The sequence below is a fragment of the Equus caballus genome, chromosome 16, assembly GCF_041296265.1.
Source record: "Equus caballus isolate H_3958 breed thoroughbred chromosome 16, TB-T2T, whole genome shotgun sequence".
Classification (NCBI taxonomy): domain Eukaryota; kingdom Metazoa; phylum Chordata; class Mammalia; order Perissodactyla; family Equidae; genus Equus; species Equus caballus.
The window spans coordinates 26,437,685-26,726,042 of record NC_091699.1 but is presented as its reverse complement, the minus strand read 5'-3'; the positions used below and the strand labels follow the sequence as shown (position 1 = coordinate 26,726,042).

The 288,358-nt window shown below is 37.0% G+C and overlaps 1 protein-coding gene and 1 non-coding gene across 27 annotated transcripts; one reads left to right on the top strand and one right to left on the bottom strand.

Moving 5' to 3' along the window:
• Nucleotides 1-54,937: 54,937 nt before the first annotated feature.
• CHL1 (cell adhesion molecule L1 like) lies at nt 54,938-266,490 on the top strand. Of its 26 annotated transcripts, none has more exons than XM_023620071.2 (27): nt 55,058-55,507; nt 183,450-183,629; nt 188,763-188,868; nt 192,572-192,759; nt 204,128-204,250; nt 205,356-205,526; nt 206,473-206,520; nt 208,325-208,445; nt 212,931-213,115; nt 218,996-219,127; nt 224,670-224,810; nt 225,145-225,256; nt 226,906-227,072; nt 229,566-229,731; nt 239,434-239,558; nt 243,276-243,377; nt 243,564-243,761; nt 245,493-245,563; nt 250,410-250,632; nt 251,884-251,999; nt 252,139-252,343; nt 252,554-252,676; nt 255,566-255,745; nt 258,889-259,050; nt 259,685-259,816; nt 262,017-262,089; nt 265,176-266,490. In XM_023620071.2, the coding sequence occupies exons 2-27, from the start codon at nt 183,539-183,541 to the stop codon at nt 265,390-265,392; spliced, it is 3,678 nt and encodes a 1,225-aa protein (XP_023475839.1). In that variant the 5' UTR covers nt 55,058-55,507; nt 183,450-183,538; the 3' UTR covers nt 265,393-266,490. The 26 variants fall into 26 exon arrangements, with proteins under 26 accessions (XP_070094684.1, XP_001497302.2, XP_023475839.1 ...); XM_003363044.5 differs by having other exon boundaries at nt 55,204-55,507; nt 183,443-183,629; XM_070238581.1 differs by lacking the exon at nt 55,058-55,507 and adding an exon at nt 55,659-55,843 and having other exon boundaries at nt 183,443-183,629.
• On the bottom strand, nt 133,482-133,586 carry LOC111768514 (U6 spliceosomal RNA). Its single transcript, XR_002800914.1, has one exon. It is a non-coding gene; the product is annotated as a U6 spliceosomal RNA (small nuclear RNA).
• Nucleotides 266,491-288,358: the final 21,868 nt, after the last annotated feature.

Genomic DNA, 288,358 nt, shown 5'->3' with positions numbered 1-288,358 from the left:
ATCAGAACATAGGTGGTAGTTAGAACATGAGAGTAATGAAATTGTTATTGTCAAATTTGTGTGCATGAATATTACCTGTCAGTGCACATACAATTTTGGAAGCCCAATTATTAAATGCCTTCCACTGGGGCTTGCTCAGTTAGCTGAACCTGCAAAACATATCACAAGATGCTGAAGTAGCTCAATTGCTTTCAGCCTCTAAATGTGTCTCCAAAGGCCTCAATAGGAAATAAATAAGAGTCTGCCTATAGAAATGCCCCCAGAAAAGCAAAATGAAATAAAATAAAAAATAAATACAACAACAATCTCTCCTGCTCTGCCAAACTTAAATTATGTCCAGTTAGGGGTAGAATTATGATGGTTTTCCAGTACTCTATTGCAGGACTTTTTTCTTCCATATATGAATATAGGTTGCCTCAGTTTGCCTCAGCTCTATAGCTTTGATTGTCACCAATAAAAACTTTATATGTGGCATTAGGAGAGGGTTGTGAGGAATTTCTTACAAAGGCAGATTTAATTAATGTTTCCAGCTGTGTGGAACTTTCCAAACCCCAGGCAGTGAAGTTGGATATACTAAGTAGGAGACCAGGCTGTCTTCATCCTTTCAAACCTAACAGCTTTTGATCCCAGCTCAGGAAAGTATTGAATTTGGGTAAAAGCAGAGCAATGTTTGAAGCCTTCGCCACGGTTCCATGACTCACTTCTTTTTCAGCCATCTTCAAAATTAGGTGTTCTAGTCAATTCTTGGGCACTATGCTCTGAACAAGACACATGTCTCACTGAGAACAGGGCGCTGTACCTGGTAAGGAGGATGTGGGAGTTTGCTCTCTATGTCATTAACCACATGGCTTTAATCCAGGAGCAAGATGGCTGAGGCAGCAGAAAGACTGGATCACAATAACAGACGTCTTCTCTGAGGTTTAATGTACTTTAAAAATCATCATACTCAGTTTCTAGAAGGGCTTCTCAGAGTAAAAGAACATGGAGGCTTGAAAACAAGAGATGTGTTTGAAGCCCAATGTAATGCTGACTTTTGTGATTTTAAGTAAACCGTTTAACCATTTAGGACTTCCATATTGTTTTTTAGTAAACCATGACCAGTTCTGTATTCCAGCCTTATGTACTATAGAAGCACTTAGCTATTGATGCATAGCAACCATCCTCGGACTCAGAGGCTTAAAACAGTAATTATTTATTATTATAGTTTGTGTAATTGCAGGTCAGCTGAGGACTCTGCTTAAGTTTGACTTGGATGGGAGAGCTTTGCGGGACAGTTCTGCTCCATATGTCCCTCATCCATCCCCTGAAACCAACAGGCTAGCCTAGCAATGTCCTCCACATGGTGGTAGCTGAAGTACACGAGCACAGCAGAAACCTATGAGACCTCCTGAGGTCTGGACACAGATTAGGCACATAGTCATTCCAGCCTCATCCTATTGGCCAAAGCAAGTCACACGGCCCGAGTCAGAGCCACTGCAGGGTCATATAGCAAAGTGCATTCAGACTGGCAGGTATTCCAGAAGGGATGGAGAATTGGGACCATTCACGCCATCTGCCACATTCAGAATAATAGTTAAAATATAAAAGTTCTTCTCTAAGTTTGAAAGATTGTGTGAATATTGTATAGTATAATTAATCAAATTTCAAATAAGCATACTTAATCAGTTTTGTGTACTTATCTTTTACCCGAACTTTGAGAAAATAAAAAAATTCTAATTTTATAATCTATAGTTTAATTATCTGTTCTGTTTCAGAAGCAGAATAAATCTTCTTTCATCATTATCATAACACTTTGAATTTATATAAAACAACAACAAAAGTCCTTGGTATTAAAACAAAAAGGTTTGTATTTTTTCAGTAGGCCAATATAAGATTACCACAGAATGTGCAAAGACAATCTCAGTATCTCCTGTGTCTGTTAGTAAATTACCTGGCTGACACCTGCTGATGAAGAAATATTATCTTTCTTATTTTACCCACTTTTTAAAGGGAGAGAATCATTGATACTTTTTTTCCCCAATCCAGATGTGACAAGTGAAATTCTCTCCACTTCAGTATCTCTGTGTCTTTCCATTGTGCATCTCTATGCACAAAATGCTTGTGAAAGGATAGGGCGTCATAGACAGAAGCAGGTCAGGCATTTGTAAAGATAGCTAGAAAGAGTTTAAGCAGCATTCAAATTTCTATCCCTATGCACAGCTTGCTTGTCCAGCTTCACAGTTAATTAAATGTTTTTCTAAAATTAAAGAAACAAGCAATGATCCAATCAGAGAATTTCTTTATTTTGGATTCTTATATCCCCTTCCTGCTCTCTCAGCCTGCCTTGCTCAGGGCTAAGGGATGGATATGGGCAGCTTAGCCACCCCCATACCATCTAATTCTACTTGAGGGTGGCCTTGGAAACCAGCCAGATTGCATTGTTATCCTTCTGTCAATTACAAATGTGCCAGACACCCAAAGCATTGGGGAGGAAGTGCAATTATTAGAAGCTACCCAAGAGAATATGCACAATGTCATCTCTGACTTGCCAAGTGACCTTTAGAAAATCAGATGGGTAAAAGAGGGATGATAAATTGTTCTCTAGGCCAAACATGCAAATGAGTAGAAACACCAAAGATGGAAAGAAATTAGAGCAAAGAGAATTCCAAAGAATCCAATTTTTGTTTATAAAAGAATTGTCTTCTAATACAAAGGAAATCCAATCCAAATAATGGCTAGAGTCCTTCCCCAGATATTGGTCATAATTTACCGCCTATCCCTATTCATGTTTGCTAATCCCAAATGCCTTCCTCCTGCCAAAAACCCATGTCTCTAACACCCATTCTTCCATTGTTTTGGTGAAGCATTAATGGTTTCATCAAATAAGTTCTAAGATTCCTGATCCTGATGCCAGAAAAACATTTGTTTTCCCTTGGATGTAGGGTTGTGGGGATCAGAGTGAGAATAGAAATGAGAATGCAGACAAATCCATTTATACTATGTGTCTATGGTGATAACAAATCCTCTGGTCTGATTGGGGTCCTCCTCTGAGTGTACTATGTTTCCAGAGCAGGTATTAAAAAGGGGAATTTTCTTTTCATCAGCAGAGGACTTACCTTCTCAGAGTCTGTGCTAGTAAGTGATATTTTGAGCTATCAAAAGAATTGGATAATAAGAAAGCCAACACGAACTGACCGGTGTATTGTAGTATTGACCACTTTCTTTGGCACCTTATGTATGTATCATTTAATGAGCATCAAAATGACTTAGTAATTAAATTCAAACAAGATGTGAAGGGCACTGGTTATAACTCTCTACCATGGACAGAGCCAGTCTGAGCCTCACTGTACATTGTTCTCAAAGGATCTTGGTCAAATTTTTTTGAAAAAGCCTGTGAAATATTTGGTGTTACCCACAAGCATTATCTTAGAATTACATGTATCATTCGTGTTGCCAGACCCTTGTCCTTCACATATGTATACTGGAGTACTGCAATTCAATTCTGAAACTAACCAACAGGAGTTAGCATTAAACCACCGCAGGTTAAAGGGCATGGTCCTCAATAAGAGTGCCCTCATTTAAGATGCCAGCAGTGAGTTTGGGGGTCCCCAGGCCAACTGTACTTCTGACCAATTGGCTATGGAATTGGGAAATTCCAACGACCGCATTCATGTTCAATAATTAACTGTAAAGACTCACAGAACTCAGGAAAGTGCTGTGCTTACAATTACAGTTTCATTATAAAGAATGCAAATCAGGACCAGCCAACTTAAGAGACACACATAGGGAAGGTCTGGGAGAATCCCAAATGCAGAGCTTCCATGCCCACATCTAGTGGAATCAGGGTGGATCACTCTCTCAGCACATTGATGTATTTATCAACCAAGAAGCTCCACCAGGCTTTGGTGTCCAGGGCTTTTATTGGGGTTTCATTACATAGACAGGGTTGATGGAATCATCAGCCACCTGGTTGAACTCAATCTCCAGTCCCCCACTTCTACCCTTCCCTGGAGTCGGGCTGGCTCAAGGCCCCAATCCTCTAAGCACGTGGTTGGTATTTCTGGTGACCAGCCCCCATCCTGAGTGATCTCCTTAGCCTAAACTGAGGTGTGATCCAAGGGGCTCATGAATAACAAAGTCACTTATTATTTGGGAAATTCCAAGGATGTAGAGCCTCCCAGTAAATAAGGACAAAAGTCAGTCAAATTCTTTATTATGAAACATACACAAAACATAAGTTTACATATATAAATAAGTTTAAATCTGTGCATGTGTGTGTCTGCTTTATATACCTATATATAAAACTGGACCCTGGTAGCAATTTAGAAGAAAGAACGAAGAAGAAAGCAGTAGCGTTACCAAAGTAGAGTCAAGCTTAATTAGACAGATAAAAATGTAGATAAAAGTGTAGATAAAAATCATTACAATATTTCTATCAGCTGAAGCAAATCTTAGGCAGTGTTTCAACAGTCTTACGCCAACTCAAGTTCAGTAATGTGATAGAAGCACCCAGAAAACCCAATAACAGACTATACTCATGGCTAAAGTTTATTCCAGCAAACTCTACAAAGCAAAATCAGTAGAAAAAAGCTATGCATTGGATGGAGTCCAGATATGTCAGGCATAGGCTTTGGAGTCCTTCCTATCATCATCCCAGGTTCTCTTGGAAACATGCAAGGAACAAACATCCAGACCTTCTGTGTTAACTCCTCAAAGGCAGTTACCGCAATTGAGACCTCTGAACTTGTGAATGTCATGGACAACCCAAAAATCCTAAAATTCTAAGCAGATGAGATTGGAAATGCAGCTTCCAATCTCAACTTAAATGCCATCTCTTCTGAGGAGTCTTTCCTTGACCACTCACTCAAAAACAGCACCCCCTAAGCTCTCACTTCATGCAAGTTTATGTCCTTCTTTACACTTATATTCATTTGACACTTTCTTACTTTATTTGTGTCTACTTATTTTCCGTTTTCCATGACTAAACTGTAAGCACTGTGTAAGCAGATATGTTACCTATGTTGCTCTCAGTTTAATCTCTATTGCTAGCATCTGGCTCATATTAGGTGCTCTGTGAATATATGTTGAAATCGTAAATTAGAAGTCCTATAAAGGCTGATTTTAAAATTGATGGTAGATTTTCTATCCTTGAGCTACTGAGAACAGTTTAGAACACGCAGCAGTCCCATGCCATCCTCTGAGTCTTTCCAGGTACCATATTAAAATGATCGAATCAATGTGGCTAAACGGGTGGTCCATGGACCACTTACTTTGGAATTATCTGCTTATCTTGGTAAAAGTGTGGTTTCATGAATTCTACTTCCCGAAACTCTTATTTAGTGGATTGAACATTGCGTTTTAACATGTTTTCCAGCAATTCTTCTGTCCACAAAAACAGAAGCCCTGCCTTAAATCCCATAGTGCTAATTGCCCAGAGGAATAGTGGCACAGGAACTGAATTATGCAGGTTGGAGAAAGTCTACATATGCAATATTTATAGGTTCCAAGACAGAATATATATGAACTGAGTCATTTTTTTAAAGGGCATTACTTCAATTTGGAAGGTCATCGGGCACAGAGTGATCCTGCCTCTGACTCTTACTAGATGTAAAACGTTGAATTTTTAAGCATTCTGAACCCTAACTTCATCTTCTGTCTAGTGGGAATAGAAATGTCTAACTTGCAGCATATTTTAAAAGGTTAATGAGATAATGCATGCACAGCACTTGGCATAGGTTCTGGTAAAATGTAGCTTGTGAAATGGTAACTTAAAAACCACAGGGATTTGTTAGTGAGATTCCAGGAAATTAGAAGCCAATACCAGTAGTCTGTGAGCTCAGGCCAAAACATTAAAATAAAGACAGACCAAAGCTGTCCCACCACTTGGAAAACACATCTGAGGTCTTGTATTCTTAGAGTACCATAGCTATTCAACATTACCATCTGTCTTTATTTTTGTCTGTCTTTCTGTCTTATTAGATCCATCTTCTATTATTTTGTGCTTATTCCCTGTGAAGACTAGCGTCATCTGGGTCAAAGGCCACACCTTTGTACTTCGCATTTCATAATACTTATCACACTGTACTGCAGAATCTCTTTCTTTCCATTACCCTCTCTGAGCTTCCTGACACAGGGACATTGTCTATTCATGTTTATATCTCCACCACGTATTACAGTGTTTGACACATGCAGACATGGAATAAATATGTATTAAATGAATTAATAAATAAATTAAGAATGAGCGATGCTCTAAAGAACATATGGTCTGGACTGTCTTCTGATTCGACTAGGGGACTCAACTAGAAAGGCACATTCTCAGAGAAAGTAGGAATGAGAGGAGGTGTCCTTTCTCGTCTTATGAGATTTCACCCTTTCGGAACTAAACTTCTCCCAAGTTAAGAGTAATGATCTAAACCTGTGGTGAGAACTTGACATAATTCACTTCTTCCTACTCTAGAAATCAGCACTTTTAATTCAGAAGTCCACCAGACACTTTTCCATGTGCTGATAATACAATGATGGTGAATTAAATAGAAATCGCTGCCCATGTTGATCTACCACTCTAGAAACAAAAGAAACAAGACTATATATAGTCTTATATCCTGCTCATCCTTCTCTCTGCCTTAATCCCTACCTCTTCCTCTGTTTTTATAGTAGTTAAAAACCCTGATACGTGGGATAACTTTGTGTTTGCTAGTAATTCTCAATACTATCTGGAAATTGTCCATAAAAAACAAGTGAAGAAATAGTCATCATCAGAAGAGAAAATATTGAGTAGCCTTTGTTTAAATCTCCACAGAAGCCTCAGGTTTTATTGCAATATAAAAGCCACTGATGTAATGCTTGTTTGGTTTGCTTAGCAGGAACACAGCATAAAAATTCCTTGAGCAGAGAAAACAGCTGGTTTGCCGAATCTGCACATTTGGCTGTACAACTGGCTCTATCAGTTGCTTCGGGCTAGCAATATTTTTTCCTGACAATTTACATGCTGCTCCAGCCCAAGGTGTCTGAAATGAAGCCTTTGCCTATACACAGTTAGAGAAGAACTTGGCTCCAGACCCTGGTCAGAACTCTGCTTTGAAAAGGGAATTCACACTGATCCATGGTAATGTGATAAGGTTGTGGCTTTTCAGCACAGATTTGTTATGCAAAGTCCATTGTTTTATCTGGCATTATGTAAAATATAATGTCAATAGTCCATATTGTCCCCCTTAATACTGTTATTCACGTTATAGTATCGTGCCCACCTTGGCCGATTTGTAATCCGGAACCCCACATGCACATTAAGACAGAGATAACTGTGGAGGAACACGATTGCATACAAATTGTGCTGCGCTGGCAGGGAGTCACTTCTCTGTTCCTTTGGAACAAAGCATTTCAATTCCTTGGGTTCGGTTTTGTTTTGTTTTAAAGAAAAAAAATCAGGCAGGTCATTTTCTTAAATCTCCAAGTTTCCAACTGCTTAGAAGGCAGATTTCATCAAACTAATTAAAATTTCTTTATGGCTAATCAGTTTAGGGGCTCAGTTAACTTCTGGAGAATACTTAAGCAGAATTTTAATTTTATCTGATTTCACTGTAAAATGGAATTAAGTAGGTGTATTTGAAACCAAATACGAGAATGGTATATGCTGTCATAAGGCTTGCATTTCGTTTTGTTAAACAATTGATTTTCCATATTATTCTTAGGTCCCAGGGTACAATGTGTAAATATATCACAGTGAAACATAAAATGAGCTAGAAAAATAATTGAATTTTATAGAAATTCTCTAGGGTGGTAAAGATTTATGACATCCGTTAAAATTCAGAGATTTTAAAAGCAATCAGGATTATTATAACTATCTTTAAATTGGGAGAATAACAAATTGTATTGTGAGAGACTCTCATACAAAAGATTTTATCATTTTTTAAAATTTGAAGTCTGTAATCACAGACTTACAGACAAATTGCAAATCTGTAACAACAGACTTACAAAAAAATTGCAAGTACAATAACAGAGAACTTTTTCCTGAACCATTTGATAGCAACTTGCAGACCCTATGCCATAGAACCAGCTAGTATCCCATAAACAAAGACATTCCCATACATCACCACAATATAACCATCAAAAGCAGGAAATTAGAACTGATATATTCCTGCCATCTAATCCTCGGATCTCATTCAAATTTCACCAATTGTCAATAATGTTCTTTACAGCCAAAGGATCCACTTTGGAATCACAAACCAAATTTGGGTGTGATTATATATCCTTGATTTTCGAGCAGTCTGTCTATCTTTCCTTGAAGTCGTGACCTTGACCCTTTTGAAGATCACAGGCCAATTATTTTCTTTTTTGTATTTTTTCTCCCCAAAGCCCCAGTATATGGATGTATATCATAGTTGTAAGTCCTTCTAGTTCTTCTATGTGAGCCACTGCCACAGCATGGCAACTGACAGGTGGGTGGTATGGTTCAATGACGAGGAAACCAACCTGGGCCTCTGAAGTGATGAGAGTGCCAATATGTAACCACTAGACCATCAGGGCTAGCTCAACACAAGCCAGTTACTGTCTAGACTGTCCCTCAGTTTGAGTCTGTGTGATGGCTCCTCATGATTAGACTCAGGTGATGCACCTTTAGCAGGAATATTACCAGAGTGATGCTGTGTTCTTGCTGCATCCCTACGTAGCACATGATTTCTAATTCATCTCATTCAATTTGTTGATTTTAATCTCTCGATTAAGATGGTGTCTACCAGATTTCTCCATGCAAAGTTATTGTTTCTCTTTATAATGAACAATTATTTTATTGGGAGGTACTTAGAAATCATATAAATAGTCTGTTCTCCATAAAACTTTCAATTAATTAATTCATTTATTTATATCTGTATGATGGACTCCTGGTTTCCAATGTTATCCAGTGGCTTACCATCTGTTATGTGTATTTGGTTTTGCTCTGTATTGTCTCATTTGGCCAATGAGAATTCCTTCTAGCTGGCTTCTGCAACCTCTTGACATTTTTTGAGTGTTCCTTGTTTTCTGGCACAATGATATGTTTCAGGACCACACTGTAGTTTCTTTTTCTCCTTCAGCACTGGAATCAGCCGTTTCTTTACGAAGCCCCAGAATGATATTTAGAAGCCAAGATCTGGGTGCTAAGTGTTTTCATTGCTATTGGTGTGTCGCTGTTCCCAGGTCCTCTAATGAATAGAGCTAGGCAATATACATGTGTATACACAAAGTACATTCACATTTACATCTACATTTATTTCCATATCTATCACATATGTTGAAAACCATGAGTTCAAAGTAATACCTCCAATTTCAGTGCAACACCATAGAGTTCAACTTAGTTCTCTTCTTTTTTTAATTTGTGTCTCCCTTTCTCTGACAGTGAGAAAACAGGCTCCTGTCATTTTTAATTTATTTATTTGCTTGATCATTCTTCTTGTACCTCACTGATAACCTGTCTTGGCGAGCACTCTCTCCCCCATACAATTACGCTCTTCAACCCACTTGAACTGAACACCCCATGCTTGGTGTCCCTTTATGTGAACACCCTCGTGACCCCAGTTGGACCCTAATACCCTCACCAGGCACTGATGCCTCACCTTTCTGCATTGATGCCCTCCTTACCCCAGCCAGGCTCCAACATGCTCCACAGAGTAGTGCTTCTATGTAGACATCCTGCTTGCCTTGACACCCTCCTCTGGGCCACTGTGGCCCCCTCCCACTTGTGGTACACAGGCTTATCTTGTTCTACTCTACTTAAGGCTTTAAGATTGAATTGTTCTACAAGAGAAAGTAAAAAAAGAGGAGGAAAAACAAAAGGGAGAGAAAGAGAAAACGGAAGAGAAAGAGCTAAGATACCTTTTGAAGTTCCATTTATCTCTGAGGTCATATATTTACAATTTACAACACAATATCACATTGTATTCACATACCAAGTTTGTCATGTCTAAAACTTCTATAACCTTGGATATTCCCATATTTTCCTGGAAAAAATTGAATATGTCTTTCTTGAATTTGTGACATTAAGGAGTGTTCAGCTTACACAGTTTGCTTGTATTTTGCCAGCTCAGTGTCAAGAAGTTATTCAGATGGTAGAGATCAAGGTACATTTTAATAATAAACCATGAAAATATAGTGAAGAAGACTAGAGTAAGGCTAAGCTATTATTCAGAGACATGTCAATTTCCATAGTTTATGTTGATATCTAGCTCAGAAATATTAGGAAAAGGTCTTCATTTTCCAACATTGGTTGGTAGTCATATGCAAAAAGAAATAATAATAATTAAGAGCAAGCAGATACAGCCATAATTTACAGCAATCTGATTTATTTTTAATCCACACTAGCATGTTATAAAGCAATTTATCACGTCAAACAAAGCTGTACCATTTCAGAATGGGTCATTTAGCATATTATATTATGGCATTTTACTTATTAGAGCTTTGAAACTATTAAGAAACCTTCTCAGCCAGCACTTTTTATTTTGAAAGGTCCTTGTTTTTTTTTGAATTTCCAGTGAAGTGAATCTATTTCAATATTTAATCACTGTCTGAATTTAGCAGGTATTGAAGATTTATGATCTTATCTCATTTCTTTATATTTACAGTGTTTTTTTCCTTCATGAGTGCCCAGGCGGAACAAAAAAGGAAGAATAATAAAATAGCTAAGTGGAGAGGTGCTATCTTCTATTTAATTTTTCTACAGTGTCGGGTTATTTTAGGAGGAAATTAAATTCTAATGTGATTAGTGTCAAGTTCATATCACCTAAAAAAGGTATTACATCAATTATAACTATTCTTCACAAAGTCAAGTTCTTGATTTATGATTTCACTTTATTGGGTTTGGAAACACTTCCTAAACATGTAATTGGAAGAGAAAAGCTCGAATCCCTAGGCCTTCTTACTACAGCAGTGTTTTCATTCCAGTTGAAACACAGCTCGCAAAAGATCTCTGTTTTTTCACAAATAAGGGGAAACAATGACTTTAGAGTCTATTGAAAATGTGTTCACAGAATTAAAATACCGGCAATTTTTTCCTCCCTCTCAATGCATGTCTGGCAAGTTTAAAGTATTACCCCAGTCATCGAGAGCATCCATCCGTCTCTGGCCCTCTGCTGTCCATGAAGTGGTAAAATAAGAATTGGCGAAGGTCGATATTTCTCCCCAGCCACTGAAACAATAGTCTCCATGCCTGTGCACATGTTTCCTGTACTCTTCCTTATTATTGTTCCACTTTGAAAGGTTGTCATTTTAAAGCTAAAGATGTAAAAGGCTTTTGTTTCTTTCAAATCTTCCAAACCCATGCAAAAAAAATTTAGCAACATAGCAGACTTCATTTGGTATTCGTATTGATGATGGTATTGGTGCACAAGAGATGAAATACTATCTGAGAAAGTGCTTTGTAAGACAATAGGGCTTTGCTAATCTGCAGAAGTGGGTGAGGACTTGAAGTGAGTAAGATTGTGTTGTTGCGCATTTGGTGGACTTAAATTATGATCACCTCGTGCTAGGACATCCAAGGTCCTGATTCTTTCCCATTTACGTGCTCTCTCACAGGACCTAGGGAGGGATTGGACCTTATTTCCAATCTTATCCCTTCCACCAAGCACTTGTTGAAATTCACTAATACTACGACCCGTTTTTGTGGAAGCCTCTTTTCTAAAACTACAGGCAGGTATTTCCTGGTGGTGTGTTAATGGATGTTAACAGATGAATGGATGCTACTCTATTAATGGAGTAAGGGGCAAAGTGACTCTGCCTTAGTGTAAGAAGGGACACTAATGGTGGACATTTCAAGTCATGTAGACTTAGACGGCCAGCACTTAGAAAACAAGATGCTTCTGGTAGATTCAACTACTCTACTAGCAATGAATGCCAGTTCTAGTAGAAAATACCTTTTTACATACACACTAACAGTTTTCGGTTTTATCGTGGTAAAATACATGCAATATAAAACTTACTGTCTTAGCCATTTTTACATGTACAGCTCAGTGATAGTAAGTACATTCACATTGTTGTGCAAACATCACCTCCATCCATCTCCAGAACTCTCTTCATCTTGCGAAACTGAAACCAAACAACTAACAGTTTTCCTGGTCAACATGACATACAGTTGCATGCCCAGCGGAGGCAGTAGAGCCAGATTGCCTGAGTTCAAGTCCTGGCTCCCAACTTTTACTAGCTGAGTGACTTTGGACAAATCACTTAATCCTCTGTGCCTCAATTTCCACATCCACAAGATGCAGAATCAACAAATAAAGTCATAAGGACAATATTAGGAACTATTATTTTTAGTGGCAGAGCAATACATTTGTTTAAAAAATAAGGAAAGGGGTAGGGATACACTGCAGCAAGATTTCTAGATCCAAATCCTGGTCCATCCACCACAATATGTGAAGTGTTAGTAAAGTTCCTGACCTCCTCACTGCTTCAGTTTCTTCATCTGTAAAACTAGGATTATTATTACACCTACTTCATAGGTTTATTAGAAGATTAAGGAAATACATATAAGAACACTTTAACATCATCTGGCCCATAGTAGGAGCTCATAAACATCACCTATAACAATAGAAACGTCTACATTCAAATAATAACACAATCATGCATCACTTAATGACAAAGATATGTTCTGAGAAATGCATCATTAGACAATTTTGTCATCATGCAAACATCAAAAAGTGTGCTCATACAAACTTAGGTGGTATAGCCTAGTACACATGTCGGCTATATGTTACTAACTTTGTGGGACTGCTATCACATATGCAGTCTATTTTTGACTGAAACTTTGTTATTTGGCACATGACTGTGTATTAATCAATCTACCCAAGTCTGCATAAGGAAGAGAACAATAATAATGATTCCTACCTAATGCATTACATTGTCTGTTAGCCCATGCTTTTTACTTTATTTTTTTTAAAAGCAAAGATAAATCAAGTAAATAACTCTCTTTTTAATGTAAAAGGCCATTACAACAAAAGTACTACTGATGAAGAAAAATATAGATGAATTTCTTCAAAATACATTAATTTCAGAATTGATTTTGAAAGGGCTAATTGTAAGTTTCTTTCTACATGTGTTCTGTTCACAGGTCGTAAATTTGGCTCTAGTCAGAAAGGACCACATGCAAAGCACTATGGATTCTCTGCCAGAATGAGTTTGTATGGTCATAGTAGTAGCTGAAGCGTTAAGTTCTGTTAAAGTGTTTAAACAAGTAGACCATTAAACTGAGGTGGCTGTAATGCCTTAGTGACCAAACCTATGTAAGCCAACCAAACCCCAGCCAAAGTCAATGCACTTGAATTGAAGAAAATGAAACTTAAGAACAACTAATCACAAAGAGCCAATTGCACATTCTCAAAGAGGGCAACCCACTTAAGCTGTAGCAAATCAAATAGTAGCTTTGTTTTGCTTCAGCATCTTCTCTGTAAAAATCTCGACCCTCACTCCTGTCGATGGAGTGCTCCTCACCACCTTTGGTTTGGCACTGTTCGATTCAAATCCATGTATGCTCAAATAAACTCTAGAAAATTTTAATGTGCCTCAGTTTACCTTTTAATAGGTCTTATACCTTGTTTGAAAGCAATGTTTCTCACAGTTGATGGGCCAAAGGATATTTCTGTTTCTTGAAAGTAAATTATGACCCCTCAAAATAGGAATGTCAATGAAATATTTACCATTGATGTGAACAGAAATGTTATTTAGTTTTTAAGTTTATTTGAGTGACAGGGTGGAGAAAAAAAGGCAGAGACTTGTAATTTGAAGGATTTTGTTCATAGTGCGTATATATTATTTCCTGTTAGACTCAGAAAAATAAAATATAAACTCCCATTGTGGCTGCTGCTCTATGAAAACTACTCAGATTTCTTCTACGTAGTATTCATTAATCATTTATGAAGGATCAGATACAGTGTTAGAAACTTTATCTGTGTTAACTCATTTAATTATCAAAACAACACTGTGATGTAGAATCCATTATTAGGTCCATTTTACAGATGAAGAAACTGAGGACTTGGAGTCAAAGCTTTGAATACCCTTCCCAAGAGCCCTTATGGTACAAAATCAGGCAGTCTGTCTCCAGAGTGTTCTTATGCTCTACTACTTCTCTGTATTAAAGTTGGGGCATTTTGAGAGAATAAATTTTCTATTATCCTTAATGATTTTTTTTCTCTTATTTCTTCTAGCTGGGCAAATGCACTATACCTTCAAGAGTTATGTGCATATGTGTAGGTGTGTGAGTGTGAAATTTATAGCTGGAGACAATAATGTCGTCTATTTGCTGTTCAATGGTATGTGAAATCAGCTAGCTGTCTTGGTCTAGTAGCTAAGACACAGGTGCTCACATTACAAATAAACAGTGGCACAGATTTAATGGGCATTTAAGTTAGCAAGCACTGGGAAAAGGGGAAGAAAGGTAGGCACAGTATAAATTGAATACCTTCACCCTTAGCAGAGGTCTCTGTTATCTGGAGTCACGGGTTAGTAGAATAAGGTTGCTCCTCTGTTTGCTTTATGAAAGATTGCCTCTGTAAGTTTCTTTCTTTTTTTTTTAAGACTTTATTTTTTAGAGCACTTTGAGGTTTATATCAAAATTGAGAGGGTGCTACAGAGACTTCCTATGTACTCTCTGCCCCCACACATGCATAGCTTCCCTTACTGTCAACATCACTCACCAGAATGGTACACGGTTTACCAACAATGAACCTTCATTGACACATCATAATCACCCAAAGTCCAGAGTTTACCTTAGACTTCGCTCCTAATGTTTATATTCTGTGGGTTTGGATAAATGTATAATGACATATATCCATCACTATAATATCATACAGAGTATTTGCACTGCCCTAAAAATCTGTACTCTGACTATTCACCTCTCCCCTCCCCACAAACTCCTGACAACCACTGATATTTTTACTATCTTTGTAGTTTTGCTTTTGCCATAATGACGTATAATTGAAATCACTCATGTAGCCTTTCAGATTGATGTCTTTCACTTAGTAATATGTATTTATGTTTCCTCCATCTGTTTTCATGGCTTGATAGCTTATTTCTTTTTAGAACTGCTTAATACTCTATTGTCTGGATGGACCACAGTTTAGCCATTCACCTACTGAAGGACACCTTGGTTGCTTCTAAGTTTTGGCGATTATGAATTGCCATGTTTACAGCTGCTATAAAGATCCATGTGCAGGTTTTTGGGTGGACATACTCCTTTGAGCCAATACTAAGGAATGTGATTGCTGGATTGTATGGTAAGAGTATGTTTAGTTTTGCAAAAAGCCTCCAAACTCTCTTCCATTCTGTATCTTTCTTGCTGTATGACTTTGTAATTGTACAAAATATGCAAAAATTTGTCCCCATCTCACAAATAGAAAGAGTGATAAGGTAGAGAGGGAGGATAGAAAAGTATCTCTTAGAAACTGTTAGTATACGGTTAGTCCTGAACAGAAATATTTGTGAGGTCGATCCTGTTGGTGACCAGTGTCTTTCTACACCCTCGTGGCAATTGGTATGACTTTGATAGATTAAAGAAAAAGACCTCTGGTTGACAAGGAAACTGAAGATGGTGAAGGCATTGTGGCAAGCTACGCCATTTCAACCTAATGGGTTAATTCGGAAACCCTCTCAGCGTCAATGTAAAATTTTTCTTCTATAAATTTCCACATACAAAGAAAGGGGAAAGGGAAGGAAACAGCCTTTTTAGTCAGAGTAATTTGTTAGCATTGCTCAAGACTGTGCAAGAATGTAAACTAGCACTTTTGTGAAACGTCTTCTTTAATATATTCAAATCAGTTCTTCCAAATCCTCATGTTCTTTCTGAGCTGATTTAGTTGCACATTGCTCCTGGGAAAGCACCAAGAGGAAGGATTGTGAACCACATACATCTGTAATCCACAGGATAGCAATTTGGTGTGAAAGGTTTGACAAATATTGGCAGACTGATTATTTACCAAAAGCTATTACTGCTTTTGGATCAAAAGGGGACAATTTATTAATGAAATTGGAAGACAAAAGCTTCATTACCCTGCTATTATTAAAATGCAAGAAACCACCTGTTTTCTTGCATTTTAATCTCATTCAGGGTTCTCATTAAGAATAACAAAAGCGTGGTAATCAAGCTGCAACAAATGGGAATTGGCTAGTTCTATACATGCCCTATAAATTATCAAATAGTTAATATAATAGAAATGTGAAGGCTTAATTCATGATTGCTATTTACATACTTACATGCAAGAATTCATTAGTTTTTAAAAATTCTTTATTAATTTCCAAAAGCCATCATTTATCTCTATTTTTAATCCATTTTTACTAAATAGTACTATGAATATAGTTACTACTTATTAAGCACATAGGACATGTCGTGTAAATGCTTGATAAGAATAAATTCATTTAACCCTCAAAACAATTCTACTTGAAGAGTAATATTATTACCCCCACTTTTACAGATGATGAAACCGAGGCACAAGGTAATTAAGTAACTTGCCCTGGGTCATGCAGAGGTAATTATCACAAAAGGGGTTAGAACCCTGCCAGTCTTATTCTAAGCTTTCACCCTTGATTTCAAGCAAAATGTGTTATGCATTCAACAAATATTTAAGGAGCTCAATTACTATTTTCTGAATATGGGATGGGGAATGACAATTGTTAAACTCATTGCTCAGCACTCTTTATACCTTTTCTGTCAACACCATAACTTGCTTTTTTAAACCATATAACTACATTTTTATTAGGTTATTTCCTATACAATGATCTCTCAAAGACATAACAAGGAAAACAGTTGAATTTTACAAAATACTTCAGTTTCACAAATATTTGGGGATAGTAGAGGGTGGATATTGGGCTAGCCAGTCTTACTGCTTTTTTTCCTGAGCACTCATTTCTTAAGAAGACTTTGGTCTCCTTTAAGCAACCAACTAGAATATGACTCAAGAAAATTGTAGTGAAGCTCTATCAGCAGTATTCTAAAGGAATCATATCATATCAGAAAAATACCTTGGAATTGAGCCATTCAGAATTTCCCTCATGCCACATTTAATCTCTAATATCTTTGACAAACCCATCTAGCCAATGAGAGCACTTCTTCATAGTATAGCCCTTTCCTTCTTTGATTGGTTCTAAATGTTTTAATGTATCCCTTAAATGAAGTCAAACACCCGTTCTCCTAGTTTCCATCTGTGGTGGAGAAACTCTAAGAGGGTCCCCATGATCCCTTTCTTCTCCCCTTGAGTGTGGGTGGGACCTGTAACCTCTAACCAAGAGAATCTAGCAAAAGTGGTGGAATGCCCCTTCTGTGGCTATGTTATATAGGATTGTTACATCCATCTTCCTAGGAGATTCTCTCCCTTGCTGGTTTTGCTGGAGATGACCACATGCTGGCCTTTACCAAGAGCCCACAAGAAATCAAGGTCCTGAGTCCGACAGGCTGAAAGGAGCTGAATTTTGCCAACAAACACATGAACTTGGAAGCAAGTCCTTCCCCTTTGAGCCTTGAAAAGAGACCCCAGTCCTGGCCAGCACCTTCATTGCAGCTTGTGAGAGACCCTGAAGCAGAGGGTCCTGTTAAGCTGTGCCCTGATTCCTGACTCACAGAAACTATGAGATAATAAGTGCGTATGGTTTTTAGGCATTAAATTTGTGGTAATATTGTTATGCAGCAATAGATAACTAATAAACCACACATTGTGGTTTGAATGCTAATTCTCCTTAAAAAGATTCATGAAAAATGAGAAAATTATATTAGTATTACTGGTTTTACTACAATAACAATGGAATCTGCCGTTTACTGAGTACTACCATGTGCCAGACATTTTCACGTCACTAGGTTCTTTACACAAATCATCTGCTTCACATTCATAACAACCTTATAAGGAAAGCATTATTATTTCTAGTTTAAGATTCTGAGGCTCAGAGGACATAAGTGAGTTGCCAAGATCACACAGCTAGCATGTAAGGGACCTGCATTCAAAGCCAAGAAGCACTCCTTATTTCACTGTGCCACCCTGCTTCCTTTTCATTTGGTTAAAAAGAAAGGTTATTTAGTGTTTATTAAAAATTTTCTCTATGGCAAACATAGTTCAGGGACTCATGGCTACTGGAGCATCACTGTCATGCAACAACACGACTTATTTGGATAGGATGGTTTACTTCTCACCTCTCCTATCCCCACCAAGTCTTAGCTACTAGAGACTAAACATTCCTCAGATGTCAACCACTTCTACCATTTCACACACAATGTGGTTTTGGGTTGTTTTTACTTTCCTTTGCTTTCCTCTCAATGTTTTCAAGTTTTTATCTTTTGATAACCCATTAACAATATGGTATCTTAACGAACACATAAAATTGAACTACTATCCGCAAAACTAATAGAAATAAAAGAACTTACCCAAATCACAACGAAAGTCATTTCCTTTTTAAAAATTGTCCTAAAGTTGACAATATAAGTGAGTAAAGAATGTGAATATGAGTAATATGATTGATAAGCTTTATAGGATTAATAGTTTTACCTAGACTTTTTTAACTCTAAAAAGAGATATAACATATTTTTAAACATGTGATCCACTAACAAAAAAAATACTTTTGTATTGTCAAAAATAAAAATCTCAATATAGCCTCCAAAGCAGAAATTATACAGCTTAAATAATTGAATCAAGAGATAATAAAGTTAGACGCTAAGGATTAAAGAATAGCCAAACATCATGCCTTGAAAAATTACACGTCCACACCTCTAAATGTTTTGAAAAGAAAAATTAAATATATATATATATATATACTTGCAAGTGATTTAGAAATATAAACTTGTAAGAGCACTACATTCTTCCTTGCAGAATGAAGCCAAGGTGGCAACGAGAGGAACGCGTATAACCTTGAGTAAACATAGATAATAGAAAAAATTAAAAATAAATAAAGCGAGCATACAGTTCAAGAAGGTAGGAGAACAACAAAGGAAAATCAAATGAAAGGAGGATGTTTTCATAAATGTAAAAGCATAAGTTAACTACACTTTACAAAATAAGACGCTCCAAAAAGAATATGAGACACCAGCTGCCTGGTGACAAGGACAAAATATCTCCATCCAGCTATTGAATTTGCTGGTGCCACTGGTTATATTTTTGTGGGGTTTCAGGCTATTGCTGTCCCATATCTTGCACACAGAAGCAAGCACAGTGACTCCTCAATTGATATTTCTTGCCATATTTTAATATCAGTGTATGAGGAAAGCTTAGAAAACAAGTATGCTGTGTGTTAATGACTTTTAGACCCCAGGGATTTCAGTTGTTAAAGACCTTTCTTCATTATCAGCAAAGAAAATTGGCATTCAGAAAGAATTTTGAAAACCAATTATTCTTAATTTTGATAATTATAAACTGGAAAATAAATTTTTAAACATCGTTGTTCCAAATATGTTCCCACAAAATACGCTGGCAATATATTCACGGATCTATTTCCTTTCTCAAAATGTCTTCCTTTGAGCCTTTTTTCTTAACGAAACATTTCACTTTAACATGAAAGTCATATCGTGTCTCATCTAGAATATTTGCAGACAATTGTCTGCATTTATCAGGAAGCACATATTTAAATAGTATGCAGCATTTCAGTTTTCTTTGTGAAGCAGAAGTATTCATCGTACTAGTTAAGGTTTATATTACCCTGCAGCAAAGCAATTTATCATACTCCTACATCAGCAACTTCTTTGATTATTAAAATTCCCTTGCAGAGGTACACTTAGGAGCATACCAAGCTGCTATCTAATGAATTTTGTTTATTATTTGACCTGAAATGCAGGGAAACTATATATTAAGACACACGATTTGAAAACAGTGATAGAGGATGCAGAACCAGATTAATTAAATTAGTATCCAGAAATACCTTACCAGAATTTAACAGACTGCATGTGTCATATAAACAGCCCTCAGGAAGCACTAGTGTGAATCATTTTTCCTTCTTTAGAAATGAATTTTTTTCCCCAAATTTAGGCTGCTCTAACATGGTAATTTTGTGAAGTTCTAGAACCATCCATTCAATTTTGAATAATAATTATAATTAAGGGGCTATGTAATTGACTCAAGTCGCTAATGACCACTGTCTTCCCAGTTGTTCAACTGTATTTCGATGCATATTTGTTAAGCATTCTTCTGTCTGACACTGTGCTAGCTTCTTTCAGAGACGTGGAAGACGTTTAAATGCACTTCTGGCTTCAAGGAGTTTGCAATCTAGCCAGAGAAGGAAGATTTACCCAGGTAAACTAAAAGACAATCAGATAAGGAAGAAAGCAATGAAATAGCCAAATGTAATCTAATGGGAAGTCAAGAAAAGAATGATCAGAGAATGCAAAATATCCTCTGCTCATGGGCTCTGGCAAGTAACCTAAACAATGAAGCAAATATAGTCCTGGGGGGTGGTGTGTAGGGCAGGAGAGATGAGGGTGGGGATTGGGTGAGGGGGAACAGTTCATAAACTGAAGGCCACAAGTTCCATCTTAAGGAAATATCTAACAATTCTGCTTCACTCAATGTATTGCCTTTTGAGAGGGGATCAATGTTGCTATGACGTTGTGGTTTTTCGAGAACCACTGGCTATTCTGAGTTTCATGTGAAAATTCTCGATTTTAATATTCAACTAAAGCTTTTTTTTAATTCTAGGCAGTCAACAAAAAGTGAGTCTACAGACATCAAAGAGTAAATAATTTCTGATTTATATGATAACCATAGGTAGAGAGAATTCATGCTCTTTGAGGGTGGTATTTAGCAAGCTCATCTAGAGGCCCCAGCCTTGCTCACATCAAGTACTATTTATCACAAGGAGGATCGGGATCTGTGGATATTTGTTAAAAATGGCTGTAAGTGTGTATCAGGCTAGCTCTTGGCCCAGTAGAGCCTCTCTCTCTCTTTTTTTGTTTAGGAAGATTAGCCCTGAGAGCTAACATCTGCTGCTAATCCTCCTCTTTTCCCTGAGGAAGACTGTCCCTGAGCTAAAATCTGTGCCCATCTTCCTCTACTTTATATGTGGGCTGCCTACCACAGCACGGCTTGCCAAGCAGTGCCATGTCTGCACCCGGGATCCGAACCAGGGAACCCCGGGCCCCTGAAGCAGATCTTGCCCACTTAACCCCTGCGCCACCAGGCTGGCCCCAGCCTAGTAGAGCTTCAACTTTCTTTTCACTATCCTTTGCATCCATGGTGCTTCTACAACTAGATGGTTGTACAAATGGTTGTATATTTCCATATCAGCAAGAATATCTTATCATTTTAGAGCATCAGTCATCAATTTTTGCTGCATACTAGAATCACCTGGGAAGTTTGAAAAATTCTAACGACTAAGATGTACTCCTTATCAATTATATTAGAAACTTTGGGGTGAGGCCCAGTCATCAGTATTAAAAGCTTTCCAGTTGATTCTAATATGCAACAAAGTGGAAGAACAGGTGGTTTCGACCAGTGGTACTCAAGCTTTGCTACACATTAAAATTACCCAGTTAGCTTTTAACCCCAGAAGCTCAGGTCACACCGTGTATCAGTATCTGTTGCTGCATATCAAACCCATCCTATAACTTTGTGTCTTAAAATAAAAACCATATTTGTTTGCAATACGAGCTGGGCTCAGCCAGCTGGTTCTTCTGCTCCTCTCTCCTGGGGTCACTCATGTAGTCATCTGTCTGAATGACTGAATGTGGCCTCATTAACATGCCTGGTGGTGGCAAATCGTCAAACAAGGACACTTTGTTTCCTCTCCATGTGGCCTTGGATTTGTTCACAATATGATCTCAAGTTTCCAAAAGTAGCCAAAAAGAGCAAGCCCCACTGGGCAGGTCTTTCCAAGTCACTGCTTGTATCATGTTTCCTAATAATCTATTGGACAAAACAAGCCACATGATGAATCTGGATTTTAAGGGGGGAGAAATAAATTCTACCCTGTCATGGGCAAGTGGCAAATGCTCCTGCATAGGGTGATAGGAGATTATTGCAGCCATCTTTGAGAACAATCTACCATACCTCTCATTCCAATTGAATTAGAATTTTGGGGGGTGGAGCGTAGATAGTGGTATTTTAGGAAACATTTTAGGTAACTCCGATGTGCAACTAATTTGCAGACCAGTGATTTTGACCAGCGCTGCTCGAACTTCAGTTTGCATCTGAATCATCCTGAAATCTTGTTAAACTACAGATTCGTGAACCACATTCCCAGAGTTACCGATTCAGTACCTCTGTAGTGGGGCCCAACACTGCCATTATAACAAGCTCCCAGGTGATGCTGATGCTTCAGGTCCTCTGTCTATATTTTGGATAGCATTAAATTAAACCATGGTGCAAAATTAACTATGTATATATAATGGTTTCTATTCATTTGGCTAGATCCCTGTTTCCAGTTTGTCAATTCTACTACAAGTTGGAACAGTTGAACTTTCCATGCTATACACTAGGACTCAACTTGCCCAACGGTAAGGGGAAGGATAAGAAGTCCAAAGTCAGTAGCTCAAAGTTGAGCATCAGGGAATCCTTGATATCATTCCTACTATAACCTTTCACCTTGTTGCTTGTAACTCACTGCCCAACTCCCCTCTCCTTTATCTCACTACTTGGGACCCTGCATTGAGGCTATCTTATTTCTAATATATCTGATCCTTACCTCTGTTCTCAGCTTGAGAACTTGGATCTTGCATTGTTCCCCCAAGTTCATTCAAAGAACTAACCCTTCACTGTTACCCTTGGAATTCTTCCTGCTTTCTTCTACTAGAGTCACACTGCAACCTGCCACCTTCACATTGTATTTGCCTTCTGGATTTGGTTGTGCTTGTTGATGGTCACTCCCTTTTCTGGTTATTTTCCATTGGCTATCGTCAGACCCATACTCTGTCTTTCTCTGCTCTTTTTTTGTCTAGGGAGGCTGATCACTTGTGCACTGCATCACCTGGGCTCTCTGGCTGGCTGGCTTCCTGTACACCCATGGTTCCGAGAGTAGGGTCCCTAAACCAGCAGCTTCACCATCGCCTGGGAACTTTTTGGCTAGAACTTCACATTTTGTGGCCCCACCCCAAGACTTCTGGATCAGGAACTCTGGAGATGAGATCCAGAAATCTGTATTTCAAGAAGCCTTTCAGAAGATTCTGATGCACAGTAAAGTTAAAGAACCCTGGCCGTGTTGGCTGGTGGCAGACACTGGAAGGAAATCTACAGACAGACGAAGTAATAGGTTTCTTTCTTTCCATGATTGCTTCTTTCTCTGGGTCCATTTTCTCACATGCTCTATGCCTCCATAATTACAGCTCTTGTCTTGTCTGGCATTGCTGCATGGTTATATCTTACTGTGGTCTCCAACAACATCATTTCCTCCTCTCCCCACTTCTAGCTTCAGCATGCTAATGGCATCCTACCATTGTTCAGCTCTAGACCTGAACATCCATTGTTGTTTCCTTAAACCCCATCTACACATTCATTGGTAAATAGTTCCTTCCTTGTATCATCTGACTGGACTCTGTTTCCTGCTGGAATTATTAGATAATGCTACCTATAGATTTCTCCTCCTTAGCCTTCCTCACCTTGAGCCATCCCGCCACAGCCTTAACCCAGACCATGATGGATGATGGAGTTGGGATAAATGTCATTTACTTGAAGGTTTAGTTTCTTACAAAGGCAATAGAAAGAGCAGAAAGGGATTACAACTCATGACACCAGGAAGACAGGGGCCTTCCTAGAGTTACTGACATCTCAATGTCTCAACATACAGGCAATTTCTCACCTAGTGAGCGCATGCACACAAAATTGTATATGTATATTTGTGAGTGCATGGTACAGTGCAGTGTATAGGTGTGCATCCCACCCCCCCAAAAAAAGGAAAGAAAAGAAAAAAAAAGCACTTCTGGCAAGATGAGAAATGAAACCCTGAAAATCTTCTGGAAGCTGCTTCGGATGTCAGAATACATTTTTCCGAGAAACAGTAGACTCTAGTTCTAAGAGCTCCTCTGTTTTGGGGGGGAGGAAGGTAAGATTTAGCAAGAATGTCAACTGGATCATAAACTCAACTGGATGTGAATACAGAGGATTTGCTCCCAAGTCCAGTGATCTTGCCTTGTCAGCAATGTTGCGCTTGATTTTGTTTGTTTGTATGTTGTTTGTGTCTTAGTCAATTAGGGATGCTATAACAAAATGCCACAGATTGGGTAGCTTATAAACAACAGAAATTTATTTCTCACACTTCTGGAGGCTGGAAGTCTGAGATCAAGGTGTCAGCATGGCTGGATGTGGACCCCCCCCTTCCCCATAGGAGACTTCTGACTGTATCCTCGTGTGGTGGGAGGGGTGGGAACTGTCTGGGACCTCTTCTAAAGAGCACTAATCCCATGCATAAGGGATCCACCTTCATGACCTAGTCACCTTTCAAAGACCCCACTTCCTAATACTATCTCCTTGGGCATTAGGTTTTCCATGTATGAGTTTTCAGAGGACACAAATATCCAATCTATAGCAGTTCGTTTGTCTTGTTTTCTTTCTCATCTTTTCCATATGAAAGCCCTCAGAGCTGGTCAAAGGTAATAAACCTCACACAGCAGATTATTTCTCCCAAGGCAGGTCATCAGGAAAGGAAACTTTTTTTCCTATAAGCACCACCAATACTTAAAATGATGGAGACCTATTTTCTCAAGAATATTGGACAAAGTTGCTGCAATTATGAGTCTCATTTCATAGATGAGGAATCTGAGAGCAGACAAGGGAAATCCTAGCAGCAAACATATAGCAGGAAATGCAAAGCAAAAGAAATTATTATCATGGGGCTGGCCCAGTGGCACAGCGGTTAAGTGTGTACATTCCACTTCGGCGGCCCGGGTTTTGCCAGTTCAGATCCCGGGTGCAGACATGGCACCACTCGACAAGCCCTGCTGCGGTAGGCATCCCACATATAAAGTAGAGGAAGATGGGCACAGATGTTAGCTCAGGGCCAGCCTTCCTCAGCAAAAAGAGGAGGATTGGTGGCAGTTATCTCAGGGCTAATCTTCCTCAAAAAAAAAAAAAAGAAAGAAAAATTATTATCAGAATATCAAGGAATCATATCTCTTATAGCATTGCACTTTTTTTTCCTGAAAAATCTATACGTTTTTGTTTTAATTTACCACTCTCATTATTTTAGTTTTACTCTGCCAATATTTCTTATGACAATGTTTCTTTTTTAAGAATTTTTAATTGTGGTAAAAAAACACAGAGTATAAAATTTACCATCTTAATCATTTTTTATGTACAGTTCAGCAATGTTAAGTATATTCAAATTGTTGTGCAACCAGTCTCCAAAACTGTTTTGTCTTACAAAATTGAAACTCTATACGTGTTAAATGACTTCTTTTTTCCCTCTCCATATGTTTTTTTAAGCTCATGTTGTGTGTCTTCCTTCTTTTGTTCCTATTTTATGTTCTTGAGTGTTTAACTTTATCACGTATTGCAAATAGCCCACCAGCATTAATGTGGATTTTAAATAAATATTTCTCTCTACTGAGATACATTTATTTTACAAATATTTTTTAAGCTTAGACTCTTCAAGACAGCATGTCTACAGTGGTGAGCAAAGCAGATACATTTCTTCTCATGATAGGGCAAAATCTGAGAGGCAGTGCTGATAAGAACATCAGAAATAATGAAGACAATTACACTGACCAACAAAACAGTGTAAATAATAATGAGAAATAACAATACTGTACATCCCAGCGTTTGTCTTCTCAAGGGAATGTTATGAAATTCTGCCTCTTAAATCCACCCTTGAAATTCATAATTGAACATATCAAGGATAGACTTTGTCCATCTACTTTAATAGTATTCTCACTTGCTCTGGAGACCTGGCCCTGCATGACTCTCTGATTTGTGCAATCAACGGCTGCCTCTGGCAGCTCCATTTTGCAAAGCTATAGAGTTTAACTTCTGCCCGGGGCCAGGAAGAGTTGAATTTTAGGCAGACATTATCTCTGCACAGGTATCTAATGCAGCCCAAGAATGTCAACACAATCCTGAAATGACTCAGCCCATTTACTACCATGGCTATCACCATGGGTAATTATCACCTTATTTCTCCAGACCCCATCTCATCTACCTATTAAAAAGAAAAAAGACAAACCAACAAATAACAACAACGAAACCCAGTCTTTGAGATGCTTCAGAGCAAAATCCTGGAATGAGACCTCCAGGTTCCCATTCAGCTCTCACTCTTACTAATTGTGTGACCTTGAGCAAGTTATTTAACCTCAACTTCCCAATGTAGACTCAAGCTTGTTTATATATGTGAAGATCTTCAAATAATTCCTGGTCACTACCTAAGTCCTATAAGCACTGTATAAGTATTTGTACTAGAAAGTCAGCGATTTGGTGAATTAGAGAGCAATTTGCAGCCAATGCCCAGCTATAATTCACCATATTCCCTGACTCCAGTTCATGCCTGCCTACACTCTCTTCAGACCCTAAGTTTAGTTAGTTTTTCATTCCACTTAGACAAAATTGCTCTAAGTAGAAAGAAAAAGTTCTTAGCCAGTAATAGTATTCTTGAGACCAAAGAATTCTAAGCAGAGAAGGCCAGATACCATCTTGAAGCCAGATCACCATCATAAGGAGGGCTTTGGAGGCACAACCTGGTTACCAAGCTCGCAATGTCTTCATATCTATTCTTTTCCTATTTACACCAGGCCCCTAGCAAGAAAGTCCTTGCTGTAAAGTCCTTACAGTCCACTGTAATCACTTTCTATAGCTATGTCCACTGTATGACCACTGTCATGAGACAATTTCTTCTGGACCCAAGTATATCATTCATGATTCTCATCTACAATGGGTAATCTCCAAGATTTCTTCTAATTAAAGTTCCTTTAATTTTGCTAATTCTTTGTATAACAAAAGGCTGTCACAACACCCAAGACTTCTGTGTGGACATATTAATAACATTTCTGTCTTCAAATCTGAATTTGAAAGTCACATCCTCTAAAAAGCCTATGCTAACTCCCACCTTGGTTAGGTCTGGTTGGTATATGTTCCTATAGTAGCAACCTGTACCTCTTTTTTATTACGCTCAACATATTTGCATTATTCATTGCACTTCTGAACTCCCAATTAGACTCTAAGCTTCATGAGGGTATCCAGCTTGCCCGCTTTACTGACCTTTCTTGTGCTGAGAACAGCTCTAGCTTTGGTCATATTTGCCAGTATCTAAAGCATGCCTTGATTTTCATAAAATTTCAGTATTTTCAAGTTTCTACCAATTATTTTTCTTTTGATTTTTATTACTACTTGCTATTCATAACCTTTATCTCTAGATTAATTATGTAAGAGAGTCGAGATTGTGGTTAATTTTATGATCAAATATGAACTGAATTCAGGGAACTCTTACAGAATGTTACCTGTAAAAGCTCCAATGGCTTTGCTGTTACACTGTAATCTCAGTTAAACATCTTACTCTCCACCACGGGAATCTTGCTTTGGCAGGATCCAAACAGAATGACCATAAATCCTAATAAAATATCTTCATGGGACTCATTAGTCCAGCTCCAGTGCCTCTCTTCAATATACAAGAACTGTTAATTCCTCCTAGGTTCTTCCACAGTTTTAAGGTATCTGTGGACTCTTACCTTAAACTGTTTACTCCATGTACCACCTCCAAAATTCTTCAAAGTTTATGCCCTAGATGTAAACAGAACATTTTTACAAGACAATAATTTCTACAAAGATACGACTTTTTAAAACACTTTATCCTCCTCTTCTAAGAGCTTTCCAGAAAACTAGAAATAAGAGGATTATTAATATTGTTATCCTTGGGGAGCTAACTATGACATATTTGTTGACTGTTCTCTTTTGTTTACTAAAAACAAAGACATCAACAATGGTAACAATAGCAACTAACCTTTACTAAGCACTAACTAAATATCTAGGATGTACTTGAACTTTGTGTTTTTTGATAAATCTGTATAACAGTTCTGTAAAGTATATATTATTATTCATATTTACGTATGAAGAAATTGAACTGCATACAAGTAGAATTCACTCACTATGAATTAGTTGATAAATGAACAAATAATTCAAAACCAATTCTTTCTGAGTCCAGGGTCCATATACTTTCAGTAAGTGCTACCTCAAGTGTGTAAAAATTATTTAAAGTTAAAAAGACAAACAAACTGCCTGAGGACTTTGTAAAAATTCACAGATTGCAATCACATAGTGACTTGATGTTAAGTAAGTAAGGACAGACTCACTCTGAGCACAGAAGTGGGACCAGATTATTCAAATGTGTCTTCTACGGTGTCTTCTAACAGAATGGAAGAAGACAAAAACAGCAGTTTTATGCTGTCCTTATGTGGTGCCTGATAGAGTCCTATAACTTGACATTTCTTTCCATTCCTATTCTAAACTTAGAGGGATAATAACATAGGCAAAAACAACTGTTATGAGAAGAGAACAGTTTCCCTTTCTCCAAAAATTGATGTGTTAAAATTAATAATAGGTGAAGAAAAGCAAAATTCTTGCTTACAATGAGATAAGGCAACAAGCAAGGAAAATAATAGGCAACAACCAAGGATAAGTTAAGCATTTTGTTAAATGCAAAAAGAGAAACCATAATTAAATTAAGAAATGATGGGAAACAAAATATTTAGTTACATAGTTAATGTTAGAAATTGCAATAGTTAGGCATCTGCTCAGCTGCAAAAGCAGACAAACCAACTACAAATAGCTTGAAGCAGTTATTCTAAAGCATGGCTGACATTGGAATTACCTGAGAGCACTTTAATGACTGATTCCTGGGCCCCAGCCCTCTCTGTTTCTAATGAAATTGATCCCTTTCAGTGCCATTGCATAGGTATTTTTCAAAAGCTCCCTTCAACATTTTAATGTCAGCTTGTATATCAGTTATCTATTGCTGCGTAACAAATTACTCCAAAAGCTGGCAACTGAAAACAACAAACATTTATTATCTTACATGTTTAGGTCAGGAACCTAGGTGCAGCCAAGCTAGGTACTTCTGGAGCAGAGTCTCTCTCAAGACTCTAATCAAGATGTCAGTTGAGACTGCAGTCATCTTGAGGCTCAACTGGGGGAGGATCTGCTTCCAAGCCCACTCATGTGGTTGTTGGGTAGCCTCAGGTCCTGTGAACTGGGGGCCAGAGGCCAGAACCTCTCCAAGGAGCAGCTCACAGTGTGACAGCTGGTTTCCCTTAGAGTAAGCAAGCAAGAGAGCAAGATAGGGTACCCCAAATGGAAGCCACCATCATGTGTAAGCTAATCTTAGAAGGGACATCCCATCACTTTTGATGTAGTCTATTCTTAAGAAGCAAACCAGTAGGTCTAACCCATCCTCTAGAGGAGGAGATTACACAAGGATGTAAATACCAGGAAATGGAGATTATTGAAGGACATCCTAGAGGTTGCCTACCACAGCCAGGAATGAGAATTGGCTTAAATAAAGAGAGGTTTATCTTTCTCCTGTAACAAGAAGACAGAGAGAGTTTCAGTAGCTGAAAATTGTAAGGGCTGCCAAGAAAGGAGCAGAATGGTAGTCATCTGTTGGCCTTTGATAGGAAGAAGGGGAGAGAGGAGAAACAAGAGAGCCTAAGGTTTTGAGTATCCGTGAATGGTGTGTGTGCACAGTGCATACATTTCTTTGTATCTTACTCTTTACTTTGTAAATCAAAGTATGAATTAATGCTGGTAAAATAAATTTAATTTAAAAGCTAATCTGGAGAACGTATTTCGCATACCTTCAAACTTGTCACAACATACTCAGGAATTGCAAACAACTTGGAGCAGCTGAAAGAGTTGTGAGCAGGTTCATGTACCTAAATTTACAGAAAATCCCTCAGATTTTTATTTTCAGTTTTATTTATTCCTTTTTAATTCAAAATCCTAACAGGATTAATGAATAATTCATTCCACAGCTTGAAAAATACATTTGCCTCAATTTTTCCCCAAAAGGTAATGTCAACATTTTAGCATTTCATAAAAGAACCTTCATCATCTGGCCATAACCTTCCTCTATGGCCTTGCTCCCTTCCACTTCTATGCTGTCTTCTTTTCAGCAATTCACGTTTTCTGAGCACAACATCCTCTTCTCTGCCTCCCTGCTCCCTCTCTGCCTGCAGTGTCCTTCTCAACTCATCTTTCAAGGTCTGAATCACATCATACAATCTCAGATGCCTACAGGGACCAGGGAAATAATGTAAATGAGAGGAGTGTGCTGGTGGTTGCATATTAAACATAGAGAAATAACACTCGTAACAAGAGATATGCTCCATTTCATTTTTTCTTCATATTTTCTCCATTCTTGATCATTTCTTTGTCTTCTCATTTTGATAGAAACATAATGATAAGCATAGGCTCCTCGCCCCCATGAGGGACATGGCTACAGTACCGTCATATCTTCTATTTCCTCTTTAAAAATTTTTTCAAGAGTCATTAGAAATTCAGATTTTAATCTGAAGTTTCCCATTTTAAAATCATGGTGTATGTAAGTATGTATTCAGTTGTTTAATTGTTTTGATGGGGGAAGAGAACATTCTATTTGCCAAACTGAATACATCTGCAGTCTGGAGCCAGCCTGAAGATGGCCAGTTTTCAAGCCTAGATCAAAATAATTTCCACTTTAGAGTCTTTCCTAAACGCCCAAACTAGGTAGTTACTTCCTCCACTGTTCTCCAGGAGCAAAAGACCGACCTTCAAAGTGGCACTTTGTATACTGTTCTACACCTGTAATCTACATATAAGCCCTCATCTGGACTGGGATATTTGAAAGCCGAGTCTACACGTTTTGACTGTGTTACCAGCAAGCACCGGCGTTATCTCATAGTTGACGCCTTGTAAATGCTTGTTACATTAATGCATCTTGAATGAATAAATGAACCTAATAAAGAAATGTCACTGATGCGGAGAGGACATGATCTAATTAGAGAACAAATAGGTTTTGATTTAGTAACAAAAAACTTGAAGGAGAAATTTCCTGGTTGGACTCCTTAGAAGAAGCGTTGGACAGCGGCTCAAGATTCATTCACTTCACAAGCATGTGTTGAAAGCCTGTGATGCATCAAGCACTCTTCTAGACACGGGGAATTCAGAAAACAGCAAAACAGAAAAAGAAATCTTAGTGAGAGGGGACAGATCAGAAGTAAAAGCTGCAAATAGTCATATTTTCAATTGTTAATGTGTGTCCTGGAGAAAAAAATAGAACAGGGATGGAGATATATGTTAGTGAGAATGTGAGAAATGGGGGCATGTGCAAGTTTAAATAGGCTACTCATGTTAGGTCTCTGTGAGAAGAGAGCGTTTGAATAAAAACTTGAAAGAGATGAGGAAGCCTGCCAATCAAGTGGATATCTCAGGGAAGAGTGCTCCAGCAGAAGGAACGATGGGTTCAAATCCTGAGGCAAACGTAAGTCTGTTCAAAAACCAGCAAGGTGGCAGGGGTGGCTGGAGAGAAGAGAGTGGGGGAGATGAGGAGGACATGAAGTTAGAGACACAATAGCAGGATAGGAGGAGGAGCATGTGAAGATCTCTTAGGGCCTCGTAAGCCATTTTGTGACAACTTTTTTACTCCAATTTGGATGGAAGCCATTGGAAGAGCAGAAGAGTGACATGATCTGGCATATTTTAATGGGATCATTCTGGCGATTCTATTGAGATTAGACTGAATGGGGACAAGAATGGAGCAGAATGACCACTTAGACAGTGACTGAGGTAATGCAGGCAAGATGACAGGGGCTTGAACCAGAGTTGTGGTCACAGAGATAAAGAGACTGATAGAGAATTTGGTTTCCAATCTCATTAGCTTAATAAAACAAATTAAGACTACATTCCTTGCAGAGCAGTTGGGTCACAGCCTGATCTGTCAGCTGAGCCCAAGTATATCTTCTTTGTGATCCTTCTAATTTCAGTACAGCCAAAAGGAGAATGAAATTGCCTAATCACTTTCTGTTTGCATTGCCAACCGTGAAGAGCACTGGGGATTTTTCTGATTTTCTCCTATAATCTATTCTCCACATGGAAGCCAGGATGAAATTTTCATAATGTGTATCTGAATATGCCTCCTCTGTGTAAAATTTTAATATTTTCCCATTTCATATAGGATAAAACAAAAGTCCATATTATGGCCCACAGGACACTTTTTGATCTGAATTCTCACTGTGATGCCAAATCTTCACAATCTGTGCTCCAGCAAACTTTCCCTTTGATACACCAAACCCCCCTCACACCAGGGGTTTATCCATCCTGTTCCTTCTGCCTGGGCTGCTTTCCTCTCTCTTCTTCAACTAGCTAATTTCTTCTCATCGTTTTATATCATCATGGTGCAGTGCTACTCCCTCTGGAACAATTTCTCTAAGATTCTTGACAGTGGTGTATTCTCTTACAGGCTCTGGTAACACCCGCACCTCTCCTTCCTCACATATGTCACAGTTGTCATTTTTTATACATTTGTCTGATTATTTGATTAATATCTCTTCCTCCTCACATCCACCCTCCCCCAACTAGACTATAAGCTCCTTGAGAGTAGTGTCTGTGTCTCCTTTTCTTCACCATTTATTCCCAGCATTTAGCACAATGTCTAGCACATATAAATTAGGTGAATGGATGGATAGATGGATGAATAAATGCATAATCTGATTGACAGAACTTAAGCATTACCCATCTTGCTATTTCTCACCATTCCATACGATTTCTATTCTTGGAGGCATGAATAGAGAACAACTCCAAGTGTTGATTGTTACAAATGTGCTGCTGTAAAGCTGGGCTACAATGACAACCATTTTGTTCTGTCTGGGGATAAATAGGCATAGTTTGAGTAATGGCAATTAGAGCCAGAATTCATCTGGTGAATCACAGTGACCACCACTTGAGTAAACCCATGGGTTGTAATCATGTCTATTCCTCATTTGGAAGCCTGGGGACTAATACTTTTGTTTGCCTGTGTTTTCTCCCTGGCACAGTCTGTGAGCGCAGAATGAAAAGATGATTATCTTCAGCCAGCATCTCATACTCTTTGATTTTCATCAAGATTTTCACATTTTCACATCCAGAAAGCTGAAAATGATTTATATCTAAGATTGATTCAATGACATTTTTGCAACTGGTTGCCTTTAAAAAAATTACATACCAGAGCTTTAAGAAAAAGTAAAATCTTGTAGTAATTTCATAAAGCAAAAAGGCATTAGTTCTTTCTCTTACAAAAACAAATTGATGCCATTGTACATATTTTAACTAAAATGATTTTACACACACTAAGATAAAATATGTTATCCAAAAGAGCTAAAGCAAAACTCCATCACAGATCTTATAACTTTAAAAATTCTATCAATATTTGATTACCCAATTGAAGAATGATGTCTTATTTTTAGGCATTCCTCATAAATCCTACCCCTTAATTTTCCTGTAAACATGTTGGTGTGTTTTGCTATGAAGCCAACTTTAATGTATATTTTTTATGGGACTTTGGGTCATTTTTGAAGCCAGACTAATAAACAGCAAAAGCAATTGATGCTGATAAAACTTAGAAGAATCAATGTGAGAACAAAGGGAGAAGAAAATAATGTGTATCTGCTGAAAGCAAAGATACTGGCGAATACTGATTAGGAAAGTGGTCTGGGAGTTGTTGTAGAAAACCTCTAAAGCATGCAGCTTAATGTGCAATTGCAGGCAAAGGGCACAGAGAATGCTAGATCATATGGCTGGGGAAAGACAATATAAATCAAATTTGGCATCATTAATCTAAGCTCGAGTGTTAATGTCACCTAAAGAATAGTTCTCTACTTTGCTCCTGGTCAAGAGAGGCACAAAAGAGTGCATTTGATGCTGAAATGGTGCAGTAAAGAGGCAGCGGCAGGAATTTAGTGGTCTGAGGTTGGCAAGCAGGAAAAAAGAAGATTCACAGCTCTGCTGGTAGCTGCAGACTCAGACGGGTGTCACTGCCCTTTCTTTTCAGATGGGCCGTTGGGAGTTAAATAAGCAAGAGATATCATTGAGTTCATATTAAACTGAACCCCAGGCCACTTGGGCCAGACTCGGCGGAGACTTCCACATTCCAGAAAACCCTCAGATTTCTACCCTGGCAGTTTAGCCAATCTTTCCCCAGAGGATGCTTTGCTATCTCCCTTGACAAGTATTTCTGTTTGTTTTCTTTCTCTCTTTTATCTGTGCCTTCTGTTATTGGTTTGTTATAAGAACTAAACAGGATAATAAGTATAAAATAATTAACACAATTCCTGGTCTATACTAAATGCTCAATTATATGTATTACTATTCAAACAATTACCCATTCTTTTTACCATATCTCATTCCAGTCCAATTTGCTCTGGCCATTCTTCCAGCATATTGTATTATAAAAGCATAGATTTCAGAGCCAAGAAAAAGTACCTACTGATAACCTCATTTACAGTTGTGGAAATTGAGTCTCAAGGGAAAACATAATGTGCCCAAGATCACACAGCTGGTGTTTCTACAAGGATGTCTCTTCCGTTTTCCCCAATGCCCAGCTTCAATCCTTAGCTCAGGTTTTGTATATAGGAGATAAAGACACCAGGTTCTCCCAACTCTGTCTTTGAGGTGTTTTTCCTATACATCACGCATCCCATCCCCATCCCACCATCATGCTTGAATTATTGCAATTTCTTCCTAGCTCATTTCCCAGCTCCTCTCTCTTCTAATCCATCCTACTCACCATCGAAAGTCACACTTCTGGAGCCATTTCTGCTTTTGCTCAAATCCTTCATTGGTTCCCACATCTAAATTCACATAAATCTAAACTCCTTTGCCTCACTTTGAATCCTCATCATCACCGAGTGTCTCTCTTTTTGCTACCACTCTTCTCCAACACATCCTTCAACTCTAGATGGCCGAGTGTTCTCAACATATAATAAATAAGCAAAATTATATGCATTTGCTAAAGCGTTACCACCACTATATTATATTATATGATACTATATTATGTAAATTATTATTATATTACATTTCTTTCTTCTCTAAATTCTATTCATTCTCAATCCAAGGTAATTTGGAATTGAAAAATTGAATGAAAATGCCAGAAAACTCCAGGAAGTGGTATGCATCCATATATACAAGCGTATATATTTTTTCTGAATTAGTATTCCTAAAGTAATATCCTTCACCATTTTGTAAATAAAAACTTCATATGAGTGTAGATTCAAAACAAAACAAAAATCAAAGCAATTCTTATCTCTGAATTTTCTCTACTTGTGGAGTTAGTTCTTTGATATAAAAAAATAAATTGGATTTCTTTAGCTTGATTTGCTTTTGATAAATCATAATTGGCTGTTACCAACACCTTGATATTGTCTCTGTGTTTATAAACTGACTTTTTAAGGAATTGGTGCAAAACTTCTTTGAATTCTTCTGGTAACATTACTCTTTTCACCTTTGCAAATCTGAGTTGACAGTGCTCCAGGATGCTCCAGACAACAAGATGCAAAACCAAAGATTCCCCTGTTGGACTGGTTATCTTGTCCATACAGAGCCAGAACCATCAACAGGTCACAAATCTCCTTTTCTGGGGACTTCTAGCACATAAGCTCTTTCTAAAGTCTCCATGACTATGTTTACTGTTTGCAGATATTACGCAAAATATCACAGTGCTGGATACATTAGTAGAGGACTCATTTGATATCAATGAAGTTAACACATATAGACAAATTTTAAATGATCTTTAAAATATTGATAATATTAAAGTCATTATTGACTTCTTCCTAAGCAAAGACAGAGGTAGTTTTACTCCACCTGAAAGCAAATTTTGAAGGTGTAATTTTTTAAGTTTGTAAAATCCTCAAGCAAGTGTTATAAAGCATATTCTGGGATGGTGTGCTAACAAGACTGAATAAGCAGATTATTCAGTCTTTTAATCTGAACCAGACTGATTCTTGAAGTCTACTCCATGTGGTACTCTCTTTCCAAGTTCTTGCTTGCCAAGCAAATGACCTTGAATTGTTCCCAGCTCCAGTCTCGCAAAGCAAAAGCACTGATTCCAAATGAACACTGAGGCGATAAACTATAAGATACCTCTTCGAAAATTCAAAGGGAGGTTCTTAACATTTTCTCTGACATTAGAGGAGGTGTGCCACTGTCTGAAAGCCAACCTTTCAGTCTTTGAATGGGAGCTATGAAAAAAGATATATATATCATTCCTACCAATTTAGTAAAATGTATTTTTATTTTGAGATATGCCAGTACTTTCTGGGTTGTATTTCACACTGGAGTGCAGCAATATCGCCTGGATTTTATTAATGTGTTTATTACTTTGATTTATAACTAATGCTATTCTGGGCTTCTATTTTGAATGCAAGGTAAAATACTAAAGAAATTTCTTTTTCTTTATGATATAACTTCAAATGTGCCTGTACGCTTTCTGGAATTAGAATTACAAATTTGCAGGACATTATTAAAGAATTATTTAAATATGTAAGACATAAAGAATCCTGATAGTTCAGAGTATATTTTTTACTGAATTAAATTAAATAAGTTCTATCCAAATCTTATTTTATTCAGGAATTAGAACCATCAGTGACAGAGCACTATCCAGTCTTACGTCCTGGATGGAATCCAGGCTCAGTAATTCTGTAACCATGTTACCTTGAGTAAGTTATATATTCTCTCTCAGCCTCAGTTTCTTCTTCTGAAATATGTGTAACATCTGTTTACCACCTTGGTCAATTGTGTGCTGCACATAACAGGTCTCAATAAAATTAGCTACTATAACTGTTATAGTGTTATTTTTTCTGTTGCATGCACTCTCATCCTCTGTTAACCTTCATTTGCCCTTTGTTTCTACCCATTTTCTTATAATACTGCATTTTTTCACTTGTTCTTCTCCTGTGTTTTCGTTTAGCTCGTCAAACATAGAGAACAAATTATATTCCTATTTTTGATGCCTCTGTACAATGTCTAAATTATGATAGTCAATGCTTATTTATTGAAGTCTAGATTAGCCATGAAATTTAGATGTGGATCACAACCTGAATCAAATGTTACCTGTAAGGGAATGGTAGTTTTAGCACACTTTCCTCTCTTCTTTGGAGAATGTTGCAGGAGATTATAAGGGCGCATTTTGAACTAGGTTGGGTTAGCTGTTATACAATTTTAGGTATAGATTTAGGTATAGATTGTGTCAAGAATAGGCACTCAGGCAAATCAGATCAATAGACATTTCCCAAATTTTCTAATCGACTCTGCAAAAAAAGTTTTCTCTTCCCTCATCTGTAAAAGATGAAGAATAATACACTTAGTTCACAAAATTCTTTTCATTAGTAAGTGAATATTAAAGAACTTAGAAATGTCCTGGCATAAAGTAAATTCTTAGTGAATATTGTAGCTGAACACTGGCTACTATTATTGTTATTATTACTGTTGGTATCATCTTTCCTCCAAGAATGCTAAAATAGTAGGCTAGGGGTTTGTAGCTGCAGAGGCCATCTTGCCCATTACACAGGGAATGTCTGAACAAAAAAATAAAGCTAAGCAAAACAAATCCTGGAGATTACGAAAGAGATAGTGGCCAAGGGATAGTGCTTGCGTCCATAAATCCAACGATTCCTGAAAGCCAGGATACAGTATTGCTAGTCCCAACCAAATACATGAGCTGATAAATTTCTTTTAAAACAAACAAACAACTAATGTGAGCTTTGTTTCTTTCATCGCCACCAAAATATTATTGAATGATCTCTTCACTAAACCACATAGCCATCAAATGGACAATTCTCTTGCAAATTTGATTGATTTGGAAGGCAAATTTGATATTCAAGACTGGATCTCTCTTTGTCTCCCTTTTCTCTCCCTCTCTCTCACATACACACATACAAGCACATGCAGGATTTCTCTCTCTCTCTTTTTTTGGTGAGGAAAATAGGCCCTGAGTTAACATCTGTGCCAGTCTCCCTGTATTTTGTATGTGGGTTGCTGCCTCAGCAGGGCTCGATGAGTGGTGTGTAGGTCCATGCCCAGGATCCAAAGCTGTGAACCCCAGGCCACTGAAGTGAAACACCAAACTTAATCACTATGTCACTGGGCTGGCCCCCTGCAGGATTTCTTTTGCCTGTATTATCCTGAATTTTTTTCAATTAAGTACTTGACTTTATCTGCATAGCCATAACGCATTAACAATGTAAATGATCCTGAGACAGAAGAACATTTAGAGTCATTACTACTGTTTCACCTAATTAGGAGACCCAGGATGACCCATGAGGATCCACAGTTACTATCATCAGGACTGGATATTCTGGATATTCACATTCAGTGTAAACAAAGGAAACAGGAACTCCTTAAAAGAACATGTGGAACTAAGAAAGATAAATCTGGTCTAAGCATGAGGAAGTAAGTGGTCTTTGGGCATGAAATTGTGATTTGTATCTTCTGCATATTGCATAGCTTGGATCATTAAGCAACTGAAAATAAACCTTCATCTTTCCCTTGGCTACTTGCAAATTTCAGAATAAATTAAGCTCAAATAAGCTATGTTCAGAAGATTCCTAAGTGAACAATGTTCTTAATAATTTCTACATGAATGTCACCGTATTTTAATTTGAATTTATCTTGGATTTATGTCCACTCAAGGTAAAAAAAGGTGATTTGCCATTAAGTAATTTCCATGTTAACAATGCTCATTGTTTCAATGAACACCCACACACCTTACAAACCTTGCAATCAAAGGTAATGTTACCAGATAAATGAGAGATGTTTAGTAATATTCCTATTCTATACCTTTTCTCAATAATAATATTTTACTCAACACATATATTCATGTAATATAACAAATTTCTTCTTCAAACGTCTCTCTATATAATATTTGGACATAGTCTGTAATAGCCGATACTTGATATAATCTGTAACTATAATAATCTGTAATAGCCGATTCTGTGAGAAAAAGCTAATACTTCTTAAAACATGTCAGCTAAATTTTCTCCAAAATTACAAAGGATTTGAAAATCAGTATTATAAATTGACATACGAAGGAAGTAAATAAATATACATATTTATGTTATTGTATTACTATTATTTATATTATTATTAAGTAAATATACATATTTCCAAAGGTATGCATCTGACTAGAATTGTTTTAAATTTGTTATGAAATATCATCTTGAATTAATTCTTTCACATAACAAATCAGCACGAAGAATGTTTCAAATTGTTTGTGAAGAACTAGTCTGCATTTAGCTTGTGGATCCCAGGCCAGGACATTTCCCCAAAAGCAGGAGCTTTTGTTTTTCATTGCTTTCTTTCACTGATTCCCCTCTGTCTCCGTTTATGCTGTTCTCTCTCATTTCTGTTTTTTCCTCAGGTCGGTTGTCTCACTATATCGTTTTCTCTTAAGACAGTTGGTGGCATTTGAAGATGGGATTTAACTATTAGCACAATCTTGCCTTTGCATGGCTGCCTTTCCCCCAAGGACCTGGCTTTCCTTTGAAATTGGCTTTAGATCTGACAGGGCCTCTGCAGTTTCACATTACTGCTAGACCAATAGAGAAAAACAGCCAAGAAATTTGATCAGGTTATCCGACGGCAAGAGGAAAGGTTGGTTTGGGGAAATGCTTAATTTCTATGATCCAGCTGGGATTTAGAAGCTTGATTCTCTTGAGGAAATCAGAATCCGGTTTTCCATTTATCCATCCAGTTTTTCCGAATTACCAGCTCTCGGTGGTTTTAAAGATAAGGGAATGGAATGGATTCTGAATATTGAATTCAATTCCTGATATGAAGTTATCTTAAAACACCGGTCAAAACAGCAAGCCCCCACATTTCCCTGCCACAACCACCACCAAACGATCTATATCTTTCTGAGGTCTTTAGTAGATTTCCTCTAGAAAAAATCTTGGAAGAAACTTAAACACTTCAGAGTAAGGGACTATGTTAAACAAAGGTCAGGAAGCAGACAGTAAGTTAACTGAGGAATGATTTTCAGAATTTTATATTCTTTTTATCTTATTTTTTCTTGTTTCACAGAGGGGAATGTTGGACAACAGGCTGCTTCTTTAAGCAAGAAGGAGAAAAGAAATCTGGCATCCTTTCCGTATATCATTAAACAGAGGATGAAGTAGTATGCACAGACTCTTGAGTGCTATTACGGCACGAGCCTTTGAAAGTGATCAACATCCACCACCATGCTTTTTCTGCTTTGTGTTTTTTAATGTTAAATATTTGATGAGTAATAGATTCAAGAGAAAATAGTTTAATTTTGTAAAGGTGTAATATGTGTTATGTTGCATCCATTGTCCAGCACCCTTATGACCTTTTAATACAAATTTAAGTTACACATGGGAAAATGGAGACAACGTCTCTTTCTTTATTTGCACAGAGCCAATTTAAATTTGTCATTCTCATTTCCTCATTGCAGAGAGAAGGAGCTGGCCTTATGAGGGTTAGCTTTGCATTACTCAGAATATAAAGGCGAATGTGGGGGTGTCACACCAAATGCAGGTGAAGAGGAGGATGCTAATTAGGAACCATCATTCAATGTCATTTCTACATTAGATTAAGAAAAATCCATTAGAACACTCTATCTTATTTTTCTCGAGAGGTCAAGATCCAAGCTACTAACCTCATCAAAACAAACAGCCATAATCACTCTTGATCCACTTCACCACAGTTCAAGCTAAATTTAAGACTCATTTGCCTTTCACCGACATGTTTTCTAAATGCATTGTAAGCATTTCTTCATTTTGAAGAACTCACTAGCACAGCCCACATACATCTTTGCCCACATGCATTTTTGTCAAACTAAGACAGTTCATTAGAAATGTAAAGATCCTCTCTTTGGGCCCAGAGACTAGTTTTCCTTCTACACACTGCCCAGAATTCACTTGAGAAAAAGATATTTCATGAAGTGAGTCTTTAGCTCTTGCTAACTTTTAGTTTGCAGAGTTATGTGCAATGAGGTGGGAGAAAAGGGTAGCTAATTTGTTGTAGGATATATTTCTATCAAGGTAATTTAGAAGAGTTTCTGAATTTGGTGATTTATTCTTAATAATATAAATATTTGCTGGAAATACCAAAGATCCAAGACAGGGGTTGAAAAATGTTTTCTGTAAGGGGCTAGATAGTAAATATTTTAGGTTTTGGTTGCCATATGGTCTTCATTGAAACTACTCAACTCTGTCATTATAGCACAAAAGCATACACAGAAAATGCATAAACAAATGAGCATGACTATGTTCCGAAAAAACTTTATTTACAAAAACAGGTGGCAGGCCACATTTGCCCTATAGGCTGTGGTTCGGAAACCCTTCCTCTATCATATTAGGTAATTTGTCATTTTGCAAGAATTTCACTCTTGTGCTCAGATAATTGTGCATGAGCAGTGAGTATAGATGACTGCCCAGCAGTAACATCAAAATACGGCTTTGCTATGCTGTAATTTAGCTGGTCACACCACATGGAGTATCAATTGTAGTACAATAAGAACAAAGCTACCTTGTGAAAACTGACCTTGGAATAAAAGGTAACTGCTTTAGCTGGTTAAGAAAGTAAAAAGAAAGTGACAGGCCCAAGAAAGTGGTGAAATATGGGTAGAAGATATAACAGTTAATTTCTCTTACTTTGATTGTCTTAGAGGAAAGGGTTGTCCTTTCTTGCCTGTAAAGATAACCTTTCTTGATTTCACTATTTCTTAAATCCTGAGGAATCTTGTATTCACCCTTACTTTTAGCTACCATTTCCACTTTGCCCATCTCTACTGGCCAATCTCCTTTATATCATAAACGCTTTCTTTGGATATTCACCCTTATTTTTAGCTACCATTTCCACTTTGCCCAACTCTACTGGCCAATCTCCTTTATATCATAAACGCTTTCTTTGGATATTGCTATCTCTTCCGGTATGTTTTTCAGATCTGCCAAATTGTACAATGAAGCATGTGTGAATCAGACAGATCCAACTTCGAGTCCCTGATCTTTCACTCTCTAGCCCTGAGACCCAGCCATTCGCTTTGCCTTCCTCAGGCTCAATTCTTCATTCTTAAAGTTGGAATAATCACAGTATCAGACTCACAGGTTTGCTTGTTTTTGCATAGATTAAATGAATTAATCTATATAGATTACTAAATTCAGTGTTTGGTACCTGGTAACAGCTTCAGAATAGTTGATTCATATTTAAATTTTTTTCAATAATCCCACCTTTAATGCAATATGATTTCTAGAACCATAATTCTACCAACATTTCACCAAAGTCAGCAATTACTTTGTTTTTTGGTCTTAAAGGCTTTTATTCATTTGATATTGTTAAATACCATTTCCTTGACATAATTTTCTTCTGTGATATTCATGGCATTGTACTTTTCTGTTTATCTCTTACTTTATTGATACTTTATTCTTAGTATAATTTGATGGCCTTCTTCCTCTGACTCCTAAAGTGTGGTGGTAGACATGGTTTATTTCTGCACCTTTTCTCCCGGCACTCACACTCTTGAGGATCCTTTCATAACAGCAGCTCTCAACAACCCTGAAAACATGTGAAACAAAATCCTGAGGTGCAATGCTTCAAAATCCCACATCTGCGACTTTGTGATTACCTGATTTGTCCATGAGTATGTCTCAGCCATATCACATGTCCAAAACCACAATGTTGACATGGTCTTAAACTTGGTATATCTTTCTAACTTGCCACCATTGCTTCAATTTCTCAGGCTTAAAACTTTTAAGTCATTTTCTACTCTCCTGCTTCTTCTCCTCTTATACTCATTCAGCTCGCAAATCCTGACCTTCCCTCAAAATATCCTCCCTACCCCATCTCCTTTAGAGGCACCTCAGATCTCATTTCTGAATTAATTTCTGCCCTGGTGTCTCTCCATGAGCCTGCCCATCTCCATTCATGCAATGATTCAATAATAATTAAGGCCCTACTACGGGCCACGTAGTGTGTGGTCTTCATTATGAGGCATACAGGAAATATCAATCCACTCCTGGCTTTTCAGAATGTATGCTCTCTTGGGGAACACTAGACATTGACCGTAAGCATGTACTATGGAATCAAACTGTCTTACTTGGATCTGTCACTTCTTGTAAACTTAGACAATTGACTTAATGTCTCCATGACTTATTTTCTCATGTGTAAAATGTGGATAGTAATAGTCCATACTTGATAGATGCTTTGTGAGTATGAATGAGGTGGTGGCACATGAAAGCCTTAGCGCTGTGCCAAACATAGAATAAACCCTCAATAAACGTTAGCCCTTATTATTCTCACTATTATTATTAATTAAAAACTGAAAGGAAAATTGCTATGACAAGGCTATACATGTTAAGAGCCAAGATGAGTCATCTAAAGCTTGAGGAAAACTGGGGTGAGCTGAGGCCCTTCTGGAGCCAGCTTACTAAACACCTGATGCAAACAGAGACCTTGTGTTTGTGAGTGGTGCTGGTAAGATTGAATAGGGTGGATGACGGCCTCAAGTAATAAGCCAAGATGGGTGGAATTTCTCCTGTTCACAATGTAGAGTCATTTTAGACTTTTGAGTAGAGGAATAATATTTGATGGGATCAATGTTTTAAAACAACTTAATAGCTTATAACAATCCTCTTATTCCTCCATTAAGGCCAATTATATATATTTTTCTCATTTATATATTGCATTGTCGCAAGTGAGATAAGAATGAACTATGTCTTATTTCCGGGTTCTTATTTTTGGGACATAATATGCATTCAGCAAATACTTGATCATTTATTGAAACAGAGCTCCTTTGATTGAAGCAAATGTTTTCGGAATTTTTGTACCACTTCATTTTATGAAGATACGTTCATTTTGTCGTTTTATTCCATGGTTACATGCTGTACCAATAAATCAAGACTAATTTATGGTTAAAAATGCATGAGGTGCTTTGTTACAAGACGAAAAGCCTGCAGGTATCAGCCAAGTCATCTCCACTCCTGTAAAACTGAAGTACAAAATCAACTGATTACAACTCTGAGATACAGTCTTCGCAATGATTAAGAATTTGATTATTCTACTGAATTCTGCTTATATATGAACATCACTGCTGTTTTCTCCATCCTGAAAATAAATCACTTAATTTAAATGGAAACATCTTATTTGGCTCTACTTTGGTGGTTTTGTTGTGTTGATCAAAAACTATGATTATAAAGACCAAAGAGCTATTTAAAATAGCTTATGTCTTAGAATAAAATATATTGGCCAGCTGCTGTGCCAAGCTGGTATTTACTGAGGGCCTTAATGAAATGGATATTTGGAAGAATTAGACTGTAACTGCATTGATCCATGAGGGAAGACAAATCAGCCTGAGGGAATGCATTTTACCTGGCATGGGTAGTGTGTACCTGTTCTAGGAAAGATCCCTTTGTCTTTGGAGTCTTAGCGTTGGCCTGACAAAGAGGTGAGGATCCTGCCTGTGCTTTTCAGCTCATAGCAGTATGTTCCACTTCTAATCATTTCCTGAGTAGCCTGCAAGCAGTACTGTCATCAGAGCTACATTTGAGATGAAAAGGATTCCTAACATGGCACATACTGAAAATCTCCACAGGGCACCACTTGGTAAGGATTAGGCTGTTCTGAAGGCAGTGAATCTCTCCAACTTTAGACACAGAAAGGAACTATTGCTTCCTTAAGGTATTAGTGATCTTTGCTATTCTCAGCTGTACTACTTTAATCACAGAGGAAATTTCTAAAACATTTGAAAGCTCCATTTATTCCAAATATTAGAAAATTAATTATTCTGGTTCAAAGAGAGGCACCATATTTTATGTTTACCTATGCGGATTATGTAGGTATGTATGAATGTGTGATGTACATATATACTGGATGATGATTCAGGTGGCATTATGGACAATTCCTTTCTCCTAAGATAATTTATATGAACAATGGTATCATTGGTACAATTTCACCAGATCCTTCACTTGCAGGGCCCAAGAAATGCTTGCGGAGTCTAAGATTCACAAAATGTGTCTGATTGTCAACTGAGTGTGTGTGTTTGTTTTCCAATTCCCTTTTAAACTCTTAGCGATCTTCTTTTTAGATTCACTTCAATGCTTTGACCCCAGAATACCACATATTTTATTGATAATGCTATTTATTTCTCAAGCAAGGTGGAAGAAAGGCATAAGAATTTGTTTTCTCGATGAAGCATTTTTTAGTATGCATTACACGACTTATTTTTTTTCTTTTTCTCTCTCCCCATTACTTTTGTTTATTTAGGGAAGCATTGTTTGCTAGTGTTTTAAGCTTGTTATTTTTCTGGCTTTACTTTGCCCTTTTCTGATTTTAATATGTGTGTAGTTGCCCCATTTAACACTTTCTGTATCCTTCTACTGAAGTTCAGTCTCTTGGGAATCAAGAGCAAAAACAAAGTCATCCATCTTCAACAAATATACAAGATTACACCTACCAATAGTAGTAAGTACGAAATTGGTGATGCTCTCCACGATTAGAATTCCGTTTAACTACCAGTTCCCAAGGAGTTTCATTCATTTGCCAAAGGATATGAACAAAACCATAGTCCTTAGAGAACATATGTTATTTTCCCTCTTTGAAATAATTCTAACAAGGGCCATTTTACCTTACATCTTAGATCACATGATGGTGAGAAAACTCTATAACTTACAGGATAGGAGTTTATTATGGTAAGTATAAAATAGAACAAAACAGTTGGGCTTCTACAGCATTTTATGGGAAACCTCTTCTGACCCTTCAATAAACAATTCCTTTGGTAAAGTCCCCCATTTTACGTTGGTTTGCTCTGTCATCGGTGTAGAGTTATGGCTCGAATAAATTCTTGTTGAGGGTTTGAAGGTTGGCATGGGAATGCCTTTCTTTTCTCGATCTTATAATGGATGGGTGTAATTCATCAAGTGTGGAACATATGCCTTACTTTAGTCACAAACTTTTAAAGCAGTTAATTGCCAGTTATCGCCTTCAAATCTGGCACCAGAACTTGATATTTAAATAATTTGAGTACGAATTGGTCAGTAAGGCTTTGCAACTTACCCCTAGTAAATATATTAATTTATTATCAAAATGAAAACTATTTTGATAGCATTTTAAGTTTTTCAAAAGCCTATTGTCATGCTTCATTAGATATCTTGGTGAGCATTTTAGATTTTTACTATATCTAAATTTTGGAGTCTGTGTGTGGATTAAAGACATAACTAGGCTGCCAGATAATATCAGTTTATAAAAACTTTGCATTTTATTTGAGTAGTATTTAATGGAAAATTATCTTTTCTGCATGCACATTAGATTTGTGGTACTTTTATGTGTGTTAAAAAAGTAGTATTCTCCAAATATTGATTTCATAAAGAAAAAAGTTTAGGGATATAAAGCAAACTTACTTTTATTTATTCTGCCTTGTTTTCTCTTTTAACTGCACGGTCAACACTTAGCAATGCCTTGAAAACTAATAAAAAGGCATTATGCATTATGCTTTTACAATTTCTGGTTATTAGGTCATTATGAAAAATGTAAAACATCACCTTGCTTCTACTCATGATATTCAACTGTTGTATGAAAGAACAGATATGACATGATATTGGATGAAATACCCTAAGAGAAACTTTTTCTTGGTTCATAATAATTGTGTCCGGTTCTCAAACAGTCTCCAAATAATTATCAGTCTAATTTTGACAATCAAAAACAACCTGCTTGCAAATGTATCTTTCACTGGATAAAGCAAAGAAAACGTGTTGGACATACACAAATTGTTGTTGATCACCTTGTGTGTAAGATATCATCAATTAATCAGTCCTAGCTGTTTTCACTGCTGACAGTTTTCTTTTGGACATGCATAACAGAAAAAACACATTACACTGGGCACAGCATTGTTTCATACTTCCTCTTAAGCAATTCATTCAAATTTAGATAAATTTTAAGTTCTTTTATTTTATTTTTAAGTAGACTAGCTATATTTATTTCACTTGGTTTTCAAATGCAAATCGTTGTCTTCTGCATTCTAATCAGTAAAGAGCCTTGTGACTAAATCATAATTTAATGATCTCTTCCTAGAGACATAATGATGCAAAATTTAGATCTGAAAAGAGGATTCTCATTTTTATCTAATTGGGCTGATCTTTCTGCAAAATCTCTTCAGGCTTCTATAGTTGTGCTAATAATAAAACACTGGATGAAATCGACATTATGAAGGATGCTATATTTTTATTCAGGAAATATAGATTATGGAAACATATCTTCATATAGGAAATGACATTTTTATTTACTTGTGATAATGTGCATTTTCTCTTGAGTTGGGGGAATTGTCCCAGTTTTATTGGAAGCAAGAGCTAGGCCTTTTTGGCTTAAATAGTCATATATTCTTTAAGAAAATTGAAAGAAAAATAGTCTTTTATATTTACTTACATATTTACCATTTCGAGCACTCTATTTCTTTCTAAAGATCTGAGTTTCATCTGGTGTTGTTTCCCTTCAGCCTTAAGAACTACTTTTAGCATTTCTTGTAGCACAGCTCTGATGGCAACAACCCTCTTTACTTTTCAGCTGTCTGGAACTATCTTTATTTGGTCTTCATACTTGAAGAATATTTTCATTGGATCTAGAATTCTAGGTTGATTCTTTTTTTCTTTCAGCACTTTAAACTTGTTATTGAATTGTATATAATGTGCTGTTTTTCCCTCTGTCTTCTTTCAAGGTTTTCTTTTTATGTTTGTTTTTTAGCAGGTTGATTAGCATGCACGTACGTGGGGCTTTCTTTGTATTTACCCTGTGGAAGATTTGCTGAGATCCTTGAATCTATGCATTTCTGACTTTCACCAAATTTGGTAGTTTTTCTGTCATTATTCTTTCAAATATATTTTTACGCTTCATCTTTCTCTCTTCTTTGGGGACTCCAGTTACGTGCATGCTAAATATTTTGAGGCTGTATTCATTTTTTTCCCACAATCTTTTGGCTCTCTGTTTTTCAGGTTGGAAAATTTCTATTGATCTAGCTTCAAGTTCACCCACTCTTTTCTCCAAACTGCTGCTAAGCTAATTGAACTTTTAAAAATTTCAGATATTATACTTTTTTCAAATCTAGAATGTCCTTTTGGTTCTTTTTTTAGAGATTCTATTTTTCCGTTTAGATTTCCTAGTTTTATATCCATTTTGAGAATATCTTCTTTTATTTCTTTGAGCATAATTATAATTGTGCCTTAAATTCTGTTTCCACTAAGTCCAATGCCTGGGACATCTCGTGGCTGATCTCCATTTTCTTCTCTTTGAGCAAAGATCATGTATGTTAAATCATATATTGAGTCATCCTGGATTGTTTTCTGGGGTTTGTAGAGATTCTGGATTCTGTTATGTTCTCCAAATAATGTTGATTTTGATTTTATTAGCAGGCAGTAAATGTAGCTGAGGTCAAACTACAGTTTCCCTTGCAGTGGATGGTTGAAATCTCAGTTCAATTTCTTTTGGCCTCAGCGGAGCTGTTTGGAGGTTGTCCTACTAATGCATACTTCAGAGGGTCACCAGGGATAGGTGGTGTTTATATAGAACCTGAGGCTCCCTCTCTCTGGCTCTCTCCTTGATGGGATTTCTCCACCATTTTCTGGTTGGTCTGGTTGTGCAAACTGTGTCTTCTGTTTCTTTAAGCCAGTAAGTCTGCAAGTTTTCTTTCCTTGTTTTATCCAGTGAGCATGAACAGACTGAGTCCTGCCCTCCAGCTCAAAGCTTTGAAACCGGAAGCTCACCCAGTGCCAACCCCTTCTTCCAGGTGTACACCCTCTCTAGTATCTGCCTGTTCAGGGTCACTTGCCAGTGCTTTCATGTATTACATTTCATCTATATTTTATAGTTTTTATCTGCAGGAAGGTTGGTCCTGAAAGGAACCATTACAAGAAACTCATAACTTTACATTGAAAAGAAGTTCTCATGTTGTAAGTCTTTGAAAACATAATTTTGGACTGTTTCATCATAGGGTTACAGAATAATTTATTAGGTTGAACAGTGTGAAATTGCCATTTTTGCAGGTCAGAAATGATCAAATAGTGACAATTTCATTTGATTCAAACTGATAACATGTTCTTATGTATCTATAATTTTATCATTGAATATCCATGGGCATATAGAGTTAGCAGTATTTCAGGTTATTTACATTATGTAGAGTCTTAGAAGTGAAATGCCCAGGATCAAATTTATGGACATCTTTAAACTTATTGAATATAATTGCTGATGTTATTAAACTTTAATATAATATATAATATATTCTTTTTCCCTAAAATGGTTGCATTTATTAACAGTGTCTAAAATGGCATCCATCCTAAAACTGGGTAATGCAATTATATTCGAGCTTTGCTATTTTTTCATTGGCAAAGAATATTATCAAGTTATTTAATTTGATTTGTTCTGTGTTCATTTATTAATACCTACATTGAATATATTCATTATGCTTGTTAACTTCTTCATTTCCTCATTGGATAACTGTATCAGAACATTTAAGACTTTCATCATCAAAATTTCTCATTTATTCATTAAAATCAACTTAATTTTAGGAAACTTTTAAGATGGCTTCTATATGCAAGATAGTAAATTTTGCAAACTTGTTTCACATTTATATTAGTGTGGATGGACCGAGTTAAAGGAAAAGGAATATGAGCCAATAGATTTTGCCTGTTTGGAGGAAACTATATATGAGCAATATAAATGTTATGTAAAACTCATGCCTGATTATGTGCCCTTAAATATTTTCATATGAGCTGGCAATAAACTACCCGACTGAGAAGCACAAAAGATATAGCAGAAGATAGAGGAACTAATGCCTGTAAGATAGTGCAAATCTTTCTTGTCAATACAAGCAGGAGATTGGGAACCCTTGCTGTGGGCTTATTGTACTGTGGCATGGAGTTTTGAATGGCTTATTGGGTTTGTCTGTTTGCCATATTCTGAAAAACAACATGAAAAAATAGATTAATTTAACCCCTGAAAGAAAATAAATCCAGTGCAATGCCTGTAAATAATTGAGTTATGGTTTGTGTTAACACAGTATATCACATGCTAGCAATTTGTGATTCAAACACATGTCTTGTAATTAACTTGTTTATTTTGCAGGAAAAAAGTCAATTGGAAGTGTGAATTATGGCCCCTAAACACTGCACGGAAAGGACTAATTTGTCCATGGCTCTTTTTAAAAACACTAAAAATATGCCTCCCCCAAAAATGTACCATTATATTATGATTTAAAAAATAAAATCCCCACACATGTCTAGATTTATGCCAAACTTTAAATTAAGAATGCCTCAAAATAAGGATGGCAAATACCTAGCATATGAGAATCATATTTTGTATAACATTAATAGATCACTTTGTCCTTTTCTGCTGAACTCAGATTCAGGGTTGGAATCCTTTGGACACAGTATTTCACGGAGTCACTACCAATCATATGGGTTATCTCATGAAAGGAAGACTTTTTGACGTGCACATCCCTTTTACTAGACAACATATCCCAAGATAATAATCTTACTTAGGAATCTATAGTGAATAAAAGGAAACTGATTCAAACTATTTTATGTTAAAATTCCTTTCCCTTACCTACCTACAGAGTCAGATGTATTCCAGTTTCAGCTTTTAATAAACAGATTACTTCCAGCTTATTTGAAGACCATAGGTTTTGAATAAGAGTGTCAAGTATCTGTCTTTCTCCTTTTCTTTTCCCTATGGTGGCTTTACTCTCAGCCATCCTCTTTCTAAGTGGTGACAAGAAGCAGCTAGCTTCTCCTAGCTTACATCATGACTGCTGAGCAATCCTCAGTTTTTTCCAGATGGCTTAAGCGTAAGTCTACGGTAGGTCTCTCATTGGCTCCTTTTGAGTCTGATGCCTTTCATTGCTCTGATCACCATAGACAGAGAGAAGGAAAATATTGATTAGTCATGCCTGTGTCACATACCTGGACCAGAAGATAGATAGGGAGCATTAGAATTAGCCTCAACTTAGTCACATAAACATAGGAGATGTTATTCACTAGGATTGGCTGAGCTGTATGTATGTAGATAAATGCTGGGCAAACAAAAGAACAACAGGTATCCACTGTAGCTGGCACTTTTATTTTTCTTGACAATTCTGAAATGTTTTGATATTAGGGATTATGGTTGTATTAATTAGGGGAAAGGTTAAACAACTATAATAGAGAGACCCAAAAAACATCAATTCAAAGAAAAGAGTTCAGTTCTTCACGGTAGTTAATGAGCTCTGATCCATAGAGTCATCCAGGGCCTCAGGCTGATGGGGCTTCTTGTGTTATCCTCAACATGAAGCTTTCGCCACTGTGGGCTAGTTATGAGCAAAAACGGGAGTGACTCTAGATTATCTTTAAATAGATGACCTGGAAGTTGCCAACAGCATTTCTCCTCATGTCCCTTTGGTGAGAACCTAGCCTTGGGGCCAAACTCGGTCACAAGGGAGACAAGGAAATATAGTTTTCAGGTAGGCACTCAGGAAGAAAAAAAAAGAACAGACTGGTGGGAGCACAGGGAGGGAGGGAGCAATCAGTAGCCTGCCACAAGCTCTTATATTGAGGAAACCCACTAGGCCTCTCCTTTTTCTCTTAACATGTTTCCTTTATACTGAGATTGGGAAAACCTATTTCCAAAATCAGTTGGACAAAGTAGAAGAAAAGGGTAAACTAAGACCTTCATTTTGTCTATTTGGCTCTAAAGTTCAGCCCTTATTCTTCTGGTATCACTCACCACCTCACTATTCAGCATTACTGTTTGCTGTAGCAGAACTGGAATAAATCAAATTATCTTCCAAGATGGCATTGGCCTGTCATATTCTAAAATGATGCACCATTAAGAATTAGGAGATTTTCAATGTATTCTAGGCCACTAACCAGTTGTGCAACCTTGAGAAAATTTCTAAACCTTTCCTTCCTCAAGTATAAAAAGAAGCTATAGGAGAATATGTTATATGAAGTCCCTTCCAGATTGAAAAGATTTTGTATTACGTCGGAAATAGAGAGGTTAAGATGAAATTTCCATCCTCCAAAACCACCAGGACTTTTCCCAACAAATATGAATTCATACTGTAAACCAGCCCTCAGGTCTTTGAGAGATGACTTGGCTGCTCAGAACTTTGGAGCAAACCACCAATAGGAGAGTAAGCTAGCCACAATAGGCAGTTGGGCATTTCTATAGGTGGACGGGAAATCTTTCGGATCTCCACAAGTAATCAACAGATGCCTTAAAGCATGAGATTTGGTAACACTTAATATTATCTCAGCCACATAAGCATAATATTATTAATGGCCATAAAATTACCTAGCCTTTTTCAAATCCAGTGAAAGTATCTAGTTCCATGACTTCCTAAGGCAGAATCACACGTATTAATGATCCACGGCATGAAATACAAGATTTTACCTTTTTATTGGTCCAGAATTATTGCCCTTTGATTTTTGATGCATGTCCTTTTGTTCTTGTATTAAAGGACAAGTTAAAGGAGTATCGATTCTGTCAGTTTAACTCCACAGAGTTAATATGGTCTTCTTTAGCTTTCTTAATATCTAAGCTGAAGGTGGCCGCTTTGCACTTCCAAGCTTGCTTTGAGGGCCTATCCCTCAGCAGAACATCCTGCTTTCCTTTATTACAGCAGTTGGCCAGAAAAACTCTGTCGATGTGTGACTATTCGGAACTGCTAGACTGAAATGCCATTTCCCAAACTACAGCTCTTCTGCTAAACAATTTTTCTAGGAATGATGCCATATCACTAGCTGTTCAGCTTTGCCAAAAGGCAATACTCCTCCAATGGCCCCAGCTCTGGGAATAATACCAAATGATGGTTCAGGCTGGGGGTGGGCAGGAAATCAGGAGTCAAAGCTGAAAAATACCCCAGCTTTTAATACCTTTTCTCTTTTTTCCAGATGACTGGCCTATCTCTCTCACCTTCTGCTTCTATTCATGAAGGAACCCCTTTCTTCCCTTCATTTGTGGTTCGATAGTTGCATTTTTATTTTACACGACCTTCCTCAATTGTGAGAGATAAATTCACATCTTTCAAAGCTAATGCAATCCAATTTTCACGTGACTCATAAGAATCTAGTCTTTCTCCAGCACCCATGTGCAACTGCGTGATGCCTGATAGATGAGAGTTGTTTGTGGAACGGGAAATGGGCCTGAACAGAGTGTCAGACAGAGAATGAGGGCCAAGAGCGGGTTTCTGAGCAGCCGCAGAAGGTATCTTCAGCAAACATCCACTCTGGCTGAAGGCTGCCTTCTGGTCTCGGTTTCCCTCCTTCCTGGAAGCTGAGGCAGCAGAGCTGTAGCTTCCTTGGGCCAGGAAAGCCTAGATTTGTTGCCTGCCCTTGATAATGTATTTACTAAAAATCTGAACCTATCCTTGGAGATAATAGCTATGAGGTGTTTTTTGGATATGGAAATTTAAATCATCTTTTTTGCATTCCTTTAAAAAGATGTCCTTTAGTTGGCTAAAATACTTCCTATCTTTCTCTCAAATACTGTTTTCCTTTCTTCTTTCTTGGTTAATCATTTGTGCCACGCCCCCCCCCCAACCCCCTTTCTTTCCTTATCTACCTTTTTCCTCTCTCCCTCGCTTCTTTCTCAAAATTAGTTGCCTGGGGTAAAGGGTACTTCTTTCGTGCTGACTTAATGGCTGTCCCTAGCAAGCTATGAGCTCACTATTGGGCTGTTATTTCCTCATTTATATGAAGTGTTAGAGGCTCAGAAATATGTTATTTCCCTTTCAAGAAAAATCCATATTTAACAACTGACCCTTCATCTTTTGTTTCAGGTAATGTGCCTTCGTATTCTCTAACATGTTTTTGGATATTTGATTTAAAAAGAAGCAACTGGCTTTGTATATTGAGTTTTCCACTGTACCCTAGTATCTAGAGTGACTGATAAATAGTAGGTGTTCAATAAATATATATTTTAATAATGATCTTAACGTCAAGCAAATAAATCCTAGAGAAAAGGAGAGATAGATGTTTAAGAGGACTCCGTTGGTCTAGCCAGGATGGAGTTTTGTGTCTTTGCTCAGGGGATGTTTGCCCAGAAGGTGGTAAACTGAGACCAACTTGGCTTTGTGTCTCCTTGACCTTGGAAATGTTTTCCTACTGGCACAGTATTTTCCCTGTTGGAATTTTATTCAATATTCCATCTTTGTTTCTACTTTAGAAAACACGCCACGTGAATAATGATGCCTAAGGCAAAGAAATTACTCTAGCAGTACAATTTAAACTCAGGACAAACCCTGCCCTCACTTGCATTTGCAATTTGCAACTCACTCAGTAAGAACTGTGCCCACACATGAACTGACAGAATCGGGGCTGCAAGGTTAGCAATTATTAAAATTTAAAAGTCCACTTATTCATTTTCAAACTATTTTATTCAGCTGCTTCTGAAGCAGAAGCCTGAGTTACTTTCCTTCTTGCCACTCACTACAGGGGCATCCAGCTCTGAGGGTAGCTCATAGCTCTAAATGTCCTCATTGTTCCATGCACTAGATGAGAACAAAACCAGACTGTACGGTCAACCTCACTGCCTTAGTGGAGTAAAAACTAGAAGTCAATGATTCTCTTACCATCAAAGAGGACTTAACTGCAACAGAATTTTTTTAAGTGGCATTGTGTGAAAATTTTGCAAAATAAGATCATGATGGGAAAAAAAGAGAAAGGGATATATAAATCACTTATACTGTAAAAAGCCTGTAACGTTCCCATACTAATTTTGGAATCCTAAAATAAAATTCACATTTTTGTGTGGAACTGATAAGGCATCAGAAATGGCCCTTTGCCTTGGAAATAAGCATGCAGGGTTTTCTTCCATCCTATCATAGTGAATTAATACAAAATAGGAAAAACGTTGGGGAACAATATGGTAAAATTATAGACCATAAGCATTTAGACAAAATTTTTAAAAATGGTAACAGTGGAAGGTGCTGAAATTTATGTATGTAATAATTTGGCAGCTTATAGTAGAAGCATCTTTTGTAAATTAAATAGCAAGCCCCATCGTGCCTCTAAATGAGGAAGGAAAGCAAAAAGAATATTTTTAATAGGTCCATGGCATCACATCCCTCCAACGTGCCGTAATGGGGGAAATCAGACTGGCGACTCGTGTCTGGAATATGTACCGAATGGAATCATCAGGAGGGGGAGGGGTGTCTTTAAAATCTCTCTTTTGCGGATAAAAGGGGTAGCGATTCCACCTCTTTTGACCATAAATGCTGAAAACGACCAGCAAAGTTTTGGCTTCGTCCCTTGTTTTTTACCATGAAATAAAAGTCTTCCGTCTGTAACTCTCCCTGTCCCATGGGAGTGTGCAAAGGGAGGGAAAACAAGCGGCGTGGGTGAGGGGTGGCGGAGCAGAACCGAGGAAGAGAGGAGAGGCGCGAGCCAGCCTCTGCCAGGAGGGCGTGGAGCCGAGCGCAAGCCAGAACAGGTCCTGCGTCCTCGCGGCCGGTGCCAGCGGCGGGCGGGGCGCGGCCGGTTCTCCTCGGAGCGACTCGCGTGCGGATCAGCCCGGAGCGCCGGCAAGAAACTCCCCTGGATCCGCGCGGTGCTGCCGGACCCTGCACGTCCTCCTCCTGCTCCAAGCCAGCTCGGGGGGAAGTTTCCCCCAGGGAAGGTACCGAACGGATCAGAAGCGACTCAGGTGTATCAGAGGTAGGGGCGATTTGCATCTGTCTTGCTAGCTCGGGGGGGAAGAGCCAAGTCACCGATAGCCAACTCTTAGGGCGAGATGTAGGGAGGATTAAGGGTTTGCTCCTGGGAGGAGGGGATCAACCCCATTGTGGACAGGAAATGGTGCGCAATCAGGGCTCCATTCTTGCCCAAAGTGGGATGGTGCAGGTCCCTCAGCTCTAACCCTGGAAGAGACACCCCCTCACCCAGCCCCGCCCCCTGGTGGCTGAGGCTGGATTCAGACAGCTCCGGGTCAGTCGGATGGAGTAAAGGCGGTCCTCGAATCCTCCAGCTCCCACTTTCTCCTCCAGGTCACTGGTAGGTTAACCCTGTCATTCCTACAACCTCCCTTACCCCTACCCCGCCCTATTCTCTGGAGAGAATTCCACAGCCTCCTGAAGGTTCCAGCCCTCTCTCGAGTGGGTGGTCGGAGGTCCAGCTGGGGTGGAGGTCAGTCCTGGCCTCATTCCTCCCTGCCCGAGACCTACTCTTGGGTCGTAGGGCTCAGTTCCTTCCCCTCTCCCCCCAGCCCTATCTTGCTCCCACTCTCAGGAGAGGATTCCGGATCCCAGTGGGGTTCCGTGCACGCAGCCAGCTTCATATGGGGGATCTGTGGACTGGTGGGTTGAGGGGGCGAGTAAACGGGGAGGGTTAGGAGCTCCACCTCCACAGACTGCCGTGGGGGCGAGAGGGCAGGCCAGGGTCCTGGTTGCCATGGCTCCCTGGTAGCCGAGCTGGGGGAGCTAGAGATGCCAGTCACGGATGGTCCCTGCTTCCTCTTTGTGCCTCTCTCTCTTTTTTTGAGTGAGAGTGTGCGTGGGGAGGGAGCAGGGAGAAAGTGATTAATTTGGAGAGCAGGGATTGGAGCCGGGAGGCTGGGGAAAGCCACCCCCTTCTTTCCCACTCCTCTTGCTCGCGGCGAGCCGCACTTTCTCAGTCAGGGGCAGGGCTGAGGAATTCCTGCAAAAAACCAGGGGTCGGAGAAGCCGCCGCCGCGCCGCCCAGGTACCCACGCCCGGAGCCGCGCCCTGGGGCGAGCGCGGGGTGGTGGCCGGGCTGTCAACCGGGAGGGCGGGCAGGGGAAGCGGTGGGAGGCAAGTGGCCGAGGGCAGGTTTGTAGTTGCACGGCAGGGCGGCGCCGCGCGGACAGAGCCGCCGGCTCAGCGCTCAGCTAGGGGCGCCGGCCTCAGCCCCGCCCGCGCAAGCCATGGAGAAGCCCCCAAGCCGGCCGGTGGCCACCCGGGCACGCGCGTGCGCTACTGCGCGCTCCCTGGAACGCCCCGGGCGGGAGTGGCGGGGGGCTGGGGGGGATTGCGCGTGCGCGCGGAGGTGGGCAACTAGTGAGCCACCTGGACCAGCTCATGGCAGAGTCTTTCTGGGTGCCCACGTGGGATGGAATTCCAGCTCCACCATCTCTGTGATGTGTGATTTTGGACGAGCCATTTAGCTACTCCGTGCCTCAGTTCCCAGTTCCCCCTTTTAAAGAATAGGGATAATGTCAATACCCTTATTGAGTCGTTGCACGACTGGAATGAGATAATCCAAATAGACAGTTTAGCCCCTTGTCTGATGCGTAATAAACATTCAAAAGTTATAGTTGCTGATGGTGTTACTGTTATGAATTAATCCTCAAATTAATTAGATATGGTGGGTTCTTCATTCTCTGCATCGTTATTTAAGGCAAAATAGTTTTTTCTAATTTTAGAAAATATCAATTAATATTAGTATTACTGGCCAGTCCAACTCCTACAGAACTGTGGATTGCAGCAGATTGGAAGATACAAACTGACCAACTCCTGGTCAAGTTGGCTTGTCAGTATATTGATTAAGAGAGAAGCTTAGAAAGCTATTTTTTTTTTTAAAGATTTTTATTTTTTTTCCTTTTTCTCCCCAAAGCCCCCCAGTACATGGTTGTGTATTCTTCGTTGTGGGTCCTTCTAGTTGTGGCATGTGGGACGCTGCCTCAGCGTGGTCTGATGAGCAGTGCCATGTCCTCGCCCGGGATTCGAACCAACGAAACACTGGGCCACCTGCAGCGGAGCGCGCGAACTTAACCACTCAGCCACGGGGCCAGCCCCAGCTTAGAAAGCTATTTGAAGAAACTTTTAGAGACAGGAAAAAAAAGAGTTTATTCTATGACTTTGTATGTAAGACTTTGTGTTTCCTCTTTCACGTGCTGATGTTGCAGTTGGATTTGTCTTAATTTCAGTCTCTTTGTGGTAGACCACTCTATGGCTTTCATAATTTAATTTGATTCTAGAATCTAGCGTGTAAACCACCTTTCCATTTCATGGCCTTAAGTGCTGCCGTGGATTTACCTCCAGTAATGGCAGAGCATAGTGCATAATCATTCCTTGCAAGCTCCTGAATATTGTCCATGAATAAATGGAGACAAAAAGTTCTTTCTGGGCAGGTGTGAGTACTGGCTATGGCAGGTCATTAGAAATCTCTTTGGGGGCATGTCTGTATCCACTCTACTGCGTGAGTGCAGGACTATGATGATTAATATATGCTTTCCAGATTGTTCTCTGTTGCAAATATACTTATGGGTCCTTTCCTTTTTAAAGAAAAGGCTGTAGATGTCTATTGCTGCCTCGTGGTTATACAGATACTCCAATTTACCTGGTCATAAGCAAACTATACACCCCATGGAACTAACTGCAGGTCTGATAGGATTTGATATTGCATATAATATATTTGTTACCTTTAATTTACCCATTAAATGAACTGGTTTTCAATAAAAATTTAAAAACTCATTTGCTTATTAAAATATAGGCATGTCTTGGTGGATCTGAAGCAAGTACAACCAGACACATGTCACCATCACAAAGCTCCTTATAATTTTTACAAAATAGACCTCATCTAGGAAAATATTGGCTGGACAGAAGCTTGATTTTGTAGTGTTACTTCTGAAATCTTTGAGGATAGAACGCTGTTTGAGCCAGCATTACTTTGTTGCAATAATTAGGGTGATTCATTTTTATGGAGAATTAAATAAGAGTAATGATGAAGACTGATTTCGGATTCTACTAGTCTTTATCTCATAAAGGAAAATTAAGTAATAGAGGGGCTAATGGCATCAGATTTGAAGGAATGAGCATCAGGAAGCCCTGTGAGTATCAATTCAGATAGCAGAATATTGCTTCAAGTTTGACTTTTGCATGACAGCACCCCATTCTTCACAGTGAATATGTCATCTTTAAAAGGTACCTTGAGGAATTAGCGTGACAGCTTGCCTGAAATTCATGTGATCATTTACATATTGTCTCCCAGGAGCATTGGCATTAAATGTTTCATTTATTGGAAATTATTTTGCCCTTTGATTTATGACAGCCAACAGTGCCACAGAGTCTAATGTATTTTAGAAATGAAAATTTAGCTTTTCACTATTTTGTATTTTCCCTAAAAATCTAAGCAGTGATGCACATGGAAAGCTTAAGGTAGGCCAAAGACAAAAGGTGACAGAAGGAAACCGTGACAGATGGGGAGTGTTGAGTCTGAATTTGGGGAGCTAACTGACATGTAAAGGTATAATCTTGAGGACCCACTTGTCTCTATAGTAAGGCTGTTTGCAATGATGTGCTGTATTATCTGATTCAATCAGTGCTCCTTGTTATTTTTTCAAATCGAGACTGAGAATACTATATTTTCAATTATGAACATTTTGATTACAGCTTCGTTCTAACTAACTAATTCAGTCTGAAGAGAATGCAATTATTATGGTGATTTACATACAATATGCTAAGTTAACACAGCTAATGAGTGAAAGCATAATATTCTTTCTATTCATTCCTGAAAAAATATTGTGCTAAGCGTTCTTTCAAAGAAAAGAGTACATTATTCCCCAGCATTTTATGTCTACCTACAAGTAGAATTGGCATTGAGCCATTTTCTCTGCTATTAAAGTGACGTCTCTCACATTTTGGAGATCACATGCTTCTCACCGTTTTTAAGGGGGGATGGAAACAATTCTCAATTTAATTAGATATGGTGCTTTCTCCTTTCTCTTTATCTCTATTGGAGGAAAGATTCTGTATTTTTCTAATTTTGGAGGCTGGTTACCACCTTAAACATTACTAATTACTGCAGTTTATTTTATGTGTTTTGCAATGGTGTAGTTAGTTAATTATAGCTTTCTCATTAGCACCATGTAGAGAATAATGAATTAACACATCCCTTTGATAAAGAGAACATCCAAGTTTATCTTCCGAGAATAAAAGTGTTATTGTGTTACCGAAAGTCACTATAATTTTCCCAAGAAACAAATTGGTTGGAATTCTCTAGCACTGGGATAAGAAGCTTGATGAATGAGTTGGATTGATCACAAACAAGTGGGAGTAGAGCTGTGGTTGCTTGGCAACCTAACATTATTCTGCAATTTCTTCTGGTATATTTATCCAGTAAACTAGAAAATTCTGTTTTGTTAACGAATGTTTTTAGTCAGTGCACAAATAGACCATAACTAATTGAGATTTTATGTATTGTGGATAAAAAATGATCCTGCTTACCTTCCCATTGTGTTTAGATAATAAAAATACAAAGAGACAGCATATTCTGTTTTCAATTTTTTTATTTTCTGTAAAAAATGTTAATTTCATTTTCACATTAGTTTGTTCCTACCAAAAGATTACAGCTTGTTTATCTCTTTGGAAGTGAAATGATTAGGAGCGTGTGTGTGTGTGTGTGTGTGTGTGTGTGTATTTATTTACTATTTTTCAGTAAGAATCAGGAATAGAGTTCGAACTAAGATGAATTCTTCAAAAATCATGGTATGCTGGTTAAAGTAACAATTTGGTAAATTTAGGGAGGCATAAACATCCAATCCAAATGATGCTGGCAGATGATGATAAGAATAATAAATGTATTGAATTTGGCAAATATAAAAATACACTCTATTCTTTGACCAGGGTTTCTTCTCTGGGTGATCTTATATTCTCTCTTCCAATGTTTTGGTGCAGCTCGTTCCCCTGTAGTTTCAAAGGAGCTCAGCAAAGCCATTCGTTGCCTATCTTCTAAAATCACCTCTCCCTAACTCCAGGGACTACAATTTATCATTTCCTATTCAGCCTATGAATTTTAGTATGCATCACAATCATAAAATTCTTGAGGGCACACGTTCCTTTTACGCATGTCGTAAATCCTTACAATGTCTGGCACAGTGGGAAACAAACTGGTGTGGTGGTTAATGCAGTGCTTGCAATAATTAGGTTGCCAGCGTTCTGAATCTAAGTCTGCTAAGTCCTGGCTTGTGGCCTTGGCTAAGTCATTTTAATCTCTTTAAGACTGATTTCTTCTATAGAAATGAGGGGTGATATCCATACCCAGCTCGTGTGCCTTATTGTGAGTGTTATATGGGGCAATATTTGTAGACAGCTTAGTAGAACTTATTAAGCATTCAATAAGTTCTGGCATTTTACTATAATAGTTATTACTGTTCTGTTCCATACTCAGTGTATGGATGGATAAAGATAGGGATGTGTGTGTATCCCTATGTATGCGAATAAATGTGAACTGTGATTGATGATGCAATCAAATGGAAAACTGTTGATACCTACATCAGTTATAGACACATATACTAGCTGTGACTGTTTCACATCTCTGAAAGATCCTAAGAGTAGTAGTTCTCAGGCTTGGCTGAAATGAGGATCACCTGGAGAGCTTTTCAAAAGTACCAATCCTGATGACTGTCATCAGAATCCCTGGGATGGTGACCAGGCATGTGGATGTTTTAAAGCTTGCGGTGAGATTCTGAGGTACCGCCAGGGTTGAGAACCAGCACCTTAGATTTGGGTAGGTCTTCTATAAGATTCTGTTGGCCTGAGACATTGACTCATAGTTACCCTGGTGTCATGAAATGTGGCTTGAGAAGAAAAAAAGCTTTGGCAAACCTCTGAGATTTTTCTTACTAATCCCTTTGGTTTAAACAAGCACTTTATTCTCTGAAGAGCTCAAATGAGCTTTTCATTTACTGTGTATTATTTCATTTTTCAGCCAGATATCTCTGTGAAGATGGTAGGAAAGCAGTCATTATCCTGATTTTGCAGATGAATGGAGTGAACCATGCTGAAGTTAAATGATTTGATTAGATTCATACATTTAGAATAGGCCCTAAGATATTAAAATTCCTGTGACTTTCGAGTTGTGGATGTTCCTGTGTTTTGCCTTGTGATTTCAAATGAGGGAGGGTGAATTATTGTTTTGGGACTAAATAATTGTGTAAGGAAGAGCTGTGTAGATGAGAATTTCTACCTTTCTTGTTATAATCATATATTGCAAGGAAAAGCATTTATTTTTTCTAAAGAAGAGGAACCATAGTCTATTTAGGATCCAAACCAGTGTCAATTAGACCGAACCCAGCCTACATATGTGTTTTCTTTGGCCTAAGGAATATTTAAGAAATATTTCAGCCAGTGTTTAAAAACTGGAGATGTCACGTAAAAATTCGTACTTCTGACTTATCTTGAAAAACTTGATGTTCCTGCACTATTGGACCTGAGTGCCCAGTGGCAGAGAATACCATAGGCTGGGACCGGGTACGTGTCCTCTTGGCAGTCTTAAAGGACCCAAAGTTTTGTGTGTTCTCTGGGTAAAACCTGACCTCCTCTTGCTTTCACTTTGATTTTTTCTTATATATAGGTCATACTCAAAGGGGCAGTGGAAGGGAGTTTAAAGAAGGGGCCACATCTTTTTGGACAGGGCTGCGGGAAACCAACAAGAACTGCTGAAGCAGTCCCAGAGCTGTTGCTGTCCCTTGTCCAATGTGACAATAGAAAGCGGTTACAGGGAGAAGAGAGCTCTGAGGAAGGGCTACCAGACAGGACCTGTAGCTTTTGGTAGAAACATAGCCACTGTCAAGTCACAGGACACTGCTTTCCCCCTGTCCTGAGATCTGCTGCTCCTTCCTCAGAATGGCCGAACCACCCAGGAGTCAGAGAGCAAGGGAGCCTGGTCCAAGTGTTCTGCAGAGGTCAGTTGCCTCTGCACAGAGCAGGACAGAGGAAAATGGAGAATGGATCTGAATCTGGTGTTATAATGGTAATTCTTAATGAAGAATATCCAGCACACCTTGAAAGCTTCAAATTTATGGAATGTGGGTAATGGGAAAGGACAAAGCTCAAATTGCCAAAGGGGCAAAATGGAGAATCATTAAGTTTCTGTTCCGGGCCATCTTCTCCCATTTTCCTTTGTCATTTCTTTCTCTGCCCTGCTTCATTGCCCCAGGTGGGCATGTTCCTTCCCGGAGGTGGATTTCAGTTGCAGCCTCCAAACTTCAAAATAGATTTGTCTGTTCCCTTGCATTATTGCTGCTTTCCAAGATGAGAGCTGATGCAGCAGAGAGACTAATGCAAAAGGCATATTATGGCTTCTATGGTAACAATTTTGTATTTTTAGCAGAGGTTTCTGTCTAACAAAAGCTTTTGCTGAAAGTGGCGATTCTAATGCTAGGGATTGCAGGTAGATGCCTAGGAAATGGAGATACCCTCCAATAGCAATCTGGCAGCCTAAAGTCACTGTAACCTGGACAATTGGATCTGTAGATGACATAGCGGTAGCAGGGTGAAGAGGATGGAGAAATAGATCAGGGATGCGTTGGTAGCATCCTGACGTGAGGAATTTGTGTTTTCCGGGGCTAAGGAATGTTCCCCCCGTGTAATAGAAGGTAAGTGTGTGAGAAGAATGTGGCAATTTTTGATCATTTGATCCTATTAGAGTTGATTGTGAATTCAGTTTGTTATTGCATTGAAGACCTTAGCTAAAAAATGTAAAGTGACAGAGTATCAGCTTATTATGGGATGTCTCATATACTGATGTGTTCGAAGGAAATAACATCTCATGTACAAAGGTTCAAGGTGAAGATAAATATTGACCTTTTCTGAGACTATGACACTCGATATTGCATTTCCATCGATTCAGAAAATTACTCTTGAAGATTTCTGTTTAAAAAACCGTAATGTTTTGCATTATTTGGGTGCTTAAGCATTTTAGAGAGTTTTCCTGTATCATCTTATTTGACTTTTTACAATAACATGGTGAGCAAACAGAGACAGTCGTTAGCCCATTTTTTAGAGGAAAAAACTGAAGCAAGATCAAATAGCTGGCTAGGCAGTGGTAAAACCAAAATTAAAGCTCAGATATACTTATTCATAATGCAGTTCATAGTCTACTTTACTGCTTTTAGTGTTCTTTATTTGAAAGATTCACTGATGGTGAATCTTTTTTTAAAGCAAATTCAGAGTTTTTATTTTAGTTTAGTTTATTAAGCAAATAAACTGAGGGATGTAATGAGTCTAGGGGAAATATCGAAAACTTCACTGGTTATCTGTCCAAGGTTGAATGTAGCCCTGCCCAAAGATCGGGAGATTAGATTTTCTACAGCTTCCTTAATTCTCTGATGATTGATTGATTGTAGGTTGTGTGAGACATTAACAGTGACCAATCATTAAAAAAGCTTTTGTTGAATAACCCCTTTGTGCTATAGACACGACTAAGGTTGTGCCAGGCAGATGCTTAAAAAGCTGCCTCTTAGTGAATGTTTATGATGTATTTTGTAATCTTTGCATCAGTGACTTGAGGAAAGTACTACTATTCTAATACCCATTTAAAGCTGGGTGACACAGACATAGGGGGGTCCGTGGCCAAGGTCACATAGTACAGCTTGGAAGTGGCAGAGCCAGAGTTCAAACTCAAGTATTTGATTCCCAGCCGCAAGCCCTGAACTGCTGCGCTGTGCTGCCTTTGAGTCCGCCATACTCCTTCAGCACCCTGTCTTAGTTTGGGCTGCTGTAACAAAGTACCATAGACTCAGTGGCTTATAAACAACAGAAATTTCTCATAGTTCTAGAGACTGGAAGTCTGAGGTCAGGGTGCCAGTTCAGTTCTTGTGAGAGTCTTCTTCCAGAATGTAGACTGCTAAGTTCTCATTGTATGGTCACAACAAGAATAGCAGAAAGAACGCGAGACAGCTCTCTGGGCTTCATTTTATAAGGGCACTAATCCCGTTCATGAGGGCTCTACCCTCATGACCTAGTTACTTCCCAAAGGCTGCAACTCCAAATAACATCACATTAGGAGTAGAGTTTCAACGTAGGAATTTTGAAGGACACACAAACATTCAGTCCATTGCACACCTTTTCTCTTCTCTCTCAGATTTCTCATGCAATGTTCATCAGTGCCCCCTTGATGAGCAGGATTCTCTAATTATGGTCTTCACCAAGGGCTAGCATGCATCCCTGTTGTCCATACAGATTTACCTGTTCTGTGTCTCATTATCTCAGGTAAACAGGTGGAAAAAGAGACATAAAGGATTCCTCCTAAGGTATTACATAATAATGCATATTATCCAAGGAACAATGGCATTGAAAAAGAGGATTTAAAATCCTTAATGCAAAGGATTCATTGTGAGGGGCTTCCATGTGGGAGATATATTGAGAGAGGAGGACATTTGTGTTCTATCCAAAATCATGCCATAAAAGCCTTTGATGTCTGACTCTTCGTATAACAGGCCCTGGGCACCAGTATATGTAAAAATCAACCTTCACCCTCCCCAAAGCTTTTGCTTGCCCTCGTTACCATTTCTTATTTCTTGGCAGAAATGTTTCTGATGCTCTACAATATCAATATGCATGGATTTCCCTCACATCTGGGTGTTATATGTAACCAATTATATTCCATGGTTGGCATTTCCACAAAGGTGTGAGTATCTGCCACTCCAGATTAGGATAGAAAAAGTTAGTAATGGCAGATACCATATCCCAGCCTGACTGTTGTTGAAAATGACACCCATCATAATGATGGCACTATCTTTATTAGCAGCTGTCACTTACGATAAGGCTTTGGAGGAAACAAAATTAACTCTATTCCAGGCATGGTCAGTATATTTGGAATTTTTGAGAGATATTTGGTTTTCTGGTTTGGGGTATTTAGCAGCAAATGTTAGGTTTTTTGTAATGTGCGAAATAGAAATAGCATTCTCAAATGCTGAGTGACTCCAAAAGACTTTTTTGCGTAACAGTGGCAAAGATATGTTTGCTTTCTGCTTTGGCTAGACTGCAGATCCCATTTCCTTGGACTATATGGACTAGATTTGCTGTAAGTCTTTTGTTTGAGCCATGCCTGCTTATCTAGAGTACAGCACTTGGCTTCTCGAGAAAGACGTTTATTTTTGTGTTATAAATTCAGAGACTTTCTAAACTTGTTCTGTAAAATGCATCTGCTGACACAGCAGAGAATTCATTCGTTAGCTTAGATTGCTTAAAGCATTATACAATGGCAAGAAATTGGACACACTGCCCACAATGGTAAGCAAAAAAACAAAAATAACAATTTTAACATCTATAGACTACACCAGAATTAGTAATAGACTGCTTTGGGTTATTTGCTATTGTTTACTAATTTGAGACATATACTATTAACCGTACAGGAGATCTGAGTGAATGGATGAAAACAGAAAGCCCAAATAAAGGTGTTTAAATTTGACCTTGACCCCATTGTAACCTCTAGCAATTCTCAGCGGAGTTAGATTTCAAAGGATCTCAAGAGACCGCTCTTTCTATGCATACAAGTTTCTGCATGTAATTGATTTGGGCTGAATAGATTTTGAACACAATTGATTTGCTTGAAATAATGCTAAAGGACCAGCATTGAGCAATTCAGGTGCAACTTATCTATGCTTCTGTGAGTCAAGTTCAAATAAATTGGATTTGACCTTAACCACTATCCCCTCAAAAAAGGGCTGGCAGTCATCAGTGTGAATGCCATCCAATTATGTATAAAAATTGATATCAGTTGTTTGAATTGGAAATTGACCTCACACATAAAACCTCCTTTTGAAAACTTGCTTCCTACCTTCTGTTTTCCTGCTTCACCAGCTGTAAACTGAGGATAGAAACATTTACCGCTGCCTCCCAGTGGCAGTTGGAGGATTAATGAGCTAATATTTGTAAAGTGCTTTGAAGATAAAAGTGCCAGCTATTATTATTACTAATAAACCATTTTTCTCCAGTGTAATTTTGGACAGCAGCCATTAAAAACCCATTACTTTATTTAACAGTAAAACAATCTGCTACAGCCTAGTATTTACTGCCTCAATTAAGTATGCATTCCACTTCCTTTGCCCCTCCAAATTCAGATGAGGAGGGACAGAAAGGTGTGTGTCATCATTTCCCAAGTTCATTTAAATAATGAGTTTAACAGACTGGGTGCTTATAGAGGAGAGTCTTTTGATTATCTGAAAACTAGACTGTGTCCTTAATGGCAGGTTAATTTGGCTGCACATTTGCTTCTGTGCCCTATGAAGGGAACGGAATGCTCAGGTATAGGTTTTTATTCAACTGGATTTACATTGCTTTTACTATTTGGAAGATTGCATTCCAATATCTTTTCGGTTATTTAAAACCGATTCCATGAACAAAACAAGTTTATGTGGGTTGTTGTATGTGTGTACGTGCATGGGGGGGGGGAGGTTGCTGTATGCATTGCTCACAACTCATACTAAAATTGAAGTGGGAAGGAGTTATGCAGCTATTCCCAATCCACAGATATTAAAAAATAAAATCGTAGGTCTTGAATTATAAAGAGTTGTTTATCAATCTGTAATTAATACGTAGTATTAAATCTCCTTAATCCCAATGTATTTTGACCTATAGGTGTCCTAAAATATTCAATGATACAGGGTAGTGTAACTATTTCTCACCTATTGCCAAAATAATGCTCGTGTTCCCCTATGGTGTTTTACTACTCAACGAAGAGTAAAAATATAAAATAAATCATGACTATAATGATAACTATAACATTGGAGTTTTCTCACCAGTACCTCCATATTTAAATCCTAGGCCAATATCTAGAAGGTGAACAAAAGAGGCCTTGTGGCAACCAAAATCTCTATCTCTGCAAAAATTCACCAAAACACAAGCGTTTCATTATGGAAAGACCTTCCTCCTACACTGACTATTTACTCTTAATTTAGAAGCATTCTAATAAACATAATTGTCTGTTTTAATTTAGTGGATGACAGAGTATAAACTGCAAGTTAGAACAGATGAAGGAAATTTTGCAGATTCATTCACAGACAAAGGAAGTTACAGCTAGCTTCTCTTCAGCAAGAGAGGAGCACAGAAAGACTAGAAAGAGACAACTCAGAAATCATAATGACTATATGGGTGGTCCTGAGTCATTAACAAATTATGAACTAGTTAAAAAAAATTGGTATATCACCTACAGACATACAGATTATTTATCTGAAAATCATGTGAAACCCTCTTTCCTAGTGATCTAGGAAATCAGATACAAAACAGCAATAATAAAATCCCCAAACCTTTTACAAGATGTCCTTCTAGAAGCAATGCACTAACTATCCAAGGTATTATTGTTTGCAGATAAGATTTTATATCACCCACTGCAAGTGTATCACAGTGTATTTTTTTTTTATTACTATCACTTAGGGAGACCATGCTTTGTAAATACTATCACCATTCCATTGACTTCTGAAATTGAGCTCATGCTATTTTCATCATTTATTTTGTTGAATTGTGTATGGGGAATTCACCATATGGCTTAAAACTGTTTAAGATCTCAGAAGGTATGTGTTTTGCATATGAGATTCTTGGGGAAATACACAAGCTGCTTATCATTTGGAAGAAAAGTACCTGGACGCTTATGTGTAGCTAAAAGGGAAAATGATGAAAAATGATTCGAAAATGTGACCATGTAGCAATTTATGTAAAACGTAAAGGGACATTGTTCAGGTTATCTATGGCTACGTGACAAACTAACCCATGATTTCAACAACAACTTAAAACAGCAACCATTTCATGAAAGCTCATGAGTTTGTGGTCAGGAATTCAGGCTGGGCTGGGTGATTTCTTCAGCCTTACCTGTTGACAACTAGGGTCACATGCTAGTGTTCACATGGGGGCTGAGCTGGGCTGGTGGCCCCAAGTTGGCTTCCCTTGCATGTCTGGTGCTGTGGCAAAGAGGGCTGAGCTTATCTGGGCCCCTCTTCCTTTTCATGTCATCACATGGCCTCCGCATAGGTCTCTCCAGCAGGTTATTGGACTTCTTACATGATGGCTCAGGGCTCCAAGGGCCCAGCTTAGAAGACTGTCATTTCTCTTAGAGGCTGGGACTGGAACAGGTACAACATCCTTCCCACTGTAATCCATTGATAGAAGCTGTCAAAAATCAGTCCAGATTCAAGGCGAGCACTCAGGCAACTACCTTGCTGGAGGATTCTAGTAGATAGGGTAGGAAGAAATCAAAAGAAAGTCATGTTAATAAGCAGAATTACTAAACCCACTGTGACGCCATATACTCACCACATCGTTACTTACAAAGTGGAAAAAAACATGGAACAAGTAGAACCACCCACTGCTCTAAGGGGGAACTTCTTTCTCTTCCCCACTTCCAAGGATCCTAACACCAGGAGAACACATGACTGAGAAAGGAGTGTGATGGGAGAGTGAACTTTGGCTAGCGAGAGGTGCCTGTGGGTTTGCCTGGAGAGAGAGGGTAGAAGTGAGAAGAAGAGGGTGACAAGTTGGCTGAGAATGCTTTTGGCTAAGATTCTTTAGCAGGATGGGCTTTTCTGATGCTTTATTTGTCTGATCCATTTACATTTATCCCTACTCTTTTCCATTTAGCTTGGAGGTGGCTTGGGCTTGGGAGAACCAGGAGTACCTCATGAGAGTGAGAAGGGCCATGTGAAACCCAAATGCAAGGAAATGGGGAGTTGACTACCTAGAGTGTGTAAGGCACCAGGCTTGAGGAGGGAGAGAAAAAAGCTGCTCCATTTCCTTCTATTTATCCATTACAGCCACAGATAGCAAAGGATGCAGGCTTCTTACCCCAAGATGATGATTATGCATTTGGCTGTGGCCCTCCTTTGCCTCCGTCCAGAAGCATGACTATAATGAAGGGGTGCTCATAGATAGTGAGTACCAACATCGTTTTTATATCTTCCTGCAGTGCTATGAGAGCTCAGAGCAAGAAGCCGGTCAAGAATGTACAGCAGGGGAGCTTTCTTGGGCTCTTTCTTTCTCTTCAGATGCTCGCTGATAATGGATGAAGAAAACTGCCGCCATGCCTGATGCGGGTTCAACTTGTGTTCTCATTGCCTTTACTTCTTTATTTTCTCAAATCCTCCCCTCATAGTCTTCCTTCTATGGCATGTCCTTTTCTCTCGGCACTTGGGAGCCCTGCATGCTGTCATGCTCACATCTCTGAAGCATTCTCCCACCCTCTGATACACGAGTAGATGTTTTTCTTTTGAAGTCTTGCCGAAAGCACTTGCAGAATATTGCACTATATTTTTCATATTTCAAAAACGATTTCAAAATGCAATATACATAATCCTAAAATGCTATGGTGAATTGAAATCTATACTGGTAATGCTGTAAATTGCTTTTGAATGAAAGACACAGTGAGTGTATATCGTTTAATTTGATACTAATAACAACTGGCTATTTAAGCAAAATGGGTGTTGTTAATCCTGTTCAGAGAGTTAAAGGAACTCATTTGTGTGAGAGTAAAGCTGGAACTCACTTAGCTGATCTTAATGACAAATCATCTAGCCACTGATAAAAGGTTTCCTTATTCCAAAAATGCAAGTTTTCTGAACAAGTTTTGTTTTTAGATGAAATAACCTAAAGTCTTATAAATTTTCAATTCTGCTTTCTTAGATTTTAGGAAAAAAAGGTAAGAAATGGTAGAAATTGGTGATGGTAGTAAACTGTGGGTTCTCTAATGTGTTTGCATTAAAAAAACCCAAACTGTTGGGGCTATTGAAATACAAGCAATCCTCAATTTTTCCAGTTTTCTTTTGGCATAGCAAAATACAATTTTTGCTATAACAGAGAGCACCTTTCTGCCAGTCTTACTTTAGCAATTTGCCATTTTCTGCCCTCTATATCCTTTCTCCACTTTTAAACAACCACAAAGCCTGATTCAACTTTCTCTTGACACACTGAGATTTATTTCTCATGGGCTTTTCTGGAAAGTTCCTTATTCAGTCTTCTAATCACTAGACCACTGCAACCCTTTTCTCACTGGATTTCTGCCTTTTATAGTCACTCTTCTCCACTAAGACCGAAATGTCACTGTTAAAATCCCCTTTCTCGCTTGTCACTTTGACCATGATGTCACTTCCTGAAAATTTCCTCTGGCTCCCCACTGCTTTGTAGGCCAAGTAACTGTCACACTTGGTTTCCACATTCCACTGGGCTCAGCCTTCATTATCCCCCTCTACTTTCCTGTATCCTTAGAGACACTCTTCTTTTACTCAACAACTTGCTGCTCCTGTCTTCTCAGAGCTCCTGGCTTCTCAGACAGATTTCCTGCTGTCCTTTCTTCTTAAAATAACTGATCACTCAATAATCTCTGATTCTCTAAGACCATACTCCCTGAAACACACCATCTTTACTATTTTTGTCATCCATGATTATGGTGCCATCTACTATAATTTACTTAAATTTTTAATTGACTTTAAAAAAATACATTGACTTAAAATGGAGATTTTATTTCACTACTCTCAGTGAAATACCAGTGTCAGTGGGAAACAAGGAAAGGTAACTACAAATATTAATACACTGAAAACAACCCTAAGTGGTTAAATTCTAGTTAGTGTTATTGCCTGCCAAAGGTTCTGGGCTTGAGTCATGCTCTTTCTTTATAAAATAGGGAGATTAGTAAAGTTAAAGTGCTGTTAATAATATATTAGAACCTGCCTGAGACTTTCAGAGTTTTATAGACAGGAGGATTAAAGGAGAATTCCGAGGGGATGTTCACTTATGTCATGCCCAGAGCTCTTCTTCAGATCATCTCAGTACTGAGAATACTGCTCTAGCACATGCAGCCCCACTCGAGGAGGGTGAAGACACCCCGAAGAAAAACACTCCTCCTCTCTCTTTATCCTGTTATATTCCTACATTTAATCATTGAATGAAAATTTAGGAAGTTCTTGCTGTGCGAAAATCATGATGCTGAATAAGTGAATTCCAAAATAAATTAGACGTAGTTGTTGGCCTGAAGATGTTTACGGGTTACCACTGAATACTTGCCCATAAAATATTGTCAATATGAGCATATATGCATTTTTTGGAGACTGACAGTCCTGAAATGTTACAAACCTTCAGTCTAATTAAAAAGCTTGGACATGTACTAGAATAAGTATAATGCAAAACAGAGGATCAAAAATGTCATAGAAATCAATGATCATTTCTTTGAAGCAAAATAGATGTTCAAGCCTATTGAACGAGCTCTTAACTTTTAGCAATATTTGTCACAGTTTAATCTAGTGCTGTTTGAGAAAACTTTCTGGTGTGATGCAATGTGATATGAATACCTTTCTTGAGTTCTAATAGGCCTTCTCACGTGTTATAAAATAAAAGCCCTCCCTAATTTTGAGTAGGCTTAGAGAAAGTCAAACATAGGTGGAAGATGGGTACCTTCACAGGAGCTGTGTTTAGGGAGCCAGCCTAATGCCTGCTTAATTGGCAGAGAGGTCAGGGGTGTGGACGTCCAGAGCCATCATAAGGATGTTTGGTACCAATGACCTTGTGAACTGCTTTTCAATTCGGAGATGACCAGGAAATCAGCTGCTCACAGCAGAAGAGCACAGCATCTTCCTTATTTTTCATTTGGGTTAATTTCTCCTCTCTGTTTCAGAGCACTGCTAACTCTGTGTTCTCTGGACAGATTCTCAGTCCTGGAATCTAAGATAATGTGGAAAAGGCCATTCTGTGGTTGGTTCTCTAGACATGATATGCATGTGAAGTGAGAAAAAGGGAAAAAAAAGGAAAGTAATCATAAAGACTTCAAATATTAGATCTGACTATGAAATATCAGGATTCTCTTAACTCTTGTTTACATTTGTGTAATCTTCTTACATTTTTCAAGTGAAAATATTTTGTGCATTTTCTAAAAGACACTGAAGCCATGTGCTGCATTGTTAATATTACCTTCTTATTAGCCATAGTAACACTTAAATAATTGACTTGTTGAATCCTTTATACAGTGTCTTTTAACTACATTTACAACTGTACATAATGTCACTTTTTGAAATAGGTATGGAAATGAATATCCACAGTATTGACTAGTGATGGATGTTCTTGCTTCTGATAGCACCTTGGATAATGCATCCCTGTCTTTGATTGCTGTAGATTTTTCATTTATACCTAGAAATGCAGAAACTATAACTTATTCAAAGTTCAATAGGAAGAAGTGCTTGTGTTATTAGAGTATATAAAGTAATAGTATAATAATATGAAATATTCTAACTTTATCTTCTGAAGTTACTCCTTGCAAATATTAATTACATACACCTAATAAGTAACAGGACAAGGCATAATTTAGAAACTATAAAGTTGAGAATTTGAATAGATAGCATGCATCTACACATATGTATGTATACATAACTGTTTTTTTTGCAAATCTCCATAACCTCACTTATGTTGAATTCACTCTCTTAGGCTATGCTTTCTCATAAAAGCATTCATCATCAAACTGAAAAGCTCTTAAAATTATCATGGATTTGCTTATACCACTGTATGTTTATTAAGGGCAGAAAGTGACATCTATTTTTTGGCCACATACTAGGTGATTAATTATAAAACTGTTCTGTGCATTGAAGCATCTCTCTCAAAAGCTTTACAACTTGGCTATTGACAAAGGTGCCATTGCCATCTATTGAAAGATTCAATAGTGAAATTTACTTCTGAGCTTACCGTTTTATGATTTCTGAATTTTTTCTAAGCATTTCTAAGCATTTTTTCAGCATTTCTAAACATTTCTTATTTATTGGTTCCATAAATCGGTCAGTTTCATCAAATTTGTCAACTGCCAGCCTAAATCTTTGGAAATTGGTATAATGAATGTTCAGAGTGGAAATAAATGCCTTTAGAGATATTTTAAACCTAAGAAATCTTAGTTCCTTCTTAGGCATAAGATGCCATTGGCCACCCAACGAACATTGCTGGCGGTTGCTTTTGATACTGACGAAGTGGACCATAGATTTCAGGAAAGAGCTGCTACATATGGCCATTCATACCCAGATAACTAGCATTTTCCCATTTTCCAGCATTTTTCCCATTTAGCAGTGGTTTCTGGATGCCACACCCAGACTTTCCTTTTCAGCGATGTTAATTTATGGAAATGCCATGATAGAGGCTCAAAAGCTAACACCAAATTCAGCAGTGCAGAAAGACTCCAAATCATATTCTTCTTCTTTGTCAATATTTTCACTAGGGCAATGTTAGATATTAAATCACCTGGAATTTGTTATGTGGCATTTCAGCAACCTTTTGCTCAATCTGCTACAAGCTGCTTATGCTGATTAGCAGTTTAAAAGTCTGCAGAGGAAGGAAAATTTTAGTAGCTTGATTTTTTTTCCTTTAGCCCTTCATGCGTCGGGGAAGAAATTACCTTCTGCGCAACTCCTGAATAATTTGGTTTGACCAGATTCATGCTGGAAAAGAACAATATCAGAAAAAACTCACTTATGGGTCTGTAGCTATGCTCTCAGATACGCAACGAAAGAAGGAACTGTATCTTCAAGTGAAGTGTGTGTGTGTGTTGTTCTGATTCCAAGGAGTCATTTATTCATGCATCAGATATTTATTGAGCTGTTTATAAATCCCAGGCACTGTGCTAAGCATTAGGATGAAGACAAATTCTCTGCCCTCCCAGAGTTTACCATTACTGAAAATGTCAGCCAATAAATAAGCAAATAAAATCATTCCAAGAAAGAGACAAAGTATTGTGATAGAGAAAAATGAGAAGAGGAACTGACTTCAAAAAGGGCTCTCTGAGAAGGTGACTTTCAGCTGAGCCAGAAAAGGAAGGAAAACAGGAAAAGAGCCAGAAGAGCAGAGCTCCAGGCAGAGTGCTGAGCAGCAAGTGGCAAGGCAGTGTGGAAGGCACGCAGTTGGCGTGGTCTGGAACTGACAGAAGGCCAGGACCTGGAGCGCAGTGAGCTGGGAAAGCTTGGCACAGGTCGGGTTAGGGCAGATCTTGGAAGGCCTTTTAGGTCATGGATGAGAATAAGGATTCTAAGTACAATATAGGAATTTCAAAGGAATCCAGGCAGTTAAGTAATTTGACCTGATTTATGTTTGTAAAAATACCACGTTTGCTGTTGCATCAAGAGTGAATTGCGATGGAGAGCAAGATCAGTAGGTATTCCACATGGGAGATGAGAACAACTTGGACTTGAATGAAGTAGTGAAAAAGGAGATTTTGTAAGTGAGACTGTTTATTGAATTTTTAATAAGATGATATGGGTGGTTTGGGGGTTATTGTAAGGAATGACATACAGACCCTGCAAGCAGGAAACCTATGTAGGAAACAACCAAAGACGAAGGAGTTGTGAGATGACAAGGTTTAAGATAATGTGTTTCCATGCTGCTTCGTGGCAGAGTGAGTTCGGTGAGCGCCAGGAGGGCGCAGGACTGGGGCAAGTGACATTTAGCGAGCTGCTGCTCTGAATGAGGGCATGTGATGCTGAAAGAACAGAGTTATACTGCACTGGGAGAACCTGCTCATTAATTCTTACAGTGGTTTCGTGTTAGGTTTAGAGATGAAAGACACTTTCCATTCAATTATTGATCATAAGCGTGATGTGTGTTGATTGAAATGGCAAGATAATTGTATCAAATAGAATTTGGATATCTTTTCCCTTGCTATATTTTAATGTATTGTATTTAAGTTTCCTCAAGTCAGTAGAGAACACATTACCCACCTCCCCCTTCCCAAAGAAAGAACCATTCTCTCATTTAAAGTTTTACTGAACAGAAAATAAATTATATTGATTTTAACCCAAATGCCTGCCCTAATTTTTGGCATGTATGATAGTCATGTCAAATTCTGCTAAATGTGTTCTTCTTCTAGGAAGATTAAAGTTTAGGCTTTGGATGTTCATTTTCTAATTTATGTGAAAAGATATAGTCTATTAGTTATGCAGAGAATGACTTAAAGAACAAAGAATAATTTTTAAATTGACAAGAAGAAAAGACAACCCCATTTAAAAATGGGCAAAGAGAGAGAACACAGTTCAGAAAAAAGAAACTCAAATGGCCAAAAATATATGTAAAGATACTCAACCTTACAAATAATCAGGGCAATGGCAATTAAAATCACAATGAAAACAAATTATAGTTCATCCAAACCATGGAATACTACTCAGCAATCACAAAGAATGGCCTATGTGCAATAACATACGTGACACTCAAAAGCATTATGCTAAATGAAAAAAGTCAGATACAAAATATTAAACAATGTATGATTTCATTTATATGATATTCCAGAAAAGGCAAAACCGGAGGGACAGAAATAAGATCAGTGGTTTCAGGGATGGTGGGTAGGTGTTGGGTGTTGAGGTGATGGGAATATTTTATATCTTGATTGTGGTAATGTTTAAACAACTCCATACTTTTGTCAATACTCATTGAATTGTACGTTTAAATTTGGTAATTTTAATGTATGTGAATTATACCCCAATAAAGCTGATTTTAAAAAGTCGCAATGAGAAACTGTTTAACATTTATTAGGCTACAACAATGAAAACATCTAGAACTGAATGTTGTGAAGTCGGGCAATAGAAGCATTCATGCTCTGCTGGTGTGAGTGAAAAGTGACATAACCCCCCTTTGGAGGAGGAATTCACAATATAGTTAGTAGAACTGAAAATATTTATACCCTGGGATGCCCCAGCCATTCTATTGCTGCATAATTACACAAGAGAATTACTCACACATGTTCTCAAGAAGAAATATACAAATATGTTCCATGTAACCATTTGTAAGTGCAAAAAAGTAGAAACAACCTACATGTCTATCAAAAGGGGATGAATAGTTTAAAATATTTAATATATACATGTTGACTTCTCTAGAACAGTTCAAATGAATGAACTAAATCTAAATGTAGATTTTGGAAAACAACAGTTTATGGGAAAAAAGCAAGTCTCAGATTGACACCTTGTGTATGATACTGTTGAAAAACAAAATTCAGCTGAGTACATTTTAAAGTCTTGTTGGCTATATTCAACAATTCATAAATCTTGCAGCATCCCATCCAGCAGATAGAAAGGAGCTATGAGGAGCTGTACAAAATGAAAGACTTTTATAGGCAAAAAGGAGCAGGACAAGAAAGTTACACTAGCAAAACGTAGATTGGTTGTGGCAAGGTCACTTTTCCTTTTTTTCTTTTTTGAGGAAGGTTGGCCCTGAGCGAACATCTGTGCCCATCTTCCTCTATTTTTTGTGTGGGATGCTGCCAGAGCATGGCTTAATAAATGGTGCATAGGTCTGTGCCTGGAATCTGAACTGCCGAACCACAGGCTGCCAAAGCAGAGTAGGTGAATTTAACCGTTACACCACCGGGCCCCCCCCAAGGTCACTTTTCTTTAGAGGATGGCAGTGGTCTATCAGGCAGATTACCTCACTAGCACTGACCTAGTGATTCCTGATTGACTGGTTTAAGATGTCATTTCTGGGAGAAGCCAAAACTATAATTAAGTCAAGTCTGGGTTTGATGACGTGTGGCTTAGCGTAAGTCATTCCATTTGGGGTCTGTTGTCTTGTTTGTAACAATACCAATTATGTGAATTACAAATACTCATACGTTATATCGTTTTTGTAGAAAAATCGAAAAAATGTATAGCTCACACACTAGATTAATTGTGTTGGTTTTTTCTGAGAGTAAAGAGAAAATGGAATTCAGAAGGGAAGCTTAAGGGGCTTCAACTTAATTTCTTGAATTTTATTTTTTAAAAAGTGAGTTCAGAGGCAAATATGACAAAATGTTAAAATTTGTTAATTCTAAATGGCAATTATATAGGTATTTTTATATTATTTTTTCTATATTTAAATTTCCTTATAAAATAAAAACACCTAAGCTACATTGCAAAATTGCAAATGAATTAGTTTTGAGTCCTCAACTGTGGAACCATTATCACTGAAGACTATGTATAACTTTGTTTCAGTTCCCAATTACCATGCTTATCTGTCAGAGTGTTGTCATGTAATTGACCCTAAACTTATTCAAAGGTTCATTGTGCTTAGATCTAAAAGAAAGCTCATGTCTTTCCATTTTTGATATCGTGGTAGTTGTGAAAGACTAGACAAAGAGTCATATCAATGTCTTCTTCACCAGAGTAGAGGGAATCCACATTGTAACACTCCAGTACTCCAGACATTCATGCAAAGCATTATACATTAGTAGTACTTAGTATATCATGTAATCTTCCCAATGTTCTTATCAGTTCTGTAAGTGTTCTTACCATTGGAATATAGAGGAACACATTGTTGAAGAGAGAGTTTAAATTATTTGTTTAATATTAGGTTAAGGAGACTATCAATGCTATACTTAACTTATACAAGGTATTAATCCATTGTACCTTAATATTTATTGACTTAATTTATGAAAATATTTTATATGCTCAATAATAATATGACTGCATATATAACAAATCTTATTTAAAGACTTAAGTTTCTATGAGAAGCAGCATAATTTTAACTTAGGCTTATGAATAAAATAGTACTTCATCTCCTTGCAAAATAATTAGAATGAAGACAGCATATATTTTGTGTGAACCCAAAATAAGTACCCAAAATTGGCCCCCCAAATGGGAATATAAGCTCTTATCTACCACATTTCTGTATTATATGACCTGTATTAGTTTCCTGTTGTTGCTGCAAACAATTACTACCAATTTAGTGGCTGAAGACAACACATATTTGTTCTTGTACAGTTCTAGAGGTTAGAAGTCCTACCTGTGTCCCTCTGGAGCTTCTAGGGGAGACCCTGTTTCCTTGCCTTTTCTAGCTTCTGGAGTCCACCTGCATTCCCTGTCTCATGGTCTCATTCTTCATCTTCAAAGCCAGCAGTGTAGCATCTTCCAGTTTCTCTTTCTTTCCCTGCTCTGTTCTTATATCATCTTCTCTGACTTTCACCCTCCTGCCTTCTTCCTGTAAGGACCCTGTGATTATATTGGAGCCGTTCACATAATCCAGGATAATCTCTCCATCTCAAAATCCTTAATTTAATCACATCTGCAAAGTCCTGTTTACCATGTAAAGCAACATACTCACTGATTGTAAGGATGAGGATGTGGACGTCTTTGGGAGTCATTATTCAGCCAACCACACCACTCTTCAAACTATTTTCTGGTTGAAATATCCTTAAAATTAAGTGAACTTGGTGAAAGCTTTGTGGTCCATCGCTATCACTATATGATATAAAACAGTGATACTTCAGGGAAGTATTATGGGAACACAAATCTGTATTATGAAGTTAGTGTTAGAAGGTAAATTTCCTCTAAGTATTGACACATAGAGTTAAAATAACTTTTGTGTGGGTCCTATTCCATCCTTTTTTTCTTTTAAGGAGTAATCTACTATTCAGACTGTGGTTATTTTTGTACTATCACTACTATTATTGTACTATTATTGTAAAGAATAGAACATATCTCAGAAGATTGTTGCAGTTACTAAAGTATTATTATTATTATTATTATTATTATTATTTTGCTTTATCTCCTCAAATCCCCCGTACATAGTTGTATATCTTAGTTGCAGGTCCTTCTCATTGTGGGATGTGGGACGCCGCCTCAACGTGGCCTGACGAGCAGTGCCATGTCCGCGCCCAGGATCCGAACCCTGGGCTGCCACAGCGGAGCACGTGAACTTAACCACTCAACCACGGAGCCGGCCCCTAAAGTATTATTTTTAAAACTGTTACAACAGTGACTGGCATGTAGCATCTGCTAAATACTTGCTTTCTGCAATTGTTAATATTATTTGTCCATTGAAGTATCGAAAACCATATTGGCTACAGCAAATTGCAGAATATAGTGGGAGAGAAAAGTGCAAAAATTGATTATAACAACTCAAAAGGACTGTGTTAGGTACTAATTGACCAGAAGATTAGGTTTATAAACCTTTTATTCATTCAACAAGTAATACTGAGCAATGAGTATACACCAAGTTCTCTGTTAAGTTTAGGAACAATAGTGAGCAATTGGACCTACCCTCAGAGAGCCTTCGGTCTGGCTCAGTAGGTAAACGATTAATAGATGAATAATAAGCATTGGGATGGAAGTTGTGCAGGGTACCAGACTGTCCTTTATTTTATCTTTAGAGTTAAACCAAATTTAACGTCTTTGAAGTCTGAAAATGAATATAAATTAGAGAGCCATCCAGTAAGATGGAGCCTGAATTAATTCTTAAAGCATATCTTTTTTTTCCTCTTTATAAGACAGCTCATAAAGCAAAAGTGAAACGTGGCTCAAACACAAAATAGTTCAATTACACACAAGCATACACACTGGTAGTCACACACTCACAAACACATACACATCCCACCATTGTCTAGGAACTAAACAACAATTGTGCTTCTCCAGATATCTAAAATCCAAAGTGAAATAGTGAAGAATTGGTAATGAGGGATGTGATTAGTGCTTGCTGCCTTCTTTTAAAGTGGAAATAGTTCTATGACTTAGAGAAAATTTTTTACCCTCTGGTTCTTATTATTTTTATGTTTTCCCTCATTTTCCAAGATGCTTCCTCCTCTCCCCAGTGCTTAGCAGATAATTCAGTAAAGAAACTTTCTGAGTAGACATCATATGGGAGAGTTTTGAAAACAGCATAAGAAGGGTGTCTTAGTCCTTGTCAAAATATTTTCCTGTTGAGAACAGGGAAAATTTTTGGTGAAAGCTGAAATGCATGTCAGGTTAATTCATGCCTATTATTTCAGGTAAATAATTTCACCAGGAGTCTTCATAGGTAAATTAATGTTTATGCTGTACAAGAAAGTAGCAAGTGTAGATATTACCAGGGTTTAAAAGGAGTGTAAATGTTACCCACCCATCTCCACCCACTGCTCATCTCTCACTTTAAATAACTACCATCTATGAATGCTCATCTCGTCAAACTAAGCAGGGAATCGTCTCGTAAACCATTTTTCATATTTTTCTGTCTAACTGTTCTTATAGAAAAGCTACATGAGACGAAACGTAGGGAGACAGGAAATGATATATTAGTCCCTAGAAGGTAGACCTTCTGGGGTTGGGGTCTAGAATAGCACGATGTACATGTGCAGTTTAGTAATGAAGCTGAAATATCAGTGCTAGTTCCTGGGGCTAAATGGGAGAGTATTGTGCTTCTGAGCTAAATGAGAAAAACTAACAACAAAAACCTTGTCTTTTCTCTAACATTCGTAATTACTGTTATATGAAAATAAAGGTAAAAAGGCTCATATCATCTAGAAAAACAGTAGGTGATATGTGTGTAGAGAGAGGATATGAAAGGCCAAAGTGGATAAAGGATAGAAATCAAAAGTGATCAGAAATAGACTGAATTCTGGAGATAACAGCATGTGAACACTTGCTATAGTTTTAGTGCCGACACAGCCCAGCAGAAATGTCAGCTGTCTTTACTGCTTAGGAGCCTTCCAGCCTTTCGTGCAAATTGTTCTCCTTTATGCATCTGGGCCATTCTTTTCTGTTCCTGGATTTTCCTACTTTTGTCTCTTCCCACTTTTTCCTATCTTTCTGCTCCTTGAGATACTGACACTCCTTGCTTTTGGCCTCCCATTAGCAATTTTGTTACAGTATTTGCACTTCTGCTATATTTCCAGCAGTGGAGCCAAAGCAAAGGAAACTAGCCAATACTTGTGCGCGTGGGTGTAGGTGTGGGTGTGGGTGGGTGCAGGGATTGTAACCGTAGGCTGGGTTCTCCAGGCTGTCCACACTGGCTCGAGGAAGATGATTGACAGCGTTTCTCTTTTTCTCTCTCATGCTTATTGCAATTAATGTTCTTGAGTATCTATCTGTTGATGGATCGATCGATTGATCCATACCTGAATCTGTTTGTTTTGGCATAGAGCTTTTCAATGGAGGCGAGCAAAACCTGAATGCATTTGATCTATAACGAGATTGTTGTCTGGATTAAAGAATCAGGACTCAGAAGAAGTTAAGACCACATGTAATGATGTTTTTGGAATGTATAGTTTTAACAGTAATATGTTTTCTTCTTCAAGGGAATTTCAATTTAATTAAGTATGTAATAAAAGCACAGAGGAGTGTTCGAAGAATCATTTAGTCTCAATTCAAGTGGTATTGCATTCAATCTAAGAGTTGAAAAAAGTCTCTTAAAGACTTACCCCAATCACCAGAACAATATTTGAACCATTGTTCTGCTTAATCTGTGCAAAATTGTCTATTTAGATGTTGAATGTTCAATGGGATACCTACGCATGACTGTAGACATCTTTTCATATACTCAGTTGTATGAATATATGTATCTGTGTAACGGGAAATATTTTAAAAATGATTATACCTAAGTGGTTACTTTATTTCTATTTGTTTTTGTAATGGAATAAGGCAGATTATAATTTACATAAATTGAATGCACACGGGACTACATATCTTCGCATGGTATATAGCGTGGTAATACAATTTTAGAATGGCTCATTAGCCCCTGTGAGAGCCCAGTGACATAGGATAGCAATAGATTGCTATCAAATTCAGGAAGATAAGGTGGCATCTTTTTCATGTAGATTTCTAAATCCTCTATTACTTTGAAATCAGCTCAATAGCATATTTTAGAATCAAGATAGGCTGTCTTCTGGTTCCCCATGATTGATTTAATGGTGGATTTGACCATATGTGTATCAGATATGGAAAGTAATGTCTGTTAAGTGGAATAAAAATGTTCTTTTAGGGAGAATAAAAAAGTGATTTAAATCTTTAGGATCTCATGGGATCTCATTAAAGTTCTCTTTCTTTAATACATTGTGCAGCCTAACAGTTATCAGGAATCCTGCAGTGCTCATTGCTGATACGTTAGTTTACACAGGATTAATTGTGTAATTTTGCAAGCAACCAGCACAGTGAACATTGATTTTTGCATTAGCCCTGCGTGTTGTTTCTAAGGAAATTCTGCTTTCTATTTTAAGGTGGCGTTCCATTTCACTTTTTATTAATTATAATTTCTGCCAACATGGTTTATGCCCGATGCAATTTATTGAAAGCCTTTCCTAGTCTTTTCTTCTAATTGTTATGTCCTTTAGAAACTTCATTAATTTTGAGCACTGATGTGTAAAAAATGACAGGAGAAAATGCCATTCACAAAACGTTCTCTGACCAACCCGTTCCCCTATCGATAAGCGGCCACAAATCTTTCCTTCGAACACAGAAGCAAATTCAGTTGCATCCACTCCAGGTAGACTAAGTGAATAATTAAGGCAAGAAAGAACCTGAGAATGTTACAGTGCTCAAACCAAAACAACGTGAATGTCCAAAGGAGAGTTGACTATTCAGAACTGAGTCCATTTTCTAGAATATGTAGATCTCTAAAGCCTGGTATTTCCTGAAATATTTGTGGATATAGAAGGTTTAGAGTAAAGGATTTTTTGCTTGAAGTTTCCAGATAATTAGCTCAGCTCTCAGCTCCTAATTTGTTCACTCTTTGTTGGATTATAAAATGCCGTTTGAGATTCCAATGGGATTGGTTATCGCTGGGTTCAGATATACTTTGTAATCTTCTGTGTGGTTTTGAGAAAAAAAATAATGTTGACTGAATGCAATTTAGACTTTAGTCTTTACACTTTTCTCATTTTCAGCTTGGAAATCAATTACATGCCTGCACCCCTCCTCTTATCCCCACCCCGGACTTCATTAGATAAAATTTTCCTCTCTCCATTTCATTGGTCACTCCAAGGCAAGGAGCTGAACCCTTCTTAGTTTTTGTTGCTTTTGTTTTGTTTTGCTTTGGGTGAATCCTCCCCTACTCCCCACACACCCCAAGTTTCTGCAGTATTATAAAGATCCAATAAGGAGATGTACAAAGTGAATACTTTCAGTGTGTGCTGACTGACCAACTGGCCCCTATTGGAAAAACCCTCTTAAACACTTTGTTACCAGAGCTTCAAAAAGGGGCTTGTGTCTGAAGGATCAAAGGATCTCTTGTATAATAAATTCGGACCATTCAGTATGTAATGAAGAGAATAAAACATGTCTTTTAAGCTCCTATATGATGCCCAGATTATGTGGAGAGACTAAGGGAGTGGTGGCTCTCTTTAGCTTTTGTGTCACTCACATTAAACAGAAATAGATGAAAGCAAAGGCTTAAAACTGACAAGATACTAAGTAGGAAAGCTGTGCTGCACAGCTTGTTCACTGGTTCATAACAAACCACTGGCTGATGATTTGAAAAAATGTTTTCCTTTCACAGTAAAGGACTGCGTTTGTTTTCTGTCATTTTAAACTGTCCACTTTCACAAAGTCTAAACCAGTTGTTTTTTTAAAAATTTTTATTGAGGTAACATTGATTTGTAACATTGTATAAATTTCAGATGTACATCATTATATTTTGAGTTCTGTGTACACTACATCACGTTTACCAGCAGAAGTCTAGGTTCTGTTGGCCACCATACAAATGTGCTCCTTTTGCCCTCCCCTGAACCCCATTCCCTTCTGGTAACCGTCAATCTGTTTTCTGTATCTAGGTGTTTGTTCATCTCCCATATATGAGTGAAATCATATGGTATTTGTCTTTCTCTTTCTGACTTATTTTGCTTAGCATAATACCCTCAAGGTCCACCCACGTTGTCCCAAATGGAAAGATTTCCTCTTTTTTCTGGCTGAATAGTATTACATTGTGTATATATACCACGTCTTCTTTGTCTATTCATTCATTGATGGGCGCTTAGATTGTTTCCAAGTCTTGCTATTGTGAATCAATAGTGTTGCATATATCTTTTTGAATTAGTGTTTCTATGTTCTTTGGATAAATATCTAGCAGTGGAACAGCTGGATCATAGGGTAGTTCTCCTTTTAATTTTTTGAAGACTCTCCTTACTGTTTTCCATAGTGGCTGCACCAGTTTATATTCCCACAGCAGTGTACAAGGGTTCTCTTTTCTCCACATCCTCTCAAACACTTGCTATTTCTTGTCTTTTTAATAATAGCCATTGTGACGGGCATGAAGTGATACTTCATTGTGGTATTAATTTGCATTTCCCCAATAATTAAGTGATGTGAATATCTTTTCATGTGCCTGTTGGCCATCTGTCTATCTTCTTTGGAAAAATGTCTGTTCAGCTTCTCTGCCCATTTTTTAATTGGGTTTTTTTTTTTTAAATGTTGAGTTGTATGAGTTTTCTTTATATATTTGGGATATTAACCCCTTATTGAATATGTAATTTGCAAATATCTTCTCCCACTTTGTATGTTGTCTTTTCATTTTGTTGACGGTTTCCTTTGCCATGCAAAAACTTTTTAGTTTGATGTAGTCCCATTTATTTTTTCTTTTGTTTTCCTTTCCTAAGGAGACATTCAAAAAGATATTACTAAGACCAATGTCAAAGAGTGTGCTGCCTATATTTTCCTCTAGGAGTTTTATGGTTCTAGGTCTTACATTCAAGTCTTTAATCCATTTTGAGTTAATTTTTGTGTATGGTGTAAGATAGTGGTCTACTTTAATTTTTTTGTGTGTCCAGTTTCCCAACACCATTTGTTAAAGAAATTTTCCTTTCTCCATTGTATATTCTTGGCTCCTTTGTCAAAAATTAGCTCTCCATAGATGTGTGGGTTTATTTCTGGGCTCTCAGTTCTGTTCCATCCTCTGTATATCTCCTTTTGTGCCAGTACCATGCTGTTTTTATTACTATGGCTTTGTGGTATGTTTTCAAATCAAGGTGTGTGATACCTCTAGCTTTGTTCTCTTTTCTCAGGATTGCTTTGGCTATTTGGGGTCTTCTGTTCTCCCATATAAATTTTAGGATTCTTTTTTGGTAGGGCTTGCGTTGAATCTATAGATGGCTTTAGGTAATATGGACATTTTAACTATGTTAATTCTCCCAATCCATGAGCACGGAATATCTTTCCATTTCTTTGTGTCTTCTTTAATTTCTTTCAACAATGCCTTATAGTTTTCAGTGTACAGGTCTTTCACTTCCTTAAACCATTGTTTTTTTGACATAGAAGTAGGGTTCTGACACTGTTGAGAAAGCACTAGAATTGGAATCACAATACTGGGTTCTACACTTGACTTTTGTCACATGCTATGTGTGACATTAAGGCGTAACTAACCCTCTAAATTTTCTTTTTCCTCATTTATTAATGAACCTAATAAAATTAACACACAAAGTTGTTTCAAAGATTAAATGAAAAAAAGAATCTTTGTCAGAGTGCTGTAAAACGTAAGATGTTATATTGTTCTAATATAGTCAGTTTGCAATAAAATTTGATTAAACAGTTACAACAGATTTATGTTCTCTGTTTTCAGGCTGAACATTCTCTTTTTACATTGAACTTTGTCTTGAGTAATTTTAATGACCCAAATCAGAGATGATTTTTGAAACCATTGTACTTGTGTCCTATATATCGTATGCATGAAGATGTGTGTATGTTTCTGGAGAAAGAATCCTTAGCTTTTTCCAGATTCCCAAATGTATTTGTGATCCTAATGGGGTTAAGAACTCCATAATTAGACATTCATCACCAATTTTCATTTCATATTAATTGGTAGTCCTACTACTGTAGTATTGGATACCTGAAGACTTAAATTAGGATATTGGTTTATACCTACTAAGTGCTTTTGTCTAACTGAAATTCTGTGAACCAGAATATCTCTCTTTCAGATTCCCTGGGGGAGAAAATCAATGCAGACTGGAGATCTGAATAACTTTCCCCAATATTTCTAAAAAATAAATAATTACCTTGGTGATTTCCCATAATTAAGGCAGATTTTTTTCTCTTTTCTCCTTCCTTTCCTCTCTTTTTTTTACGTTAACACCACCACCACCATCACTACCACCATCACCATGTTTTCCTCCTCTTTTGCTTGAAATGTATGGATAACTACAGATGCACAATTTCATGGAGAGCTGAAACAGGCCTGAGCCGTAGGTGAACTAAGTTTCAAATTTTGCAAAATAGAGTTGCATTAAATATAGTTCTTTTCCTAAATATTGACTTAATATCTAAAAAAGTTTCTATTAATTGAAATTTTCAACTAGGAGTATATCTTTAGACTTTATGTCCTATTCTCTATCACCCCAAATGGATCTCATGCTAAATGTGTTGGGGTGATCATCAACTATACTTTCAGCTTTCCTAGCCCAATGTAAATTTTATCATAATGAATACTTTTCAAAGCATCTCTAATGATTTTCTACTCTGTTCATGTCAAAAATCTCTGGACCCACTCATATTTCTGATGGATTTGCTGATCAAGTTTTGGCAGAAGTGGAAGTCATGGCAACCATTGTTAGTTGATCAGAAAGTTATGCTTAGAATTCACATATTCATCTCTTTAACTGAGTGTTTGGGCATCTACCATGTACTGAACTCGTTGTGAGGAGGCACTGGGGAATATTGGTTTCAGTCTACAGATTGGCAGGCTGTTGCAAATTATTAATTTGGTCTTTTGAGTGACACAGTTATGTTTGTATATCATTCTGCTTGCACACAGTTCCCTGGAGCTCTTCATATAGAGTTATTTGATTTGGTTCTCATTAAAGATATTTTGAGCGTTGCCATTGAGTTTGCATATTTTGTTCTGTATTACAATTAATAAGAATTAGCATATCATAATAAATTAGAAGTTAAATAGTTAATATTTACAGTCTATCAATAGCTACAGTCTACTTCAATTTGTGAACATCTTATGATAGCTCTTTGTAGCAGTTTTAGATTTTCTTTCAGTTAGCAGAGTAACTTATTCATGCTCTGCGGATTTAACTATTTGTTTCTCACAGTTTTACAAGTTAGGTTTTTATGCTTAGGTATTTTTTACAGAACAAATCTTCCGTTTGCTAGTGAGCGTATATAAAATAATAATTATTATTATGTTAGACATTATCTCTGTTTTTTTAAGTCAAGGTATTGGGTTTTCTTCCAGCTTTATTGAGGTATAAATAAATAAATAAAATTGTGTATATTTAAAGTATACAACATGATGATTTGATATACATGATATCCATTTGATATACATGATATCCGTATATCTATACATTTGGTAAAGATGACATTTTGATATAATTACCACAATTAAGAGAATTAACACATTCATTACCTCACAGTTACTAATTTTTTTTGTGGTAAGAACACTTAAGATCTACTCTCTTGGCAAATTCCAAGTATATAATATGGTATTATTAACTACAGTCACCTTCCTGTACATTAGATCCCCAGAACTTATTCATTTTATAACTCAAACTTTGTACCCTTTGACCACATCTCCTACTTCCCTCTCCCGCAACCCATGGCAACCACCATTCTACATTCTGCTTCTGAGTTTGACTTTTTCTCATTCTGCATATAAGTGAGATCAAACAGTGTTTGTTCTTCAATGTGTGACTTATTTCAATAGCATAATGTCTTCCACGTTCATTATGTTGTTGCAAATGGCAAGATTTCCTTCTTTTTTATGGCTGAATAATGTTTCCTGGGTGGGTGGGTGGGTGTAGCACTGTTTCTTTATCAATTCATCCATTGACAGACACTTAGGTTGATTCCATAGCTTGGTTGTTGTGAATAATGCTGCAGTAAACATAGGAATGCAGTTTGCCTTGTGATACTGATTTCATTGACTTTATCTCTGTTACATGGTTTATCATTTATAAATTCTTATTGCCCTCTGTGAGGGAGGTGAGGCAGAAGTTGTTAACGCCAATTAAAAAAGTGAAGACGTAGAAGTTCAGAAAGGAACCAAGGAGCACTTAAAATTTTTCCTCTAAGGTAAGGGCTGAGCCTAAGCCATTCCAGACAAAATCAGTTTGGTCTCTTCTTTCCTCCCTTTTTTCTTTCATTCCTAATGAATCAAGACATCCAGTCTGCTTGAAACCTTGAGTTTATCTGAGAATACAGAGGTGTAAAACTGGAGTTATCTTCCTGACACATGAATCTGATCTTGTCATTTCCTACTAAAAACCCACAATGGGTCTTCTGTTGCAGGATGAAGTTTAATTATCTAAGCATGACCCCTGGGGCTCCTCACACTGTCATTGCAGTCCCACTTTTCAGCCTCATCTCTATTTTGTCTGTTCTCTGCCCTCACCTTCAGCCTCCCTCAACTTCATATATCTTGTTGACTATGCCCCGCTTTCTTAGGCTTCTGAGTTGCTTCTTTTGCTATCCCCACCCGCTACCCTCAAACTGGAATGCCATTCCTTTTTTTTCAGCTTGATAAACTGGGCCATGTATTTACTTAGTTCAAATAACTATGCAGCTTTTGGGAAAAAAAGTGTTTTTATTTCTTATCACGTTTATTTTGATTAAAAAAATCATGATCATTAAAGAGCATATCTATTAAATTAGATCATCTTCAATCTCTCCTTACCCCTTTCTTTCCATAAGCAGTGCTAGCAATTTGATGCATTTTCTTCCAGTGGTATTTCCCAGGTAGATATAGATACGTAGGAATATTTTTGCAAAATTGAGCTCATGCTCCATATAAAATTTTGTAGTACTTTATTTCTCCTAATATTATGACCTAAGAAATATTTCTTAGCAGTCAGTATTCTCTGAAAATACATTTTTTTAAAACTACAAAGTTTTTTAATACATAGTTGTATTCAGAATACTTAATTATTTCTCTATTACTGATCATTTAGGTTTTTACCCAAATTTCATTGTTATAAATTACACTGAGTAAACATGATTTTACGTTAATGTTTGAGCATATCTTAATATGCTTAATCTAAACTCAAGCTAGATTTCTATTTGTGTGAATATTGGGTCAAGCATAAGAGCATAAAATGGTGTGTGAGATTATTCAATAGGGCAAAATGTTCATAATGTTATGTAAAGATAAGCAGTGTATGAGTTTTACATATTTGTGTGTATATATACGTATATATATGTGTGTATGACTATAGCATTAGTTGAATATTGATATATTAATTGGAGAAGGGCATGTACTAAAATGTTAGTAGCATTTATGTTTGACAGATGATTTTTATTTTATTATATATGTGTATATACATGTATATGTATGTATGTGTATATATATTCATATGTGTGTATGTACGTGTGTACATATATTTGTATTTTACCAAATCTCTACAGTGAACATTTATTACTTTCATAATAAAACAAAAATCTCCACACAGTTCTCCACTTTAACCAACTGTCATCACCTACAAAGCCTTTCTAACATGAGTTCATGGATAGGAAATGAGTTTCTTGCGGGTGGAATAATAATACCACTTGAAAATTTTTGCAAATTTTCTCCTGAGGTTCACTGTGGCATGAGGCCTTAAGTAGCTATCAAGACTAAAATAGTGACAGTGCTGAAAATGTCTGGAGAGTGTGGAGAGTATATTGAAACTTAGTCTTATTTCAAGGGAAAGTCAGAAAGTATAGCTCTGGGAGTGCTTTTGGGAAGATAAGGGAGAAGCAGAAGTTTTGAGGCCCACAAGCCAATGGTACCAGAACTGGGGAGGCTGGGCAGGGGTTGAAAGCCGCTTGAGCAAATACTCTGACCAAAGCAGCAGGTGGAATGGTTCAAGCAGGAAATTGGGAATAATATCCTGGGATCAGATTTGTTTAGACAAGTTCCTATTTCGGGGACATAGGGCTCCCCATTCATGGGCGTGCCTTGACCACAGTGCCGGACACAGAGTAGTCAAGTAATAAATACTTGAATGAATAAACAAAGACCCCCTTGTACAATGCTTTGGGACAGAAAGTCCTAATAATAGCAATGTTAACCTCTTTTCATACCTAAATGTGCCTGAAAGATTTTCAGGCAGTTTTCATACATATTTCAATGTGAGTTTTAATGATTTGTAATTCCATTCTTTAGTCATGATGAAAATATTTGTGTCACTAAGCTTGCAGCCACAGAGAACAAGAAGCTGCTTTAAAAGTGTTCTGATGCTGCGATCATACCTTTGGCAGTATTTAAGGCTATCCAAATGATAAAGCTGCAGTCTAGAAAAATGGTTTTGTAACTTTAGACAATATGTAAGCTCTTTGTACCTTAGTTTTCTCATCTTTAAAATGAGGACTTTAAAAAACAAAAAGTGTCTACCTCATAGGGTTGTAAGGATAAAATGAATTGATAAAATATAAAACACAGAACAGTTCCTGATATACAGCAAGCCCCACATAAATATATCCTATTATCATCACTAAATGAGACTGCCCTTGCCTTACCTTGTCCACAGTGAACTGATTTGATCAGGCTTTCGTCAGAGGGGACTTGCTTCTCTGATGTATGAGATTATTGTCACATACATTTTGGATGATATATAAAAGCAAAGTGCTCCTCGATCAATTATTTTCAGAATTGCTACTGCAGATTTGTAATGGACATTCCTACTTCCTGGGGGGACAATCTCCAATTGCAATCTCCAATTGCGTTAGAAAGTAATATAAAATCAGAACTAGATCTTGTTTGAGATCCAAAAGATTATCTATTTGATTTATTCTTAACTTAAAACATTGACATTTTTGCTTATTGCTTTCAAACCTGATTTCCTTTGATACTCATACTACATTCCATAGTGCTGAGAAAACAAGGACTGCCCTGCCCATCATACTCCAAGGTGACAAACAAGGAAATAGCAGATCCAGAAGAGAGTCTCTGGTCTCTGGGCTGTGGGGCTTTTAAGTTGTATAGTTTGGAAAAGCATCAGCTCCTCCTCTGGTGACCTTGGGGCTGGAGTCCAAGCTTTGTGGTTTGGCTACATAATGTGGCTGAAACTTGGTCTCCAAGGTTGTTCTGCCACCTTAGCATTCATGGTTGGAAGACCGCAGCTGGGGTGATGAGGCGTCTGTGCCTGGTGAATGCGGCCTGTGGCTTCAAGTCCTGCTTCACCACCTTGGAATTCTACTACAATAAAACTGCCCTAAACTCTTGGCTATAGCTGGTTTCCCAGGAACTTTGTCAGAAAACTTCCTCTCTGAGACTCTGATCTATAAGAGATTAATCATGAAGACTCTTACCTCTCAGGTAATCAATAGAGTAAATCATATCCACATTTGATTGTAGACAAAATAGGAGTTAAGTAATTTTCCCAGGGTGACACAGCTAGCAAGTGGCAGAGCTCATTCATTGAAGCAAATAGTTAGTGATTACCTACCGTGTGCTACGGGCTGATGCTGAGTCAAATCCCAAATTACCTGAGTGTAATTGATATCACTGGTCAGATCCAAGTCCTTCTAGGTCAGCCATCTATAGAGAAGGGAAGTGTTCTTGAGAAGGTATGCCAGTTCTCCACGATATTCTCAAATAGTGAGTTATAAATTCTCCTTTCTGCTAATAGACTGAGTCCACTCGCCAAAAATATGTCTCAACTTTTCTGGAAGCTATTTGTTTCTTTAACATATATGACCTGTCATAATAATAGAATTTTATTGTGTATGATTTGCCTCAATTTGTTTTGAGGTATCTCCCCTCTTCCAAGTTGTAACTGTCCAACGTTGTAGAAAACATGATTATATTCACCAATCCTGTATCCTTCAAGATTTTATTTATTTTGATCTGTTCTGTGTATTCATCTTTCCACACTGAAGATTTCTAATCTTCTTAGCCTTCCCCTGTATAAGAATTTCATAATCCTAGCCTTGTGAATATTTTGATTGCCATTCTCTGGACCTCCTTCAACCCCATTATCAGGGACATTTTTTTCTTGTAATCAGACTTTTGAGGCAAAAATAAACTCTAAAAATCATTGTTAACTTTCTCATTTTGTAGATGAGGATACTGAGCCCAAAACTGGTTAAGAAACTTGTTATTAATAGGCAGTGTTCATAATAGACCTAGGAATAAAATTCATTAGGTCTTGTCTTACCCTGGAATATTCTTGGCTGATTTCACCATATTATGTGATTAGCCTCCTTAAGACAGTTGAATGTATATCTTAAAACATAGTAGGAGATAGAGAAATAATTATTATAGACTCCTTTTCTCAAACTCATGGCACTTTACATGAATGATGCCATAGGGAAGGCAGGCTAGTGTAGATAAAGTCATGGGCTTGTAGTTGCATGGACTGGGTTCAAATCTTGGCTCTGACATTCATTCTTATTGTGACTTTGTACAGGCTACCTAACCTATTTGAATTCATTTCATCTTCCATGAAATCATGGTCAGTGGTACCTAACTTATAGGACAGTTGTGAGTGTTACATGGAATAATACATAAATTGCTTAGCATAGCATCCAGCACATAGTATGTCTTCAATTGATGTTAGAAAAAAATTCACATATGATCCTTAGTACAGGGGTCAATAATTGTTTTTAGTAAACAAATACTGTAACTAGTGATCACATTAGGGACTATTTTCTTTCAGAATATTCTTTCATGAGTATTTGTAGGAACAAATTCAACATCTAAATCTTACTTGTGTAAAGTTTTGCTTATAAATAATTTCTAAAAGCAAGCATTTACTGTTTATCATAGTTTTTCTGGTCCTCATTTTGTTGTACATCATTGTACGTTAGGGTGTTGAAGAATTTCTTTTGTGTGCTCATTTTTACTGTACAGCCACCTTATATTCTAGAGAGCATTGTGTACATCATATATCAATTTCCTTTTTAAAAGATACTATATTCATTCAGCAAAATTGAATTGAGCATCTGGGAACACATTTTGAGGGTATGGACCTCCACGATTTGAATCAAGAGCTTATTCCTCCCAAGTAAATGTTAGTTGATAACAGAAAAAGAGGTGTTTTCAATCCCAACTTGTTAAGAATATTGATCCAAATATTGACTAAAAGCTGAGATACTCTCAGTCTATTATTTAAATCACTAGAAAATCTCCAGTGTTTAAAGATTAATTGAGATTAGGTACAATTTTTCAAAGAAAAAACAAAGAGAAAGGAAAAAATAGACACTCTTGATTCCAAATACATACACACACGTGCACACACACACACACACACACACAGAATAGTCATTTTCATTCAATCTACATTTATTAAGCAACCAATATTTAACAATTTGACAGCCACTGTGCTTGGGTACTTAGGAGGCAAAAATTAATAAAACAGTTTTTTTTTTTCCTGGCCTTGAGGAATTCATAAGCTTGCAAAAAACATTGTGAAGAAATCCTTTTCTGTCTTGTGAGGAGAAGGTATGTAGCTGCCCACACATGTGGCTTATACGGCAGCTGTCAAGGTTCCTATGTCACCATTTGGAGTAACATGTGGTTTCTTCCTGTTGGCTCAGTTTGAGTGGGGACTGGTCAAGTGTCCCTCCAGGCCTCATTGACTGCCTCTGGGTGATGATGGGGATCTGTGCTGCCCCTCTGGTCCGGCAACACCTTCTAGGTCCCAGCCTTGAGCTAAGCATTTTGTACACGGTAGTCATAGCCTTCAAACATGTCCTGCAAGGTAGATAGTATTATCCCTTATTTACCCATGAGACAGTTGAGTTCTGAAAGGTTATGTTATTAGCCTAAGATCACACAGCAGTAAGTGCACACTCACTTCATTTCAGCTCCACTGTCTTTTTTTCCTCTAGGCTACAATGTCCCTTTTGAGAGATACTGTGGTGGTAACATGCTTCCTCCTCCTCCATTAGAGTGTGACATTCACGCCTGTGTGATTGTCAGGTTAAGGAACTGTGAAGTACTACTATTTTTTGATATGTGTAGCTTTCATGCGTTCCATCGTTAATTCATCCAAAATGCATTTATTAAGCTTCATTATGTTTCCAGGCAGTAGCACTGGGCTTACAGCAACAATCAAGATATGCCCTTATGGAACTCAAGATTCATTATATTAAATACAGAGTAAAACCTAGCAGGAATATTTATGAGAGCCATTTGGTCCCTGGTTAATTTTATCTAGAATGCAGTTGCAATTTATTGATTTGTTGTAAATTAGTGAGTAAGGAGAATTCACCTTAAAAATAGCCTATGAAGGTGCCATGTAGAAAAATGACATGTTATCTCTAAATTATTCTTATGCAGCTAGCTTTTCCCCCAGCATGGGAAGAGATCACCATGTCTTTTGCTGAGCACCTGAGGATGTCATAGGTTTGCTTTTAGGGGCCCCATTGTGAAATATACTATTTTCAAATACTAAAGAACCTCAGAGCAGCAAGATGTTGACATCAGGAAAGCATGTGGACCTGAGTTCAGCTGATTCAGAGCTACCGTTTTACCCCTGCCGTGGGTGCTCTGTTCAGAGTGGACCCCCTCATCCATTTTTAATTGCTGTTGCTCTTGACCAAGTTCAGTTTCTCCCTCCAGTGTTCTTTTTTTCTCTTTGTTTTTTTTCCTCAAGTGAGTAGAGTTTAATGTAATTAGTTTGATGTCCCTATACTGTATTTTCTTAAAGTCATGCTTTTTTTCTTTCTTCAATAAAAAAGCAAACAACCAACAACAGCCCAAAGGCCCATTTTGCTTTAACACACTTCTAAATTCTTCAGATTCTCCTTTCAGCATTTGGTGGGTATATTGATTCATATCTCTTATGTAACAGAAACTTAGAATTTTGAAAAAAGAAACAAACTTTTCTCTAAGAATAGAAAATATTAGAAAATAAGATATTGGTATCACTATTGATGGTGGTGAAAGAAAGGGTAAAAACTTACAGATTAAACAAATTCAAAGGCTTATATGTCTTGCTAAATATATAAAAGTAGAATGAGGAAGACATTTTGTTAGACTGCGGTAGTGTAATTTGTGTGTGTGCATATTTCTATCCTTATCATGATAATGTTTGTGCCAATACAGCCAATATATGTATATCCCAAATTATATAGTTATATAGTGTGCTAATCTTTACTATAAGAAAACAGAAAAGAAGACAGAAATTAAGAATAATGAGATAAAAATAACGTTTACACACATACGTGTACATAGATATTTTAATATCAATTATATATATGTTTAAGTATTATGTGTTGCATACCAAAAGATTGCCTGCCTACCCCTTTTTGGAGCTCATACACCTATAACATAAAGGAATAAAGGAGACCTAGTAATCCAGAGATAACTCTTCATATATACCCACACCAAACACCCCCCCAACCCCTCCACACACACACACGCAGTGATTGGATTACTAGCAAAGAGCTTATATCCATGATTAATGTGAGTGCCTTCCCAACCAAAGTTGAATGAAGCAGATGAGAGCTCAGCAGGCATATGCGGCTGCTGTGAGCATACAAATAAGTCAGATCAGTAGCTACAGTCTCAATGCTTAATGCCAAACAGCAATCTTGAAAATGCTAAGCGAGAGTGTGGATAATTCAGCACAGGCACTGATCCCTGTTGTCATGGGTGTCGTTGATAGTGGTAAGAAGGTGGGACCCATTGGGAAGAGCCACCTGCAGTGGCTGTATACATGGATCAGTTTAGAGAGATTTAAGATTGGAACCATAAAAGTGGCTCCCTGGCTGTAGAATATACTCGATTTCTGACATTCTTTATCATTAGGATAAATGAAGGACATCCTCTATTACATCACTTAACTTTAGCCTCAGTAATGGGGCAGGACAATCAGCAAATCGCATTTGGAATCAACATGTGCAAACATTTCATTTTTTTCTTTCCCCTCTGAGTGACTATTGTAAAACATAGAGGATGCTAGACACAACAAAATGATGGCGAGTTTCTGTATTCCTCTACTTAGGTAAAAAACTTCTATTAATCTGTAGAGCTCAATAAGCACAATATACTCAAGCAATGTGTGTCATGGACCCACAGGTTAGGAGCCATATTAAATGCTGTTTGGCGCATTGTTAGTAGTCCATAAACAATTCTGTTATAATAATGCAAATAATAATGGTGCCAGAAGTAGGCCTAAAGGGATTGAAATGAGACCACTAAACAAAAGTATACAGGGCACAGTCCGAGCAGTGTGTCACTTGGTCAATTGGAAAGCAGTGGGGACTATTCTTATACTTGCCAGGGTGGAATTTTTCTTTTCAGTATATTGGTGTGTGGTTCTCACCAGAAGCATTGCAATCTGTTTATAACTCCTTGGCAACAGCTCCTGGAATAAGGCCAAAGAGACTGTCAAATGATGCACAGAAAGGAAGTGAGTTCCTTGAATATTTTAGCCAGCCTTCTTTTTCTTAGGGCCAAAGATATTATAGTTTCATAAATCTCTTTAATTAGCAATTTCTACCAGACTGAGTTAGAATTACCAGATAGAACTTAGCTCTTTTGAATGATGCTCATTAAGTTAGGACAACTGGTATGCAAAAAAATCTTTGACTTATTTCATCTGTCCTTATGCTCACCAGAAAATCTTAGCTTTTCAAAGGTGTACTCGTGGGAGAACATCCGAAAAAACCTTGTAAGCAATCTTTTAGACATTGGGAGCCAATCTTCACATCATGGGATTTAACAGTAAGAGCATTGTGTATATTGGTTGAAACACTTCCTTCATTTCACACATTGATTTTTAAAAAGATAGGAGGCTTGAAGATAACACACCTGGGTAAGAATTGGCCTCTTGAATTGAAGGCTTACGCTAACTCTGTAATTCATAGAGTTCTGATATTGGAGAGTGCTTCCTGTTAGAGCTCTCATCGTTTTAGTCTATACGGTTTTATTTTGGCAGATTGGTCACAGCATCAGACAAAAGCAAGTGGCTATCATGAAAAACAGTTCATGGAGGACCACCAATTCTTACAAATTGTGGTCTGTTGCAAAATACTTGAATTTGTGAGAGAGGACATGTCAATAATTCTTTCGATGAGAAGTGTAATTATATAGCTGTTGTCTGCGTGTCTGCCCTGTCTGCTTCATTTATTCATAGACAGAAATCTACAAGATGCCTTTTTATAGCAACAGAGCAATGCTATTGTTTAGGTATTTGGGAATTTTTTTGAGGGGTAGGGAGAAAGAAAAATTAAATCAATATTTTTTAACAGGGAAAAGGTAAAAATTAATTTAAAAGTGGTTCTTTAGATAGGAATTATCTCTAAAATTACAACTTTCAAATGTGTCTGTAGGTGCTGTAAACTGTAAACAATGACCCTGTCTTAATACTGCAGGCACATCGTAGTGGAATTAAGGGGAACAATTTACTGGTAAGAATATTTTGCTTAATTGGTCACTTTATACATTCTTGAATGCATTTAATTATTGCAATGCATGATAGAAGAGTAAAGCCAGAGGGAGTGACACAGAATATGAACCAGATATATAATAGACTGAGGGTTTGTTTGGTTTTTTTGGAGTTCCATTAAAATGCTGGCTTATTTTTGAAAGAGCAAAACACTTAACTAAAATTGTTCCTCTTGTTAGCTGACCTCTTGGCATATGTGAAAACTGCATCTCGATGATATTTATCTGTGTCATTTTTAATAGAAAAATGAATTTCACCGTTAGTATCTCAGAAGGTCGGCTTCATAGGATGCTTGAAGTTTTAGTGATAAAACCTGTAGTTTCATCCATCAAAAAGAGCTCACCTCTTCATGGCCTGAACGGCTTTCAACTTCAGTAACTGTCCCTTGGATTTGGATCCATGTGAAATCTGATCTGAATCCTTCTTTGGAGTTTTTTCAAATTCTTTGTGCAGTACCAGGCTGAATGGTAACTAATTTCAAAGAGTTTGGAAGAGTGAGAAAAATTCTCCTTTCAAGGGCCAGACACAGAACTATGTGGCTTGGGGGAAGCTATTTAGCCCTTTAAACCTCCATTTCGTAAGTCATGAAATTGGAATGATAGTTGTAATTGCCTGTAGGTTCAGATTAAATTAGATTATTTTGATAATGCTTATTAGCACTGTGTTTAGTCCATACTGTTGTTCAGTAAATGTCAACAATTAGTATCATTATTAGTTTTTAAAAACAAAATGATTTGAGGAAAAATTGGTATGAATGAAAGAATAATATTATTACTTTCTCAAGACCATATTTTATTAATAACAGAATATGCACTCCTGAAGAATTAAGATACTATTTGGTACATGCATAATCTTTCTATATGCTAGCTGTTAACTGGGACCTTAGCGACTGTGAAATAATAAAGAGAAGGTGGAAAGAGATGGAACACTTTGACTTTATGACTTGTTGTTAGCATACCTACTGCCTGGTAACCAGGAGCAGCCTTCTAAATGAATCCGGTGGGAGGGCAAGAATAAGTCTATGAGCAAACTGTGTGTGTGCCTGGCATAACTTTTGCACTCTTAGTCTCATTCAATGGAGTGTTTTTGCCCCTTCACTATATTTAGACCCTCCCTTTGGAGCTTGCTTCAAGAGGGCTACTCTGCACAGCTTTCCAACTCCTGCAGTTAATCTGCAGGTCTGTTAGAAGATTAAAAGACATTTGAGATATATGCTTATATTCTTAGAGAAAACTCTTCCTGAAATCTGATTAATCAAATCCTTTGATGATGATTGGTTATGAAGGGTACATTTATCCCATTAGAACACTTTTATGATTTCATCCTAAATGAATTTCTAGTTCATAAGAAGTCTAGGTAAATCTTTTCAGAAATTAAAGAATGAAATATAATGTCCAGGGTATTAAATTTTTTTTCTTCCTCCCCAAAGCCCCAGTTCATAGTTGTATGCTCTAGTTGTGAGTCCTAGTTCTTCTATGTGAGCCACCACCACAGTGTGCCTACTAACAGACGGCTGATGTGGTTCTGTGCCCTGGAACCGAAACTGGGCTGCCAAAGCAGAATGCATCAAAATTTAACCCCTAGGCCATTAGGGCTGGCTCCAGGGTATTAAGTTTTAAAAAAGATGTTATCATCTACCTTGAGGAACCTTAAGTGTGATTGTGTCAGATGATGTATTAATAGTTGTCTTTTGACATCATGAAAATGGTGGCAACCTGCAAAACAACTGCTCACTCATAACAATGCATTCTTTCCTTTATTTTATTGAATTATGTTTATTTTCTTGTGTTCCTCTTGATGATTGATCAAATTGTTATTTAATTCTACAAAACAAGTTCCCTTGCTATTGCTCTTCATTGGGGTGCTTGAGAAATTCAGCTGTGCAACTTCTCAGAAGTATTTATGGAATCATAGTCCTAGGACACACACACTCACTTATGCATACTCACTCACACTCATATTTAAGCACTAATTTTCTTTTAAGAATCTTTCATTTGATGGGATTTCCCACCAATACAGTCTCTCAAGAATTAAAAAAATAGAGTGAAACAATCCCCAAGGCTCTGATTAGACTATAATATATGAATACTAATTTTGCTGTTATTTTTTTCAACACCTGAATTTATCTGAACTTGTACACAGCACAACTACACTTTAAGTGTCAGAAATTTGATGAGCTTGAGTTTGTACATAGCAGAGTAATATAGATTTATCTTTACATTTCAATTGTTCCCACACGTATGTATAATTTATCCAAAGATGATATTATCCATACATCTTAACAGAAGGCTTAAGAAGTTGAGTGACAGAGACTATGTTTTTGTAGTAGAAGGTCACAGAGAAAATATGCGCTCTGTTAAATATAGTGAGTCACCTTGGGTCATGCACTGAGACTGGTTGATGGTGCTTATCTCTACACACGGCTCCTCCTACTGATTTATGGATTTGGGTGGGTTCTTTTATATCAAAGACTAGGCTGCATGTCTTGAGAGGAGATAAGAGAGAGTAGTATTTTCATTTAAGTCTTTGTAAAGTGCTACCATGTGAGAGAAGACTGTAGCTGCCTTCCCTTGCTGGTCTGTGAAGTTTTCATAATGGTATTGATTATTTTCCAATGACATCCACATTCACTGTCAGAGAACACTCACATGCTTAGTTACATCAGAGCATGGCTCCAATACTCTGGGAAGGGCAACATGAAACAGCTCCTCCTTTTTGAAATGTTCTCAGTGCAATGTACTACATATGATGATTAATATATTTTTTTTCTTTTGAGGAAGGTTAGCCCTTAGCTAACATCCACCGTCAATCCTCCTCTTTTTGCTGAGGAAGATTGGCCCTGAGCTAACATCTGTACCCATCTTTCCTCCAATTTACATGTGGGATGCCTGCCACAGCATGGCTTGATAAGGGACATGCAGGTCCATGTCCGGGATCCAAACTGGTGAACCCTGGAATGGAAGCGGAGCGCATGAACTTAGCTGCTGTGCCACCCAGCCAACCCCTGTGATGGTGAATTTTATATGTCAACTTGACTGTGCTAAGGGGTGCTCAGATAGCTGATAAAACATTATTTCTGGGTGTGTTTGTGAGGGTGTCTCCACAAGATATTAGCATTTGAATTGGTAGATTGAGTAAAAAAGATTGCCGTCACAAATTCAAGTAGGCATCATCCAATCCAGTGAGGGCCTGACTAGAATGAAAAGGCAGAGGAAGGGTGAATTTGTTCTTTGTTTCAGCTGGGACCCCATCTTCTCCTGTGCTCAGATATCAGGGCTCTTGGTTCTCTGTCCTTTGGATGGTGTACTGAATTCACACTATCAGGCTTTGCCAGGTCTCCAGCTTGCAGACATCAGATCGTGGGACTTTTTGGCCTTCATAATGGTGCAAGCCAATTCCTATAATAAATCTCTCTTTATATAGATATATGTCCTATTGGTTCTGTTTCTCTGGAGAACACTGTACACATGGAACTCGCTTGGCTGATCCTGCCTCTGTCTTGTTCTAACTCTGTTTACATGCCCTACATTCAGTTTCAATTAATTATTTACACATTTGTCTCCTGAATATGTGTTTGAGGGCAGGGTCCATGTCAAATATATATTTGCATTGTTACCACTGAACAAGAACCTGAGGCACACTAGATGCTTTATAAGGATGAGGGGTTAGTGGGAGGAAGAAAGAAAAGGAAGAACGGGGATAGGGAAAGATTGTCTTGATAGATCGCTTGTAGGGCACCTGTGCTAAATTCTTGGATTGCTTTTCTGGGTTTTGTAATCTAGGCAATCTTGCTAGGGGTTTTTAGTCTCAATTAAACTTGGTTTCTGATGAACTTTAATGTTGCCTTAACTCTCCTCTCTCTGATATCCCCACCTGGCTAAGTGGGTCCTGGTCTTGTTGTTGGTGTTGGCCTATGGTTCATTAAATTTAGGACCATTAGGAAGTAAAAGCATGAAGTACTGCCGCCGAATGAGTATTATGCAAAATGAAAATCACTCCTCAAGAAATCCTAAGTGGAAGCCAAGTAAAATTGATCTCCTAGGAAATAAGTTCCCCCTCTCTTGAATAATTGTATTAACTTTTCAGCATCTCTTGAAATGGGACATTCAGAGACAATAAGATTCCACAGAATGCTGGAATATTTTGAATGAATAATTAATGTTTCATATTTCAAAATGATGCTACTAAACAGTATCCTTTTACTCTTTCTCTTCCAGGATATAAGTACATCAGAACTAGCTCCATGCCCTTGTCCCAGAATTAATCATCCCTCTCCCTATTTGATGTTTACACCTTTTCAATATTTATGGGCTGTTATGTTCCTTTATTGGTGTTTACCCACTCTAGGGACCTTCAGAAGCCTTGCATCCCTTCCTTAGCCAAGCCCTCCACTCCCTTCATCATTCTCGGCTGTTCTTTGGATTGCCTCCAACTTGCATACATAATTTTGGTATTGAGGTGCCAAAAATATGTTTGTTTCAACTGGAGTGTTATTGAAGTTGCTTTCACTCAAATCACGTATACAAATAAATGCAATCTCCAAGGCATGAAAATTAATGAGGGATCCAACGGGAAGCTGAGATGTACAAATATGTTGTTAAAATGCTACAGGTAGATTTTAAATTACTAGGGAAATGGCATCTCAAAATCAAAAGATTATAGAATGAGCACTGTGTGAAGAATTTTTTTTTAAACCTAGGTCTTTGATCATTTTGCAGATTTTTCCTGTTACTGCCAGTCTGTTGGTTTTTAAGATTTTAATAGGATTGGGTTCAGTCTTCATATCCATTTTCTAATTTTTTATTTACTTTTTCTTTCTTTGCAATTTCAGAAGACAGAGTCCTTTATCAATAGGAAAACAGTTGCTATTGCATTGCAGAGAAAAGACAAGTAAAATGACCATTAAAATATTAAAGATGAAGAGACTGAAACCCAGTAAAACTTGGGTGATGTTTTTAATAAATGGGCACTTTGTATCTTATATTGATATTTAAAAGGACTTTTTAAGTAGTAACGTAACATAGTGTGCCAATAAAAGATCCATGAAAATATGTAGCACAACCAAACAAATGACTGAGAGTAAATCCAATGAAGAGAGAAAATTGTGTTTCCTCAACAAAATGCCATTTTTGCCCGAAGGCAATCCACGTTGGGTAAAAATGCCATGTATAACATTGACACAAATCATAGGCATCTCCCCTAAACCGCAGATTTTATTGAACTGCACACGTGCACAGATTTGAGGCCTTGGGCAGGAAGCACAGCAATGAAATACATCACTGCTATCAACAGCTGAACTGGGGAGGGCAACAGGAGCAGACATATCTCAGAGCCTAGTGATGAAGCAGGGAATTAAGAAGTAAATCAAAGCTTCTTATCAAAGGCTAATTTAGCCTGTCATAAATGATGTTGCAGTGGAAGGAAGCCTTATGCCCAAAGATCAAAGATTAGTGCCTCCACATATACCACATATTCCTACCCCACGGAGGAAAAAAGAAAGAGAAGGGGAGAAGAAGAAAAAATACGTCAAAGCTTGCTAAGAACCCTGTGTATTATAATCTCCTTTCTTAAGGACAGCATGCACTATTAGAAAAATGAAAATGAATCATTTTTTTAAATAATATGTGTGAGTTCTACTTTTGTGAAATAGTCAGTCACTGGCACTGTTGACTTAAGTCACTTATTTGCAAAGAGACATTAGGCAGTGCTTTTACTCTGCAGTTGCTTCCCCTTGTGTGTAGCCGTTCCATGGCTGTGTTAAGATTCTTTTCACAACTGTGAACAGCAGGTAAATAATTTTCCATTTGAGAAATTGTTGTCTATTAAATTTAGGTTTGGTCAGAGACTTCAGTCCATGCTATCATGCTAATTGTTAACTTCTCCTTACCAACTTGATCAACTCTTAGGTGATTTTTGATGTTTCAGTACATATTGAAAGTGTAGCCAGTTCCTTAACTGTGTACAATATCCCTTTACATGACATTCTCCTGTCATCCATACTTTATAAATTTTATAACATTTTAAACTTGTGCCGTGTGTAAAATAACAGTGAAAGTAAAATAAATGTTCTAAGTAACTTTCCCGTTATCTAATATAGGATGCTTTTTCATTTGTAGGAATTACACAGTTTTTTTTTTTTAAATCATTTATTCTACAATTATTTTTGTTTAATTTGTAAGATCTGGTCAGTCGAGGATACAGCAGCAAACTAAAACAGACAGTTTTTACACTCCTGAAGCTTATAATCTATTAGGGTAGACACATATTAATCAGATTACTGTGCAAACAAATGTAGAATTGCCATTCTGATAAGTGCTGGAAAGGAGAGTTAAATGGGGATTTGACCTGTGGAGGTCAGAGAAGGCTTCCCTGAATTGATGGCTGATCAGAGATAGGAAGTAAATTGGACAAGAGGGGAAGGTAAGAAGGATCCGTTTGATGAGAGAACTTTCTTACTATGCTTTCATTTTTCTTGGGAGCAGCAGAGGTGGAAAATCAGTCCAGCTACAGGGCAGAGAACAGTGCCATAGACAGTACACTGATTAAGAGAATGGATTTCAGCACCAGAAAAATCTGAGTTCCATGCCTAATTTGACAACTTCTCAGTTGAGCATTTTGGGCAAATTAGTCAATCTCTCTGACCCTTACTTAAGATGCTGATCATAATCCTTATCTCAAAGAATTCTCTCAATAAATGCTAGCTATCATCATCATCACCATCATCTTGGGGTGCCTTACTGATTTGTACTATGATTTTAGGCATACCATTTCATTACTTTGAGTTTCACCTTCATACTTGTATAAAATGGGAGGTGTTGGATTAAATGATTTCAGGATTCCTTCTTGCTCTAACTTTCTGTGATTTCCCCTGCAAATTTGATGCTGGAAATTTCAATCCAGAGACGGGAAGCCTGTGTGCTGGCAGGTTAGGGAAAGTTTCGCTTTAGGAAGGTAGACTTTGAGAAGAGGCACAGTTCCGCTTTTTATCCACTTTACTTACATTTCTTTAATCCAAATTTTAGAAGTTTCTATTATCTTAGATTAAAAATTTTTAGCGCGTATTTTTTCTGCTAAAAGCCTTTAAGGTACTTCGATGGGACGTTTAATTTCTTGTTATCATTGGTTTCTCAAATCATTCCCTGTGTAATTGTCACATTTTTACAGTCTTATTTAAAATGAATTTAGTTTTCCAACTAAAAATAACAAACTGAGCTGGAAATTGAAATCCAAGGACTGTAAAATCAAATAATAAAAAATGAGGCCTCTGGCCAAAATTTTCAACCACCACAACATCTAGAAAGACCACTAGAAAATTGTTTTCTTTCTTGAATGTAAAATACATAGGAGTACTTCTAAGATTCTTTTGGTCAAAATAAAGTTTTATAACATTTGTAAACATAGAAAAGGGAAAATGATTTATACCTATTTATTTAAATACTTAAATATTTGGTTTGATTGGAGCATCTTCCTTAATCTGTTTATGCTTTACTTAAATTACTATTGTTTCAGCTTTACAGTTTACTTTTGACTAAATTATGTTAGACATTTAATCTTTTTTTGATAGTGCCACAGATATAAAGAAGAATACGGATATATATATATATATTTTTTCTATTTGACATTTTAAAACCTCACCCTCATGTTTTGCACGATGAATACTGTAAGTGCTTTCTTATTTGTCCTTATTTTTACCCTTAGGGAATACGTATTAAACATGCTAAATAGGTAGCACAGGTGCTACTGTTTCTAAACTATAGGTTAGAAAACTGAGATGTTGACTCACGGAAGGTCAACTGCATATTTATTGAACGAGAACTAGATATCTCCTGTCTTCTAGACTAGTATACATTTCCCAGGGCCTCACTGAATTTCCAATGTAGCATAGACCCCACCCAACTGAATGGAAGCATGCAAACCCCTGAAGTGAATTAGACCTGGTTAAATTGGTCAGTCGTTGTCTGATTGGCCCGAACAATTACAGCATTAAATGGTATTTCATGTTGATTTCCCTTGCTATCTTTTTCTTATAATATTTCCCATTTTGTCGGCCTCTATATGGTTATGCTTTTCATTTGTGAATGTCTAATTATCATGCCTTCATGTTAGATGGAAGACCGATTAGCATGGATTAATTAAGGTAATGAAATAATTATACTTACTGTAACACAACTATATAGTAACCATCATTAGCATGGCCTAATTATCTAGTGGTTATGAGCATGTGCTTTGGAGATCTGATTGAAGTGGGTTTGAATATGACCTTCAATACTTACTAATAATGTGTGCTTTTGCAAGTTACTTAATCTCTTTGAGCCTTAGTTTTCACAACAATAAAGAGGAGATAATAGTCCTTCCAGAGTTTATTTTTTACCAGGTAAAATTAAATGTGTATTTTGCAATCATGCATTGCTTAACGATGGAAATGCATTCTGAGCAGTGCATTGTTAGGCTTTTTCATCATGCAAACATCATAGAGTGTACTTGCACAAACTTAGATGGTATAGAATACTATACACCTAGGCTGTACAGTACTAATTTTATGGGACCACCATTCTATATGCAGTCCCTTGTTGACCAAAATGTTGTTATGTGGCTCATGACTTTATTTTATACATGGTAAAAGCTACATAATTATTATTATTACTTTTATTACCCTGGCCACAATGGTGTGTACATATCAAATTATGAGCTAGTCATGCTCCCTTAGTACCATCGTCTTAGAGGATGGGGCAGGTAATGAAGTTTGATCATTTTGGTCCTTCCCTGGGGATTTATTGAACTCAGGCTGAATAACAGAGCTGAACTTAGAGAATGATGCTTCAAACAAGACTAAGCAAGATAGCCATGATGGTGTTCGGGATCCAGAATCCAGAGGTCTCTGGAGCTGGTTCTCCTTCTGCCTTCCTATAGTTTTTATTTGTGGGTTAATAAATTTCCCTTAATTGCGTTAGTTTGATTTGGGTTTCTGTGATTCACTAATGAAATCCAATAATGCAATATCTTAAGAAACACATTTTTTCATCCTTTAGTTAACATTTAGTACTCCCAGCAGTGTCCTATTACTTATGTATTTACATAGTTATTTTCTTCCTTCCTATTACTAAAATGTGAGCTCCTTTTGGACAAGAACTTGCAACGTTTTTCCTTTTGGTATTTGAAAATCTCTACCACCTGGTAGGTACTCAGTAAATATTGGGTGAGTAAATGGATCAAAGGAGAAGGAAGGAATAGTCCTTTAAAAAAATCCTCCCTAATCAAAATTGCATCCATATCCTTTCCAGAATAGAGTTGCTAAGACAAAAATTTAACATTTGTTGAGAACTTAATGTTGAGCCAGTCATTGTGTTAGGTATTGTATACCTTTTGAGGTCATTAGTATTATCCTCATCTTACAAATGAGAAAATGAAGAGGCGGTGAGATAAACTCATGGTGGATGCTGTAATGCCATGTCCACATCAGCCATTGAGAACTAGCTGCTGCCACTGCTACTTGGAGTGCTGCCAGCAACCAGCACTCACATGTCCCCCACCCCAACCCCAGGTGAAGAGAGTACCCCCTTGCTCAAGGCCATGTCTCCTTTCCAGGGCAGCCCACATCTAATGCCTGATGTGGAGGGATAAAAGTTCTGCACCCTCAGCCCAACTCAGGATAGCTCTAAGGGTCATGCCCACTTCAGAACTCCCTGTAGGGTAGGCTGAGGCCTCTCTTTACACTCGGTCACAGCTCAGCTTCTCCCTTTGTCCAGTTCAGCTTCCTTCCTCTCCCTTCCCCATGTACTGATCTCAGATCCCTCATTAATAGACCAGTCTGCTTCCCAGGGGAACTGACCTGCGATGGTAACTTCTGAAGATCCCTGCCCCAGCTAGTGACGAGGCCTCTGAGGAGGCAAAGTGGGCTGAGACTCATCGGAGCTGGGAAAGGTATAGCTCTGAAGTCTGAGCAGAGAAAGAGCTAGGCGCTTTCTATGGTCTGGTCTTAAAGATAACCATTGTAGCTGGAACACAGGGAGCTAGCTATGAGGAGAGACGCTTGAGAGGGCGGCAGACACCAGACCATGCAGGGCCTTGTAAGCCATGCAAAGAAGCTAGACTTCTATTTTCAATTGTTTCTAGAACCCTTCTTTCCATTCATGAACCAGAATTTGCCTTCCAATGTCTTGGCTACAATGGTTCTGCCCTTTGGGGCCCCTTTCTGCCCTATGAAATTGTATTTGAATTCAATTTTTCTTTCAGAATGCTATTCATAGACCGTTTCATTCTTAACCTTCTCACTGGCTTCCTACTATAATTATAGGCTCAAAAAGCAGTTGTTTTCGGAGAAAAGGATGTTTTGAGCTATTGGATGTGACTTAGTCAATTGTTAAAAAAAAAAAAAAAATCTCTTTATCTATTAAAATGGCTAGAGTTCCAGTTGCTATGATTCAAAGGGAATGGGGAAGATTTCTTAGAGTTGAGAGAGCAGACTTCAGAATCAGGAATTCAACTGGTCACAATATCTCTTTAGAATTTAATTGTTTAGGTTTCAGTCTATTTCTTTTTAGGTAAAGTGGTGCTGATTTCCCATTTAGAGTAGTGAAAGAACCTGTTATCTTAAGAAAATTTAAATCTAAATAGAAAAGCAGGTCAATTAGAAATAAGTGCAAGTGATGCACAGATATGAAAAAAATAATGAATGTGTCATTTGAATGGATTGAGAAACAGTGAATTTGTTTATTTTATTACTATTTTATTTCACTTTGAAGAAGATGGAACCTGGGGGAAGGCCAGCAGGGGTGGTTCGGAAAGAGGCAGCATGTTTGGGGATGTGGTTATTCATCTGGGGAGGCCATTTGGGAGATGATGATGGATGCTGGGGGCGGGGGGAGGGGAAGCCCTGAAAGGACGTGTGGTGTATCAACTTTTTAAAGGCCCAGTGTATCAACTTAAAATGTGCACTTCCGCCCACATGGCTGTCTGTCCAGGCAGCACTGTGAGAGTAAGAGGGCGTATTGTTTCATGGGGAAATCAATCATGCTATTATGAGTCATGGAATTACGAATCATGCATCATAGGTTCTCTCAGTCAGTAGGACCACAGCGGTCCTTTAATTTAATCATCCCTTTGGGTCTTGAAGGCCTTTGTGCTACCATGCCAATACGTGGTCATCCACCTCTACTTTATTCGTCTAACAAGATGTCTCCTTCCTGAAGCTTCCAAGTCCATATCTGTATAACTCAAAACCTGGAGTTATGTTTGTATAAGCCTCAAATCTCTCTCCCAGGAATTTTCATTTGTTTTTCCCAATTCTGCCCTTTGGGACCATAGAAAACAAAATCTAAATCTAATCCCTTTTCTATGACCTTAGATGTTATATCTCACTTGAGTTGTCTCTTTTCCAGGGAAACATGCCCAGTTCCTTCAACTTTTCTTTCCATGAGAGAGTGTCAGTCTCCCCTCCCATCTGGGAGCGCCCCTCTGAATAAACTCAGTTTGTCTGAATCAATTTAAATTGAAGCACATAGACCTAGATAAAATTTTCCAGGTGTTCCAGGTGTTGAGTGGAATAAAGTGAGACAATCGCATCCTTTATTCTAGATATTATACTTCTTTACTATACCCTTCAATTACCAAGTTTTTGACAATTTCATCACATTGTTCTTTAACTAAGTCTGTTTTAAAAAAATTCAACAATTAAACCACACCTGCTTTATTTTAAACTTATGCCAACCTCTTTCTAACCAAAATATGTAAGATGTGCCTGTTGTGTGTTTGTGGGTGGTGGAGGGGATAGGAATTGTAGGGAAATATGAATAAACTGTTAATACTAAGAGAAACTAGAAATTTGAAGACATATGAAATACCTGACACCAAGTTCAAGCTGAAAAGCAAGGCATCAGTTTTACTTTTCCTTAGTCTGCTTAAAGGGAGTATTTCTCCAAGTTTGGTTCCTGAGCCATTTATGTCAGCAACATCTTATCAGAGAGGCCTGGCCTGAATATCTCTCATCTTGGTATCACATCCACCATTGCTTGCTATTGCTTTGCCCTCTTCGATTTCTATTCATAGTTCTTATCACTACCAAGCATTTTATATATTTTTCTTTGTGTATTAAAATGCTTTATGAAAGCAGAGACTTTGGTTTTTCACCACTGTATAGCACTGTGGTACTTAGCACAGAGCATAATATTGGTCACAATAAACAATTGTTAAATGAATAATTGAAAAATAAGTAAAAGAGTGACTTGGGCTGTTAATACATATGCAGATCCCTGGGTCCCACTCTGGACCTGCTGAATTAGAATTTCTGGCAGCAGGGCCCAGGACTTTACTGATTATCTACATTCTAAAATTTTAGCATGACTGTTTTTTCATAAGTACACACAATGTTCAATACAACAGAAGTTCAAAATGAAGTATAAAGAGTAAACGTTTGAAAAATCAAAAAATGGCCACCCTGCTTCTCATTCTTAAAAGAAGATATAAGTCTGCATCAAAGCATTAGAATAGAATCATTTCCATCTTAGATTTTTAGTCATTTTCATATTACTGATCACTTGGGGATCACTACCTCCCAAACCATAACATTTGCTGTAACTCAGGTTTGTTATTGAAAGAGATAAAAGTAACTTAATAAAATCCTGTTTTGACTGTGATGCCGCCATAGCTTGAGGATTCATCCCCCTTCTAGATCACATTCCCAGGACAGTATGACAGCAAAGATCTGTACATGTATGGGTACTTGCAGACCACTGGAACTTACCAAACAAGACCCGGGCAGATCATTTTTAAAAGTTACTTCATTGACACAGCAAGGTTGTAGTTTGTGAAACTTGTTCAAATTGCTCATCTAAGAAATTAAATAGTTAGGGATGGTGGAAAGAAAAGATCTACATCAAGGCTTTCCACAGAAGGAGAAATTCTTATTTTCCTATACACTTCATTACTAATAAAATAAGAGAGAAGAGCAATAAGAAACAAATAGGATTAGGAAAGCCAGATGGTTTTTAAATGGAATTATTTTTCTCAGACTTTTCCACAGGCGTCAGCAGCTCTGCAGCCACCGGCTTGCTGGGAATCAGCCTGGTTTTTGGCAGTTTGAGAAGCCATCCTGTCTGGTCCATTTTTTACTTATTAAATTAATTGCACTTAATTTGTTTTTCAGAAGTAAATGAGAATCTTATGAATGATGAGCTAAGCTGTTAAATCCCACAATGGTTTGGTCACTCAGTTCTACATCCCAGCTAGCTGGACGGGACACACCCCAGGTTCCTACTTTTGAGCATCGTACAAAAAGAAGGTCCAGGGCCTGGTTCAGGGGCTGACCCTGTGGCTGAGTGTTTAAGTTGATGTGCTCCGCTTTGGTGGCCTGGGGTTTGCTGGTTTGGATCCTGGGCGCAGACCTACACACTGCTCATCAAGCCATGCTGTGGCAGCATCCCATATAGAAGAAGTAGAATGACTTACAACTAGGATACACAACTATGTACTGGGGATTTGGGCAGAAAAAAAAAATGGGGGAAGTTTGGTAAAAGAAGGTCCAATATTGCATAATACAAACATAATGAAACAAAATTGCACACAAAAATTAGTCATGCAGCCACCCACTGACAGATTATCTGCTTAGCGTGATGTTTATTTAATTTTTACCTCCAAGTAAATGTTTGGATCTTATAAAAGGAAGGAAGGTGGAAGGGAGGGAGGGGAAAGGAAGGAGGGAAAGAAAAGGGGAGAGAATAGAAGGATAGAGAGAGAAAGAGGAAGGAAAAAACTTCTCATATTCAGAAAATGGTGTTATTTTTCCCTCATGAAGCATCCTGGAATAGGTATGGCCAGTTGCTACAAAAATTAAGCATTGAACCGAGATTAAGAAATCATATTCCATCCTTGAATTTCATATTCACTGCCTTGTGCCCTCAAACAATCACAAATTTATTAAGATTTCTTACTTGTAAAATATATGAATTGGAGCTGAATTATAACAAAGCAACATTTCAGCCTTAAAAACTGTATGGGTCTGATTTTTAATATATCTGTCAAATTTGAAACACAAAGAATAGAATGTGTCAAAAAATATAAGCCACAAAATTAAAGATTGGCTCTAAAAGGGCTAAATCAGTATTTATTAGAATAAATAAATTTTGAATAAAATAATAATTGTGAAGTACAATTATTGCTGGACTGTAATTAAGTCTTTCATATTTAAATAAAAAGAAATTGAACAATATGTATTCTCATTAACTTCTTTAAGTCAGTAATTTAGTTTGAGAGTTTTAATAGCTTGAGAATATTCAGGGCCAAGATCTACAGTAGTTAGAGAGCAGGAATCACATATTTAAATGCTAAAGGGTGAGGTATCTGGAGAGATAGAAGACAATAGGGAGTAGTGGGGACTTGTGCACTGAAGGATACAGCCTGTTCTAAAACTGGAAAGCTCTGCTCAGCTCTGAAAGAACATTGCCATGTGCCAAAGCAAGACTAGTCTTGTCAGACTTTCTGTGTTTTTAAAGAAAGGACAGAAATCTAAATTTTAATGTTAAAACTCCTAATGTTTAAGAAATGGAAGCTAATTCAAGCCTTCAAAAAAGTCGCTGTGTAAGCTAAACAAAACACCTGTGAGCAGCGTTTGTCCCCTTTGATTCTAGGATTTCTGGAGTTGCCTTCTACCCATTCACCTACCAGGTGAACTACTATCAGTTGTCAATCCTTACTGACAGTGTTTTAATGATCTCCTTTAGATATTTAAAGAATGTCCTTCCATGTGGAATTCAGAATGGCCCTGAAACATGAAGACCATATAATATTCAGTCCAAAATGCTGTGCAAAGTGAAGCAAACTTAGAGAGTAGATTCTTCTCTAGATTTCTCTGCTAAATGGGCTGCACTCAAGTAGAATCCGGATGCCCAGCTCCTAAGCTCTTCTGGAATGGGAACAAGCTGCTCCATTGACCCGCTTCTGTCCACTCTAGTACCCCGAGACCAGTGGTGATTCATCAAATGAACTCTTCTCCTTCTGGAAGAGCTAATTCAGTCTCATCCCCAGGGTAGTATGGATGCATTAAGAGGTCATGGCTCTTGGAGTAGTTAATGAAAAGAAAATGCAATGGATTTGCTGAGCATTTTACTGAAAATTTCTCACTTATACCATGATGGTTCTGAATTTTGCCAATTCTTTCTTTGTACCATTGTGGCAGTTTTCTTGCTTGTTGTTTTGTTTTCTTTTAAGGAAGAATAGTCTTAGAGAAAGGAAATGTTCATTTGTTACTGGAAACTTACAGTGACTGGATGTGCTACACAAGACATCTAAGAGGTCCCTTGTTTCCACTTGGATTTGTCATTGCTCCAAATCACTCTTGTCTATATATCTGTTTCTGTATCTACCTAAGATTTGTTCAAATAATTGATTTATTGAGTCAGTTTTCTCAAGACAAGAATTATATTTTTGATTTATGCATGTCTTTGCTTTTGTATATCTTACTTTTAGATTTTTATGATTCTTGAACATAGAGAACATTCACCACATCTGTGTTGGCTTAGTGGATGTTGAAAGAGTGATTTTAATGATGTCACATATTTTTACATTGTTCTTAGCCACTCTACAATTGTGTAAGCTATGCTTTTTGAATATATCCATGTGCAGAGCCAAATGGTGGTAGTGCAAAGTGCTAATATTGACTTGAAAAGAATGACCTTTTCTTGTGTGTTCCTTTCCAGTGATCAGCTTATCTAAGATGGATAGTATCAATAGGCTGCTCGGTTGGTCAGTGTCTTAGGATGGATTTGCGGAAATTCCCTGTAGTTTTTTTGTTGTAGTATCTTTCTCCCTTGGGTGTTTTGCTCTGGCTCTCTCATTCAGACCTTACTATAAGGATAACCAATTAGTAGTTAAATGAATTGAATGGGTCTTTTTATGTACTCCATTCAAATGACACTAAACTCATTGCCACATGAATAGAACAAGTGAGTGATTTCTTTATGCACTTTTAAAACAAGCCCGCACCGCAAACGATACCATGCATAACCCCTGCCTTTATTGCTCTTTCCTACACCTAGGGAATCATTTTGCAAATGAACTTCTAGAGCTCCTGTTTGCATTCCAGTAGAAATAAGAACTCAGTAGTAATAAGAATGTATAGTTTTTCGAATAAGCAAATAACTTAGAAAGGGAGAAGTAGTTTTGGAAAACAATGAATGAACAGCAGTGACAACACTTGCTGGCAATTTGCATCTGTAATAACTCAGGACTGTCAAACTAGCAAAATGCCCCTGACCTGTATCATTTATGCCTGCTATGGATGTATATCGGGGATGTACTATGTGCTATACATTAAGATTGCAGAGGTAAATTCTCACATCCTGTCTTTGAGATACTCAGAATTTGGTGGTATTTGGGAAGCTCAAAGTCAATGCTCAGTATCTAATGCTCACAAATGAATGATCCTTGGTCTTTTAACAAAGGACATTCTGATTAATAAAACAGTTTGGGGTTGTAGGGAAACTGTGTCATTCTGGAAAACAAAGACCTTCTGTCTTTTTTCATAATGGACTGTTTGCATAGAAGACTAGAGTGCTAAGTGAATTAGACATCTAGAACTCTGTGTAAACGTTCTTTTCCAGTCGCTGCTTCCTGGTTCATAATCCTGACCATTTTGAAAGGCCTTTAGTTTGGGTATTAGGAAAGAACTACAAGTGAGGTACAGCCTTCAGTAGTAGTTATGTTGTAAATTTGCTTTTAATGACATTGTACCATGTGATGGAAGCATCTTCTCTATCTAATGTTCACTGCTGCTACTGCTGCTGCTATACTACTACTGTGACAGCCATTTACTCAGCACATTTACCATGTGCCAGGCATTGTGTTTCTCTCTCATTTGCATAATATACCTTATTTAATTGAGGCGTGGTTTGGCAAAGTAGCTAGGAGATTGGGCCCTGGGAACAAACTGCTGAGGTTCATGTTCTGGCTGCCGTACTTGCTAGCTGTGTGAACTTGGCCAAATTGCTTAACATTTCTGTTTCCCAATTACCTCATCTGTAAAATGGAGACAATAGGAATATTGGCCTGATGGATTGTTATGAGATTAAGTCAGGTAATATACACTAAGTGCTTGGAACACATAGTAAGCGTTCAATGAAAGTTTGTTATCACATTTTTACAATATCACTCAATAATTGCCGTGATATCTTTATATCACTTACTAATCACCGTAACTCAAAAGAATGATGCTTTCTCATTATCTTCACTTTATAGATAAAGAATTGAGGTTCATACTAACTTCTTTAGTCAAAAACTACTAAGTTTCTTGGGCCAGTGTGTTGGTGCAGTGGTTAAGTTCATGTGCTCCGCTTTGTCAGACCAGGATTTGCATGTTCAAATCCTGGGCATGGACGTACACCACTCATCAAGCCATGCTGTGGTGGCATCCCACATACAAAATAGTGGAAGATGGGTACAGTTATTAGCTCAGAGCTGGTCTTCCTCAAGCAAAAAGAGGAAGATTGGCAACAGGTGTTAGCTCAGGGCCAATTTTCCTTACCAAAAAAACCAAACCAAACCAAACCAAAAAACCCACTGAGTTTCTGAGTTGAAATGCAGACTCCGATTGATCTGATCCAAAAGCCTAGGCAAAGGATGATAAGTGGAGGGAAGAAGATAGGCCTGCACCTGAAATGTTTCTAGAATTCCATACAATAGTATGTTATCCTCACATTCATTCAAAACTTGTGTGTGGGAGGTGTGGGGAATATAATGCCAGAATCTTTTGAGTATTCACAGTGAAGCACAAGATTTAATGAGGTGGAATTTCAAGGTTTTTTAAGCTTGATGGTTACTATAAGGTGGGAGTGGAATGGAAAATGAAGTGGTAAATTTGGATAAACAGTCTAGGAATCTTCTGGAATGGAAGAGATTTCTCCTCAGTGTTCAAAGTTCTGGAAACCTCTTGAACCTTGGTGAAAATAGCAAGCCTTCTAAGGAAAACAAACAAACAACCAGGAATTCCATGCAGAGAGAAAGAAATGGTACCAGTGGATCTGTGAAAGGAGGTGGTGTTTCTCGGTCTGTGCAACTTGTCTCCTAGGAGTAGATCATATTCTTAGGGGCAGTTGTTAAAAGGTCTGTAAAATGTAGTAAAGTTAGTAACCATGGCCAACTTTGTTGTGCAGTATCTTCAGTTAACCATAAATGCTTAGGGAAAGATCCCTTTTTCTTTCATTTTGAAGAATTATGTAGCTTAGTCCGGTCTTGCTTCCAGGAGCCGTGACAGCAACAGGAGCAGCAGACTTAGCTCAGGCCTCCATTTCTTTGGGTCTACAGGTGGCACTGGTAGGCACCTACAGCGGTGGCACCAATGAATGGCAAATGAAGATATGTCTTTACCAGGGGCAACTCCAGAATTTCTACATAGGGGAGGTTCAATATCAACAATCTGGTGAGAAGGGGGCTAGGGGCTGACCTTGAAGCTCTAGCTATAGCACAGCTGGCATGCTATTTTTACTTAGATTATAAGTTTCTTTGGGATGTCTTGGAGTTGGTGGAAATTATAGGGGAATCAACCCTTTTCCCTGAGGTACAGGTTGGCACCACAGCCTCTCTTTCTTTTTTTGTGAAAACATTAAGCTCTGGCTTTGGTGCCAGAAACATCAGGATGGAGGAATAGGGGTGGAAAAACTTTTCCCTTCTTCCCTTCTAGGTTGTTTGGCTGGTCTAATCATTAAATTGATGTAAGATAGATTAACAGAAGAGAAACAAATTTAATTTAGTATGTACAGGAACCTTGTAAAAAAATATGAGACTCACAGGCAGTCAGGCAATTGAGACTTATATACCATCCTGAGATAAAGAGGAGGGAGTAGGGGTCCGGGGTTTCAAAGAGGAGGATGACAGTTTACAAGAAGATGAAAAGAGCAAATGTTTGGTAAACAGATGTTTGCCCTGCCATACAGATAATTCCTTTTCTGATATAAAAAGTTACCTCTAATAATAGTTCTCTCTTCCTTATACAGGCCCCTATCTAAATTCTTTTAGGCAGTTAACAGAGAAGCAAAAAGCTTTTGTGAGTCCTCTGGGTCTTAATTGCCTTCAACTCAAAACAATTTACATGCCAAGGTGGGACATTTTGGGGTGGCATATGGTGCTCCCCCTCAGTAGCAACCTATCTGATAGAGATTATGTAGTTTTCCTTCAACAAGAAGTTAGGATGAGGGGGCCAGCCCGTGGCCGACTGGTTAAGTTTGTGCTCTCTGCTTTGGCAACCCAGGGTTTCAGTGGTTCGGATCCTGGGCATGGACATGGCACTGCTCATCAGGTCATGTTGAGGCATCATCCCACATAGCACAACCAGAGGCACTCACAAGTAGAGCATACAACCATGTACCTGAGGGCTTTGGAGAGAAGAAAAAAAAAAGAAGTTAGGATGAGATAAAGTTTGATTTTCATTTAGAACAAATAAGGTAAGAGCAAATGGGCAAATGGCATAGTCTGTGAACAGATGTGAGCACAGCGTGTATCCTTGAACGTAGCAGGAGTGGGAATGGAGGTTCTCTAAATCAGCAAGGCAACACTCGCAGAGTTTTACTTTAAGACACTCTAAGATGCAGTCGTTTATACTTCATATCATAACAACAAAATTTATTAAAACAGTAGTTACTTATCATAATTTTTCCCTGATTATCTTAGGGTCCAGTGCTATAGAATGAATATTTGTGTCTCCCAAAAAATTCATATGTTGAACCTTAATCCCCAATGTGGTGGTATTGGGAAGCGGGGCCTTTGGGAGGTGATTTGGTCATGAGGGTGGAGCCCTCATGAATGAGATTAGTGCCTTTATAAAAGAAACGCCAGAGAGCTCCCTCACTCCTTTTGCCGTATGAGGACACAGGAAGAAGACAGCTGTCTATGAACCAGGAAGTGGGTTCTCGCCAGACACCTAATATGCCAGCACCTTGATCTTGGATTTCCCAGTTTTGAGAACTGTGAGAAATAAATTTCTGTTGTTTATAAGCCACCCGGTCTATGGTGCTCTGTTATAGCAGCCCAAACAGACTGAGACATCCAGGAAATCATCTCACCCTCCCCCTACTTGAAATTCTAAGAATTAAGTCCACTGGAAGCTGTCTAATCACAAATCATGTGTCAGCACCTCCACAGCATTTACCTGTATAATCTGTCCTCATTACTTTTCATATTGGTGAATCTGATTCCTTGTTATTTCCAGTATGTATTTCATATTTCACAGTGGTAAGGACCCTATGCTCTATTTACTTTGTGCGTCTTCACTGTATACAGTGGGATTTAAATAAATGCCTATTGAATAATTGGTGAATCTGATTCCTTGTTATTTCCAGTATGTATTTCATATTTCACAGTGGTAAGGACCCTATGCTCTATTTACTTTGTGCGTCTTCACTGTATACAGTGGGATTTAAATAAATGCCTATTGAATAATTGAACAAATAAGCGATACCATTTTTATTAAGGCAGGTTTACTTGGCAGCAAGATCTCTTTTCAAAATTATGCTAAGAAGAAGCATCTTGCCATCATTTCCCTGTGGCACGGAATGTAATGAGAATTTATTTCCTTGCCCTGGTAGCAACTTCCTTTGCATAAGATTGAAGTTAATGACCATGAGGTGATTTAGGCCTTAGGGTGGGTTGGGATTATTCAGTTTCCTCTATTTTATGTTCATATTTTAGTTCCTATTTACTTCTCCTTAATTTCATTAACTTCCTAAGAAATTTCAGTATTGAGAAGTTTCTAGTGACTTATGTTACCTTAAAATTATGAGCTTTTTCATTTTTTGTTATTTTGCAAGAAGCAAAGAAGCATAATCTGTAAAATTTCTTCTTTTGAGGCCCTAAAATCACCTTATACATTATATCTCATGATTTTCACTGATTTAATATTAATACCTAATTAAACCCTTGTGTGTATCTCAAAGCCAAGGCAAGATTCATGTGGATTTTCTCCATTAAATGGCTGTATACACCTCAAGAAAAATGCTAAGTATTGTATAGCTTTTTGGACACAAATATCCTCCCTATGATTTAAGAAGTAGTTTGTTAATAAAATAGATTTAAAATGTGAACTATTTCCAAGAAAAAATTAAAATCAAATTGAGTACATTTTCTTGAAGGAGAAAATGTAACAATTATCATAGAAATGCATTTGCCTTGATATTGTCATATTTAGCCGTGAGTTTGATCAAAATGGTGTGTCTTTCCTATGGAAAACCTTTCATTGGTTTTATATCACAGCTGGTAGTTTATTAATGCATATTTGTTGTCATTATCACGTTTTCTGTTTATTCTTGCTCAGAACGTGTTTTGCCCCAACAAATGTTCAGTAGATACAATCCTTTGCATGGAGAAGACAGTAGATTTCTCAAGCTTCTCTATAACAGTTGGTTCAAACAGGGAGTAAAAATAATTTGGAATAATAAAGTATAAGATTTTCTAGAAGTTATAGCAGTGACATGGAAAATATATTCAGAAATGATGACTAGCTTGTATTCTCAGGACTTTTTTGAATTTAATTCCATAATTAACGGGATTGTTAGTACACGTTCCTTTTCTTTTACCCAAGATTACTATACACACCATAAATACAGGTTGCCAAATTTATTAATTATGTACTCAGAGGCAGCTATAAATCTTACAGTTTTACTAAGCACACCGAAAACAATTATAAAAATCTTTGGACTTAGACAGATTAGGATTTAAATCCTGTGTCCATTATTAGGAGTTAGTTTTAGGAAACAATTCACTCAACCCCTCTTCTGATGTTCTAGAACATAGGGTATAAAGAAAAAGCTGTTTCAGATGGTGCTCAAAATATTAGCTTAAGTTAGACTTCTCTAGTAATGTTGAGTGTGAAAAAGATGTTCAGTGAGACTTTGTATTTTTGTTGTTGTTACTCCCAAATTGGTAATTAGAGCACAAAGTTGAAAACAGAGATTAATTTAGTGTATTGCTTATTAAAGAAAGAAATAGAATCTTAGGGCCAGAATCCTTCCTCAGAGGCTTCCTAAGCGTTAAAAGAAGCAGCCAGACGGGGCTGGCCCCGTGGCCGAGCGGTTAAGTTCGCGCGCTCCGCTGCAGGCGGCCCAGTGTTTCGTTGGTTCGAATCCTGGGCGCGGACATGACACTGCTCATCAAACCACGCTGAGGCAGCGTCCCACATGCCACAACTAGAAGGACCCACAACAAAGAATATACAACTATGTACCGGGGGGCTTTGGGGAGAAAAAGGAAAAAATAAAATCTTAAAAAAAAAAAAAAAAAAAAAAAAGAAGCAGCCAGATTTGCCCAACCATTACCCCAGTTTGCCAGCTTATGCACAGAAAGATGTGAGGGCAGGAAGGTGAGAGCGGCTTTTTGAAATCTTTTAGGCTTACGGAACATGCATCGTTTGTGATAAGAGGTGATTCCTTTTATAGCCCTTTTCCCTTCACAAAGTCAAGTGAAGGGGTCCAATTTAATCATTTGTACAGACTGATGTGCCTGAAGGATGAGAGACAGGTGGTATGTTCCCTGTTTGGTTATCTGAATCAATGATGGACTTCCTGATCTGTTCCTGTGCCAGTGTGAGCAAGGCAGGAGAAAAATGGGGAGAGATGGTAGAGTGGGCAGTAGAGCAGACTACACTTTCACCATTGGGTCAAGCAGGAGTGAATGAATGTCCCAAAGGTCAAATAGACCTGGTATGAAGTAGCCGGGCTTGAGCTGTCTTGCTGGTACTTCATTTAAGGGAGTACCTTAAGGGGCTGCCACTGCTAAGAGCACAGTGACCCCAGTAGCAGGAGGCTCTGGGATCTGCAGTTAGGAATGGAAGCTGGGTGGAGGTAGAAGTGCCTGCGACTTGAGCAAGAGCTGACCCAACAGAATATCCAGGTTAGAAGAGATGGTTATAATTTCAAGATGCTAGAGAGAGAGGAGGAGTATAAGACGAGACCACATTCCTCTCCTCAGCTGTATTCCAGCTATAGTTCTGGCCAGATGTGAGGAAGGAGAGGGCATTTTGAATGAGCCTGAGTTTTAATCATAAAAAGTCACATGAGGCTTTGGAATGACAAGATATCATAGAATGATGGGAAAGGAGAATTTGGCAAAATAGTATTGAAAGTAGTGTTTGAGGGAAATAATGAAGTCACTTCAGGCTGATGTTCCAACTGAGGTGAGGATCCTCAATAAACCAATTACAGCTGGATTGGAGGACTCCACGAGGCCTCCTATTTTATTTTCTTGAATGTAGACCCTTGTGCCCATGGATTATTTCTAGCCGCTCATAGGCAGAGAGGTTGACAGGAGATTGCAGAAACCTGCTTGATATATTTCCCACGAGGGAAATTCTCATGAGATGAAATGAAGGGATTTTGTGAGGGTGGAGAAAAACTGCCAGAAATTTTTAATTTTGAATGGATATGGGAATAAATAGAGAGCCAGGGATGCAGAGCTGCAAAGGCTGATATTTTCATGCTAAGCTGTGGAAATCAGGAAATATGTGATATGCTTATCTGACAAATAGATTCAGAGGAGCAATAGAGAAAGGAAAGGAAAATCAAAGAGAACATTGATGAATGTGAGTAAGAGTATTGTGTGTGAGGAAGCATCGTAGTCTTCCTTTTAATACGCATGCTGTGTTTGAAACAGTCTTATGAAAAGTCATCTTTCATGTTAAGTGGAGATCATGTTTTCGTGGCATTTCTATTTGGTAGTCATATCTCTAGCTATTAAAAATCACATTGTGATAAAGCACTGGTTTGATATGTGCTGACTGTGAAGTCATATGGTAGACATTTTTTGCAATGTAGCAGGATTTCAACATAACTGGATAAATGAAATTTTTATATTCCTAAATAACATGCATACAAATAATTTTACCAGTTGCTATGAATACAGAGAATTCTTATATCCATTAATTACTTTAAAATTTTCATTGTTTTTGTGCCTTACCATAATATTGCTACTGTTATTTAAAACATATTTCATTTATACAAACACATGTAGCCATGCCAAAAATATTGGGGGAATTATTTATTCTTTTGAAAATCTCAGGGTGTATGTATGTTTTGGTTGTTGTAGTTGTTTTATTTCTCTCATTACCTTGTTCTTTATGAGATTTGCACACTCTCTTGTTCTCTTTTGAGTCTTAGGGGTAGTGACAGACATATTTCCAATTCACATTTTGTTTGTTTTTATTCCTATCAATACGCTGTTCATTTCTGAATGAACTTTGTGTTCTTCTTCCATGTCTTAGATGTAGTAATAGATATATTTCTGATTCATAAATTTAAAGCCTTCTTTCCTTTCCCTTTTCCTCTTTCTCAGAAGCATTTCAAGAACAAGCTCCATTCATTACAAGATACTATGTTTTGGTTCTATGGAAATAGGAAGATGAATTAGACATAGGTTCTTCCCTCAGGTAGCTTATATTGTAAGTTAGTGCATTAGCCATGACACTTGCAATTGCAAGAAGCCTAAGACAAAAGAGAATTTTAAGTCTCATAACTAGAAAGACTATGGAGTTGTTCAATTGTGGAGAAGAATTTAGATCAGGGAAGAGGTTATATTTAAATAGTTCAAAGCAGCAATCAACACATTTTGTGGTTTTAGGTCCAAAGATGATCCCAAAGATGATCCCAAAGTTGACTGACTGCTCAACTTGTACTCCCAACTTGATTCATCCTCTCATTCATTCATTCATTCATTTACTCCCTACTTATTGAACTCCTATAATTGCCAGGCATTTGGTGCTGGAGATATAGAGAGGAATAAGACAAAGTTCTGCCTTTATAGGTGTTATAATCTAATCTAGGGAAATAACAAACACCAAACCAATAAAGAGGCAGTAAAACGTCAGGTGGTGATATTTCCTATTAAGAAAAGTAAAAGTGGGGACATGAGCCACTATGAAATAGAAATGCCAAGGAAGGCCTCTCTGGAGTGGTGACGCTGGAGCAGAGACTTGAATGAAGTGTTAACTCTGCGAGTATCTGGGAAGGAGCCATCCAAATGAAGAGAACAGCAGGTGCAAGGACTCTAGGAAAGAGAGAGCTTGGCAGATATCCTAGGAATGGCGAGGAAGTTGCAGTAAGTTAGATACTTAATGGAAGTTTTGTGCATTTTTCAGTCTTTTGGGCATCGCTGAGTGTACAATAGCTAGAATTTGCTCCGTGGATTTTTCATGACCAAGAAGAGTTTGCGCCTCCTGTGACCACGTTATTACCCTCTGAAAGTGGTTAGTTTGCCCGTCCCTGGTGAAGAGAGAGTTCCTCATCTGGAAACCTGAATCAATATGTTTTAGTTTAGCAGTCTTGTTTCCACAAGTATTTAAACTCTTTAATTTCTTAGAGATAATAATCACTCCCAAACTTAATTATTTTCCCTTAGCCTCTGTTATCTCCTTTAATCTTATTCAGGAGCTAGGTCCTCTGGACCTTTATTGTTTTGCCATTAAGCCTCATCAATATTGGCTTGGAGCTAAATTCAGTATAGTCACATTCTTTCTTGTCTCTTCCCTCTCCCACTTTCTTCTGTAGATGGACAAAATAATATATGTTAGGAAATTATCAGATCCGTGAGTTTGATGTCAAGTTCATGCTTTCTATCATAACTTCTTTCAAAAAATTTAGCCCTATTGATCTGAATACTTCTTGTCTTTATATTATAATCTGCCTGACTATATTTAAACTAGAGGTAGCAGGATGGTAATATGTGTAGGTTTGTAGCCTAACTACTTTTATGTACTCTTGCCTATGTAGTAGTTCCCCATACTGTACCCACAGATTCTTTCTGAAATACAAATTGATCATACCACCTTTCAGCTTAAGATTACTCTCCATTCCTCATTGAGTAAAGACAAGCTCTTTGTATGGTTTACAGAGCTTCAATAATAAGGACCCAAGTCACTTGCAGGCTCAACTCTGACCAAATGCCCCCTCTCTTCACCAGCTCCCATCCACTGACCTTCTTTTCCTCCCTCATATTCTCTGTGCCCTGCCCCTCACCGCAGAGCCTTTGCATGTGCTCATCTATCTGTGTCCACTACACTTCTTTCCCTCTTTGCCCAGCTAGCTCCTGCACATCCTCCTCTATCTCAAGTCATGGTCACTTCATCAGAGTCATCTTCCTAGGCAGATGGATCTCCCCCCTCTAAAATAGCACCCCTTGCCTCTCTTTCTTAGCATTTATCATATTTTCAGTTTTATCTTTATTTGTGTGATTATGTAGTGAATGTCTGTTTACCCCATGTGAGTGTAAGCTCCATGGCAACTGGAACAGTATCTATATTTGCTTACCGTTGTGTCCCAGGGCTTAGCACATAACAGGTACTTAAGAAATATTTGGTGTGAAGAAACAAAAATGAGTGAGTAAGAATGAATGTATGAATGAAAATAAATGGATAAATGTCCACACCAGATCTGCTCAATAGAACTTCCTTCAGTGATGGAAATGTTCCATATCTGCACTGTTCAATAGGGAAGCCTCTAGCCATATGTGGTTGTTGAGCACTTGAAGTGTAACTAGTGGGACTGAGAAACTAAATTTTCAATTATATTTGATTTTAATTAATTTAAATTTAAATAGCTACCTGTGGCTAGTGGCTACCATGTTGTAAAGAGCAAATCTAGACAGTACTGTGCCACATGCAATTCCTGATTCCTGTAAAACTTTGTGCACTCACGCACACACATTTTGGGTGATATTCAGACATATTACTATTTCAATATAAATGTGTTTACCTAAGTTAAACCATGCTCAAATTAGAACATTCAAAACTGTTAAGCCAACTTTAAATAAGCAGAATATGCCCACTATCCAGATAAGTTAAATGAGGGAAGAACTAATTTTCAAGCTCATCAATCTTCTAAACTCAGATACTGCTCTAGAACTTTCCGGTGCAATCATCATTTGGTTTAATATTTTACTCTAGTGCAAGGTAGGCTGACACTTATGTTACTAATAGCTCCCTTTCATTGTAAGCAGTACATGGTTTGGTTTTGAAATCCCCGAACATTGATTTTCAAAATTTAAATAGAATAATTTTGACTGTTTTCAGGAGCACCTAAGACATCTGCAATTGGAAAATTTCTGGCCACAGTTTGTGAAGTACAAGGTATATTCTGCCTCAATCAATGCACAGTTTTCTCTTTGTGTTTTTTTATTTACATGAGGATTTACCAAATTGCTGATGTGCAAGAAACATTACTGATGCTTTATTGAACTCCTTATGCTTTTGATGTAAACCACTGTGATCTTTCTAGTATCTTCATTTATCATTCTAGTGGACCATATAACTTATCCTCAGCATTTTTGTGAGACAAGAAGCAATATTGGGGCTGGCCCCATGGCCGAGTGATTAAGTTCACGTGCTCTGCTTCGGCAGCCTGGGGTTTCACGAGTTCAGATCCTGGGCATGGACCTAGCTCTGCTCAAGCCATGCTGAGGCAGCATCCCACATAGCACAACAAGAAGGACCTACACCTAGAATATACAACTATGTACTGGGGGGCTTTGGGGAGGAGGAGAAGAAGAAGAAGAAGAAAAGATTGGCAGCAGATGTTAGCTCAGGTGCCAATCTTGAAAAAAAAGAAAAAGCAGCAGTATCTCCCTATTCTAAGTACTTTAGGCAGTAAGTTCCGTCAGCATGGACTCCAGTCTGGTCCTGCTCACCACTGTATCTTCAATGCCTAGCATAGCACCAAGCACAAAGTAGGTGCTTAATTCTTGCAACAACCTGTAGGTTGGGCTTATTTGACCCATTTACTAATAATGAAACTGCTCCTTAGAAGGGGGGGATCAGCGATCGCCGCAGTTTACATAGCTGTTGCGTGATAGGGCTGGGCCGGGTTCTCAATCACTGCCTGATTCATTATCTAGTATCACACTAACATTCTATCAATGTATTTTGCTATATTAAAACAAATTGTTATTTAAACTTCCTATTCATTGGCCAGATTTCCATTGTCAGATAGAGAAAATAAATTAATCATTTGCAGGACAGAAGCAAATATCCTATTTGCTTTCCAGTTATATGTGGGTGTTTTTAACTTTGATAATATTACTTTCTTGTTTCTGTTGGTGTATTTTGATGGCAAGAGTGGGTCCAGGTTTGCCTCATCTCTCTGGAAAAAAAAAGCATATCTTTTGAATTGTGTTAGTTGCTATGTAGAATGACACAATTTTGTCAACTGTAGTGAAACATTTAGTAGTTTGCTGCAGAGAGAGCTAGCAGATGGTTTATATGATGTCATAGACAGGGAACAATGAACATTAGGGACCAGGTGTTTTGCTTTTTTTCCAGTAGTCTAATTTTGTATGTATTCATAAGAATGTTGAATGGGGAATTTAATAAACTTACTATTGTTCTATAATGAGAAATCTTTATTTGCTGAAATAGAAACAAGGCCATTACTACTTTCAAAAGGATACTTCTTATTCCAAAAAGAATACTTGTGTAAAGATAAACTTACATAAAAGGCAGCTTGTGTAAAATGTAAATATTATTAGCAATAATATAAAGATACTATTAACTGAATATGTATATATATAAAAAACTTGCCAAGCAATTTTCTAAGCATTTTATATTTTAGTTCATTTAATCCTTAAAACACTATTATTTCCTCTCAATAGATGAAAAAACTGAGAATTTGAAGGTTTCAGGAAATAACTCGTGTTCTAAAAAAGAGTAATCAGAGGAGTTGGGGTTGAAGACCTATTGGACTCCAAAGTCTAAATCATCTGTTTATACCATTCTTTTAAAAATAAATAATTATATATTCATTGTCATGATTACTTTTATATTTTCCCCAACAATATAAAATGTCGTGAAGGTAAAGATTATGTCTGTTTAATTCATCACTCTATTTAATGCATGCAGAGTCATGCATCCTTTGACAGGGCTGTGTTCTGAGAACTGCGTCATTAGGTGATTTTGTTGTTGTGTGAACATCATAGAGTGCACTTAGTCAAAGCTACATGGGATAGCCTACTACACACCAAGGCTCTATGGTACTATTGTTATTGGACCACTGTTGTATATGTGGTCTGTCAATGACCAAAACGTTATGCAGAGCATGGCTGTAATATATATGATGTAGATACATTGTAGATCCTCAATAAAATATGTTGAATGATTCATCTTGAGTTATGAAGGCTGGAGTCGTTAAAACATTAAGATTGCCATAGCCTTCTTTCAGAGAAGTTTTGGAGGGTTGAGGATGGGAAAGGGCAGAGTTTAGCATACTTGGGAAAAGTTGGTGTTTTATAAATTTGGCGGTATAATTATACCTAATGGAATCCAATGACTCCATTGTCTTTTACCATGAGGTTTAAATAGGAGGCAATAGCAAGAAGACCTTAAGTCCCAGGGAAAACTTCATGACTGGAAAATTTGTCGTACATTGATTTGGAAAGGAATGCCACAGCATCACAGTGTGAGGTTGAGTATGGACTCTGCTGCAAATCCAGAGTATTTTACTTAATAGCTGCTGACTTGTTAAAATGACGTATCTTCGCTGTACCTATGTTATCTTATCCTAAAGTTGGAAATAATAATAGTACCTACCTCACAGGGTTGTTATTATTAAGATTAAGTGAATTACTTGTAAAGTTCTTAGAACAGTGCCTGGCGCATAGTATGTGTTATAGTGTTTGTTACATATATAGTCATTTCAGGAAGTCATTTGTAATATTTGCTAAGTGCTTACTGATCTTAAAAAATGTATTGAGCATCTGCTTGGAAATTGAAGGATATTATTTGGTAATTAAGGTATTCCCAGTCCTAGAATTAAATGATAATGTCCACATGCTAGGATCATAAAGGAATTCTGGAGAAAATTTGTGTTTAAAAAAGCAAAATAAAGAACCAAGAATTAACTAGTGCACAGATTGTGAAACTAGAGTTTAATGGTCTATATCTGTATGCACATGTAACATTAATACACTTAATTTCCTTATTGGCAGAAGAACATAGCATTGAATCCTGTGTAATTTCTCATTCTCTACTCTATCACATTCATATTCACATATTACTCTTATCCTTTTCAGGACCAAAGATTGCTTGCATTTCAAACTATAATTACTGTACTTATGATTTATTTCTCTTACCTTATAGTGTGAAAATTATGCTAAAAATGGCATTCAGAACTTACATGTTGTTTTTATATTAGGAATTCAAAGAAAATAAAAACCTTGTTTATGTGACTTTATTTCTAAATGCTAAATTTGCTTATTCTTCCTTTTCCCTGTTTGCCCATTTCCTCGTGTTTTCTTTGATGTGACATTTGGAATTGGTGCAGGAAAGAGAATTGACTCGGAAGTCAGTAAAGGAAGCCTCTGACACATTCATTTATTATATGATGCAAATGTTTTGCTTTGCTCTTTTAACATCTTTCTTTTCTATAATGAGGAATTTTACAGTTACTGTTTACAAATTTTACATTTGTGCACGTTATACAATTATATAATTTAGTTACCGTGTGGGCATTTGTGTTTTATTTCATGTGGCAGAGACATGGTGTGTGCGTGTGTGTGTGTGTGCGTGTGTGTTGAGAGGAAGCATGGTTGCTGTAGTACTTCCTCAATTCATGACTGAACTCTTGTTCTAATTCAAGGAAGAAATAAAGAGCTCTTTAAAATTATAATACTGAATAATTTATTCACCTTCTCTGTGGAAATTAGTCCAGGAAGCAAATTAAAATGACAAGACTATCCAAACAGAATTATTTTCCTTAATTTCTATGTATTTCACCACTACCTTCTATGATTTTAACCTCTCTAGATATTCTCTCTGGGGATGATTTTCCTTATTGCCCAGAGGAGATCCCACTGAAATCATTTACTAGATGTTGCAATTCTTCCCACAATCCCCACTGCGCTAAGTGGCAACTGATCTGGGAGCTGTCATGTTTGGAAAATACCATGATGCCACGAGTTAATTTCATACCTGTCATGAGATCTTTGCATGAGATCCCAGGGGGCCTTTCAGTGTGTCACAGTACTGCAAGCCATTCGTTAGTTCCTTTCAAAGCAATGACCCATGGCCAAGAGATCTTGTTGCAACATATGGCGACACCTGTCACCAAGTTTCGTGATTGGCATAAAATTAACCTGTTTCCTCTTTGATTTGCTGCCTTGTTTTTACAATATACATAAAAAGGATGAGAAGAAATTGTACTTGGAAGCAATTTACTGTCACTTTCAAGAAGCGTAATGGTAGATTTGGGACACTATGGGGACCTAATGATTTTGGGACCTAATGAACAGACCATGTCCTTGCAGAGGTATGCACACAGTTATTCAATAAAGGTGGTATTTTATGACGTTCTGAATGGCAGTCTGCAAATTTCTGATAGTAAGTAATGTTTTAGTATCTGAACTCCCTTAAGGATAGGAACAAAGCAAGAATGATGTTATTTTGATTCTTGTTGTGGAAGAAAAATCCAGAAAGTCTGAGTTCCAGATATGAGTTTGCCCTTGACTTTCAAATGGTTTCAAGTAACCAGAGATTCTTCTGACTTCTCTCGATATTTCTGATGCCCAGAACTTAGTGTTCTTACAGTGACATGCATAAAATGAGCCAATAGAATAACAACATTCAGAATTATGACATATCTGAGAAAAATAGATTAATGATGTTTACCCTTTAGATCTTTAGCAATTTATCAGTTACTTTTAAGGATAAGGACAGAGAAGAAAACAGTCAACCACTTGTCTGTGGATATCCACCTTAGTAAAACAGGAAAAATGTTTTGGGTAATGATTTATCTATGAAGGAATTATCTGGTTCCTTGCATCACCATATGGTTTTTTGATCATCTTCCATATCTTTTTATATGCCTTAAGCTTCTTAAAATGTTTATTTTAATTGAGGGGGACTTATTTTCTATAGCTCTTCTCTTTTTCTCTTCTTGATTCAGTTAAATGCTTCTTAGGTTCTGTGAGTTTTAATATTCAAATATAATAAAGAACAAAGATGGATTTAGTCATATTTTTCCTTTTTTCTCTCTGCTGGTTAGTTCTGAGGATGAAATGCTGTTGTTCCTCTCCAATTTGGACTAGTTTTTCTGAATTCCAGAGTAATCAATTTTTCCTGGCATTTCTTAAATGGTCTTTATTATTCGGTGAATTCCCTTTGAAAGCATAAACATTAGTCCTTGTTGTATGGTCTCAGAAATTGATGGCTGCTATTGTCAAAGGATGGTAGAGTTGGGATGATTGAGGGAGTAGAGCAAAGAGCTGAGTTAAAACAATGGAGGCAGGAGAAGATACTACTGGAGACAAAGAGAGAAGAGGGTAGCAATTGTGAAATTATGTGAAGGAGGGATTGAGGATTTAAAGGCTGCTTAAACTTGATTAATAGATGCTGTAAAAATGAAATGCTGAGCCAAGGGAAAAAATTGCACTTGAGAAGTCCCTTGAAAATGTGTTAATGCCTTTACTTGCCAAGCATTTTTTTTTTCCATACTGAGTATAGAACAATTACATGAGAATATAGGCCTATTTTTCTACATTTTTTTAAACTGCTGATTATGGTTATATTGGGATAAAATCAGGTTTCCACTTGCCAAAGAGAAAAGAAAAGAAAAAGAAGTAAAAAGAGGTCTATAACTGATACTATATTGGTCTTATGGAATATTTTTGCTAAGTTAGCATCAAGACAAAATTTAAAAATAAAACATATTTAAAACTATTATTTTAATGCCAGTAACAGTGATGACAATATGTATCTAAAAGAATGGGAGATTGTGCAGGGTTTTTCAAGACCCTGTGGTGTTGAAATGGATGGTATATCAACCATTTTCTAACAAAATATGTTAAGGAAGTCGAAAATCAGTCTTCTTAAAAAAAGCAAACAATCTTTGGCAAATCATTTTATTATTAAAAACAAACTGAGGACCTGCAAAATAATTTAGATGACAATGAAAATGCTGAAACATTTTTATTACTGGTAAAGCCGATTCACATCTGCTTCTGGTATTTTTACTACCTGTGAACAGGGTCTTACATGTGAGAAAGACAATCTGAATCTGTTTAAAGATAAGCATTCAAGAATGGACACAAGAGGCAAGAGTCAGAGGTTCCACCAATTTCAACCATTGCTTGGACCAAAGTTAACTAAATTGCTTTTTCTATGAGGAGTCAGTGAAGGGTAAAGAGATGAACTAGAAGAAATTTGATTTGTTGGTTGAATGGTTAGTTTAATAAATACCCTTATCTCATGGGTAATTAGAATGGAAATCTTTCCTCCCTGGTTTTAGGAGTTAACTATTAGTAAGTGCCCCTATTAACACACAGACACACACACTCACTCACACACACACAAACACATGTGCACACACACCCTATAAAACTGTTGACTTGAATTTTCCAATTAAGAGTATTACATTCTCTAAGCCAGTGGTTCTCAACTGGGGTCATTTTGCCCCTCAGGGAACATCTGACAATGTCCGGAGACAGTTTTGATTGTCTCAACTTGGGGCAAGGAGTGCTACTGGCCTCTCCTGGGTGGAGGTCAATGATTCTTTTGAAAATCCTGCAATGCATAAGGTGTCTTCCTACAACAAAAAATTATTCAGTCCAAAATTTCAGTAGTGTTCATGTTGAGAAACCCTGCAACCATTTTAGGTAACTTAGTCTCCCTAGTAATTGTTCAGTACTTTTTCTTCTCTATTTCTACTTGCCAAGAAATTACCTGGGAACCTGGGAATTTACATCACTTCAAGAGTGCAGTACAAAGGGGGTTCATATCCAAGTATTCAGGCCTGAGCTATCTTCTGGTTCCTTCCTTGCCTTCACCACCATGCTCTTCTATTAGACTTTAATGTTAAAGTCACCCAGTCATGACCACCATCCCAGCCCCTTGTAAATTACAAGATTGGTAAAATTGTGAACAGGTTGGTTCTCCTGACTACCAGGGCACAGAAATCCTCCCCTTTTGATTGTCTACCTCAGATCTTGCTACTGCTGCTAGGCCCTTCGGAGTCTTGGTCACATCAACTATCCAATTCAGTAATGGCGTCCTGTGATGGTTAATTTTATGTGTCAACTTTGCTAGGCCACAGTCATCAGATATTTTGTCAAAAATGATTCTAACTGTTTTTGCGAAGGTATTTTTGGATGAGATTAGCTTTTAAATTGATGGACATTGAGAAAAGCAGATTACCCCCTGTGATATGGGTGGGCCTCATCCAATCATTTGAAGGCCTTAATAGAACAGAGTCTGCCCTTTCCAGAGGAAGAAGAGGAAGGAAATATTCCAGCAGATTGTCTTTGGACTTGAATTGCCTTCTTCCCTGATTCTCCAGCCTGCTGGCCTACCTTGCAGATTTTAGATTTAACAAGCCTCGACAATTGCGTGAGAGAATTCCTTAAAATAAATCTCTCTCTTTCTCTCCCTCTCTCTACACCTGCTGTTGGTGCTATTTCTCTGGAGAACTCTTACCAGTGCATATCTGCTCCATCTTGGTGTAGTGGCCCTGTAGCTTTTTATTCGGCTATGCCTGTGTCCTCCCACAAAAGTTCATGGAAACTTCTAGATCTCTCCAAGTCTTCCGTTTCCTTGTTGGTGTTTTGCTTAGTTGTTTTATCCATTATTGAAAATGAAGTATTTACATCTCCTACTATTATTGTTGAATTGTCTATTTCTCCCTTCAATTCTGTCAGTTTTTGCCTAGTGTATTTTAGGGATTATATTTTTAAGTACATTTATGTCTATAACAGTTATATCTTCCTGATGGATTGCCTTTTTATCATTAAAAAATGTCCCTCTTTGTTTCTAGTAACAATTTTCTTAACGTCTATTTTGCCTAATGGTAGTTTAGCCACCCAGGATCTGTTTTGGTTACTTTTTCCAAGGTATATTTTTTTTCTATCATTTTACTTTTAGCCTATAAACATCTTGAACCTGAAGTTTTTCACTTCTAGACACATAAAGTTAGATCAGTTTTTTTAAACTATACTTCCTGTCTCCACGTTGAATTAGAATGTTCAAGCCATTTACATTTAACATAATTGCTGATACAGTAGGATTGATGTCTGGTATTTTGCTATTTTTTTCTATCTATCTATCTATCTATATATTTTGAGGAAGATTAGCCCTGAGCTAACTACTGCCAGTCCTCCTCTTTTTGCTGAGGAAGCCTGGCCCTGAGCTAACATCCCTGCCCATCTTCCTCTACTTTATATGTGGGACGCCTGCCACAGCATGGTGCCGTGCCACGTCTGCACCCGGCATCCGAACTGGCGAACCCCGGGCCGCTAAAACGTGGAATGTGCGAACTTAATCACTGCGCCACTGGGCTGGTCCCTCTATATACCTATATTTTCGTTTTTCCATTCCTCCATTACTGCCTTCTTTTGTGTTAAATAAATATTTTCTAGTGTATTATTTTACTTCCCATGTTATTTTTTTCTGCATTTAAAAATTATTTTCTTAGTGGTTGCCCAGAGGATTACAATTAGCACCTTACCTAACACAATCTAGTTTAGATTAATACTAAGTTAATTGAATAGTATTCAGAAACTTTACTCAAATTTATCTCTGTTACTTCCTCTCTCCTTTGTGCTGTTACTGTCATCTAGATTATATCTTTATACAGTGTAAGCCCATCGATACAGTTTTATAATGATTGCTTTATAGCATTGTCGTTTAATCAGATAGGAGAATAAGAGAGTCACCAAAAACACATATGTGATGTCTTATTTTTCTTTTTTATCAGTGCTCTTCATTTCTTTGTGTAGATTTAGGTTAACGTTTAGTGTCTTTTCATTTCAGCTTGAAGGATTTACTTTAAACTTTCTTGTAGGGCAGATCTGCTAGCAACAAATTCAGTTTTGTTTATCTGAGAATGTCTTAATTTTTCCTTAAATTTGAAAGACAGTTTTGCTGGACGTATAATTATAATTCTTGTTTGACCATCAGCACTTTGAATATGTCATCCTGCTGAAAAACATGGAAGACTTTATAAATTTGCCTGTCGTGCTTACACAGGGGCCATGATATTCTTCTCTGTATCACTTCAATTTTAGTATATGTGCTGTCAAAGAAAACGCTCTGGGTCCCTCCAAACTACAATAGAAATAAGGAAGACTTGTGGGAGGCAACCTATGCCTCTCTCTCTATGTACATCCTGCCTTTGCTATTTTTAATTTATGGAACATGCTATGTAGAATGCCTCACCTCTTCAAGGTAACAAAATATTTTTACTTCCTGTTCAATGACCTAAATATAAGCCCTACTATTTGGGCATTTGATTGTTTTTAACAGCTTCTGCTCCAACTCTTTGCCTGGATTCCAGTTTTCTATCTCATCACATACAGAACCATTTCATGTACACAGGTAGCACACCTCTCACTTGACACAGTGATTCTCATTTATGGGAAAGGGATGCATGCCTTTTATTTGGAAAAGACATTATTATATTTATTTCATGGGGCTCTTAACTAAAAACTGGTGATCAGTTCCTACTTATAGCCATTCTGTTCACAAATATCATTAGCATTTGATGCCAAAATTACCTTACAGTCTCTCACCAACGTTCATTGTGTTTTTTTTATGCAGTCCAATAGTTTACTCTTTAAAAGAGAAAATGTATAAATTTCCTGCAATTAGCAATCACAAATGGTTTATTTTAGTCCACACAGAGTGTTGTGACTGCTATCTTTCTATTTATGTATGCATATGTCTGTCTATGAATTACCCATTCATCTATCCATCCATCTATCAATTCATCCTTCCATCCATCAATCTAGCCAGCCAACCATCTATTAGTAAATCTGTTTACAATCTGTCTATAACATGTCTTTTCTTCACAGGAACTCAATTTGATGTTAGCATATGGTAATTGTCTAATAAGTATGTGTTAAATTTATATGAGGAATAGAGATGAGTATAAAACATTGGCATTATCGAAATTCTGGGTTGGATAATTCTTTTTTGTAGGAGACTATCCTGTGCAATGGTGGCTACTTAGCAGCCATCCAATAGATTCCCGTCTTACCCTCCCAGTTGTGACAACCAAAAAACATCTGCAGACGTTGTAAAATATCTTGTGGAGGGAAAATCCCTCCCTCCCCCAACCCAATTGAAAAACACTGGTATAAAGGAATTCTTTCCTTCTTTTATCGTAATATGCATGCTCTTTAAAATCAGTATTTAATAATGACTAATGATGGGAATATTTATTGGATGAATGGCTATATCTACATAGGTGTTTTCCAAGTATTCACTCTCTTGCTCTTTGATTCATGCACTCATATATCATTCAGCAAACACTTATTGTGTACCTATTATGTGCCAAGTAATGTGCTAGGTGGTAGGATATATTTATATGTCCTTGCTCTTATGGGGTTTACCAGGTTTGATTAGAACCAGAAAAAAATGAACAAATAACTACACAAAAAATATAACTGATCAGTGCTTTGTTGATAACAAAGCAGGAAGTTTTGAGGGAATGATTGGGTTATATTACATTAGCAGACTAGGAAGGACTCTTTGAGGTGACATTTAAAGTGAAACATGAGTAGTAAAAGGACAGCAACCAGAGATGTGAATGAATTATTCATATTTGTTGACTTATTTCTTATGGCACACAAGGTTTATGTTAGGAGTGTAAAGAGATGATCTTTTGGAAGCGTATTGATTTATCTATCTATACGTTTGAACAATCCTGGAGTGTTTGTGTGGAAACCATTTCCAAAGTAATTGGAAAGTCTGGCTACTTATTTTGTTTTTGTTTTGAGGACGATTAGGCCTGAGCTAACATCCTCCACCAATCCTCCTCTTTTTGCTGAGGAAGATTGGCCCCGAGCTAACATCTGTGCCCATCTTCCTCTATTTTACATGTGGGACTCCTGCCACAGCATGGCTTGATAATCGGTTCTAGGTCCAGATCCGGGATCCGAACTGGTGAACCCCAGGCGGAGCGTGTGAACTTAACCACTTTGCCAATGGGCCGGCCCCCTCACTATTTTTTTAATGAGGGTGTAGAGCCCTACTAATGTAAAGGGATTCACTCTTGTGACAATGCCATGAAAACTGGACCATTAAGAAGCAAATGTGACATATGCAGACCTTGAAATATCCTATGTGACAAGAACTAGGAATTATTCTGAAGTAGAAAAAATATGATTTTTACCTTCATGACGTTATATACCACTGGGGAGATGGGAGTCACCAGAGAAAACTGTCAGTTTTCCAAAAGGAAATTGCTGAAAGAAAAATCCTGGCCTGATATATTTAAAAGAAAGCAGAGAAATAATATTTATCTTGAGAACAGCTTCTCTCTCTAACTTTATTAAATCCAAAGATATTAATTAGACCTTGCTAATTTTTCTATAAATTTGAATAGGATTGAGATACCCGTTTTAAGGTAGGCATAAGTGTGAATAAATTGGTTTGTATTTTGGATAATTATATGTAGTGTTGGCAATATAAAACAACTATAAATTTCTGAGTATATAGATTCATTTATAATTCCATTAGTAGTAGATAATGAAATTAAGTATAAAATGTTGTAGAATCTATTCTATCACTCTTTGACCAATCACAATAATATAGTCTGATTTTTATGCTCATGAATGTTTTCTGTATAAATGGAAATCCTAGATAAACCATTTGGCATATGCTTGCCTTTTAAAAACAGGTTTGTCTACTGGAAGTAAAAGGCTGTTTGCAAACTTGATTGAAATATTAATTAGAATAATGGTTTCAGTATCACATTATCTTTACCTTTTATGCTAGATGCTGGATCAAGTCAAAACTGGAGCCGCAAGTTAAGCATCTTGATAAAATGCATTATTCTATAATGAAAAGAGATGAATTACAAAATAAGATAGTTCTTATTTGAGGAAGACAGCATTACAGCTGGATCACTTGGGTATTTCAGTGAAACCTAATGAAGTCCCTCCCACCATTTTCTCTGTAAATATCATTGGCATTTAAAAGTAATGTCACCAGAGAAGCCAAAGTATATTTTTATACTGCAATTAAGTAATTGAGTACAAAATTCAGTACAGTCAGTGGGAACGTGATCAGATGAAGAAAGGGAGCCAGACAAGATAATCATTTCAATTCTTTCCTTAATTTTGCTTTCCAGCATAGTAGTTAAAAATCACAGACTGACAGGTCCCACTGTGCGTGGGAGTATAAACCCGACTCTTCCACAGCTGTGTAATCTCAGACAAATTATTTAGACTCTCCCTCATTTTCTCAGCTGCAAAATATGGGTAATAACACTTCCGGTCTTTTGGGTTGTGTGAGGATTAAATGAAATACTATATATAACATGCATATCATGTAGCTAATGCTTGATAAACAATAGCTTTAGTATTCACGATGTTTATCTCCTCCAAAAGTGACTTAACGACAACAACAACAACGATAGAAACCCCAGGATTTTTCTTTGCTTTTGTAGTCACAGCTCATTGTGCCCTGCCTTGGTGCTTGAGGTAAGAAAGAAAAATGGTTCCAATGAGAGGAAGCAGTGTTTCCAGTCTTGTGATGACTTTTATTCAATTTTCCCCATTACGTTTCTCTCTGGAAGTTTTTTTTCTCTTCCTACTTTCATAATTGAACATAATTATAATAATGAACAATAAGTGAACAAAATTCATAAAGTTCATTAACCCCTTTTTCACAATTCTGGTTCCAAGTTAGAAATCCCTTTCTACGGAAGACCTCCTTTAAGCCCCTGTCTAAGATGCTCATGCCTACCCTATTCTCCATTACAGGACCCATTTTGTCTCCTGCATGACACTTACCACAACCACTCATTTTTTCATTTGTATTTTCTTTTGGCCATCATTAGAATACAAATTCCAATAGGTCAGTAATGAAGTCTGTCTTGTTCATCACTGTCCTTGGGTAGTAGCTCTGTGCCAGGCACATATAGCCACTCAGTATATATTAACTGTGAAAGATCTTTTCTTTTCCTTCAAATCACAATTGGCACTTGGTAGATTGTACCTTGAATTGTCTTCTTATCTTCTCTTGTATAAACATGTGCTGAGACACTGCAAGCAAGGGACTTTGTAGTTATTTGTTGCAATGGAAACATGCTTTGGGGAAGATGAGGGAAATGCCTCTTTGTAATCTTAGAGTCTATTTTAAAATGTCGTCTACAGAGATTATAAATGCCAATCTTTGATTTGGTATAGTAAACCCTTTAGGCTATATTTACAATACCTGGACCTGACTGGATTTAATAAGCAACTGTTTAATTTACTGATAGCATCCTATTTATTAGTATGTGCCTCCAAGTGCCAGACATACTGAAAAAAGATCATTTTTGTCCTGGTACTATAGTACATAGATATACTCTCTACTGGTATCCTTTAGCTAGTTTTATTTTACTTGAGTTCTGACTGAACTTTCTTCTCTTCACGATACAGGAGAAAGCAAAGCTAAATTGGGGTGACCAAGTCAATACACTTCATGAAATTAGTGTATTTTCCACCAGAAAGTTGGTCACTACTTAAAGATTTTACCTTTATTTCCCATTAGAGGACGTTGGTTAATCTGGTATCTCCTTTCCCAAACTCCAATCATCATATTAAATTCTTGCATATTTTAGGTGCCAGACACATAGAGAATTTACATGCATACATACACAATTTACATACATGCACAATTTACAATATAGCCATAAGGCAATTAGCAATTGGTTACAGTTTGCTGCTAATGAGGTCAATGTTACAGATTTACTATTCCTCTGAGTCTATTTTTTGGCCCGGTTCCACTGCCACAGATTCTACCCTGTCCCCTGGGCTGCTGTTCCACAAATGCTGTTTGTCACCGGAGGGAGCCATGTAGGAGGATGTGAGTGGTTCCCTGCCAACCGCCCGCCTCTACTGGTCAAGGGTCTCAGCATTTTCCTGACAACGGCAGGTCTGGGGTGTGTTCCATCTTTGCATTCTCTAGATGTCAGGCTTTGTTCACATGATGGACAATAAAGGTTTCTTAAATCATCAGGACCATCTTATAGAGAGAAGACAGCTTCTTATTAAACAGTTTGGGACAAGCTTAATTGTGGAACTGAAAAGTATTTTAGAAAATATTTGGAACTTCAATTGGTCTCATCTTACTGGATGAAGACTTTTCATTTTTTTAAAAGAAATCAAGTCTTTTCTGGTTTTGTTAGCCTCCTTTTTGTTTCTATTTCCCTATTCCATTCTTTTGAATACCTTTAATCAATATCTCTTCCTTTGGAAAACAGATCAAATGACACTGTGAAGTGTGATCTAGGAGAAAATGTGTGAACTAGAAGCATAGAATTCAAGCCAAAAAAATAATATCTCGACGTCATACTTTGCTTTAATTTCTTGGTCTTTTTTCTTTAAAAGAAACCCCACTTTTTCATATAAAAGGGAGTTATGAAACAAATGTTTATATAATACTTTGGGGATTAATAATGCACTTGTTGCCAAGTTAATTTCTTTTTACCTTAAAGACATAAAAATTTTATATCATCTTTAGTTTTGTGAATGTACTTATTGATAATATCTTACTTAATCCTTGGGTTTTCTTGCTAATCTTCTATTATGGATTAGGACAAGTGGCTTTATTCTGAAACTTATTCACAAATATGAGAGAAGTTATAAAACCTAACTAAAAGCAAAAGCATTTATAGTGGCTTCTCATTATTCATGGTAGTTATGTTCTATAACGTTGCTGCCAGCACTGAATTAGTGAATACTGAAACTTGCTCCTAGAGGAAATACAGGGTGAGGTTCCTGCAAGCCTCTGGTTACAACATTTTCATCAACCGATCAATATATAACCTTGTTTTATTTGTGTTTTTGTTTAAAGACATCTTGTTTAACACATAGAGTATATATTGATTATTTATTAACATTGAACTCAAGGCCTACAGCACTATAACTCATTCCATGAATGAAACTTCTCTTTTTTTTTTTTAAAGATTTTATTTTTTCCTTTTTCTCCCCAAAGCCCCCCGGTACATAGTTGTGTATTCTTCGTTGTGGGTTCTTCTAGTTGTGGCATGTGGGACGCTGCCTCAGCGTGGTCTGATGAGCAGTGCCATGTCCGCGCCCAGGATTCGAACTAACGAAACACTGGGCCGCCTGCAGCGGAGCACGCGAACTTAACCACTCGGCCACGGGGCCAGCCCCTGAAACTTCTCTTTTACACTTGTTTTCCCTGTGAAGTGCATCGTAGCCTTCTTACTTAGGAACACTAGACAGCACTTCAGCACTACACTTTTAAACAGTGAGCCATTTTAAGTAGCAACATCACCAACGAGAGACATAAAATGAGGAAAATTAAGTAGGCCATGAAAAGAACACTGATTTACAGTGTGAGAACTGAAACAAAGAGGCAGAGAATCACCTTCTTCGACCTCAGCTGGAAACATGTGTGTCAGGTGACTCAAATTTTTCAAGGCTCTGTACAATGTTTGTGAATGACTGCAGAAGTGCTGTGAGTGTTGATTTTGGGGCTACAAATAAATTTTGCAACTAGGTGAATTTGCAAATGTGGAATATGCAAATAATAATGGCTGACTGTATATAAATTTTAGTTTAGAAAAGAGAAAACTTGTTCTTCTTAGTCACTTAATGAGCCCATGAAAGACCTTGGTTTAATACTTCTTTCCATCTCTTGGTTTCTTATTTGCTTAATTGAGTGACAAATTCTATTAGTCATGCCTGACTAATGTAATTTAGGAAGGAGGCACGTCTTCATCACTCTCTGCTTCCAACCCTTGGCCCTATACCTAGAGTATAGTAGGCATTCAGTTAATGCTTGTTGAACGAATGTACAGATCCCTACCCTTGTTTGTAAGAGGAACTTTATGAATTTGTGTGAGCATCAAATGCCAATAAGGTGAATCTAGCTCAAAAAAATGTCTAACTGCACAAAAAATGCTAGCTATGATGACAATTTTAATTATCTTAAATAATGCAGTAATTGGCAATTTGATTAATTTATAAATGATATATGGTTTAACACATCAACATAGGACTTTTTTCTGCTTTAAAAGAGGGACTGCCTGTTTAAGGCGTGTGTTTAAACGGAAGTAATGAACTAGTGACTTCTTAATGCAAGGGCAGAAGGAAAGATCAGTTAACAAAAGGAACTGTGTTACTTTTGTAGTTAACAAAGAGGAAAGACTTTTGTATCTATTTATCCCCTGGAAACACAAAATGTAAACTTATAACAGACATTATCAGAAACATCACCCTAATTCTATTTTCTTATTTTTATAAATATGTTCTACCTGGGTCTTTTCACTTTTGTGGTCACTTGCAGAACAAATTGGATAAGTAAACTACAGAGTTTTCCTCATGTTGACTTTGGGTTTATTTTTCACTGTTTCTTCCTCAGAGGGAATTAAGTATCCATCAGTAGAAAGAAGCCCTTTTCCTCTGACCATACACTGGACTTTCCTGTAGTAGTGTTTTTATTCGACCACTGATATAAATTTACAGAATAAATAATTTGGTTCATATAAATAATGAGTCGAGTAGGAAAATCTTCTGATTATTGCTATTTTCAATCAATAACATACTACTACGCTTTAAATAAGAGATTTTTCAAGGACGCTTGTTTTCTTTTTTGAGATATTGACTGCTCCATATTTGCATAGGCTGCCTTAGAGGTGTTTGGCCTATGCTTTTTCAAAATACTTGTCAGCAAATGTAATGAGCCTTGGACCCGTCCAGCAGCTTTGCTAACATATGTCTGCAGAAGGATTTTTAACAACCTGCTGACTCGACTGGTCCTGTTGAGCCTCACAGCAGGAAAATTGTCTCTAGCAACTCAGCTTATGAACATAACCTTTGCATGTTTGGAAAAACTCCTTCTGAGGCACAATTTATTCTTACCCGTGAATCTAAGTGTTTATTTGGGTATCAGTATTAAAGAGGAGGAAGAAAAGCTGACAATGATTTGTCTTGCACTTTTCCTAATATTAAAACTATCTGTTATTTGTATCTCATTCTTTATTGCATTTTCTGCTATGTATAAGCTCTGGAAATAATAAAAGGTGTTTCTCACAAATTCACACTTCAGAAATACTGACTGTGTATTTTAAATCCTATAAAACATATCTAAGTGGCAAGACATATGATTTTCATTAAAGATGCTTTAAGTCAGGACTGGAAAAGGCTGTGTTGTTATTGCAAATAGGGCAACTGTTGCTTGAATGGGGCCCGATGTCTTAGACACTGAGGGGCTATCAGTAATATGGGCACATATTTAATCCTAAAGTTTTGTTTGCCTCTATCATATACTCACTTATTGCTGTTTTACTTATGGGAATCAAGAATTAGCTTTTATAGTCATTCAGTCCATCTTTTTAAAATAATACTTTTGTAAATACAAAATTATTATATTGGAAACATTGTCCATAGCACCATAGTGGAAATTAATATAGCTAACATAATTAGTAAGTTTGTTTCACCACACCGCAGGAGGTAAATCTTGTTAGGGGGAAAAGATTGATATTCTCACCTAAATGAAGTGCCAATGCTTTTTAATGATTTTTATCAACCTGACTTATGGGGTTTATAGTAAGACCAAATAAATGTTTATTGGTTGGTCATTTGGATGTAAATACATAGATATATCACACTACTTTTGGTTAGTTTGTAAAATAAATGTTGTCCTCCTTTTAAATAATGAGCTATTTATGCATTTATTAAAGTTTAGAAATGCTGAGGCAGAAACTATAAAGGAAAACTTGCTCAGCTAAAAAAGAAATAGCTTGAATTCTAAACTAGCTGGATCTTTCCCCGTCTTTTCTTGAAAAAACAGGCAAATGTAAAACAAACAAAAACCAATAATTAGGGAATATTCATTCAGAAATCAAAGGTCAGGTGGGATATGTCCTAATGTTTGGTGGGATACTGTCTAATCCGCTGCATCATTCACCTCTGTGCTCTTGTCAAAGATTCCAAAGGATGCTTCCGAGTGCTGTGACTTGAAGATATTGTCAGATACATTGATGTGCGTTACATTGTGCTTCCTACTGCTATTATGGGGAAAGGTTGTGGAAGATTTTAACAATAAAGGTTAGAATCAAGGAAGTTATTTTTGAGTCCACTGAATTAACCAGAAAAAATTAATCAGACCCATATTACCCTTGAAATATTTACTGCATGTGCTTAGAAAAACAAACAAATTAGGATTACATTTTGACTGATATTCTAAAATCAATGACCACAAACAAATTACACCAAGATTCCTCATTATATATTTGGCAACTAAGAAAAACCCTTTTAGCCAGTCTGGTGATGTAATAGTTAATTTTTCACCCTCTGCTTCAGCAGCCTGGGGTTCGCAGGTTCAGGTCCTGGATGTGGACCCACACACATGGCTCATCAAGCCATGTTGTGGCAGCATCCCACATACAAAATAGATGAAGATTGGCAACAGATGTTAGCTCAGGGCCAATCTTCCTTACCAAAAAATGAAAGAAAAATCCTTTTATTTTCTTTCTTTTTTTCCCATTCACTATCGTTACTGGATTTTGAAAGGTAGTCATTCACTAAATCTTTTTAAAATAATTCTTATTTTTATGAGTATGAAACCATTATGTTAGTAACAGTACACCACAATGGAAACTGGTATAGTCAACATAATTAATAAGTTTGATTTACCACATCCCTGGTTGAAACACATCTTGACCTTCAGGAGTGAGGTTGAACAGAATTCAGCTTTCAAACTACTCATCAGTGAAAATGGATGACAGTATATACCTAATTGGCATAGAGTTACATGCCATTAATTTCTTCCTTTTTATTGATTCAATAAACATTTATGGAATGCTTACGGTGTGACAGGCACTATAATGCTGTTCTGAGATATTTTAAATTACTTATTATTATTATTATTGTAATTGTAGTTTTTAAAATGAGATTTTATAGATAGATGAAACTTTGGCTTTTTTTTCCTTTCTCCCTCCATTCCTCCCTTGGCCACTCCATCTCTTCACCCCTACTTTCTTCCCCCCCTTGCTTCCTTTTTTTCTTCCTTTCTTGTGTGCTGTAGTCATAAATATGATTCCACTGAGTCATTTGTGTTTGTAAGGCAAAATTTGCCTTCTGATCCCCATGCCTAATTTAACAGGGTTAGGAGAGAAAGTTGGACTTTGCATTTCACGGGAGGGCCTATTTGAGTGATAAGGAGCTAAAGGTCCAGCAGAATGACTTCTGTTATGTAAAGTGTTACCATTGTAGGGGAGGAAGACTTTTCCTCTACCTAATGTGGGTTCATCTGGCCGGAGAATGAATTAAATTCACATGAGACAGAATAGCAGGAGAAAATTAAACAAAGCTTTATGAGGACCATGGCCCGGGGCCTTTCTTCCCAAGGGAAGAAAGGGCACCGAAGAAGTGGGGTGCACAGAGTGGTTATATACCCCCAAACAGGATGTTTCACATGATTGAAATGTTCCTCCCACAATAGTCGCAAGATTGCCCTGTCGGCACAGCACTTGATGGACACAGCAGGTAGTGGGTCTGCTATCTTGGAGGGCGTAGCAGGAGGCAAGTCATTGTCTTGAGCTGGGTGGTCACAGGTGAGCGTAGTAATCAGTTCCTAGCCTAAGGAAAGATGCTTAATCCTTAAAGAAATGCCAACGTTGGGGAGGGGGAGTCAGTTACAAGAGGTTACCAGACAAGCACAATAAACAAATGCAGATTTAAGTCCTTGACTTCCCCATTGATTAAGAGCTTCTAGAGAGAAGGTCATCCTTGCTTCTTTCTCGCACAGAGAGGGAGGCACCTTTACCAGATAGAGATTTCCTTTACAACGTAAATGTATCCTAACAAAGGGCAAGTAAGTTCCACCCTCAGAACCTCCTTCCCTGTCCCAGTTTATCAAAAGCAACCAGCCCAATAATCCTCATGCCAAAGAGACATATCTTGGCGTGGCCAAGACCAGTCCCCCAAACCATATCAAAAAGTCTAGGGAAGAAGTCGAAGAGCACACAGTATTTAACTGTGCGGGGGTTTCTAGTTCCCCAAAGCCACAGAAGCAGCAGCTGCTTAAACATTACTTGCCCTTTGACGAATGGGCAAAAGTGCCGAATAGGGGAACAGAAAGTGACTTACTTGTATAAGACTTAAACAAAAGTAATGCCACCAACACCAGCAAAAAGCATGTTAAAAAGTAGCGTGAAGTCATAAGAATGAGGTCATGGATGCAGAATTATCAGATGTTTTGTTCTTTGAAAGTGTGGAAGAGGAAAAATAATTTTCCCTCTACCCTTCTAGGTTCTTGGCTGAAAATCTCCTGTAATAAAAGACGGATTAACAGGAGAAAAAGAAACAGACGCTTAATAACATGTGTACCTCCTGTGTACATGAGAGAGACCCAGGAAAACTGAGGAACTCCCCCAAATGGCGCAAACCACCACTTTAAATACCATCTCCAACTAAAGACAAAAGAAGATGTTAGGGATGGCAAGTCAGTTATGGGAGGTGACCAAGAAAAGCACTGTAAACAAGGGTAAGGTTGTTATGCAGATTTAAAACCTTGCCTTCTCCATTGATAAGAATTTCTAGATGGGGCCGGCCCCTGGCCGAGTGCTTAAGTTCGCTCTCTGCTTCAGCGGCCCAGGGTTTTGCCCGTTGGAATCCTGGGCATGGATATAGCACTGCTCATCAGGCCCTGCTGAGCTCGCATCTCACATGCCACAACTAGAAGGACCCACAACTAAAAAAAATACACAACTATGTCCTGGAGGGCTTTGTGGAGAAAAAGGAAAAATAAAATCATTCAAAAACAAACAAAGAAACAAAAAGAATTTCTAGAGATATGGAGTCATCCTTCCCTTCCTGGTACCTAGAAGGAGACACATTTACAAATGGATATTTCCCTTATAAATATAAATGTCTTACAAAAGGGTAACTTCTACCCAATTTTCTGAGCTTCTCTGGTGTCTGTGCTTTCTTAAAAGTAATTGGCCTAAAATGATCTTTATGCCAAAGAGGTATATTTTGGGGTGGCAAGTACTGCTCCCCTCAAAAGTAAGTATTTTTTTGTTTGTTTTGAATTATCTGTCTCTATCAGGATCCCTAAATAAAAACATAAAGGAAAATGTTAGCCCTACTCTAAAACAGTGAAAAATCACTTCTCTGCCTTTAGATATGCAGTTTCAGTTGGAAGTATCATAACGTCAATTAAACACAATTGGCTAAGCAAATGAAAAAGGCTGATAAAGTGAAGCAATGACTGTGGCTTTTCTTTTGTGCTTCTTTTACTAGTAACTATTTGCTACTTAGCAAATGTCAGACTGCTTATCTAGTGAACAGGTGTGCTCTGTTTCACTGATCCCAGGCTGACATTTTGAGCAATGATTGTCAGTAGATCTGTGCAGTCATCTGCTAACTCTAAGTCTATTTCATTTGGTTTGAGTTTAGAAGATGGAGCCTCCTTCCTGGGGGAAGGTGGGAATTAGAATCACACCACGACTCTCTCCAAAGAAATTCTCCTAATTCCCATCCAACTCTTCATCTTTTTCTATCTTTGATGTGGGGAGGAGTTTAGACCCCTTCTTAGTGAATGCTGTGATTTATCTAGCACATTCTTTGGAATGTATTTCTTGAGTCTCTTGGTGTCTCAGCTGAAATTTCTACTTTAACATCCTATTATGCACGTCATTACTTAATTAATAGACACTTATTTGGTTTTTTTCTAAATTAGAAATTACTCCTGGCATTGTCATTGAGTTAGAGTGTACTCCAATATAAAGTTTTTAAAAAATTTATTTAAAGTAAAAAAACCCACCAAAAACAGTTCCCCATTTCTCCCATCCCTCTGGCAACCACCAATCTGTTCTCTGTATCTACAACCTTGGTTTTCATTTTAATTAATTTGTTTTAATTTTTAGATTCTGCATATAAGAGAAATTATATAGTATTTGTCTTTCTCTGTCTGACTTATTTCACTTAGCATAAAGCCCTCAAGGTTCATCCATGTTATTGCAAATGGCAAGATTTCATTCTTTTTTATGGCTAAATAATATTCCATTATACATACCACATTTCTTTATCTGTTCATTGATCCATGGACACTTAGGTTTTTCCATATCTTGGATCTTGTAAATAATGCTACAATTAACATGGGGTGCATATATCTTTTTGAATTAGTGTTTTCGTTTTCTTCAGATAAATACCTAGAAGTGAAATTGCTGGATCATATGGTAATTCTATTTTTAATCTTTTAATGCACCTCCATACTGTTTTCCGTAGTGGTTGCACCAATTTACATTTCCACCAAAAGTGTACAAAGGTTCCCTTTTTCCCACATCCTTACCAATACTTGCTATTTCTTATTTTTGTTGTTGTTGTTATTGAGGAAGATTTGCCGTGAGCTAACATCTGTTGCCAATGTTCCTCTTTTTCTGCTTGATGAAGATTCACCCTGAGCTAACATCTATGCCAATCTTCCTCTATTTTGTATGTGAGTTGCCACCACAGCATGGCCACCAATGAGTGGTGTATGTCCGTGCCCAGGAATTGAACCTGGGTCACTGAAGTGGAGTGTGCTGAACTTAACCACTAGGCCACAGGGCTGGCCTCTATTCTAACTCCAATATATACATTTTTATTTTATACCTTTTGTAGATATGTTGCAAGTGATGAAAACTGAGCTCAAGCTATTTAATGCAAACAATGAAATTTATTATTTCATATATGAAAACTGTGAAGAAATGGTTGGACTTGGCCTTAGAGATAACTGGTCCTAGGACTTGATTGCTTTCACCTCTTTCTCATACCCTTCTCTGCTCTCTTTGTGTATGTTTCTTTCTTTTTTTTTATTGACGTTCCATGAGTTTAGAACCATGATCCTTGGCAGTTTCTGACTCATGCTTTCATAGTTTAATGCCCACAGAGGAAAAGAAGCTTTGGAAATTCTCAGGGACTCATTTTGATCACCCACACTAGGGTCACACATTCATCTCTTGGACCTATCACAGTGACCTGGAGAGGTTAAATGTTGTGGATGCTGCAACTTACACCATGAGCCCATTCCTGGGACAAAATGAATGGGAAGTCATCAGAAAAAGAAAAAATGGGAAGAAGGGGGAGGCAGACAGAAATAATAGTTATTCACCATATCGTGAACAAAACACAGTAAGGGAAAATATAGACTTAAATTAGAGCAGAATAGTTAAACCAATGTACATATGATTTCTTTTTAGGTTTGTGAAATATACATGCATATAGTTATGTCAGTAAAGTACATAGTGAGGTCTAGGGGATAGAGGGAAATGATAAGAAGTGTGGGAATGAAAGACCATGCATTACAGAAGACAGAAGTGTGGGGAATCTGGAAGTCAGTAGGTAAGGGCAGCATCGATGGGAGATGCACCAAGTGAAGGCAGAAGAAGAGAAACCTGGTTAGAGGATGGGAGATAAATATGAGGGAGAGAGACAGAGATAATGAGAGAAAGGGAACAGAGTATGACACAGGTACAATAATAAGGGAAGAGAAAGTATCAGAAAAGTGTAATTTGTGGTGAGAAAATTCAAGTGGTTATTATTATTATTAATTATTATTATTATTATTATTATTATTGTCTTTGCATTTTTTCTTTTTTGCCACGTGAAACATTTTGGCATTAATAGGAGGTATACTTTGAGAATTGTGGGTAAAATTGATTTCAGATATATAAATGCCTTTCAATATGGTATGAAAAAATATAATAACCATTCTCAAAGAATAGTGCTATTTTTAATCAACGGAAGATACAACATCATATTTTTTAAAATCATCCAATACTTCAAATGCTGTGACGAGAGAACAAAACTGTATCCAGTAATGCGTGAATGGTGTGTATTATAAAAGTACTTGTTCTGATAGAACGCTTCTAATACTATTTGGCTGCTACTTCTTCCTAGGTTTGCTTTGTATCCCATGGAGATGATCTGACCTTAAGCTTTTGTTAGCTTCAAAGAGAGCTCCATTCTTGCCTCATCTCTGCAGGACTAAAGAAACAGACCCTCAGACCCTTGGTTAACAACAGGAAACCAAATTGATTTTAATACTGTGAATTCTCTACTCTGATGCAGGAAATGTTATCTTGGCCATCTCAGTGGGGTAGTGATCATGGGGCTGGATTAGTCTTCAAAATACAACCTGACTCCGTAGGTCTGGTATAGTTGTAAGGTCCAGAGGTAGATGGTGTTAGGTGGCCCACTTGATAATCATCTGTGACTATGTTAATCGACTCCTGAGTGGACTTGCTATTTCCATCTGAGTGCATACAATCAATTTTCTTCACTGTTTTCAGTAGTTGTAACTCCAGAAGGAGACAATATGGCAGCATATGAATGTTGGTTAGATATATTCAGTGAGATCTCTCTCAGAATTTCCGCCCATTTTGTTAAATAGGCATAGAAATGTGTTCTTTTAGGAAATATCTATTGGAGACAAGATAATACAATGGGTCAAATTGTTACCAACAGACACCCATGAATCATGGATCTAACCCAGCATCCAGTTTTACTATTAATTTTAAGGATACAGGTAACCACGAGGCACAGGGCCCATGCGAATCTCCCAGCTTTGCCTGTGCCTTGTGATTACCTGAGGGAGAAGTCCTTGAACCCAGTGAAATCCTCAGTTCTGTCTTACTGCGTCAGAGCATGCATTGGGCCCACTTTTATGTACAAGGTCTCTAAGTGATATGTGTCATTATTTGTACAAAGAGTATTTAGGTCATAAAAAATCCCCATTTTCTATTCAGATAATTGCATAGCTTTTTCCAATAGACGATGTCCTATAAACCACAGAGTACAGATTTGTTTACCATGGGCAATGCTAGACAGTAAGGATTTCACAGATAAAGACTCTCTCACTAATCACTGCCATTAACATACTTGCCAGTAAGTCTGTCATTGTCGTGTTCAACTGTAGATTTGACTAGATCACCTTTTTTATTTTTAGGGGAGTGGTCCCTTGGTAAAGGGAGAGAATGAATGGCAGACCTGCTGCCTAGCCATATGCTTCCTAAATACCTTCTTGGTGACACAGAGATTAGTAAAACAGCCCCTGTCTTCAAATATTTTTACAATCTAAGGAGAGTAACACAAAACCGGATGGTCATATTAAAAAAAGAAATAGCATTAACAGTACAATGGTAAAGTGCTGTAACATGGTTGAATATTACGAGGTGGGTAAAGTCTTAGTAGATATTGTAATTGGTACAAGTTTCAGGTTTATTCATTCTGCTGACACTTACTGAATAATTTTCCATGTGCTACACACTATATGAGGATAAATATGACAGAATTCCTGGTTCCCATGAGCTTTGAGTCTTGGAGGAGATACAGCCAGGTAAATAAATAATTAAAACACGTGGCATCATACTACGTGAAATAAGTCAGAGAAGGATGAATACTGTTCTCACTTCTATGGATTATGTTCTCACTTACATGTAGAGCCTCAAAAAGCTGAACTCAGAAATAGAGAGTAGAATGGTGGTTACAAGGGGCTGGGGGTGTGAACAATGGAGAGATATTGGTCAAAGGGCCCCAACTTCCAGTTATAAAGTGAATAAGCTCTGGGGACCTAATGTACAGCATGGTGACAATAGTTAACAATACCGTATTACATACTTCAAATTTGTTAAAAGAGTGCATCTTAAATGTTGGCACCACATATAAAGAATAAGGTAATTATGAGAGGCGATGGAGAGGTTTAAAAAAATGCATATTATGATAAGCATACTTAAAAAAAATCTAATGGTTAACTTCAGGAGATCAGCAAACTTGACCTCTTGAAATGCAAGTGTCATCATTGTACAAGTTAAATCTTGAGGGATGAATGAGCACTTACTGAGTAAAGAAGGAAGATGACAGGCTTTTCAGGAGAAGGGAGTGAGATGGGCAAAGTCATAAGGGAACATAATGGGCATGGGAGCTGTGAATACTCACCATTGGTTCCCTTTAGGGTGATTATGAGAGAAAGTGCTAGAAAAGTAGACTGGGGTCAGATGATAAATGATGCCAATAGGAATGAGCTATAATAAAAGATAACATTGCTACCAATTTTTGAGAAATTGCTATGTTCCAGGTACAATCTTAGGTACAAATATGGTGTCATTGAATGCTCATAACATAGTAGGAAGTCATAATATTTTGATTTTATAAATGACAATCTAGTCCAACAGCTGATTAGATATGATGTCAGGCTTTGCATCCAGAAGTTACTGAAAACCCATTGTCTCCCCATGGCACTATGTTAGCTCTGTTGGCTTGGAGGTTTGCTCATTGTACTAACCTGATATGAAAGCAATGATACCACATCAGCAACAATGGATGGCTTCAGGAGGATGATTAGTCACCTGTCTACATTTACATGCCTCTGCAAACACCCACAGTAACAACAATTAAAAAATACCCCTAAGAATAGTGAACTTGCTTGGAAATATGATATCAAAACAAGTCTGCTACTGCTCCCCTCTCTATTCCATCCAGGTTGAAGCTCCTGGCCCTTTAACACACAGTCTTTAACTATCTCTTCCTTGAAGGTTTCAGTAGGGGAATAAGAAGATCATTACTGGGTTTCAGAAAGATAAACTGATTAAGAATTTGAAGAAAAATGGAAGATTAGAGAATCTGTGGTTAGAGAAAATTGTTAGATGCCTGCAGTAGTGTTCCAGAAATGAGGTAATAAGAGAGAATCTGGAGAGGCAATCATAGATCAATTGATAGAAAGTAAAACTGATAAGACTTCTGAGTGCATTGACTGGACTCAAGCTTTCAGCCGAGATCACTGTTTGGCAGGCAGGTAGTGATGCTGCTGAGATAGAAATTGCCATAAGGAAATAAACACATCTTTGGATTTGCTGAGTTAAAAGAGTCTGAATGTTGAGGTTTGTGTGTTTCAGATGGAGATAACCTATAGGCAAGCAGAAATTTCATGTGAAGCAAACAGAGGTGCTGGGGGGAAGACATGGATTTCAGTGACATGGTTCAGTTGACTTTGTGGGAGTGAATGGGAGAGCACGTTCAACAGGAAGAACTTGTAGCACGTATTCTTGGGATACCTACCAATGCATGGCCATGTCTTTGGCAATGCCAACATGATGGTGAGCAAAGATTGAACAGCCCTTGCTCTCATTAGTTTATAGTCTAGTGAGGGAGATAAGTATTGTCAGATTTCATGCTAATGAGCGTATTGTTCCAAACTGAGATAAATGTTCTGTTGACTGTAATAGACAGGCAGTTATTTCTCAAGAAAAAATGAGTTTATTTGAGATCAGCAAAAAATTGCAATTCGGGGTCTGCACACATGTTAAGCCATGTGCAAGTCCTCCCCAGCAAGGGGAGGAGAAACTCTTTTATAGAGGGGAAGAGGAAGTTATGAGGGCTGTTGTTAACAAGGAATTCCATGTGTAGTATCTTTTCGTTGGCAGAGTTGTGACAGTCTTTCGTTGGCTGAGCTTCTTGCCCATCAAGAAGAGGAGGTCTTTCTTCTTGTTCGGCTCTGCTATTGATGTAGGGTGTGAGAGCTCCCCCTTTTGGCCTCCTGACTCCAATTTAATGAAATTTTTGTTTATTAATTTCTGCATTTTCCCACTTTCGATCAAGATCTTTTGCTGAAAGTATTGCTCATCAAGAGCCAGGTTTGTCTGCTTTCAGCAGCCTTTTGTCCCTTGATGACAGGAACAACCTTTGCTAGGTGTCATGTCCCACATCAGATGGAAAGTGAACAGACTGGAAATCTACTGTGGTCACATTTGAGTAGCAAGGAGGGATAGAAAGGAGAACTCTCAGGCAATTTCCTCTTCTAAAGTCCATATGTTATCAAGATCATAGGCATTGGAGATCATCTGAAGTGTTATGTCATCATCAAAGGTGTGGCAGGCAAACTTCCAACAGGCTTGGTCCAAAACACCTTGGAAAAGCTGTCTCACCAGATGTCGTCTGCTTTAATTCCAGGAAATTTTTACTTTTAAGTCACCAGGTGATGTGCAGGTCCAGTGAAGGTTTGGTGCTTTCTTAAATTATTTCACATGAATCCAAGAGTCTGTTGCCTGGAGTGTTGTGGCACAAGAGTTAGTTAACAGCACCTGATAGGGGCCTCTCCAGCAAGGTTGAAGAGAGTCCTTCTGGAGATGCCTTTTCCAAAAGACAGAATGTCCAGGGTGCAAAGTGTGATGCTTAAGGTCTCTGTCTCCCTGGAGCGCACTGTGAAAGACTGCCTTACCCAAACATGGTTATTTTTCATAGAGGCAATTAGGCCTTTGCAGTATTGAAGTTTATGTCCTTTTATCAGCTTGGGTTGAAAGAGGCAGGAGACACGTGCACTGGGCATCCTGTGACTATCTCAAAGAGTGAGAGCCTATGAGTTCCAAAGGGGATGGCTCTGAGATTTAGAAGGACCAAGAACCATGCTTTTGGCCAAGGCATTTGGAGGGTTTCTACCAATTTCTGCCAATTGAATTTTAATAATATCGTAGTGCATTCGACTAAAATAGAGGATTGAAGGTGGTAAGTGCAGTGAAAGTGTTGTAAAACTGGCCAAACAGCATAGACTTGTCGAAGTATCTGGCTGGTAAAATGGGTTGCTCAAACACCGCGAAGCTTGAGAGGAGTTCCCAAGGTGGGGATAATCCTTTCCAAAGGACTAGCCACAGAGGAGGAGTGACTTGTTTGCAAGGGAAGGCTTCAGTCCAGTGAGAAAACATACAAACCATGACAAAAACATATTTATATCCATGCATGGGGGAAGTTTTATGAAATCCTTTCACCAAACCTTAGATGGTTCATTAGGCAATTTAAAATGTCCAGGAGAACAAACTTCCCTAGGTTGTATCTTGGACCAGTGGGACAAGTGAGGTAGGCACTTTTTGCAGCCTTATTAATATTTCTCCACCAAGATTGATTCATGAATACTATCATTTTCTCAACAGACCAATGATTTAATGCATGTACAGTGGTTAGGTGTGGGAATTTTAGAGTCTCCAGTAAGACTGGGTTATTATTTGGCCCAAACCTGAGGTTTCTCTTTCTATCAAACTAACAATTGTTGAATTTATAATCTTATTTTTCCTTTTCTGAGGCAAATTATTGGGCTTGTCTAGCCAGTTTTTTAAAGTTATCATTTGGGGAGCTATCCCTTAGGACCATGACAGAGGCTTGGCTGCTGTTTGTCCCTTTAAGGGCTGCATTCCTTGTGGAAATGTCACCAAGGTGATTTCCTTTAGCTTTCAGAGAGTCAAGTTTAGAATGCCGTTGGATCTTAGTGATAGCTAAAGTGGGAAGTAAAAGTATAGCATCTAATAATTCCTGATCAGAGGGGCCATTTTTAATTTTATTTCTACTGGAAGTAAGGAAGCCACCTTGCTTCCACAACATTCCAAAATCATGAGCTATGCCAAAAGCACATCTACTGTCATTATAAATATTGGCCGTTTTGCCCTTGGCTAAAGTACAAGCCCATGTAAGAGCATATAATTCAGCCTCTTGGGCCGAAGTAGCCATAGGTAAATGTGCTGCCTCAGCCATATCAAAAGGAGTTGCAAGAGCATACCCAACACAGTATTTGCCATTTTGAGTAAGAACCATCAGAAACCATGAGAAATTGGCATCACCCAAAGGAATTTCCTGCACATCATCAAAAGGAGTCAGAAGGTGATCGATCAGCATTAGGCAGTTGTGAGGGACTTCGTAGGTAATGGAGGGAGGAAGAGTAGCAGGGGTAAGGTTATTACAATGTACAAGAGTTCCATGAGGAGCAGTGAACAAAAAGATTTCATTGGAGGTGACGCAGCTGACTGTAAAATGTTGAGTGTGATGAGAATTCAGGAGGGCTCCTGCTGCGTGAGGTACAAAAAGGGTTAAAGGGATTCCACAGTGATTTTCTCAGTGGCCTTAACTACAAGGGTCAGTGATAGTAAGGTCTTTAAGGCAAGGGGGGCATCTCTGTTCCACAGGCTCCAGTTCCTGGCTATAATACCCTATGGTTCAATGATGGTACTTGAGTTTTGGGGTGAGTACCCCAAGAGCATTCCCTTCCTTTTCATTTACAAGAAGGAAAGAGAGAATCTGATTATTGGGATGTCCAAGGGCAGGTAGGTTCATCAAACTCTCCTTTGAAGTCTTTGAAGCCTATGTCATTCCGTTCTTCCCATAAAATTGGGTTGAGTTTGTTGTTCTTTAAAAAAACATACAGAGGTTTGGCCATAAGGGAGAAATTTGAAATCCAATTTCAGCAATAACCAACTAGCCCGAGAAAACTTTGAAGTTGGCACTTAGTTTTGGGTTTTGGGTAATTTAGGACACCATGAAGCCTATTTGGATTTGGGTGTAGCCTTTGTTTTGATATAAGATGCCCTAAGAATCAAACCTGGGTTTGGGCAAACTGCAGTTTTCTCCTGGCAACCTTGTGTCCCTTTAAGGCTAAAAGCTTTAGCAAGTGGATGCTGTCTTCCTGTGAAGAGGCTTGGGAAGGCGAGCAAGGAAGCAAATCATCCACGTATTCCAACAAAGTAGAACCCCACGGAACTTTATATCATCCAGATCAACCTTCAGTATTTGTGAGAAATAAGAAGGGCTCTCAGTAAATCCCTGAGGCACTACTGTCCGGGCAAATTATTTTCCTTCCCGGGTGAAGGCAGAAAGGTGTTGGCTAGCTTCATCAATTGCAAAGCTAAAGAATGCGCTACACAAATCAGTTACTGGAGAGAATTTGCTTCCAATGGGAATGGGTGTTAGTAGCATATAAGGGTTAGGAAGAATAGAGTGTTGAGGGATAACAATGTTGTTTATTGCTCGGAGGTCCCAGACAAACCTCCTTGGGTAAAAAAGAACTCTTACAGGGCCTGTTACTGAACCAAAAGGGGGTTTGCCTCCTGGTGAGTTAAAATCAGACTCCCGACCAGAAGTCGCTGTCTCACAAAGTACAACTTATTTGCAGCAAATAGGAGGCCACGTGGAATCATTTTCAAATTTGTGGCTGTCCCTGAACACAGGAAAGAAGGGGCCTTTTATTTCGGATGGGGAATGAATATTCAAAAAGGAGAGGTGGGCATTTGCTTGCGCAGGCTCAGTTGGAAAACATGCTTCCACATGCACTGCCAATTATGGTAATAAAGCCTAAGCTCCTCCCAGAGAGGAGACTTTATCATTAAAAGTGACAAATGACGCAAAGGTCAGAGGTGTTGCTCTTGTGGTGGGCCTTGGTCTGGTTCAGGGTGATTGGTGATTGCAGCTCTTAAACAGTTAAATGCTTCCAAACCCACCCTGGAGTTCCTCGGGCAATTAATCAGTGGCAGGACTAGTACAAGAATAATCAGGCCTTGAGGCTTGTAATCCTCTATTATGGGCTTTCTACCTTGAAGGGCTTCTTTACTTAGAGGATACTGATTAATTCTGAGGAGAGGTTTTGAGGCATCCATTGGAATCTTGAATTTTACTAATATTGGTTGAAGATTTTGCCCAAAATTAGGATGGTAGCTGATTCAATAGGGACAAATGATCAGTGCTTCCAGAATCAGCTCTAGTACCATCAGAGACAGAGCAAATAAAAGATGTTGAAGGGTAATTTAATTTACCTGGTTGGCTGTTTTGTTGAGGCTACTGTCAAACTCTAGAATTAGTTTCATCTTTTGGGAGAAAGAAATTCCAGTGTGATACTTTTCCAAGAAGTCTCGGCCTAATAAATGAATAGGAGCAGAGGAACTAAGGAGAAAAGGGTGTATCTCTCAAAGGGCCTAACAAAAGCGAATAGGGTCAGAGAAGGAACCTTTTGAGTTTTATTAGAAATCTCCGCTCTTTGAACTGTTTTAGTACTCTGAGGCAGGGGCTGCTTTATAATAGTGGGGTTGAGTACCAAGAATGTGGCTTCTCTGTCAGTTAGGACAGAAAGCAATTCGTCTCCAATCTGGAGAAATGTTTCTCCAAACTAATTAAGAGGGAAGATTGGGAAGAGCCCCTGTATTTCCTTGGAGCCCCCGTCACTGAGAATTTGGAGGACATTGGAAAGGCTAGTGAGAGGGCTGAAGGGGCATGAAGCACTTAAATTTATAACCATCATGTTTCCAATGTCCTAGCTCTTTGCACTAATAATGGAAACTTGGAGGTTTTTTTGTTTTATTTAGGGGATTTCATCTGCTGGAGTTGAAGACTGAGAATTTTAGTGATCTTTCTTTTAGAAAGATCGAGAGTATGAAAGAAGTGGTTTGCAAGATTAAATCTGGAGTGGACATAGTTGCCCCTTTCGTCCTAGACCTTTTACTAGCAGGGAAAGGTCCCAGTTCAGCCCATTAATAAACAGAGTTAAAAGCTACCTAGGTGGAACCAACATCTGAAGGGAGACCAGAATTTTCTTTAAAAAGAATCTGAAGTCAACTGTAATAGTCATGAATAGGTTTATCAGGTGTTTGTGCACAAGCCTGAGTTTTGTTCCAATCAACATTCTTTGGAAAAGCCCTCAGAATTGCTGATGAAGTCATCTAGAGATTGCCTGAGGCTTTTTATACAACAGTCAGTGGGTTGGACTCTCTGTTGTAATTCTAGAGACCTTTTAGGAGTTTCCCAATTAGCGGTTTTTGTCCATTGCTGGGTCTGGCCTTCAGTGACAAGCATATGAACTAGCTGACAGAAGTCAGAGAAGCTAGGTTGAGAGGTTTGAATGACTATGTTAAATTCCTCAGCAAATCTGTGAGCATCTTCAGTTATTTTGGGAAAATCTTTCACTATGCCTTGCAGTTCAGATTGAGTCCAGGGAAGATAAAAAATTAAGGGTTTAGCCTTTGGATCTTCAGAAGGCTTAATTTTAAAGGGACAGGTTCTCATAGGTTCAAAGGCAGAGGGAGTGGGAAGAGGTTCAGGGAAAAGGAGAAGTTCAGAGAGAGAGTTGTCATGGGGGAGCTGAGGGTGTAGAGGAGGTGTAGATGGTATAGAAGGGAAGGAGGAAGATGGTGCTGGAGGCAGGGCTTTGAGCATGAGGAGTCAGGGTGTAGGGGGAAGAATGCACGTGATGGCGCCAGAGGCGGAGCCTGAGACGAAGACGCCAGGGAAGAGGGACATGAGGCTCTGGAAGCCATTTTCTCCTTCTGTTATCAGTTGTTTGCCTCAGTCAACCTTAGAGTTTTATTTTGTAAAGAGGCAATTTTAGACTCCTGATAACATTTGGAAGCCTCAAAATACCAATCAAAATAGGGGTTCCATTCAGTTTTGGAAATTACAGAGCTGCGGTAGTCCAATTTGGTTTTAACATAAATAAGTTTGGGGAGTTGAAAAGTTCCTCACAATGGCCACTGGTGTTCTAACTTACTTTTGGCTAAATCGGTCCATTTAGTTAGAAATGCACATGAGGAATGACCTCGGTTTTTAAATGTAAATCAGTGGGAGTCCCTGCGGTGTGGGGGAGGGCACCCTCAAAATATTTAGATAAGTGGAATCCCATTTCTTAGAGGTTTTTCTCTACAGCAAAGGAATAATTCTCAAATAGCCTAAATAGCTCAAACAGCTTAAACAGCTTGAACAGCTCAAACAGCCTGCAGACTTCATACCAGCCAGTTCCAATAGAACTGTCTGATTTCAGTAAGGTGGACTATAGGTCAGATCAACGCACTTTCAAGGAACAGTCTGGTTCCAAAGGGAGTTGGATCGAAGATTGATCAAGGCAGTTCTAAGGAACAGTCTGCTCCCAAGGGAGTCAGGCCAAAGGCTGGACCAGCACTGTTCCAATGAAACAGTTTGAAAGGTTAGTGCAGTTTCAGTAGAAACTGTCCAGTTCCGAAAGGAATTAGACTGAAGGCTAGCGTGGTTCCAAGGAACAGCCTGATTCAAAGAGTTACTCCAAAGTCCCCCCTGAGGACTCACAGACAAACAAGGCCTTAACCAGAAAAGGATGAAGCCCTAAAATTGCAAAGAGCTAGAAGCTCAGATCCAAGAGAAAGACTTACCCTCAAACTTTAGGGTTGGCAAGAAAAGCAGTGAGCTCAATGGGCTTTGTTATAGGTACCACACCTGTGTACTTACCAGCCTCAGAGACATGGGGATCCTCTCTGGATCCCAGCACAGGGGACTAAGTGTTGATCTTAAACAAATAGATAGTGAGTTATCTCTCCAGGAAAAATGAGTTTTTTTGGGATCAGCAAGAATTCCACTTTGAGGTCTGCAACCATGGTGAGCCATGTGCAGGTCTCTCCCAGCAACAGGAGGAGAAATTCTTTTATAGAAGGGAAGAGGAAGTTGGGAGGGCCATTGGAAACAAAGACTTGCTGTGTGGTGGCTTTTCATTGGCTGGATTGTGACAGTCTTTCATTGGCTGAGCTTCTTGCCTACCAAGAAGAGGAGGACTTTCTTCTTCCTGTTGGGCTCTGCTATCGATGTAGGGCTTGGCTTCCCAATTCCAATTTAAAGAGGTTTCTGTTTATTAATTTTCACAGTTTTGATAGGAAAAGTCTTGTTTCTAGGAAAAAATAAATAAGCAAACAATGTAACTAAAGCCCTGTGATACTGGAAGGCTTCCTAAGAAAGTTAAGCCAGGTTGAGACCTGAAAGATAAGGAGTTGTCTAGGCAAAAGGTGATGGAAGTGAAAAGTGCTCCAGACTAAGGGACAAGCATGTGGCAAGAAAGAGTTTGGAGTAGTTGGGAAGTTATGAGCAAGAGGGAGAGTGCTGAGAGATGTGTGCAGGATCCAGACCATTCAGAACTTGTGGAACAGAGTAAGCCTTTTTATTTGTGTTGTAAGAGTGAGATGTCATTAAAGGTTTTCCTTTTAAAAAATCATTGACATAGATCTTCTTTACCCTGATCATACAGTTCAGATGGGGAGGGCTGAGGAACCAGAGCAAAAATAAGAGAGGTTCATCATCTCCTCAGAAGGTTTGCATTGAGAATGGGCTGAACATCATGAAGCTGTCGCCACAGCTTTTCTGCATGCACAAATATCACTGTTGGCTTAGACTGCAGACCACTTTGTTATATCATCTAGGGCTTCAGATGGCAGATGACACATTTCTGGAGAAACTAGATTGTTCTGGCTGTACAAAAAGAAAAAAACAAATCAGGAGAATGCAAAAGGACACTGTTTTTGCTGATTAAGAGAATTCATTGCCAGGCTCTTACTGGCAATTCTAAGTCAATAAGTAAGCAAAAGTTACTTGAGGGAGCCAGCAGTTATCTTTTTTTTTTTTATTAATGTTATGGTAGATTACAACCTTGTGAGATTTCAGTTGTACATTATTGTTAGTCATGTTGTGGGTACACCCTTCCCCCTTTGTGCCCTCCCCCCACCCCCCTTTTCCCTGGTAACCACCGATCAGATCTCCTTGTCAATATATTAACTTCCACCTATGAGTGGAGTCATATAGAGTTCGTCTTTCTCTGACTGGCTTATTTTGCTTAACATAATACCCTCGAGGTCCATCCACGTTGCTGCAAATGGGCCAATTTTGTCTTTTTTTATGGCTGAGTAGTATTCCATTGTGTATATATACCATATCTTCTTTATCCAATCATCAGTTTCTGGGCATGTAGGTTGGTTCCACATCTTGGCTATTGTAAATAATGCTGCGATGAACATAGGGGTGCAAGGGACTCTTGGGATTTCTGATTTCAGGTTCTTAGGATAGATACCCAGTAATGGGATGGCTGGGTCATAGGGTATTTCTATTTTTAACTTTTTGAGAAATCTCCATACTGTTTTCCATAGTGGCTGTACCAGTTTGCATTCCCACCAACAGTGTATGAGGGTTCCTTTTTCTCCACAACCTCTCCAACATTTGTCATTCTTGGTTTTGGATGTTTTTGCCAATCTAACGGGTGTAAGGTGATATCTTAGTGTAGTTTTGATTTGCATTTCCCTGATGATTAGCGATGATGAACATCTTTTCATGTGTCTGTTGGCCATATTCATATCTTCTTTTGAGAAATGTCTGTTGATGTCCTCTGCCCATTTTTTGATCGGGTTGTTTGCTTTTTTGTTGTTAAGCCGTGTGAGTTCTTTGTATATTATGGAGATTAACCCTTTGTCGCATAAGTGGCTTGTAAATATTTTTTCCCAATTAGTGAGCTGTTTTTTTGTTTCAATCCTGTTTTCCCTTGCCTTAAAGAAGCTCTTTAGTCTGATGAAGTCCCATTTGTTTATTCTTTCTATTGTTTCCCTCAACTGAGGAGTTATAGTGTCCGAAAAGATTCTTTTGAAACTGATGTCAAAGAGTGTACTGCCTATATTCTCTTCCAGAAGACTTATTGTTTCAGGCCTAATCTTTAGGTCTTTGATCCATTTTGAGTTTATTTTGGTGTGTGGTGAAAAAGAATGGTCAATTTTCAATCTTTTGCATGTGGCTTTTCCAGTTTTCCAGTTTTCCCAGCACCATTTGTTGAAGAGACTTTCTTTTCTCCATTGTAGGCCCTCTGCTCCTTTGTCGAAGATTAGCTGTCCATAGATGTGTGGTTTTATCTCTGGGCTTTCAATTCTGTTCCATTGATCTGTGGACCTGTTTTTGTACCAGTACCATGATGTTTTGATCACTGTAGCTTTGTAGTATGTTTTGAAATCGGGGATTGTGATTCCGCCGGCTTTGTTTTTCTTGCTCAGGATTGCTTTAGCAATTTGCGGTCTTTTGTTGCCCCATATGAATTTTAGGATTCTTTGTTCAATTTCTGTGAAGAATGTTCTTGGGATTCTGATTGGGATAGCATTGAATCTGTAGATTGCTTTAGGTAGTATGGACATTTTAACTATGTTTATTCTTCCAATCCATGTGCATGGAATGTCTTTCCATCTCTTTATGTCGTCGTCAATTTCTTTCAAGAAAGTCTTGTAGTTTTCATTGTATAGATCCTTCACTTCCTTGGTTAAGTTTATCCCAAGGTATTTTATTCTTTTCGTTGCAATTGTGAATGGGATTGAGTTCTTGAGTTCTTTTTCTGTTAGTTCATTGTTAGTGTATAGAAATGCTACTGATTTATGTATGTTGATTTTATACCCTGCTACTTTGCTGTAGTTGTTGATTATTTCTAATAGTTTTTCTATGGATTCTTTGGGGTTTTCTGTATATAAGATCATGTCATCTGCAAACAGCGAGAGTTTTACTTCTTCATTACCTGTTAGGATTCCTTTTATTTCTTTTTCCTGCCGAATTGCTCTGGCCAACACCTCCAGTACTATGTTGAATAGGAGTGGTGAAAGTGGGCACCCTTGTAGCAGTTATCTTTTGAGTACCATCATCCTCCATTGAATGGAGGTGAGTTTTGGCTGCTCAGAGGAAGATCTTTTTGCAATGATGTGGCTCTTTGCTGAGACTCAGCATTGTCTAGTTAAAAGTATAAAGAACAAAATGTAGAATTCGATCTGTAAAAATCACTGTTTCTAAGGAAATGCATCATTGCCATATAGTAGTAACCATTATTAGGCAATTACTATATGGAAATTGGCTCCTTGCCTGGAGCTCTTCTTCCAAAAGGAAATCACTCTGGGTGACTGGATGGGAGCTTTTATTTATCAGTTACTCTCTAATAAATTACACTGTAGTTATACCTGATCATGGATACATTTTACTTCCTATTTGACCCTGTTAGCTATGTTGAATTCAGAATCCATGACAAACCACAATATTTATGAAAACAGAATATCTCTAGAGCTATTTACTAATGCTATGTTATTAATCTTATGTTAGTGGCAAAGAATGAAAGTTTGAGTTCTCTCATTCAAAAGAAAGATCTCTATAACAAGGAGGAAATTAACATGGCTAAAATCACTTAGTTCATATCAAGTTTCATCGAAAGATTTACGTAAAACTTTTGTCACTGTCACTTGCTATGACTCAGGATATTTCAATGGATATAGTATTATCTTTGGAGTTATAAAATATAATGTGAAAGGAAATTCTTCTGGATTAGAGTGAATGTTCTTTGTACCTAGAAATATCCAATGAATGAATTAATGTTAGGAATGTTGAAAAATTTAAGAACATTCATAATACTTGCAGTGATCTCTGTCCTAATGATAATTTTATAGCCAGAGAAGTTTATCTTTCACAGGTTTCCTTCAATTATTCTTTTCCTGAAATGGAATTATAAGAACTAATAACTTGTGACTTTCCCAGGAAGGGCCCCATGGTCCTTACCTGTAGTTCTGTAAATATCACTCTATAACTTGCCTTTTTCTCTTAACAGAATACCATAGATATATGATAACATTTATGTAACAATAGATAAATTATATGCTGTGTTATTTATTTCTATGTAGAAATGTCTGACAGTGTTCATGCCTTAAGTGTTACCTGGGGATGGGGAGGGAGAGGGGAGATGTGTAATCTTTAACCTAATTATTACCTATTAATCTAATTATTATATTTAATATTTTATATCTTAATATCTTTATTTTCGTTTTGAATTTTATGGGGATATATTTTTATTGTAAAATAAATAAAAACTAATTAAAAGTGGTATGTGATATGGGGCCTGACCCCATGGCACAGCAGATAAGTTTGTGCACTCTGCTTCAGCGGCCTGGGGTTCACCAGTTCAGATCTGGGGTACAGACCTACACACCACTTATCAAGCCATGCTGTGGCAGGCGTCTCACATATAAAATAGAGGAAGATGGTCAGAGATGTTAGCTCAGGGCCAGTCTTCCTCAGCAAAAAGAGGAGGATTGGCAGTGGATGTTAGTTCAGGGCTAATCTTCCTCAAAAAAACAAATGGTATGTGATAAAAACTGAGTATGGTTTAAAAAATATTGTTGATATTGGAATCAAAGGCATAAGATTATTTTATCTTGTAAACATATGTATTTAAGTAAGCTGCATAACTCTACCCTAGAAAATTGTATCTAACTGGTTATTATAAAAATAAAAGAAGGAAATCAGTTCAGAATGCCATACAAGCTGATACTGCTTTCTTCTTATTATTTCTTATTCATGGAAAGTGAGTACAAGATGTGAAGTATTTAGAAATCTAGGTCATCAGCCCAGGATTCTGCATTAATTCTTCTCATAAAAGTACAAAGGATGATCAATCAACTTTGTCAGCTCTAATGTCATCATCAGAGTGATGATGTGGAGTGGAGATTATAAGCTATTTATAAATTTCTCTTAAGTACCAAGAAATCATACATTGTATAATATAACTTGAATAGAATAGCATTGCTTTTTAGGATTTGTACGGTGGCAAACTTAAAATATCTAACATACCTAGGCATTTATACATCTATTAGACTATTTGTAACACAAATATCTATACCTTTTTTATGAATTTGACTAAAGAAATCCCACTTTGATAACTTCTAGACTGTGCTTATGCATAAATATTATTTCCTTAATATGCCCCAGATCTCACTGATCACTGTTGGTTTGCTTTATTATGTTTCACCTGAAAATTTTGAATTGACAAGAAGTATATTTTTATGAACTACAAATTTGAAGAGAAAATAAGTCTAAGGTTTTAGTATTACTATATGACCATTAGCATTTTTAACCAATAAATTGCCTTGGATGCTTTTGCCTCAGGGAATAGAAAAATAAATGTGGAGACAAAACAGAAAAGATGAAAAAATAACAAAAAGTGTTAAATAGTGTAGGCAGAAAATCAGAAGTGAGATACCCTAGACTATGGACTAATTATCTACATCATAGTCTTGTCTTCCCTGAAAGAATCTATTAGTGTCTTGTTCATGTGCTTGATATTCACTAGCAGTTGATTGTGATGTTGACCCTCCTAGCCACAATAAAATCCTTAAGTGCCTTTGGATGATTAAAAATAAACCATACTCAAGTGCCAATTGTTGAAATTCAGTCCTTAAAGCCTTTGAAATGACTTTAGGTTAAGGTTAATGGTGTATAACTTACTCAGATTTATAAAAATATCTTTTTTGACAATGCCTCTGCATAGAAAGTTTACAGCATGTAATCATTTCTTGATATTTACATCCTGACTTAATCCAGTTTGTTCATTTTTTTCATCATTTGGTTCTTTTTGTGTTTATTGGTAGTTTCCAAGACTTAGAGCAAGATGAGAGTTTTAGTTCTCTCTTATAGCCTGGCTACCAGGTGCTATGTGACAAGGACAGTCTTAGGCTGAAGTTTCCCAGGTTAAAACACATTTATCATCCATCAAATGTATACATGTGGTCAGACACATGTGCTCACACACGTGCACACACTATACACAAGGTTGTACCCTGTATTCTGTCAGTTTGATGGAGTCCCAACTGTTAAACCGTTCAGGCATTGTGAGAGAACTCTGCAGGAAAGCTTCCCTAGAGGCAGATGAGATGATGTTCTAGCTGCTGGATTCAGCTACCCTTCCAACCGGAGTCAGGAAAAAAACTCTCACTATGCGGGAATCAGTGGAATCCTAAGTCTAGAGTGCAATGAAATTTTCTATAGGCTGTAAGCCTTGCTTGATTTTTATACCATATTTATGCAAGGCTGTGCATGTCTGGACGAACATTTCTAGCAAATCCATCTGCTTCCTGAACATCACTTGTTTTACTATGTAAGATTTTTCTAACTTCTGTTATGGTGATTAACAAGCCATCTGATATTTTTAAAAAGAAACATAGCTGAAGTACTTGTAGTAGCCAATTCTGCTACATTTGATTAGAAATTAGAAATTTGGAAGAGTTTTGATTAAAACCTTTCAAATATTACCTAACTTCACTACAGAATAGATTAAAATTGTCACATCTGTGTAACTATCACAGTCTATGCTGAAGTATTCTAAAGTAAATTTTAGAAAATGTAATATTTTGCTTCTGTTGGCACTTGTCAGAACCACTAAAAGCTCTGAATAAAGTTGGCCTCGAGTAGATACTAACAAAATTAATCGCATTCATTGAAAGTTCTACTTCTATTAACCTTTATTATTGCCACAGGCCTAGCAATGTTTAGATCAATGGTTTACATATTCAAATCCATATTTACTTTAATAAGTAATTCAGAAAATTTAATTTCTGATTTGTTGTTGGATGAATGGGAAAAAAAGAATTTTGAGTTGTATTGACATTCTACATTTATGCAGAATATATTCTTTTATGGGCATATGTATGAAATTCATTCATTCATTCAGAAAGATTTATTGAGTGTCATCCACATTTTAGATAGGCACAATAACTATGAATAGGATCTGGTGCCTGCCAGGAGGCATACTACCTCCTACAAATATGTACATAAGGCAGGTGCAAAAGCAAGACACGAGTCCTTGTTTTAGTTTTATAAGTAGGATGTGTTCATTGAAAACATTGGATTAATACAGAAAAGTAGAAAAACAGATGAAAACCATCCCAAACTTAGGCATATTTTAAAAATCAGTTTTCTACTTATTTAAAAATGTGATCACTAGTTATAATAAAACATTTTATAGATAATTTGCCTTCCTTTTTAAAAAATTCCAAATTTCTTGCTTATGGTTGATTTTTATCATTGGTTTCTAGACTCAATGAGTGCTATTTTCACATGTTTTTTATGTCATTGGTCTATTAATGAGAAATAAGGAAGAGAACTTTTAACTTACCTGGAAGTACCCTATTTCCTTTCAAAAATTTCTTTCTTGATACTGGGCAAAGTTGAAATATATCAGGAATAAGTAAAGAGGGAATAAAGACAGGGGATAGTATTTAATGACACGAGAAAAGTATAGAAGGAGAAAAGAAATTCTAAAAATTGAGCTTTGATCTAATTGCCAGCTGGATATCAATAGTTTATTTGTTAAAGGCTGTTAGCATTCTTTTGTAATTTTAAGTACTATGAAATAGGGCTGGGAGACGGGAAAAAGAAAAAAAGAATTATGAGGGTGCTTTCTTTAAGAACTTATTTCCTGAAATTGATTATTGGTTATAGTTCAGAGCTCTCATATAATTTCTTTCTTACACATATGGAAATTCTTAAATTTTAGAAAGTTTATTGTTTGATTATTTTACATGAGAATATAATCCACAAATGTTTAGACTCAAATTAGAAGTGATGCAAATTTCTTGGTGAGACAATTTTGAATGATATAAAGTTCTCGATTATCTACTTGCAGATAACCTTTTTTCCTTGAAGAAAATGCTCTGTTAGTGTATTTTGGCCAATTTTTTTTTTTGAGGAAGATTTGTCCTGAGCTAACATCTGCTGCCAGTCTTCCTCTTTTTGCTGAGGAAAATTGGCCCTGAGGTAACATCCATGCCCATCTTCCTCTACTTCATATGTGAGATGCCTGCCACAGCATGGCTTGATAAACGATGCATAGGTCCGCACCCAGGATTCAAACCAGCAAACCCTAGGCCGGTGAAGCAGAGTGTGTGAACTTAACTGCTGAGCCACCAGTCCAGCACCATGACCAATTTTTCTAGGAGATTTTAGTCAAGAACTGATGGAATTAATCAGTAGGAAACTTTTGTAGTTGCTCCATATATTTCTTACTTGATTAATTTGATGTGTTTTGTTCTGATAGTAAGTAAACATCTTTAAATTTTGAAGATTATTATTACCAAATGGTTGTAGGTATAGTTAAGGACAATAGTTCTAGAAACATATTCCTTTGGTTTTAACTTCAACTCAACATTTTGTTGTAAGATTTGGGGCATTCAGTATTTCAGTTTTATTATATATAAAATGGATACTGTGTAGAAGGAAAAATAATTTTCCCTCTACCCTTCTAGGTTCTAGATTAACAAGAGAAAAACAAACAGATGTTTAATAACATGTATACCTTCTGTATACTGGGAGATACCCAGGAAAATTGAGTGATTCTCTGAAGTGGCCCAGGCCACCACCTTAAATATCATTTCCAGCTGAAGACAAAAGAAGATGTTGGGGAAGGGGTGGCAGTTATTGGAGGTGACCAGGAAAAGCACAGTAAACAAGAGTAAAGTTGTTATGCAGATCTAAGTCTTTACATTTTCCTTTTATAAGAGTTTCTAGCAATTGAGTTATCCTCTTCCTGGTACAGAGAAGGAGACACCCTTATGACTGGAGATTTCCCTTAGCAAATGTAAATGTCTTTTATGTAGGGTAATTTCTACTTAGTTTTCAGAGCTTTTCTTATGACTGCTGTTTCTTAAAAGTAATCAGCTCAAAATAATCCTTATGCAAAAGAGGCATATTTTGGGGTGCCATATTCTGCTCCCCTTCAGTCCTGTCTTTGAAACTTCAAATAAGTTTTACAGTCCAAAAGCTGAGTTGATAGATTGCTCTGTATCTCCTTGAACCAGTCTCTTAGTCCTGAGAATAGGTCTGTTCAGTTCAACAGTTGTGCCTCATTGAGATGCAGGTAGGCTCCCAAAGTTAGGTCTATGTTGTGCAAGCAGTCAGGTTATTTAATAAGAGACATTTCTATGGAAACAAAAGAAAAGCAATGGTTAAAGATTTGAGCAAATTATAAACCAGTCTGAATCCTGAGAGCAGCCAGTCTAGATGTGAGGGTTGAAGCATATTTTGCAGTTTGAATGTCTCTGATGATGTCATAGGTGTTTGGGCAAACTTTCTGAATGGCTCATACAGTGATAGGCATGAAGATTGTCTAAACATGAGCTATTGTGGTGATTTCTCTGAAGTTCATATCAAGTCTTTCACACTCAGTTTGTGAAAGACTTCACAGAACAGCGGTTTTAGTTTTCAATGATTCCGTGTCAAAAAGATGGGAGAAATTTGGAAACATTAGTTTGGAGATTTGTAGCCAGATCTGAGGAAACTAGAAAAATTTAGGATCCAGTCCAGTTTACAGTTAGAAAACAAAACCTCAAAGACAATTAACAGCACTAGAATCTAATATCCACAAGCTATATATAGTTTCTACTGAAACATAATTTTTCTCTCTACAGTCATCCATTTCTATCAAAAATAATAATAATCAGACTAATTTGTTTGCAAAATAAGTCTAGTCTTATTAAACTTGGCCACATTATTTACATAAGTGCAGCAAGAATAGTGGCTGGCCATATAGGCTCTTTTAAATCTGCTGTCCTGGAACTTTTCATAAGGAATCTCAGATTGAACTTTTAAAAGCTTCTCAATGCTAGGAAGACAAGCCAAGGACTTGCCACCAGACATCACCTGCAATACCTATAGGTTGAGTGAATTCCTCTCTTCTCAAGGTCCTCAAGCTCCTTCTGAGGTTCCTGTAGCTGCCTGGAAGTGACCTTCCTTACTCACCTGGTAAGGCTGTGAGGAACCATGTAAGCAAGTTACCAGGCTGATTTTTCTAAAGGCCTTTATTGACTCCATGAAGTCAACTTTAGTTTTCTAATCTGTTTGGTCATGTCTTATTTTATGCACATCATTCTCAAATATGACATTCTAGTCCAACCCTTGATAATATAACCAATGTTTCCAATTGTATCCTGTTACAAAGAGAACAGATTCCTGTTGAACTTATGCAAATAACTATATTGCCATAAAGAATACTCTTTAAGTTTCCAAATTCTGGGGGGATCAGGTAGGGAGAAATAGTAATTATTTCATCTTTGTTCACCTAGGTATATTTTACCAAAGTACTGTAAGTCATAGGTGGCTGAAGAGAAAAGAGAAAAGATTTTGCTTAAATCTGGAAAAATAAAATATTAAAGAATCAGCAATATTTTAAAGAAAAACTCATAAAAAATTATAATCATCCTCATTATTTCATTCATCCCATGTAATTAATTCTTGTTCTGCTTGAATTCAGTTTTTCCATTAGTTCTTGAAATTCTTACCCAGTTCAGTGTTGTGATCTTAAAGTTATCAGAAAACTTTATTTGTCAGAGAGCTCAGAGTCCTTCCCATGAATCTCCTTGAAGATGAAGCAATTTTGCAAAAGCATCAGAGTAAAACAATAACTGTAGATAACAAAAGATTTTAAAATGACCATGGTTAGAGATCTGATGAAGTCTCATTACAGTGCTATTGACAAGGAAATTTGGTTATTTCTGTGACATACATTTTAAGATAATAACTAGAATTCCAAGTGATAATGTTTTACCAGGGCATGTCAGATTTCTAGGAATTTCATACAATTTTGGGAACACAAGTGAATAACATATATCCACACAAATATAAACTAGGAAGATTTAGCATCACTTATTTGACAATGCTTCCCATGTAATTTAACATATCAAATAAACCTAATTATTTTAACATTTCACCCCTTTTTTTTTCTTTGGATAAAGAGAGAGAACAGATATTTTGAGATGTTCCAGGAGCCCTGTGGAAAAGCCCAAGTTACAGTCAGGTCAAAAAGACATCATTTAGGATTTGATTTGGGGAAGTTTCTCAAAAATATCAGAAAGTTTTGGACACTTGACTAAAAAGGATCATAGATCATTATGAAACAAAACTTATTTACTTAGCCAAAGTGACAAAATATTTTAAAGGCAAATATAAAAGTTACATAGTTGTGAGCAAAACATAACTTTTAATATTGAAAATACTCAGTTTCTTTACATATTCAAAGCTCTAATAAAGACAACATGAAGCACAGGATTGTTTTCTTTTTCATTTTCTAAGGAAGATTAGCCCTGAGCTAACATCTATGCCAATCTTCCTCTACTTTATATGTGCGTCACCACCACAGCATGTCTGACAAGTGCTGTAGGTCCACACCCAGGATCTGCTCCTGCAAATCCGGGCTTCTGAAGCAGAGCATGCTGAACTTAACCACCATGTCATAGGGCTGGCCCCAAGGAAATTATTTTGATAAAACACAAAATCTTTGCCTACTAGGCAGATTTCTTAAAAGGTAAAGAAAAGCCTTTTACAATCTGTTGTAAGAGCAGACCGATAGACCAAGAAAGAAAGAAAATTGTTTCAGTTTTATGTACATATACTTTTGATATTAAAGCTTATTTAATTAATTAATTTATTTTTACTGAGGAAGATTCACCATGAGTTAACATCTGTTGCCAATCTTCCTCTATTTTGAATGTGACCACTGCCACAGCATGGCCACTGATGAGTGGTGTAGGTCTGTGCCCAGGAACCAAACCTGGGTCTCTGAGGTGTAGCATGCTGAATTTAGCCACTAGGCCACCGGGGCTGACCCTTAAATCTTATTTTTTAAACCCTTATAATAACAATTCAATGTTAGCCAGCTTGACCACACAGGTAAGATTCTCTCTTCCCAACTTTCTATACCATTTTCCCTTTATTCTTCTCTTTCCAGTTCCGAGTAACCAGTTTTATGTTAGGTCAAATTTGTTAAATTTACTTTCTTTTTCTTTAACAAAAATGTATTTCCATACCTCACACCTTTTCTTAGCCAAAAACACTTCCTAGTTTCCTTGCATACTGAGTTGTTTCCCTTATTATTTCTAGTAGTTTTAATTACAATATTACTTAGAATTCTTAACCCTTAGAACCCTTAATTTCTAGTGAAAACTAAGAAGTAAGCAATTGTGACCTGCATGTTACAATAACATTCTTTAGATTGGGAAATATATGAATACATAATTTCTAGAAATGTATGTTTCTTCATAGGACAATCTTTCACTGTGGAACAGGGCATGTTTACTCACAGATCCAAATATCTTTAGTTCTTTTATGCTAAGAAGCCAAATGTAGATAAATCTATGGACAATAATTAATGTTTAAGTATTTTATCTTATTTGGAAATAATCTAGATAATCAATAAATTTCCATCATTTACCTTAATTGAGCAAGATTCTAAGGGTGGAAGTAAAGATTTTTAAAGCTATTTTTTAAGTACCCATAACATAAAACATAATTATTGCTGAAAAGTTCATGTAAAAACTCTTACTTACTTGTTTCTAAATCACTTATTCTCAACAATTATGTTTAGACTACCCACAAAAATTTCGTGAAACATGAGACAAAGTCAGCCATCATCCCAAGCTGTTTTCCTTGCTGACAAATTTTGTAACAGAGATAAAAGAAGTTATTTGACTAATAATCCTAGATAAAATCAAAGCCATATGTCTGCCATGTATTTAGTGCTGATAACTCTGAAAACGTCTGTTTTAATTAAACCAACAAATTTAACCTGGCTATTAGTTACCAAAGATTATCTCAGATCATGTTAACTTGGAAAGCATTTGGATTCGTTTCTATATTTCTGAGTTTAGAAATACTTAATTCCTGTAAGCACTTATTTTAAGTCAATTAAATATAGCTCTTTTAAAAATTAATTTTGGAAATACCATCTGGAGGTTGAAAAATGTTGCACATCTACAAGGTACATATATAGACACCTGTGAGCATACAGACAGATGCAAACAGAGACCTTATAGCTGTCATCATAAAAGTTTAGCCATGAGTCAAGTACAATAATATAAAACCCACTAGTTTATAAAAGATCAGGTGGATACAAATTTTATTTCTGGCAGTTGCAAAAAGTTAAGTGTACCTGCTCAGATGGCTAAAGTTTTTTTTAATAATAATTGTGGAGAAGATACTTAAGGTTTCTCTTGCCCAATTTCCAAGTAGCTTTTTTTGTTATTCCTGATGAGAGTCATTGTCCTAAAGTTTGCATTTTGAAAAATGGCTCTTAGTTCCTAGAGAAGATGACTTAGCAAATCTATATCACAAAAGAAGAGAAAGTGTCTAAGTTTTCTTCAAGGAGTTTTGGAATATGTTTGTCTAATATCAGAGGCCTAGGGTTCTTACTACTTAACTTTTTCTTTGTTTTCCTTAATTGTAGGACAGCTTGATTTCCAATGTCTCAATCTTTTCCCATATCTACAAGCATTTTGAGATGAATAGTGGGGGCTTGGAGATGGTAAAAGGGATAGGTGATGGACTTTAAATGGATTCTGGAGCTGCAAGTCTGGTTTTACCAAGATTTGCAAGAAAAAGGTAGTTATTTCCCATTCCCCAAAGAACTGGATTGCAACCTGAACATCAAGGAGCTGACCTGTCCATACAACCAAATTTGCTTCTTTATATCAGGGAGAAGATTTCCATTCTAACCAATAAGAAAATCAAAAGATTCTTATGTTTTAGAGCTCTAGGTTTTATTTCTTTTTTAGTGAGGAAGATTGGTCCTAAGCTAACATCTGTGGCCAATCTTCTTTTTCTTTTTCTTTTTTCTTTTCTCCTCAGAGCCCCAGTACATAGTTGTATATCCTAGTTGTAGGTCATTCTAGTTCTTCTATGTGGAATGCCACCCCAGCATGGCTTGATAAGCAGTGCATAAGCCTGCATCCAGGATCAGAGCTGGTGAACCTCAGGCTGCCAAAGCAGAGCATGCAAACTTAACCACTCGGGCATGGGACCTGCCCCTAGAGCTTTAGGTTTTAATGCAGCATGCCTTTAAACAGTCTGTATGAGGCTTTCAACAAAGGCCTTTGAATGCTCTTCTTTGAGTGCACAATTCAAACTAAGACCAATTCACCTTAGGGAGAAAGCCTCTATTACTGCTTCTATCAGCCTCTGAATATCAGCTGCCAGCTGATCCATTTCCTGATCATCTTTTGAAAAGCCTGGGAGAAATTCTGGTAATCTGTTTTCTCTGTGAAGGGGGGCATTTTCCACAGGGGTCATCTGTCTTGTCTGTTAACTACAGTATAATTATGTGTGGGAGGAATATCCCTCAGCAGCCAGTCAAGGTCTCTGTGAGTGGGGTTGTGAATGTTTCCTGTTCCTTCTAATTCGTTCCTAAATTTGATAGGATCTTCTGAAACTGGAGGTAAAAAGAGTTTTATAATTTCATTTTGGTAAAGGAGCCCTGAAGGCTAGCCACCATACTCCTCTTTTCCATTTAATCTCTCCATATGTGCCAGTAAGAAAATTATTTAGGATTAGAGCTCTCTGAAAAAGTTTTTTTCAAATATAGATGTTTTTCCAGTTCAAAGGATCCATCATCTGGCCATTGACAAGTAGGATATTATATTAATCTCAATAGCAACTCAAACCAATAAGCCTTTTATGGCTTAATCATGGACACCAGGGGCCTCCCCAAAGAGAATGCAAAACATGTAGCCTTCAAAAGATCCAGAAAGTTCACTCTCAAGGTTAGCCTAAGAAAGTAAAGACCTTCATTGTTACAGGTGGTAAGAATGATGTAGTGAATATGGTGTCTCTGGTTTCCCATGAGAACCTGAGACACCTCCAGTCACAGACCTGCTAATCTGTGACATGGGGCAGGAACTACTGGAATGGGACTTTTCTAGCAAGAATGACACAATGAAGGTTGAAATGACAAAGGCTTCTTATGAACTGGGAGCACTTATGACAAACTCCCCTGAAAGCTGGCATAGTCAGACAAAGTGAATACTTCATCTTGGATCCACAGCCTGTTTGTGTGCCAGATGCATGTCAGTACATGCATCCTCTGGCTGGCAGAGACCAGAGAGAATATTCCCACTAGTCACAAAGCCAAGCCGCCAAGACACAGAACAAGATGAAAGGAAGACCTCATCAGACCTGTGTTTTTCCTTTTATAACAGATGACACAAAACACAGAGACAAAAGAAAACAATGACCATCTCTGGGAGGAAGAGGATCAACAGAAAACAGGAGTATTCATAACAAAAATCGTTACCAAAGTTGCCATACCTAAGCAACTAATTTTCACACACTTATTTTCTCCTGCTAATCTAAATTTGGAAAGGAGGAGACATGGTGAAATTTTTACCTTCCTTTCTTGGTGGGGCATTACAGAGTGGGATCCAGGAGAGCTGAGTGGTAAGAATTCTTACCTTTCGCCACTTCTGCCAGTTTTCCAGGATCCCATTTGCAGGCTCTAGAGTGAATATGGTGTCTTAGCAGGTCCAGTTGCCAAACTGTGGGGGAGGAAAAATAATTTTCCCTCTACCTTCTAGGTTCTTGATTGAGACCCTCCTGTAATAAAAAAGACAGATTAACAAGGGAAAAGCAAAAGTTTAGTAACATGTATAACTCCTGTGTACATGAGAGATATGCAGGAAAACTGAGTAACTCCTGAAATGGCCCAAGCCACCACCTTAAATAACATCTCCAGCTAAAGACAGAAGAAGATATTAGGGGAGGGGTGGCAGTTATGGACGGTGACTGGGAAAAGCACAGTAAACAAAGTAAGGTTTTTAGGCAGATTTAAGTCATTGCCTTCTCTACTGATGAGCATTTTTAGCATTTGAGTCATACTTCTCTTCCTGGAACAGAGAGGGAGACATCCATACAAATGGAAATTTTCTGTAGCAAATGTAAATGTCTCTTACAGAGGGTAACTTCTACTAAGTTTTCAAAGCTTTTCCTGTGTCTCTGTTTCTTGAATATAATCAGCTCAAAATAAACCTTATGCCAAAGAAGCATATATTGGGGTGGCATATTGTCTTCCCCTTCCACATCATTATTGTAATATTATATCTACATCATGAAGATGTTATGAGAATTAAGTGAGTTGTTTATATGGAAAAGCAATTATGACACATAAAAATTGTTCAATAAAGGTTACAGGCTGATAGCTATTATTAGTATTGATATCTTTTTGTTAGCAGTTATCATTTGTTGGTGATGGTTCATAAAGCAGTTTCTTCCATGTGTGGATTTTGATAAAAATTATACACACAGAGATACACAGATTTTCATAGTCAAGTAAGTTTGTGAAGTCCTAGATTAAGCAAAATCAGATTATTAGCCTTTATATGCTAATGTGCATTGAAAATTTTCAGAGGTACATATAGCAGTGCATATAGCATGTCCCCAGTTCATTGACCACATAACCTTCTTTTCACCAAGCACGCTAAACACCAGTGTATCTCACAGTGAAGGTAGGGGCACTTTTCAGGCAGGGTAATTTTTCATTGTGCAGGACTGTGTTGAGCACTGCAGGTCATTTAGGATCCATGATTCCTACACACTAAATGCCAATAGCTCTCCCCAGTCATTGTGACATCCAAAACTGACCCCCACATAATACAAACATCCCCCAGGGGAGAGATACCAGCCTGGTTGGAATCCAGTAGGCTAGAGGAATACAAACAAGTTTTGCTCTCTTTTGAATGGCCATCTAAAATCCTCTAGGAAAGAAGATAGTGGAATGCTTTTGGTGACTAAAACTCTTTAACGGTTTGAGAAGTGGTTATATGGATTTATACTTATGTAAAAATTCACTGAACTACACAGCTAAGTTTTGTGTATTTTAGTACTTCTATGTACCTCGATTTAAAAGAAAATCCCCAAGATGATCATCACTGGTATTTAAGGTGTTTTGTGAGAAATTACTCAGAACGACTTATGTGTCGGGATGTAAGATCATTTTCTCCATCCCTGCAGTAAAATGATCTTGATTTTTGGTACTTTTTCTTCCTTTTCCTCTATTATGAAAGTATTTGAATTAGATGTCTTTATAGCATACTACTTGGTAAGAATTTTGGATGCACAGGTAAACAAAGGGGAAAACCAAAACAAAAGGAAGATTGATTAAGTTATATTCCTGTCAGAGCTCAACCACAGTATATTGCTATTTAATTAATAAATGGTATATTAATGATATTAGTTTAGCCAACATAATTATTAATTAAAGCTGACATTTTTCCAATAAAATCAATTTGCTTATAATAAAATTTACATTTCTTTGATCTTCTGCTGGGAGGATGAATTAACACTCTAAGCAATTCTTTTGTCTTGTCACTTCAGTGACATGAAAGAGTTTGAATGGAGATGGCCATAATGTGCAATACTGCTTTTGTTTTCAGAGTGAAAAGCCATTAACAGTTATTTCAGGATTACCGTGTTTATGATACTTGTAAATTGATTTATGGTCTTAGCTAAGCAGGCGAGTTAACAAGGCTTTTAATTTTCTTTGTGTTTATCCTTTCCCAGTTTCAAGGTGTTAAGTGATTCAGATCATACTTCAGGCTTATGGAAATATGGAAATATGCTGGACTTCTTCCCCTTAAGACCTAATTCCTGAATCAGGGGAATAGCCTGACGGTTGCATAAAAAGGAATTTCATAAAGGGACACTTGAGGTCAGAAGGAAGTGAAGGTGACATCCAACTCATCATGAAAATGTCAAATGACCTTATGAAAGACACTTGCTTGTTGCAGCTCAGTGATTCTTAAGCCCTTATTGTGTGGAAAAAACCATAAAATTTCCACAATTCCAACTTATATCACTGTCCTAGACTGTTATACAAATCCACTGAGTTATTTTTAAAACTACAATTTGGACGCCAGTGTTATAGTATCTCCATTCCTGCTGACGATAATAAAAGTTGCTGATCTATTTCAAGCTTCCTGAGTAGAAAAATGTTGTTTAATGATTATCATGCTCGAAGTTAATTCTGATCTCTAGAATTCATGGCGGCTGAGACAACTTAATGCTGTTTCTTAGTGAAGAGGAATGTCAACACAGCACTTCTTTTAGCTGTTTACATTCCGTGCCTTCTTTAGAAATGGCAGATGGACTGTCGCTGACATGGCTGCTTTGTGTAACTGCAGCCAAAGAAATAAGCGTTTTAAAAATAGTGATCACCAGAGGTGCTTTTTTCTTTGGACTTTCCTTGTTAGAGTTTCTTTTTAGAAATTTGACTTGAACGTATTTATGAATAATTATTGACAGAAAATGCCAAGGATGTGAATAATATCACTAAGGTAAAATTGTCCCAAACTAGCTGTTTTTCTTAGTTGCTTTTGATCCATTCACTACACTGGTCAGATTCTGTTCCTTTTAGAATAAAGTAGAAATCTCTTTATTTTGAAATTCAGGCATATAAATTTGTGTTATATTATTTGCCCACAGGAAAAAAGAAGTGTTTACAATTCAACAGGACAATTAGAGAACCTTAGTGTCAAAGGTTTTGAGTAAATACGACACCATTACTGTTAAGTATAAAAAAAAAGTGGTTATTAGGGAATGTTTATTGTTCAGAATGTATTAATAGCTGGAGACCTTTAAACTGATTTTAAAATGCTTTGTGTTTCTGTTCAGTTTAGAAGGGTGGGATATATATGCATAATAGTCCAAAGTGACAATGTAATTTTAACCCATTTTATCCCTTTTTGCCTTTCTGTACTTTATTATTGAAATTTAAAGCGGACTCCAATGGAAACGTAATGCAAAATCGGTGAATTAAGGATCAAAGCATGAAAGAACTATCAAAAGACATCCAGAGGATATACTATCAGCTACTCAGAATTAAATAATTACTATAAATTGGGCTTATATTTTACTTATTTGGACCTATAAAGCAATAAGGGGCAAACATTGTGTTAAATTAAATCCTTGTTTTAGTGAATACATACATTTATGTTCAAAGGGACCCCAAATTTTCTGAATCTGGTTCACACAGAAGAGGCTGGATAACACAGTAGCCATAAGGGAGTCTTTCTGTCCTTTTTGTTTGTTTTAAAAGTATGGCAATAGGTATTCTCATGACTTTGCCCACCTTTTGCCTAACGGAATCTCCTTACTGCTGTTGGAATATTTTAGGCTTGTTTTTTATTTCCATACACTGAATAGACATTAAACATGTCTGTATTATGGAAATGTTAAATTATACCCTAAAATAGATTAGTGTAAAGAACCTCCATATATATATATATTGATTGCACAGCTTCAACAATTATCAATATTTTATCAATTGTTTTATTCTGTCCTCTCTGCATCAATTGGTTATTTCTGCTTTGCAAACAACGCCAAAACAGATTGATTTAATACAGGAAACATTTACTATTATCCCTAATTCTACTGTTTCGTCAGATGTGCAGGGGAGGGAAAAATATCTTTTTTCCTTCTACCCTTCTAGGCTGGGTCTCTGTAACAAACAGCAGATTAACAGGAGAAAAGCTTGGAAATTTATTTAATGTAAGTTTTATGTGATACAGGAGCCTTCATGAAGAAATGAAAACCTGAAGCATTTTTATGCTAGGTTTGATGAGGAGTGAAAAGTCATGGAAAAATGCAGTAGAACAAAAGGGGTCTGAGCTAAGTGTAGTAACCTGTGAGAAGCTTGGCAAGGTCTATTTGTTTAGATTCTGTAAATCGTCCCTCCATCTTCGCAGATAAGGAAGCTCCTCTTCTTGCATGGATAGGAGGAAAACCTCTTACATGAGCGTTTTATGACTTGCTTCAGGGGAAGATCAAAGAGTTTTTCCCACATCTGCCATTTGTAAAATTCCTTCGCCTTAAAATATTCAATATGCCAAGGTGCTGTATTTTTTTTTAATTTTTATGGAGTTTATGATAGTTTACAACCTTGTAAAATTTCAGTCGTACATTATTGTTTGTCAGTCATGTTGTAGGTGCACCACTTCACCTTTGTGCCCCCCATACCCCCTCTTCCCCTGGTAGCCACTATTCTGTTCTCTTTGTCTACATGTTTAACTTCTACGTGTGAGTCACATCGTACAGAGATTGTCTTTCTCTATCTGGCTTATTTCACTTAACATAATTCCTTCAAGGTCCATCCACGTTGTTGCGAATGGGATGATTTTGTTCTTTTTTATGACTGAGTAGTATTCCATTGTAATATATATACCATATCTTCTTTATCCAATCATCAGTTGATGGGCACTTAAGTTGCTTCCACGTCTTGGCTATTGTAATTAATGCTGCAATGAACATAGGGGTGCATGGGACTTTTGGAATCGCTGACTTCAAGTTCTTTGGATAGACACCCAGCAGTGGGATGGCTGGGTCATATGGTATCTCTACTTTTAATCTTTTGAAAAATCTCCGTACTATTTTCCATAGTGGCTGCACCAGTATCCATTCCCACCGGCAGTGTATGAGGGTTCCTTTTTCTCCACAGCCTCTCCAACATTTGTTACTTTTTGTTTTGGTTATTTTTGCCATTCTAATGGGTATAAGGTGATATCTTAGTGTAGTTTTGATTTGCATTTCCCTGACGATCAGTGATGATGAACATCTTTTCATGTGCCTATTGGCCATCCGTATATCTTCTTTGGAGAAAGAAGATTCTTTCTTTCTTTCTTTCTTTCTTTCTTTCTTTCTTTCTTTGAACATGTCTGTTCATGTCTCCTGCACATTTTTTGATGGGGTTGTTTGATTTTTTGTTGTTGAGTTCTGTGAGTTCTTTACATATTATGAAGATTAACCCTTTGTTGGATATATGACTTGCAAATATTTTTTTCCCAATTAGTGGGTTGTTTTTTTGTTTCAATCCTGTTTTCCCTTGCCTTGAAGAAACTCTTTAGTCTGATAAAGTCCCATTCATTTATTCTTTCTATTGTTTCCCCAAGGTGCTGTATTTTGAGATAGTATGTCCTGAACTCTGTCAGGTGATTCTACTGACCTTAGCCAGTCCGGACTGCTGCTGACCAGGCTGGCTCATGCATCTGTGTTCAGCAGGCAGGTGATCTGGGGCTGGCTCGTCTAGGATGGTGACCTTTCACATTTGGTGGCTGGCTGGCTGTTGACCAAGATTACAGAGGGTGACGGGACATCGTTTCTCAACTTCTAGCAGGCTAGTGCCCTCTAGACTTGCACAGGGTTTCCAAAGAGAGAATAAAAACCTGCAAGTCTGATTGAGTCCTAAGCTCAAACTCATTCTATTGATCAAAGACTGGCCAGATTCAAGACATGAGGAAATAGCTTCTCGTTGGGAGGACCAGTAAAGTCATACTGCAAAGCATGTGGATACGAGGGAAGAGGAATTGAAGACTTTCTGTGAACAATCTACCACACTCCCCCCACCCCACCTTTTTTTCTTTTTTAGAGTATTTTAATCAATTAATACAATTTTACTACTAAGTACTTTAGTGAATAGTCTTTTATTTATTAAGTTGTTACAATTTAGTAACTCTAATAGAAGCCATACAAGTTAACCATACTCTTTTGATCGGAATATTATTACTAGAGGCTATATCCTAATTACCACCAACAACAAAAATACCATCACTGTCACTACTAGTAGTAAATTTCATTTGTTATTCTGTGCCAAACATACATTACCTCACTTAACCCTCGTAAGTGTGCTATAGGGCAGCAACTCTTACATTCATTTGTAGAGATGGGTGAGAGGTTGGATAGTTAGTAAGTGATGGCTTTGAACTCATTATATACTGACTCCATTTTCCATAATCTTATGCAGTACACATCACTCTCTTCTGTTAACTGGTCAGCAGGCCACAATAGCTTTGCATTTATTTGGGAAGTCAGGTAGAATGGACAAAGGTTAAGCCAACTCTCTTTTCCGTTTCTTAAAGCAGAAGATGAATTTAAGTGAAGAGAGTAAATTGTTTCTAGATTTACCCCAGTAGAACCCAGTTAAGAACATCAGAGGGATCTATGAGGTCAATTTATAATATTGATGATGTATGTATGTTAGAGGCTATTGTTTTAGAGAAACAAAGAGGTTTATTTTCGTATTGTTGTATTAGGAGTAGTCCCATGTGGTATGCACACCTGTCCATTTTTCTCTTTCTGTCTCGAAGCCAGTGTGTTGTTAATCTGTATCACACTGTTCGTACTATAGAAGCTGAGGTACTCAGGAAGCCTCAATTGTTAATGACACTAAGACATCTATTTCCTTTTGAGTTAGGTGTCAAGGAGGATTTTCTTTCCAAGGATGAGCTAGGATAGTAGGAAGATTTAACCCAGTTTGTCCTGATCATGAAAATTCATTGATTCTATTTGAGTTTGAATTATGTCATTAGCATTAAGCAATCAGACATCAGCTTTATGTGACTAGGCCTCAAAAATATGTTAGTATATTTTGTTCTTGTCTTAGTGTCAGCTCCATCCTGAATTTCAATAAGTGCTTATATCTTTGAGGTCTGGTGTGAGGCATTAAACTCATATTCTTTGAAGAAAGATAAATGGGAATATAATTTTATTGCTATCTTTCTATTGCAAAACATAATTACTAAACAGTATGCCCTTTATACATTCTGACAATGAAATTATGACTGACTCACCCTTTTCAATCTGAAAGCTATTTTCCGTCTGTTGTCATCATATAATGGAGTCTTGCTTGCAGGGGTTCACATTTTAACTTCCAATAACTTTTATGTAACAGCCTCTTAACGTATAAGTCTCAGGTAAATTGAAGTTAATTTCTGCAGCAGAAAAGGTCAGCAGTAGAATTAACCATTATTCATATTTTGTAAACTGATGGTATCACCAGTGTTTGTTATATCTCTTAATTTATAGTCTCATTTTCAGCCAGGGTTCAATGTGGCATCCTTTGATGGGTGAGAATTTCTTGGATCAAGACTCTGTAGTTAAAACTATTAAAGTTCCAAAAGTCAGATCATCACTATTGAACAATTAGTATCTACAAGCTATTTTACTATGACAATTAGGGACCACTGAGCTGACTAGCCTAAATCAGGAGATTAATTGAAATTGAGCCTGTTCTCACTTATTCAACTGTCTAGTACTTTTATTTGCTATATCAGGGTAGGATGATAGATTAATCTGGAAATGTGGTCTCCTAACAGCATCATGGTTTTGAAAGCGTTTCTCCTTACAAATAGAGGACAGCTCATTAAACAAATACATGAGATACCCTTAAAGAAATCATCACTGCATATTAATGGAACAGAATATTAAATAGTAGATTGCAGATAAAGAGTAACATATAACTATAGATAATGAATTTAGATTATTATCAAAGTGTTTCAGAAGAGAGAAAGAAAAGGGAAATTCAAAGGACAAGGCATTAATATTTTCTCCTAACTTTACATCTTATAAATAGCTAAATGGTTCAGTGTCCCCCAACTTTGTACAAATATGTAGAACTCAGTTTTTATAGTTAGGCAATGTTCTGCTTTTTATAATGAAAGCAATTTTTTCCACATTTTATTTTGTTGCTTGGAATAATTCATTTGATCAGGAAGGTGGGTGTCAATTAACATAATGTCACATTTGAAAATATTTTTAATTACCAATGTAAGTTATTTGTCATTTTAGGAAATATTCTGAACCACACAAGGATAATTTCTTTCCTATTCCCATTTTACAGACAGATCAATTGAGATCACAGTAGAGTAATGTCATTACTCTGATTCAAGAACAAAGATTCACAACCTATTTTGGAGATGGGGATGGGATTATTTTTCTTTATGATCAGTATAACTTTTTTCAAATTAAAATATAAATAGGATTACTGTCTCTTCAGGCTTTCAAAATTATAAAATAAAACAGCAGTGTTAGTTATTACTTTAAAATTGACCTGCTTGTATACATATGTGAAAGAAGCCCGTCCATAATCTCTTCTGATGCAACTTGAGTTGAAATAAGTAAAGCCAAAATACTTGGCATTAAATATAAATTTAATGGCTTGTCTGACTCTATACTAATTAATTTTTTTTCACTAGTTCTAAGTGAATAAATAGAGTAATTGATTTTTATGGAAAAAGAAAATCATGTACCTGAAAAACTAATTATCACATTTGGGAGCAAATTCATTTTTAAGAATACATTATAAACAATATTTCAGTCTAGTATCACAGTGTTTCAGAAAAAAAATGAAAGCTTAAGAGAAAGTAAAGGAAAATCGACATTTTAATTTTTATTCTACTTCTGCAAACTTTGGTGTGAATAAACCTGTTTAAGTGGAAAGCGACTGATGCCGTTATTTTCTGCTTAAAGTGGCTGGTCCTTATTCATTTGTTCTTCATTCTTCTACTCCTTATAGCTCATATTTACCTTCTATTAGTGTGAAAACTTTGAACATGAAAAGTTATTTTGCCAGAAAAATCAAAGATTAAATTCGTGATGCTTAGTAAATGACTCAAATGGGGTTAGATATCTGATATAAAGAGTTGATTGAAAAAGAGCCACCTTTTGAATGAAATGGACTAAATGAAGTTATTCTCATCGCCACTGACACTCGTTAGCGTGTACTAGAGTGCCATCGAGTAAAAGTTGCTCTGACTGAAACATAACGATTCATTGGAATGGTTTATGGTTTATAAGATGGCATATATCAACTGTCCCTTAAAAATAAAGAGAAAAAACTAGTTACATTTATGTGGAGTTATTAGAGAACAGTTTCATAAAGAGGAAAATTAACGCCAACAGAAAAACGTATTTAATTTTCATTATGTTGGTATTTTTTAGAATATATAAACTTAGAGTATGTTATTCTGTTTGTGTTTTGAGTTTCCAGGTTAACCACGTTCTCCTCAACTTGAAACCAAAAGTGCAAGGAGATTTTAAATTTTCATTCTTTCTGGATTGCCTCCTTCTTGAAGAGCAATGGAGATGCTATTAAGTGGAAGAGGATTAATCATATCTCTAATTTTCTTCCTGTTAAAATTCTCCACAGCCATTGAAATACCACTTTCAGGTAAAGTGACAGCATTCAATACCTACTTTATGGAATTTCATATTTGCATTTTAATTTTTAAGTAGAATACTTGTAGATTGAGAATGTGATTTTTCTATCATATTTCCATGTATTTTCCAGCTATCTGTCATCAGAATTCATCTCTGCCTCTTTCCGTTTTTGGATGGCTTATATTTGGCTGTTTGCTATAATTATTTTGCAGCTCGATCTTTCTGCCTCTCATGCAAACTTGGCACATAATCTATAGACCAGGTGGTATTTTGCCATGTAAGATAGTCTGCAATATTACCAACAGCTATTACTTTTACATACTCAGGTTAGTTTATTTTAAGGAGAATTGTGATTCAGAAATTACTGGTATTCAATAAATAATGACAAAAAGAAAGTGAATAATCTTTGTATTCTTTTTCAAAATGATTACATATTTAAGAATGAAAACAAGGAATTAGAAAAATATTTTAGAAACATTTTTATAGTACACAACTGAAAGTATAAGATGATATCTACTGAAAATCCAGAGCATTCTTTAGTGGGAATTCATATCAAGAGGTTAGTCAGTGGTTTTATGGAAATATATATCTTAGCATCTGTTGGTAAAAATGGATATAGACCTTTAACTATAGTAAATCAGTTTGAATAAGTTACAGTAATTAAAAGTTCAAAATATAAGACATCTGCAAACACAGTTTCTGTAATAGTGTATCAACTATGTCATGTTGAGGTTTGGGGAATTTCTCTTGTGTTATAAGTACATGAGATCTAAAAGACCCTTGAGAGATTATTTAGATATTTTTATCCATATAGTTCAAATATTGTCCCTACCGTCTTTTTCATATATAATTTAGAGAGTTATAATACAAGAGGCATTTGTTATTAGAATTTTAGCATTGGAAATAATCTTTTCAGATCATCTCTATTCTGGATAGTTAGTCATGACCTCAGAAGGTTGAGTAAACATTAAAGAAGTGCTAACGCTGAACTGAAATTTTCTTCTGACCTACTCAGACAGTCTGAATGTGAATAGAAAGGGAAGTAACCCTCTTACTGTATAATATAATGTGTCTTCTGAGGGCTGCCTTAAATTACTTGATGTGGCAGTTTCACATCACACACTTTGGGCAACCTTGCACTAGTAGTTCAACCCCAAGTTAAGAATTCCTTCTCTACCATCCTTGACAGAGGGTCAAGTCTCTGTCTCAATATTCCCACTTCTTCAGGATTTCTGCTTCCTTGTTCTACAGATGTACAGATTTAAGGTTCTCTGTATATCAAGCTGAACTCTGTTAGCCTACACACAATATATAGCAGCCTAGTTATCGAAATTCTGGCCAAGACCCTGAAATAATTCATCTTTAATAGATTTTTTTGGTTTGACTATGCAATGACAAATTAAGAGCAAGTTTCTTGGTGATCCTTGCGAAAAGGGGTTAACAATTTTACCTTTTTTTCCCTAGTAGCAACAAAGATGCACTGAGATTCCTGACCATATTCTCTTAGAATCTTAGAATATACATTTTCTCTCCGTCTTTTCTTATTTAGTTCATCAATGGTGAAGGGTGTGAAATTGTGTATTAATCCATAGCAGACATTTTTATTCTGGTTGTCTCAGTTACTCATGCATTTTCATGCAGTAATGTCCTTAGACAACAATTGTTATAAAATATTAATGACATGTTTTCAGAACAACTGAATATTATCCATTTATTTCAGTACTCTAGAGCACACACTAGCAAATGCAACTAAGGCAGGTATCCAATTTGAATGTCAACGAGGCTAGTGTCTCTGTAATTGGCCTAATTATGGAAGAAGGGATTTAATGTAGAATATATGTTCTTATAAACACCCAAAGGTTATTAGCTCCATCCCCTGAATAATTAGCTATTGCTGAGACTTTACAACCTTAGCAAATTTCAGAAAGAATAATGTTCTAATAAACAAGTTGTTCACAAGTTATTAGCTGATATCTTAGGGACTGTTGCTATTGTGCATCATCCCTCACCATTTATAACTGTAGTAAAATTTAAATAATATGAATTTACAGTAAGCTTAAGACCTGATCTACTTAGAAATAGTAGTAATCAGAAACAAGGTAAATGTCAATGAAGATCGGAGTGTTTTTGCGTGTTGTTAAAATGTTTATGAATATCCAAGGGATAAAGACTGAACTTGGGCTAATGTCCCTAAGCTAGTAAAATTCAATTATCAGATGAAAGGTAAAGAAAATTGAATTTTAAAATTGACAATGGCATGTAGTTATTATTCTAGGCTGGCCGTCAATGCTCAAAATGTGATTTGTGGCCCTCTCAGGGTCCCAGAGACTCATTCAGGCAGTCTAAGACATCAAACATTTCATAATAATACTATGATGCCATTTTTGTCTTTCACTGGATTGACATTTGCACTGATGTCACTAAAGCAATGGTGGGAAAGCTCTTGTTGCCCCAGCTCAGATCAAGACATTGGTACCAAAATGTACCAGTACTCAAGGTATTTTCCACGGACATATACTCACGGTGAAACAGAAACAAAAGTAAAAACAAAATAGCTTTGCTTAAGATTACCCTTGTTGAAGCAGTTAAACATTATTGATTTTCTTACATATCCATCCTTGAGTATATTTTTCTTAACGCATGTTCTGTGAGATGAACTGGGAAATATACATAAAGTAATTCTGCTGTGTGACAAAGTCCTGTGATAGTCTCTGTTCCCTGATTGTGTCATTGTTTGAGCACCAAGCTGAATGCCATTTTTACTTAAAAGTACAACTGACAGACAGATTTTGGTTACTCTGACAGGTTTATGGCAGATATTTTCCCCAAAATGAACCAAGTGAGCCTGTTACTTCAAGGGAAACAACTGGCAATATGTGTTGTCAATGATAAAATTTGAGTGTTTAAGCAAAAATTAGAATTGTGGAGAACTTGTATTCTCCACTCGGAGCTTCACAGCTTCCCCACATTTAAGACTTTTCTGGTTAGATCAGTGAAGATACTAACAAATGTGAATTTTTGATATTATATAATGAAATGTGTCAGTATTTGGAAGATCTGCATAACTCAAAGAACCAATATTTGATGATTATTGTGTGATGTTACAAAATCATGTACGGATTAAAAAGAACCCATGGATAAAACATTTTACTATAGCAGAATATGAAAAGTTTATTAAAATGGTTTTAGATTCCATATTGCAAAAAATGTTTAAGAAACTACCACTTGTTGATTTTTGTTGTAGTATCCAACAACAATATCCACAGTCATCAGAAATGACTATAAAATGTCTCAGCCTTTTTCAAGCTGAGGCTGGCCCCTCGCCTGTAATTTTTAAGAATGTAAAGGGATCCTCAGGCCAAGAAGTCTAAGAGCAATTTATATAGCCTGAATCCCTAATGTTACAAATGAGAAAACAGAGTGGTTCAGGGCCTGGCTCGGTGTCTCGGGGTTCAGGGTCCTATTCATAACTCCACTGTGGAATATTACTCATGTAAGTTAGGCTCACTGCATTGCTCCAAATTGCTTTTCTCAAAACATCTTTGCCAAAGACAGGCTTGTGCTTCTCAACCATTTGGACTTCCTTATGAATTCGGTCCTGTCCCCTTAGTTGTAAGAACTGTCCTAAAATGGGAAGGTATCAATTTGAAAACTATTGAGTGCTCATTGACAGGAGATCTTTATATATATCATGATTTGTGCCCTATTTCAAACTTAATCCAAATTTGTGTCTTCAGCATTAGTACACTTACTTAATAGTCACAGTTCTCAGAAATTCCATCGAGCTGCTTGACTTCATGAGAGATGAAGTCATCTCCACTTTTTAAATTGGTCTTGAAGGTTACTTAACTTGTCAAATACCAGCTAAGTTTATCACAAGGTGAGGAGGTATTTGAATATGTAGAATCCTTTATTAAAATGCCATTATTTATCAGCTATTATTTTTATATTAATGTTTATTAGTGTTAAATTCTATAAGGGGGGAAGAAACTTAACCTCAAGTCCCCAGTGGTTAAATGGGAAAAAGATATGAAAGAGAAATTTATAAATGAGAAATGACAAGTAATAAACTCATCAACAAATGCCCATAAATGGAAATAAAATAAAAATAAAGAGAATGAGGAGGTTATATTTTCCTTTGTAATAATTAGTAAAATATTTTATCATTTTTATTTTTACTTTTATTTTTTGTAAGGAAGATTGGCCCTGAGTTAACATCTGTTGCCAACTGTCCTCTTTTTGCATGAGGAAGATTATTGCTGAGCTAACATCTGTGCCAATCTTCCTCTGTTTTCTATGTGGGATGCTGCCATAGCTTGGCTTGATGAGCAGTGTGTAGGTCTGCTCCCGGGATCCAAACCCACAAACCCCGGGCCACTGAAGCAGAGCATGTGAACTTAACCACTATGCCACTGGGCTGGCCCCTCATTTTTAAATACTAGTGTTCATTGGTGACAAGAATGTGGGAAACCACTGTATTGTACATATCTCGTTTCTGGTAAATATCCTCCATGAAATGATATTAACATTTATCCAGAGTGATTACCATTTGCGTCATTCCTGGATATTTATTGTAAGTCACTACATCAATAAAGGAAAAATATATATGCTGGAGGATGTCTATTGAAGTACATGTTACCTGGAAAGAGAAAAATGTAAAAAAAAAATCTCTGTCCAATAATAAGATAATTATTAAATAAGTTATCACATATCAATGGAAGGAAATAATTGAATAGCAATAAATTAATTATAATGTCTTGGAAAACTATAAAGAAAAAAAGAACTATCAAAATAACTGAGCTAAGTAAAAATGCATATACTCATCAACATAGACTAAATGTCAATAATTTAAAAATAGATATTTTAAAGTTGATATGGAAATTTTTATTCTGCTTCAAAAATTGTCACATTTTTCTGGAGTTAAATAAAATAAACATATATGGCAACATGAAATGATGTCAGTGAAGTGTATTAGAATTAAATACATTTTGCAGTGAAGTCAGATTTGTTCTATAATTTTTACTCTTTTACGGTTCTTTTACTTATCGATATAGAAAGTATATTTAGTATTTATGTTATAGCTAAATTAACCTCACTCAGTTTTTGAAGAGCATTTTCTTTAAATACATATTTTAATATTTAGTTCAACAGGTTCCAACCATCATAAAACAGTCAAAAGTGCAAGTGGCCTTTCCCTTCGATGAATATTTTCAAATTGAATGTGAAGCTAAAGGAAATCCAGAACCTACGTGAGTAATCCATCAAAAATATAGTGGTTTAAATGTATAGAGTCTTTTTGCTTCTTTTTCGCTCTGACCATTATATGCTTGTTGGTCTATAAATCTATACACAATTAAAGGTAAACATTACCAAATGAGTGGTAGCCATGTCTATAAAAATAAAGTTTGGTTATTTTTCATATGTTCTTCTGCCAGTCAAAATTATTTTTACCATAAAATAAATTCTTATGTTAAATATTTAGCATAGGCTTCGGCACTGTGGAAATATTCCTTACCTTGCAAGTGAACAAGGTGGCTAAAAAACAGGAGATCCTTTATTCTACTTAGTGAAAGGTAGCAATTATTAAGCCAAAAGTTAATACGGTTATAAACGGTATTTTATACATATTTATTATTGCATATCTTTAAATGTGACGCATATCTTATTCAGTGAATAAGTTGTTACTTTACCTTTTTTAAGTTGTTATAGAAATATTTGGTCATCCCGGATGGCAGAATACTATCTGTGTGGTATATTACTATCCAGGGTTTTTAAATTAAATAATTGTTACTCTAGGTGATCATAACCAGTGATGAAGTTCTTTCAAAGTACCTCCTGTGTTTTGGAAGGGAGAAAGAAATGTGTGTTTATTAAGAGTGACGAGGAAGAAGCTGTGGGGAGAATTTCAGATTTTAAAGTTCTGGGTGATTCTAAAATGGGCAGCAAAGCTACATAATTTTATTGATTTGCTTAATTATTTTATAGCCATTAAGAACATACATATTTAATGAAAATTGACTATTTGAAATTGTATTGTGACTAACATTATTATTGCCTGATGATTTGATATTTTAAAAATCATTCTTAGTGTATCATTAACATGCTATATTATCATTATTTCTGTATTTTACCAAATAGAATATATTCTATCAGTGTATGTAAATATGGATAGAATTATACAGAATGAAGAAGAATTTAGTCAATCAATGTGAATATAGATCAATATTATGATTTATATTAATATTAATTAACCAAATTATTATATCAAAAGATAAAATCATACAATCACCAGAGATGATTAATGATGAAATGTATTTATCATGTCAATATCCAGCATCGAGTTTAATTGTGAAATACTACTAGCATGTACTAACATGTCTAATAAATTCAGAAATAAGAATGGAGTATCTACTATTAACACCATTATTTATTTTTCTAGAGTCATGTCCAATACAATTGTGTAAGAAAATAAAATAAAGACTATAAATATTAAGAAAATATGATTAATAATATTATATTATTATTAATTTGATATTCTATCTGAAAATCCAAGAAAATACATTGGACAAAAACAAGCTTTTATAAATACGAAGTGTTGCATTAAGTGGTCAATTATAAATAAATCTTTTTTAAAAAAGCTTAATTAGATGCTACACAAAGTAGTTAGAAAATAATTAGAAAACAAGAAGAGAAACATATCCATCACAATAGCAAAAGGAACAGATTGAGCGATCTCAACAGTGACAGCAACATCAAGAAAAACAATATCTAAAACTATGTAACAAGAGCTATGTAGGATCTCAACTGGGGGAGGTGTCCATAAAATTCTGTCTAGGATCACAAAAGAAGATTGGAATGAATGAAAAGGCGATGTAACATTCTGTATATGTGAAGTGATCCCAGTCAACATAGTGGAATTTAAAAGAATAGATTGTACATATCCTTTTGGAAGGAAAACATAAAACATAGAGAGAGAGAAGTGAAAGAAGTTGCTGGTGGAGAAGGCAGGCATGCTCCTAACAAAAATATATGTCCCAGGGGCCGGCCCCGTGGCCGAGCGGTTAAGTTTGTGCGCTCTGCTTCGGCAGCCCAGGGTTTTGTGGGTTGAGATCCTGGGCGCCGACATGGCACCACTCATCAGGCCATGTTGAGGCGGCATCCCACATGCCATAGCTGGAAGGACAGACAACTAAAAGTATACACCTATCTACTGGGGGGGATTTGGGGAGAAAAAGGAAAAAAAAGGGGTTGGCAAATTGTTAGCTCAGGTGCCAATATTTGAGGAAAAAAAAAAAAGATTGGCAACAGAAGTTAGCTCAGGGATATACATGTATCCCATGGAGGTTTGTTATTCCTGTTGAAAGAATCATCAGATACATCAGCGTAAGAATTGGTGTCCTGAAACATACCCAAATTTACATGGGTCACACTTGTATATAAAATGCTGAATAAAATCAAACTGGGAAGTCGTTATTTGTCTGTTAGATTGATAAAGATTAAAAAAGGCTTTTTACAGCCTTGTCAATCCATAAATCTGACAGTGTCACATGCTGGAGTGGGAATTTAACTGTGTATATTTTTTCCAGAAAACAATTCTGCAGCATTTATAAAAGCTATAAAAATTTTCTTATGTTGTTGGTTTATTGATCTCACTTTTAAGGAATTGGCCTGAAGAACTGTTTGGACCTAGAGAATTATTTGGACAAGCACCAAAAAACAAATATGTGGGACTGTTTACCATAGTATTGCTTATAAAAGGGAAAAAATGAAAATGGTTAAGCAACTTAAATAGTAACCATATGACAGAAGATAATATAGTCATAAAAACTGTCTTTACTAGCATTGTAATAACTGGAAAAACTCAATTGTTGAAATTATATATTCATGTGGTCTCAAATATGTGGCAAATATATCTAAAAATATTGATGGAAATGTGATCGAATTTAATAGTACTTGTGTGTTTTTGAATTTTGAGTGTGATCTTTATACATACACATACACACACATTACATATTTATATTTATTATAGTCTCCAGAATATTAGTAAAAGTCCTACATTATCTTTCTAATTGGAAAAATTAAAAAATAACTTTAATTTAAAAATAGAACAAAGCCTGCCTTCAACTTATATTCTTCCAGTTTGTAATAACTTTCTTTTTTTTTTTTGAGGGAGTTTGGTCCTGACCTGACATCCGTGGCCAATCCTCCTCTTTTTGCTGAGGAAGATTGGCCCTGAGCAAACATCCATGCCCATCTCCCTCTATTTTATATGTGGGATGCCTTCTACAGCATGGCTTGCCAAGCGGTGCATAGTTCAACGCCCGGGAGCCGAAAGGGTGAACCCCGGGCCGCGGAAGTGGAGTGCACGAACTTAACCAGCACGCCACCAGGCTGGCCCCTGTAACAGCTTTTTTATGGCTTGAGTTTTAGTCCATTCAGGCTGCAATAAGAAAAATACCACAGGCTGGGTGCTTTAACAATGAATATTCATTTCTCACTGTTCTGGAGGGTGGGAAATGCAAGATCAAGGCACCAGCAGAGTTGGTGTCTGGTGAAGGCTGCTTCCTGGTTCATAGCACGTGGAGGAAGACAGTAAGAGTGCTCTCTTTTCTAAGGACACTAATCCCATTCATGCGGACTCCACCTCATGACTTAATCACCTTCCAAAGGCCCCACCTCCTAATCCCATTACACTGGAGGTTAGGCTTCAACATATGAATTTTAGTGGAACGTGAAGTTTCAGTTAACAGGAGCTGGTAACATTTCTCAGATTCTTCTGAGGCCCTTATTTGTATTTTATTATATTCCATTAAATATATGTGGGTTTTTTTTTTTTTTTTTTTTTTACCATAAACTGTCTTGGTTTTGTCATTTCTATACATTTTTTTAATCAATACTTTAAGAAATATATTACGATTTTTCAAGATTATTAAGTTTCATTTTATCTTACAGATTTACGTGGACTAAGGATGACAAGCCTTTTAACCTCTCTGATCCTCAAATAATTGTATCTAACAACTCAGGAACATTCAAGATCCCAAATGAGGGGCACATATCTCACTTTCAAGGGAAATACCGCTGCTTTGCCTCTAATAAACTCGGAGTCGCTGTGTCAGAAGAAATAGAATTTATAGTTCCAAGTAAGTATTACAATGGAGATTTTGTTTTACAAACATTTTTGTGAAGTGTTAAGTAGGAATTATACTGGGCTCTAACGAAATGACACATTGTCAATTTAGTCAGCTTATGTGTGCCTGAAATTTTATTTGTAAGAGAAATTCTCTTCCAGGTCTTGATACTTAGAAGTGGATGACCTTGAAAGTGAGGTAATTTTGTCGTGTTTCAGTAACTTTATATCTCACATGGGGAAAAATAATATCCACTTTGCCTGATAGGATAGGAATTAAGTTACATACATTATCAGTCAGCTTCAGCTAAGTTATACTGTAGCAATAAGTAATCTCCAAGCCCCTGTGTTAACACAAGCTTATTCCTTGATTGTGGGATTAACTGTGGGTCTGGCAGCTCTTCAGGGCAGCTATTCTCCAGGCAGCTTCCTCGGTGATCCAAGCTGATGGAGATAGCATTATCCTGTGACTGTATCATATGAAACTCGTGTCACCATGGCCAAGAATCTGAGGCAAACAGCATGGAAAATTGCTTCCAATGAGAAGTTACACTGGCAACTTCTTTCAAAGTTTTGTTAGGTAGGGCAAAGCAAGTCACATAGCCCCACCTAACTTCAGTATTATGAGTGCCCATTAGGAGAGGAGAACCAGTAATTGATATATATTGATAATGTCTTCTGTACAGAATAATCGTGGAAAACTGTAAACTACTTTAATATTAAGGGTGTTATTTATCAATAATTGTCACCAAGAGTAAGTGACTTCACCATTACCATATTTGGCCTATGTGCATGGGATCTCTGATGACCAATTTCCATATTTGGTCATTTATTTTTCCTGGTCTTAAGCTAGCTAGCATTACATGATTCTAACTGAAGTTTGACAGAATAAATTCCTATGTATAAGACTGTCATTAGCTTCTATTTGGAAATTTCTTCTTGCAGAGTTCTAGACATTGAAGGAAGTCAAAGTCATAGATGTCACAGGATGTGAATACTTTATGCTGGGGGGCAGAATGTACACAAACTTCAGAAAAACAAACAATAAAAAGCACATGTGCCTTATCCTTACAGTTGGGGCAGGAGACTGGATTTAAATTAGAATACAGATCAAATTTAGACTCTTCCAAGTAAAGTATACATCTTAAAATTATAGAGTAATTACACTAAAAGTAAAAAAAAATGTGAATGATTATCAACCTATGTGGTAAGAGGAAAAGGAAGAAAAAAATAAGAAAGGAGAGAAAAAGAAAGAAAGGCGAGATAAGCAGAAAGGAAAAAATGTAGAAATAAATCCAAATATATATCATTAATTCATGATGAATGTGAGTAGACTAAATGCTCCAAACTAAAAAAAAAATCTGTAGACTATTTGCAATGTAACACACCTAAATCATAAGGATATAGAATTTTTGAAACTAAAAAGATGGAAAAGATATCCCAGAAAAATACTATTTAAAAGAAAGTAAGTATGGCTATATTAATATCAGTCAAAATAGACTTTATTTTAAAAAGGCTTCCTGGAGATTAAGTCACAAGACATATATTATATTCCAATGTATGAAGCAAAAATAGAGCTACCAGAAGAAATAGACAAATTTATCATAATAACAAGAGATAGTAACGTCTCTCTTTCATTATTTGGTAGCTCAGGCAGAGAAAAACATCAGTAAGCATGTAGAAAATTTAAAGAACCCTATTACAAACTCCAGCTAATGAACATGTATAGCATATTGTACCTAAAACTGCAGAATACATTTTTTTCAATATTTGATGATGTATTAGCTTTGAAGAAAATATGACCAAAATGCAATTAAGTTGAAATCAGTACTAAAAAGAAAACCAGAAAAGTCATATCTTTGAAAATTAATAAACGTATTTCTAACTAACACATAGGTCAAATAAGAAATGGCAAAGTAGAATAGAATATATTTTGAAGTGACAATAGTAGAAATTCTACATAGCAAGACATGCTTGAGGCACCTAAAGTATTATGTAGAGGGATAATTTCATCTTAAAAACATATTAGACAAGAAGCAAGGATGAACATTAATATCTAAGCTTATTAGGTAACGTAATTTTAGATGAAAATGAATGAGCTCACTTAAGGTAACAAAATAGAAATACAGTGAAGGGAGAAAATAATCTAGGAGCAAAAAACAAGTCCAACAAAGAGGTGTGAAAACTTTGTAGTTGAAAAATATACATATTTATGGAAAAACAAAATTATCTCAATAAATGGGAGAATATCATTTTCATGGACTGGAGGACTCAGGAATGCTAACATGTCATTCTCCATGAATTGATAGATAGAATAATTGAAATCAAAATGTCTATAGTTTGTTTTTTGTTTGTCTGTCTGTCTGTGGAATGTGACTAACTGATTCACAGGTATATTTGAGGAATAAAGGGCAAAGCTTGGTAGAAACTCTTGGAGAATAAAAACAAGTCAGTGGAATTAGGCTTTATCAGATAACAAAACTCAATGTAAATCTCCAGTAATTAAGCAAGTCTGGCTGTGTGCAGGGTTAGACACGCAGGCCAGTGGAACAGCACAGAGAACTTGGAAACAAGCCCTCATATCTGAAAATGTCGGAAAGAGCTAGCATGGATTTTCTTTCTTTTTTTCAAACTAAGTGATGTGGAACAACTGATTATCCACATAGGGAAACATTTGTTTGGAGTCCTACCTCACCTCATATAAAAGATTAATTCCAGGGGGATTAAAGACTTAACTGTGAAAGGGAAAACTATTTTTAAAAATTAGAGGGGGCCACCCTGGTGGTATAGTGGTTAAGTTTGTGTGCTCAGCTTTGGTGACCCGGGGTTCAAGGATTCAGATCTCGGGCATGGACCTGGCACCACTTGTGAAGCCACGCTGTGGCAGAGTCCCACATATGATAGAGGAGGATTGGCACAGATGTTAGCTCAAGCAAAAACAGGAAGATGGGCAAAGGTTGTTAGCTCAGGGCCAATCTTCCTCACAAAAAAAAAATACAAACCAAAAATTAGGAAATGATTTGGACAATGTATTGATGACCTTGAAGTAGGGAAGATTTTTTTAAACAAGACATATTAAAGCTCCATGGAGGAAATCATTAAGGATACATTTGACTTCATTTGATCTTTAGATCCTCTTTTCATTGAAAGACCTCAAGAAGAAAGTGAAAATGTAAGACACAAGCCAGAAAAATCATTGTCAATGAATATAAATAAAAATAATAATGGGTATTTGTAAATAATTTTACCAACCTCTAAGAAGAAATCAGAAAATGAAGTGGAAAAAGACATAAACTTCCACCTCTGACTGGAATGGCCAATAAGTATATGAAAATGTGCTAAGTATCATTAGTAATCAGAAATGGATCAGTTGTAACCCAGGTAATAACAGCGTTTGAGCCCACAAAATTAGGAAATATAGCAAAGTCTGAGAGTAACAATTTTAGGTGGGAATTTCCAGCCGTCATAACACATATCCACACTGATGAGAGTATAGTTTACTGCTTGGTCTGTGGGACACATTTTGTCATTGCCTCCTTAGTTGAAGATGCTCTTATGACCCAGCAATTCCATTTCGTTGCCCATGTGCATGTACCCCTTGTCCATGTGCATCAGGAATATTTGTGGTAGCATTGTTTATATTAAAAAATATACTGGAAAAAACATGAGTCCACCCATAGTAGAGTGAATAAATGAGTTGTGGTATATTCATACAAAAACACTACTCACCAGTGAAAACTGATGAACCTTAGGATTACATTGAACCATAAAAGCAAATTTTAGAAGAAGAAATATAGTGTGATTTTATTTACATAATTTGAAAATATGTAAAAATAAATAAAATATTGTTTAGGAGTATACTTTTATGTGGGAAAATTATAGTGAAAAACAAGAGAAGGATAAAAACAGAGTTCAGGATTCTAGTTACCTGTAGTAGAATGGGGAGGGAATAGCATCTACACCAGCCAGAAAGATAATGGTGATGTTACATTTTTGTGTAATCATTGGTGGGTAAAAGTCTTAGTTGTATTTCTTTCATTTTTTATTCTTTACTTTTATTTTGTAAATACTCTTTTTATATACACAAAATTAGTAAGGATGTAGCATACTGACTTGTCTGAATTAGATGTACTGGATTATTAAATAAGATATGATAGCATAGTAATGGACAGAGCAGCGACATGTAAGCTTGGAAATCAGTCACAGGAGTTTGGATTTGACATGACTTTTAATAGGAAATGCTCATGAATTCTGGATCAGAAAGTATTACCGTGAAAATTGTGGTTGGGAATAATAAAACGACATTATCTATCTGTCTGTTTGTCTATTTATCTATCTGAAATAAGTTAACTGAAGTAAGATATGAGAGAGAGAGTGAGAGAGAGAGATTAAAAACCTGTTGTAGCAGACAAGGCGTTAGAATGATCCCCAATCTGCCTTCTAGTGGTTGCTATGGAGACACAAAGGAAAAGGTGGTAGCTAGACCTATTGCAGAGAAGGAAGCGGCACAATTTAGTAGAGGATTCTGCAATTAAAGGATTTAAAAAAATATTTTCTCTTGTTATCGAAGCAGACCAAGTGAAGACATGAACAATATAAGGTAAATTCTGGCCAGAATCTGCTAGTATTGTAGCTAAGAGATAAGAGCTGGATCTGAGCTGTGTGGTGGCTAACTGTTTCATTTTTCTGCTGCTGTAGGAAAGAGAAAAATAAATTAGGTTTCTTATGCATCATTTCCAGTCTCTCCGGAAGTTACTTCATAATATAACAGCTTTCTGTAATCATTTATATTTTGAATAGGACCACCACCCTGGTTCTTAGGAGTTTGTACATCAGAGATCATTTAAAGCTTCATACAACCTTGACCAATTGATTCTTCTCTCAAGCTGTAGAGAATTGATTTTTCTTTTATATTGATGGAAACTTTGTGATTCAAGTTTTGGAGTTTATATCTCTCATTTCTTAAAGTTTTCATTAGACTAATCTTAAAGGCTTTAGCCACTTAAGTTTCTGCATGAGTACAGTAGCTGAAAATCTATGATTATTACTCCCTACAAACAGAAACCTTTATACGCAATGTTCAGTTTTCTGCTTTCAACAATTTTATAGTTGAGTTTTCTAGGGAGAGAAAGAGTGAAAGGAAAGAGAAACAAACAATCAAACACAGCATACTGTTTTCAAACACAGGAAAAATTGTTTAACTAAATGGATTTCTAAGATGTGGCATGGAGAGTTAGTGAATTATTCAACAAATCTTAAGTTCCCTTGATGTGCCAGCTACTTTCTAGTAGTTTGAGATAGGGCAGTGAACAAAACAAAGACGCTCCTTACTTAGATCCTGTGGATGTGGTGAGTGGATCTGGGAGAAGGTAAGCTGCTTCCTAGCCTTCATTATGACAACAGTCAGTAGTGTTGAAATGATGATATAAATAATTCCATTTTGGCTACTCAATACTACCCATCCTTCAGGGCAGAGATTATTCTTCTCCACCTAGCATTCCCAGTCTATCTCAGCCTGTACTGATTTTCCTTTTCTCTGATTTTTTAGACAATTTTTTGAGGTATTATTTATACATTGTAAATTTTGCCTATAGTAAGTGCACAATCAGTGACTTTTTCATAAAATTTTCAGTATAGCCATCATCATAACCCAATATAACATTTCTGTCATCCCCAAAAGATTCCTTGTACCCATTTGTAGATACTCTCTCTTCCCACTTCCAGCCCCAGGCAATCACTAATCTACTTTCTGCCTCTGTAAATTTATTTTCTGAATTATTTCCTATAAATGGAATCATACAATATATGATCTTTTCCGTCTAGCTTCTTCCACTTAGCATGTTCTTGTGGTTTATTCACATTGTAGCATATCAGTAGTTTGTTCCTGTTTATTGTTGAATAATATTCCATTATGTGGATATACTACATTTTGTTTACCCATTCGCCAGTTGATGGCCATTTGGATTATTTCCAATTTTGTTCTATTCCAAATAGTTCTGTTAGGAATATCCACTTGTAAATTCTCTGGAGTTTTAAAGGCATTTAGTCATATTCTGTTTAGGAGAGTCTTTTGATTGTTGTATGTATCAATTCGCATCCTTAAAAATGAGAAAGATGTCATGCTATCCTATTTTTCCTCTACTCTATTGTCTTGTAGATACCACATAAATGCATATTATCAATGATTGATTTATTGCCTCATAGGTTGAGGAATAAAAGAATGAATAAAAATAAAAATGCAATTTCCACACACTATTAAAGTACCTTAGAAATGGCAGACTTAGGGATAAAAATCCTCTATATACTCTTTTAACGGCAACCAATTGGAATTACTAGTCTGCTGGGTTTCTACATTTGTATAGCTTCCTCAGATTCCTGAAGACAATTTCCTTAAAACATACACCAACTCTTTACTACTCTGATTTGGGTGGGATAGCATAGCAAAAGCAGGGTCCAGTAGTATATGCTAATTTCTTCTGCTGACATATGCAAACCAACCAAAGAAGATCAGTTTATTCAGTTGAGAGTGCAGCTTTGAGTTTTAAAGGTTTAATTAAGGCCGAGGATTTTGCTCTCATCCGTCAGAGTATGTGAATGACTAGAATGAAATGGGCTGATTTGGGCATCCTTGCTTAGTGTGAATTCATTATGAGCTCATGGACTGAAAGGCAATGTTATTTCTCTGTTGTCCTAAGTGGATTAATGGAGTACTCTATAGGAAATGGGAATCAATTAAATCTCTTTACAGACGGAAACGAGTTAGGGGTGATACAGCATGTGAGCTCAGTAGCATGCATTCATGATAATGATGCCAGACTGTAAGCAATTTGCCAGTACATTGAAGGGAAATGTAAGGCACTTAAAAGCTCACCAGGCCAGTCCTGTAAACAGAGCGAGAAGTCAAAACAGATAAAGTTCTTTGACATAGGAAGGTTAACCTAATGAAGAGGGGAGGGGAAATAATTCATTAAACAAATGATAGGTTCTACATGAAATACATAGTATTTCTTCCTCTCTGACCCCCTGCCTACCTCCTCTTGAAAAAGTTAATTCCAAATATTTGCATAAAATTAGAGTTGTTTTGATGTAGTTGTTAGAATAGAGGCTACAGGGAAAATCACAAACAGCAGTAGAAGAAAACTCTGTCCCTTTGCCCATCTCATCTCTATACCATGTGGCTGGATGTATCATGCCAAGTGAAAATATTTGAATAATAGCCAATATATAGCAAGTGATGGTTAAGTGCCTGGCACTATTTTAATTGATTTATATGAAATGGTTTATTTAAACTTTGACACAAATCAATGAATTAGGTGTTATTACAGTTTCCATTTTATGAAAGAGGAAACTGAAGCCGTTAAGTAATAGATGCAGGTCACATAGTAGGTGATGAAGCCGGGATTTAGCCCCAAGTGGCTGGCTCCAGAGATCACGTGTATAACTATACAGTGTCGCCTATGCTTTGATCATTCAGGTAACATCATCTAGATGAGCTGAAAGGCAGATGAGCTGAAAAGCATTGTACTTCTCTGTCAAAAATGCCTTGTCAGTAGAGTATGAGACTCAGTAGAGTATCAGATAGGTAGGGGAACATAGGGAGACTTGATTTTATTCCTTGAGTGCCAGAGAAAGATAATCTGTAGAGTTACGTAACTTGGTAGTCGTTATGTTGTCAGTACATTTTTTATTGAAGTGGTTAGTGAGCATGATCTATATTTATTTAAATTACCCTGATGCCATTTCCTTATTAGTCTTCACTATTAAGCTTGTTGGTGTGCTGGGATTATACAGCTTACATTTTATAGTATCCCTTCCCTTAAGAAGCTTCTAACCCAGTGAGACTTTTGAGGAGCCTGGAGAGATAAGTTCAAAGGATTCTAGGATGCCAGAGAAAAGTAAAAGGGGCACAGAAAGATAAAGATATCAGTCTGAAGCTACACAGCCAGTTGGTTAGTTTTAGGTTCTGGGCTACAACTCAGTTAATCCTATAGATAAAAAATCTTTTCTCAGAAGTCTTCTATATTTCAAATATGACGACATTATTTTTTCAGTATATTAGATTGAAAGAATTGAGATGATGTGTTTCAGAACTCATTGCCAACACCTCAAGTTGTAGAGCTCCTGAAGATTTGAGATTTGTAGGTTTGCTGTGTGTTGATAGTTCCAGTAAGAAGGCTGGTGTGCAGCCCACTTGTCTCTAGGGAAGTTTTTTCATGCCGGATTCTAACTGGGGAAGTTTTCAGGAGCCTATACCTTTGGAGTTGTTACCGGAAATTTATCTGTTACCCTGAAAAATAATTGTGGAAGCCTGTTGGAGAATAGTAAAGAGATGGCTGCTGTGATATGCTTTATTTCCTGAGGCAGATGGTCTGGTAGTGACATTATATAGAAAGGAAATTGGCTTCATCTAGACTTGGTTATGGTGGGATTTCCAAACATTCTTAAAGTCCTACTTAAGTAGATGCTGATGTACAGGTAAGATTCTGATCCCTTTACAGAGAGGTTATTCCATGGTCAAGCCTAGTCTCATTGAAACACAATTAAGCTGTTTTTGGTGTTGATGGAGTACTCATTTGAAATAAGTTGCCCAGGTAAAGCAGTGTAGTTGCCTCACACAAAAGAAAAATGCTTGTTTACAATTTACTTTTAAGCATATTGCATCTGTCCAAACTCAACAATGCTCATGTTTATCACCAGAGAAACACAATTATGAAAAGTCATTGGTTGAAGTTATTTTTAAGTGGAGTCATTCCTTTGTTTGGATTAAGGAAGACTTCATGCCTGCTGTTGAGTTACAGTAATTAAATTTCACATTTACCTGTGGATGTTAAAATGTTCATTTTCTAGCATGGCATCAGACTGACTAAACGGTTTCAAAGTCAAAGAGTAAGGCCTAAAAATATCTGAAAAATTAATGTCCTTCGCAATATCTATTCTCAGACATTAAATTATTAAATATATAAATATTCTTCCCTATTTCCAGATATTAATTTCATCTTTGGTTAAAAGCTGTTCCAAAGATTTATGGCAGTGATAAAGGGTTTGGTAGACCTATAAATTTAATTTTTTTTATTATTGATGGCTTAGAAGCCAGTTGAATTACATATTTACATTTTCAGAATTAGAATTTTATAGTCTAGATTTAATTAATGCAGGATGGTAGTGCTTCACTGGCAGTGTTATCTGTTTGAATCATTAGATTTTTCTGAATGCTCTGAGAGGGCAGCTCTGCAATGAGAACTTTATACATCTTATTAATTAGCTGCTTTACAATAGAGATCACCCGGGGAACTATGTATTCATATTGGACACTAAAGTTTGTTTGTTATAGAACAGGATTGCATGCTGTTTCTATTTTCTCATCTGTTTCCCTTCTTGTGTTGGCCCTTGTATCTGAGTGTAAACAGATACATTAACCACCCAACAACACTGTTAACTTCAATGCCTATGAACACTGGGCTTTAGTTATAATAAGTTACACTAAACAAGTGATTTGAATTTGGAGTTTTGGGTACATAATGGTTTTGTAAGTTACTGCACTTTACTTGGATAAGGTATACTTTCTACAAAATGACTCACATAATAACTTGCTCTCAGTCAAAGCTAAGGCTTTCTCAAATAGGTGACATTGATATTTTATTGACAAGATCTTAACGTAGTGAATGTACTAAACATGTTTTCCTGCCTTTTGATGGAAATTTCAAGCTGCCTAGAGCAAAAGCATGATTCCAAGACAGTTGCCATCTCAAATGTGTTTCCAGACTTGCGGGGGAAATCTCCCGGAATGAAAAGACCAAAGGGGGATCCACTGAGGACTATCACATGACTGAATGTGTACAGAGCACTGAAGCCTGCCTTCTGAACTTGCAAAGGCACTATAATAACCATGCTGTCCCCTGCAATGTTAAGCCTTCAAAGGTCCTTGAATTTAGACAAAAAGCAATTCATTGTAACCAGCCGGTACATTGTTAAGAGAAAGGGCAGCAAATTCTCTCAACCACTAAGGAATTGGAGTGGGGATTGAGGGGCAAGGAAACAAATATATAGGAAATTCACAAAGCTGCTCAAGAAGAAATTTTACAATAAATGAGTATATCTTTAGATTTCTAAGAATAATGATAATCTTTTGTGAACCACAGTTTAAGAATGAAATGCAGATATGGAATAACCCCTAATAAATTCCATCAAGTCAGGAATATTGTAAATACCTTTTTAATGGTCTTCTCTTCCATAAGAACCTGTGTGATTCTATAATGCAAATTCCCCGAACAAAGTTGAAAGATACCAATGTAATGTTCAGGCAGAGTACATTTCGAATAGTCTTAAAACTATTTTATAAATAATTTCATAAAAATATCCAATATTACTGCTGGATTTCAAATTCTGCACAACTCCAACTTTTATTACCATTGTAACTGAGTTGCTCTTTTAGGAAACTGAATCCAGCACGGGAAAGAAACAATACCTTGAAATATCGCAGTCTCCTCTCCTACATCAGTTCCATTTCATTTGCAATTTCAGCGGGCCGGCCCCATGACCAAGTGGTTAAAGTTCCATGCCCTCTGCTTCGCAGGCTCGGGTTTACGATTCGGATATTGGGCATGGACCTACTCCACTCATCAGTCATGCTATGGAGGCACCCCACGTACAAAGTGGAGGAAGATCAGCACAGATGTTATCTCAGGGCTAATCTTCCTCAAGCAAAGAAAAAAAAAGAAGAACAAAATTGAAACAGATAATAGCTCAGGGTGAATCTTCCTCACCCCCCCGCCCCCCGCCAAAGGAAAAAAGAAAATACCTTACAGTTTTATTTACTGGGAGTGATTTCAATGTGGATGGCTCTCTTCACAATTTCAAGTGTTCATGTTTGACTTTTTGTATACATACCATTTTCCCCACATGGGCTTTGAATTTTTTCATTTAGTTTGGTTAATGCTCTGAATGGAATATTTGCCAATCCCATTCAACGGCTTCACAATAAAACAAGAGACAGAGAAATGTCTCTGCCTAAAAACAAATCACAGTGTTTGGAGAACAAAGATTTCACATCTATCAAAACTTAAAATGAACAAATCCTGTGACTCAGGGCTTACCTCTCTGCATAGAAATATGCACAAGCATATTGTTCCCTTATTGATGTCACATAGCGAAAATATTTGTTGTCCACGTTACAAAATGCAGAAGTATTTTTAAAGTTATGTAAGGATGGACTCCAGATTCTTACCAGTATTTACCTGTGTAGGGGAGATAAGGGAACCAAGATTTGGGGTGTTGAATTTATTAAAATGCTCTGATTTTTAAAAAGAGGAATGCATTAAGATATTACTTATGACAAGAAAAGTTAATTTTAAAATAACGTCTTAAAATGATTTTTATACCAGATGTTCCAAAATTCCCCAAAGAAAAAATTGAGCCTCTGGAAGTGGAGGAGGGGGATGCAATTGTCCTCCCGTGCAACCCTCCCAAAGGCCTCCCACCTTTACACATTTACTGGATGAATATTGGTAAGTAACATTCGCTTCCATCAATAGCGGGACATTTTAATTTCCTGCATCATGTCAGATAACATACTAAAACCAAAGATAAAAAATTAACACAAGGTTATCAATGTGGAATCAAATAGATTTTAAAAATTAAATCCATCAATAGTCTCCTCTAAGTCCTGAATATATACTTAAGGGTGTACATGAAAACCCTAGAAAACCACTAAATATATCTCTTGATTTTATCATATCTGAAAAGAGTAGAGGCTATTGATATGATAAAGTATGTCCATGAAGAAAATACTCTCTATAATCCAAACAACTCACTTACCTTTGAGATATTTTGCATGTTAAACTTGAGGATGGCTTGTGTCTGTGTTGCTATCTTTATATTTCTATTTTAATAACGTTCCACCCGCTACACACAGTGACCCACAGAGAAGTTAGTATTAAGCTTTGTGTTTAATTTGCTAAAAATTTTTACTAACTCTCAAGTTGAAATTCCAGCTTCTTGTAAAGCCCACTTCTGGCATGTTCCTTAATAGTGCTCCCTAAATATTTTCTCATTGTGGCTCAGACAGAAAAATGATAATATTTGTACAGTACTCAGAAGAAAGAAAAAGAAGCTATTCTTGGCTGCAGCCAAATGTTCCAGACTCCATTTACCCTAGAACTTTCCAGGCTTCATCCAGAAAAGAGAGATTAATATATCATATACAACTTTTGGGGAGATATGTTTTAAAGAAATACGATTGTAAGAAAATAAAAGTAATAATTAGGCCGTTATTTGAATTGGACCAATTTTCAAATAAGCCAGTACAAACCCATTGAGCAGAAGTAGAGTCCTAGATAGTAAAGAGAGCTAGAATGCACAGACTGGTTGTCCACCAGTAGACTTGTTTGGTTGATGGTGAAAAGCTTTCTCCCAGGAGTTTTGTTGTTGTTTGTTTTTTACTTCTTGCACACTCATTGCTCCTATAGTAAGACCAAACTTGAGAAGAACAGGAAGAACAGACATGAAAAATAAAATAAAATGAAATAATATAAAAGAAATGAAAATGAAAAAGGGAGATGAGGCACAATAAGGAACAACTACCCCTTTTAATGACAAGATATTTCTTTCCAGAATTAGAACACATTGAACAAGATGAAAGAGTATACATGAGCCAAAAGGGAGATTTGTACTTCGCAAATGTGGAAGAAAAAGACAGTCGAAATGATTACTGTTGCTTTGCTGCATTTCCAAGATTAAGGACTATTGTGCAGAAAATGCCAATGAAACTAACAGTTAACAGTTGTAAGTCCAAATAATTTATTGTTTCATCACGAATGCTGAATACAAATGTGTCTATAATTTCATTCTGGCCAAAGCCAGTTAGAGCTGGGTTGGTATTCTCCACCATTGTTTAGTTCAACTCTAGAGAATTCATTCAGATGAAAGAGACATCTGCAGCTACAGATCTACAGTAGCTCTGTCTCTCGCAGCCAGAAAATCAAATCTCAATTCACAGTACAAATGTATTTCATTTGACGTCTGCAGGATCTAGTCATTTTCGGTGGGTGAAATACACAACAAAATTCCAGAGTTTTCTAAGCAGATCTCAGGCTTTGATTCACTGTGATCTTGGATAAATCAGCAGGCTGAAAATGTGGGAGAAAATAACAGTCAAAAGTAAAAAGACACAACATTACAATTTTTATCACACCACGCGTTTTTGTCCTCAAATTGGCACAGTTGTTTGAATTGCTTCTCTTCCCTACTTGATTCTGCAGACGCCAATCTGGGTTCCCAAATGTGAAAAAGTCGTTAGTGGGAGAAAGAACCATAAGTTTCAAAGGGCAGAGATAATCCCCAACAGTTCATTGACTGAATAATTGGCTCTCCTAGAGTCAAAAGTTGGCATTACCATTCCATTGTCTAATTTGGTTTGTGATTTTTTTTCATTGTTATGTGTAGCTACACCATGCCAGGGCTTCACTATAGCATCCTTTCAGCAGCCTCAATTCTCTTTAATGGAGCTATAATTTGTATCCTCTCCACCTGGAATTATCTGTGGTAGTTCCAAATTAAGCTCATTATAATTATTTTTTCAACTGTATCCCCAAAGATGATGTTCTAGTGAAGCATGGTTATACCTCATTTGTAATTTTCCTAAGAGAAAAATATGACTTTCATTCTTTATTGGTATTAGCATCTACCATTATGTTTGTGAGTTTTTTTCTTCCATTTTTTTTTATTTCAGTAAAGCATGTTAATGACTCCAGTTCATCCACAGAAATTGGTTCCAAGGGTAAGTTGATCACATATAGAGTGTTGGCATTTATTTTCACCATTAGTAGCTCATTGTCATCTCAGAATTTGAATTTTTTCTTTAATACCTTCATGAGTTTATTAAAATACTATTATTTTGGTTAAGGAAAATCCCTTAGCATATAGGGTTACATTGCCTCCCTCCCTCTTAAATATATGCAAAATGAGTGATATTTATAAATAGATAACTATATAATGTAACTTTATATTTATATATGATATAATTAACATATATAATAGACACACATATATGTAATATATACCTATATATCTTTACTGAAGTAATTATTTTGGGTTTTCCAAAATGTCTCTGATGGTTGGTAAACATTTTGGATGATAGTTGTTACACAAAGAAAGGAAAAAGAAATGGTTGTGTGTCAACAGAAGTTGAGAAAGCACTGGGCTTAAGAAAGTTAAAATTTTTTCTTGTAAGTTTCTCAGAATACTTAACATGCAGTTGTCCATTGTGACTCTCTGAGAAAAAAATATAGTTTGCAGCATTTTCCAAACTCATCTGTTATGAAATCTTTTAAATTTTTTCCCATAGAACATCCAACAGAGCTAGTATTCTGTGGAAGATGGCTGAGTAAACCTGAATGATATAATAGGCTGTTTCTCTGTAGTGAGAAGAAGCATTTACATGAGTGCAACAAATATCCCTTCTATCATTGGGACCAATGACCTATCTTAGATATCTAATACACTCACAACATCACAGGACCGGATGGCAGCTCCTCTTGGTGCACCCTCAGTTTGAAGGTGGACTGATTAAGCATGCGTCCTCAACATTATTTTGAGGTCAATAACTCAAACATATATATTGTATCTTCACAGCACTCAATAAACGTCATTGCGCATAGTGCATGTTCAAAAATTACCTTTCAATAAATGAACACTTGTAAGGAAGCTATAGCAAGGGATACTCTGCTACTTGCGCCTTTCATTCCCCTACTCTTATAACAGAATGTCAGCTGTTTACTCTTTTCATATCATGTCCAATCATGTTGACATTGGATGCAGAAAACAATTTTGTGAACATTTGGAAATGAAATCAGAATGTGCATTGAAAATGAAAGTCTCCTAATTTGCCCTTGTGTTTGAAAAGTATTCTTAAAAATGCAAGAAATGGGACATTTCCATATGCAGTCAGTGGCCGTGCTTGCTGATCATCCCCTACAAGAGTGATTATCTTTGAGGGGCTGAGACTTTAAGTAGAGTCACCTGAAGAGCTTAATAAGTTCGTAGATGGTTGATGTCCCCCAGAGGCTTCCTGAATCAGAATTTCTGGGTTCAGGGCCCAGGAAGCTGTATTGTAAAAAGAATATTATCAAATATTTAGGCATATTAAATTAAATAAAAGTACACAGCCATCAAACATGACCAGGTATGACTAAAGGGTAGAATATAAAATCATAGGCTATCATTAACTTAGGGGCTTTCATCAAGAAATTAATTATCTTGAACCATGTTTGAGCTTCTGAATTTGAAGATGTGGTTTAAATCATAACCTTCATAAAACTTGGTGCTACCCTTAGTTAATGAATCTGAGGGAAAATCCATGCTTCATGGCAAGAGGGGAGTCTATTTAAATGGAAATGTATTAAAATGTGTGAAGTGTGTGTGTGTATATATAAATACATACATATACACAGATATATATATATATAAATATACACATACTCATAGATACATATGTTTAAGTATGTTTTAAGAAAGATTTAGTGCCAAAGAATTTTAACTCTTTTAGTTTGAAAAAATACGAGTTTTTGTGTTCTGTTTTATAGCAAATTCAATCAAGCAAAGAAAGCCCAGACTGCTGTTGCCTCCTCCTGAGAGTGGCGGTGAATCTTCACTTACCATCCTCAAAGGAGAAACCCTACTGCTTGAGTGTTTTGCTGAAGGCCTGTGAGTAACTTGACCCCTGTGCCTGACTTTGTCCAGCCAGTTCTGTAAAGAATAAGGTGTAACGTAAGCATGTGCTTGCAGACACGTTTTAAAATGATTTCTTAAAAAAAATATCCTGTTACTACATTTCTGGAGGAAGCAATTTGCACTTCACTCTACAGATTTCAGGCTGTGACTGAGACTGATGTATAATTAGATCGCTCTGTCAATTTGTGGTAGTGTGAATGGAGGTGACAATGACAACATTCTCCTTAGCTGAGTCAATAGGGGGATGCTATCCTTACAGCATGAGGTTGTTAGTAGTCAGCCCTTTGCTATTGGTGCCGGGTTTTTATGTCTCTGATGCTTGTCCCACTCCTGCTTGTTATGCTATGAGCTCTGCTCCTTTTTCAGGTTCCAAGGAGCTCTATTTATCTATTATTTCACCCTGCTGCCTTTGTGCACAAGGAGGTCCAGACCATGTAATTTAAGAGAATTTCCCATCAAAATATAATTAACTGAACTTTTTCACATCTGAAAAAGCAGTGCACATTTCCACATCCTCCAAAGAAACCCTAAGGAAACTTTACTTGGTCACCTCTTGAAATTGCTACATTTATTGAATAACTCTCATAAGTCTATGTAAACAAGAACCATTTTATTTAATACTTGGTCATACAAGTTTGCCTGTTTCCTACCACCATCCCTCCTTGCTTACCATCAAATGTGGGTTCCTACTGTTGGGAATACCATGGGAAAATACATTGCACATTCCCAGTACCTGAGTTTACGTAATCAGTTTGTAAGCCTGATTACAGTGATCAGGCTGATCAGTTTGAAGGGTTTGCAAATTCTAAGCCACTAACCAAACTCCATATGGCTAGGAGTCTGGTTGGTGGACTTGCATCTGAAATTTGAAAAATTGTGTTCATTAGTAGTTCAGTATATATTCCTAATGAGTAGTTTTAAACCGAATTATGAAGAAAAGGAGCAGATTTTAATGGATTTACAACCCCTAAGCTTTGTAAATTTCTCCTTCAAGCAAAATTTCTCTTTCACCAGCAAAAATATTCAGGGTGCTTATTTGCCAAAGTGTATTCACATAAATTAGATGTGCCGTGACATGGCCTCTGTTTGGGAAGTCCGGTCTCTGAATTATGTGAGAAGATGAAAGCCGCAGGGTTGGTTTGAATCATGATGGTAACCACCTGCTCTATTGTTCTTCTTCATATGTGTTTACAGTGGTACAAATTAGATTCTTTCAGGATTCATCAGTGTTCTTGGTTGACTCTTTGGGCATGGCGAGCATTTCAGTAATTCTCTTTTCTTGTTCCCCATACATGCCATAATTTCTCTCTTGAGTTGTCTGGCAGCTGCCTGGCTTGTCTTCAAAATAGTAGAAATGCTCTCATGTGCTTTTTAGAAGATGCCATGTCATGAAGCAGTATATAAAAAGACAGTGGAGATAACTATCTGTTGTCCTTGGGACATGAAGATTCCTGGTGCATTGTCAGAAGGGTTTTCACCTGAAGTGGTTTCTTCTTACTCCTACTGGGTTTGCGTTGGGTAATCCTATCTGATCTGGTCCTCTTTCAGATGAAGGTGATACATTGCCAAATTTTTAGAATACTTTAAAAAAATTTTCTAACAAATTCTTAAACCATAAACATTCTGCAGTAACAAAAATAATTATAACTGAGACATTGCACTCTTTATTATGTGCCAGATACTATGTTTTGCACTTTCTGTACATTAGCTCATTTTGTCCTCACCACATTTCATGGCTATTACTAGTCTCATCTGCAAATTAGGTAAATGAAGCCAGGGGTTTGAATTCACTTCTCCAAGCTTAGTGTGAAGTGGAGCTGGGCATCTATCCTGTCTGTCTCCAGAACCTTAGGCTACCTCTAATTTAACTTACTTCAGCATGTTTCAACCGAAGGAACTGTGCTGTTCAGTTACAGGGGAGGGACAAAGTATGGCAATTTCTCTGAATCTGAAGAACCGGCGTATAGTAGATGTTTCAGTAAATGCTTAGTAATAATGAAAATGTTGATACTATTAATTAAAACAGGAAAACTTGCACAGCGAAACTACCGTCGAGGAGTTTAGATTCTATGGCTTCTGTAACTGAGGTGGAAGTTGTGGATAGTTTAAACAATATTGTGAATCTTGTTCAGAAGAGAAAGGTGTTCGTTCTCTGGAAGAAGTGCAGATAGTTAGTTCCACAGTGGAAAGAGTGTGTTTGTGAACCAGTTCACACTTTGTGAAAGCTTCATTAAGATGAAAGGGGATATGGTGCCTTCCCCCTGCTGACTGCTTTCTCTCTGTTTTGTAAATTCATGATTTTAAGCTAGGTATCATTCTATTGCAAGATACTACATTGTAGGCAAGGGAAGTATAGGAATAAAAGTTGGCTGGACAGGACTTGAACAAAAGTTTGAGATTATGAGATAGTGTATATTTGTGTATAAAAATGGATTAAATGGTATATTTTCCCTCAAGGTTTCATTGCTCAAATGCTGTTAGTAAATGTTCCTTGAATTAAAAAAAAAGAGGAAATAAAATGTGGCAAGAATATAGCTAGACATTCTTGCAATGGTATAGCTATGTCTTCAGATAATTTATGTCTCATGTTCACCTGATACTTAGAGATAATCATTGTATTCTCTTCTTCTAAAGGATAGGTAGTAGGGGATTAGACTAGTTTTTGAGGACTGACAAAAATAAATCTTGCAAAAATGAGATGCTTGCACTATTAAAGCATAGACTCATGAAAAACTCCTGTTTGGGAGCAAGTAAGGTCCAGAGCAGCCTGTAATTTGGCAAATTGCCGTTTTGACAGATGGAATGAAAGGCAAGCGGTTAGGAGACTCGGGTTATGCATCCTGTTAGGTGGTGTCCTCAGGAAGCTAATAGCTAATATCCTCTCATAACTGCGTGTCTGAGCATCATTACTATTTCCTACCGAAGTGTGCCGTGTGCTCTAAGCCTGGTAAAATATAAGGTAGTGGTTCCGGATTGTGAGGCAGGCACGCACTTGGGCCTTGAGAGCAGGGGAAGAGAGTGGATGTGTGTAAATTAATGGATCTTCATCTTTACCTCCAACATTTTTTTTGCATAATAACTGACTTGTTTTAACCACTACCTATCAATACAAACAATTTGAGATAATTTACTCAAACAACATGAGGTAATTGTTCAATTATTAACTCATAACTAATTAATTTGGCTACAAGCATATATTCCAAGAATACACAGTTAAGAAGGAAAAATGGGATGGAAAAGGTACAAATATAATAGAACACATTGACAAAAAGAACAAGTTTAGAGACAGACAAATTTAATTCTTAGTATATCATTTATTACCCCAGTGATCTTAAGCAAATTAACTAACTTCTTGGAGCTTCAGAATTCTCACTGGTAAAATGATAATAATGCCCAGTTTTGGAACATACTCAATAACTTACAACTATTAATAATAAGAAATATGATGAGAAAGAAAAAGCGGCATCAATAAAAATAGCGAAATTAAGTTTCTTCCACTCAATCATATGACCCAACTAGAGAGGAGAAAAAAACATCATTCATCAATTAAAATCAGTCCTCACTGCCTTCCACATAATCTTTAAATCACAAGATTTAAATCATAGAAAGCACTACTTCTCCACTTGTCTGCTTTCGTGGGACAGGATTTTTCTTAAACCCAGCTGGCTTGATTCCTCACTCATTTTTGTCCCTACTAAGGCGGAGAAAGTTATCCTCTTGGTGTATGACAGGTTATCGGTTTGACTTTTGTTTTGTTTTTGCTTTTTTCATTTGTTTGTTCTGATTGGGTGATCGCATCTTTCTAAGCAAGGGAGATATGGTGCATTCCTTTTTCTTCTGTTTCTCAATAGAATGAGAAGCCGCCTGGGCAGCAATGTCTGTGCTGCAGAGCCCCCTTGCCCTAAAATACTCTGTTTCTAGGTCCAGCCAACATATTTGACTCTCATATCTCAGCCCCATTCTGCAATATCAGCTTCACTGGGATTAAAAGGGGATCTCACAGCTTCCCTCTGCTGACTGTTGTGTCTGACTTTATCGTATTTTTCAAACTCATATGGGGAAGAGGGCTGTTATTTCTGGCCACTTCGAACCACCCACCGGGAGATTTCCCACTTGAAAAATATCTTCTATGTTTCTATGGGTCCAATTATCCATTCTTCATCTAGCCACAGCTATTCAGCACTTACTTGTAGTTAGCCCTCTTAATGGAGGAAATAGAAGAAATAGAAGATTTCCGAGGAAGCAGACTATTAAAGGAGCTTGCAATGAAAGGGACTTGATCCTGGTGTTCGCCACTGATGGTGGTGTGCAGGTCTGTGCACTGGGAAGGCTGACGCTATTCAGAGGAAGTCCGAGTGCATACGTAAAAGCAACATGATAAGGGATGTGTCCTGTGGGGTTCTTTACGTTTTATTTTGTAACTTAAAAAATGTTTATCATTTATTTATTGTCTTGCAGACCAACTCCACAGGTTGATTGGAACAAATTGGGTGGTGATTTACCAAAGGGAAGAGAAACAAAAGAAAATTATGGCAAGACTTTGAAGATAGAGAATGTCTCCTACCGGGACAAAGGAATTTATCGCTGCACAGCCAACAATTTCTTGGGTTCAGCAACTCATGATTTTCATATTACAGTAGAAGGTACATTCCCCATATTGATTTATTTTTCTTCTACTTAAAAAAAAAGTGAATACATACGTATAGTGGATCTTTGCCTCTAAAGCATATGTATTAAAACAAGTAAGCCCTTTCAACTTTTAATTGAAGAATGGGCACTGACTGGGTTACATTACAATTCAACTAATCAGGTTTCTCATTTACCTTACAAAACCACATGGAACGGACAAAGGAGGAGAAATGATCATGTTAAGGATGACTTCGATGACTTGTTCGAATAGTCATTCAACCTAGTCTCCTATATCATCATATTGTGAGATAATTTTTATTGTAACATATGTATGACACTGTATAATATTAAATCATAAAAGAAGTAGGCATTATGACGGAAGAAAGTATTACGATGGGCCTGGAAGAAAGCTTGGACTTTGTTTCCCAGTTCTGTCATTAACTTGCTGTGTCCCTGATCAATATACTTCACTTTTCTGTACATCAGTTTCTTCAGCAATGAAATGAAGGAGTCAGACAAATTGTTGTCTTAACGCTTTCCTAGACACGTTTTTTTTTTTGTCCATATCTTAGGTTCAGATGACGTTCAATATGTTACTTATGGGGAAAGAACAGACTGTAGGATATAAATATTAATTCTCTATCAAAAGATGCAAAAGACATTATCTTCAAGTCATCTCTCTGTAAACCCAAGCCTTTTGATCAATAGAGGTTTGGCTATTGTTTGTTGTATTTATAGAAATAAGTAGACAATGATGTCATCATTTGAAAAAAATGGGAGCCACAAAATGTAGATATTGGGGCTGGGCCTGCTTGGCAGAAGTAAAGGTTACCTAGTCATTCTGTGAATTTGATTGATGCAGACCATTTTCTCTGGGTGTGATCACACTGAGGTCTCCTATGTCTGGTTTGGTTGACTGTATTGATCAAATTAATGGAATGATTACTGCATTTGTGCTTATTTAGTGCTATGTAGACTTAGCTATTGAAAGGAATTGTCTCTTTCCTGGCTCCATGCAGTGAACTGGTGCTGTAGAGCTCCCATTCATATTCCAATAGAGTTCACCTCTTAAAGCTTCAATTCACACGAGGAGCTCCTAAGTAGGGCCCACTATTTTAATCAATGGAGAAAAAATGAAGACTCTGACACAAATTCCACTTACAGGTAAATGTTAAGATAATTGTTTTAGTCATGCTGTGTCCAAGACCTTTCCCACAATGTGCATGATTAGTTAAGTTAGGACGAATAGAAAACCAAAGATGAAAATATCATTTTTCTTGGTTTAACAAAGGCAAAACTTACATAGAAGAAAGTCCAATATTATGCATAAATATCAACGTCTGCCAACAGTGATATATTCCTCTGACATGAAATTATTTACAAAGAAATTCAGAGAAGAGGAGTTTGAGAGATTTATTTTATCTTTATTTTTAGTTATCATTTTGTGCTTCTATGTAATTTGGCTATGCTGTGCAACAGGGATGTTTTTCTGACCCCCTCTGCCCCCACCCCAGCACAGACACAAACCCACGAACCAGACATGTCTAATTGTTAGCTGCTCCTACCTCAAGTTGCTGACTATCAGAAATCCTTCCAGATGGCTGGAGCATTGCTACGGGAGCTGAATATTTTAACAATCTGGCCACAGTCTTCTTGACTATAAGACTGAAGCCTTCAAAAGAATTGCAAGGATTGCAAAAGTAAAAAATCAAGGATATAAAATTAATTATGCAATTTAAAATGTTGACTATAGGACTCCAAAGGAATATAGATTTCCTGAAGAAATTGCCCTCACTATTCATAAAACAGCTATTAGCACTATTGAGATGTAAATAATGTTTTTATGAGGAACATTTAATCCTTTCCCCTTAATGAGAAACTACTAAATGTGCCCTCAATTGTATATTTTAGGAGTTTCTCTTCACACAGACAAGTGAAAAGCACATTGAGCTCAAAAAGTCTTTTTTTTTAAGTGTGAAAGCAGTAAATATAGCCTTCATTAATCATGTGGATGGATGAGTTCACTTTTATTCAGTTGTCTTCTGCCTTCTTGCACCTTCTTTCCCTTTTTTTGTTTCTTTCTTAGAAACTCAAATTAAATAACAAGGATTAGTCATACGGGAAAAGAGCAGTGCTACTGTGAACTTTGAAAATCTAGTCTGTTCTGAAAACACTGTTGTGCTTAAGTAAAAGCATCTATTCTATTGTATTCTCTCTTTATGTGATATTTATTCTTTATTACTCAACAAAATCAAATTCTGTGATTTAAGCAAACAACATCCTAAATATGAAAACAAGCTACATCTTCAAATCCTATAATATGTATAAGCGAAAATAGCCAGGATGTCTTGACTAAGCACAACTATCCTTTCTAAGTGTCCATGATATAAATATTACACATTAAGTATAAAGAGGTTTATAAAATGGCATATAAAATATTGTAAATCCAGAGATCAAATATGACCACAATCACATTTCAACTGATTAAAAATAAACTCCCACCAACAGTGTTCATGTGTGAAATTTTTTAATACTTTAAGCCTTTTGAATTTTAGTAAGTGGAATAGGAAAGTATTTATACATAGTTATATACCCATAATTGTTTTGCATTTTAAAAGGATGTCATGAACTGAGATGTAATATACTTAAGAAAACCTCATTTTCAAATAACAAATCTATTTCTAAGAAGTTACAATTATGTCTAAGCTTGGTGAACCTAACCATTTTTGATTTATTAGAATATAGATATTTAATAGGAATCTCTTACTAAGAAAATAACCTCTGTGTTGCATGTTTTATAGGCGCTAAATTTCCTCTTTTATTTTGTTTTCCTTCTAGTGATAAACATGTCTACTTAGCTTGTTTTAATATATTCTAAATGTTCAGATATTTGCATCTCAGTTTTCAGCAGCGTGAGAAATTTATCATCTTATTTTTAAGTTTACAATTATGACCAAATGAGTAAACTTTCAACATAAGTAGTTTTCATCTGTTACCATATATCTTAGGATAATAGATGAAAGAATTGGATTCAGTGATGGTGTTTTCTCTCAGAATTTTTCATTTGAACCATTCCTTCCTCTCTCTTGAGCTTTTTTTTCGACCTTTCAACTAGATCTTAACCTTCAGGAATAGCGTTGGAAAGCATCTGTTTGTTCTCTGTCCCTGGAAGCCTCTACTCTAACTTCAACCACCAAAAATTTCCTGTTCCATAGTCCATGACTTCAGGCTCACTATGCATTCTTCTGTGAACAAAGTTAACCACTAGCCAGATATGTTCAATTAAGACATGAAATTATGAGATCCTGAACGACTAGAAGTCAGTGATTCCCTCCCATCCAAGGTCACTTCGTTCCTCCCTACGCATTTTTCACTGGAGTCTTTGGGGACCAATCATTTTAATTCCACTCAAAATTACTCCACATGTGTCTGTTCTCATCGTGCCAAGCAGAGGAAGACTAAGATTCTGCCCTGGCTCTTTAGAGATCACTAATCTAGGAGCTCTCACTACAGACCCCATAGAGGGCTAGGAGTAAGGGCAGCATCATGGTAGACCCAAGAATAAGATATTTCTGAGTAAAACAGGCTTGAAGTCTCTCTCAAGTTGCATGTCAAAGTCTGCCTTTGCTCAGAACCAGCTTACTTCTCTAGGAGAAAAGGGATGAGAAGCATAAAAACAAATGTCCAAACTTTTATAAAGAAAGCTTATGAAAAAGGGTTAAGGTAAATTTAGTGATGATTCCTAGTGAATACACAAAACCTTTTGAGTCACTTAATAGATATTGAAGGAGCTTGGATTTGGAAGCACAAAGTGGAAGTTGGTAAAGCGATTTGTCCTCGGATCCTATCTGTGGCCCACATTAACAAAATAGTAATGAATTAGAAATAACACCACATTTACTTTGAAGCCTCAGTGCTGCTCACCCTATAGGTTGGCAGATCCAGTCAGTGGCAAAAACAGGAAATGGGGCTTCTTTTCCTGGTGACCCTGGACAAGTTAGAGAATGTTTCCAAACCTCAGCCCTCCATTTGCAAGGTGAAAGGGTTGAATAAGGTGATAACTTAACAGTGATAGATCTAATACAGACACCAAGGGACTAATGAAATTTGTAAGATGAGAATAGAAATAGAAATCATGATTTTATTATGCATGAAGATTTAGAGAATTAGAAATCTTGATTTTATTATGCATGAAGATTTAGAGAAATGTCATCATTACATGATCTCCTTTATTTTATTATTTTTTATTGAAATATAATTGACATGTAACATATTAATTTCAATTGTACAACATAATGATTTGATATTTATGTATATTGCAAAATGATCACCACCATCCATCTAGTTAACATCCATCACCACACATAGTTCCAGTTTTTTTCCTCGTGATGAAAACTTTTAAGATCTACTCTCTTAGCAGCTTTGTACAATATACAATACAGTATTATTAACTATAGCCACTGTGCTGTACATTACATCCCATGATCTCCCTTATTTTTACATGCTTTCACAGCAATAGTCTTAGTTTTCTGTTGTAAATACGATAATTTTCATGTTTGTGGAACTTTTTCTCTAACTTAAATGTTTAATTTTATTTGGTTATATGAAAAGCCAAAAAATGTAACGATAATATCAAAATGTATACACACACCCCACACACAAAACAAAACCCTTTGCCTCAGAGAGTGATATGCAGTTTGCAATTTGAGCTATTGCATTCAAACTAAATATTTACAGACTGTAGATTATGAATACAAATATTTAACTTGGTTTTTAACAATTAAGTCCATACCCTATGAAATAATTACAAAGGCCCTTCTCTTGCTAGGACTTGAACTTGCTGGGGTCATTTGTGTATTTTTGTTTTCCTTGGTGAATTTATAGGCATTTTCTTTTCACATTATCCCTTTTCTTTAAGAAAATGGTTTAAATTTAATTTTTTATTTTACACATATATGTATCTTAAAAGACTTTCCTTTCTGACTAAAAATGGAAATCCAAAAATGTCTTCAGGGAAATAACCAAGCAACATTTGACAGGAATTACTACCTGCAGGTATTGTGCAATTTTCTCTGAAATCAAATTATCCAAACCATCCACACTTTAATCTAAATCTTTTATTCGCTTCTGACATAGTAATATACTTAGGGTGACAAAACGTGACAGTAATGTTTGCACTAAAGAAAAATGTCTCATTCTGTACTGAAACACCACTTAGAATTATAATATTAGAGCATTAGGGCATAGAAAAATGCAATTATTTTAAATATATCTTTTCCTCCATTGTTTTGAGGGCAATAACCTAATTGCTTTTAGACTTCCCTCCCTCTCTCACTACAAAAAAAAAATCTCTGGGAAATAACATTTCCCAAATTCTTTAGATAGATAAGAAGATAGATATAGATATGGATATATAAATGCTATCAAGTCATTAATTAAGAAATATTTAAAATAAGTGCTGAACATTTTAATATCATTTAAAAATTCTCAAAATATATTTTTAAGTATCAGCATTTTTAGGTGCCTTGCTGCTGCTTGAAAATAAGCTGTAGCCAGCACTAAATAAACTTAAATCTGCATATTCCTCCTTCATTTTCTGCTAATGAGATAGATACTTGTATAGGAAAACAGTGATTGTAGATAACTATTTTTAGTATCCTGATTTTGTTATACAGGCTAAGAGTCCAAATTAGAACACACACACACACACACACACACACACACACACACAAGACACCCAGCTTACCTTTACAGAACATTTACCAAAAAGAGCTTCTGTGAAACACTTTGTTGTGGCTGCCATCTGCCGGTGCATAGTAGAAATACAAGCCTTAACATTTTGGGATGTTCTGAGACACATAAAATTGCTGATGAGCTCTTCGCTTTATTTCCAGAGCCCCCTCGCTGGACAAAGAAGCCTCAGAGTGGCGTGTATAGCACGGGGAGCAGTGGTATCTTGTTATGTGAGGCTGAAGGAGAACCTGAACCCACAATCAAGTGGAGAGTCAATGGCTCCCCAATTGAGAGTGAGTGAAAATACAATTGTGATGCAATGCTGAAGACAATGGTTTGCTGGGAAGCTTAATGGTCAGACACCCTGGATAGGTGTAAAACAGTTGAGAAGTGACTAGATTAGCAAGACAGACCTGACCATGAAATCCGAAATTATGTCTTTCTAAGCAATTTAATTTATGGAAAAGCCATAAATAATATTTGTACTCGTTTGGCTGTTACATTAATTATACATAAAAAGGAGTTTAAAAAAATAAGGCAACTCATGGGAAAGAGGATGCATCCAAGGACGAAGAGGAATTGCTGTCCCTCTCCCTGAGAAGAAATAGCTACAGCGCCCTAGTAGTTGAGAGCATGGGTCAGAAGTCAGGACTTCCCTTAGACTCAGGCAACAGAGACCTCTGCCCTGGGCTCGGCTCTGTTCAGGGGCCTGCTCTGGCCATCCTCCCATCATGCCGGTCTCCATGATTTGAGAAATGCACAAATCCAAACAGGCATGCCAAGCCTCAACCTGTGCCCCTTACTCTGCCTCCCTGCATGCTCTCAACCAAGCTCTAGTACCCAAGACCAGAAAATACCCCTGTTCAGTCAGCTCTGAGCCCTCCCCAGATGGGCTGGGCCTGGAAAGGTGGGGATGGACCGTGGCCGAAGGCCCATGCTCACAACTCCACCATGTAGCAGCCTAGAACTCCAAGAAGTTCAAAAATCCCCAATTTGGGGCTGGCCTGGTGGTGTAGTGGCTAAGTTCCTGTGCTCTGCTTCGGCGGCCTGGAGTTTGGGCCGTGGCAGTGTCCCACATATAAAATAGAGGAAGATGGGCACAGATGTTAGCTCAGGGCTAATCTTCCTCAAAAAGAAAAAAAAAAACCTCAATTTGAACGTAGAGCTCTGGTCATTTCGGATGTCTTTGTTAAAGTAGGAGGATAGGACAAATTTTATTCATCAGTCGATTAGCTTGATTTAGAGCATTTGCAGTGTTGAGACCTATGTATTTTGCTCCCACTAGACCCACACATGTTGCCCTAGACCCACACATGTAGGTGTCCCGGTGGTCCATAGAGCTGGGGTCCCATGGAGGCTGTGTGCTTTCCTATCTGTAGGATCTTGAGCTGTTTGCAGAATCTCCCCTAGCTTTAGTTTTTTTAAACTATAAAATAGAGCTAATGGTAGTTGGTTGTGATTGAATGAGATAAATACATTTATCCACCAAGGATAGTGGCTTATCTGAAGAATATTGGGGTAGTTTATAAGCTCTGGGGCCAGACTGGTAATGTTTGCATCCAGGCTCTACCATTTACTAGCTGTATGGTTGGGCATATTAATGACTCTTAAAACCTCTTTCTTTATCAGTAAAATGGGGAAGAAAATAGTACCAACTCCTGGGTTCTTTCATGTATTAAAGGAAACACCACACAGAGAATGCTCAGCAGAGGGACACTCTTAAAGTATTTACTATTATTGTTTTCACATAGCAAGCACTCAGGAAACCTTAGCCCTCATTATTAATATCCTCAGATATTTGACACTTTTTCATCTCTTTAGAGAACAGAAAAAGAAATGAAAAATGAGGCTTCAGGTAAATCAGCAGGAAATGAAAACTGTTTTTGTTTGAAGAATGTTAAAGATGTTAGAATAAGGAATGTAGATTGTCTGGAACATAAAATCATAAAATTGCATATTTGAATGACATTTGACTATTTTTGAGGGGTATTCACATATTGCTTTGAATCTCCAAATGAACCTTTTTAAATGAGATACAATTATTCATATTTAACAGGTTGATTCCTTCATTCGGTAATATTTATTTAATGCCTTCTTTGTGCCAGGCACTGGCCTTATTGCTTGGGAGATACCAATGAATAAAATGAGCAGCACCTCCTCTCATGAATCTGACTTTGTAGTGGAGAGAGACAGTCAATAGACAAATAAGTACATAAATGTGTGCTGCAGTGTGGTAAAGTGAAAAATAGCTGGTTAAGGGGTGAGTGTAACAGAAGTTCAGAACCTAGAGTTGCTATTTTATTTTAAAATAATCCTAGTAAGACTCTGTGGTAATTTACCTTAGACATTTGGTCCATGCCAAAAGGTCCTTTAATTTGGTCCTGTCCAAAAGCATTTGGAGTGGCCTTAATATGCTCATGGATGTTTTGGACAGGACCAAATGTCTTATGGACGTTTTGGATAGGACCAAATGTCTTATAGACGTTTTGGATAGGACCAAATGTCTTATGGATGTTTTGGACGGGACCTAATGTCTGCTAATCGTGCTAGGAGATAGGATCAGTCAGGAGGTGCAGGGGCCACAGGATCTGTAAAGGTGAAAGCCTGAGTAAGGACTTGGGATTTTATTGTGAATAAGATGGGCAGCTTTTGGAGGATTTTGAGCAGAAGAGTGACATAACCAACTTATTAACAAAGGATTTTTCTGGCCTCTGAATGGAGAATCAACTGTATGACTGTTCTGGTTAGGAGCTGCCTGAAAGACACCGGGATCTAGTGCTGGGTTGGCAGTAGTAACGGTTACGTTCTGGATTTATTCCCAAAGTAGAGCCAACAGGTTTGTGGATGGCTGAGGAGGTAAAGGCTGAAAATAAACTTATGCAAGATAGCACAGTTGAATAATGGCAGACCTACAAGCAAAGCCACATCTTTGGGATCCAAGCTCAGTGCAGTTTCCACAGCTCTTGACCATAGCTGTCCCTTGCTTCCCTGCAAACAGTTCTTAACCACTTATAGATGAGGATGTTGGATAACAGTGGGCTGACTAAAGGATTTGGAATCTCTTTGAGCTTGTAGTTCTAGCAATTACATATCCTTTATATGTAATATTTCAAAATCAAAACGATTACCATTATTGATGACAGGCCTAACCTTTTTCAAATGTTTTGCATCCAATATTTCTGAGCCTTCTAACAAGCCCTACGAAAGAGACTTTTTTATTCTACAGTTTGCAGATGTGGCAACTGCAAGGTTACATTCCTTGTTTAAGGACACAATCCAAGTAAATCTAAAGCTAGAAATGGAACCCAGAAATGATTAAGTCGAGAGCTGAAGTTTCTCCCACTATATTGCATTATTGCTCATTGAGCTGACCAAAGAAAACTTATGTAAGGACTAGTGTGTTTTGTTTGATATTGATAAAGAACTTGGCTTTCCTGAATCCTGGGAGCTCCTGTAAGTGCCGCAATACTTTGCAATTTTCCTTCCTACCCCAGAGGCAGCTTTGAGCAATGTTTAATTGTATTTCATCTCAAACTTGAGGCCATAATTTCACTTCTTCCTTTTGTAATGTGCTGTTAATTTAGAGTTTACCATGAGACAGATGATATAAGAAGAACTAAAGGGGATGAAGAGGCTAACTCTGAAATTTTTGGAACTCAATGCAGAGTATATGAGTACAGAATCAGATCAGAGACTCAGTTCATTGCAGCATTCTTTAAGAGTTCAGCTAGCTTGAGGAACTTGGAAGAGCTATTTATCTTGCTAATTCTCAAGAGATAAGCGATAAATTGTCCTACAGGATTGTATAGTCATGTGCTGCATAACGACATTTTAGTCAATGATGGACCACATGTATGATGGTGGTCCCTTAAGATTAGTACCATATAACTTAGGTATATAGTAAGCTGTACCATTTAGGTTTGTGTGAGTACACTCGACGGTGTTCACACAATGATGAAATTGCCTAGCCATGCATTTCTCAGAACATATCCCCATCATTAAGTGACCCATGACTGTATTAGTTTTCTATTGTTGCTATAACAAATTCCCACAGAGTTACTGGCTTAAACAGTATGCGTTTATTATTTTACAATCGTATAAGTTAGAAGTCTAACACAAGTCTCACTGGGCTAAAATGCAAGTGTCAGCAGTGCTGTGTTCTTTTCTGGAGGCACTAGGAAAGAATCGCTTTTCTTGTCTTTTCCAGCTCCTAGAGGGTTACCTACATTCCTTGCCTCATGGCTCCCTTCTTCCATCTTCAAACCCAGCAACATTGCATCTCTCTTCTTTCTGATCACTCTTCCATAACCACATCTCCCTTTGGCTGGCCACAGCCAGGAAAGGTTCTGTGACATTAAGGAGCCTTGTAATTACATTGGGCCCACTTGGATAATCCAGGGTAATCTCTTTATCTCAGGGTCCTTAACCTTAATCATGTCTGTATAGTCCCTTTTACCATGTAAGATAAAATATTCACAAGTTGTAGAGGTTAGAACATGGACATCTTTTAAGGACTATTACTCTGCCTACCACAGGGACCTTCCAGGAATAAAATACCTTCCAAGATAAATATTTTTCAGTCACTCTAGGAAATATTTACTGACTGCCTCCTTTATGATAGCTGCTTTTCAGGCACTGGAGACCCAGTGCACAACACACAGAGAAAGTCCAGCTCCCATGGAGCTCATAGTCAAGTATAAAAATGTATTCATTTCTGACTCCCAGAGGGAAAGATGTATGAGAAAACTCTTCTATTTTAATATGTAGTATTCAATATTTTCTATAACCCCAAATTTATTATGGTCACTATTTTATATAATGGAGGCACAATAAGAAAAAAGAAATTAGGTTTATTTGTAATCTTGTAATGTCATTTAAACTAAAAATTTTAACATTTTTGCCCCTCACTCAACATTCCTGGCGAATATGTTTTCCTTTCCACTGCTTGGTTGTAGTGTCAGCAAGGGCATGAGATTTGGGGTCAGAAATGTGGCCAATGCTATGGGCCATGTCATTCACCTCCTCTGAAAACCAGTCCCCTCACCTCCACAATGGCCATATTAGTGCTGATCTTGCAGGTTCTGAGCAGAACTAATGAGATGACGCGTGTGCCACATTCAACAGACTTCTTTTGCTCTTAATAAATGCACCAGAAGTGTTAAGTCTTCTCATTTCCAAAAGATATTTCCAGAATTATGCCTGGATCAGGAGTGGGGAAGGATTTATTGCCAAAAAGTAGGAAACCTGGCCCCTGCTCTCAAGAAGGGTTTAGTTTTACTGGAAAAATGAAATATATGAATTATGTACCTGAAGTGGTTAAATAGCAAAACAAGACAATTGAAATGAATTGTATGTCTGAAAATTGCAGAAGGGCAGAGAAGTGAAAGAGAGGAACAAAAGTGCCAAGGGGGAAAACAGCAGCCAGTGTTGATGGGTTAGGGGATCAGACTGTGTTGACATCGTGATTTATGTTGGGCGGTACCAGGACCTAAATTTACAAGAGTAGGAGATGTTCAGTTCATAATGGGACCTAAATGCTAAACAGAAAATCTGGAATCTTACTTATGGGGATGGGTATGGAGAAGCAATAAGCTAGAGATCAACAAATATTTTGACAATAAATATTAATTTGCAGGAAAATTGAAACTGCAGAAGAGTCTGGAAAGAAAAAGCCATGGTGGATGTTAAGAAATTCTAAAGAATTGGCTTCAATGAACTATTATTCATCCTAAACTGGTCTTAAAATATAAATACTGTGTGACATGTTTAATAAATGGTGTATAAATATTTTATGTCCTATTTTTTATCAAACTGACATTCTTTAATCTCTTGCAGAAAATCCATTTGCTGGTGATGTCGTCTCCTCCAGGGAAATCAGTTTTACCAACCTACAACCAAATCACACTGCTGTGTACCAGTGTGAAGCCTCGAATGCCCATGGAACTATCCTTGCCAATGCCAATATCGATGTTGTAGGTAAGCATACCTGGGAGCAGATGGTTACTTGCTATTTTCTAACAGAAACTATTCAAGGTCATACTCACAAGTAGATTGAATTCTCCACACATAAAACATGGGCAAAAATCAAAGTACGTTCCAACTTACATTTGGGCATTAGACTTCATACTAAAATTGTACTTTCAAAAATATATTAAATTTGAATACTTTTCTAATTCAAGCATATGTACTATAATATTCAGCTGTTTTGATTCTTATAACATTAATATGGCTAGGATATGGAAAAACTTAATTTGCTCGTATTATTTCTTACATGAAAGTTTAAAACTGTATTTATGCCATTTTCACATAGATGTTCGTCCATTGATACAAACTGAAGATGAAGAAAACTATGCTACGGTGGTTGGGTACAGTGCTTTCTTATATTGCGAGTTCTTTTCTTCACCGGAGGCAATAGTGTCCTGGTAAGCTGGTACACGGTTTTCTTAAGAGAATGTCAGTTGTAAATTTCGCCTGTTTCTTCATCCATCATTTGACAGACTGCATTGCATCCATGTTGTTACATGGACCCAATGCCTCTGAGAAATAAGGTAGAGAACTTCATCACCTACCTCTCCTGGACCCATTGACTAAATTTGTAGGATTCTCTCACATGGGGAAATATGGAGAGCCGTTTCTGCTCCCAAAGGAAAGCAAAGACTTGAAGTGATGACCAAGACAATTTTTCAGATAGATTTAGTTTTTCATTATGGTCACATATTACTCTAAGATCATGTACCACTTTCTTGTTATTATTTTGGATATAATCTATGTGGTTATCAAAGTCCGCATTTCGTTTCAAATACGTATGCTTAAAACTTTTCCAAGATGTATTTTGCATTTAATTTCAATATATTGATTGGTATAATCAGTTCAAACACATTGTCATATGGATCTACCATATTTGTTACTTCACTAGAAAAGCTTGGTTAAATTCTTCTTAATTTTGTCATTAGAGTGAGGTGAGCGAGGCAGGGTCATGCAAAGGCAGAGTCAGATTCTGTCTTTGTTTAAAATGTGGGTGTTTTTTTCATTGTGGGTATTTTTGCATTAATTTTGATTTTTAAAAATACGCCATTAAAATGCTATTTATCTTGATTACTGAGAATCTTTTCGGCACACCCTTAAATTTTGCCTCTGAGGCAAATGCTTCACTTGCCTGGCCCTAGATGTGACCCTGTGAAGTCCTGTTTGGACAGCAGCCAGAGTTTGGCCTTTGGGTTTTTTAGCTCGGGCAGTCTCTTATTGCGTAACGTGCAGGGTAAATCAAGCTGTGGCCGCTGACGCTTGGAAAATGGATGAATGTAGGAGAAAATGACTCTGGGTTGATAAGGGTAAGTGTAATCCATGTCCACAGCACAGGGAGGACTTCCTGGCCTCTGATATTTCCAAATGACCAATGTTCTCCCAGGACAGCAGGAGGTTCATTATCTCTTGCAATTACTGGCTTTCCCATTTAGTACCCTGAAGCAATCATTAACTAAAGAGTTCACCATCAATAAGCCAGAAAATATTTATTAAGCTCTGAGAACAGTTACAAAACAGTACTGATAGCTATTAAAAATACAGCAGAAGCATAGAGCTTGGACCCAGATTTCCTCCAGCCACAGTCTACTTGGGCAGGTAAAATGTACACCTATCACTCATTTTGGGAAAAATGTAAACCCCAGTGGAACATTTCCTAAGGTCTGCTAAGCTCTTCTTTTTTTCTTTTTGGAAAGATTGGTCCTGAGCTAACATCTGTGCCAATCTTTCTTCTTTCTTCTTCTTCTTCTTCCCAAAGCCCCCCAGTACATAGTTGTATATTCTAGTTGTAGGTCCTTCTAGTTCTGCTATGTGGGACACCACCTCAGCATGGCTTGATGAGCAGTGCTATGTCCGTGCCCAGAATCTGAACTGGCAAAACCCTGGGCCACCGAAGCAGAGAGTGTGAACTTAACTACTCAGCCACAGGGCCGGCCCAAGGTCTACTAAGCATTTAGGGGATAAGCTTGAATAACATCAGTGACCAGTTTCAAAAAGAGTATACAATTCTGTCACATCCCACGTTGACTTGTGCTTTCTATGTCCGTAGGCAGAAGGTAGAAGAAGCGAAACCCCTTGAAGGCAGACGGTACCACATCTATGAGAATGGCACGTTACAGATCAACAGAACCACAGAAGAAGATGCTGGCTCATACTCTTGTTGGGTAGAAAATGCTAAAGGAAAAACTGCAGTCACAGCCAATTTGGATATTAGAAGTAATTTTTTGCTTTTGCTTTGCATGAATTCTCACGTGGGTTCAGTTTGTCTTCATTTTCCCAAATGAAACAATACAGTTGAAGTTCAAGCACCTGTTAAATTTCTTTAGTCAATTTCAAAACGCCTAGATTGTGTTTCAACAAAAGGTCATCACAGGATTATAGGATATGCCAATGATGTGCACACGGCTTTATAGAATTTTAAGAGGGAGCTAGGTGTTGTTGGAGATGAATGACCAGCAGTATTTAAAGATGCTCCATTTTGGTGTATTTCTGTATCTGTATTTTATTACAATAACCAACTCAGTGTAATGTCACCAGTAATCAACTCTTCGAGCTAAAAATTTCACAAATAAACTCATAAAAGCTCAGTCTCATAAAGACTGGGGCATGACAGGGTGAAGAGGGTTTTTCTCTTCTTTTTGAATCATCATCACTGTTGTATTTCTTCTTTCTTCAGAATAAAATCCTGAGAAGCCATTAATAGTCTCTTGGGTTTCACTAATATTCTGATTTTAAAATTGTTCAGAGAATACTTTTCAGGAAAACACAAAGAATGGAGAGGTCCTGTGGTGATTGTAGGGAGCATTTGTGTTTATTGTGACATGTCAATGTCACGGCCTGGGACTTAGATGACAGAGCACATATTCGTTTAATCGTCTGTTTTCACTGGTTTCTTAACATTTCTTTCTGTCTCTCCACACACACACATACCCTTTCTTCCTTCTTTCATTCCTTCCTTCCTTCTCTGCTGTCTTATATTCTTTTTTCTTTCACAGTATTTGTTTCTTTCTATATCCTAAAGTTATCCAACATGCCAAGCCCATGGACTATATTTTTTAAGCACATAAGTATTCTCGTACAGTGTCTACTTACGTCTGATGTCTCTCTGCATTTTCAAGTGTCATGTACAATTTTCAAAATACCCATATGAAGTCAATGAAGATGATTCTTTGTATACTTTATAAAGCCAACCTATATCAAAGTTAAGCAACTGAGCCAGGTTAAAGGCAATGAGAGTGAAGCCTGGAATCCAAATGAACCTTCATATTACTGCTGCTCAACACAGTGCTTGGCCCAAAGTGGACCTCAAAACTACTAGCAGCCAGAGAGACGGACAAGTTCATAAACTTTTGGTCTATTCTAATGTCCATTTTATATATAAGGGATATATAGGAATCATATTAATGAAGGATTAAGGACATAATTTTTGCATATAAAAGAGGAATGTCAAGAATGGAGTTGAATAAGGGGCAATATAGCATAATGATTGAAAGCATGAGCTTGGGTCTCTGCCATACTTGAGTTCAAATCCCAGCTCAGCCCCTTACCAGGAAGGAAACTTTAGTATCATTATTTAATTTCATTTTAACCTTAATCTTTTCTGGAAAGTAGATATTAATATTCATAGAATTGTTATAAAAGGTTACAATGAATGTGAACTTCTTAGAAGAGTCTTAGTAAATAGAATTAGTGCTTATTAAATGATATCTATTATTAGTAAATGGCTTTCTGTCTTAAATTTAGAATTAGGAGTAGGATGTTTAATGATTCACTCAAAATTAATTCAATTTAATAATATCTTCAGGTTTCATGCCTAGAATACTAAATAATCAATTTTACTAACACTTTAAGTTTTTAATCAGTTTCTTGTAAAGTTTCTTCAGTTTCCGTAATGTAGATAGCGAGTATTAGAACATGATTGTGGACCTGGAGGTCAGCTCATGAGATTTGGCCTCTGAGAGGGTTACCAAGTGCTACACTGGGGTAAAGTATCCTGCCTTTAATATGTCCTTTAAGAATAAGGATTACATTTTGAAACAGTCATCATGAAACAAACATTTTTCAAGATAGCCGTAGTACCAATGTTTGAGCTTCGTATTGTTCATACTACTAATTTATTTTCAAAATATCACTCACCATAACTCATTCAGCAAGTATGTATTGAGTGCCCACTGTATACAGGCTCTCTTCTGTGCTCTGGGGCTACTTGAATGTAACACAAGAGGTGCAGCTCCTACCTTCATGGAGCTGAAGTTCCAATTCCCCACCTTCATGTTGTTAGTTAATCTATGCATGGGCTTCACTATTTAACCTCAGGTTTGAATTAATAATAAACACTTTAACAGAAAATTAATTGATTTTCTTTTTGGTGCTTTGATCACATGTCCAGAAGCACTAAAAGGAGAATTTATATTATTTTCAACATCTAGAGACATTTCCTTGCTCACATTTTCCTCACTCCCTATTTCCAGGAAGTAGTAAGGGAAATTTTTATTAATTAATACTTCCACTCAAGTTTTGTCTGATACCCAGACCTGAATGGAAAGAAAATAGTAATGATATATGATGTTAGGCAATTACAGTGTGACAAACATTGCATGAGGATTTGACTATTATATTGACCATTTTGGTTATTAAATTCCAGACACTTGATAACAAAGTAAGCTGTACTCTGTAGTTCTAACTAGTATGTTTGTTTGGTACAAACAGATGCTACAAAACTTAGAATTTCTCCGAAGAATCCTCGTGTCCCCAGATCACATACACTTGAATTACGTTGTGAAAGCACATGTGACTCATATTTGAAACACAGTTTGAAATTGTCCTGGAGTAAAGATGGAGAAGCCTTTGAAATTAATGGTACAGAGGATGGCAGGTAGGTAAACTATTATAAGTCGTAATATTTGCTTGGGATTAAACCTTGCATTTGAAAAAACTAGTTGCAAAAATATTCACACTGAATTAAAATACAAAAACCGATTAATAAATTTTAGTTTTCAAGACAATATTTAAAAGCTCATACAATGTCCTTGTTTCATGTTTCTCTCACATTTTTGTCTTCGTGTTTTTGCTACTGACTTTTCACATAATGTGTACCATCCTGTTAGTGCATGAAACAGAAACCACTCCAAGTAATTGAGGCATATTTGTTGCATGGGCTTGGGTGCTCACAAAACTATTGGAAAGATGAGAAGATAGGCCTAAAGGAAACTGCTTGCTAAACTTTTGGGTTCTTCATCACATGGCACTACAGCTGCAATCCATATGTCTGGAAATTGCTGCTGTCTTCACTGCCATCTCGCCCCATTATTACTGCTAGGGAGTCCAGCCACTGAGAGCTCTTATGTCTGCCAAAGTCACTGTCTGCTCATATGGCCCCAGAGGAGACAGTGCCCATTTCCCGTTTCTCTCCCATCTCACATGAATCTGGCAGAATCTAAATCTAATGGAATCCTTCCCATTAGAAAGTATTGGCAAGCATGTTTTTGAGCCTTCCAGCCTCTATAGAGAGAATATAGAAAAAATAAAGAAGAAAGTGTGAGTAGATGCTGAATAGCACTAGACATTAAGTACATCAAGTAAGAGAAAAGAATCAGTGTTTACTGAATGCCTACACTGTCTTTTGAAAGCATGCAGAGGTCAGCTCTCCTTCCTTTTGAAGTTTTACTAAGTAGGATTAAAAATTGACCATCCTAGAGCCAAATCTCACCTGCAGTTATGTTTTGTTGTTTATCACTGTGTAAAATGTACAACCAAAGATTTGTAGATAGGACCTGCGTTCCTTGGTAAGACAGCAGCAGTGTCGTGGGCTCTGGAGGCCATTGGTCTGGGTTTGAATCCCAACTCTGTGATCTTTTGGGTCTAAGACCTTAGACAAGATGCTTAACTTCTCTGTGCCTTAGTTTTACATTTTATAACACAGTTCAGTTAAAAAAAATGTTTTAAAGGCACTTTGTCATAGGGTTATTGTGGCTTAACATGCCAAGCTCTTAGAAAATACTAAGAACTCAGTCTAATTTAGCTATTGTGATTTGTACTACTTAATTTATCTGGTGGGATTGTCTCATTTCTGTTACCTTCTTGGCTTCTATTGGTATTTGCGTGTGTGTGTGCCACCTCTGGGCAAAGACATTGGTCTCAGCCTTGGTACTTAATTTATTTCATCTCACCCCTCCTGTATATGTAAAGGTTTGTGGAAAGTGTATATATTGCAACCAGTTATCATTGAAACAAGAGGAGATTAATTATTGATACCTAAAAGGCTGCATATCGCAATAGAGATCTGAAGCCCTGTGTTAGTTCTCAGTTGATTTGTTAACTGCTCAGAGCTCCCCAAATTCTCCCTCTTTTCTCACTACTGTCTAGTTATTTGAGGTCTTCCATATGACACCTGGGCTACAGTCAAGAAGGGAAGCAGAGACTCAGACCTTGTTGGTAATGTGACCTGCATATTTAGGCTCTGACCGCAGAAACTCAAACCAGATTCTTTGTGGCACTCTGTTTTATAGTTTCTGCTATGCTGGGGCTGACACTCAGATAAGCCCAGGGCTATCTAAGAGAACTAAGCAAGTGACACAGATGCTGTTCCTAAACAAGGGGTGGGGGTGAGGAACAGGAGCCTTAGCTCAGAAGAGATCTCCAGAGTCAGGAAGGCAAGGAGGGACTGTTACTGGCTGATCTTGACTGGAGCCAGGAGCAGGCACGGAAATAGAGCAGGGATAAGAAATTACAGGTATCTGCTGAATTTTAGAGAACCCTTATTAACTTCCCATTTCTCACCTTCTGCTGGGACACCTTCTCCTTATTACTAGGCTGGGGACCAGAAGCTTTTACCTAGAAAGAGGTTAAATTTCTGATCAAAAGGAAATAGAGAATAATGAGAGGTGAAATTCCTTCTTCTTTTACCCCCTGTCCCCTGTCATGTGTAGGGGTATGATAAGGCTGGAAACTGCCTCTCTGGCCCATTATACCCACTGACACACTTTCCCTTGTTAATTCTCACAGCAAGCCTATAAAGAAGGCTGGAATAACCTCACGCAGTTTTCTGTGGCTTTCTGCAGGTTGCTCTAGACCCCACACTATTGTTATCAAAAATGAAAAGGAGGATGGATGTGATATCAAACCATTTTCAAAATTTGGCCCCTGCTTAAGAAATGTAATGGGCACTGTTCTTGACCATAGGCGCAGCCAAGGACCCAGTCCTGCAGGAGAGACTGGAGTGGCAAGTGAGAGAGGGATATTCAGTATATGGATGTGTCTGTGAATAGGATGTGAGAGAAAAGGGTGTCAAGAGTACAAGAGGGAGGGCTCTATCTTTGGTATCATGGAAGGGCTACTATTCATCCTCAGAAAGGACAGCAAATGAAGGTGGCAGAGCACAGCGGGTAGGGGAGAGGAATAAGGATGCAGAGATTCTAAGGCATTAGTATAGGTAGAGATTATAAGGATGGAAGAGTCCCTCTCTAACGAATCAGCAAGTAAGGTAATCAGTTCAAGCAGAGAGGCAACAGAGGCAGGAGATGGGGATCTTAAGAAATATGATTAGTTACAAGCCAGCAAGGAATAAAATCAATTTAATTAACATTACTAACACCCTATGAACACATACTATGCTACGCTTTATACACTAGTTATTTTATGTGTTGTACTTCATTTACTTCTCCTGGGGAGAAAAAACATACTGTTATCCCCATTTTTTAGTTAAGGCAAATTAGGCTCAAAGTTTGGTTTAAGGTTACAGAAGTCATAATTAGTAGAACTAAGCTGCGAACGCAGGTGTCCAAAGAGAGAATGACTTTGTCATATTGCCTTCAGCGATACGTGGTTATTACACAGATGGAATGGAATAAGACAACAGCAGAGGTTAACATGGGTTGGGAACTAGCAAGCTGGATATTGCAGATGAAAGAGGTGAGAGGTTGTAGGGTGATATAGCAGGTTATTCAGGTGAGATAAGCAGGTAAAAACAGAGGAAAGGACTGGGAGGAATAGAGATGAAGATGAAGCTGGAGAGCAGCTTCTATGAGAGTAGAAACCATTTTTAAAATTTATACTGTGCTTAACAAATGTAATAATAGGGCTTCTTCAAGATTCTATTCTTCTTCAGGATCCAGTTGACCTATGATGGAAACATAATGTAAGAGAGGAATAAATGATTATTGTCTTAGGCATTGAGAATTTGGAGTTGTTTGTTACTGCAGCGTAACAGAGTGTCTCCTTGCTAACACAAATAGTTGTCAGATATTGACGTGAGCCAGAATTACCTATGAATCATGTTCAAATACAATGGCCCTTGCCCTTCCTCTCCAAAGTTTCTGATTTGGAATATGGACTGAGGCCAAGACATGAATGTTTTTAATAAGCTCCCTAGGGACAACATACCTACCAAATTTTAAGGATCAGTGGGTCGTTCTACTTTGATAAATTTGAGGGCACCTGAGGCACATTTGTAAGATTAAAAAAGAGACCTCCTCTGGGATAATGAGTTACTAAAAAGTTACCCTTTCTTTCTGGCCTAAAGCAGCACCATGCCAGAGTATAAATCTTGGCAAGAAGACTGTAGGCTAGGTTGCAGCTCTCAGGAACCCTTGTGGATGAGTAGCTTTGTGCAAGGCACAAACAACCCTGATGAAGTGGTTATTAAATTGCATTTCTTCATCTAAGAAGGTAAAATTTTCAAACATTGTCGGTATATGCAATATTCTTATATTGTACCAAATGGACACATAACTAACATGAACTGAGAAGCTAATTTATGTCAAAACTTTATCATATTTAGAATTACAGTGAGATTTGTTTTTTACTTTTTGTTGTTATATTTTTTTATTGAAGTAAGTTGACATACTATATTAGTTTCAGGTGTACAACATAGTGATTTGACATTTATATATATTATGAAATGATCACTGAGACAAGTCTAGGAACTATCAGTCAGCATTTAAAGTTGTTATAATATCATTGACTGTGTTCCCTATGCTGTACGTCACATCCTCATAACTGACTTATTTTATAACTGGATGTTTGTACCTCTTGATCCTCTTCATCTATTTTTCCCATCCCCCTACCTCCCTACCCTCTGGCAACCAACAGTTTGTTCTTTGTATCTATAAGTTTGTTTCTGATTTGTTTTGTTTTTAATATTCCACATGTAAGTGAAATCATATGGTTTTTGTCTTTCTGTCTGACTTATTTCGCTTAGCATAATGCCCTTGGCTCTGTAGCAAATGGCAAGATTTTATTCTTTTTATGGCTGAGTAATATTCTGTTGTATGTACCAAATCTTTTTTATCCATTCATCTATCAGTGGACACAGGTTGTTTCCAGTCTTGGTTATTGTAATAATGCTGTAATGAACATAGGGTTACACATATCTTTTTGAATTAGTGTTTTCGTTTTCTGCAGATAAATACTCAGAGGTGAAATTGCAAGATGGTATGCATGTTATGGTAGTTCTATTTTTAATTTTTTGAGGAGGCTCCATAGTGTTTTCCCTAATGGCTGCACCAATTTACATTCCCATCAACAGTACACGAGAGTTCCCTTTTCTCCACAGCCTTGTCAACACTTGCTATTTCTTGTCTTTTTGACAATAGTCATTGTGACAGGTGTCAGGTGATATCTCATTGTGGTTTTGATTTGCATTTCCCCGATGGTTAGTGATCTCGAGCATCTTTTCATTTGTCTGTTGGCCACCTGTATGTCTTCTTGGGAAAAATGTCTATTAATGTCCTTTGCCCAGTTTTTAATCAGATTATTTGTTTTTTGGTATTGAGTTGTATGAGTTTTCTATATATTTTGGATATTAACCCCTTATCAGATAGATCATTTGCAAATATATTCTCCTATTCAGTAGATAGCCTCTTTGTTTTGCTGATGGTTTCTTTTGCTGTGCAAAAGCTTTTTAGTTTGATGTAGTCCCATATGTTTATTTTTGCTTTGGTTGCCTTTGCTTGAGGAGAATATCCAAGAAAATTTTGGTAAGACAGATGTCAAAGAGCTTACTGCCTATGTTTTCTTCTTGGAGTTTTATGGTTTCAGTTCTTACTGTCTTCAAACTGTCTTTCAAGTCTTTAATGTATTTTGAGTTTATTTTTGTAATTGGTGTAAGAAAGTGATCTACTTTCATTCTTTTTCATGAAGCTGTCCAGTTTTCCAAACACCATTTATTAAAGAGACTGTCTTTTCTCCATTGTATATTCCTGTCTCCTTTGTCATATATTAATTGACCATATATGCGTGGGTTTATTTCTGGGCTATCTATTCTGTTCTGTTAATCTATGTGTATATTTTTGTGCCAGAGCCATTCAGTTTTTATTACTGTAGCTTTGTAGTATAGTGTGAAATCATGGAGCATGATACCTCCAACTTTGTTCTTCTTTCTCAAGATTGCTTTGGCTGTTTAGGGTCTTTTGTGGTTTCATACAAATTTTAGGATTATTTGTCCTAGTTCCATGAAAAATGCCTTTGGTATTTTGATAGAGATTGCCGTGAATCTGTAGATCGCTTTGGGTGGTATGGACATTTTAACAATATTAATCCTTCCAATCCATGAGCATGGTATATCTTTTCTTTTATTTGTGTCTTCTTCAATTTCTTTCATACTGTCTTATAATTTTCAGAGTACAGGTCTTTTATTTTGTTAAATTTATTCCTAAGTATTTTATTATTTTTAATGCATTGCAAATAAAATTATTTTCTCAATTTCTTTTTCTGATTGTTTGTTGTTAGTGTATAGAAACACAATAGATTTCTGTATATTGATTTTGTATCCTGCAACTTTACTGAATTCACTTATTAGTTCTGATAGTCTTTTGGTGGAGTCTCTAGAGTTTTCTGTATATAATTTCATGTTATCTGCAAATAGTGACAGTTTTACTTCTTCCTTTCCAATTTGGATGCCTTTTATTTCTTTTTCTTGTCTGATTGCTGGGGTTAGGACTTCCAATGCCATGTTGAATGAAAGTGGCAAGAGTGGGCATCCTTTTTTTGTTCCTGATCTTAGCGGAAATGCTTTTAGCTCTTCACCACTGAATATGTTAGCTGTGGGTTCGTCATATATGGCCTTTATTGTGTTGAGAGCTGTTTCCTCTATACCCACTTTGTTGAGAGTTTTTATCATAAGTGGATGTTGAATTTTGTCAAATGCTTTTTCTGCATCTATTGAGATGATCATATGATTTTTCTCCTTCTTTTTGTTAATATGGTGTATCACATTCATTGATTTGCAGATACTGTCCCATCCTTGCATCCCTGGGATAAATCTCACTTGATCATGGTGTATGACTCTTTTAATGTATTGTTCAATTAGATTTGCTAGTATTTTGTTGAGGATTTTTGCATTTATGTTCCTCAGGGATATTGGCCTGTAATTTTATTTTTTTGTGGTATCCTTATCTGGTTTTGACAAGTATAATACTGGCCTCATAAAATGATTTTGGAAGCCTTCACTCCTCTGCAATTTTTTGGAAGAGTTTGAGAAGAATGAGTATTAAATATTTTTTGAATGTGTGATAGAATTCACCAGTGAAGCTGACTGGTCCTGGTCTTTTGTTTGTTGGGAGTTTTTTGATGACTGATTCAGTTTCATTACTAGTAATTGATCTGTTTGGATTTTCTTTGATTCTTTTTTTTTTTTTTTTTACCCCCTAAAGCCCCAGCACATAGTTGTACATCCTAGTTGTAAGTGATTCTAGTTCTTCTATGTGGAGTGCCACCATAGCATGGCTTGATGAGTGGTGTGTAAGTTTGCACCCAGGATCTGAACCGGTGAACCCCAGGCTGCTGAACCAGAGTGTGCAAACTTAATCACTCCGCCATGGGGCCAGCCCCTGGTCTGTTTAGCTTTCTATTTCTCCCTGATTCAGTCTTGGAAGAGTGTACGTTTCTAGGAATCTATCCATTTCTTCTGGGTTGTCCAATTTGTTGGTATATAATTGTTTTTAGTAATCTTTTATGATCCTTTGTATTTCTGTGGTGTTTGCTGTAACATCGCCTCTTTCATTTCTGATTTTATTTAGTTGAGCCCTCTTTCTTTTTTCCTTGATGATTCTGGCTATAGGTTTATTAATTTTGTTTATTTTTTTTCAAAGGACCAGCTCTTAGTTTCATTGATCTTTTCTATTGTTTTTTAGTCTATATTTCACTTATTTCCACTCCAATCTTTATTATTTCCTTCCTTCTACTAACTTTGGTCTTTGTTTTTCTTCTTTCTCCAGTTTGTTTAGGGGTAAGTTTACATTATTTACTTGAGATTTTTCTTGTTTCCTCAGTTAGGCCTGTATCACTATGAACTTCTCCCTTAGAATTGCTTTTAATGCGTCCCATGCATTTTGGAATGTGTTTCCATTTTCATTTATCTCAAGGTATTTTTTGATCTCCTCTTTGATTTCTTCATTGACCCATTGGTTGTTTAGTAGCATGTTATTTAGCTTCCATGTGTTTGTGTCTTGTCCAGTTTTCTTCTTATAATTGGTTTCTAGTTTCATACTGTTTTGGTCAGAAAAGATGCTTGATATGATTTCAATCTTCTTAAATTTATTGAGACTTGTTTTGTGGCTTAATATGTGATCTATCCTGGAGAATGTTCCATGTACATTTGAAAATAATGTGTATTTTGCTGTTTTTGGAAGGAATGTTACATATATATCTATTAAGTTCATCTGGTCTAATATGTCGTTTAAGGCAATGTTTCCTTGTTGATTTTCTGTCAGGATGATCTATCCATTGATGTAAGTTGGGTGTGAATGTCCCCTACTGTTACTGTATCACTGTCCATTTCTTCCTTTATGTCTGTTAATATTTGCTTTATGTATTTAGGGGCTCCTATGTTGGGTGCATAGATATTGCAAGCGTTATATCCTCTGCTGGATTGATCTCTTTATCATTATGTAATGCCCTGCTTTGTCTCTTGTTACAGTCTTTGTTTTAAAGTCTAATTTGTCTGCGCTATAAGTCTTGCTACCCCAGCTTTCTTTTCCCTTCCATTTGCCTAGAATATCTTTTTCCATCCCTTCACTTTCAGTCTGTGTATGTCTTTAGATCTGAAATGAGTCTCTTGTAGGCAGCATATAGATGGGTCTTGTTTTGTTTTATCCATTCAGCCACCCTATGTCTTTTGATTGGGACATTTAGTCCGTTTACATTTAAAGTAATTATTGATAGGTATGTTCTTATTGCCATTTTGTTAATTGTTTTCTGGCTGTTTTTGTAGTTCTTCTCTTTTCTTTTCTTTTTCTCTTGCTGTCTTCCCTTGTGATTTGATGACTGTCTTTTTAGTGTTATGTTTGTATTCCTTTCTATTTATTTTTTTGTGTATCTATATAGGTTTTTGGTTGGTAATTGCTATGAGATTCATATATAATGACCTATGTATCTAGCAGTCTATTTTAAGTTGATTGTTGCTTAAGTTTGAGTGCATTCTAAAAGCAGTACATTTTTACTTCCTCCCACGTTTTGTTTTTGACATCATATTTTGCATCTTTTATGAGATTCTTGACTTGCAATACTAAGTCATATCAATTGGAAAATTGTTTAGTTATTGGTGTAGGAATGAGAGGTTGACTTTGTCTATAATCAAATTGTAGACCTTGTTTGATTTTACTACAATTTTAAGTAGTTTTCTATAATTCAAACTTTCCAGCAGTTTATATGAGTTTTACTTGAAAACTTCAATTATATAAGAGTTTCTCTCCCTCCCTACAAGAATGACACTATTTATTTCAACTAAATAGCAAACTGCTGTGAATATATCTTGGATGTAATGGCCCTTTAGTTTTTAAAAAATACTTGAATAATTGTGTTAACAATACATGTGTATAGGGTAAAAGGTATAATTATTGAAAATTGTGTTAACAATACATAGGTATAGGGTAAAAGGTATAATTATTGAAAAAGAATTTTCGTGTACAAACTCAATTACAAATCAGCAAAAATAGAACAAATGATAAAAAGCTAGTTGTAAATGATCTGTGAAAAGAAGTACTTGTCTGCCATCTACTGTTCAAATAAGTCACAAAGCTTAATTGTTATAGATCTTAGTATGCGTTTTACTTGGGAGGTGGAATTGTGGAAAAAAGGGAAGCTTGTCAAAAATAGAGATTTTTAGATTCCATCTCAGATATTCTGGCTCTGGGAAACTGAAGTATGATTCAGAAATCTGCCTTTGTAAGAAGCACTCTAATTGATCCTGTGTGGGCAGTTCCCTTCCATACCTTAAGAATTGTGCAGATGTATCTCAGCTCTTGTGAAGTATGGGGCACTCTTCAGACACACCAGGCAACACAGTTCCATCACTGCCCCATGCATCACAGATGGTTGGATATGGTAATTTAAAACAAAAAGAGATAAAACTGATCCCTTTGATGGCTGAGTAGAAATTTGCATATGCTTGAGTAATGCTTTATCTTCAGTTTTCCACTTTGGTATCCTCTAATAAAATTTGCATTATGTGAAGTTTTTTTTGTTCTGTTTTGTTTTTACTCTTCCTTGAATTGTTTCCTATGGGGAACATGTATTTTCGAAAGGATTATGTTTCTGTTCTTTTCATCCTCATCATAGCACTCACTTTTTTTCCTGGTAGGATAATTATTGATGGAGCTAATCTGACTATATCTAATGTCACCTTAGAGGACAAAGGTATTTACTCCTGTTCAGCTCAAACTGCTCTAGATAGCGTTGCTGATATAACTCAAGTAACCATCCTTGGTAAGTGCACTAACTAATGAGAAATCTCTGTTCATTTCTTCTCCATTACTGATTAAATTTCACTGTTCTTTGGCAATTAAACCAATGATTATTTGAGCCCCTGCACATATATTGTTAGTTTGAATTTTTCACTTAAATAGTGACCCCGCTTTCAAATGCTTTCTGCTCTTCTGGTTTTAAAGAAATTAATTAATGCTAAATTGCTTTTCCCTACATGGGTAATGTCGCTGAAAGGAGTGGGAGGTAGGCAATGCTATCAGCAGGAAGAAAGCTAAAGCATGCTTGAGTTTCCAGAGCTCTTGTGTGCAAAGAAATGGGCTGAGGAATGGAGATGGGTTGGTGTAGAGGAATCAGAATGGGGGTCCAGAGGGGGTTGCACAGTGGTCATGCTCTAAACTAAAGGCATAGACTGAGCTTCCAGGCCTACAGGAAGGATGGGGAGAGACTTCAAGGGTCCTGCAAAGGAATGCCTTTGATTTTTATTTTTTTAATGATAATGATAATTGGAAAACAATGTGCACACTTCACTAGTGTAATCAATGTAATTACCCCTGCAATCACCCATGTTTAAAGCTCTTAGACCATCTGCTGGATGTCTCGTCCAGTTTCCCTTCCAGATTCACTCTCCACCAGCTTTCTGATCTGGAAATCTAACCTGTATGGACAATATCAACAAACCCTTAACCTCAAGCTTTCATTTGCTTTGAAATGAAACCTGGGGACCTCTGGCAGTAGAGGCGGGTGGGTGGGTGTGTTTGTTCTCCATACTCCCTCCCTGGGCTGTGTCCCATTGCCAAAATCAGTGATTCTCCCTAGGAGGCGCTCTCCACCCAGTTTTCTCTAAGGGGATTCTAGTAACTGTTCCCCTCACCCTGACCCTGGATATCCTGCCCATATCTTTTTTTTTTTCTTTTTGGGGAAGACTAGCCCTGAGCTAACATCTGCCACCAATCCTCCTCTTTTTGCTGAGGAAGACTGGCCCTGAGCTAACAGCCGTGCCCATCTTCCTCTACTTTATATGTGGAATGCCTGCCACAACATGGCTTGATGAGCAGTGCGTTGGTCCACAGCTGGGATCCAGGGAACCCCAGGCCACTGAAGTGGAATGTGTGACCTTAACCACTGCGCCACCGGGCGGACACCCTCCTGCCCATATCTTTTGAAAGAGTCTTTATTAAAAGCTCTTTGAACTATCCTAAAATGTGTGAACTATTTGTTTTCTACTGGACCCCTGACTGATATAGACAATTTTACAGTTTTGTCTTATAATTCTGTTTTAGTGAGCATCATTTAGTTTTTCCTTTAATTTGCTGATATTCCTTAAAAGTATTTGGTTTTGCCTAAACTCCTTTATCGTATGTCTGGATTAATCATTGTCATTAACAGGCATTTGTATCTTTAGCACTCTGGTTGCTGGGATCCACAGGAAGCTTGCTAATGAGGGGGAGGTGGTACAGACTGAGAGGAAACAATTCAGTCTGCTTTGATGTAGACTGGTGAAAAAGGAATACACAGGATGGATCTCTTCAAGTGAAGCAAATGGCCACTGTATTTCAAGTGAAATAAATGGCCACTATGTTTCAAGTAAAGCAGATGGCCAATATGTCTCAGGTAAAGGAAATGGCCACCAGGTTGGGTTCTACCAAAAAAAACAAAAGCAAGATAAAGAAGAAAAAAGAACAGTCCCCAGGTGGTAGAAGGTATGGACTTGGTTCAATAGAATTGTACCTTTAGGCAAGATGTTTGGCCATAGGAGTTTCAGCTACTTCAGGGACTATAAGCAGAAATGTTGAATCCTCTAGTAATTATTCCAACAGTAATTCACCAGATAAAATAGTTTAGCTTTAGATAATCTTGAATTTATCTCAAGCACCACAAGTGTAGGAGGATAAGTGGACTTTCCCCCTACTTGGTACACACTGTCTTAATTGCCCTGTAAAATTTAATATTTCAGTCATATGCTTAGGCTGTCTTCTTCCAGAACCATTACATTTTGATAATTTAACATAAATCATGGCTATTATTATATGTATTATTTATATATGAAATAATTACCAATTATTTTTAGAGTGAAAATAAAATTTTTAGAAAAAATATTCGATGAGATAAGCTGCATTTTCTTAACCACTTCTTAGAGTTTACATTCTAATTTTTTAGGCCCATCTCTGATTTTAAGAAGCATATCTCAGTAACTGACAGTAACAAGTGACAGATCCATGTGTAGATTCTAAAAGACTCTTTTCCATGGAAGGCAATTTTTAAAAGCATATGCCTGACTGATTTCAATCAGAAGTTACTTTCAAAAGCCTTGACATAAACGTCTTTTAAGAGTATCACTCTTTTAAGTCGCAACTGTAATCCAGCAATTCTAGCTCCACATGATTCTCAGAAAGAGCAGATTTTGGTGTCGGATGCAACATGCCGTATTGATTGCTTCAGGAAAAGTTCAGATATGAGTAGGCTCTTAGTAAGTGCTGAAGAGAAATATCAGTTCTCTGAGCTCAGAGATTCGGAAACCTGTTGATGAAATAATTTCTTATTTAAGGCCCTGAAGTTTGGACAGTCACTGATCACATTTGAAAAGTAAACATGTTCTCTTCTGAATTGAAAGCAATATTTTTTGTCTGTGTAATATTACCAGCAATTGGCAAATACTCAGCAGTGTCAATAGATGCTACTTTTAGATGTTATTTCATTGTCTCCTCTGAGAAAAATAAATTTCCTCAAATAAATGTGAGAATTGAACCCAAATTTTGGAAATAAAAATCACTAGGGGTAAGATTTCTTCTTACTGATGCTTTTATTTTAAAAGTACTAGAAATTTCCTTGGACTTTAACACTCTTAAAATTTGTCATCACCTACTCAATTTTCTAGTTTCTGTCACAACATTTATCAGTGCCAGATCTTACTCTTCCAATATAAACTGACTCCCTACTCTTTTTCATAACTCTATGCCAAGATGATATAAAAGTTGCTATAATATACTGAGAATTCGTTGTTATAAATTACAATAAAAATCCAAAGCAGTTGCAGGAAAAAGAAAAGCCTGAGTTCATGTTTCTCTATCTTTTTTTCCTACAGTGATAGGACCTAATTTCTATTGCTCTAGTATGATAATTATATTCATGATGGAAGTGATAATATAGTTTGTGCTTACTCATTTAATCATAAAACATTTATGTGCAAGGCACTGTGGGCGATGCAAAGATTAGTAAAATATGACCCCTATTCTTGAAGATCTGTTTAGTCACGTGCAGGCAATGAATCAGGCATATAAATAAGTATATAAGCTGGAGGATACTGATTCACTTCAGATCAGTCATGTTTCTCAATCTTGAGTGTGCATAATTATCACCCAAGGAACTTGTTTAGAAATACAGATTCCTGGGCCCAGCTCCTTCAGTAAGCCGGAGGGGTGGGGCCCAGAAATCTTCATCATTATTAAGTGATCCTAAAAAAATTCTGATGCCCATGGGCAAGGATGGCCCTTTGAGAACCGTAATTAGAGTAGAGGGAGATAATACGTCCAATAGGGAATAGATGTGACAGAAGCTGCCTTTGAATAGAACCTGAAGGGCTGGTGAGGTGTGGACAATTGAGAGTATAGACATGGACCCAGAGAGGAAGGGGGCTGGCAATGTGCTTGAGTGAAGAAATTTGGGAAAGAAAGGCAATGATCTGCATTCTCCTTACCTTTATTTTTTGTTATTAATTAGATGTTCCAGATCCACCAGAAAACCTTCATTTGTCTGAAAGGCAGAACAGGAGTGTTCGGCTGACCTGGGAGGCTGGAGATGACCACAATAGCAATATTAGCGGTAGGGAAGACCTGGGATAACTATGTTTCTTACACTGCAGAGTCAAAATTAATATTAAAGCCATTTTTCACCACAGTTGATGGATTGTTCTTCTTAAAACATCCTTTAAAACTTTTAATACTTTATATGAATCTTAGTATAACAATTCAGTTTGTTCTGATCTTTTTTCTATGTTCCTACTGCCAGAGTATATTGTAGAATTTGAAGGAAACAAAGAGGAACCTGGAAGATGGGAGGAATTGACTAGAGTCCAAGGAAAGGAAACAACAGTCTTGTTATCTTTGGCTCCATATGTGAGATACCAGTTCAGGGTCATAGCCGTGAATGAAGTGGGGAGAAGCCAACCAAGCCAGCCATCAGACCATCATGAGACACCTCCAGCAGGTATGTAGGTTCTCAAGTCAGGTTTCTAACACAATAGTTTAGATTTGCCCCAACTTTGAACATCTAAAAAAAAAAATGGACTGATAGCATGGTATAAGATTTTAGATTTCTCCCAATAGAGCGCTTGAAAAGTTCTGAAACCAACCACACACAAAATATTCAAACTATAGCAGTCTCATAAGTAGTATATAAATGTTTGATAGCAGGAAATCATGGGGAGGTATTTGAGCAAACATTACTCTGAGTAATTTCTGATAGCTAAATATCTTGTTAAAACCAGATATAGTAAAGTAAGTTCTAAACTGACATCCAGTATGTATAGAGAAAGTCAACTTTCTCGCTTTTCTCTTTATTTCAACTTTCTGAAATAAAACTTTTTGACTCATTATAGGCACCTTATTAAATTTTCAATGTATCTAATGTCATTAATTTTATGCATTTAGTGTATTTTTTGTCTCAGTATCTAAATAGATACATATTTAATATCTATCTCAATTCCCAAGATGCTTTTTTTTTAATTTCAAGAATGATAGTACAAAAATTTGTGTAACTGAATTGGCATGTTATCAATATGGTCATAGCATGGTATTATTTTTTTTTTCCTGGGTGAAATAAATATGCTAGGTTATAATTCCTTTTTGCATTGAGAAAAAGCAAGCAGAGGTAATAACTGAATCAGATACTTGCGTGATTTTAATATAAGTTGAACTTGGCACTAAACTCCCTACTTAGCCCTTCCGTATAAACTGGATCCATCTGAATATGTTTCATGGGCACATTACCTGCTATTTCCTATTTATTGACCCTGAAACTGGGCTGTTGATAACAAATGATATTTAATTTTATTCACTTAGAAGCAAATATTGACAACATACATTTCTAACAATAATTCTAATAGAAAAGGTAAAGCAGGTTTAAAATTAAAATATACATTTAGAAAGTGGGTTTAGGATTTTAAAAAGCAAGTCTAAAAATTTAAAAAGCAGGTTTAAAATGAAGATATGTAGCAGCTGGCCCCGTGGCTGATTGGTTAAGTCCACACACTCCGCTTTCGTGGCCCAGGGTTTCGCTGGTTCAGATCCTGGGCGTGGACATGGCACTGCTCATGAAGCCATGCTGAGCTGCCGTCCCACAGAGCACAACCAGAAGGACCTACAACTAGAATATACAACTATGTACTGGGGAGCTTTGGGGAGAAGAAGAAGGAGAAGAAAAGGTTGGCAGCAGATGTTAGCTAAGGTGCCAATCTTTAAAAAAAAAAAAAAATAAATGTAATGAAGATATATAAAGTAAATCATTTGTTTTCATTGGATAGTAATCATATCACTCCAAAAACACGATTTTACTCCTTAAAGAAATAGATATATTTAAAAGCGGCCTTATGTGAGGTGATGGATGTGTTAGCTACCCTTACTATGGTCATTATTTAACAACTTATATGTATAAATATAAAATGTGTGTATATATATGTATGTTTGATATATATACATGTATAAAACCATTACATTGTACACCTTAAACTTAAACACCATGTTACGTGTCAATTATGTCTCAATAAAGCTGGAAAAAAACCAGCCTTAAATCTTTTTACAAACTGAGTCAGATAGAAACAGACAAATATAAATCAAAGTTATTTAAAAATCTGGTTTTTGAGGGAGAAGGCACTATTTAATAATTTACCTATGGACCATACAATAGAAAAGAATAATTTTAATGCTTGTAATTTTTCAGCTCCAGACAAGAATCCACAAAATATAAGAGTTCAAGCCTCTCAACCCAAGGAAATGATTATAAAATGGGAGGTGTGTATTCTTTCATATGTTTTGTATTACTTTGTGTTCTTTTTTTCTTTCTGTTAGGTCTGCATGCTAAGTGTAGCGATAGATCAATATTTTTTAAGAATAAAGGGATAAGATTTGTACATTTGATTATATTTTAGAAATATATTTTATTTGTATATTTTAAAGATCATTGTGATTAGAATGTTGTGAAATAGAGTTTAACAGTGGTAAATAATTTAAGGAAGATTATACAGGTTGATTTAATGGAAATCTATTACCAAAAGTTTCAGCTTTCTAATATTTTTATTACCAATGTTCTAAATCCTCTCCCATTCAAAAGATACTGAAAATCTTTTGCTAAATTTTAGTAGACATTCTAATAAGCATTATGCTTATCAAAAAATGACTTCAATAATAGTCACCACTTATTAGGCACTATTAGGCATTTTGTATACTCACTTCTGATTCTGAGAACAGCCCTATCAAGAGAGCATCATTAACACCTTCTTCTGGATGTCGAAACTGAGGTCCAGGGTTATTGGCAGTCTTGCCCGTAACCATACAACCAGAAATCAACAAAAACAGGATTTAATCATGGATATTTTTGGACTTCAAACTCCACTATTTCCCACTTTGTAGATCTCAGTTAAAAGTGATTAAATAGACTTTCTTCTTTGAACTTGGCATAAAATTTTATATCTGCTCAGACGGTTTTAATTTTTTTGATTGTCATTTCTAAATTTGTTTTATAACAATGGAGAACATTTTTCACCCCTCTACTATTTGGACATATTTTATTAACTAGTACATTAACTCACTTGAAACTAGTTTATCATTCAACCATTCTGATTAATAATGGGCTTCCAAAGTTGCATTAATTGAATTTTACATAAATACAGAACATTTTTGAGTGTATGCTGGAATATACTAAGTTATTTCCAAACCTCATTCCAAGTATGATTTTTGGAATAGTTTTAGGGTATATAAAGTTTGGTTCGATTTTTTTTTCCTTCATATATTGGGTCTTAGTACTGATTACATAATCACATGGCCCATACCTGCAAAGTATTTAGTAAATGTTTTTGTATCAACACTAACCCTTTATTCCATTTCAGAGAAATTGTTTTGCAAATTTAAAATTTAAAAAAAATTATTAATACACAGAAACTAAATATATTCAAGAATATTATTCTTTCCTTGAATTTGTCACCATAAATGGTTGCTACCACATTATCTTGATAATTACTTAATTTATAATCTGAAATTATGTTAGTATCTTATTCTTTTAGAATATCTGTTTTATCCTCTTTTAAGTTCCATAGAAGTTTTCATATGATAGATGAAATAACTGGTTAGATGAAAATAATAGTATGTAATTTTCGGGTCAGTTCCTTAGAGAAGCATACCATGTTCTACTAACATTAGCTCATTAATCCTCACCACTCCTCTGCGAGGGCTATTGTAGTTCAATGGTATCAGCTTTACATTTCATACAGAGAAGCTGGGACTCAGTTAAATGACCTTACCCAGATGCCATGCGCAAAGTGAGCAATGAAAAGAGGGCAGGAATCTTCAGTCCTTACTGTTCATCTTACTCATAAGTCACTCTTTTTTTCCCTCAAAGATACATGCACAAGACTAATTACTAATGCTCTCTTCTTGTACAAATGGGATTACACCAAGAAAGTGTTTCTAATTTGTCTTTGAAGAGTAAATGACAGGTAATTTAGTGATTAATTGACTAGAGAAAGGAAGTAGAGAGATTTGGAACTACATTGACTTTTGCATTCATAATATGTTCCATTGTGTTTCACATTATTTTGAAATGTCAGAGATCTAAAACTATAGGCACACAGTGAAGTTTAAGAACATTTATTCATTGGTTATTATTTTGCATGGATTATTCTATAAAAAGGAGTTAAATGTCAGATATTTCCCAAGTTGACAAACAGACGCTATGAATGAATTACCAAACCCCCTCCAGAGACTGACTTACAAAATAATTTCTGTCTACAAGATAATGATCAGAGAGAAGCAATTTGTTTTTTAAAAAAGTTCATTTTTCACAAAAGGATTAACAACACCAATAAACACTAAGAACAGACTAGATGTCCCTAATTTTTGTTTTATGTTTTTATTTTAGTATTAAACACTATTCAATTAAAATTAATGAATTATGAGGAACTCGGTTTATATATGGCAGTAAAAAAAAAGTCTTTGCTCACCTGGAATGGATATTTTAGTTGGAAGGACAGGAAATAAGCAAATACATTAGAAGTAAAATAATATGTCATTTAATGGAAAATCCTGTGGAGGAAAATAAGATACAGAGCCTTATAGATAGGTTATTAATAAATGTGCATTTACTAACGGAATGGGTGAACCTCATATTACAGTCAAAAATAAATTTTTCTTTATCTTATTGAGCTCATGTTCTTTTGTGTATGAATTTTCTTTATAAATTTGTCACTGAATATTAAGGACACAAATTTTTTTAACACTAATGTATTTATTAATGTTAAATTATAGCTCAGTGATAGAACTAGTCTTTTTAGTTAGCATTATCTTATAAAATTCACTTTTCATATATTAGGGTGGTCATGACTCACTCATATGTTTTAAGTATTAAAAAATGATAATGTCCTATCCCTCAAAACAGGAAAAAAAGAGCCCACTGCAACCTGGCCAGTTAAATAATTATATCAGGATGATTTTTCCTTAACATTTCCCTTTGTTCTTAAGTGTGAGTATATTTATGTTAAATTTGAACTTCAATAAAATAGCAATTGTCTAATCTCAAAGACGTCAAAAAAACAAAACAAAACAAAAAACCCAAATCGACTAATGTCTGGTAAATAGGAACTTCTTCAATTACCTGGTTATATGATCACAGCTCAGTTGTTTCACTTTTAAAGGACCTAAACTTTATTATTTCTACTACAAGTATAATAAAACCTACCAGCTATAAAATGGAATGACAGCAGTACGGCAATCTGTCCAGTTTCTAGATCAGTCATTATAACCTTGCTTTGTTCGTAGATCTCTTTGAAAACATGACAGAAGTATAGATTTTTTTCTAGAAAGTTATTCACAGAAGGTTTTCCTAACTAGTTCATAGCTTCTCAGATCCTCTGAAGGGCATCGTGGACCCCGTCTAGCCATCCCTAGAGCCCAAGTGAAGAACCTCTTTTCTAGAGATTCCTTCCGAATGAGCTTCATGAGAGGGGAAGACTTATGGTCTACTTCACCCCCAGCCTCGCTTCCACCTCCCCACCTCAGCCCCACCCCAGCTCTGCTCTTGCTCCTCTGGTTTCCAGCTTTGTCGGGGGTCTATCTGAGAATTGGCTGAGGTTTTGTTGTCCATTGTCTGAAAGCCAAATACTACAAACTATTCGTGCTGTTTATTTAGGAGTCTAGGCACCAAAGAGGCTGGCAATTTAGATAATATTTTTCTTAAAAGTGTTACCCACGGTGGCACAGTTTGTTTAAAATTTTCCAGAGAGCTTTATCAAATGTAACTGTTTTCCTTGGAGCAAAACATATGCAAATTGAATAATACTATTTGTACACATTTATTGTCAGGAGGGGCTGAAGGAAAATGTAATTCCAGATTGCACTGTGGAATTAAAAGCTTATGGCCTGATTCATCTGGGCAATGCCAAAAGCTTGGGCAAATTTATATCCATATGATAGTAAAAATTATCTTGGGGGAAAACTTTGAATGCAAATTAGAAACAGAGACCAGAAAATCTTGTCTTGCTTTGATTTTTTCCCCCAGCTAATTTAAGTATTCATCTTGGAATAAGCATAGACTTGAAATTATTTTGCTGATAGAACCCTATGCTTTTAACTTAATTCCAGACAATCTCTCTAAGTATTTTAACAAATTAGGCTGAGTCAAGAAGCCCTGGAAATTCTGTAAGAATACTACATATGACATTATTGAATCACGTGCATATGCAGACAAAATTACTGTTTATATAAGTGAATCTTATAATCTAGGACTAAAATCACACTTTTAATGTATTTTATTTAACTTATTCATTTAAATGCACATTCTCATGTCTGTGAAATGAAGCAGGTGGTTTAAATCACATAAATTTTTTTTTGAATCAAAATATTACTCAATTAAAAACAAAGCAGAAATAACCAATTTCCTATACTGGAAATTCCTCCACTAAATATTCCTATACAGCAAAATAAAGTGGAGTCAGGGGGTACTTTATCTTGAAGAAACAGAAACAGATTGTCCAAGGAGCTGGAGAATTATATTATTATATTGCATTATATTATATATTATATTATTATTGCGAGGGGCTACATCTTCTGATGTATAAGCATGCATATTCTTCAAAAGTAAAAATTTACTCAATCTCTCTCTTCTTGGAAGGAAGATAGAGAAGGATGGGTAGAGTCAGGTGGAAGAAAGTATTCTGACTGAAAAGCCATGGGAAAATCCCATTCACAAGTGTGGAATTCGAGGCCATGTCCTTTTTATTCCTGTCACTTCTTTGGGAGTGAAAAAGTGGAATATAGATGAAAAAGGTAAACAAAAGCTTAAACCCGTATGAAACTTCTTAGTCAATTCTTTCATATATGAAAAGTTAGACTTAGCCCCAAGGGCATATTCCAGGCATCTAAATTGTGAGTTTCTTACTATGTGGGAAGCTGAGGGACTAACTTTCAAAATAAACTTACAGAATGACAAAAATGTCCACAAGTCTTTCCAGACCACAAAGGGATTTAAGATCTCCCAAGAAATGATCCATCTATAGCAGCACTTCTCACGCCACTTAGGATGGCTTACCACCATCTCTAAGTCAACATATTTGTGATCACACTGGATGAGTCCTGCCTTCTGTTTTAGCCTTTGAAATCCATGGAGCAGAATGGACCAGGACTGGAATACAGAGTGACCTGGAAGCCACAGGGAGCCCCAGTGGAATGGGAAGAAGAAACAGTCACAAATCACACCTTGCGGGTGATGACGCCTACTGTCTATGCTCCTTATGATGTCCAAGTCCAAGCCGTCAATCACCTCGGCTCTGGCCCTGAGCCTCAGTCAGTGGTTCTCTATTCTGGAGAAGACTGTAAGTGATACAGCTGAAACTCCCAAGCACTCAACAGCAGTTTCTCTCAAGTATATTGCATTTCTGTCGATGAACATTTTTGCAGCAACTACTGCATGCAAAGAGGTTGTACTAGCTGTGGGAGATAAAATGAAACAGAACACATGGTTCCTACTTTAGGGTTGACTGCAGGACAGTTGATCAGTATAGAGTGGTTAGGATGTACCTTGAAAGTTTTAATTATATTCAGTTTCCCAACAAAGCTGTTTCTATATTGAAAATCAAAGACCTGGAATCATCATTGCAATCAGTTAGGCAGCATAACTGTCATAAGGTTTTCAATTACATTTGCCCTTCCTTGTCAAGGCCCTCCTAACAGCCACCTGCTGCTGTGCCACCGACTCAGTGACGTGTCTGGAGCCTTCCTCACACAGAGGAGATACAGACCCAGATTGTGTATAGAATTAAACACACACACAGATACACAAACAGTTTTGAGGTACTGGTGATATGAGATATGATCTTACTATTAAATACTTATACCTTAATAACTCCTGCAAATAGGTTATTGGAAACAGGAATGACACAGCATTCCATATCACTACACGTTAGGAGTTATTCTCATTGTTCTTCCAGTATCCAAAGTAATATTTTGATCTAAGAGTAGAAGCTTGGAAATGTGAAATGAAAACTCCTTATTCACCTGCTATCTAAATTCTACACAAATGAAACTACACATCACCGTGTACCAAGATATTAGTCTTGGCAGCTCTGCATGTGTTTAGCTCCCCTGTAGGTTGAGCATAATGTGTCTACTTTATAGAGTGTTCTAAGGATGATGTGCGCCAATCCAGGTAAGGCCCTTTGAACGGTGCCTGACACATAGTGCATGCTCAAATAAGGTTAGCTGTTGTTATTAATATGAATCAAACTCCCAAGTAATTTTAGTTATATTATAGTTCACCTTCCAAAGGCAAAATGCCCACAGAGTATTTCCCTGGGCATTGTTTTAAGTTTCCAGTTACATTGCCCACTTGTATCCATTTGGAGAGTGACCTTTCTCAGTGTGGAACAGGCTATCCTCTTCCCCTGGAAACCTGTGTGGGCTGAGAAACTCCTCTGTAATGAGAAACTCTCTTGGTTCCATTTGGAATTGATTTCACAAAAGTGCTTTCCTCAGAATAAACAATATGAAAAATCACCTTTTGAAAAAGCTCCTAATAATCACGTTTGGAGATTATTGAAAGCTAATCATTCTTATGTGCTTAACAGATCCTGATACGGCTCCAGTGATCCATGGGGTGGACGTTATAAACAGCACATTAGTTAAAGTTACCTGGTCATCGATTCCAAAGGACAGAGTACATGGACATCTGAAAGGATATCAGGTTTTTATCTTAGATTTTCTTCTCATTGTTGAGTTAATATCTTCTTGCAAATAAGAACTGATTTCAGAAGAAGCCAAAAGAGAATCTGCCACTGTGGCCACATGGCTGATAAGTTACAGGGTTCCTATTTTCATTGCAGATAAATTGGTGGAAAACAAAAAGTCTGTTGGATGGAAGAACTCATCCCAAAGAAGTAAACATTCTGAGATTTTCAGGACAAAGAAGCTATGGAATGGTTCCTTCCCTAGATGCCTTTAGTGAATTTCACTTAACAGTCTTAGCCTATAATTCAAAGGGAGCTGGTCCAGAAAGTGAGCCTTATACATTTCAAACACCAGAAGGAGGTGAGAGAATAACAATGTATTATAATGTCAACATAGGAATTGTCCAATGAACAAATTAAACATTCCTCTCTTATTAGTAGTTAATTAATATGTACTTCAAATATGAGCTAACTTCTCAATTTCTCTGAAAAATTATAATCTAATGGTTTTGGGTTTTTTTTAGAAATTTACCAATTTATGAGTGTCTCTTCTTGGTCTTGTGTTTTCTAGTACCTGAACAGCCAACTTTTCTCAAGGTCATCAAAGTTGATAAAGACACTGCCACTTTATCCTGGGGACTACCTAAAAAATTGAATGGAAACTTAACTGGCTATCTATTACAGTACCAGATAAGTAAGTAAAAATTTGAATTGGATTAACCTATTGTTGTTTCATTTTTTGGTTGAGTATTTGGTTTGTTATGCTGAGCATCTGATGATCATGGTTTATAGGCCGGCATACTTCTTTATAGCACAGGGGCCTGTAAGCTGGCTTGCAGCCAAACCCAGCCCACTACCTGTTTTTATGAGGAAAGTTTTATTGGAACACAGCCATATGCACCCATTTAAGTTTTTCTCACTATAATGGCAAAGTTGAGTAGCGGTGATAGAGATTGAATGGCCCACAAAATCTAAATTATTCACAGTCTAGCTTTTTCAGAAAGGTTTGCCAAACCCTGTTACAGAAGAAAAGCAATATGCCAATGAGTACCAGAAAACATGTGTTTGATATTTGTATATGAGAGGCCTTAAGAATTAAGAAACATGCCAAAGAAAAGAGTTAGTAAATGATGTAATGCAGATTCAAAGCACAGGTAACTTCCACACTGCACTCTCTCTTCTGTCTCCAATGTATGTTTCCAGTCTCAACCCTAAATATACTTATATTTGTGGAGTCCTTTATTGATAGCCTATTGGGACAGGCAGGAAATATCGAGAAAACTAAAGAGTTGATTTTCAACTATTACTCAAAATAGGCTAAACCCAGATGCTGCTCTGCCATTGGGTTGAAAAGAACATGTTTAGAGGAAATCATGTCATTCTTAATCATAGCCCCTCCCACTCTAATAGTCTTCACATCTAAGCATCATCTCAAAATGGAAATGAGGGGACTGAGATCATAGAAGATTTTAGACTTTGAGGACATACATTCCTAAAAAAACCAAAACACTGGGGCTGGCCCCGTGGCCGAGTGGTTAAGTTCTCGCGCTCCACTGCAGGCGGCCCAGTGTTTCGTTGGTTCGAATCCTGGGCGCGAACATGGCACTGCTCATCAGACCACGCTGAGGCAGCATCCCAGGTGCCACAACTAGAAGGACCCACAACGAAATATACAACTATGTACCGGGGGGCTTTGGGGAGAAAAAGGAGAAAAATAAAATCTTTAAAAAAAAATTAAAAAAAAAAAGAAAAAAAAAAAAAACACTAGGACTACAGAAACCCAGTCTACACTGCTTGGAAAAACTAACTTGATCATAGCCCTGATGTGCCACTCTGCCATCAATTCAAGTCTTGCAGCAGTCCAAGTCAGGTGCCATTTTTAGCTTCTGATGGCCTGCTCTGAGGTGGGCTTGTATCGCTGTAATCCCAACAGATCAAGGATATTGATCTAATTTTAGCATTTTTGAGTGACTGTTTGTAGCAGGATCAGTAATGAGTATTCTCCTTGCATTTCTTCATTAAAATAGGAAATCTATAAGGTCTGTATTGTCACTATTTTATGGATAAGAGAATTGAGGCGTATATAATATACTTACCTAGAGTCATGCAGTAAAATAAGTGTTAAGCAAGGGTTCAAACCCAGATCAATCTTATTCTAGGTCTTGAGCTCTTAAGCCTACACAATTCTGTGAACTGGTTTTCAAAAATGTAGAAGGCACTGAAGAAATATTGAAGACTTTTTAAATGTCAATTTATTTGGTAAAGATATGCCTTATCTTTATCCTAACAATAAAGAAACTTAACATGAATTAAATTCCAACCTTAATGTTGATCTGTATTTAAGATTTAAATTTACTTTAGAAACAAGTTCTTGGAATATATAGAGAAAAAGCTGAAATAGTAACAATTTCTGGGATTATTGTACTGTTTGATATGTGGATTTTTAAATTAAATGATTTAATTGTATACTTATTTTGTCTTCCATTAATAGCAAGTTATCAAAGTATTTTAGTTTATCTTTTTTATTGCTATTATATGTTCTAAATAGTTGCTGATTATGTATATGAGATCTCTGTGTATACTTTCCTGAATTCTTACATTGTTTGTGGTAGTTTTTAAATTGACTTTGTGATATTTTACAGCAATATTCTCAGATAATTCATAAAGTTTGATAATGTTACTTACTTCTTTCCAATATTTGGATCTTTAGCTTGTTTTTCGTTTTTCTTGATCTAATGCATTATACAGAACAAGGAAGGCATTTTTATGTCAAAGAAAATACTTTTATTTTGTTTTCGTATGTGGTATCTTGGACTGAGAGTCAGGAGGGTTTATTCTAATCCTTTTCCTGCCGCTAGTGGTTGCATGATCTTAGATGTGCCATTTCATCTCTTGGACTATTCTTATTGGTAATCCCACAGCACTTTGTGCTCTTGCACAAATCTCATGTCTTTGTTGGATTACAAATTCTTTGAAAGAAGCTATTAAATTCATCATTTTCCCTTTAGCATTTTACATAGTGCTTAGTACACAGTAGATATTTAAAATATTTAATTTATTAATTAGTTTATTGATGCTACATATAGTGAGTACTTATTTGGTGCCACATATTAAACTCAAAACCATAGAAAACAAATAGATCGTTGTCCAAATTATTCCCCCCAAAGGAGGTTAAACGTGCTTAAGTCAAAGATACAGTGAAAATATGATAATGGAGAAGAGTCTCTCATTTTGATAGGTACAATGGAGGTGGAATGATTGACTTTAGTATGGCAAGTGATTGAGAACATGGACTCTGGAGTCAAAAGGCTATGGTTTGTATTCAAATAAATCCCAGTCTGCTAATTACTGGCCTAGATCTAGGCAAGGTGTTTATTCTTGCCAAACCTCAGTTTTACTATGTATGGTATAGTCATACTAATTGTTTCTACCTCATAGAATTAAATGAATTGACGGCTATGAATAATTAAGATAATGCCTTGCATATCACAAGCGTTCACAGAAGGGAAAACAAGAGGCAACCTAACTTGAATTATTAAGACTATGAAATTTGAAGTGTTATTGTTCATGTTTATTTCTCTAGTAAATGACACCTATGAGGTTGGAGAACTAAATGATATCAACATTACAACTCCATCACAGCCTAGCTGGCATCTCAGAAACCTCAATGCAGCTACCAAGTACAAATTCTACTTGAGGGCTTGCACCTCAAAGGGCTGTGGAAAACCAATCACTGAGGAAAGTACCACACTAGGAGAAGGGAGTAAGTACCAGAGGCTTCTGCATGCAGTTTTTTAAACAACTACACTGAAAAGAATGTTCTACGTTTGTCATTGTAAATTAGAAATGATTGCGATCTCAATCTGTCTGACCTTTTGTTTTTCACTGACATATATACAGAATTTATTTATCTTGTTTGTAAAGTTCACATTGACTCAATTTATGGATTTCTATGTAACAGCATCAAACTATAGCCTTGGTGTATTTAAGGTCAGGAACTATAATTTTACTTAATCAAAATAGGGGGACATAAGGTCATAAAGTTATTCATAAGGTTAGTAGAGGGATATTTTTCTTTTGGAAATGTTTCCAAACAGAAAAATATATGTCTCTTGCCCTCATAGACGTTTTGCAACACTAATCTAATACATTTCACTTCTGTGTCTTGACTCATATATACATTGAATCATACATCAGTTTTATTTTACTGTCTACTGGTTGATGCCAAATAACTGCCTTGAAAACAGCCCGTAAATCTGTAGTTTCATTTGGAAAATCCTCCTAATTCAATTGCACTTTTCTATTTTTTTTCCAACTCAGAACTATTTCCTTTACCAAATTATTTCTCCAGTTATGATTTTATCATTGTTTCTGCTAAGCTTTCTGTGATATCAACAGGGCTTCAGGAAAGAAATAAGAAGGTGGAGTAAGAAAGGGAAATGAATCACAGGAAATCCAAATTTTAGATTAGAAAAAAGGTAGAATCAATGGGAAAAGAGAAAATAGTAATGAAGAAAATTAAATTGCCATTTATAAAAGATCTACATTAAAATATGTTCAAGTTTGCGAATCACTGGAAATCAACGTGTTTGTGTGAATGGTTATGCTCTGATCTTTATTGTCAGTTTAGTTGTTTCTCCCTCTTATTATTCTTGCTGCATCTAGATAATGAAGGGCTTATGTTTTCCTCAGATGCCCCACATACTCAAAACTCTCTTTTATGGGAAAAGTATATATATTCACATAATTTCTCCCAAGAGACCCACAAATTATTTCCAAGGATGAATTACACACCAAGTGAAGTGAGGAACTCATTTACCTACTCATAAAAGTTAGATTTAAAAATGACGTTTGAAAACTTTCTGGTAACTAAAAGGATCTTATTTCTCAAGTGTTCAAACTGGCGTCGAGAGTTCATTACAAAGAAAAGAAGTCAGAATAGTAGTAATCTAAATATGCAACTTCTGTATTTTTAAAAACAGGGTTTGAAGGCATGGAGAGGGTTTCTGTTTCGTTAGAACTATGACTATAATATGCGTGAGAAATGCTAATCCCATTCTTGCAGATTTGCAGCATGTGAGAAAAAAATATTCTCAAAATGGCCTACACAATTTTGTAGTAGTTACACATTCTAATATATGTCGAAATATTTGGAAAATTTGGGCTTGATTGTGTTCATAAAACAATTCAAAAATTGCTTTTAGAGGATGGAAAATGCTGTTGATATGATTTTATAAATGATGCTACATCTCTTCAGCCAATTAAAGATGTAACTAATGTGCTTGAGTGTCTGACAGCAAATGTCTTCACTGTCTTATGTGTCAGTAATTTGCAAATGTTTCTTACTGCTATGTTTGTGCTCTTTTTCAGGAATCTGCATTTTCAGTATTCCTGCTACTGCCCCTTTCCTAGTTGACACTGATTTCTCTTCCGTAGGCATATCTTGCCATATTTACAGGAAAGAAACTGTAATCTCTTTTCCCACTGGATTTCAGCATAATCTTTGCAAAAAAGAAAAATATATATATTTCCACTGAGGAGACACATCTTGTTATCACTAAACACTCTAAAAATGATAACTTTTGGCCAAATTGGAATCTGTTTCTGTGTATCTTTCTTCTCCTTGCTTTGCCTCGATAGCACAGTTTAAGGTCATCTGACAATTATTCAGAGAATGGGATTTGCTACACAACCTTTTTTAAAATTATTTTCAGGCTGTCATTCCAATTTTCAGGTGGCTCCCATTCCATAATCTAAGATGGGGAAAAAGAGGGAGATAATCAGAAATATTCTTTTTTGTGTCATTACTGGTTTGAATAAGAAACACTTGCTTTGCTCTTTCAAAAGCTTGTTCTACTTAATGTTATACTAATACTTCTGTTTTTCAAAGTCAAAATTAATTGCATTCTGTTTCAATGGTGCTCAGTCTTAAAGGCTTTGCTCAACTAATATAAGTGGCCTGATTTCTCCCATAGTACCATTTTTTAATGAAGCCCTTTTGTTATCAGTAATTATTTGGTCAATTTCTATTCTAAAGTGAAAAGTTATAACTAAATTTTAACATGTAACATATATCCATTTAAAACAGAGTTTCAAAACGCCCAATATTCTCAACATGGAATGTATTTTATTTTCAGTATAAATTGTTAATATTTTCTGGTTAGCAAAATTATCAATAAAATTCAAAAATATTTTAGATATCTTGTTGCAAGATCAGAAATTAAATATATATTTAATTGACTCATTTTTATCTGCTGCTATGAGATTCTACAATTAATATATTGACATATTCATGTTTCTTTTTTGAAAAATGTTAATTTCTCAAACGCTTTCAAAATCTCATTGCATTTCATTTAAATGTACCTATAAACCTGCACTTTATGTACCTTAAATTTCTACCAATTTTAAATATTTAATATATGACCATATTATCCTACTATTCTATCAATATTTATGGAGAAGATCAAGGCAAAAAGAAGTAATACATAGTAAGGATTATAATGTCATATACTTCCAATTATAAGCCAAAATGGTCATATTCCTTTTTCTGCTAGATTTGTGAAAGTCCAATTGCACAAAATTACCTTGTGTGAGTTTTGAAGTCCGTGTTTGGTTTTGAACCATTCACTTGACTGGGCAGATTTATAGTACCATTTCATCAACCAGTACGTCATCTTAAAAGGACATGAATTAAGCTCATTTCATTTCTTCAATTTCAGTATGTTCAAAAAGAAAATCTTGAAATGTTGATTTTCTTGATCACCTGATAATTCAAAAACTACCTGAAAAACAAAATGCTACAAATGGCTTTTTTATTCATCTCAAATAACAATATTTTTTCACCTTTCACGTCCTGCTTTTAAATGATTAAACAATTCGTTTGATTTAACTGTGTGCATTTCTTAGGTAAAAGTATCGGGAAGATATCAGAAGGAGTAAATCTTACTCAAAAGATTCACCCCGTAGAGGTATTTGAGCCGGGAGCTGAACATGTAGTTCGTCTATTGACTAAGAATTGGGTTGATAACAATAGCATTTTTGAAGATGTAATTGACACAAGAGGGAGAGGTGAGAAACGAGATTATATTTGGGGCAGTATTAGACAGTAGATCTGTGTTCTGTAGATTATTTCATTTTACATTCTCCCTATATTAAAGATAAAAATATGGCGTCCATTAGCTATAAAAAAGAGTTTCAATTTGTTTTGGCGTAGTATTTTAAAATCATCAAAATGAAAAATGTTCTACCCAGGTCCAATTTATCCCTTACTGTTTTTACCAGAGTACTTGCCTAAAAATATCTCCTCCTGATTAACACGTTAATAACAAAACTAAAAAGAAAACCACAACAAAATAAAAACACAGAAGCTCCATGACAACCTGCATATAACCAAGGCGGCTTGTGCTTTTGCTTGCTTGTGGCTGCTGCTGTATGTAACTTCGTCTGCCTCCACTTTCCTCTTTGGTTTTTATCCTCAGAACCAAATGCAACTTGAGAGGACCCTTTCTAAATCAAGAATGAAGGATTTATCAGTATTCTCCCGGGGAAATGTCCTTCAAATCACATTCCCTCTACGGTCGCTCAAAGGAAATTAATATTGATGCTATTTTGTATGTTTAAAAATGATGTTTAATTTTCCCCCAAGGGGCATAATCCCAGAGCCTTTCTAGCATTCACTGTGTGACTTCTCTTTGTACAACAGAATATGCTGGTTTATACGATGACATCTCCACTCAAGGCTGGTTTATTGGATTGATGTGTGCGATTGCTCTTCTCACGCTAATATTGTTAACTGTTTGCTTTGTGAAGAGGAACAAAGGTGGAAAGTACTCAGGTAAAAGTGTTTCTTTTTATGACTTTCAATTTATTAAATAGTATTTTCTAGGAGGTGTTCTTCAGAGACTTATTTTTTTAAATTATTTAAGTCAAATTTACATTAGCAGATTAGATATACAGTGTACTGAAAGGAAAAGAAATCCCTATATTAACTGACCAAAGGGACTATGTGTAGTCCAGAATATTATCTCCAGATGGTAACTTGTTTTCTAGTTTCTAGTGCTTGAAATAGGCTCTAATGAGGCTTATAATATTTCCAAGCTTCTATTTTCTGTTGTAAAATATCAGAGATGTTGAGATGTTGCGAAGACATATTATGAAGTCACACTCATATATTTTCATGTCTCAAGAAGAAAGGACCTATTTAAAGATTGGCACCTGAGCCACCATCTGTTGCCAATCTTCTTTTTTGTTTTCTTTTTATTCTTCTCTCCAAGCCTCCCAGTGCATAGCTGCATATTCTAGTTGTGAGTGTCTCTGGTTGTGGTATGTGGGACACCACCTCAGCATGGCCTGATGAGCGGTGTGGTGTCCTCACCCAGGATCCAAACCAGCGAAACCCTGGCTGCCGAAGTGGAGTGTCTGAATTTAACCACTTGGCCATGGGGCCGGCCCCATGGACCTATTTATAGTATATCTCTATACATTCATCACTCAGAGATTTTTTGCACTAGTACATTCTAATAGTATTGGCTCCACTAGTCAACTTTGTTAGAGTTAACCATTGCTGGGAATGCATTTCTTATTACCATGATATATATTGGATACACTGCCTCCTGAATTAATGGTACACAAAACATAAATAAAAACCATCCTAGCTAATATAATGGTTGGCTTTAATTTCATTCAACTTTCAAATTTATTTTATCTTTTATATATATATAGTTGTTGCTATTATTATTATTTTTGCTTACTAGTCATGGTGTTTTTATATAGGGAGAATGATTTAGATCCTACTGCTATTAGTTTGATGATGTTCAGATTAGTGAGAAGTTCTTTACTGGCTTATGGTTCGTCCAGCAAATATTTATTGGGAGCCTATTATGTATATTGAACAGTCAAAGAAACAAACAAGAGCATAATTTCTGATATTTTGTAAAATGACTTGGAAAATTTATGCAATGATAGATCTCATTTTTTTTTCCTGTGAAGACTCAATTATTATGAATTCAATTTTCAGTGACTAATGAATGTTCTAGGTCATTAATTGGAAACTTTAAAAAGATATAGCATTTCCTTTTGAGTATCCCCAACAAATACTCATTTGTGAAGTGTGGCTCTATCTAAATTCTAAAGAAGCTTTCTCAAATGGTGCTCTTAAAGGAAAAATAAGTCAGCACTTCACATTTTAGGACAACTGAGAGAATCTTCTAGATCCTTGCAAGCAGTAGTAAAAGGTGCTGCAAAGAAGGACTTTGTTTGTTTTCCTGTTAAAGTGAAGCAAGAACTTCCTTGTTCTATATCCCACTATTTAGAATGTCTAATTTAAAATGTCACTACAGACCTAAATATTCTGAATATTGAGGCAATTTTGAGTAAGAGAAAGAGCAGAACAACCATAATCAACTCTTCTATTCACTTTAGTTTAGAGGCAGAGATCTGATATGAGCCTATGACATCTTCAAAAAGTTTAGGATAACAAAATGAATATTTAGTAATTTGCTCTTCATTAAGAGGCCATAACTAAATTTGACTCTTCCAGTAAGATTTATTGCCCATATAATATCAAATAGTCACATGAAAATCTACAACATTCTGTAACTCTGATGACAAATAAGGAGAACCCAGAAAATCCTTTTTCTTTTTTATTTAAGTGAAGGATAACTGATGAGTTGTAGATACAACCACAAAAAACTTGACTTAGGTGGCTGGCCCCATGGTGTGGTGCTTAAGTTCAGCACGCTCCACTTCGGTGGCCCAGGTTTGCAGGTTTGGATCCCTGGCATGGACCAACACCACTCATCATCCATGCTGTGGCAGCAACCCATATACAAAATATAAGAAGATAGGCACAGATGTCAGCTCAGGATGAATCTGCCTCAGCAAAAAAAAAACAAACAAGAAAAAACACCCCAACTTGATTTATTAGGATCAAAAAATTTGAGCAATACTATTCTTATTGATTATTCATCTTTCAACAGCATTGCTAATATGTCTGTAAAATTTATTTGTATTACTTTCTCCTCTATTTTTTTTAGTGAAAGAAAAGGAAGATTTGCATCCAGATCCAGAAGTTCAGTCAGTAAAAGATGAAACTTTTGGTGAATACAGGTAAACGTAATGTTCTATTTTAAAACTTATCAAAACACATATTCATCAGGTTATAAGCTTAAAAATACAAAAAGAAGTGTTTATTCTTAAAATGAAGCTTATAGGACTATATTGTAATGCCCCTATAAAGAACAATTTGTAAAAATAGGGCCTACTTAAGCGATAGCAGCTGAATTTCTGTGTGCAGGCGTGGGGTTGTAACTGCAAACTAGGGAGAAGTGGTGCCAAGAAGCTTTCTTGATGCTCTATGTGCTATGCAAAGGACACTATTTTTATTTAGACTGAATATCTATTTGGGGCAGCTAAAATATATGAAGTCACTCTTCAGCATGGCCATTATGAACCCAGGTTGTATTCAGTTTACATCCATAAATATATATCCTGTGCACCTACTGGGTGTACCTGCAAAGGTGAGTGAGTTACAAACCTTGTCTTCAAGACGAACCTAGTCTACAGAGGAAAAAACTTTTCTATTCCAATGGCTGTATTTAATTAAATAGAATAAGAGAGCAAAAAAGAGAGCAACTATTTCTGCCTAGGATGGGTTTTGGAAAGGGATCATTTGAAAGAAATAAGCTAGGCTTTAAAGGATGAAAAAGATTGTTAGTGTTAGCTGCTGAGCAGAGCATGACCAAATATGTGAGGATATAAAAGTGTGTCGCCATACATGGGAGAAATTGCAAGAAATCTGGTATGAGGCGGCTAGCTCTTGAGGGTGTGTTGTACTTCCCACTCTCCTGTTGTCTCTCTCCATCTTCCCCTTTCCACCCTCTCCATTCCTTAGCTCTTCTTCTTTGGGATGCTATTGTTTTCTGTCACGTCCTCTGTATATTGCAGCCAAGAGAGCTATTGCAATTTCCAGGCTTATATGGCCTTTAGCACGCATGAGACCAGGATCCATATCAAATAAGAGACCTGATTGGCCCAGATTGGGCCATGCCTGCATCCATTGCTATAATCAGGGATAAAGAGTACTCTGATTAGCTATCTTGCATTAACTGATATACATCTGAGCCTCATCATAGGCTCTACTTTGCTCTATACTTACCTTTCTTTCTCCTGCTTGGTAAATACTCTCTTTATGTTTTTCTATTTCTTGATAAGTCACTTTAAGTTCTTTCCAGAATAAGGAGCATTAAAGAGGGAAGAAGCAAGGAAGAAAGGAAGGGAAGGAGGGAGGAAAAGAGAGAGAGAGAAAGAAAAACTTGAAACTTTACAAATTTATAAATTGTGGCTCAAATTCCACAAGGCAAGGATCACAGGGGACCAATGTCAACTGTTTGAAGACAGTTGGAAACAGTTTAAAGACTGTTTGAAAGACAGGTATTACTAGTTCAATTTTACAGGCAAGAAAACTAGGACAGTGCCTTGTCAAAAAACTAATTTCTCCATGCTCTGCTGCTTCTTTAAAGAGACAGAGAAAATCATCCCCTAAACGATTTCACCTGGCATCCCATCAGAGTTAAGATGTGTTCCATCCTCTTTCCCTAAAACTACATGTTCATCAGGAACATTATTTAGTCTCCAAGTTATCCCAGAAGACAGTTTCCTGGATGTTGTGCCCTTGCATAACATGAATTCTTATCATTCCAGCTTCTGGAAATAGTTTCTTAACTCCTCATTGCCTGGCCCCCAAGCCAATGCTATATCTTGCTTTTGTTTGTTGGTTTTGCTTTTGTAACTGTAGAATCCCAATTCTGGAGCCAGTTATTGTATGAGTCAGGATAGGCTGGGTTATGCTGCTGTGAAAAACAATGCCAAAATATTTTTCTTTTCATTTTTTTTGTGCTTTATTGGTAAGGAAGATTGGCCCTGAGCTAAAAACTGTTGCCAATCTTCGCCCCCCCTGCCCCCCCCGCAAAGCCCCAGTACATAGTTATAGATCCTAGTTGTAAGTCATTCTAGTTCTTCTATGTGGGATGCTGGTACAGCATGGCTTGATGAACAGTGTGTAGGTCCATGCCCAGGATCCGAACTGGCGAACCCTGGGCCCCCAAAGTGGAACAAGTGAACTTAACCACTTGGCCACAGGGCTGGCCCCCAAACTTTTTTTCTTTCTCAAGTTGTGTGTCCAATGCAGATGGCTCTGGTCATCTTGGTCACTTAGGAGTGATTGGCTGGTGGGTGAACATCCAGGGTCACCACGGCAGTGGGATAGAACATGGCAAATTGAGGACTGGCTGTAAAGTGACCCATGTCACCTTTGCTCACTTTTCTTTGGCCAAAGCAAGTCACATGCAAAGAAGTACCGTCCTACCATATTTCCAGACAGCTGAGAGCTGGACCTATTTGATGAGGAGCACTGGTGACGACCACAAATTATAAAGTGCTAATCACATTCTTATTATATTTTTTCCAAATTCTTATTTTTAAAATTGTATAAAAATCATTTAATTTGGTATATAACTTTACAGTGTGACAGTAGTCAGTACTTAAAAGAAATCTTCATCAGAAATTTAGAAAAAGGTATCATTTTATAGACATTTTACTAATTCAGAGTTGCTTTTGTTGAAGAATAAAACCCAGACCAAAAATATAGGATATTTGTAGTTTTTATGTTCTAAAAATGCCGGCTATTTTTTTTTCATTTAACAAACCTGAGTTTTAAACTATATTAAAGAAAGTTCCTTTGTTATAAGAAACAGAAATTGATTGATTAACCTAAACAAAAGAGAAATTTTTGCAAGGATTCGAGGGAATGTACAGGATCAAAGGTAAAGACAGAAGATCAAAACTTGCTGACGACGAGTTCCGAAAGTTCATGAAAGCAAGGGAGACAGCGTCTGTCCTATGTGTATCTGACAGATTGAAGCTCTGCGTTTCCCACGAAGGCTCCCAATATTAAAGAGAAGCGGAAGTGTTATGAATAATAAAAATCGTTTCCCAGTTACTCACAATGACGTGCATTGGTTATGACTTTTTAAACATTTATTTGTGGAAGTGTCATTTGTGGGTTTATTTCTCCATCTTCAATGATAATGTGAATATCCTGAAAATTATGAGACCGATTAGCCCTGCTGCGTGAGGTTTGCTTTATGGCAATTTCTTATCTTAGGTTTTGTTGAACTATTCTTTTTGTTTTCTAGTGACAGTGATGAAAAACCTCTCAAGGGAAGTCTTCGGTCCCTCAACAGGGATATGCAGGCAACAGAAAGTGCTGACAGCTTAGTTGAGTATGGAGAAGGCGACCATGGCCTATTCAATGAAGATGGATCATTTATTGGCGCTTATACTGGGTCTAAGGAGAAAGGATCTGTTGAAAGCAATGGCAGTTCTACAGCAACATTTCCCCTCCGAGCATAAACACAGCGCATGTAAACAACATCAGTGGTTCATACCAAACTTCCATATTTATCTGTTCAAATGGGCTAGAACTTTCACATAGGAATAGAAATGTATTGGCAGAAGATTTCATCTAGAATTCGAACATCCTGCTATCATGTTGAGAACAATAGCGCTGCCTTGAAAAAATAAAATACCTACACTACAGGCCTATGTTGTTGTTTCTGTTCAGGTGCTCAAAATGCAGAACACAAATCTTGTATTTAGATTCACCTCAACTGAATCCAAAGTATCCACTCCCTGTCCTCCGTATTTGCCTGGTTTTACTATTCACTGTGTTTGCATAGATGTTGCTACCTTGTGGGTTTTTCTCTGTATGCACATGTGTATTCAGTCTCTGAGAACTGTCTTAAAAGATGGTAAGCAAACTGGTTATTTAAAATGTAAAGAGGAATATGAATGTCTTATTAAAACAGTCATTGAATATATACAGTCTAAAGTTATTTAAATTTTTAGTAGTAGAAGTCTTAGGCGAACAATCAACTAGTATTTATTGAGCTCCTAACTATTTGCCCAGAGATGGTCATATTTAAAGAGAATTCTAACTTTGTCAGTTTCAATAGGAATTTGTTATCTCTATCAGTTATCACATCTGCCAACATCTTTGTTTTTGTTTTTTTCTTGAACTAAATTCTGCTGCAACGGAAGCAGTGGTCAGAAGGCTATCTTATGAAAGAACAGGCACGAGGTGTCCATGATGCTGGAGTCTAATAACTGTATCTTTTAAATATCTCCATTTCTAAATTGACTGCTTTTACCTTTGTTCTATGTTTATATAATGGTATGCTTGCATATGTTTCATGAATGCATTGTACATATTATGTTAATATTTACACAATTTAAAATATAGATGTGTTTTATTTTGAAGTGAGAAGAAGAGCATTAACAGGCATGTTTGTATAGCTAGAGTTATATAGTAAGATACCATTTTTCATCATTTCAGAGCTACAACCTATAACATGAGGTTTCAAAACTGAAGATTTTGTATAAAGCATTTGGGTTTTGTTCTTATATTGCTTTTTCCAACAGTCTCAAAATAAAATGTCATATAAATATTGAGGGAGATGTTTTCATATTTTTCCAAATAAATTTTTGTTGTCAAGTGTTTTCCTACCCCAACCCCCCAAAAGAAAAACTGTTTACAGTAGAAATTCCTATACATATGTTTGCCTATATCATATTTTAAACATCTTCAGGGTGGGGTCTTTTTCTATGTTCTCCTTCTGTCAAAGTCAGTACAAATTCAGGGAATTTATTTCCTGATGTGGGCTACTAATCCTTCTAAGATTGTACATTCAAATGGTTTAGAAACAGTATGAAGGACTGTGCATGCATGTCAGTAAAATTCAAGGTTCAACTCCTCATTTTCTGGAAGCATTTTTTTTAACCTTACTATGAAATTCTTAATTATGCTTAACTGAAATTGACTCAGAGATTTTATTTTTTGAATTGTAGCTATGGGCATATATTGTTAATTCCTTAACTTTGATTTATGTAGCCCACTATATTTCTTGTGGACCAAAATTAGGGATGTTTATAATGGTCCATGCAATAATCCACTCGGAATATCTAATTCTCGTTTTAAACCTGTGTGTCCTCCAAAATGCATGGGAGGCAAAAGAATGTCTTATTTAAAACAATACTTCATGGGCTCAGGATTTGACCACACTCCCCAAATAAGAATTTCCAGAGAGGGAAGGCATCTTGGTCCTCACCTTCTGTGAGTATGAGGATCCACACATCCATCAGTTCACCTTGAGCTTTATCCCCATCTGATTTTTAAGGCACATCTTTTCTGGAGGAGGCATCATCAGGTTTTGACTTATCTGGGAGGAATTTCTGGTACTCAGCTACTGATGAGGCCCAGGGTGGGACTTATGAGTTTAGTTCTGCCATTATTCTAGTTCTTTTCTTTGCCATTAGCCAAAAAGATTTTAAGAGAATCATGTAGGTTGGAGGTAATCTGAAAAAAGCATTAGAAGTAGATTTTTTAAAGACTTAACAATCTTTAAGTTAGAAGTTCACACAAATAATGAAATGTTTTCTTTGCCTAGATCTTAAAGTTCTCCTTTAGCTGAGCAATAAGACTGTTTCTGCTTATATTTTCTGAATGGCCAAAACTTATGGATATGAAAAATGAGGTTGCATTATGACTTCCTTTTGCTATCACTCTCTATTACCTTTTCTCGATACCATTTGGCTTCTACTGGGAATCTTCAGCACAGAAGGAATAGGTCCCTGACTGACTTTCTCTAGTCTACTGTCAATATTATTTTAATGTCATAGATTTTGTATCATCTCAAGGATTGTTGGTGGGGGTGAGTCCCTAGGGAGCTGTCCAAGAGTTGGGAAAACCCAAGTTCTCTTCCTGGTTCCAGCACTGATTTTGTACATAAATAGGCAAGTTGCTTGACCCCTTTGCTTCAAACTGGCTCAGCTATAAAGTGCTAATGATGATCTCAGTTACCTTATCTTTGTCACAGGGTGTTTTTTTAATGAAAAGAAATTGAAAATGATAAAAGCTAAGATGCCTTTTAACTTCATAAACAAACCTTTAATCTAATGATGTATTGAAAAGTCACCCCATGCATACCAATTCAACTTTTTTCCTGTGAGCACATAAATATATTTTTATAGAAAAACAAATCTACAGGAAATAAAATAAATCTACTGTTCAATGAGCAGTGGGATTTGCATATGCCATCAAAAATGATTAATCAGAAGAAAGTTAAGCAGGGTCTTTGCTATACAAAAGTGTTTTTCACTAATTTTGCATGTGTATTTATAAGAAAATGTGAATTTGGTGGATTTATTCTATTGGTATAAAGGCATCTGATATTTTAGATGTACCCATATTTATAAAAGTGTAAAGCACAATGAAATTATGCTGGAAGTCTCAAATAATATTTTTTTCCTATTTTATATTCATGGAAGAGATGAGCTAAAGAGAGAACAATAATGAGAAATGTTGGTGTGTTTTTCTAAGCATTTAAAACATAATTGCCAATTGAAACCCTAAGATGTTTACATGCCATTAAGATATGATTCTTGTAACAATTTTAAATTGATTATAAAGGGATTGGGTTTGTAATCTGTGGTAGTATATATCCTAGTGTTCCCATAGTGAAATGAGTAGGGTTGAGCCAAAGTTTACTTTGTTTTGTATCTTAAATTGTTTGATTACATCATCAAAAGAGATAAAAGGTATGTAGAACTGGTTTACCTGATGACTTTTTTTTGGCTTAGAGAATATTCATAGTAGAACTTTATTAAAATGTGTTTGTATTGTAGGTGGTGTTTGTATTATGCTTACGAATATGTATGGTTTAAAAATATTTTCATTATACATGAAATTCAACTTTCCAAATAAAAGTTTGACTTCATGTACTCTAAAAATGTTTGTATCCTTTTCTATCCAGATGAGAAGAATAAGAATTTACATATCAACTTTATCTTCAATTGCCTCTGATCCCGGAATATCTATAAATGTAGAATAAATTAATAAATTACAAATGAGGCATGAAGTGATTTTGATTTGAATGACTATATTTACAAATAGACCATTTAATATCATCAACATCTACAAAATGTAACATGCCAATAAATTCTACACTTATGATAAATGCAGAATTAAGATGAATGTATATTCATTTGATTATTTTTAAGACAATGTAGAAATGTCACTGTTCAAGAAAATGTCCAATGTGCCATACTTTCAAATAAGGCTAGTTGGTAATTGGGACACCCAATCTGGCTCAGCAGATAACCTATTGAAAAGTTTGATTTTAAAAAGTGTTTTATGTGTACTAAGTACTTTACATATATTGTCACACTAAGCCTCTAAAACAATCCTCTGTTTGTAGAATTAAGGCACAAGATGGGTAAATAACTTGATGAGTGTAACCAGCATGGTCTAGAGCTAGAAATTAAACCCAGGGCTGTCTGACTCCAAAACGCAGGCTCATAATCCTTATACTCTAGTATATTGTTTTATTCCTTTGTTTCTCCACATTCTCTTAGAAATGCTAAAAGAAAGGTGTTTGAGTTTAAAGCTAACTTATTGATCATGTTTAGAAACTTCTTTTTAAGCTATGTGGTCAAAACATACAATAGGGGTAAACAGTCAATACAATATGTGTAAAACAGTTGAATGTGTGCAATCTAAAAAACAGTCATTGAAATAGGTTGATAAATTTGCTGCACTGCAATTCTCCAGGAGGAAAATATGGTATCCAAACTTGTTGGACCTTGGAGTTCTTGCAGACTCAATCTTGCGTCTCTTTCCCACTCTATTGTCTCCCTAACATATCTCATCCATCCAAGGGTTTGATTGTCACGTGCAGACAGATGACTTCAAGGTAGTATTAGCCCAGAATTCTCCTTACATCTGTGGCTTTTACATATGACTTCCCACTTGACATCTCCTCTCTGATGTCTGAAAGATATTTCAAACTTAATGTTTCAAAGGTGAATGCATAGTTTTCCCCTTCCAGCCCTGTTCAACACCCACCCCCAACTGTACAGTTCAGTGATTTTCAGCAGTGGTATCCATCCAAGTACTCAAGCCATAAACCTAGGCACCATCCTCCATACCAAGCTTTCTCCCTTCATCCATGCTCAATCCTTCACTAAATCCTGTTGATGTCATTGCCTATGTATCTCCTGGATCCACCCACTGCTCTGCACTGTGACCATTTTGACTGGACCACTTTCATGCCAACTGGTCTTTCTTTGTCCATTGGCTCCCCCTCCAATCTGTTCTCTACTATACAGGCAGGGTGATATTTAAAGTGCAGATCTGTTCTTGCTGTTTCCCTACTTTAACTCCCCAAAATGGCTTTCCATTACTCCTAAGATAATAATAAAAAGCTTCAGTTGGTCTTCAATGTCCTGCATGGTCAGACCCCTGCTAAGCTCCCAAGTCCCATCATTTACCATTCTTCCCTTCCTCTCTCCATTCCTGTCATAGTGATTGTGTCAAATACCTCTTATGCCCTGCTTCAGAGTCTCTAGACCGTGTCTGTCTCATACCAGCCACTGGTGGAGTGAGCAGATTGACATGGACTGTGATTGACTAAATGCAGGTGGAAATTAATAGTAGTGCTCATGATGCACCTCTTGCCAGGGGCTTTTCCCTAGCCACTATGGCATGAGATGCCATGAGACCCCACCAGGTGCCCACTCCTGCTTAAGTTGGAAGCATAGAGAAATTAACAACCTATGGGGCAAAGTTTTGTCCAAAGAGAGAAGGGAGCTGGTGAGTAAATTTCAAACTTCTCTTTTCTCCCACGTCCCCTCCCCTCTCTATTGTACATGATAGTCCCATGGATTAGTGCAATCATTTGCATTTAACAGTGGCCAACTCACTAGTGCACCTTCTATTGGTTCTCTGTCTTTCCCTGCCTCACTCTCCCCTTCCCTCATACCTAATACCGGTCTATTAGGATTGCACTCCCTAGTAAATTAGCAGCCTATACACTGATTGCTGCAGCCTCTGCTATCAAGGAATCCAGGCTAAGGCTCTTGTCTTTCATCAGCTCCAAGTATTTGGAAAATTCCTTCCTATCATGAGGCCCTTGAATCTCTTATTTCTCCTTCACAGAATCACCGATTTGCTTTCAAGTTTAATGTCATTTCTTTAGGAAAACTTCCCACGGCTGCCATAAGTAAGTCAAATCACTATATTTTGATGTATGATAATATTATGTATCTCTCATGTTTTGCACTAATCACTGTTGCAGTTTTACTTTTATGGTATGTGTATTTGATTACCATCTTTATTTCTCTGAATAGTCTAGAGCTTCTATAAGGGCAGAGAATGCATCTTCATTTTTATTGGAAATATCAACCATCTAGCATAGCGCCTGGCATCTGATGCTCATTTATTAAATATTTGTTAAATAAATGAATGAGAGTCACAAGGAGCAGATATGCCAAATAATGAATGCATTTGAGAAAATGCTAACCAGATGCATGAAGGAAGTCTCCGTTTGCACTCCTAACTCCTTTTACCCTACGTTCTCCATCTCAATAAATGACCCCACCATCCATCCAAGTAGTCAAGCCAAATACTTAGAATCATGCTTGGGTCACTCTTTTCTTCATTGTACTCCATCACCTCCTATCAGTTCCAACTCTGAAATATATTTCAAATCCATTCGTGTTTCTGTACCACTATTACTACTGCCCTAAACCAAGGCAAAGGCATTTCTTTCCTATGACTGGTCTTCTTGCTTAATTTTGGCCCTTCTTTCCAAGCTGTAAAACAATCCCAGTGAACTTTCTAAAGTATAAATCTGATTTTACTAATGTTTCTTAGTAAACGTAGCCAATATCCAAATTCCTAACCACAGGACCATATATGAGCTAGCCCCTGCCTACCTCACTGACCCTATCTCTTATATTCTTCCCCCAAAGCTATGCTCTGGCCACTCTGACCTTCTCTGTGTTTCTAGAACCCAGTAAAACTCATTCCTGCCTAAGGACATTTGCAATTGCTGTTTTTCCTGTCTGGAATGTTCTTCTCCCAAATCTTGTGTAAACTGGCTTATAGTCTGTTTAAAGGTCACTTCTTCAGAGAAGACTTTTCTAGTTATTGATTCTAAAGCGATCAGGCCCTGTTGCATTATTCTTTTTATTTCTTCATAGCAGTCATTACTATATTAATCTGTATCTTTTTTTTTTTTTGAGCAAGATTAGCCCTGAGCTAGCATCTGCCGCCAATCCTCCTCTTTTTGCTGAGGAAGACTGGCACCAACCTGACATCCGTGCCCATCTTCCTCTGCTTTATACGTGGGACGCCTGCCACAGCATGGCTTGCCAAGTGGTGCATAGGTCCACACCCAGGATCTGGGCCGGTGAACACCGGGCTGCCGAAGCGGAATGTGCGAACTTAACCACTGCACCACTGGGCCAGCACCTATTAATCTGTATTTTTACATGATTTTTTTTTCCTTCTCTGCCCTTATTACAGTGTAAGCTACACAAGTATAGCAACTTTGTCTTATTCATTGCTCTACAACAGAAATCAGCCCTAGCATAAGAGATCCAAAATAAATATCTGCAGGGTAAATGAACGAGCTAAAGCACCAAATGGGAAACCATGAAATAAACAATAGTAAGAAAAACACCTAATTAATCTGCTTATCAAAATCTATTGAGTTGAGTTTTATATTTTAAAAATACGCATGTATCTAGAATATACTAGACATTGTGAACATTTCACAATATATACTAATATAGAATCATTATATTGTACAGCTGAAACTAATATAATGTATGAAAATTATACCTCAATTATATACAAGAGACTATAAAGCAGCCTAAACAAAAACACGAAACTGCACAGCAGACCTGATCACAGAAGAAAAAAAGTGTTTTTCAAAGCTGATACCAAGCCTTCCCTTCTGCTTTTAGGAAAGGAAGTCGTTTTTAATGTTTTGTAAAACAACTACGTAACTCAGTAAGTAACTCAGTATTTGCAGTTATAAGAATCAGTGCACATTTTGTGGGGGGTAAACTTCAGTAAGTTGCATACAAACAAGTTAACTGCGGTACAACATGTATCAGAATGATTATGATGATTACAATGTTTATGATGTATGTTTATAATTCCACAGGGAAAATGTTTATATTATAAAACAATAAATTCCTACATGGAGTTGAGAATCAACTATGTTTTAAAGTGAATTTTAAAAAATACAACACATGCTTCTTTGATGAATTTAAACAGTAGAATCACCTTATAATGAAGTGTACCGTTTTAATAAAAGATGTAATTAAAAGACTCAACCACTAGATGGAGCCGTTTCAAAGTGATATAAACCGCACATAGAAAGTATCCTATAGTCAAGGTCTTTTTTCCTTTGAAGGCAGTTTTCAAGATTTAAGCTTGTGTTACGTAGGTATTACTTATGGATTTATTTACATTTCTTATTTACTTCTAAATTGTGATCTCATAATAGTTATTAACTTTCATTAATTCAGGTTTTGTGAAGTATATAAATCTTTTCTAATTTTGAAGGGATCAGTAATTTTCAAATCCTAACACAGTATGATGAAAATATCCTGTTATAATACTTAGGACATGAAAAAATTAGCTTTATATATTTAACCTTTTCCTATCTAGTAGAAATACGTGGAAGTGATCTCTGAATTATTTATATTATTATCTATTTGCAAACAAATTGATATTTCTTAGTTTTTTCCTTGGTATATGAATAACACAGGCACAATGGTAAAATATTTTCTGATGAATATATGCGTACCTAAATATAATAGTAGTGCTAGTATCACAGGACTGTTGTAAAGATAAAAAGGGAGTTCAAATAATGTAAGTACCTCAGCCACATGCATGCTAATTACACACTATGACATAATAATTAAACATTTTTATAAAAGTATGTTAACTGAGAAGATGTAGTTATGGTCATGTTGATAATTCTACAATAAAGGATAAGATGTCATTTGAAATAAGCTCTATTTTATCAAGAAAGGTCACTAGGAAAAATCTGAGTTGATATATATTGCAAATAAAACATTAATTTCAAAATCATGTTGAACTTGAACTTCAGTACATAAAAGTTAAATGCCTTACATAATTGGACGTCTCTCAGATTAATAGTCTCAAACTTCAGCAGGCATCAGCATCACCTGGAGGGCTTGTCAAAACATGAGTGCTGGATTCCATCCCCAGAGTTTTCGGTTCTGTAGATCTGGGGTGGGGCCCAAGAATTTGTGCTTTTTTTTTTTTTTTGTGGTGAGGAAGATTGGCCCAGAGCTAACATCTGTTGCCAATCCTCCTCTTTTTGCTTGAGGAAGACTGTCACTGAGCTAACATCTGTGCCAATCTTCTTCTATTTTATGTGGGCTGCCCCCACAGCATGGCTTGAAGAACGGTGCTAGGTCCACACCCGGGATCTGAAACTTCAAACCCTGGGCTGCTGAAGCAGAGCACACAAATTTGACCACTGTGCCACCAGGCCAGCCCCAAGAATTTGCATTTTTAGAAAATTCCCAGAGTCAGCCCTGATGGCCTAGTGGTTAAAGTTTGGCGCTCACTGCTTCAGGGGCCATTCACTTTCCAGTCACAGAACCACACCACTGTCAGTCAGTCGCCATGCTGGGGGGCAGCTCACATAGAAGAACTAGAAGGATTTCTAACTAGGATATACAAACGTGTACTGAGGCTTTGGGGAGACAAAAAAAAAAAAAAAAGAAAAGAGGAAGATTAGCAACAGATGTTAGCTCAGGGTGACTCTTTCAAAAAAAAAAAACCAGTTCCCAGGTGCTGCTACTTCCGCTGCTGGTCCGGGAGTGCACTTTGAGAAACACTGACCTAAAACAATGCATAAATCTCAAAACAATCAGTTAAACTCAAGGAAAATTCAGAAGGAATGAAATTGTTCCATCAGTTCTTTAAATATTCTTTTCATAGAAGAAGCAAATTGACTTTCAGAAAGAAAAGTAATGGCACATTCCCTTCATGATTTATAGATTAAAATCTACAACACAGTAATATAAATTTTCAATATTTTGTAATATCTGACAGAGAAGTTTTATTTTTTCACCCCAAGAAATGCTGGTATAGGAAAAATTGCTCAACTTCCTATTGCATTAGATTTTTTTTTTATTAAGCAAATGAAACAGCTAATCTTGAGGGACACTGAGAAGTTATGAAATGGTTGGAAAATTGCCTTAGCATCCATTTTGGTTCTAGGGCAGAGCAATCTCACGTTCGCTCATGGGTCTCTCCAAATCTGCGCAGAAAGTCCCTTTTGCACTGGGATAAACAGCACAGGACTTTCTTAAATCCTTCAATACCCTTAATCAGTTTCTACCCTAGTCTATCTGCTATTTCTTTATCTTCCCAGCAGCTGTTGAAGCACATGCTTACAGCAGATTACTGTAAGCCCTCTCTAAATTATCCTGCTTCCCAGGACCCTCTGTGCCTCTCCGTTTCACAAATCTTAGGAAGTTTTGGAGTTAATGGGGACACCTAGTGTATATGGTAAGATAAACACACAAATTACTATGCAGACATGAGAACCCAGTTTTCTAGAGAGAAAGCACCCATAATAGTACTTCTTCCTGAAACTATAATTTAGCAGAGGGGTAATACTCTTCATTCTCAGGTTTTGCCATGACGTTAGAAAAATTTACAACTTAGTTGTAGCTGTGGTAAGTTCAAAACTGAGACATGTAAACCGAGTGCAGTAATATAATAGTAAAATTTAAAGAAATAGAATGTTATTAGTCCCTATAAAATTGGCAAAGATGAAAAATGATCATAATGGTTAGGGTTGGCAAGGGAGATGATAAATTGCTTATAACTCCTGCTGGTAACCCAAATTGGTAAAAAATTTAAAAAGCAATTTGGCAATATGTATCAAAATGCGTAAGAAGCCCCAAAATATATTCTAGGAATAAAATTAAGAATACTGTGTTTCCTTCAATTCGCATTAAACTGTAAGGGAAAAAAATCAATATAATGCAAAATGTTTAAAAGGTCATTTTCAAATAAACCTGTTATGAAGATAGCATTTTATAGTGACAGAATGTCAGAACAGAAACCCCTGGAGTTCATACTCCAGGAGTCAATACTCTGTCATTATATATAAACCTTGCATCTATTTGCATATGCATATTTCCTGGGAAAAATCCGTAATAGCTTTAGTCATATTCTTGAAGATGCCCCTATGCACAAATCTGCATTTAAATGGAGATTTAGAGGATTCTTTGATGCCAAGTTGATGCACCATCCTTAGAACCCCTGATCTAGTCAACTAGACATTTAACGCAAGAGGAAATTGAAGTCTAAAGAAAATAAGTTTCACAACGGCACTCTACTAATTACAGCATATAAGGAAAGCATATAGATATAGCATAGTTCCATAACTGTATCTATCTTTGTATCCATATATCTATATGTCTCTCTCTGTTTTAAAAAAATATGTATAAACCCCTATAACATGTTTTGATGTTTGTGCTCTTACATTTGTCATTGTTCAGGATTAGAATCCCTTGGTAGAAAAAAATAGAATAGTTTAATTTCATTATTGTACAGAATGAGCCCAGAGAAAGGGACATGTCCAAAGGCCCCTTGCTTATCTACAGTGAGGAAAGCCAAAAAATAGCCTTCAGATTTTTAGGTAGATGTATTTTGCGTCCAATGTTTCAGATTTCAAATCTTGGCTCCTCCACTTTCTAGTTGTCTGACCCCACAAGCCCTACAGTTTTCTCATCTGTAATAATATCTAGCATTCAGCTTTGTGGGAAGGAATAAACGAGAAAATTATAACTAAATTAACAAGGAACAAAATAGGCTCTTACCAAATGGTTGCTGGGCACTGTAAGACAAATACAAATACCGTTAAGATATAATTATTTATCCTGGGTGAAAGCAAACAAGATAATGACTATGATTGTCAAAATGGAAGCATCCATAACTGCTTATAAAAAATAAAAATCCTATCGGGGCTGGTCCAGTGGTGTAGTGGTTAAGTTTGTGCACTCTGCTTCAGCCATCAGGGGTTCAAATCCTGGGTGCAGACCAGCACCACTCATCAAGCCACGCTGTGGTGGCATCCCACATAAAATAAAGGATGATTGGCACAGATGTTAGCTCAGGACCAATCACCACACACACACACACACACACTATATATATATATATATATATATATATATATATATATATATATACATCCCTTATAATTTATATCATCGATCTTTATAAAATATCTTAACATCTTAACTACTATGTATACCACAAGTTATATCAAAACAGTTTTTGAATGGGAACTATTGACCTTTTAATCCTGCCAGAAACCTCACATCTTTCCACTCCACTGCTAGAAGCAAAGCTTCTCTGAGAGCCATTCCCACCTCCTAACCACCCTCATTGAATTCATCATGTCAAAAATCATAATTGTCTGCCACCTTTCTTGGAAAAATGTCTGGCAGTCATTATAATTGAAACAGGTGGCGGAGAATTTTGTGGGCTGACTTCTAATTGTAGCTGACTGCTGGGCTTCACTTGAATGGGTAGTTCAACATCCTTATAGTTTAAGTGAGGATTTTCCAAACATTAATGAAACGTGGGAGGTCTTAACCTCCCTTAAGGATTTCAGGGCATTTATACTTTCCTCAGGACTATGGGCAGATGGTCATCGCATTCATCACCCCACCCATTGAAAGTATATGTGTGTCTTTTTGTTTTCCTTGCAAAATTCTTCCCTCCTCTGCCAGCCTTGGTCAAATCAGAGGACACGTAGAAAGCAACTAAATGCTTGCGCAACTCCCTATTGTATAGTTAAGTCCACTGGAAGACACATTCTACTGGAATCCTGGAGATGGTTGGACACATGGTATCTAAAGTGTTATTTATACTTTGGAAGTAGTTACAATGACTACGCTTGCCTAAATAATTAAAAATGCATATTCCATATCAAACAAAGTCCATGATCATCACTCTCACACTGCATACATCGCAGTACCAAATTAACATTCACTTCATTTCCTACTTATCAACAGCTAATAATAATAATAATAATTATCACCCAATATTATTATTATTGGGTGATAATACTTGATAATTGATAATAAAATGCATTATCTATTTTTTTCCCTCAAAATATATCTTAGCACTTCAGTGTATGAATTTTGAAGTCAGTATAGTTGATGAAAGAATGTCAACTCATTTTACACGCCAACCCCAATCACATGGTAGTGATTGTTTGGAGAACTGTCTGGAGAAGGAAAGCACATTGAGGTAGGCCAACAGAGTGCTGAAATTGATTAGCAATGTCTGCCACAGACATAGGAGTTGAGAGTGGCAGCACGCATACAGTCTATTTGCTTTTCCTGGGTTTGTGATTATGAACCCTAGGTTTTAAGAGTCAGAGTTTCCTGGATTTAATTCCTGGCATCACCACTTTCTAGCTAAGTAACTAAATGACCTTACGGAAATTATGTAATCCTCAGAGCCTATATCAGTCAGTTTCATTAGCTATAATTGAGGAAACTAATAATTTCTCTTTCTCTCTCTCTGTCATTCTCTGTCTTGGTGGTTGTGATTATTAAATGCATTTAAAGCGGTACCTGGAATATAGCTGAGTGTTCAACAAAGTTAGATAGTTCTATTACTATTGCTACTAATGATATTACAAAGAAAGGATATTTCTTCAGGTTCACCACACATTGAAGAAGTAACCAGCCAGCAGATACATTAAGAACTCATAGCAATCTCTTACCCATTCTCCTAACTGGCAAAGGTCATCCTTCTCAAGCAGGTCCAAAACTAAATCCTGAAAGCATAACCTTTGCAGGAGATGCTGTGGCATGGTCGAAGGTGTGCCGACCTTTGAAACACCGTGGCCTCAGGCAGAACCCAGGCTACGCCATTTTAGCCAGAACTATTGGGCCAATTATATGGCTGGGCTTCAGATACCTACCCGAACTTCCTCCCTAGCTTGTCGTAAGATTTAATTGTGATACTGCAAGCAAAGTTAATTTCTAAATTAAAAAGTACCATGCATGTGCAAAAATATAGACTTTTAATGTCATTTAAAAATTTAGGGTCTGGCCCCATGGCCGAGTGGTTAAGTTCATGCACTCTGCTTTGGTGGCCCAAGGTTGGCTGATTCGGATCCCGGGTGTGGACCTATGCACAGCTCATCAAGCCATGCTGTGGCTGTATCCCACATAGAAGAACTAGAGTGACATACAACTAGGATACACAACTATATACTGGGAGCTCTGGGGAGAAAGAAAAAAAAGAGGAAGATTGTCAACCGATGTTAGCTCAGAGCCAATCTTCCTCACCAAAAAAAACCCAAAGCAATGTACTTTAAAAAAAATAAATTCAGAAAGCTCAAAGAACACCACACACCCATTTACCCATTAGCTGAGATTTTCAATGTTAGTATCTTGTTGCACTTGTTTAAGATTATTTTATTACTTATTTAAACAAAACTTCTTAAAGAACCAATTCCTTTGATTGGAATCCTTTAGATTCGAGGGTAAAGAATTCATGCTGTCAAGAAATCCCAGTAACTATTTTCATATAGAATTAAGAACAGATTTAAAAGCTGATGGTTGCAATGTTTGCTGAAATGTTAGGGTCATCCAAGAAGATCAGGACTGGCCAAGTGACTTTGGAACAAGCTTATAAGGGTCATGGCATAAGGTTGTTCAGTCTCTGAAGAGTCCTAGATGGATGACAATTTTGTTGGGCTCAGCCATGTGGAAGGAGGGTCTAAGAGCAAAGTCAGTCTTGGAATCCTGTAACATCAACTTCTTGAAAGGGATCTTAATTGCACTATTTTCCAAAGTAGCACGAAGAGCTTCTTTCTATGAGAAGAGCTCATCTTCTATTCCTTTACAGTAAGATGAAATTAATATCACTGCTTTAACAATTTTGGATGTATAATAATAAATAAACTGGAAAGCACTGTGACACTCCCCTTGCTAACATCTGCTCTTCTCTGGTTTTTACCAAAAGAAGCTGCATATTATAGCCGCCATGCCTTCCTACTGTTTACGCTCCGTTTGCAGATGGCAGAAGGAAGTTTAGCTGTAGTGTACAGTCTGTGCATATCATTATGATGAGTTATTTCAGCTGGGAAATCAGTATCTAAAAAACATCGTGACTTTTGGTGCCAAAAATAAGCATTTTTCACTTAAATTTTTCAAATAGAAGCCAAAGTCCTGCCATCCATCTCAGGGTACACACATCAGATGGTTAGGTTGAAGGTGCCACCTCATTATGCAGTGTTCCTACTGGTGAAACATCTGACTTGGACACTTTCCTTCTCACCAAAAAACGGTTTTGACTTTTCTTCTTTAGATAAAAAGACTCCCATATTCTGACTATTTCTCTCCCAATAATCACGCTTAACGTAGATTATTAGAACAGTGGCTTCATTCCTGTGACCACCTAGGTTACCATTTCTCAAAGAAGCTTCTCTGGAGCGCCGGCACCCCACTTCATAGCATTTGTCCCTCTGAGGGGTGGGTGGATGGAGGGAACAAAAGGCTTCTGTGATCAAAGGAATGTGGAACTAAGCGAACTATGTCCCTTCTTTGAGAGTTGAAATGCATGTTAAAGACTGCAAAAATATAAGATGGAAGCCCGTTTAATCCAGTGTTTCACAAAGGTGTTTGTTCTTACAACTCTTTCACAGAATCCCTATTAATCTCGTGTGGGACATTGTGAAAAGCATAGTTTGGGAAATGTGGATCTCAACTATTGCCTCCTCAGCTCTTAAGCATATTGCTTTATTCTTTATATAAATTGAGATTTATCTCATTTGGGTGTTTAAAAACCATCCATTGCGTAATCTCTAACCCCTACTTAACGGTAGGCTGTCTGGTTCTCCCCAAAGAAGAAGTAGGAAATTATTTTCTATTGTTCATGTTCACAAAATGCACTTTTTGCATCCATGACCAAATTAGTGGTTTTGATTTTAATTGTATCCCCGGTGGACCAGGTAGAAAAGTTAAAGAGAAATCTCATTCTCTGAGCTGGTAAATAGCACGATACTTCTCCAGCCAAACTAAAGAAAAAATATTGAGCAAGCTCTCAGACATGTTTTCCTTCTCACAAACTGAGTATGTTCATGGCATAATTGAGACACAAGACCTTGGACAAGTTTTCTGCAAAACCTAGGAAATGGTCTGGAATAATATCAACTAGCACAGCGTTTAAGAGCTCAGGTTATGGATCCAGATAGACCTGGTCTCAGCTTCATATCTCTAAACCTATTAATCATGGGAACCTGGACAAATTATTAAATTCTTCTGACATTCTGAATGACTTGAATATTAAATGAGTTAATGAATATAAAAGTGTTTAGCACAGTGCCTGTTAATAAAGCACATTCAAATACAGTCAGGCAGTGCTAAAGGATGGCACTGCCTGACTGAGATTTTTGAGAAATGTGTCATAAGACAATGTCATCATTGTGCAAACATCCTAGAGTGTACCTACACAAACCTAGATGGTATAGCCTACTACTCACCTGGGCTAGAAAGTACTAATCTTATGGGACAACCATCAATATGTGGTCTGTCATTGACCGAAAGGTGCTTATGTGGCCCATTAATGTAGTAGCTACTAATTTTATTCTATCCGTGAGGATATGAATTGAGAAGGAAGCCAAAATGTCCACTAAGGCTGATACCACTTACTTCACTAACGCCCATGCTGATGACGTTGGTCTGAAATTTGTGCTGAGTATTAAAACTCATCCTTTTGTTTTCTTTTTATTTGTTTACTTTCCCTTCTGAGCCTTTTGGGAGTTTCTTAGATCACCTCACAGAATTCTTTCTGATGCTGAGCTAATGTTAATTGTGCAAATAACCTATGTATTCCCATAAATTAGGCTTTACTTTTACTGAGCTGAATAGCTTTAATAAGCCAATAATAAAGGAAGAGAGTGTTAAAATAGACGCAAATCTATTAGTTATCAGATGCCAGACATCTAAAAGTGTGGGAAAAGAGCCTACCTGATAGAACTTGCAAACTTTAGTTGGTTGAGAACCAGTCAGATGTCTCTGAAACAGTTCACCAACAATGAGGGTAAGAATTTGGGAAAGAATGGTGGAGCATCTTTATCCTGTGAGTCTTACCTCACCTACTTCTCTCAAAGCAGAAGGGTCGGAGGTGCTTCCTCCTTTGCTTCTAGAAAAAGTAACTTCAGAATCATAAAGCAACCTTGAAATGGGTCACCTGAGGTTGAAATAACACAGTAGACCAGTGTCTGTCTTCTATCTGAAGAATCTAAAGAGCAAGAGATAGACAATGTAGGGTAGACAGGCTGAAAGAGAGAAACCTGCCTTGGAATCACCTTGCACGCCAAGTACCTGTTAGAGCAAAGGATGGGCAAGTGTTTTCTGTAGTCCTCACGAGGACCATGAGGGAGTGAGAGCCAGCATGGTGCAGGGTCAGGGGTTAGTGGTCTAATCTCGTCCAAGAAGACTCTCCTGGAGGAGAAAAAGCATCAGCAGAGAAAATCTGGATTCTAAATTCTGGATTCTAAACGAACTGCTACAGAAGTAAGTGACCAGCATAATGGAAATCTATTTGCCACAGTCAATGGAGCTGGAGGAGAGAGTTCACCAATAAGAGGAGGGCCTTGGTCTCCAAAGAACCAACAAACGCCTCTAATAAAGGAAGAATCAGCAACAAACACCTGCCAGGCTTAGAGATAAATAGAGGCAAACCAGATACTCCACACACCCCCCCGTCCACCATCCAGATCCCATATGCTGGCTTACTTGAAATCAATATTATCTGGATCCAGACATTCTAGCATCCAAGCTGAGGATGTTTTTTGTAACTTAAACCAATAAAGGACTTTGAAATTCTTCAAACTGACCAATAAACTCCTAGAACTGCTGAACTTTTCATCCAGAGACAGGGAGAGACTTTCTTCCATTGAGCATAAGGACAGAGGAAGACTGAAGAAAGTTACTTTATTAATAACAGCATTTCTGTATTTAGCCTGCGCCAGGCATTGCACTGGGCACTTTGCCCACACTCAGTGCTCCCCAAAACCATGAGAGATAAGTGTTGTTATTTCAATTTTCAGGTGAGACAATTGAGGCCCCAAGTCACTCAGCTGCTGCTAAACAGCAAACTGAAATGCGGGCCCAAACCTATGAGACTCTAAACCACAGTTCTTTCCAGGACATCACAAACCCGAGGCCCAACTTACTTCTGAGTAGAACACATCACTCTAGAGAGAATCCCAATCACTTTAATATGCAAACATTTTGATCAGAATATTATGGAACTATTTAATCATATCCATTGCTCTCTAGAGTAAAGATGGTTTAAATTTTCTAATGTATGTTATAAAATCACTCTGAAACTAATTTGGTAAAATAGCTCCGTTTTCAGCTCTGCAAGATCCTAAATAACAAAAAAACCCCTTCATTTAGAGTTGGATTAGATACTAAATACTCTTGAGGAGATCTTCCTAAAAGGAAGGTAAAACTCCCCAGTTTCATCATGGCTTACTTTATTACACCCATCAATTTTCAATTATAGTGGCAGAAACCAAAATAGCCGCAGTCACTGGGAAAAAAGAAAGAACATTCTAAGGAGCCAATTAGTCTAAGACTCCCAAAGGCTTTTGACAACTTTTTATTTCATTCAAGTTTCCTTCATTAAATAAAAAATAAATGGGCTTAGGTAAGGAGAGAATATTCTAAAGGATTCTTACAAGAGTGGTGAATGGGACTTTTGTGATGGGGGAGGTACTCTCATCATAAGATCAGCAAAGGTCTAGGACATTAGGCAAAGGGATTTTTCTTTATAAGGAGGAATAAACAAGGCTAGGAAGTATCTGATGTGGGGAAGTGGGATGAGCCAGGAGAACAGTTTGCTCTAAGGTCAACCTATTGCCTGTTCCCTGGAAGGGTCGTTAAGGAGGAACTATGCGCTGCCTCAGGTTGAGGGTGGGTCAAAATTCAGAGGCCTGGAGGAAGGAGAGAAAATTGAGCAAAGTTTGCCCAACAGGTATTTTGTTACATTGATGGGGGAACAAAATGGTTTCTTTCTTTCTTTCTCTTTTTTTTTTGGGGGGGGGTGAAGAAGATTGTCCCTAAGCTAACATCTGTTGCTAATCTTCCTCTTTTTATTTTTATTTTTTTTCTCCCCAAAGCCCCAGTACATAGTTTATATCCTAGTTGTAGGTCATTCTAGTTCTTCTATGTGGGATGCCACCACAGCATAGCTTGATGAGCCATGTATAGGTCCATGCCCAGGATCTGAACCGGTGAACCCCAGGCTGCTGAAGCAGAGCGCACAAACTTTACCACTCAGCCACAGGCTGGCCCCAGAGATTCACTTCTTTTATCTTCTTTAATCCTCACAGCTTAACTAAGTTTCAGTTGCTATTATCAGAATTATTTTCTAACATAGAAAATTAAACTTAGAGAGGCCTAAGGCCTCACAACCAGTTTTGTAACCAGGGCCAGTTGAGTCCAAACTCCTGCCCTTAACTGCTGCACCTTACTATTTCCCATAATCCATAGAGAGAGCGGGAGGCCTTTGTCTCCTGGGGCCTCTACATATAAACTAGCACTTATTTAAGGCTTGTACCAACAGGTGTCTCTTAGCTGACTGGGGCTGCCATAACAAAATACAGTAGACTGGGGGGCTTAAACAATAGAAATTTATTTTTCACAGTTCTGGAGGCTGGAAGTCCAAGATCAAGGCTAATTTGGTTCCTGGTGAGAACTTCCTCCAGGCTTGTAGATGGCAGCCTTCTTGCTGTGTCCAGACATGGAAGGGAGAGAGAGAGAGAGCAAGCTCTCTGATGTCTCTCCTTATAAGGACGCTAATCCTAGAGGATCAGGGCCCTACTCTATGACATCATTTACTTAACTACTTCCTTGTAGGCCCTATCTCCAAATGCAGTCACACTGGGGTTAGGGTTTCAACATGCGAATTTTCAGAGGACATACATATTCAGTCCGTAATAGGATGTAAATCACAGAGATTAACGGACCAATAACTACTGGTTTACTTTTTCTTAGAATAATTGAAAAGGCTAAATTACAGTAATTTTAACATACAAAACTTTAATTATTACATTCACAGAATTTCTTTGAATAAGATTACCAGCTAGAACACACTTGGAAGCCATCTCACATTTCATATCCTAGCGCTCACCCTGTTAACCCACCCAACAGTCCAAAACATAGTCTCAACCTTATGTGTTTGTGAATTTTACCAATAATTCCACTTTATATACCTTCCTAGGAAAAAAAAGTTTTGTTCATATTGGATGAAAATTTTGGGGCGAAGATTAACATTGAATACCCTCTGTAATAACCATTTCGGCTTTCTAATTTAAAATTGTCTATTTCCCCACATGCTTTAAGAGACACTGTTTAGACAGGGGTCTCCATGCCAAAGCTAAATAGCAGGATTCCAAATGCAAAGAGAACTCATGAAAAAAAGGACTCGGACAATTATTTGCTGCACATTATTTGGCTAAAGGGAAATATCTGCCTCGAGAAAGAGGTGGAGAAAGGAATAACTGATCAAGGGAATCCTAAATTATTAAACTAGAGAAGGGAATTTGAAAGCAAAGCAATTTCCAAACACTGGGAAATAAACACAGATACGTAAATGTGAGAAGGAGACAAAATTTAGTTTTATTCTGAACAAAAAGAATGTGAAATATAAGCTTTGAAATATGCGACCAGACAAAGGACTAGCTGAGGTTCATCATGTCTATCGTTTCTCCACCCACAATCTCTATTTTCACGTTCTAGACAGTTTGTCACGACTATAGTGACCTCTTTTGTCCTCACAATCAAGATAATGGCCAGTAAAATTATTTGGTAGATTCTCTGCAATGGAAAATACAGATTAATTTTTGACATAATTATTGAGTCTTTATCACCAATAATTGCCCACAATTCTCAGCTCTGTCACCTCAAGTGGACTTTAGTAAGCAAGTGCTCAGTCCTAGAACTACAGACACAAACTTTGGTTATTGGTTCAATTAGCAATAAAGCATAGTTTCTTTCCTTCCATGATATTTTAGTTTTTGGGGTAGTTAGGGAAGATAATACAAGAGTGCTCACTGCTATAGAGCCTTTGTGCACCATTATCCCTTTGGGCTCATAAGTTTCTATATAGCTAATAGTTTTTCAGACCTTTTGAGAGATTTCACCTAACTCTACTCTTGGATTTTCAGGGCCCTATGTTTAATGCCGGAGTGTGTTTGTAAGACCTAATGTAATTTAAAACTCGCATAATTCAAGTCTCATCCTGATAAACTGGGTTTTATATTTATTGGCTAAAGAGAGTAATGTCACTTGATAAAAGCATAGTTGACAATTTACACAGCTAGCTATGAAATTAAGTTAATTTTAGGGGAGAGACGGGAGTTGCAGAAATTAAGAATTTTTTTATGGTTTACATTACATCACTTCAAATGTAGATAAATCACATTTATATAAAATATAAACACATAATTATATAATTGTGTTATATAAAAGGTTTGCAGTAAGCCACAAAAGTCACAGATATATGAACAAAACAAGATCTTTAAGAGAAAGATGTAGAATAAGTTATGCAACACTAATTGAACATTAGTGATGATTCAGAGATTAAAAGACACCTGACTTATCAGTGTAACACTGAAGAATGTTCTTTATTCCAAAAAGGAGTCCAACAAGCTTCAGTAGGAATAGGAGAACATCTCCTTTTGTTTCACCATTCTCCAGAAGCTTCTATTTGCAACAATGAATGATGGTTGCATCTACTTTTCTCCTTGTCTTTTCTTGATTTCACTTTGTTTGTTTTTCTCTTCCCCTTCCTCTGCTACAATCTGATGCTCAAGACATAACTACCTCTCTGAACTTCTGCCATTTACCAAGACCCAAAGAGCTACTGCTACACACAGTTGCGTTCTTGCACGCACTGATGATCTAGCTCCCAACCTGAAACACTACTAGTCTTGGGCCAAAGTTGGTGCTTATCAAAAAATGCATATGCTACTGTGGAAGACTGGAACCAATGCCTGAATTGATCTGAATCACAGATCTGAATTACAGCTAGTAATATGGTCAGATAGAGCTACGATGGCAAATAGATTTTAACAGTTAAAAAAATTCAAATTGGCAAATGGAGTCTATGTGAAGTGTTTCCTTCCAGATTTGGAGGTCACATTGATGTTAAGGTAAGTGATGATTGTTAAGTGATATTGGCCATGGTGTGGATGGGGGATTTGAGGCACATATATCATGGAGTCAACATTTTAGTTATTGACTCATGCCACATATTGAGCATCCCTGACTCAGGTGTTAAATAGGCAGATGATACCTAACGCATAAAGATTCGGATACTTACTGAAGTCCTGGGCAAGCTTCACAAATATGTGAAAATCAACCAACCTCCACCTGTTAACCACTAAAGACATGGAAATGCTGCTGCTAACGATTCAGGCCATCAACTCATATCTCTGTGCCACTCAGCATCATCCAAATGTCTGGTCAACATTGGCTGAATGTCTGGGAGCCGTGCCACTTTCAGTTTCCTAAATCTGGGTGCTTCTCCTGGAACTTCTGCTAAAAAGCTGAAAGGTCACTCACTGTGTAGGACCTATGGGGATTTCATTCTACTGAGAGCAGTGTAATGTGGTACAAACAACAGTGGACAGAGTCAGGACATTTGCGTTCCAGTCTCAGCTTTGCCACTACATAGGTCTGTGAAACTTGGGCAAGTCACTCAATCTTTATGGGCATTGTATTTTCACATATGAAATGGCAATGATAATGGCAATCTAATCTATTCTATTCTATTGTAGCAGCAATTCCAGCCAGGTGAGGAAGCTGATTACAGTGAGGAGGAGTGACTAAGAAGGGGAGATAGTGCTAAAAGATATGATTTTTATTGGACTGTTACCACGTTTGGGAATTCCCCTATTGTTTCAGTGTGCATCACCACAGAATTTCCTAGTTAAAACATGCAATTATAAATTTCTCCGTACTTCTCATCAGTCATCAACAATTTGCTAAAAACAAAGCAAATTACTAATTTAAAATTACAAAAGGATGAGCCTACACGACATAAGTTGACAGGGCCATTACAGTAAATTCATTATTCTATTTAAACTGCTTTGAAATAGCATAGACATAGACGCATATTAAATCTTTCAGTCACTTGAGAGCTGGCGTTCCCTATCAGAGGTCCGCAAACCACCACTCCTGGGCCAAGTAGGCCCCTCCAGTTTCTGCAAAGTTTTATTAGAACACAGCTACACCTGTTTGTACAGTGTCTTTGGCTGTTTTCGCGTTAGAACTATAGAGTTGACTTGTTATGACAGAGGACATGGCTCACAAAGCCTAAAATATTTACTATCTGCCCTTTACAGAAAAAGTTTGCTGACTCCAGTTCTAT

What these genes read in the sequence shown, in the direction of transcription:
- CHL1 (XM_023620071.2), top strand. Translation starts at nt 183,539, where the DNA reads ATGGAGATGCTATTAAGTGGAAGAGGATTAATCATATCTCTAATTTTC. An exon ending in AATGGTACAGAGGATGGCAG is followed by an intron (nt 229,732 to 239,433) that starts GTAGGTAAACTA and finishes TTTTCCTGGTAG; the next exon opens with GATAATTATTGATGGAGCTA. An exon ending in CAAAGGTGGAAAGTACTCAG is followed by an intron (nt 259,817 to 262,016) that starts GTAAAAGTGTTT and finishes TATTTTTTTTAG; the next exon opens with TGAAAGAAAAGGAAGATTTG.